The sequence below is a fragment of the Delphinus delphis genome, chromosome 14 (assembly GCF_949987515.2).
Source record: "Delphinus delphis chromosome 14, mDelDel1.2, whole genome shotgun sequence".
In the NCBI taxonomy this organism is placed as follows: Eukaryota; Metazoa; Chordata; class Mammalia; order Artiodactyla; family Delphinidae; genus Delphinus; species Delphinus delphis.
This window is the reverse complement of record NC_082696.1, coordinates 1,823,316-2,108,359: the sequence shown is the minus strand read 5'-3', so window position 1 is coordinate 2,108,359 and position 285,044 is coordinate 1,823,316. Positions and strand designations below refer to the sequence as shown.

At 49.9% G+C, this 285,044-nt stretch overlaps 3 protein-coding genes and 1 long non-coding RNA gene across 19 annotated transcripts; 3 read left to right on the top strand and 1 right to left on the bottom strand.

Annotated features, from left to right (window-relative positions):
- Positions 1–44,690: 44,690 nt before the first annotated feature.
- AFDN (afadin, adherens junction formation factor) lies at positions 44,691–183,446 on the top strand. Of its 12 annotated transcripts, none has more exons than XM_060029638.1 (33): positions 44,691–45,080; positions 85,144–85,339; positions 88,534–88,646; positions 90,367–90,527; positions 93,007–93,167; positions 100,253–100,410; positions 107,163–107,274; positions 108,419–108,586; positions 115,673–115,767; positions 117,017–117,279; positions 126,454–126,523; positions 130,042–130,160; positions 132,926–132,987; positions 133,115–133,320; positions 135,284–135,304; positions 136,040–136,185; positions 136,514–136,608; positions 137,012–137,277; positions 139,271–139,414; positions 140,843–141,041; positions 144,760–144,863; positions 146,883–146,969; positions 159,076–159,141; positions 159,332–159,405; positions 159,780–159,898; positions 161,325–161,519; positions 162,104–162,195; positions 162,526–162,711; positions 164,890–165,816; positions 174,055–174,168; positions 177,165–177,438; positions 180,594–180,678; positions 181,501–183,446. In XM_060029638.1, the coding sequence occupies exons 1-33, from the start codon at positions 44,976–44,978 to the stop codon at positions 181,652–181,654; spliced, it is 5,337 nt and encodes a 1,778-aa protein (XP_059885621.1). In that variant the 5' UTR covers positions 44,691–44,975; the 3' UTR covers positions 181,655–183,446. The 12 variants fall into 12 exon arrangements, with proteins under 12 accessions (XP_059885621.1, XP_059885618.1, XP_059885619.1 ...); XM_060029635.1 differs by having other exon boundaries at positions 90,364–90,527; XM_060029636.1 differs by having other exon boundaries at positions 88,531–88,646.
- A 25,395-nt stretch (positions 183,447–208,841) lies between these two features.
- Positions 208,842–221,103, top strand: KIF25 (kinesin family member 25). Its single transcript, XM_060030651.1, is given in 6 exon segments — positions 208,842–208,927; positions 209,499–209,570; positions 211,853–212,002; positions 217,219–217,392; positions 218,823–218,863; positions 220,141–221,103. Coding segments are annotated over 6 exon segments (924 nt in total). The 3' UTR covers positions 220,542–221,103.
- Positions 221,104–221,395: 292 nt separating this feature from the next.
- On the bottom strand, positions 221,396–267,959 carry FRMD1 (FERM domain containing 1). 5 transcript variants are annotated; one of them, XM_060029627.2, is made up of 14 exons: positions 267,861–267,959; positions 267,224–267,344; positions 247,690–247,826; positions 243,484–243,574; positions 238,163–238,242; positions 237,792–237,874; positions 236,669–236,855; positions 236,409–236,564; positions 236,057–236,122; positions 235,579–235,647; positions 234,829–235,003; positions 233,926–234,300; positions 232,415–232,494; positions 221,396–231,827 (listed from the first exon to the last, which is right to left on the bottom strand). In XM_060029627.2, the coding sequence occupies exons 3-14, from the start codon at positions 247,792–247,794 to the stop codon at positions 231,606–231,608; spliced, it is 1,689 nt and encodes a 562-aa protein (XP_059885610.1). In that variant the 5' UTR covers positions 247,795–247,826; positions 267,224–267,344; positions 267,861–267,959; the 3' UTR covers positions 221,396–231,605. The 5 variants fall into 5 exon arrangements, with proteins under 5 accessions (XP_059885610.1, XP_059885609.1, XP_059885613.1 ...); XM_060029626.2 differs by lacking the exons at positions 267,224–267,344; positions 267,861–267,959 and adding an exon at positions 247,943–248,084; XM_060029630.2 differs by lacking the exons at positions 247,690–247,826; positions 267,224–267,344; positions 267,861–267,959 and having other exon boundaries at positions 238,163–238,641.
- On the top strand, positions 257,583–262,350 carry LOC132437200 (uncharacterized). Its single transcript, XR_009521973.1, has 3 exons — positions 257,583–257,737; positions 261,135–261,210; positions 261,896–262,350. It is a non-coding gene; the product is annotated as an uncharacterized lncRNA (long non-coding RNA).
- Positions 267,960–285,044: the final 17,085 nt, after the last annotated feature.

Genomic DNA, 285,044 nt, shown 5'->3' with positions numbered 1-285,044 from the left:
TGGGAACCCCCAAATCCTTCTGGCTTCCCTTTTAATTACACTGTCGTTAGGCGACTTTAGTTCTTGTAACATCTTTGACATGGTTCATAGGACAGAAGCCTGTGTGAGCGTTTGCAACACTAACATCCATTCTGTGTAAATATTCCAGCTCTAAGAACACTGTCTGACATTTTCGCGTGTTCAATATCTCTGCTATTAAACTAAATCTTGAAAACTGGTTCTTGGATTTTCATATTCACTAGCTGGCTGAATTTTCTTTCTCCACGGGACTTCACACATGTCATCTGACCTAGTTTCAGAATTCCAAAATTTAAAAACCTTAACATTTCATTTTATTTTTTCCCTTTTTTCATTAAACCACAAGTGCATTTTCACTTAATTTATGAGGCAAGCTGGTAGTTTTTCCTCTTGGAACAGCTACTGTATGCTTTCATTTCAAATTTCATATCTTATTTCTTCCCTTGAATATAATCTTCTACTTTTCCTTCATAGTTTCATTTATTTGTTTTCTGTGTTCGTTCACTGAAGAAATATTTGTGGAGCGCCCACCAGGGGCAAGTGACGTTTAAGGCACATGGGATACATCAGTGGTCAAAATCGACAATAAAATTAACAAAAATCTCTGCCCTGAAGGGGCTTACAGAGTAGAGGAAAGAAAATAAATAATAAACATAGCAAAAAAAGAAAATGATACCTGTTTAAAGATGATACGAGCTATGGGGGAAAAATAGAGCAGGGAAGAGGGTTCAGGAGTTCTGGGGACAGTGGGGACTGCTTTGAAATTTTAAATAGAATTCTCAGGGAAGTTCCCACCTTCAGGAATATATGTCTGAAAGCTTTCTTCATCCTTGCCTTAATAACTGAAATGTCTTTCTTAATGCTAAAGAAAATACTGACACCTTTGTTGGAGAGTAGTGTGCCTTAAAGCCAATATTTAAACGTTTATCCTCTCCCAGTTCACTAATTTTATTAGAGAGGCTGAACTTACCTTGATACTCTTTTTAAATGCTGTAATACCTCTAGCTGTACAGGGTACCCATTCAGATTCAAATATCCTTCTAATTTCCTTCATTTCTATTCCTAGCTCTTCAGATGTAGTATTTATAATTCTCTCTGCTGTTTCCTTGGTATATGAAACAAATATGAAACTTTTTGAGAAAAGCTATAAGGTGATCAATTTACATATTTTATTATATCATCCAGATATAATTGAGTGTGGTCATTTTAGACGATCTAAATTAAAACATTTGGAAATTCTGGCTAAATAAAAATTTAGCCAGAGTGACACACTTTCTCTCTCCAGTTAATTACAATTAAACTACATTACAATGTAATTGTAATACACGGCTGATTATACGCACCCAATATGTTCTCTATAGGAAGATTTTCCACCAAAATTATTTTTTCAAGCACTAATAAGAATGATTGATGTGTAGCTATGTCCACCCCTTCCAGAACCACAAAATCAACCAAACCATGAAACTATCTTCAAAGCTCTGATTCTGCACTTCAAATAAATGTTTACAACATTCTTAAGTGAAAGAGATGAAGCATGACCAACGGTGATGGAAATTTTGCCGGCTTGGTTTGTAAGTTTCTCTAAAAGTTGTTTTCACATTTCAATAGATGCCCATTTTCAGTTAGCAGTGTCGAAAATCTAGGTTACAATGACCCACTTACATCAATGTTATTTTTTTTGACGTTCTAGTAAATATTTCATGTCTGAAATGCCTGATTCATTTTAGCCACAGAGTAGGTGGTGTGAAAGATTATGATAGTACTTTCTCAGTGTTTTTTGTTTGATTATTGATACCCTTTAATAAAAATTTTATGCTTTTATTATTTTAAATATTTATTACATGAAACTGAATTATGATATTCTTTAAGTTTTCCACATTAACATCACAAATATTCTTTACATAAACTACGCCTTTAGCAGAACAAGTTTATCCTTGTGCTGAAATACGTAGGTGATTAGCATTTTCACTTCTAATAGACGTTGGCACCATCTGCATTGGTATTTATATCAGTATCAATAGGCCACTCAAGTTTTGTTGAAATAATCAGCCTGTTTTTAATTCCAGGAATAGAGCTTTTCTAGTGCATTCTTGCAAATATCAAACCCTGCTCCAAGCTAGCCTGGTGCTTACATGGTATCAGAAGATAGTCCAGGCGGCAGATCTCATTAACATCATTTCTTCTTTGTTCTGAAGACTCAGAAGATGCATGCGTATGAGATTTAAAGGGAGCATTAACACACCTAAATAGAGCGGTGTTTATAATATTTTATTATAAATCTGCAGTTACTACTTACATAAGAAGTTCAATGCACCATTGCAGTAAAAGCAAAAGTTTCTCAGAGGGCTTCCCTGGTGGCGCAGTGGTTGAGAGTCCGCCTGCCGATGCAGGGGACACGGGTTCGTGCCCCAGTCCGGGAAGATCCCACATGCGGCGGAGCGGCTGGGCCCGTGAGCCATGGCCGCTGAGCCTGCGCGTCCGGAGCCTGTGCTCCGAAACAGGAGAGGCCACAACAGTGAGAGGCCTACGTACAGCAAAAAATAAAAAAATAAAAAAATAAAAATTTTCTCAGAAAACAGTGAAATAGGAAGCCCATTTATCTTTAGAAGTCATAATGGCTGTAGCAAGTTTACGTGGCCATAATGAGTTTACATCAGAGTTTACATCATTATGAAATATTACCACTATCACAGATACTGTTAAGCTATTTACCAACCACTGGGGAGATATTTCGGTATTTTCCCCGGCAGTTTCTTCTTGAGAACAGGTTCCTGCGTGGCCATATCTGGGCATGCTAGCTTGGTCCCAGCCAGATGATTGTTAAATCATGGTCAAGGGCTGTCCTTGAGGATGTGCAGATGGCTTTTTCATCCAACTAGAAGAGCAGAGCTGGCTACAATCATCTGTCCTCACACCACCCCCAGATTCCAGAACAGAGCCCTGCGTGCACCGCGTGCTCTGTGGTCATCAGGGCGTTAACGTGTGATGGGCCTTGCCTCCATCACGCCTCTCCGGGTGCGTGGCCAGACTGCACGTCCTGTTCTAGGGAAGGGTCTGCATCGTTCACCACGTAGTTCGGGCTGTTTTAGCCACCCCAGCACACTAGATCAACAGTTTTAGGAAATGGACCAACGAAAATTCTCAAGTACCTTTATCCAGTTTTCTTCTTTGAATGTTTTGAGGATGAAATGAGAAAACGTATACGAAGTGCCTGGTTCGTCCTCGGCCCTAAGTGACCATCAACTGCTCTTGCCGTGCAGTGCCTGCCCAGCGCTCCGGACGCTGCTTGGACTTTTCTCCCAGACGCTCGTTCTCAGTGGCACTCACTTGGCGTTTGGTGTCCATCTGTCCGGACACGAGCCTTCCTGTCATAGTTCATCCTCCCGACGCTTCCTATCCGCGTGCTTTAGGGTCGATGGCAAACTTGATGATTCATTCCTTTGCTTTCTCCTTTAAAGGCCTGACTTCAGTCAATTTTCTTCTAACTGGGGGTCTGACAATCCAATTCAAGTATTTTTTAAATAAATGTTCTGTTTCTTCTGTTGCTTCCACGTGGACATTTTCCCAGCATCCAAAGAGAAGGTATGTGGGAGATTAAATAGTGAAGCCGTTATCAGTTAACTCTGTAATTTGCTGACTAATCTTCCCATAGGATTGATGAACACGACAATTATTACACAGATTTGGACTTTCTTGCTGTCTCTTTTGACTGCCTAAATATTTAGACACATGGTATCTAAGCCAGACATATTTCTGTTCCCAATTACTTAGTTCTCAGCTTGGCCCACAAATAGAGAATGAGATTGTTTTGTTTACACTGGAGTGAGAAAGTCTGCTTTGCGAAATCCAGAGAATACGGTTTTCTAAACTGGGAAGGATTCTTGATAGAAGTGGGAGAGTTGCTATAACTATTCTTTGAAGGCGAGTGGGGAGCAGGGCGTTATCAGGCTTAGAGGAGGTTTCAGGCGTTGAGACTGGGGCTCCGGGGTCAACGTCAGACCTGCAGTCACCACGACCTCCAGGACAGCATCACCCACCCACGCATCAGCAGACCACATGGACCATGGGCCTGGGAGTGCGGATGCCCTCCTGCAGTGGCCGCCACCTTCAGCCCGTGCCCACACACTCCCTGGTCTCTAGCGGTTCCACAGGCTCCGGGGTTCCACCGGGTCTGCTACTGAGGACCCTGGCAGAGGAGGAGGGGCCGTTGCTGGACATCGCTGTCTCCAGGGACGTGTCGGGATGTCATTTTAATATATTATCGTGCTCTTGCTATGGATAATGGTAAAGGGACCCACGCTGATGGGTGGGAAATAGAAAAAAAAATACGGGGGAGGGCGTTTCCAGGTAAATGGAAATGAGCCAAATTCCGCTCCAGGTCAAGATGTAAAAGTATCCACCTTAAATAAACGCAGGTGAACGAGGTCAGCAGCTGTGCGCCCAGCAAAGAAGCGCCGGCTTGCTCGGCCCGTCCATCTAAATACGCAGCTCAAACAGCGCACGCCGCCTGGTGGGCTGGCACGTGCTTTAACTGGTGCGCCGCGTACGCACATCAGTTTGGCCACAGGTAGGAGTGGTGTGACTGTCCCCAGTTCTATCGAGAACGGCATCATTCACTTCCCTGGCCCAATGACAGCTGCTTCTGAATAGGAAGCAGTTCTTGTAATATATTCAGGACCATGTTCGCTTCCCAGTGGCCTTTCACCTCTGTTCCTGAGCACTGGATAAGGAGGAGTTATGTTCACAGCCTGCCATGCGGCCCCATCGTCCATGCGCAGCAGACCGACAGGTCCTCACGGCGTCAGCACCAACCCGGCCCCCAGGGCTGTGCTCAGCTGCACAGAATCACACCATCCTCCCTTGTGGAAAGACCCCCGTCCCCTCTCTATCACCACCGCCCTAGCTCCGTGGCTGCAGAAAACCGACAGCCCCACATGGGTCTCCAGCGGCAGCGGGGGCTCCAGCAGCCTGGACCCCGGCCCCGTTCCTCCTCGAACTCCTCTCCCTGCTGCGCCCGGCCCCCCACCGGTCCAGGCAGTTTACAGCCCGAGCCCCAGCGCCTCCCGCCCCTCCAGGATCTCCCGCTCCAAAGCCACAGCCAGACTCATCCCCCAGGTGCCCGGCCCTCCGTCCAGCCTCTCCTGCGCTCAGGAATGTACACGCCTCGCAATTACCGGCCACGCGGCTCACCAACTCGCTCGTCTGGTTCTGGGGCCTTTCCGCGCCGTCTGCATCCAGCGCGCAGGTGACACCCGATTCGTCCTGTCTGCCCCCGGCCCCTGGCCCTGCCAGGCTTTGGTGTGGTCACTTCCCCGGCCTCTGCTGGCTTCCCGCCCCAACTCTTCCCAGCAGTGCCCACCGTGCCGTGTGCAGAGCACTGCATGCCTGTCACCTCCCCACATGGCAGGCCAGGTGTGTGCTGGAGTCCCCACATTACAGCCTGGGCAACAGCTCAGGACAGCCGAGAAGCCTGCTCAGGACCGTGCTCCAAAGCAAGGCCAAGGCCGGGCCCCGGGGCCGGCCTGTCTACTCGGAAGCCCACGAGTCCTCACCCCCAATTGCACAGCCTCCCTTTCCTCCAACTCCTGGACCAGCTATTAGAGGCCCCTGCAGTGCAGCAAACTTTCTAGATAACGAGGCGGGTGCTTGGCTGAAAAGAGCCCGAAGTGCATCAGAAGTAGAAAGATATGAGCAATAAAAAGAGTGACTCTTAGTATAAGGCAGTGAGTGATTAATACCACACGAGTGGCAGGGATCACGTTACTACAGAAGGAAGAAAAGCAGCATCTGAGGCTAAAATGGCCTGGAGACGGTGCTGTGGAGAAGGCGCATCTGAGCTGGGCCTGGAGTGACAGGCGTGTCCCTATGGTGTCGATAAACAGACAGGTTGGGGGGACCAGCTTCTGGAAGGAAGGATCGTCACGTTCCGAGTTTCTACTTCTCTTCCAGGTTGCAGTTTCTTGCTGCCTAACCGTCCCCTAAGATTCAGTCGAGCCTCCCCAACGATGCGTAAGGCATCGTCTTACAAACACAAATATATCCAAGGGTTGAAATACACACCTTCTCCTCCTCGGCCAGGGCACGGTGCCCGGGCTTCAGCTGTCCGTGGCTTGTACGCGTCACGTTTCCCTGGGGGGCTGGTGAGTCACCGGTGCTTCCACTTGCAGGCCTGCTCCCTCTGTCCGCCCTTCTTTACGTCTTGAGAGGCAAAGTGCCCACGTTAGCTGTCCCAGTAGCCACCTGCTCGCGGAGGCGCGTATTCAGAAGAGAGAGGCTGGGTCTCTGCGTCTGAACAGCTGCGGTACCAGCAATTGCGCTATTTCAAGAGACTCACTTTCTTTTATGCCCACGGATGAAACTTGGAGGCGCCACTGAAAGCCAGGTGGTCGTGCATGGATTCTGAATCTCTACCCGTGCGCCCTGTGCCTGCTCGGCGCCAGCACGGCACTCGGGTTTCAAGATCAGGGATCTCGGCCATCACTGTTCAAAGAGAATGGGCAGGGACTCCCCTGCTGGTCCAGGGATTGAGACTCCGTGCTCCCAGTGCAGGGGGTGCGGGTTCAATCCCTTGTCGGGGACCTAAGATCCCGCATGCCGTGCGACGCAGCCAAACATAGACACATATAAACTAAGAGAACGGAGAGGATCAGACATCGCGAGATTTAACCCCCTTCCGGTGTTCCCTCCTTGCACACACGTCAACGGGCCCATCAAAGCAAAGTAGGTGGCCAAGCTCTTTGGCCACATGTGTAGAGGAGATGTGTGATGCGTTCCAGAAAATAACTCTGCAGCTTCATGAACCAGGCCCCTGTCAAATGCTTGGTGGGTGAATAAGTGGGTGAAGGACTGAATCACTGAGCAGGTGGACTCGGCACTGCACGGGCTCAATGGACCAGAGCTGGCAAACGCCAGTGTAGGCGGGCGGGTTCCCTGGGGGCAGATCCCTGCTCCACAGCTCCCCACCCCCGATACCAGAGGGTCGTACAAACAAAAAATTGCTGCACGGGCCACAGAAGCAGCTCTAGATGCACAAGTCATCCAACGTCATTTCGCCCTCCCAACACGAGGTGTCCTCTTCTCCGTTCCTTAGGTGGCGAGACTGAGCATCGCAAGGTAGTAACTCAGCTGAGGTTGGACAACCAGCCGGCGAAGGGCTGAGTTTCCAAGTCCGACTCCAAAATCTAGGCTCTGAACGTCTGTGCTGCGGTCGTGCTTCTCAAACCTTAATAAGAAAAGGAAAGGTCTGGGCTGGGCTTGACAACCTGCTTTTTGAACAAACACCCGGCAAAGCCCTGCTGGTGGCCGACAGACCTCAAATCACTCTCCCCGGTCAGTGCCGTGGTGATCTGTCCCTTAAGGCATCGCCCACAGCTTGTCTAATGATATGAATGATTCCAAAGTTTTATTTTTGTAATTCAGTTTTGTGTTAGTCAAGATTCCCCAGGGGGACTTCCCTGGCGGTCCAGCGGTTAAGACTCTGCGTTTCCACTGCAGAGGGCAGGGGTTCAATCCCTGATCGGGGAATTAAGATCCTGCATGCTGTGCAACACGGCAAAAAAAAAAAGAAAAAGTTCCCCGGAGAAGAAAAACCAAGAGGAAACACATACATATATATAGAGAGAGAGATCTTAGGAATTGGCTCCCAGACCTGGGGGGCTGGCAGGTCTGGAATCTACAGGGCAGGTCAACAGCCTGGAGATTCAGGTCAAAGTTGATGTTACAGTCTTGAGCCTGAAGACAGTCTGGAGGCAGAGTTCCTCCTTCTTCAGGAAATCACAGTCTTTGCGCTTCAGGCTGATTGGATGAAGCCCAACACATTCCGAGAGTCACCTGCTTTACTCAAAGCTGGCTGATTTAAAGGTTCATCACATCTACGCAACGCGTCCACAGCAGCATCTGGAGGGTGTTTGAACAAACAACTGGTCATCATAGCCTCGCCAAGTCGACCCACAAAATTAACCATTACAAGTTTCAACTTCCAGAGGCATATCCCTCCTTCCCCTTATCGGGGCAACTACTCTTCAAGTTTTATCATCTCTGCCTTGGAAATAGGTCTCACCTGTGGTCCTCTTTCTCCATTGCCCTTTCTCATTTCTAATTTTCACCCCAAGCCTCAAATTCTGTCCTTGCCAAGAAACACTGTCAGTGATTTCCCTTGAATGAAGGCTCACTTCATTCATTTTCTGGCAGATGTCTGCCAAGTACCCAAGTTATTCTGACATTTGTTCTTTCAAGTAAAAGAAGATGTTCCACGGAAGAGTGGAGAGTTCAGCTGGCAGCTCAGACAGCCCTCAAGTCACCCGCCCATGATGCGTCGGCTTCTGGAGAAGGCTGTGCACGCCTGTCCCATTTCATTGCGTAGAAAATTTTAAAGATATGTAAGATCTCGATGGTTGAGACGTAATGAGGTTCATTTTGGCTGCTTCACGTTCTTAAGTGAAATTGGCAATTTTCTCACCGAAGTGCTTAGTATGGAGAATCCAGCGACCACCCACACAGGGAGCAGCCGTCCTGGGTGGTCCTGAGACACCAGGAGTTCTGCGTCAGGACACCTGTCCACACGGGGACAAAGGCAAATGACATTTATATTCTTGCTACGAATATAGTTTTATTTTCACCTTTATATTTACATGGAGTACTATTATGAAACAGTTTTGACCTTGCAGACCTGAGAGGACGTTAGGGCTCCCCAGGGCCCCACGGACCACACTTTGAGAACCAGTGGCCTGGACTATTACATTCTACTCGTTATCTCACTCTCAACGCCCTCCACAACCTGACCCCTCTCACTGTTACCTGATAATTCCATTTCTCACAACACCTTCAAAAAAGAGTTTATGTCAGTCAGACCTGTATTATAACACCAGCTCTGTTATTAGCTGTGTAACCTGGTGAAAATTAGCAAAACTTTATCAACTTCGGTTTTGCTCATCAGTAAACTAGGGGTCAAAATACTTACCCATCAGACAGCTGTGAAAATTAAAGGAGTGAATATAGGTAAAGCACCTATCATTCATAAATATGAGCTCCCCTCCTTTGTCCCCCACTATGGCTAAAAGGACAGCAATTCCCTAAAAGCCCTGTCATGCCGTAACTCAAGCTTTAATCAGGTTTCCTTGTGTCTGCAGGGAATTCCCAGGACTCCAAAATCACGCTCCAAAATCCTTCCCCAAGGACTGGCTGACTTCCATCTCCCGCCTTTGAGCACGAAAGGCAAGTGTTTTCTGAATTATTCATTTAAGTTAGTCATACGCCTGTTCATTAGCCATTTCACAAGTGTATCTTCTACCTACAACTAAAATCTAAGCTTTCTGAAGATGAACTATTTAAAAACTGTTATAACTCTTTGGTATTCGTGATCTGTTGCCCCATGACAGATTACCCCAAAATGCGGTGGTTTAAAGACAGCAATGATCATGACGCTGTCTCCTGCTTCTCTGGGTCAGGTCACAGTGAGACGCCTTGTCCCTGCTCCGTGACAGCTGGGGTTGGAATTGGCTGGAGGCTCTCTCACTCCCATCAGTCAGCAGATGCTGGTGTCAGCTGGGGGCCTGGTAGCTGGACCACCCACCCACACGTGGCCTCTTCAGGTGGCCTGGGCTCCCTCACAACATGGCAGCTGGGTTCCCAGGGTGGGGTCCAACAGAGAGACAGAGCTGGGCAGAAGCTTGCGGCTTTCGATGACCTAGCCTCAAAGTCACACAGCCTTACCTCCACCAAAATCACTGGATGGGACACTAACCAGACCCCACAGGGACTCAGAGGGAGGAAACATTGGCCCTTACCTCCCCAGGAAGGAAGGTCAATTCCATGACAAGTTTCAGGAAGAGTATGTGAGGTGAGCTAAATAGATAGGTGTGGCCACCTTTTGAAAAATCCTCCTACACCCTCTAGAAATTGCCTCTGAACGAGTGCAAGCGAGCACGCGTGAATGAATAAATGAAGGGAGAGATGACTGTCGTTTGGAACAGATAGTTTTTCTCAACTGAAACGAATCAGGGTGTAGCCGAGACTGTCACACTGAATTCTATTCTCTGTTTATTCGTCTGGTTCTCCTCCACCAAATGGTAAATTCTTTGCAGGTAAAAACTGTGTCTGGGATCCTCAGAGATTAACCCAGAGACTGGTAGGTAATAGGTGCTCAGTAAGTACTGATCGGAAAGAAAAAAGGAAGGAAGGAAGGCGTGAGGGGAGGGGAGGGAGAGGGAGGGGAGGGGAGGGGAGAGGAAGAAGGTTCTTTCAGATGCTCTGAACTCTAAGATTCAGTGATGTGGGCTGTTCTGGTTTCAGGAACCCACAGTTCCCATCTGTGCAGGAACCAGAGCAAAATCGGGATAGAAATGAAACATAAATTAATTCACTGTATGATTCTCTCTCCACGGCCAGGAGCCATTTTTGCCTGAAGGGGAAAACAGAGCCGCCTTTTTCAAAACAGCTCGTCTTTGGACACATTTTATAAACTCAAAAGGATGCACCAGCGTGTTCTATTTCAAGTCAAATAAAAGCTACCGTACCTAATAGTGATTTCACCTATTTTTTTTTCTTCTGCACACCAGGGAATGTTTTTGCCCTTTTAAAGAAATAATTCACTTACACCTCTATTGTACATTTCCTCTGAAAGCATAAGGAAGAGAACGCTTCAGAGATGAATGTATTTGCTAATGTTAATGCTGGATCAGAAAGGAGAGCTTTCTGTTTTTGAAAATTAAACTTACCTTTAAAAATAGTTGATGGAAAAATGAGTTAAATCCAGTAAGAAGCCTAGAGGTTTACATAAAATCTGATAATGAAAATCAGCTTCCTTAACTACTCCAACTTTATGAAAAGAGAGAGTATTTTCAAATCGGTCCTGAGTTAGGAATTCTACCAAATTACTCTCTTGATATTTCTCTATGACATCATAATTATTGTAAGATAAATAGGCTTTTCTCCCCGATACATTTTCCTTGCCTTCCATTTTCAGGCCGAATTTTATGAAATCAGGTGTTTGTGTGATAACGTGGGTTTGCCTTCCTTCTGAGCCCGGCCCGTGGCCAAGACACCAGCATGAACATCCATCTCCCGAACTGGACCTTCCACCGACCACTGGCTTGAGAGCTTTCAAAGTTATTCTAATTGATGCTTTCAGTGTTTCACCTGTGAATGTTTAAAAATATTCATCTACATTTAATTTTTGAGTGGGTCCTGTATCCATGAGATCAGACACACCAGCTAACTTCCCAGATCCCAACAGGTAACCACGGTTCCTGGTAAACAGACGTGGCTTCATGCAGTGTCCCCAGCAAAGCCCACTTGTTGGCGCCAGAAGGACAAACAAGCCAAGTAATTTAGGCTTTCAAAAGAAGGAGAGAAAGAAAAAGCCCTGCGTTCCCTAATAACAAAGGATAACTCGGGGTGAGCTTTTCAGATAGCACCCCGCCCGTGTCACCACGCAGCTGCGCTCAGGGTCATCTCCAGCAGGAGTTTCTGCCGCCCAGTCCGACCAGCACCTGTCCCAGCAGCAGGAGTGTCTGCCAATACCCCAGCAGGTTCTGCTCTTCTGCGGAATGTCAGTTTATAACTGCAGAGACTGATCACAGTTACTTCTTACCTTGAAGAGTTCCTTCCAGTCCACAGCCAAAATGACCCTCTGAAATAATCTACACTACTTTGAATCTAACGCTCAAAATATACACCCCACTCCAATTTTTTCCCACTCTCCTAACCTCACTAAGGCCTTGCTCAGAACTGAAACCTTTAACAAATTTTATTTGCAAAATATTTGCGTGCACTGAACTTTCAGCCTGCCTGTACCAGGCATATGAACATTAGTGAGGTTGGTGCAGGTCCTGGACCACACTGCTCCAAAGGCCAATTTCGTTCACTTTCACTACTCAGGGCACATCAGTTACTCAAAAACGTCTCAGAAAGAACGTCATTTCATGAATAACTGTGAAGAGATTATATAAATATAGTAACTATATATCATATAATAACTATATTATGTAATAATTACATAGTACGTAATAATATATTTATATATAATAACTATGAGAAGTCAGATGTAAAAAAAGAAAACGTCACTGGGTATTTATGTGATCTTTTGCTGGAGAAGGGCTGTTTTTGTTTCTGTTTTGGCCGCCCCTCACGGCTTGCAGGACCCTAGTTCCCCAACCAGAGATTAAACCCAGGCCACAGCAGTGGAAGCACCGAGTCCTAACCACTGGACCGCCAGGGAACTCCCAGAAAGGCTGTTTCTTTTTAACACACAAAAGCAAAGAAAGAACCCATAAACAAAACTGTGACAGATTTTTTTACCTAAAAATGTAATATCTTTATCTGTCAAAGTCTCAATTAACAAAATTAAAAGCAAATGAAAATTGGAAGAAAACATTTGTATTATACATTAAGAAAAAGCATTAATATTTCTAACATATTTGATTATTTTAAAAATCAATAGGTAAAAGGTCGTCCCCATGACAAAAATGGGGACAGGGACTTAATTGGCAATTCATTAAAAATGTATCACAAATACATCAAATAGTATTCAACTTCTCTAAACTTCAAAGAAGAGTCTGTCAAAGCAATGAGAAATCTGTTTGTCATTGAAAATATTGTTTTATCTGGTTTTTATTATGTTTTGACAAGGGTCTTTTTTGGTGAAGATCTGATACACCAGATACTCTCAAACACAGGTAGAGGGAATGTAAATTTACCAAGAGACTTAACAATTTCAGACGCTATAACCCGTTTATTCCAGTTCTGTGAATCCAAGGAAGGATTGGAAATTTGCAAAGTTTTGGATAAAAGGATGTTTGTGCGGCATTATTAACAATAATGCATAGGACTTCCTGGTGGCGCAGTGGTTAAGAATCTGCCTGCCAATGCAGGGAACACGGGTTCAAGCCCTGGTCCAGGAAGATCCCACATGCTGCAGAGCAACTAAGCCCGTGCGCCACAACTACTGAGCCTGTACTCTAGAGCCCACGAGCCACAACTACTGAGCCCGCATGCCACAACTATTGAAGCCTGCATGCCTAGAGCCTGTGCTCTGCAACAGGAGAAGCCACCGCAATGGGAAGCCCGTGCACTGCGACAAAGAGTAGCCCCCACTCGCCGCAACTAGAGAAAGACCGCGTGCGGCAACAAAGACCCAACGCAGCCAAAAATAAATAAATAAATTTAGTAAAAAAACGAAACAACAAAAGAAAAAAAACAATAATGGGTCCTAAATGTTCAAAAACAGGAGACGGGAGGAATTAACTATGTTTTTTCCTGTTTGGTAGAAAACTATACAGCCATTTAAATAAACGTGATTTTAGAAAGTATCTGTTGACCCTGGAAAACACTTACGACAAAGTTCAGAGAAAAAAGCAGGCTCAGATCACAATGATTTCCCCAGCAACGTGTGTCAGAGTTACCTGTGTCTCTGTATTTATTAAAAGTTCACTCATTGATTCTAATGTATACCCCTCCACCAAGAATCACCAGTATGCTGTATTATCCCAGCTCTATCGCGTAGAAAAAAGATTGAAACAAAATCCACAAAGTATAGTGTTTTTTTCCCTAGATGGTGGAATTAACAGGCAATTTTATTTTGGCTTAAAACATTATTTTTCCCAAATTCTCAATAATGAGTATTCATTACATTTGTAATTTGAAAAGGGGGCTATTTTTAAAATGTAAAATAAAGTCTTTAATCTGGGATGAGACATGCTTTGAAATGTTGACAGAGCCTGCTTCCCAGGGTGGTGAAAATACCAGACATCCTCGGTAACAGCATAAAGAGCATACTTACTGAGTGACTAACAACTTATAATCAACCAAGTTCTAATTGTTTAAAAATTATTTCAAATTAATTTGTGTTCTCTTTCTATCAAAATCCAACCCATCACTTAAAACCTGAGAATCAAAGCTTCCCTGAGTGCAGTCTGCTGTCATTTCTTTGTCCTCTGCATTCCGGCTGTGACCTCTTTTCCACATCGATGCCTACCTCACCTGTCCTCATCCAGCACCCGGTTAAGCTCGAAATCTCAGGTGCAAAGCCATAGATCCTTACCAAGCACGTCGTGTACCCGGTGCTCAGAAGGCACGAGGTTCAAATTTCTGACGGTAACTTGCACCGCAGACTGGAATCTTACAAACCCCGAAGTCACGGAGGTGCTAATGTCCTCAGCTCCCAGCAGGTGTGTTTAGGGCCCAAAGGAACACACGCTGGGAGGTTGTTCTAAGCCAGAATCCACCAGCAGGTGAAGGGCTTACCTGGCCTGCACACGCTCAAGTGCTGTGGGCACCAGTGGGTCGTTGGAACTTGGGTAGAAGCGTGTGTTTTCACAGACCACGTCCCAGCCGGCACTGCCCGGCGGGGGCCTCCGCCCCTCAGAGTTGTCTCCTGTGCGGGCCGCACGCCGCTCGGCCAGCCTTTCCCCACAGGCCCTCTCGTGTCAGTCACAGGCCACCTCGGCCCCAAAACATTCCCTGATCCAGTGGCTCGGCCCTGTTCTCTGCTGGCTTCTAGTGGTAACAGAGTCTTCCTGAGGTTAAAATAAACTCATGTCTTCAAAACAAATAAAAAACAAGGCAGAATTCGTAACTTGGTACATAACTGACCTATGCTATGGACTCTTAGGGTAAGCGTATTTCTCTGCAAACACGTATACTTCTCTACCCGTTATTACAACTTGTGTATGAGATCCCCTCCTTCCAGACCCTGACCTCCTGGGGGGCAGAGCTGTCCCCATCACGGGGCATCCCCACCAAAGCAGATGGCGATCGTGGCCATTGTTGGCAGGGGAGGTCACTCAGCCTTTCAGGAAGGGGCCGCCACGTGATTATGTGGCATTTATCGTAAGCTGATCAACAAATTTTTCTCTTTGCATGAAATTTAATTTTCTCTTTTTTCCCTCTTTACGTGGAAACTTTAACGTTTCATTTTTAAACCTCCTAAAGTAATGTGCTTCGTAGGAGAAAACGTATATAACTAGGGACACACGCTGCTGGAATCTCGGGCCCATGCCGTGTCAGTTAATCTTCCTCCCAAGGAAATGGGCTCCAAGCAGGTCCCCCGGCTGCCAGGTCAGAGGCAGGCGGGGGCAGCGTTCCCACACTCCAGGCTCCAGGCCGCCTCGTCTGCATCAGAGGGGTCGCCCCTTGCATGTATTTCACCTTGTGTTTTTACCTTGGACTCTCTGATTTCTCGTAAATTATAACTGGGAAGGACGTGCGTGCTTTGTGCTGGAGGGGCACACGATGGAAGCATGGAGGCCAGTGTCCAGGGCCCTTGTGTCTGAGGCGATTTTATTCTCTGGCAGGAAATCGAACACCCAGCAGTGATGAGGCCCCGCAGGTGAGGATCGACGTGTTTCTTGTCCGGCCCTGGGGACGCAGAGTGTCGGCTGCTCCCACAGATGCAAGGCTGATCGTCCTGAATGTTTCCAGGAGATCCTGCTAATGGCCAAGGTCAATGGCGAGACCAGTTGAGTGCAGCCAGCCGTCAGGGCATGGTCTCCTCTGGCTGGGGTTGAGGGAGGGCCGGCCTGCTGGGAGGTTAGAACAGCCCGAGGGAAGCACGAGCCGCAGCCCTGGGCTCCGAGTGTGAAGACACAGGCCAGGCCCCCCTCTCATCCGCTCCCGCACCATGCCTGGAACACGCAGGGAGACACTTGATACTAAACACTGAGGCAGGAACGAGGGACACTCAGCAAAGTTCTCGCCAAATCCTCTTTCGTTTACACATCTACAAAATAGGGAAGCCTCAACTAGACGATCTTCATGATTGTAGAGTGGCTTGGTTTAGAGAATTCCTGCTTTTTCCCTGATTATCTACTTTCATACACGATTAAAGCAAATTGTAATCAAACCTCATTAATTTATAATTACAGGAGTAAGGCCCATCTAGTTCATTAAGAATCTGAATTATAACATATCTGAAGAGAAATGCAACTTTATTATTGGTAAATTCAATAAATTGTACAAAGATGTAAGTGAATAAATGTAAAATGTTATATAAAAGGGCTTGTATGCTGGGGGTCTAGACTGTGAACTGTAAATTATAAAACACCCTAACAATAAAGTATAGTTCTGAACCCGGACCCTGAAGACATTCAGTGAAGCTCCTTTGTGCTATTTTGTTGAGTTTGTTATTTATTTTAGATGGTTTAGTCTTGTCTCTCCAACAAGATATCAAGTCTCTAAAGCAAGGGAGTGTGTACCACAGGACTTATGAGAAGGCTCTTGAAAATTTTCAGGAGTAATTCGGAGATCCCTACTCAATAGTTGCTGTGGGCTGAATTTTGTGCCCCCCAAATTTCTACGTTTAAGCCCTAAATCCCAGTATGCCTGTATTTGGGAATAGGGCCTAGAAGGGAGTAATGAGGGTTGCGTGAGGTCATAAAGATGTGGCACCCTGACATGACGGGATCCACGTCCCCATAAGAAGAGACATCAGACCTCTCTCGCTCTCTCCCTGCTTATTGGCACAAAGAAGACATCACATGTGCGGGGAGGTGGTGGGGGGTGGCGGCCCCCTGCACCCAAGGGACCCCCGGACCGCAGAGGGATGCCTACCCTGCCGGCACCTGGATCTTGGACTCCCGCCTGCAGAGCTGTGAGGGGCGAATTCCTGCGGTTTAAGGCCCCAGGTCTTTGGTACTCTGTCACAGCAGCCTCAGCAGACTAACTGGTGGTGACTTCAAACGCCACATGGACTTGTCTGGCGTCCTGTGGACAAAGCAGGTCCTGAGGTCAAGGCTCCTATCTCTGCCCCTGGCCCAGGGGGACGCAACCTCGCCCTCCATCCTCTGTCCCTCCCCCCAGTCAGAGACTCGGGACACCCCCCTGGCCCCACCGGCACCAGGACCCCCCTCACACCCCATTGTCTTCAGGAAGATGCCATCTCCCATCCCCGCCCTGACCTGTCACCTCTGCAGCAGGCCTGCTTCACCCAAGGGAATGAAGGCTTTCCTTGATCACCACCTTAACAAAAGGTCAAGGAATCAAACAAGGAAGAGCAGCCCTTCCCTCCCACCCTCAGGGACCCACCATCAGCCCCGCCCAGCCTGGGCTGTGGATGGAGCAGGGTCCACGCAGGGCCGTGGATAAATGACAGGCTCCTCTGTCACCTCGGATTTCAGAGAAACCACGGGTAATTTCTTAGATCCAGCTAGATTTAGCCTGTGCTGTATACTACCCTGCAGTGCTAGTGTGCTGTTATATACTAGATGATACTGAAATTCTTCATGGTGCATCTGATGACCAGATTGCCCAGCCCACTGTGTTTCCTTTGCTCTGTCTGGTAACCCTTTCCTCACAGGAGGTCTGAGCCGAGCATCAGGGCAGGGACAGAGGTGACACAAATGAACTCATTTACAAAACAGAAACAGACTCACAGACATAGAAAACAAACTTACGATTACCAAAGGGGAAACGGAGTGAGGAGGGATGAAGTAGGAGCTTAGGATTAGCAGATACAAACTGCTGTACATAAAGTGGATAAACAGCAAGGTATAGCAAGGGAACTATAGTCAATGTCTTGTAAGTACCTATAATGGAAAAGAATCTGAAAAATAATATATATATTACTAATGAATATATATTTATGTACACATAAACGAATCACTTTTCTGTACACCAGAAACTAACACAACATTGTAAATTAACTAAAAAAAAAAAAAAAAAAGAGCTGGGACAGAGGGAAGGTGCTGTTTCCTGGCCACGTCCACCACTGGTCGACGAGGCTGCAAGCAGGGTTTCACAGGAAGGAGTGGGAGTGCGCCTGAGTTTTCACTCATTCCCAGGAGCTGTCGGTCCCTGAGGCCCTGCAGGAACCCGCGGGCAGCTGGACACGAGGACGCGACCTTCATCCTCAGGAGCTCGTGGGTGACAGCTTCCCCCGTGACACAGCCCTACCACGTGGGTCGGGCCAGATCCCTTCTTGCACTAACCAGAGCTGGGAACTGTGCAGGTCTGAGCTCTTGAGACGCCTGTTTTGAAAGATGCTGACTTTGTTCTGCTTAAATTAAAACGTCAGGACGCTATCTCACCTTGACCCCTGTGGGCTGTTTCTTGGTTACGACAGAGTCGCCTCAACCTGGTCCTTCCCGCCCTTCTCGGGCACGCGGGCTTTAGGGCTGAGTCTTCACAATATGATTCCTCTGGGGTTTGCAGTAAGAACATGCATTCAGCTGACACTGTATCCTGCCTTTATCTCCACTTCCAAGCAATCTCCACTTCATCTCTAGTGTGTTTTACAGTAAAATTGAAGAACAGAAAAATATACAGTTAAAAAGTAATGAAAAGCTGTCTATGGAAAGCGCAAAAAATAGCAAAACAAACAAAAACCTTTCAGAAGTCGGCACAGTGTTTGTGGGGATAGGGTGGGTGACAGGGCCTGGAAGTGGCCAAGGAGGCCCTGGCGTCCAAGGGTGCGGGGTGGATCTGCCCTGACGGTGAAGGGGTGCCGGGCCTGTGAAATTCACCACGCGGAGGATTTAAGTACACTTTTCTATATGTCATATTTCCATAAGGGGTGAAAGAATTTTTAAAAAGCAATGGGAAAGAGGGCGTGGGTCACACAGATCAGGAGACCCCGAAGGCATCTGCTGACGGACGGACGGGGTGCCCACGGTTCTCAGAAGGGCTGCTTTCCACAGAGCCTTCAGACGCAAATGCATGTTTAACGGCAGGATTTACATGCCTAAAATGCAAAAACCTGTTGAAACAAACTGTGCCTCTTTTCCCGACGGTCCCATTTAATAAGGCGCCAGGCAGTCCAGGGCCACGGACCACGTCCCTCCTGGGCCGCCCAGGTGTGCGGCCCAGCCAGCAAACGTGTGTGTTTCATATATTTTCCTTTAACCCTTTGAAAATAAGCACACGTGAGCGCTGTACATACGTGTTTTATGGCCTCATCCGAGGCCACAACTTTCTTTCCTTTTCTGACGATACTCAAAGTAATTTTTGATAAGAATGTGACCAAAGTCCTCACTTTTGACGTCTCAGAATTTCAAAGCAGCCCTGTTGTTGGGTTTTCGGTGCAAACTCTAAAAGGTCCGATTAGATGCCAAGTATGACCACCGTGATCCTAGTAGACTTTCTCCAGCACCCGAGGCAGCCTGGGGGGCTCTGAGACCCTCCATCCATCTTGGCCCCTCCCCCTAAATCAGCTCATTCTCCTTAAAAACCGTCCGTATCTGACAACTGCCAAAGCATAGGCTACCCCGAGATCCTTGATGCCCATCAACACACACTCCCTGCGTTCTCGGTCACGGAACTCTGTATTTTCACTGCACATCTCATGCTACTTTTCCATGTGATTTTGGGGGTCCCTGGGGGGCAGATGGTTGCCCCCGCTGCTTTGCGACCATCACGTGCTCTGCCTGACACAGATTCTCTGCCCAACAAACATCAGATGGTAAGTAAATTGTAGCTACACAGAAGCCAGGGGAGGCAAACGCCCTCCGTGTGGCTCTATAATTCAGCACCCGGAGCACGTCCCTTCCCGCGTATGCAGCAAAACTCTCCCTCTGAACCCACGGTCACCGCAGCCTCTGCAGTTGTCCCCACTCACAGCTCCTTGAGAAACCTGTCTCGCCCATCGTGACCTAGAAAACACTCGGGCGTGTGTGGACCGGCCCCCAGCCCTGGCACCCTAGGGGGCAGCCCGGGGGGACAGCAGCCCTGTGACCGGAAGGTCCCGGGACATGGAAGGCTCACTGTCCCAGCACCTTCAGGCCACGGCCCCCTCATACAGCTTTAGTATTTCCTACCGCACTCAGCAAAGAGGGTTTATTCCTGTTCCCCCAAACATTTACGGCCCTACACAGATTCACTGCCATCGCAGAGCTAAGCAGACAGACAGCGGCTCATTGCTGGATACAAAAGTATAAAGATTCCCAGAGCTAAAGTCAGATAGCTGATAGATGGATGCAGAGAGAGAGAGAGAAACACATAGCTAGATAGGTACATAGTTACAGAGCTAGGTACACAGATACAGAGCTAGATACATAGATAGATACGTAGATAAGTGAGAGAGAGATTGAGCGAGAGAGAGAGGTGATCCCTGGTTGAAGCAACTTTGATCGCTACCATCTAGACAAGTGACAGACTCCGGCATGTGGAAGTTTCTGGTGCTGTGCTGGTGTGCACAGGTTATGCATAAAAGCATTTTTGAAGGGGAAAGAGTGGAAGGAAGGAGGGGGGTAGAGAAGAGAAACAGGGGATAGAGAAGGCAGAGCAGACCTCCGTTTTTCCAACAGGTGGTTAACTGGGCAGCTGCAGCTGGACCCCTCTGCAGTTTCCCCACGCCCAGAACGACGCACACAGTTCCAGATTCTGCAACCATTAAATCAGAGACTCTCCTCCATGTTCAGACAGTTCATGAAGCAAACAGCTGGAGCAAACTACTTGCAGATCGCTCCTCTGGGGCCAAGGTCACTCCTACTGGCCGTTTCTCGTCGCCAGCCACAGTGCTGGGGCAGCCCGCGTCTCCCCACTTTTCTGTGCCGGGGCCGCTCAGAAGCTGGGGGGCTCCCTGCATGCAGAGACAGCCCCAGACGAGGGAGCGGAGGGCGGGGGTCTCGCTTTGGACGTGTCCCACGGGTGCGTCCCACGTAGGGCTGTGTCTGCAGTGGTGACATCTCTGCTGCCAGTCCTTGCCCCTGTTCCCCTTGCCGTGCCCCACCTCTGCTCCCTAACTCACCTCTCAGAGAAACCGCCTGCTTTCAGAGGCGCCCAGCCGAGACCCTTCTTAGCTCCTGGTCCCCCAAACCACCAAGCCTACCCTCCGTATCGACAGGATTTGGTGGTCTCGACAGTGCCGCTCAGTGGCGGCCACAGCCCCGATGAGTTGGAAATCAACAGCACTGACTCCTTTCCTGACAGCATCGTGCACCTTGGCCTGATTGAGGACGAAAAGAAGAAATCGCGACAAAGGCGGCCCAAGCCTCTGTAGTAGGAGCTCGGAAACCTCACAGCTGCTCTGGACGGGCGGGGACAGCAGACAGGCATCTGGCAGGGGCCCTGCCTGGAACAGGGGGTCCCGTCTCTCAGCACCCCCGGGCCCTGTCTGAGAAGAGGGGCCCTTGTGGTCTTGCCAGGGCAACGGCAGGAGCTCAGCGAGCCCAGCCCTGCGCCTCACGGCCTGCGGGCACCTCCTACACATGCCACCAGTGGCCAGGCGGGCAGGGTGCCGGCCGCTTCTCGTGGACGGGCCCAGTGTGGTAGAATATTCAGAAGCAAGCCCTTGTCCAGCATCCTTGTCCAGCAGCCCTGCCCAGCAGCCTGGAGCCGGTCCAGCTGTGAGCCTGCCTCTTTCACAAGCCCAGCCGAGGCCCGTGGACGGCTGGCAGGCGGAGAGGTCATCCGGCTCCCCTTGCAGCACAGAGAAAGGATGCGTTCGCAGCCGGGCACAGAGGCCCTGGCAGACAGCCCCATCCCATGCGATCAGGAGATGACTGAGCAATTCCAAACTGGGGCAGGAATGAGTCCGGACAGCAGGCGGGAGGACGCCCAGCACCTCAGCTGTGCTGCCACCCAGGACCGCACCCACCCTCGCAGAGGTCAGGCTGCGCGGCCCAGCACACGGGCGGGCCCCGGCCGAGACGGCCGGCCAGGTGCCCCCGGGGGGTGTCCCAGAGGACTGTTTCTGGTCAGCACGCACGGTCCCAGTGTCAGCCATCATTGTTATAAATGGGGCAGGGGTCGACGACAAAAGGGACGAGGAGGTCCCCACTGTCCCCGCCACCCGCTCATAAATGGGGCAGGGGTCGACTACGAAAGGGACGAGGAGGTCCCCACTCTCCCTGCCCATCATTGTTATAAATGGGGCAGGGATCGACGACAAAAGGGACGAGGAGGTCCCCACTCTCCCTGCCCATCATTGTTATAAATGGGGCAGGGATCGACTACGAAAGGGACGAGGAGGTCCCCACTCTCCCCGCCACCCGCTCATAAATGGGGCAGGGATCAACTACAAAAGGGACAAGGAGGTCCCCACTCTCCCCGCCACCCGCTCATAAATGGGGCAGGGATCGACTACGAAAGCGACGAGGAGGTCCCCACTGTCCCTGCCACCCGCTCATAAATGGGGCAGGGGTCGACTACAAAAGGGACGAGGAGGTCCCCACTCTCCCTGCCCATCATTGTTATAAATGGGGCAGGGATCGACTACGAAAGGGACGAGGAGGTCCCCACTCTCCCCGCCACCCGCTCATAAATGGGGCAGGGATCAACTACAAAAGGGACGAGGAGGTCCCCACTCTCCCCGCCACCTGCTCATAAATGGGGCAGGGATCGACTACAAAAGGGACGAGGAGGTCCCCACTCTCCCCGCCACCCACTCCTCCTGGAACACCGTCCCACCCCCAGCATCCACCCCCTGGCCCTGCGGGACCCTGCCTCCCGGTCACTGGGAAGGGAGGGCGTGGGACTGCAGCTCCTCCCCAGCTCTGCTCTGGCCCCATCTCACCATGCGCGTCCATTCCAAATGCTCCTTCCAGGGACTGAAAAACTAAATCACATGCATTTCTTTAGTTTCTTTAGTTAAGAAAATGAAGTTTCACATGAGTTGTTACCATCCAGGTAGAGGGAGAAGAGGAAGATGAAAAATCAAGTGGGGAAGTTCTGCTCTGAGAAATGAGGAGAACAGGCACTTATTAAGCGCCTACTGTTTACCCTCCATAGGTGTCCATTCAATCGGCCCCGACAGCAGAGCTGTTGCGTCCCTTTTACAAGGAGGTTTCGACGCTTGAGGACCAGGCAGTTATCACCTGTGAGATGCAGCGTCTTCAGGCTGCTGGCAGGAACGGAGCGACGATCCTGAGCCTCTAGACAAAGGTGGTGGAGGTCAGAGCAGATGGAAAAACGTTCAGGAGGAGGTGTCCCAAGGTCGTGAATCCAGAAAGAGGCAATTCCACTGTGGAGTTAACGCACGCTTCCCCATTGTGAAGGGAGAAGTGAAATGTGTTCTGTAATAGTGGTCCCTGTGCTGTGTTGCATGCAAAACGGTGTTATTCTTGTTACATGACAACGACAGAAGAGGAGACTTTTAATTCATCCTTTCTGGAAAATTCCTGAAATGACTGAAGAACGCAGACTCTGCCGAAAATTCTGGAGGCCGCTCTCCGTTTTTCAAGAGACTGCAATGTGGTGGTGATACAATCACGTAAACAGTCGTAAGGGTTGCTGTAAGTGTGAAGAGATGACCGGGACCCCAGGAAGAACGCCCTGTCACACAGAGGGGCCCAAGACAGCCCCCACCTCGGAAGAAGTTGCTGGGAAAAAACTACTGTTGCTTTTTTTTTTTTTTTTTTTTTTTTTTTTTGCGGTACACGGGCCTCTCGCTGCTGTGGCCTCTCCCGTTACGGAGCACAGGCTCCGGACGCGCAGGCCCAGCGGCCATGGCTCACAGGCCCAGCCGCTCCGCGGCATGTGGGATCTTCCCGGACCGGGCCACGAACCCGTGTCCCCTGCATCGGCAGGCGGACTCTCAACCACTGCGCCACCAGGGAAGCCCCTAACTGTTGCTTTTTTAATGGCATTTCATCCACTATTACTGCTGATTTGGCAGTAGAAGAAGCGGTGGGCTGAAATTGTCTCGGAGCTCTTCTCAGCTGTGCTGTTCTATGATGTTAACATGCTGGGAAGATTCTAGGCTGTTCCCAAAGGACAAGCCAGAAAGGACTCGCAGTCTTACAAAGCAGAAACAACCTCGCCTCTGCGGTTAAGAGATAACCTTCACCATCGCCGTGTCCTGACGCCCCTCAGGCCAGGCCTCAGTTTGGGGTCACATCACTGGGTCCAGGTCCACGGGCGGCTCCAACGCTGGGCACCTGAGCTTCCGTCTCTGAAATGGAAATAGAAACAATGCCTGATGGGTGGCACCAAGGGTCCTGATGAGACAGGGGAAAGGTACAGTGCCCTGTGATGTTCAGTACCGAATGCGGGGCTTTCTCTCTCAAGAAAAGGTTACAGAAGAATGTAGGATTGACTAATAAATAAAGCCATCCCATGAATTGATAAAGAGGGAACACTTTCTGAGGTTAAATGAAATTTCCGGAGGTCTAGTGATTTTTACCATCCAAGTGAAATAGAACTCAAATTTTATCTGTGGTTCTGAAAAGTCCCCTTTTATGATAGGGTTTATTCAGTCCGGTTCTGAGTGAGTGTGCTGTTGGGATACAATTAGTTAATCTTCACCCTTCATTTGTCCAAATTGTTCAGCATGTGAATTTGTTCTTGAGGAGAACGACTCAAATTAATAACTAGATTTTTCCCCATCTTTGGAATGTGCTGCATCAAGTTCTGCCCCATTTCCTGGTAATTCAAATTCTAATGGTAACCTTCACTCTTTTGAAACTTCCTTTTGTGACAGGGATGAGGCTGTCTTAGCCGCAAAGAGGAAACAAGAGAGGCCTGTGTCAGACACAGAAGGACAGTGGCACACTGACTGTCTCCTGATACCTCCTTCTCAGTGGGCCAACCCTTTCTGATGCCCTAGCACCCCAGGGAATTGGGGTACAGTTTTTGTGACTCTCAGTGACACCGGGGGTCTCCAGTGAGGGCAGGGCAACCCCATATCAGCTCTCAGAGCCCTGCTGACTGCTGCCCTGGCCACACTGCTGCCACCATAACATCTTCTCATTCCATCACTGGGTGCCTTCTTCTGGTTCAGTTAAGAATTCTCAGTCAGCTCTTAGTGAAATGGAGACAATAAGCAGTGTGCCGAAGGTCATGGAAATGGTACGTCGTAGCTCAAAACACACCAGCTTTCCTCATTTTCAGGCCAGCGTTCTATAAGTCAATCAGATCGTGTCTTTGAGTATTCATTAGACACCCACTGCACGCTTAGTGTCATGTAAAGGGCCCTGAGGACGGAGGAGAGGAGGTGTGCCTCTGGGGCTTGAAACATTTATATTCTAGACCAGAGCATACACCCACCAGAAACAAAAGTGAGAGAAAGCAGAGCAGAAGAAAGCAGCTACGGAATGGGGCTGGAGAGGACAGCTTGAGGAGGGGAGGATCTCACGTCACGACGTCCTCGCTGAAAGCTCCTTGCATTTGGGGTCAGGGCAGGGTTCCAAGCTGCAAACATTTTTCTTTATACCTACTAGCCTACAGAGGAAAATTGAAAGGCAAAACTACTAAGAATGAATACACTTGCCAAAAACAACTAAATTTAATTTAGTAACAAAATGAACCAAGTTTAAAGTTGTTCAAGTTGGCAAGTAGTCGTCCATGTAAAAAAATGTTTTTTCTTTAAAAAGAGAAACTGGCTAGTTCAGGGAACCCCGGGGGTCCAGCTCGTGAAGGCTGGACGGCGGCTTCCGGGCACGGGCACTGCAGCCCCAGGGCTCCGATGCCACAGGCTCCGCCACCCAAACGGCCAGCTCCTTCCTTCCTGCCCCTTTTGTGAACATTTTGTTATGTTTTGTGAACATTTATTACTGACACTTTATTTGGTCGGTGTTATTCGAGAGTGAACTGTTTCATGCAATCTATTTTTCGAAATAATGGAAACTCACTCCCTTAAGGGCTAATACTTTTAAAAACTATTTTAGATGGTTTGTAATATGTGAAACTTCTTTTTGCATTCTTAAACACATAACAGTTTAAACTTTTTGCACGTGTGTGATTCAGTGCCTTTGTTAGGAGAGTCAAATTTTGGACAATTATGTCATTTAGAGACACTGAATTAGGGAGGGGTCTTCGTACCCACATTCAATGGTTCCAGACTTCAATTACCTTAATCTTTTGTATTTGCTTTTCATAGTTTCTCTTCTTCCTCCCGCGTCTGCTGTATTTTTCTTTAATAGATTTCAGATCTCATCTTGTGGGCTAAGACACATCATGGCTAAGTAGTTAGAGCGAAGAAAAGCTCAGGACAGGGAGAGGAATCAGGATAAAGAGACTAGAGAAAATATCAAAACTGAGATTTGCTGTTGTTGTTAGAAAGCCCCTGCTACCCGCCCACCCCGGCTGGGAGCGAGCGCAGAAGGGTTTCCGCCAGAGCGGCAGCTACGGAGGGCAGACGCTCTTCTCATATCCTCTCTGTCTCCTCGTCCCGGTCCACTTGGTCCTGAACATTTTCCTCTCCTCTGATGCTGCCCCGTCGCCATCACCAACGTATTGTACTGTGTCTCATTCAAAATCCGTGGGCTCTGCTCTCCCCGTTCCGCCGCCTTTACCACCAACCTTCTTGATAAATAGCACTTCCTGTTTCGACTTCCTCACGTCCCTTCACTCTCCAAAAAGCTGAAATTTGATTACCTGCCCCCCAGCTAGTAAGGAAATAAAATTCACCAAACCTGACCCCTAAAGAAGCTGCCCTTGCTGGTCGCCCACGACTTCCTAAACTGGTAAACCTGCGAGCAGGCTGCCACCCCCACAGCCCCCCAAGAACCATGCCCCCCTAAGGGCCCTGTCCTGATCCTTCCCGAACTGCTTCCTGTATCCGCCTGACTCTTCCTCAGCCTCCTGTGTGCACTTCCCTTCTTCCAGCTGCCCTCAAGGCCGGATCCGCCCAGGGATTCATCCGGACTGTTCTCCTCACTCCACTCTCAGCAGAAAAGCTGTCAGCCCGCAGATGCCCCAGCCTGTCGAGGCCGTGGCTCCGCCCACTGGGTTCTATCTTTGCTCCTCTCCCGGCAAACTTGGATTTGTTTGCTGTGTGACCAGAGCCAGCCTTTTGCTGTGCAAAACGCGGTGTACTGGCAAGATGGGGACGTGGGGAGAGTTAAAGGGCGTCAGAAGATGCAACTAAAAGGCGCCCGGGAGGGCTTCCCTGGTGACGCAGTGGTTGAGAGTCCGCCTGCCGATGCGGGGGACGCGGGTTCGTGCCCCGGTCCGGGAAGATCCCACATGCCGCCGAGCGGCTGGGCCCGTGAGCCATGGCCGCTGAGCCTGCGCGTCCGGAGCCTGTGCTCCGCAACGGGAGAGGCCACAACAGTGAGAGGCCCGCGTACCGCACAATAAATAAATAAAATGAAATAAAAGGTGCCTGGGAGAGTGACAGCGACCAGGTGCTGGGCGTCTTCACACTTTTCAAGGAGCAAAGGAAACCTGCGGAGCTTCCAGGCTTTCCAGGGCCCTGAGCTTGGCCTCTGCGGGCGGGGGCTCTGGGATGGAGCCATGTGGCCACACCACTTCCCTGAGCAGCAGTGTCATTGCCTCCCTGCCTGGCGGGTATCTTGTGGCAGATCAAAGCGACTCTAACCCAGAGGGTTTAACAGAAGAGAGTTCATGGAGGGGCTATTTAGACAGATGTGGGCAGGGTTATGGGAACACAGAGGGAGGGGTGAAAGTTGGAGGCGTCCTTTTCTGTGAAATGCCCAGTGTGGGCATCTACAGAGGCAGAGAGTGGATCCGTGCTCACCTAAGACCAGAGGCCCAGGGGCCGGGGGCTGCGACAGTGACTGCGGGCAGGTGCCAGGCTTCTTCTGGGCTGAAGAAGATGTTCTAAAACTGATGGTGGTGACAGCTGCACGACTCTGAATGTAGCCCAAACCATTGAATGGTCTACTTTAAATGGGTGACTTGCATGGCATGTGAATTATAGCTCAATAAAGCAGATGTGTGTATATATATATATATATATATATATATATATATATATGGAGTGAAGCTTCTAGACATCTCAGAACTAAGCAACAGGGGAACTGTTGCCCCCAGACAGGAGGGGAGGGACCAGTGATGCTGGACCCTGAGAGTGGCAGAAAGTGAGGTAGCAGGGGCAGGAGAGACCCCACGCTCTCTTTTCCCCCACAGCCTCCAGCCTGTGTTCCCTAGTGTCACACTCAGTCAGGGGAGAGGTCAGCCTCCTGGGGCCCAGGGCAGGTGCCAGGGAAGGCAGATGGAGGATAGCCAGAAAGTATGAATTCACAGAATTATGAACTGCTTCATCCCGTCCTCCACCGTTGATACGTTTGCAAGGACCCTCATCAGGTCAGGCCTTGAGCTTAATAGAATCCTACTCCTAAAGCATCCGTAAGACAGCCAGTCCTCACGTGGACGCCGCGGGGCCTGATGCCGGGATGGGAGCAGTGAGAGCGCAGGGATGTGGCCGTGGCGGGACTGTCTGTGTGGAGGAGGGTACACACGTGCAAGCCGAGTGAGGGGAAAACAGCAATGTGTGCACAGCGTCTGGACTCAGGGCAGGGGTCGGGCTGACCCCAGGCTGCCTCTGTCAGGCACTTCTGGCCTATTCTCGCCCAGACAGCATGTTAAACCGCTGCTCTCAGATACGTTCTGTGTTAGCATTGAGCATTCCCCAGCTATAGCCATAAACATCATAAATGTAAACAAGACATTTGGATGTGGAAATGTGTCACAGACTAAAAAGGAAACTCAAATCTTCTCCAACAAACTGCAAATCACATCCAAGGGCACATGTTCTGGGAGTGGGTCTTGAAAGAAAACTCTCCAGAAACACTTTATAAAGACATCGTTCAATGAAACTAAACACAAGCAGAATTTGGTGGTTTGGATGCTTTCCTTAAACAGAAGTTGCAATAAAATGTTTTGACAAAGAAATGCTAACTCACGTGGTTTAATATTTCATGATTTCCTTGTGAAAGTTTTACGAGAAGCTCTGGTAAGAATTTCTAAACGCTGTAACTCTTGTGGGTGTAGTAGCGTGGCCTATGATCGATATCCAATGCGGGCAGAGGCCCAGCAGGCACGGATGAGGCCACAGAAGTGAGAGGAGGCTGTCCGATCTTCAGTTAGGAACTACAAACAGGAGAGATCGCCACAGTGTGTGTGAGGCTGTCAGCAGGATTACCGCCGGGAGCGCTCCACAGTTAGTCCCGTGTCACACAAGCCTGAGCGAGCACCTGGTACCTCTCAGTGAGAATGATTTCTCATTTTCCTTTTTATAATCTACTCGTAGCCTACTCTTCTGTTTCCTGTAAACTACAATAGGAAAACACAACAAGACAGAATTAATGCGCGGCGGACATTCTTTGGTTGCATTTTTTCTTACAAACATGCTGTACGGTATAAGGTGTACATTCGATGGATAACACTTAAAATAGGCACCCCATGCCAGATACTCGGGGACCACCTGAACATGAGAGCCTTGGTCTATCCTTGGAGACATCTGAACAGCTGACTTGAGCTGAGAGAAAAACGCTGGTTGTTCATAGGTATAATTAGGACGTGAAACTTGAATCTAATCACAGGTACCAACTGAAACCTGAGGGAAAGGAATGATGAGTTGACAACTATTTACAGTCAACAAAACCAAATCTTGGTGTCAGAGAGGAAGGAAGCATCTTTTTGAGAGACTAGCATTTGCCAAGGTGATCTGGTGCCTCTTCCCATCCTCACAGTAACCCGAAGGTGGGTGTCAGCGACAGGCAGTGCGCGAGACTTCACCCTCTGTGCGAGCTGACGGGGTAGCCTGGCACAGTGCCAAGGATGCTGGCAGAAGACACAAGCCTCCCAGCTCAGAGAGGCCTCTACTGCTCCCAGCACAGCAGGCAGCATGAGTTCCACGCCTACCTCTGTCCCCCTTGACCCCCAAGTCCCACACGGGTGATGCAGCACATCCTGGGTTTGTGTCCCAGCGGATCAATTCCACGCCTAGGAGCCCCCAGTCTTTTATGATCGGTTGCAAACGACCTGCCCCCTGCCCCAGAGGGAGACATTATCCCTATTACAAACAACAGCGAATGAACCTGCCCCTTGCAGATTAGAGGGAGGAAGACACTCCGTCTCCCCAGACTGTTTGCCTTACTCCCAACCTGGGGAAGATCCTTGTAACAAAAGCTGTCAGTGCGTCTGCTCACAAGAGACCCGTGGACAGTCATCTCCTGACTGTGGGCAATCTTCTTCCAGTTATTACAGATTTGTAAATTAAACGCTGGAGGAGGCATCCAACCTGCTCAGGGTCACCAAGCTTAAGCTGAAGCATCAGGATCCCAGTGCAAGTGGGTCTGATCCCTGAGGTCATATCTATCAGACAGCCGGACAGCATCCTTCCGCATGAGACAGCAGGTCGTTAATACAAAAAGACATTGTTACCACACACTCCTGAATCTCCCACCTAGCTCCTTGAGTATGTAGATTCTCAACGACAGACCTATTACCATCAATCCTTTTAAACAGGCCTCACAGCCTAGCACTACCATTCTGCATTTTTCACATGCAGAACACGAATTACAGAAAGTAAGCCAGCAGGAGAATCAGAATTGTAGCAGGGACAGGGCACATCCTTACTGGGTTTGGTCCCACCTTTGGAAAGCAAGGCAAAGCAGGGACCTCTGTGTCCCCTTAAATCTTTGACTCTTCAGACCAGGCCATTTTTAATGCTACATGGTGTGGCACCTGAATTTGGGCACACCGCGCAATTTTTTTTCTTGTAAAGCCAATAATATTATATTTCTCGATAGTTCGGTAACCCAATTGAAAAAATTATTCTGGTCTATAAACAGATTTTCTAAGTCATTGTTATGTGTGCATTTCTGCAGGGATCTCTTACCAGAAAACACTTTTTAAAAAAATTGTATTTAAATTTAAAGATTATAATTCTTTTCTAGACACAGAGGAAGATTTTATACAATTGAAATGTATGGTTTATTCCCAATATCGTCTACTGATTTACTTCTAAAACGTTTGTGCTATATGTGCCCATTAAAAAAAGAGAAGCAGCGAAATTGCCCGAATTAGATGGTCTTAAAAAGGATCAGAAAGAAAAAAGTGGCCAGATTTTTGCCTAAATCTAACTACTTCAGGAAGTGAAAACCACACAGGAAACCACTTTGACCAAGTGCATGACATTTACTAGACATATAACATGATTTGGTTTTCAGATAGTGCAGAATCTTTCTGCCAGCTTTATTGAGGTATAATTAACATAAAATAAGATGCACATATTTAAAGAGTATAATTTTTTTAGTTTTCACATATGTACACACCCATGAAAATATCACCACAGTCAAGATACTGCCTTGTGATCCACTGTAATCCTCATTTTCTCCCCTCCCCAGGTGTATGTGTTGTATATATTTTCTTCCAGACTTGAGTAGAATCTTGACAACTCACGAAACCTCAGACATAAATGTTTCTAAATTAAAGCTTCTCAGATTAGCTGTGAAGTTTTACATTCTTAATTTGTATAGAAAAGCAAGATATGTTATACTCTATTTTTAACTAAAGCTTTCAATTTAATAATTATATCATACAAAATACATTAGCTGATTTTTAAGTTATATTTAATAACTTAGGAAGATTTTTTCATTGACTAAGAATGCATTTTCGAAATATTAATTGTACAAACTTATCCTGCAACTTGATTTTTTTTTTCCTTTCAGCAAAATGAACTAAGGCGAGAATGTGTTAATCTATAAAATTAATTATAAATATGAACACCTTAGGAAGCACACTGGGCAGGGATAACTAAGTCTAATACTGTAGTAGTAATGGTTACATTTTGATCATATTATAGGATTTGTATGGCAAGTTTTTTCATTTTAAAACAAAGTTATTCTGCAACAGGATGACCCTTGAAAACATGCTAAGTGAAGTGAAGGAAGCCCGTCACAAAAGACCGCATGTTGTATGATACCTTTTAAATGAAATGTCGAAAATAGGCGTAAAAGTAGAAACAGAAAGATTAGTGGTTTACCTGGGTTGTGGGGTTAGGCAAAGTGAAGACTGACTGCCAATAGGTTTGGGGCGGAAGGATGTTCTGATATTGGCAGTGATGGTCGCACAGCTCTGTGAATATATCCAAAAACCCACTGAACTACACACTTGTAAAGGTGAATTTTATGGTATGTGAATTATATTTCAATAAAGTGAGTATTTTAAAAAATTTGCTGAACTGCCTGAAAAATATCAATAAAGCCCAACTTCCATTCCAATAATTTGAGTCTCTTTGTGTTCTCAACCAGATACTCAACGTTTCCCAGAATTCACGTCCCTCTTAGATGACTGATGCTAATAAATAAAGCTGAGACTCAGCTCCTTGAAAGGGTTAGTGAAACAGAAATCTCAGCACATACATCTGAATTCAAAACATCCCCACCTCACTCCCCACCGCCACCCTCCATCCCCAAACGGAACTCCAGGCCTAAGTCAAATCCAAATGTTTAAAGAGGGGTAGGGAAGATCAAAGAGAAAAAGGGGGACACTTCCAAGTAATTTTTATGAGACTAACATAAGTTTGACCTCAAAATCTAAAAGGACATTATAAGAAACTAAAGTGATAGGCTAAAATTCCTCATGCATATGGATCTAAAATTTATAAATAAAGTATTAGCAAATCAAATATAGCAAAGTATAAAAAGGATAACACGTCACAAAATTTGGGGTTCATTCCTGGGAGTAGCATATTAACATTATTTTTTCTAAAAAGAAAAATTATGTGATCATAGACGTGATAAAGAAAAACCATGTGAAATCATTTAATCCACTTATGATTTGAAAGGAAAATCTCTCAGCGTCCAGGGATAAACTTATATTGCATTATTACCATAACAGGTATTTTTTGAAGGTAGCAATAAAGTGAAACGTCACCATCATGGTAAAGAGAATTTGAAAACATATTTAATAGTGAAATTTTGAAACTTTTCCACCTGAGATTAGGAAGTAAACAAGAATGTTTGGTGTCACCAACACTATTCATCTTCAAACTATCAGTTCTAGCCAGTGGAATAAAAATATAAATGTTGGAAAAGCAGTAACAAAGCTGCCATTGTTTGCAGATATATGATTGTGCATGTAGAAAACAAAAATTATTAGAATGAATAAATGAACTTAGCAAAGTCGTTAAACACAAGTCACTATTTTAAAAATCAAATGTATTTCTACGTACAAGCAATAGAATAGCTGGAAAACAGCTGGAAACATATCATTTACAATACCATAAAAAAATCAAATATTTAGGACTAAATCTAAAAAAAGTTGAACAAGAACCACACAGAGAAAACTACACAACATCATTGCGAAAAAGTAAATATGATCTAATTAAATGGGGGGGGTATACCATGTACATGGATTAGAAATGTTTTTATTATATCAGTTTTACTCAAATTAATCTATAAATTCAATGCCACCCCAATAAAAATCTCAGCTGGATTTTTTTGTGGTAATTGACAGTTGATTCTAAAATTTACTTGGGAACACAAAGGCTCAAGAAGAGCCAAGATGGCTTCTAGTAAAAAGAACACAGTGGAAGGACTTAGTCTATCAGATGTCAAAATTTATTATAAAGTTTCAGTAACTAAGGCAGTTTTTTTAAATTGAAGTATAGTTGATTTATAATGTCATGTTAGTTTCAGGTGGACAGCACAGTGATTCAGTTATATATATGTGTGTGTATATATATATATATATATATATATATATATATATATATATATAGTCTTTTTCAGATTTAAGGCAGTTTTTTTGTGTAACGATAGACACAAAGACCAAAGAAACAGAATAACTAGTTCAGAAACAGACTCACACATATGGACACCTGATTTACGGCAAGGGTGGCACCATGCACAGCAGTAGAAGGATTGTTTTTTTCAATCAATGGTGTAGTCGGCAGTTGCTGGATCTTTCAGAATGTATTATAATTATAAATATCCCCAAATATTGGACACCTGGCTTGCCAGTAGAAAACCCCGAGAATCTCATTTTGGACTAGAACACTTTCCCTGGGCTAATTATCACTGCCCTCCAAGAACAGCTGTGAACCGGATGTCTTCTTGGTTTCAGCAAGGCAAGTATAGTGAAATCAAGTCCCATCTGATGAGAAGTGAATACTTTCCTCCCCTTTTACTTCCGTAACTTAATATCTCTTTATTAGCTAATACCATATATCTAGGTTTCTGAATGCATATTTTGTTTCACGTCACCTCTCATTTTTATTTTTTCTTAACCATTTAAAAATGTGAAAGCATTCTTAGTTCGTGGGTCATACAAAAACGGAAAGCAGGCTGAATCTGGCCCACAGGCTTGTAGTTTGCCAACTGCTGGCTTAAAATATTAACATTCGTTCACATTAATCTGCAGTCTACGTGATCTCAGAATAGGGGCTGCTTGTGACGGTGTAGATTTGTGTAGAAAATTGTACAAGACTGAAAGTACTTAGAATGTACCTTTTTAAAGCGGGAATTCACCCTGCCTCGCCACTCCTTATAATTGCCTTGCAACAAGTAAACCAAATTATTAGACTAAAGAAAATAATTTTTTGGCATTTGTCTTTGAATGGGCATCTCTTCATGAATTTACTAAATTTTGACAAATAGTTTCTAGGTAGAACATAACTCTTACTTGTAATTGGGTATATATCTGCTGGATACTTTGTTATATATATACTCTTGGCTACAGAGCCCCCTAGAAGTTTATTTTTTACTCTATTGCCAGTTTACTATATTTATAAATTGAAACTCAAACTGTAATCCTGTCTTCTTTATTTAATAACTGTGTGGGAAATTAATAAACTGTGTGCTTCTTGAAAAAACTCTTGTTATTAAGCCTAAAGAGTCTTGTTTCTGGAATCCCAGTGCAAATGAAAGGGCAGAATCGTAGAAAGTTCTCTCATAACTAGCTGCTGAGATTAATGTTTTAAAAGATGCTAACGATATCTTAAGCTTCTCATGGGAATTACAACCATGAAATACTCAAACTACATAGTACCTAATCCTAATACTGTTCAGTTAGTCATACATTCCTGACCGCGCTGTGGCTTCCTGCTAGCCTAGTGAAAAAGTCATGGTCTCGGGACGTATTAATATATAATTATTTTAAAGAATTTCGTATCTAAACAACAAATTGCTTCAATCTAATCTAAAATGCGAGTTACTCTATATTTATTCATTTTGACCTTGATATTTAAGTAAGTCTTCATTAAACAAACAAACCCTTGAAACCAAAAATTGTCATACTTTTCAAAATAGATACTCAGGTCAAAGGAAACTGGACCCATTATATGAACAACTAAAATTTTTCAGTCTATGATTTTCATCTTTTCTGATAATTGGTTTTTTTTTTTATAAATTAATTTCGTTTATTTTTGGCTGCATTGGGTCTTCATTGCTGCGCGTGAGCTTTCTCTAGTTGCGGCGAGCGGGGGCTACTCTTTGTTGTGGTGCACGGGTTTCTCATTGCGGTGGCTTCTCTTGCTGCAGAGCACGGGCTCTAGGCGCGTGGGCTTCAGGAGTTGTGGCACGCCGGCTCAGTAGTTGTGGCTCGCGGGCTCTAGAGCGCAGGCTCAGTAGTTGTGGTGCAAGGGCTTAGTTGCTCCACGGCATGTGGGATCTTCCCGGACCAGGGCTTGAACCCGTGTCCCCTGCATTGGCAGGTGATTCTTAATGACTCAGCAACCAGGGAAGCCCTGAAAATTGGTTCTTTAAATTGATTTTTCTTGTGAAAACTCAATCTAAAATTTATTTTTAAAAGATAATATTATTGTGTAATAATATAATCAAATTATTTACATAGTTATGTTTTGTCTTGGTAACTACCTTAAAAAATAAATATGTATCAATATCTGTGCCTTATTTTTAAAAAAATCAAGCTGGTAAAAAATAATCAAACTGGTGAAAATATTGGGCAGAAAAATTTATCTGTGCAGTCTTGTAATTATTCTATACATCACAGAGAGATAAAAATAAAATCTTACTCTCTGAAATTACTTTAAGGTTAGTGCGTTTTCTATACCAAGAAGAGAAAACGATGTCAATGTAAAGGTTTCCCATTTAGGGAACACTGCATCTATATGATTGCAGGATTGTAGTTCATTCATTTTTCACAATTCTGAGGCATCCTGCCAATTATTTAGACAAGAAAACTGGGTTTCAGAAAGAGAATTGGGCATTAGTGGCCAACAGCAGTTTGACATTCAACGAGGGGTCTGTGCGACTCTGAGCCCGTGGTCTCCATCACACCGGGTTACGATTGCTAACAGAGGTACAGACCACCTGCACGGGTCCACCGGGAGGAGGGGCCTGCAGTTGTGGTCAGCGGGGAGCACTTCTGCGAGGGCGTGGGCCTGGGTCTGGAAGTCGGCGGTACTGAAGACAGGCCACATTGTGCCCTAGTAATCACTGGCCCCACATTTCAGCGCTTAACGCCCACTGCGGGGCCCAGGGACTCTGCAGGGTCAGCCGGGGCTGAGACCGGCTGATCGATTTTACGGCACCTTCACTCCTACGGGGACTCGGTCACTGCAGCCAGGGAAGACAGGGCTGGGTGGTCACTCACTGGGTCTTCCACCCAGAAGAGACATACACCATTTGCGTCTACACCATTTCATTGACCAAAACAAGTCACGTGGCCATAGCTGACATCACACGTGCAAGGTGACATTCTGTGTGCTTAGGAGAGGGAAATCGAAACCAGTCCACAGAGCTAACGTCTAAGGGAGATGGTTGGGATTTCAACCGGGGGGTCTGAATGGGGCATTCCCAGTGGAGGGAGGGAGATGAACAAGGCTGGCAGGCAGTGGGCAGAGGCATGCTCGTCAGATGGGAGGGGGACGATCTGCTTGGAACTCACACGTGGAACAGTAGGAAACTGAGCTGAAAAGTGAACTGGGCTGAGTGCTAGGGTTTTTTCAGGGTGAACAGAGACATGATCAGAGGAGTGTGCTGGGAAGATGGGGACAGTTTGAACTGAGGAGAGGATGCAGCAAAGAACCCAACAGGAGGGTATATAGTCATAGAAAGAACTGCTAGGATGGGAGCCCAGTAGGATATGGAAAATGAAAGAGGAGGAAGAGTCAGGGACAACACTAAGATCAGAGTGACACGCGCCTAAGCCAGGCCTTCAGAGCAGCCATGTGACGGGGGGGGAGGGGGGAAGGGAACGGCAGCAAGACACCGTGAACCCTGCAGATGGAAAACGGCTGGAAAGGCGGCTTAGTAACTTAGGAGAGAAGAGAGGAGCACCTATTTCCCCTACACCTAGAAGTTTAAAATGTTACAGTACGTAACGTACCAAATTCAGTGTTGCAGTGAAAACAATTGTAGCAAAAAACCCCAACAAGAATACAGATAATGTCAATTCCTTAATTCTATGGCTTGAAACCTGCCCAAGGCTTACTGCGCCATTCTGAGCAAATAGAAGTTCTAATGCAGTGTCTTTGAATAATTAAAATATGCATAAAAAGTTAATATTTGATGATTTTTCTTTTTTTCCACATACATAAGCATGAATACTTCTGTACTGTTTTACTCCCATCCAAGTCCATTAAAAAAAAAAAAAAGCTTTTCTGGACTTTCCTTTTTCTCATGTACCTTTTTATCCCCTGCAGTGCCAATATTCAAATCTAAACTGAAGACATTTCTACACCCACGGACACTTGGAGAATACATTCACGTGCTTACTTTAACTTAAACCTTGTTGAAGCCTCCGTTAGGTGGGCTGTTCAGGTCATTGCCATCAAGAAGGCTATTTTTTGCTTGAGAAACTGAGCCTCCGAGAGCTACAAGGACCCCCCTCACTGTCCTACGATTCGTGAAAGGGATGGATCTCACACTGTAGAATCTGACTCCTTCCCCAAAGCTGCTTTCTCATTCTAACGCCTCTGATCACAGGCATAAAATTGACTTCCATGCTAGTTCAGTGATATAATGGAACCAGCCTCACCCAGGAGAAAGGAGAGGTGTGACCGCAGATGTGTGACATTGGAAAAGTCATAGTCTCAAGGTCAGAAAGGACCTAAACAGTCATCTGAGCCAGCGATTATCAGCCCTGACTCTCAGAATCACTTAGGGAGACTTCAGATATACAGACTCCTGGACTCGCTCCGCATTCTGGTTCTGTGTCTGGGATTTTGGGCTGAGGAAACACATAGGTTTAAAAAGTCCTCTGAAATGAGAACAGAGTCAGTAGTTATTGAGTCTTATTGTTTGTTTTCAAGGTATAATAACAGGAGGGGAATATATATTTTAATAGTCCTAGTCTTCTGAAGATACATCTGAAACACTAATGAAACAACACAATGTCTGTTTTTTGTTTTAATTAAACACTAATGAAACAACACAATGTCTTCCCTCATCAGGGATGAGGGAAGAGGGCAGCGGGTCCATGAAGCAGGCTTGTGGTAACTGCTGGAGCTGGGTGATGCGTGGGGACGGAGGAGGGGTTTCTCATTATGCCTGCATGTATCACTGAGATGCTTCTATAATAAGGAAGTTGCAAAAAAAACTCCCCAGGAAATTCTGATCCGACCACACAGCCCTAATGCAGAGGTTGCCTGTGTTTCGTACCGTGTGCGCTCACCTACATCTTTGTGGTATTGCTGAAGATCACTCACCCACGCACGCCAAAGTGTGGAAATGGTTCGACTGAAATAGGGCATTTAGAATATAGAGAAGTGAGCAAGTGGCTAGAAGTAAGTGTTCTCAGATACGGTTTGCTCCCCCAAAACCAGGGACTGTTTTCTGGGTCCACTCTTTGATACTCCACTTTCCCCTCCGTTTTCAGTCCATTCCCAGGTAACTTGTAACATTTCCACTTTGACCTTTTACCCTATAGTTTCCCTACTTTGTGTCCAGGTGTGTATTTAGTCTCATTCATCCTGATCCACGTTTGAAAGCGCTTTTAATCTGAAGACTCTTGTTTCTCACATTCTGGAAAATTCCCAGCTTTTATTGCTTTAATTATGCTTCTCTGCCATTCCCTCTGTTCCCCTGGAATTCTGATGAGATGAGACTGACCTCTCCCAGACTATTCTTGTCTCTTACAGACTCTTATTTTTTTAATTATTATTTTTTTTGCGGTACGCGGGCCTCTCACTGTTGTGGCCTCTCCCGTTGCGGAGCACAGGCTCCAGGCGCGCAGGCTCAGCGGCCATGGCTCATGGTCCTAGCCGCTCTGCGGCATGTGGGATCTTCCCGGACCGGGGCACGAACCCGTGTCCCCTGCATCGGCAGGCGGACTCTCAACCACTGCGCCACCAGGGAAGCCCCAGACTCTTATTTTTTAAAAATCTTTCTTTCCATTCTACCTTCCAGAGGTGTTTCTCAGCACTTTTCTTCCTTCTATTGTGCTTTTTACGTCAACCCCTAAATGGATCATTTCTAGGATTTCTAATTGGTTCTTTTTTTTTAATTTTTATTTTTTGCAGTATGCGGGCCTGTCCTGTTGCGGAGCACAGGCTCTGGACGCGCAGGCCCAGCGGCCATGGCTCACGGGCCCAGCCGCTCCGCGGCACGTGGGATCTTCCCGGACCGAGGCACGAACCTGTGTCCCCTGCATCGGCAGGCAGACTCTCAACCACTGCGCCACCAGGGAAGCCCTCTAATTCGTTCTTTAAAAATACATTCTTGTTTTATTTCTGTGAGTTCCTTATTTCACAATTTCTGATCCCTTTTTATGGATTTATTCCATCATATATTCCCTTAAGGTCCCTAAACATTTAAAGCTTTTTCTAGACTGTTCTATTACTTTTATTTTGTCTGGAGTGAGTTCATCTTTAGATTGCTGCTTTTGATGGTCCCTTAGCATTCGGTTTACACGTGGGTATTGGCATATTGGGCTTGTCAGCTCATCCTAGGTGGGGGACTCTCTCCCATGGTCTCTCTTGCTGTGCCCCTTTGCTCACCCCTGCCTCTGGCTAACGAAGGCCTTGACCTGGTCCACTGGGGGCCCTGCTCCTGGAGCGAGTCGTGTTATCTCGACCGCAGGCATCCCAGATGTAGCCACTGCAGGGCTCAGCTCAGCTCCAGGCCAGAGGCTGTATGAAGGTTTTCTCTCCTCCCGTGAGCACTCTGGTGCCCACGACCCGACAGGAGCCCAGCTTCTGGCAGCACCAACCGGGTTTGGGCCCCTGGGTTTGTCAGGACGGCTCCTCCGGCCCCTCTCACCACTGTGCACTTGTGTCTGGACACCAGTCCTCAGAGCTGGTCACGTTGTTTCAAGAGCCCTCTGAACTTACATTTTCTCCTTTTTCGTCTTTCACTCGTGTGTATTTAGAGCAGGTATATGTGTGTGGCACGGGAGCCTCAGAGCACAGACCTACAAACCATCATGACAGGAGCCTTACCCAAGCTTTTCGCTTCTCATGGAATTATTGCAAACGTCAGCGGCACTTTCAAAAGTGCGTAAGTTGCACTGCAATTCCAAAAGCAAACACCTGAAATGTGGTATTTCGGATTTCCAGAGATGCTGGTGGATGAAGAAGAGATTTGGCTTGGGGGAAGTCTGGGGATGTCCCACTCCTGGGTTTCCCACGGACAAGACACTTGTCAACACTTTCTTCTCTGGTTTCTCTTAGTTTTACTGCTGGTAAAGCATTTAATGGTATGTTTTTATTTGTTTAAGTACAATTTAATGGGAGTTTGCATTTAAAAATGCTTCCAGGAAAACATTACGTATATGCTATACCTCAGCATATATTATATATCACACAATTATATAAAATTTATATTCTTATATTTATATAAATAATATATTACAAGTATTGTATATATATGTGTGTATATATATATATATATATAAATATAAAAATACCCGTTTTCTAGCAAGAAAGGGCATGAGACACAGAGAACAGTTGATATATTTGTACCATTTGTCTTCTTAGGTCTATTAAGTTCCTGACCTTTTTCCTGATCCTATTTTCTGGAGTCTGTGAAAATTGGGCCGGGAGTCAGTTTTATTACATTTAGCTCATCTTAGAACCTGGTTTCCCTAATGATGCCTACATTGTTTGGCTTTTGTCCTGTCAGTGGCAGCCAGTCGATAGAGTCCTATAAAGGCTGCTCAGGAACTCGAGGCCTCAATTTCAGGAATGAGGGAAACACTTTCCTCGTCTAGCCCCAGTTTTGGGGACTATTGTCACGAGAAAAGAGAAAGGCTGATGGAAAACTCCCAAGGCCTCCACGCTGAGGAAACTGCCCTTGTGAAGACCCCTCACTTGAGCAGCGGCCCACCGGGAGCTGCCAGCAGCCGTGGACGCTGTGCGCTAGTGGCCCCTCAGCACGCCATGCTCACCCAGTTGGGGTGATGTGTCTGACACCACTGCACGCGAAGCTCTGTGGGACACTCAGCAGTGGGAGCAGAGACAGAGTCTGGGTCCCGACACCTGGGGCTGTGGACACAAACAAGGTGCACGAAGCAGCTTTCCAACACATTGCAAGGGGCGTGAGCCATGTTCACGGGCTGTGATTCTCCCACTAACACACACACACACACACTGAACACAGGGACACTCGCAACACATATGGACACACATATACAGACAGACACACATGGGCTATTTTCTTTGCATTCAGTGTAAATATCTTATTTAACTGTTTTAGATTTGGTTTTTTTTTTTCAGCATTATCTTAGGTTATAAAATGCTAGAGAACACATTTAACCACAGAAGTCTTTCTGCATTAGTAATATCTAATTTTTTAAACAAGATAAATTTCCTATTTTAAGGGCTTTTTAATCTCTTCTTTCTCTGAAATCTTGTTTCCTGAGAATTCTATTAGGTAATCTAAAATTTAACTAATTATCAGGAACATTGGAATATAATGAAGAAGAGTTTAAAGATACATTTCCCCATTTATCCAATAAAGTAGCACATACCCTACTTATTTCTTGAGACTTTATCCTCTGGAATTTCTCTCTCTCTCTTTTTTAAACTAAATTAGCCACACTGACCTCTTTAGTCATGGGTTAGGCAAAGGAAGAGTTTGCTTATTTAACTTTCTAGATTAGCTAACTAAATTAACTTTCACTTGCTTAAGCTACTGTGGAAGGTAGTCTACCCTAGAAATTCTTCAATTTGAACCTTTATTATATCCCTTTACTTTTTGTTTAAAGACCATCCTCTGAATTGATATAGCTAATAAAAAGCTTATAAGATGCTTTGTCAATTACAGGATGAAATATTTTAAAATTCGGTTAATTTACTGAAATATGAAATTTATTGGCAGCTAGAAAATGACCTATAGGTCATTAAATATAGCTAATATAGTGAATATTGTTAATATATTTGTACCATTTTTTTCTTCTGAGAAGGACTAAGTTCCTGATCTTTTCCCTGGCATTTTCTATTTTCCAGAGCCTGTGAAAGCTGCAGCAGGAGTAAGTTTATTCCATTTGGTTGGTCTCAGAAGCTGGGTTTCATAATGTTTCCAAAAATATTTTTAAATGTTCAAAGCTTAACCAGAATTTAAAATTTTTCATTATTTATTTGTTCTTATATATTTATCCCCATTACATGATACTGCAAGGTTTTAAGTAGGTTTAAGTTTTAGAGATATTTAGAACTATTTGTAGATCAGTGCTGACTTAAATAGGAGCTCTTAATAGTGTAGCTAAAAATAAAATAATACTTAGAAAAAGAAAACCAAAAGGTAAATATATACACTGCAAAATAAAATTTTTAAAATGGGTACTCAGATTAAAAAACCTGATTTAAACCTCACCCAATGAAGCTCTGTTTACCTTCGGTCTGGTCTCTCACCCCACACCTTAGTTCCTCTGTCTACATGGCAGGCTTAATAAAAAAATCCCATGTGACTTAATTTTTATACAGTATCTCTTGAATAGCACTTACATATGATTTCTGAAACGTATCAGAACTCAGCAGTGCCATAAGAATAGAAGATGGATAGCACGTGTACTTACAAAATTAACATATGGCTCAGTATATTTCTTACAATTAGTAGAAGAACTTGTTAGCTTGAAGGTTTTCATGGCCTAAATGTACCAGTTCTAAGAGTCTTCATGAGTTAGTAATCATGTGTATTCTATGGGTCTCACCTTGCTTTTAAACCTTTGTCAAGAAACTAATGTTGGTTGGGACCTACTATGAACTGTATACTCATCCGCCACTCTCACCTAATGCCAATGGGGATTTTTCATGAGTCAGAAAAACAATAATGACTAACATTGATTTAGAGCCTTCTACATGTCCTGCATCAAACTGTAGGCATTTCATGTATGCTACACACGTTTATTACAAAAACAACACTGCAGGGAGCCCATACTTATTTTTTAGCAATACTAAATTTTCTACATGTACTTACTTCAGACACCAGCAAACTAATTGCCGGCTTTGCAAACAAATTCTTTGCTCTAAGAGCCAAGTCATTCTTGCTAATAGCATAGTCAGGAATAAAGTTCTTACTGTTATAATTCAGCTGACACTATAGCTGATGACCCGCACAGCATGTGTGGAACTTAGCTGGACAGTTCTGAGCTGTATGGACACCGTGGTGTTCACCACAACAAACAAACAAACAAAATCCCCAAACAAAAAACAACTTGAGTCTATAAAGAAGCACAGGAACTAAAAAGCATAAAGGAACAGAATGTCAGAACACAGATGTGTCGTTTATATACATATGCTTTTCCGCAAGTCACCACATTTTAATTTTGAGAAAGGAGGCTGGAGATCTATTGAAGAATTCATTCCCCCATGGCACTGGTTCAACCCCGCAGGCTTCTCTGCTGAAAAGCCTCCTTATGAAGCTGAACTGTACTAGTGCCGCAGAAAAGAGAGCTGAAGACAGAACCCAGCAGGGATGGTAGAATTCTCGTCTTTCCCAGAAGAGAAGAAATCCAACTGGTGGAGGGAAAAATCACCTCACACTGGAAAAGACAATGACAAAAATAAAGAGGCTTTGTCAAATGTAGCTCACTGTTTTCATCACTTAGCTGTGGTATTTCAGAGATGAAGGTTTTTGTTGCAACACATCACAGATAACACAGGAGACTGACTTCACCTGGCCCAGCACTGCACGGGGGAAATAAATGTCTGCTGGCAGGTGTTCTGCTGCCAAATTTGTTTTTTTTTTTTTTGGCGGGGGGCGACGGGGGGGAGGAGAATTAAAGAGAAAACACCTAATGAAATAAATATTCCTAAAATGGACGAAACTTGCTGCTGAAATGAATGTTAGGTCTGCAGAGGCACCGGGACACTCGGAGGCTCTAGCGCTGTGGAAAGGCAGCATCTCCCCGCGCCCGGGGGCACCTCGAGGGACCCCGTCACCTAAGGCTGCAACCTGGTCCTGCGAGAAGACGTGTTTTCTGATCCACACGCAGCCAGGAGGCCGCTCCGACCGGACACCGTGGGACCAACACCGACGTGGGGGCCCAGCCCCGGGGCGGGGGGACCCGCAGCGCCACGACAGACGCGCCCCCCCTCGGAAGGAAGGCCCAGCAGACGGGAGTCACCCCAGAGCCCACACGGGCATGGGGCGCTGCGGGGCCCCGTGCGATCAGCGCCCAGAGGGGCTCTGCGAGTCCCAGTCCTGCGGCCTCCACGGCCCAGCGCGCCCAGCCGAACCTGGCCCGCTCGTCTGACCCGGCAGCGCCCGTCCGAACTCCGCCCACTAGCTGGATCCGATACCACCCGTCCCCACACGGTACCATACGAACCCAGCCCGCCCGTCTGAACCCACCGTCCGAACCTGGCCCCCTAGTCGGACCAGTACCGCCCATCCGAACCCCGCCCACCGGTCGGACCTGGTACCGCCCGTCTGAACCCGGTACCGTCCGAACCCGGCCGCCCGCCCGTCTGACCCGGTACCGTCCGCTCGAACCCGATACGGTCCGAACCTGGCTCACCAGTCGGACCCGGTACCGACCGTCGGAAGCCAGCCCCGCCCGGCGGGCGGCGCGGCGCGCAGGCGGGCGCAGCATCACCTAGCGGAGGCCGGAGGTGCGGGCGCGGGCGCGCGGGCGCGGGGGCGCGCACGGCGGGCGGGGCGGCGGCGCGTGCGGGCGGGCGCTCGGGGCACACACCGGCCGGCGGGCTGACGCGGGGCGGGCAGGCGGCTGCGGCGGGGAGCGGGGCCGGTGGAGGCGGTTGAGGAGCCCGCGGAGCCCGAGAGCTCGAGAGCTGAGGCGGCCGGACGCGGCCGCGGAGCCGGGAGCGCGGAACCGGGCGCGCGGAGCCGGGAGCCGGGAGCGCGGGGCGCCGGCCGGCGGGGCCGAGCCCCGAGCCGGGCCCGCAGACCTAGGCGCGTGGCCCCCCGCCCGACCCCGACCCGGCCCCGACCCCGCGGCGGCCCGGGCGGGCGGGCGAGCGCGGCCGGAGGATGTCGGCGGGCGGCCGCGACGAGGAGCGGCGGAAGCTGGCCGACATCATCCAGCACTGGAACGCCAACCGGCTGGACCTGTTCGAGATCAGCCAGCCCACCGAGGTACGCAGCCGGCCGGGGTCCCCCCCTCCCCGGCGACGCCCTTCCGCCCCCCGGGACCCCCTCCCGCGCCGGCCGCGCCCCCGGACCCGGGGTGGCCGCGCCGGGCGCGGGCGGAGCGCGGTCACCTGTGCCCCGGCGGGGGGCGGGGGAGGCGGGCGTGGCGGGGACGTCTTTCGCGGGTCTCCCCGCCCGCAGCCGGGGTCGCGGCGCTCGGCCCGGGCCCGCGGACCTTTGTCACCGGGACGCGCGAGCATGTGACCGCGGCCGCCGCGGTGGGTTTGGAACTTGGGGGTTGGCGGCCGGGAGCGTAAAGTAAATATCGGGATAGTTGTTCCAATTGTGCGGCTCTGCTGATAACGCGGCCCGGAATTGAACTCCCGTGGAAAGAAGGTTTCCTCCCATTCGCTGCCTGCGCTCAGGTGGACGGGAGGGCGCCCCTCCCCGCGCCGGCCGTGCGCGCGTCCGCGGTGACCCAGGCTGGAGAGGGGGAGGGGGAGGGGAGGGAGGGGGGGAGGAGACCTGGGCTGGGGGAGGGGGCCCGGACCGGGCGGGGGGAAGATCGAGGGAGGGGGTGGGGCAGAGGACCTGGGCTGGGGGTGGGGGGGGACGATCGAGGGAGGGGGAGGGGGGCTGGGCTGGGGGAGGGGGCCTGGACGGGGGGGGAGATCGAGGGAGGGGGAGGGACTGGGGGAGGGGCTGGACGGGGGGGTGGTGGTGGCTGGTCCTGGGCGTGCTCCTGGAAAAGGAGGAAATCTCTCTTGCTCTCGGCCTGGGACAATGGTAGTTGTTTATAGCAAAGCTGCTGAAAGAGTTCCCAACAGTTAAAAAAAACAACAAAAAAAATAGGTTTGGTCCCCATCCGCCGGTCTGGGGGAGGTGGGGGATGGGAGTGGAGGTGAGGGTCAGGGAGGGACCCTGAAAACCGATTCATCCCAGCTAGCGCTCAGGCTGTAGTTGCACAGACTTTAGCCACGCGAAATACACCTTACAGAGGATTTACGTCCTCTTAGGAAATTATTTTAATAGCATCTGTTTCTGATTTGTTGTAGTAGGTAGTTCAAAGTTAGTATTATTTACTAAAATGCCAGCTTTTGGGCAGCAATACTGTTTGGCAAATTTGAACATTCTCATGAAATTTAATCCCTATCATTAAACTCCAGTTTATATTTCTGAGTAAACTTGACCTTCACCTTTTCAGCGTCTTGATTTTGCCTGTGGTGGGAAAGATCCATTTCTTCTGTCTTCCTGGGCAGAGCCATTCATCTTACTCCTTAGTTGAACACTAATATAAATTATTAGGTTCAGGTTGCCAATTTGAACACCGACGCTGGGTTACTCCTGATTCACAGCTCGTCTTCTCTAATGATTTTATGGGTTAGGTGCTAGTAAGCGAATTGATAATATGTAGTTAAGTGTTCATAGGCTTATTAGCACATCTTTTGAAAGGTGACTGCAGTAATTTGGCCTTCAGGATTATGTTGTCTTTCAGAATAATGAGTTCATTTTTCTTATCTCTGGCTTTAAAAATTCGGATGTAAAATATTATTTTGGTAGATAGTTGTTTTTTTCTGTTTGGATGGACCTATTTATATATATATATTTTTCAGAGATTTCCCAAGTCTGGTTGTGAAAAGGAATATTTTTTCAGTTTAGTAATAGGTAATTCAGTTTACTCTTTGGGATTTTAAATTGCATTGGCATTTTAAAAAATCCTGAATCAAAAACAGATTAGTTAATTGATTTTATTAATTCTATTTTTAAGCACTCGATTGAAACTTTTTCTCTATTTTTTTAGGTATACGAGTAGTTATTAAAGTAAAACTGGCCTCTCATTTGGAGAGCTACTCTTTTCCTAGTTATTCTGTGGGTGAAAAGTTGCTGTGCACACGTGTTGAAGCAAAGCAAAAGTTAAAGGACATTTCTGGGGAATGATTATATATTTCATTTAGTAGTTTTTCCTCCCCACGTATATCTGAACATTCCAGTTTTTAGAAATGATTCTCCAGGATTATGTTAGAAAGCTCTTCATAATGAAATAAGTTGGTTTTTTAAAACACCTGTATGTTATTTTCTTAGCTCTTATATTATCTAATACCTAGTTCACACTTTACTTTTTGTTTTCTGGAGAACCTTTGCATACTATTAAGTTTATTGTGGTCTTGGAAGTTTAAGCTTTGCATTTAGCATGTATTTTTCATTATGATGTAGGTAAAAACTAAAGTTAATAATTCTCTAAATCACTATTTCAAGGCCAACAGTTTCGATTCGCTTTATCTAAACTTTGTCGTCTGCAGTTTTTTACTATCTGAGAAATAATGAATTGTTACTCTATTTGTCCATCACAAGTCATTGTTCTTAGTTTTCTACAAGAATGTAACCATTATATTGGCCTTTATTATGGTCAGTAGATGTTGAGCAAATTTACTGCAGAATTTGATTTGTAGGAATATGATTTAAGCCTTATATGTATATATTTGGATAATCTTTTCTTATGTACATATATGAGAGTTTAGTTGTGGTTTGTTTTCTTTTGATTGCTTTTTTGGGGGTTACAGTGATCAATATCTGGTATCAAATTATGTAACTATAGATCACCTGTGATTGGTTTCAGGCAGCCTTGGATAACCACTGTCTGTGTTTAGGAAGATGATAAACTTGGCTTTTTGTGTTACATTCACTTTTAAAGAACATTAGAATATGTTTTAAAATCAACTTGGTTAAGTTTGCTTCATATTCACCTTTGTGTGTTAAAGGGCTTCCAAAGAAAAAGCAAGTTATAGTTTATCATTGTGTATTTTTCAACCCCTTCCTCTCTCTGGATCCCAGGTCCTTTTGGAATTTAAAATGAGACTTGATGATCTAAACTTAAAGTTGATGTTTTCTCACCAGGAGATTGATATTAAGCTGAATTAATATCTTGATTACTATGGGAAACTATAACTCATAATAAATGCTTCTGAGAGCTTTTTAGTCCTGTCTGTCCTTTTCTTGTTTTTGATGTTAAGTCTTTATTTCCTTTAGGGATTTCTGATTATTTATTATGGCAGAGTTCTTGTTCCTAATCTCATTACCTCCTCAGATGAGGGCTTCTCTAGTTACCCAAAGGTCTCCGTGTTGTTTTTTGGTGTTCTGTTGTTTAACTTATCCCAGTTTTGTTATTATAGCCGTTGGTTTGTCTGAATCCCTCTCTGATTGCATGAAGGCAGGAGCTTAGAGTTTTATTGTTTTAAACAGTTTTATGGCTGTCACATGGTAGGTGCTCAGCAAATATTTTGTGGAAAGAATACTGAATATGGCTTCCTTCGTGTGTACCTTTATTCTTGACAAAATAAGATACATGCTTTTTTAAAACTTAGTGAAATTGTCTTTTAGGATCTTAAAGATTTATCTTTTCAAGTCTTACTCTTTTGCATAAAGTTTACACCTAAATGCAAAAACCATGCTAGGTAGTTGACCACTTCATGAGACATTTCTTAAAGTCATTTGTTTTATTACTTATTGAATTCATTGCCTTTATTTTGCATTGATGGGAAAAAAGTAACCTAGAATTTGTGTGGATACCCATATATTCTTTATTAAAGGTAAATATGTTCTATTTTAATATTCTGATTAATCTTGAGAAGTAATGTGGTGATTCACAGCACCCAGAGGTGTGTGTAAAAAATAACTTGAAGTTTGTCAGCGGAGGTGGAGTAGGCAGTCTTCAGATGAAGTAGTAGTAATTGCATAATTTAGAGCTAAATCTCTATTTCAGACTAATGCTTAGGTTGTAACTATGCTTTATCATACAACTTAACTATATTCGAAACTAGTTTGAAAACAACAGTTGTATTATTAAACGTTGGTACGTTAGAAGGTCTGTATTTCTGGTGAGTAATGTATAATGAGATAGGCAGTTGCCAGTGATGTGTTTTTAGTATTTATAGGTATCTCTGCTCCTTTTAAAAAAATCTTTAGGGCTTCCCTCGTGGCGCGGTGGTTGAGAGTTCACCTGCCGATGCAGGGGATGCAGGGGACACGGGTTCGTGCCCCGGTCCGGGAAGATCCCACATGCCGCGGAGCCGTGAGTCATGACCGCTGAGCATGCGCGTCCAGAGCCTGTGCTCCGCAACGGGAGAGGCCACGACAGGGAGAGGCCCGCGTACCGCAAAAAAAAAAAACTTTACTTTTTTTTCCTGTAGTAATTGGTTGCAGTTTATGTTTGTGGGTGTGTGCTTGTGGGTATGAGATCCAGGCTCTGTGTCACGTTGTTTCCTTACCTTGTAACTGAAGCGGCATCTTGACTAGCTTCACTTTGCTGTGCTCCTGACAATGAAAAATAATTTTACTTTATGCAATTTATAGACTTAATGGAACGTAAGTGTTGTAAGTGTAGGCTTTTCTAGAACTATCAATTTTTGATTGTGGTTAATAGTAGAATAGCAAAAGTGGTTCTTTCATATTCATGAAAAAGTTTGATTTGCAGAAGATCAGGATATGGTACCAAGTTGGTGGGGTGTTGAAGAGAACAAGGTTTAGGGTTATGTCATTAAGGATTTAATTGAGCAGTTGTAGTGTATAAAGCATTATTATTAGTGGTTGGTCATTATTCTGGTGGCGTAGATTAATTTGTTTATAAACAGTTTTACCAGACTTGAACTTGGGTGTAATATCAGAAAATGCTAATAAATAATATAGCAGTTATTTTGATATTAGCTTGCTTTCCTTTATTATACATAAAATGTATATATGAATAATATTTATGGAAATTAAACTGACCTCTTAATTGAACATTATTTTCAGGTTAGGTAGAGCCTGTTGATTTTGGTTCAGAAGTTTGCTGTTGCTATTAGCTTCCTGGCTGACTGTATTTCGGATACGCTCGTTCACCTTGACGGTGCCTAGGACGGTGACCTATACTTACGTTTGTAAGTTAGATACTAAGCAGTGAGCCAGATCCCACAGACCCCACTTACCAGGTCTGGGCGTGTCCCAGGCGTTGGCTGACACTGACAGGCTGGCAGGCCCTGGGAATCCATTGGTGGCTCCCAGTCAGGGCCCCACAGGTATGAGGTGACGGTAGGTGTGGGCGTGCTGTCAAGGTGGACCATCTTTATGCAGGAGCTGTGCACGAGCTGGAGCTTTTCCTTATATTTGGGGTCATGGATGGGGTCTAAATAAAGCAGGCTGAGGGCTGGTGGGCGGGGGTATTGGCCTGTCTGTCTCAAGTCATCTGGTTGAGATTTTGTTCTACAACAATAAAAATATAAAAGCTCACTTATCATTTTGGCATAGGTGATTGACCAGAACCATAATACATGTAATTCAGAAAGTGAACGTGCTTTATAAAGTTAAAGTAAGTTCATAGAGAAGTATCAGGAGTTCACGTGGAAGCCGGGAAAGTATTTTCCCAGTATCAGTGGACCCCAAACAATAAGGATGATCTGGATTTTACGATTGTGTGTCATGAATGAAATTATTTACAGGAACCGAGATTGAATAGTTTACGATGACTGGAAAATAGCCAAAATTTCTGTGTTTTCACTCAAAAGAAGTTTAATGTTAAGGAAGAAGTCAGTTGTGTCACTTACAGAAAATAAGGTGTGAACTTCTGTCGCTGTTGTTTGCGTCGTCGTGTTTTTAGGTTGGATACACACAGCATGCTTTGCTTTCTCAGGGCGGTCACTGCGTCATAGTTGGGTTGACCTGTGGAGCACTGCTGTGACGACTGATCACACCAGGATGACAGGCGTGAGGGAGGTTCACTCTTCGGCGTGAACAAGATGAACTTGCTTAAATTGTTTGTTTTTTCCATTCCCTGACTTTACTAGTGCTGTTCGTGCCCATTTGATCTCGGCACGCTGGACAGGATCATTCACTTCTTTGTGTTTTTAAAGAAAGCCATTTTCCATTTCGGTTGGACGGAGTAAACTGGAAGAGGACATGTCACTGTTGAATCTGGTTCTGCTACTGTCGGGCAGTACAAACAGTGGGACAGGTGCTTCCAAAGGAGAAGTCTCGCCCAGCTTCCTAAAACTCCCCCTGAGAGTTTCACTGTTATTCAGAGTAGAAGAGAGCTTGACCCCCAAAAATAGGACCCAAGAAAAAAATGCTCATTCGTTACTATTGTTTGGGTATTTTATTGGTTAAGAGCAGTCTAGCTGGTGTGTTTTATTCTGAATCATAGCTTACAGTTCTCTGTTGCTTGATTTCACACATGTTCTGTTAAAGGAAAATCAGACTTTGGTTTTGGCAAATTTAAACCATTTGTTCCTTTAAAGAATGTACCCTCTCTCTCTTTTTTTTTTTTTTTTTTTTTTCTGCGGTACGCGCAGGCTCAGCGGCCATGGCTCACGGGCCCAGCCGCTCCGCGGCATGTGGGATCCTCCCGGACCGGGGCACGAACCCGTGTCCCCTGCATCGGCAGGCGGACTCTCAACCGCTGCGCCACCAGGGAAGCCCCAACACTGTACCTTCTCTTTACCCTTGTTTGCTAATAGTGGTACTTTCCATGGTGACTTACTTATTATACTTTCTATTTCCTGATTTTTGCAGGAGAACTAACAGAATTTCTCTCTTATAATTTCTTTTTGTGCTGCTGTTACCAGCTTTTGGTACTGAGGCTGGAGGTTGCCAGTTTTCTCCCCTCTTGCTTTGAATCTGGTCTAGTTCCATATGTTGAGTAGAGAAAATGAAACGTGAGCAGCAATACAGTCACCGTTGGACACGATCAGATGTTTAAAAACCAGTGTATTCTTAACATGCGTGACTCTTCCTGTATTCATACTTGGTATAAAATGTGTACCTTGGGAAGGTGTCTTTCAAATACATTATTTTTAGGTAGGTATTGATATTATCTGAATAAATTTCTGAGTGCTCCAGACTTGTAGAGAAATGCTTGTGAAATCTACCGTGGTTTGACGTAAGTTTACAATATACCATGATTTTACATGAGCTCCTTAATGGGTTCTTAGTTTACGTTACATTAGATTTTTCACTTTAATGAATTTTTGTGTTGGCAAGTACTTGGGGGGATTATTGGGGTGATTATTTTTAAGAGACATTGGTAATAAAAGTAAGAATCAGTTATATGAAGATTTCTGGTTTGAACCTAAGTATTTTCATTTCTGGTACACAGTTCTCCTTTGGAAGATTGTTTTAAATATTTTTCATATTCTGTTACATTAAGATCCATTTGTCTGTTTTGCACTCGGAATGGGTCTTGTACGCATGCGTGGTTTTGTGCCGCCGTGCATTGACCGTTTGGAGAATACTGGTTCACTGAGCTGTGTGGGTTTTCCACATGTTGGTACATTTCTTTAAACAATATAAAACGATCCCATTGTTAATATCATCACTGACTAGAAAACTCTTAAGTACTGGGAAGCTCTCAAGCTCAGTGGTGGAGACACATTTTCAAAACGCCTAGTGTTCTGTCAAAGCTCAGATTCTATTGCCGGCAGCCCTGCCACAGCAGCACTTGAAGGAAGGGGTTCTCGCTTCGTTTGTTCCTGAGGAAAGGCCCCACATCCACACCCGAATAACTGTAGTTTGTCAGCAGCTCTTCCAGGTGGGAGTGGTGTTCCGTGAAACAAGCGGCTCGCTCAGCTCACAACGTTTGCGCGGTCGCACACGCGCTTTTTCTTGAGAGAGCCATCGGACTCTGATAAATGGAACTTCTCTATGTGCACTTCGTATTTTGGCAAATAGAATATTGAACAGATATACTCAAGAGCCCAAGTGAAACTGGCCTTTTTATAGGTGTGAATGAATAGCAGTGAGAAATACGTGGGCCATTAGTCCAGTTTGCTGCTGCTGCCTCGACTTGTGGTAACGTGCTGTCAGATTTACCTGTCATTACTTTGTACCGTCAGTTTAAATGCCAACGTGGCGAGAGAGGCTGATACTGCCTGAGTATTCGTAGGAAAAGAGTTTTGACCTTCCAGTTGACCTGAGAGGGTCTGAGGGGGGACCCCAGGGATTCCTGGATTACAGTTTGTGAGCTGCTACCTAGAATACTTAGTGATTGGTTTTAAGAGTTTTGGTTTGGGCTGATTTTTAAAATATATTCTCAGGTGGATATTAAAGTCTGTATTCATGGTATTTTCCAACTAGGGCTATAAGATTAACATGGAACATTTGAAGTGTGAACATAAGACTCATTATGATAGAAAGGTATATTTTAACATATATTAATTTATTTGACATATATATTTGCTTAATTTTTGTTTATAAATACCTATTTTAATTCTTAGTTATCAGTAATAAGATGCAAGCATTTTTACATTTTTGCTGTTGAAGGGTACTGGCCATAACCCAGCTAAAGCAGTGACTGTGAAGTTTTATTACTCTGATTCACTCAGGCTGTGACCTGGGCCACTCCCTCCTGGGCCGGAACAGTGGCAGGTAGCGTGGTTGGTGGGTGTGTCGTTGACGTGGGCTCATGTCTTCAGGTGCTTGTCTGCCCTTTCCAGTCTCTCCTTCCCAAACATCAGCTCTGCATTATGCCAACCACTGACTGTGTAAGGATGTTTTTTTTGTTGTTGTTTTTAAATTTTATTTTATCTATTTATATTTGGCTGCGTCGGGTCTTCGTCGCTGCGCGCGGGCTTTCTCTGGTTGTGGCGAGCGGGGGCTACTCTTCGTTGCCGTGCAGGGCTTCTCATTGCAGTGGCTTCATTTGTTGCACAGCACGGGCTCTAGGCGCGCGGGCTCAGTAGTTGTGGCTCGCGGGCTCTAGAGCGCAGGCTCAGTAGTTGTGGCTCACGGGCTTAGTTGCTCCACGGCACGTGGGATCTTCCCGCACCAGGGCTCGAACCCATGTCCCCTGCATTGGCAGGTGGATTCTTAACCACTGCGCCACCAGGGAATCCCATAAAGATGTTTTTTTCCTACTGTTTTTAACCAGCAAACAGTTTGTATTTTCCCTTAGCTTTAATATATCTCCCGAGAGAGAGACAGACAACACAGGTAGTATTTATATTTTAAAACTCGCCATGCACGATATGGAATTGTAATGCTTATAAATAATAGGTGAACATATTACTTTTTAAAATGCATATGGTAAAAACAAAATATTAGAATACTGAATTTGTGTTAAAGATTAGCAACACTTAAGATTAATGTAGCTACTCAGTGGCAGCTTTTTTTGCAGCAGATATGTTGTGTTCTTCATTCATGGCTAGGTGTAAGTTCATTTTGAAACTTTGGTGACCATTTCCTTTCTACTGATAGTATTACTAAATTATTTTGATGGTGCACTGTTTTTAACCACTTAGTGAGACATGTTTATTAATAGACATCTTGTTTTAATTTACCAGAGTAATAAAATCTGAATTGCTGAATAAGTGAATTTGCGAATGATTCCTTTGTAGATCAGCTGAGCTCTGCTTCTTCAGAGGAGGAGCCTGCCCAGAGCGCCAGGGACAGTGTTTTCACCACATTTCATATTTAGGACCTCGAATATTTTGAAATGCGTTTTTAATTCTAGTTTGGCAAAGGTGACCTTGTTGAGTTCATAGTACAGTTAAGGTGTTTTTGTGCCAAACTTGTTGATTTCGGGTTTTAAAAATAATTTTTTATTACCTTCATGAAATTGTTATTTTGGGAATATCAGGGACAGTAAAATTAAGACCAGTGAATCTGGAAAAGCACTAAAAAGCCTTTATGATGTTCTTTTATGGTTTACTTTTGAAGCGTATTCTTGAAAATGTTCTTAGACATCAAGGAGTTAATGCATTTGCTTTTTTCTATTATGGAGATTATGTGCTTATTTTAGAATATTTGGAAGCACTTGAAGTATACATGTATATTTAGTTGCATTTGGTTATTAATTATTTGCATTTTAACCAGTACTGAATCATGTTATGTTATTCATCATGTTATTTAGATTATCTGATCAGCCAGGTCTGTCAGGAATCCAGTTTTTAAAAGCTTCGTAGGTTATTCTGATAACAGTTATAATACTTAACATTTCGTGACTGTATAGTGTCTGTACGCATGACGTTAGTGTAAATGCTTTGCATGTATTCTCTCTTAGTTTTTACAGCAATCCTGCGAGGTGGGTACTTTTGCTAGAGTCTGTTTCGGTTGAAGAAACCAAGGCACAGGGAGGTCAAATAACTTGCTCTAGGGCATAGAACTGGTAAAGCTGGGAGCAGTGATCGGAACCCGGGTAGTCTGGCTCTAGAGCCTTCCTGTAACCACGATGACAACTTGGCGAGTTAAGATCACTGCAATTTAGAAACGGAACAATTTAGAGCTTAATTTTAAGGAAGAACCACAGGCATGACACAGTGAGACCGTATGTGCATGCGTATGCGTATCTTATATATACATGAGTGTATGGATTTTCATCTTGACTTTTTAAAGCCCTATTATATCGTTTATCTTGGAGACAGGTGATTCTGTGTTTTGTAGTCAACGTGGTGCAGCCGTATTTTATTTTCTAACTGTACGCAGACTGTTGGATACCTTGTATCCTGCACAGTAACCAAGAATTTGGTAGCTTCGCTGATAGCCTTCCTGTGCCCGAGGGAAGGAGAGGTAGGCCCTGCCTCCCTGGGTTCGGGGCGCTCTTCTGGCAGTAGGGCGGTGATTGGAGTCCAGCCGTCTGCCCACCCCGGTGTACTTCCTCCCCTTTCCTCTTGATGGCCTTTCTTCCAGACTTTACTCTGGATCTGGCTGTGGCCCTGGCCCTTTCCTGGTCTGTGCCTCAAATGAAAGGACAAGCAAAACTGCCAGGGCTCAGTTAATTTAACTTCATGAATTGTTGTTTACGTATTACCTAGCAATTTCCCCCCAGGTGACATTGGAGTTTCAACAGAGTCTTCCAGAGCTAATTCCTTGTTGGTTACTGACGATTCTAACTAAGGGCTACTGAGTAAATATTTGCCTTTCCCAAACTGGAAGGGAGAATTACAGGCAAAAACGGCTGTTTTGGAGAACAGTATAGTGGACCTTCGAGATCATACTCACTTCTCTGTCATGAGCCTACGTTTTCTCTTCTTGAAAGAAATAGTAAAGCGTGGAGGAAGTTTCTCGGTGGGAAGTTAAGTGTACTTTTCTTTTATGAGCCAAGGGCTGAGTATTTGATTATGGGAACCACGCGTTAGCATACCCAATTTGTGATGACAGCAGACTAAGTGTACTCGCTGAACTAGCGTTACAGGGTGATTAGATGCATGTAACTTCACGTTGTCACCCATCATATTTTCCTTACTTGTATCAGTTTGATGTTGCATTTGCCTTTAGATGCTGTGGTTCATATTCTAGCGCAAAATATAATTTAACTTCAAAGTTATCATTAATTTTTTTACTGAGTGGCGCCTAAACTATTAAATATTACTTGTTTGTGGTTTGCACGGCTTCTGAACACGTTTCCAGTGCTTCAGGAATGTTTCCATTTCATTGGTGCAATGACGCTTGTAGACAGTTTATCTTTAGTGTAGTTACAAACGCATGGGATTGGCGTCAACAGCTCGATTCTTGAGAAACATTACAGACTTTATGTTAAGTACAGTGATAATTCTTGTTTGCTTCTATGAACGTGTGAGCAAAGATTTTGGAAATGGTTATGCACTTACTTCAGGGCCTGAGTGCTGTGAGAAATTGCTTCTGTGGCATATTTGTTTTTGTTTCTTTTTCTAGTGGCTTAGCCCTGTTAAAACCATGGCATTTAAACGCTTCTTTTGGGTTTGTCATAGGCTAGTGCAGTGTTCATTCATTCAGACTAATATTTATTGAGTGCCTCCATGTTTTAGGCTTTGTTTATAGGGCCTGGGCCTACACGAGAGAAAGCTGAACTGCTCTATCTGAGGGAGGGAAGGGAAACAAGACTCGGAATAATGGCCCCATTGTGCCCTAAGAAGAAAGCTTAAGCTGTGGCGCGCAGTGCCGACAGCGCCTGGGCCTGAGGTAGAGCCCTGGCCCTCCCACGCGGTTCCCGTGACCCTCTCTGCCGCCGCATATCCATGGGCGCTCACTCAGTGGTCACCTACTGCGTGCCAGTCGCTGCGTAAGTGCTGAGCCTGCAAAGCTTAGTGGACCCCGATCCTTTTCTCACGTAGCTCCCGTCCTAGTGTGGCAGGTAGACTGAAGGGCACGGCAGTAGTGTGGTGAGTGCTCCGCTGGGATGCTGAGGGGCAGGGGCCTCCTCATAGACTGTTGACATGGGTCTTGAGATGATGGGGAATTTTCCCTGTGGATCGGGGGAGGGTGTTCCTGGCAAAGAGCGTTACTAGTGCAGCAAATATGTGTTCATCTGATACCTGTGGGGCGGCGGTGATCAAGGGAGACATCTGTGTGCTGGTTTGGAGGAGTCAGGGGAGCACGTGGGGGCCGGGGGAGCACGTGGGTGGGCACAGTAAACAGGTGTGGAGGCCGGGGGAGCACGTAGGGGCCAGGGGAGCACGTGGGTGGGCACAGTAAATAGCTGTGGAGGCCCGGGGAGCACGTGGGCGGGCAGAGTAAACAGGTGTGGAGGCCGGGGGAGCACGTGGGCGGGCAGAGTAAACAGGTGTGGAGGCCAGGGGAGCACCTGGGGGCCGGGGAGCACGTGGGGACCAGGGGAGCACGTGGGCACTGCACCTCCCCTAGAGGGCAGGTCAGCAAAGCTTCACTGAGTTCATTTTAAGAAATGTTTACTCTGAGTCCTGAGGAATTTGTAGAAAAGGTGGAAAACTTATTTAAAAGTATTCAATCTGGTTGAATCTCTTTTTGCGCCCGTGAACATGCAGGTGCGTTGGTGACCTGCAGGCTGGCTTGTTCCTCAGTACTTTCTGCTCCTCCCTGAAAGAGGATCGTAGGGCTTTGCCTTCTTGGCACCAGGCTTGACCACGTGGCTTGCTTTGACCAGTGACACGCCACTCTGAGCAGCAGCTTTAGGTCCCAGATGCACGCTTCTGTTACTGCTCTTCCCTCCTCCATGAATTAGTGTGTCCCAGGCTGGGGCTGATGAAGAAGCCTGGTGGAACAGAGTGATCGCGAGAGAGAAATGGAACTTTGGAGTTGTGGCCCCTGAGCTCTTGAGTTCATTTGTTTTTGCAGCATGGCCTAGTGTGTGTCCGTGTGTGTCTGGATGTATGAGTGTGCCCGCTGGCCTGTCTGGGCCAAGGTGCCAGCTGCTGGCTATGGAGCTGCAGGTGTTAACAGGGCTGGTTTCTTGCGGGCCTTGTAAGCCAAGGTGAGAACGCTGCAGATGAAAGAAGGCGATGAAGTTTGCAGTTGAGCGCACCTGGCCTCGCTGGCGTCAGAGTCTACGGGGCAAGGGGAGAGCGGGCCTGGAGGCAGGAGGCTGACAGGGTTTACGGCAGGTGTGTCTGTGGGATCAAGGCCGCAGTTCACGTGGAAGGAGAGGATGAAACCTGAGGAGGTACAGTTGGGACTTGGAGAGTGGCAAGGAGATTGTTGAAGAGAAAAAGTTGTCCAGGATCATCTCAGGTTTGTACTTAGCTACTAGGTAGGTGGTGGTACCCTTAGGCGGAGTTAAAAAAAAAATACAAGTGGTAGATTAGGTTTGGGTGGGGAAGTAAAAGGTTGTCTTTGAGATGTATTGAATGTGAGGTGCTTATGAATGTCCGGGTAGAAGTTTCCTACATAGACAGCTAAGAGGAAGGGGACGGGGGAGAAGGGTGTGGCTGGAAGGTAGCCAAGGCTGGGTGAGCCTCAGGAGAGAAAGGACCTAGGTCGGAAAGCTTGACAACCAAACTCTCTGAGGTCGAGCGTACGGAAAGCCGGAGGCCATCCAAGTCCAGTACAGGAGAAGAGCATGTTGCTGTCCAGCCGGGGGAAGGTTTGGAGCGAAGGTGTCTCGTGCTGAGCTTTCTGTTCTGTGATCTGCAGCTACCTTGTAACTCATCTCATCCCTGCCTTCTTGCTTCCAATCCTCCTGGCCTGCTAAACTGCTTTTCTCGAGGTAGCCTTGGTTTCCTAATTGCCAGAACCAGTTGCCCATTGCAGGCCCACAGAAAACTTTATTTGCCCCCCCTTTTTCTTTGCAGTGGTATTTGTGCATTTTCACCTTCCCTGATTTCCCCTGGGTGACTCCATTTGGCTCTTCTTTCTTGGCGTTGTAAGTATTTTAACGTTGGACTCTATCCTCTACTTAATTTTTTTTTAACATGTAGAAACGTCTCTTTTTAATAAATTTTATTTGTTTATTTATTTATTTTACTTATTTATTTTTGGCTGCGTTGGGTCTCCATAGCTGCGTGCGGGCTTTCTCTAGTTGCGGTGAGCGGGGGCTGCTCTTCGTTGCGGTGGGCCGGCTTCTCATTGCGGTGGCTTCTCTTGTAGCGGAGCACGGGCTCTAGGCGTGCGGGCTCAGTAGTTGTGGCTCGCGGGCTCTAGAGCGCAAGCTCAGTAGTTGTGGCGCACGGGCTTAGCTGCTCCGCGGCATGTGGGATCTTCCTGGATCAGGGCTTGAACCCGTGTCCCCTGCATTGGCAGGCGGAGTCTCAACCACTGCACCACCAGGGAAGCCCTCCTTATTTCTGTAATTCAGAGAAGACCTGTAATTAAGTATGGGACCATTATCCTGAGGTCTAGCGGGCAGGTTGGTGTGGAGCGGAGCTGACACAGCACATTTACTTAAGACATTGACCGTAGACGGCGCGCTTGCGTGGATACGGGCACATGTTGCTGGTGTTGCTGGGTCATGGGAACCGCGGGGCGGTGGTTCGTGGGAGGGCTGGTGTCCTGGTGGCCGCTTCCCCTGTGCCGCCTTCTCTCCTCCTCTCCTGCGCCGCGCGTGTCTCGGAGTTGCTGTGGGGTCTCTGCAAGAAGACGGGGGCCTGGCGTGTGCTTTTTCGCTAGGAATTAGGGAATTTCCGAAACACGCGTAGCTCGTTGCAGAGACTAACAACTTGACAGCACATCGTAAGAAAGGATAGATTCTTTCCAGAAAAACGCCGCTGCTTTTTACCTAGAGCTGTGATCTCTAGTTAGAACCTTCTGTGGTTACATTTTGTTGACGGTTCAGTGTCTGACTGGCCCCAGGAGCAGAACCTCCTTGCGATAGTGGCTGTTGAAGAATTAAAATTAAGTAAGACTTTTAGGTGAGTAGTAACTGACTTATTTTTACTCAAAAGGAAGCTATAGACACCTTTATAACACCTATATAAAATTCTCTTAATTTTTGATAGCTGTGTAATTAATATTCCGCGTACTAGTCATACTATTCATGCTCTGCAATACAGTGTTTCGGTAATGCTCCTGTGAACATTTTGCGAACATCTCTTTCTGTAGTCGTATTTCTATAAACTAGATTTCCAGAAGCAGAATTTACATCACAGAACATTTTGATAGACTTTGCCAAATTCTTACCTTAAAAGGCTGTTGCAGTTCATACCCCCACGGTTGTGGGTATGACCCTTCACCTAACGCTGTATATTGAGAACCAGTTTTTCAGTCTGACAGTTAAAAGGTCATCGGTTTCAAACTTCACATTTCCTTGTTCATTGTTCAGGTGGAGCGTCTTTCACGAAGTCACTGGCCATTATACTTTTTAGGTGAAGTATCCCTTTTTCTGTGGCGATGTTTGTTTTAATCTTTTCAATTTGTACAAATGCATATTGAGGTTTTACCCTGTATTAAAAACATTATTTTTACTTAGTCATTTTGGTCTTCTAATTTTATATCCGTAAGTGAATGTATTTTACTGCTCATTTCTTTCTTTGTTTTTATGTACTTGAAAAGTAGCTAAAAGATCAAGGGAGCACCTGTTTTTAAAATTGTTGCTATCTTAGCTTGAGTTACAGCTGAGAGCTTCTATCTCTTTCCTTTTACATTTAGTAATTACCATATTTTGTAAGCGCGTGGACAGCCTTTTTTTCTTAGATCAGGCTCAACTCTATTAAACTCTCCACCACCAGACTTTATAGTATCAGAAGGAGGCTTACACATAGATAGGTTTGTTTCTAAGGTCTTTAAATGTTGAACTAGTTTGGAGTTTTGCTTTGTGTCCCTAGTTTTCAATATAACTATAAAATGCTAAATTAATTTTACTTTAATGAATTTATTTATTTCTGCATTGAGAAGATTCTCAGAATGAACTTTAGGGGTATGTTTTTCCTTTTTAGCAGCAAATGAACTTAAAACCTTTTCCAAAAACCAAAATATGAACTTTAGAAGTTCAAAGCTAAGTCACGAGCTTTGCAGAAATTAGCTTTATTGTTAGTTGTAAATAGTTAAGGTTATCTGACTACTTAAAACTTCTCATTGATTTGATTTGTTTTGGTGATATGGTATGTATTTTTTCAATTTATGTTATTTCTATAAATATCACAGTAAAGAAATTAATATGTTAAAAAATGATGATTAGCATTAAAAAAAACAGGTGGTTTTGTTTCCTGGTGTTATCTTTTAGAATCTTCTATGTGATTTGGGGGAGAGGTAGCGTATTGGATGCCTAGTAAATGGCATTTTCAGGGGAATCACTCATTGTAAAAGTCATCATTAGAACTGCGTGTGTGTGTGTGTGTGTGTGTGTGTACCAAATGTTGTTTAACTCTGCCGAGCGATTCTGCCTTGTTAAGACAGTCAGTAATTACATGATTATTTTGCTGGTTTGGTTATTTGGTTGATGTGAACAGCCACCTATAAAAGAAGAAAACCATGAAGTACAGCTGTACTTTGCTATCAGTTTAAATTGCCTGATTTTAAAGATGAAAGTTAAATTTTAGAACTTTGTCATTGCTTTTCACCCTAAGTCGCTCAACCCTCGACCTCACCCAAACCAGTGACCTTCAAACCGCCGGATGCGTCACCACCTCGCGCCCCTCTGACTTGCCCCCCCCCCCCCCGCCCAACTCCATCTGCACGTGGCCTCCGGGTCTGGTCAGCTCTCCTTTGCCGCGGGGAGGAGCGCCCAGGTCTGGCTGTGACCTCCCCTCTGCCCCACAGGAGCTCTTTCCTTCTCAGGGCTTCAGGTGCCGGCACGGCCCAGTTTGTATCTGCAGGTGTGGTCACTGCCCAGAAGGGACGTGTCCGGCCCCAGTGCTGACTCCCCACTCCGCGCACACCTGCATCCCCTGCGGCCTCCCCGCCTGAGCACCAGCTGGCCCTCCGCTTGGCTCTCACCTTGCGCCCCAGCCTTGCCCCCGTTCCAGCTCGCAGACCTCCCGTTCCATCAGCCGCGGCAGAACCTGGCTGCTCTGCCTTCCAGGCATCATCATCGTCTCGCCTGTCCTCGGCATCCCCGCTGCCTGCTGCTGGCCCAGTCCAGGAGGGCCTCCTCCCTCGCCTGGGCTGCTCCAGTAACCTCTTGCTTTTTTTTTTCCCTCCCGCTGTCTACCTTTGCCCCCCTCACAGTCTGTTTCCCATGCAGAGATGCACTTCTAAACCTTAAGTTAATAATACAGTTTTCTGTTCAGGCTCTCAAGTGGCTTTACTGTTACTCAGAGTGTAGCTCAGCCTCCAAAGCCCAGCACGATGCTGTTTTTCTGAGAAGGTCTAATGCTGCATTTTCCCGTCTCATTCTGCTCTAGCAGCAGTGGTCTCGCCATTTCTCAGATGTGCCCACCAGGCTTCTGCTTGGGGTCTTGCTCTTGTTTTCTCTGCTGGGAATGTTCCTTCCCTACAGCTCAGCTTTTGTTCAAGTCCCCCTTCCACTTACATCCCCCAGTGACTTTTGGTCCCTCTGCCTTACTTAATTCTTGTATCACCATCTGTCATTGTTGTGATCTCCTCCTGTTCGATTCTAAGTTCCGTGAGAACAGAGACGGTTTTGTTTGTTATTCTTCCCCCATCGCCTAGAGTTCGGGGACAAGAAGAGGAGGAGGGGGTGATGATGGTGATGATTTAACTGGAGATAAAAATGTTCTACCCCCTAGGCTTAAGGTCTGTTCTGAGTCTTTTTCGGTTACTAAATTACAGTTTTCATTTCTTTTTGAAACGTTTATTATAGATTGTTATTCCCGTGTTACTGAATATTTACATTTTTAATACAGTGTAAAAACGTTACTGTGAAGTGAGCTTTACCTTTGAACTGGCTGGTGTCCCAGCTTTGGAAATCTGACCTGTGGTGATGGTTTTTATTTTGTCCTCCTTCTAGACAGTTCCTTCCCTTTTCTTCCATTTCCATTCCTGGAGAATTATCACTGGAAAATTGTAGGGAACCCTTGTCCTGAAGAGCTCTGGCTAGGAGGTTCATGGTTCTACCACAGTTGGCATCCTGGGGGGTCCTCTGCCATGGGGGTAGCGCTTTGGGGGGTCCCGCGCTCCTCCCGGCCCATCTCCTGTATGAGTGACTGTCGCGGCCACGCCTCTGACATATTACACGCCGAGCAGTGGTTTAGATGCACAGCCAACCTGTCCCTCCATTTAATTCCCGAATCAACAAGGGATGTATTACTATTATTACCTACATCTCTTTCAGTTGAATGAGGCTCAGAAAATTCAAGGACTTAGTAGTTATAGTTCCTTCTCCCTTTCGACCTCCAGAGATAACTACTGACCTGAAGACGGTAGAGAATAGTTTGTGTGTTTGAACTGTTGTGTAGTATTCCTCTGTCCATTATCTCTGCTCCTGTCTAGGGACGATCAGGTTGTTCATAGCTGTCCCGTGTTACAAAGGAGGATTTACAGAACACCCTTGTCCGTGTTTCCTTCTGTGCTAATGACAGTGTTTAGGAGGATATCTAGAGGTGTAATTTCTCGGTCAGAGGCCATACACAGTTTCTAATTTACCAGGTTCTGCCAAATTGGTCTTTGAGATGGTCTTTGAGATGGTTACACCAGTTGACATTTCAGACCTCAGAATTCCTCACGTCTTCAGTATATTCAGATGTTTTTGTAAGCTGGAATATATGAAATAATAATTATTACTTACATTAACCTGATTTCCGTGAGTGAACATGTTTTCTTACGTCTATGGTCATTCTGATTTTCTCTTTGAATTACCTATTTATATATATTTTGTCCTTATCTTTTTCAGTGAGCTGTTTGTATTTTTCTACTTGATTTGTAGGAAACCTTTATAAATCCTGAATACTCATCTTTTGTACATTATATATTTTGCCAATATATTTTTGTTTATGGTTTTTTATTGTTTATAATGTCTTATCACGTAGACTTAAAAGCTTTAAAATGTAGTTGGGTTCATCGGTCTTCTCTTTAAACTTCTGTTAGACCTCTTCCCTCTTGTTTGATGAATATGCTCCATGTTCTATTCTGAACGTTTTACAGTTGAACTTTGTACATTCAGGTATTTAGTCTAATTAGAATTTCTTTGCAATATGGGACTCCCCCGACCCTCCACCCCCATTATAGCCCAGTGCTTCAGTGCTGGTTTTTCTGGCCTTCCCTTTTGGACGTCTCTTTATAAACTCATTGTGTGTCAGAAAATGCTGACACACTTGTCTTCTCTGTCGTGTAGTGGGATGCTTACCGATTGCTTAGTCTGCATGTGGCTGAAAGTGGGGAGGGTTACAGCCTTCTTTTATACAACAAGGTCAGAGATAGCTTCACATGGTGCTTAGAAGTATGGCCTCTGGTTTGAGATTTTCCTGAGTAAGAATTCTGGCCCATTGGTGTTAGCGGTGTGATCATGGTCAAGTGCCTTCGTTTTCCTAAGGCTCACACGAGGATCTGTAAGACAGGGAGATAATGGCACCCACCTCATAGGGCTGCTGTTAGGGTTGAAGTAGGTGATGTAAAGAAAGCACTTAGTTCAAGGTCGCTACTTTACTTCTGAACCAAGGAGACTCTTAGGGTGCATACCTACGTGAGTCAGGCGCTCTTCTGTTTGTATGGTTCTGTCATCATTATTATCTGGATTTTTCTTCCTTTCCGTGTTTTGCTTTCTTTGCTCCAGCAGACTGTCCTCCTTGTTCATCTCGGGACGGAAACTCAGGTCTGTCTGCCTGGCCTTGTATCAGTTGAGGTTATTTGTGGGGTCCCATTGTATGTTTTAGGTTGATTCTGTATTCCATATCTTAGATTGAAAAAAACTCTTTTATTTGTTACTGTTTCTGATTTTGTCTAGAAGTGGTAATACCTTCTTCAAAAGATACAGTATAACTTTATATATAAAAATAGAATCAGTGGTTTTTGAGGCTTCCATTTACAGAAGCTAACACTTTTTTCTCATCTCTCTGTATCTTTGTCTTTGAGTTCATGCCTACAACGTAGTCCATTAATTATCTGAAGAATCTATCCCAGAATGTACTGTTTAGTTTATTCATATATATGTGTTATAGTTAACCATCCCACATACTTGGAATGTTTATTTTCAGTGTGGACAGTTCTGGAATAGAAGTTGGAAGTGTTATTTTGGTGAGCAGAGTGAGAATCTGCTTCAGTGATTGCTGCTTTTCATGAAAATTCTCGTTTGCAATTATGTTAAGAAAACTCCTCAGTTGAACAGTGAGCTCTTCTCATCAGTGTCACTTTGCCTTCTAAATGTCTTTGCTAGATTAGTGCTGTTAGAAGTCCTCCTAGACTTTGCCTTCAGCAGGAGTTCAAAGGTTGGTTCAAGATGGCGGAGTAGAAGGACGTGCGCTCACTCCCTCTTGCGAGAGCACCGGAATCACAACTAACTGCTGAACAGTCATCGACAGGAAGACACTGGAACTCCCCAAAAAAGATACCCCACATCCAAAGACAAAGGAGAAGCCACAAAGAGACGTTAGGAGGGGCGCAATCACAATAAAATCAAATCCCATAACTGCTGGGTGGGTGACTCACAGACTGGAGAACACTTACACCACAGAAGTCCACCCACTAGAGTGAAGGTTCTGAGCCCCACATCAGGCTTCCCAACCTGGGGGTCCGGCAACAGGAGGAATTCCCAGAGAATCAGACGTTGAAGGCTAGTGGGATTTGATTGCAGGACTTTGACAGGACTGGGGGAAACAGAGACTCCACTCTTGGAGGGCACACGCAAAGTAGTGTGTGCATCGGGACCCAGGGGAAGGAGCAGTGACCCCATAGGAGACTGAACCGGACCTGCCTGCTAGTGTTGGGGGGTTTCCTGCAGAGGCATAGGGTGGCTCTGGCTCACCGTGAGGACAAGGACACTGGCAGCAGAAATTCTGGGAAGTACTCCTTGGCGTGAGCCCTCCCAGAGTCGCCATTAGCCCCACCACAGAGCCCAGGTAGGCTGCAGTGTTGGGTTGCCTCAGGCCAAACAACCAACAGGGAGGGAACACGGCCCCACCCATCAGCAGACAAGCGGATTAAAGTTTTACTGAGCTGCGCCCACCAGGGAAACACCCAGCTCTACCCACCACCAGCCCCTCCCACCAGGAAACTTGCACAAGCCGCTTAGATAGCCTCATCTACCAGAGGGCAGACAGCAGACGCAAGAAGAACTGCAATCCTGCAGCCTGTGGAACTAAAACCACATTCAGAGGAAGATAGACGAGATGAAAAGGCAGAGGGCTATGTACCAGATGTAGGAACAAGATAAAACCCCAGAAAAACAACTAAATGAACTGGAGATAGGCAACGTTCCAGAAAAAGAATTCAGAATAATGGTAGTGAAGATGATCCAAGACCTCAGAAAAAGAATGGAGGCAAAGATGGAGAAGATGCAAGAAATGTTTAACAAAGACCTAGAAGAATTAAAGAACAAACGGAGATGAACAATACAATAACTGAAATGAAAAATACGCTAGAAGGAATCAATAGCAGAATAACTGAGGCAGATGAACGGATAAGTGACCTGGAAGAAAGAATGGTGGAATTCACTGCTGGGGAACAGAATAAAGAAAAAAGAATGAAAAGAAATGAAGACAGCCTGAGAGACCTCTGGGACAACATTGAACGCAACAGTGTTCGCATTATAGGGGTCCCAGAAGGAGAAGAGAGAGAGAAAGAACCCGAGAAAATATTTGAAGAGATTATAGTCGAAAACTTCCCTAACATGGGAAAGGAAATAGCCACCCAAGTCCAGGAAGTGCAGCAAGTCTCATACAGGATAAACCCAAGGAGAAACATGCCAAGACACATAGTAATCAAACTGGCAAAAATTAAAGACAAAGAAAAATTATTGGAAGCAGCACGGGAAAAACGACAAATAACATATAAGGGAACTCCCATAAGGTTAACAGCTGATTTCTCAGCAGAAGCTCTACAAGCCAGAAGGGAGTGGCATGACATATTTAAAGTGATGAAAGGGAAGAACCTACAACCAAGATTACTTCATGCAACAAGGATTTAGATTTGATGGAGAAATCAAAAGCTTTACAGACAAGCAAAAGCTAAGAGAATTCATCACCACCAAACCAGCTCTACAACAAATGCTAAAGGAACTTCTCTAAGTGGGAAACACAAGAGAAGAAAAGGACCTACAAAAACAAATCCAAAACAATTGAGAAAATGATAATAGGAACAAACATATTGATAGTTACCTTAAACGTGAATGGATTAAATGCTCCAACCAAAAGACACAGGCTCGCTGAATGGATACAAAAACAAGACCCATATATATGCTGTCTACAAGACACCCACTTCAGACCTAGGGACACATACAGACTGAAAGTGAGGGGATGGAAGAAGATATTCCATGCAAATGGAAATCAAAAGAAAGCTGGAGTAGCTATACTCATATCAGATAAAATAGACTTTAAAATAAAGAATGTTACAAGAGACAAGGAAGGACACTACATAATGATCAAGGGATCAATCCAAGAAGAAGACATAACAATTATAAGTAAATATGCACCCAACAGAGGAGCATCTCAATACATAAGGCAACTGCTAACAGCTGTAAAAGAGGAAATTGACAGTAACACAGTAATAGTGGGGGACTTTAACACCTGACTTACACCAATGGACAGATCATCCAAACAGAAAATTAATAAGGAAACACAAGCTTTAAATGACACAATAGACCAGATAGATTTAATTGATATTTATAGGACATTCCATCCAAAAACAGCAGACTACATTTTCTTCTCAAGTGCACATGGAACATTCTCCAGGATAGATCACATCTTGGGTCACAGATCAAATGTCAGTAAATTTAAGAAAATTGAAATCACATCAAGCATGTGTTCTGACCACAACGCTATGAGATTAGAAATCAATTACAGGGAAAAACACATAAGAAACACAAACACATGGAGGCTAAACAATACGTTACTAAATAACCAAGAGATCACTGAAGAAATCAAAGAGGAAATCAGAAAATATCTAGAGACAAATAACAATGAAAACACAGCGATCCAAAACCTATGGGATGCAGCAAAAGCAGTTCTAAGAGGGAAGTTTATAGCAATCCAAGCCTACCTCAAGAAACAAGAGAGATCTCAAATAAACAATCTAGCCTTACACATAAAGGAACTAGAGAAAGAAGAACAAACCAAACCCATTTCTTAGTAAAGAAATCATAAAGATCAGAGCAGAAATAAATGAAACAGAAGCAAAGAAAACAGTAGCAAAGATCAATGACTGAAAGTTGGTTCTTTGAGAAGATAAACAAAATTGATAAAGCATTAGCCAGACTCATCAAGAAAAACAGGGAGAGGACTCAAATCAATAAAATTAGAAATGAAAAAGGAGGGCTTCCCTGGTGGCGCAGTGGTTGGGAGTCCACCTGCCGATGCAGGGGACACGGGTTCATGCCCCGGTCCGGGAAGATCCCACATGCCGCGGAGTGGCTGGGCCCGTGAGCCATGGCCGCTGGGCCTGTGCTTCCGGAGCCTGTGCTCCGCAATGGGAGGGGCCGCAGCGGTGGGAGGCCCGTGTACTGCAAAAAAAAAAAAAAAGAAAGAAAGAAAGAAATGAAAAAGGAAGAGTTACAACAGACACTGCAGAAATAAAAAGCATCCTGAGAGACTGCTACAAGCAACTCTGTGCCAATAAAATGGACAACCTGGAAGAAATGGACAAATTCTCAGAAAGGTATAACCTTCTGAGACTGAACCAGGAAGAAATGGAAAATGTGAACAGACCAATCACAAGTAATGAAATTGAAACTGTGATTAAAAATCTTCCAACAAACAAAAGTCCAGAACCAGATGGCTTCACGGATGAATTCTGTCAAACGTTTAGAGAAGAGCTAACACCCATCCTTCTCAGACTTTTCCAAAAAATTGCAGAGGAAGGAACACTTCCGAACTCATTCTGTGAGGCCACCATCACCCTGATACCAAAACCAAAGATACTACAAAAGAAGAAAATTACGGACCAACATCACTGATGAATATAGATGCAAAAATCCTCAACAAAATACTAGCAAACAGAATCCAACAACACATTAAAAGGATCATACACCACGATCAAGTGGGATTTATCCCAGGGATGCAAGGATTCTTCAATATACGCAAATCAATCAATGTGATACACCATATTAACAAACTGAAGAATAAAAACCATATGATCATCTCAATAGATGCAGAAAAAGCTTTTGACAAAATTCAGCACCCCATTTATGATTAAAAACTCTCCGGAAAGTGGGCACAGAGGGAACCTACCTCAACATAATAAAGGCCATATATGACAGACCACAGCAAACACCCTTCTCAATGGTGAAAAACTGAAGGCATTTCCTTTAAGATCAAGAACAAGTCAAGGATGTCCACTCTCACCACTGTTATCCAACATAGTTTTGGAACTCCTAGCCATGGCCATCAGAGAAGAAAAAGAAATAAAAGGAATACAAATTGGAAAAGAAGAAGTAAAACTGTCACTGTTTGCAGATGACATGATACTATACGTAGAGAATCCTAAAGATGCCACCAGAAAACTACTAGAGCTAATCAATGAATTTGGTAAAGTTGCAGGATACAAAATTAATGTGCAGAAATCTCTTGCATTTCTATATACTAATGATGAAAAATATGAAAGAGAAATTAAGGAAACACTCCCATTTACCACTGCAACAAAAAGAATAAAATACCTAGGAATAAACCTACCTAGGGAGACAAAAGACCTGTATGCAGAAAAGTGTAAGACACTGATGAAAGAAATTAAAGATGATACCAACAGATGGAGAGATATACCATGTTCTTGGATTGGAAGAATCAATATTGCGAAAATGACTCTACTACCCAAAGCAACCTCCAGATTCAGTGCAGTCCCTATCAAATTACCAATGACATTTTTCACAGAACTAGAACAAGAAATCTTAAAATTTTTGTGGAGACACAAAAGACCCCGAATAGCCAAAGCAGTCTTAGGGGAAAAAAACGGAGCTGGAGGAATCAGACTCCCTGACTTCAGACTCTACTACAAAGCTACAGTAATCAAAACAATATGGTGCTGGCACAAAAACAGAAATATAGATCAATGGAACAAGATAGAAAGCCCAGAGATAAACCCACGCACCTATGGTCAACTAATCTATGACAAAGGAGGCAAGGATATACAATGGAGAAAAGACAATCTCTTCAATAAGCGGTGCTGGGAAAACTGGACAGCTACATGTAAAAGAATGAAATTAGCACACTCCGTAACACCATTCAAAAATAAACTCAAAATGGACCAGAGACCTAAATGTAAGACCGAACACTATAAAACTCTTAGAGGAAAACATAGGAAGAACACTCTATGACATAAATCACAGCAAGATTTTTTTGGATCCACCTCCTAGAGTAATGGAAATAAAAACAAAAATAAACAAATGGGACCTAATGAAACTTAAAAGCTTTTGCACAGCAAAGGAAACTACAAACAAGACGAAAAGACAACCCTCAGAATGGGAGAAAATGTTTGCAAACGAATCAACAGACAAAGGATTAGTCTCCAAAATATATAAACAGCTCATGCAGCTCAATATTAAGGAAACAAACAACCCAATCGAAAAATGGGCAGAAGTCCTAAATAGACATTTCTCCAAAGAAGACATACAGATGGCCAAGAAGCACATGAAAAGCTGCTCAACATCACTAATTAGTAGAGAAATGCAAATCAAAACTACAGTGAGGTATCACCTCACACCAGTTAGAATGGGCATCATCAGAAAATCTACAAGCAACAAATGCTGGAGAGGGTGTGGAGAAAAAGGAACCATCTTGCACTGTTGGTGGGAATGTAAATTGATACAGCCACTATGGAGAACAGTATGGAGGTTCCTTGAAAAACTAAAAATAAAATTACCATATAACCCAGCAATCTCACTACTGGGCATATACCCATAGAAAACCATAATTCAAAAAAGACACATGCATCCCAATGTTCACTGCAGCAGTATTTACAATAGCCAGGACATGGAGGCAACCTAAATGCCCATCGACAGACAAATGGGTAAAGAAGATGTGGTACATATATACAATGGAATAATACTCAGCCATAAAGAGGAATGAAATTGGGTCATTTGTAGAGACATGGTTGGTTCTAGAGACTGTCATACAGAGTGAAGTAAGTCAGAAAGAGAAAAACAAATATATATTAACGCATATATGTGGAACCTAGAAGAATGGTACAGGTGAACCGGTTTGCAGGGCAGAAATAGAGACACAGATGTAGAGAACAAATGTTTGGAGACAAAGGGGGGAAAGTGGTGTTGGTGGGATGAATTGGGAGATTGGGATTGACATATATACACTTATATGTATAAAATGGATAACTGATGAGAACCTGCTGTATAAAAAAAATTAAAAAAATAAAAAGTACTTGTAAACAATATGCTTCCTTTCCAAAGTCTCTGCACTGGTTTATGCAGGTTACCTTTTTGTTTTTCTCTTACCCGGTACCAAGCGACATTCCAATCTCCTGTGGTCATTTGATAATGAAGAGTGAAACAGGAAGTACAGTCTGGAGGTACTGGTTGGCACCAGATATGCAGTTCAGGGTCCCTCATCGTAGCAGGGGAGAGAATGTCAGACGCTTGTACCGAAACAAAGTCTTTTGTTTTCTTTATAAAATCCCAACTAGAAGGCAGTAATGTTCACGTCACTGCTTTTGCACCCTCTATCCAAAAATTATTTTGTTTCTAATTTGTTCTTTCTACCTTGTTCCAACCCCCTTTAAAGTGTCTTATATGGAAGATATGAAAGGCCTTAAGAAATGGAAGGACTCAAAAAACTGCCTGTGTTTCAAAATGTATTTTTTACTCATGCAGTATATATATACTACAGTAGAGATTTGAACATATTTTTAATTTAGGTAAGTTGCTTGAGTTTTTTTTTTAATCAAAATAGGTTGAGTACTATGAATTCAATTTTTAGTATATTAAAAGGATTCAGATGGAAGCATTTTGATTATAGGAAGCTTCTTTGAATCAGTTGTTATAGTTTGAATATTTACTTCGATATGAAAGTTACTGTAAATACAGTCAATGATAGTCTGCCAGTTTCTGTATATAATTTGTGTGGTGCACGACCCTTGTTCAAATTTAGAAACTTCCTTTTAATATTTCACATACTTAAGACTCAGTGCAGATGTAAGAAGCAGGTTTTAAAAGACAATTTCCTCATTTATCTTTCTGGATTTTGTTTTGGATATTATAATATTGAGGTTGAGTTCAGGGACATGGTTATTTTCTTTGAACAAGAAGACATTTCAGCATTTTATATGTGTTGATTTGGTTACAGTCAGTTAGAGCATTGGAAATGATTGATAACTTTTGGACAGTGAATTTCAGAAATAGAACTATGACTGTTGTACAGTGTGGTTTTTTCTGCAAAGCTTAGTATTTTGTATTTTTCATATAGATGCATATAGACTTTTAATATGTGCTCAGTTTTTTGCCTTTGTGTGTATATTTGTGTGTGTGTGTGTGTATATATATATATATTTTTTTTTTTTTTTTGCTAGAGATAGGATTATATACCTTGCAAACTAGTTCTCATGTAAGTATATGAACACTTGAGAACTTGTAGATGGGAAATGACATTTATCATTTAGTGCCTTTTTTGTGGCAGGTGTGTTTTATGCCATAAATAACACAGTAATCACAAAACCCTGTGAAATAAACAGTGGCTTCTCCATTTTATAGGTAGGAAATGAGAGACTCAGATGTCTTACCCAGAGCTGCAAGCGCCTTAGGTGAAAGCACTGGGACTTTTAACCGCTGTCTGGCCATTCCTGAGGCTCTGCCTCACCTTCTTTCCACCACACACTGGCTGCTCAGTGTGAGCGAAAGATGTTTGGCCTCTGGTGTTAATTCCTTACCTGTCTGCGGTATCAAATTGCTTCGGATTTTTTCCCAGAGTTTCTTTTTATGAAAACAGGTTTATATTTAATACTATTTAGTTTGTACTTACAACTTATTTTCATATTTTTCGTAGGAAAAATTTCAAACATAGATACAACTCACTTATATCCACCCCCCAGACTTCAGAATTTTCAAAATTTTGTCATTCTTAGTTCATTATTTTCTGTTGTTGTTTTTAGCTGAAGTGTTTTAGAGCTAATCCTAAAAACTAACGTTATTTCCCCTCTACTTCAGTGTGTATCTCAAAACAACTTAACCGTAAATACGGTAGCTCCATCAACAAAATTAACCATAATTCCTTCTTTTCTAGTATCTAGACGACACTCAGATTTCCCTGTCTCCCTCGAGCATGTGTTTTTACAGTTAATTTATTTGAATCAGGATCCAAACAGGGTCCACACGTTATATTTAGTTCTCTTATGTTTCTTTTAACCTAGAGCATTCTAACCCCCCTCCCACCCCCATTTTTATTTCACGTCAGACTTGCTGAGAAAAAGTGCTCATTTTTCCTGTAGGACGTCCCTGTTCTGGACGGGCCCTTTCTTTTCTCCAAGGGTGGGCGGTGGAGTGTGACTTGTTTCTGTAGCTTCAAAGCCGTGACGGTATCCAGCAGGGCCTCGTAAGCCGTGCCGTGTGTGTCCCGGGCCCCGTGCTGGTAGCGGCGGAGGAGCTGGGCCAGCCTGCGCCTCTGCACCCTCAGTGCCGGGTCCCCTCAGCCTTCCCGTCCTTGGCTCGGCCAGTGCCAGTCTTCGCCTAAATCAAGTAAGGGTTAAAAAATCGCGATCGGAATTCTGTCATTTCTTTCACATTTATTGGCAGGAATTCTTTAAAAAACAGAAGCACATCTTCCTCCTTTAAGCTACAGGAAAGCAAAAGGAATTATTAATTCTTTGACTTTAACTGCTTATTTTCCGACTGAGGAGTTGGTGCCCTTGTCGCCTCCAGTGGTAACAGTGATTTTGGTTTTGTTTGGGTTTTCTCATTTCTGTTTACTGTCATTATAAACTTGAGGATTTTCATGGATTCTGTGTCTCTGTGAGTTGCAGCCATTCTTCTTGCCGGTATTCAAATTGTCCGGATTTGGCCAGGTGCACCTTTTGTTTGGCTAGAGGGTTTTGTTTTTTGAGAAGTTTTTTTTGAGAACTTCCTTGTTTTGTGGCATAACAAGGTGTCCCAAACTCATCTTGTCCATTTTGTGACCTGTACCTGGATTAAACCATTTCTCCAGGGAGCCTGGGTTCCTTTTAGTGGAGAGTAGTATTTAGAGACAACGGTCTAGGTGCCAGAGGTGCTTATTTCTACAGCTTGTCTTTTGCTTCGTGACCATTTCAGTGGTAAGAGCTAGAAGATACTTTTCTGTGGGGAAAAAAAATCCATGAGTTTCTACTGATGTTTCCAGTTCAGATTTGGCCCTACTGGGTTTATATGTAATTACTTTGATTTTTAAAAGTCTCTTTTCTCTTACATTGAAAATTGTGTGTTTGTAACTATATTAACACAGTACTTGTTTGCTTCATTCTATCATGTAGTTCTTGTATTAGGCATAATGGTACTAATATTATTACTAACAATAGGGCTTCTGAATAAAGATTAATATTTTTTCGCAAAATAATTATCCTTAGAATAGAGTCTACTAGGAATGTAAAGTCAAAACACTTTTCTAAGGTCACTTGAAAATGAGTCTTTTTTCTGTATGGCAATGTGACCAACTTCATATATAGTTAGATGTTAATTTCTGTTTGTTTTAAATTTTTAGTGTTTACTTTTCGTTTAAGTTTTAATTTTTAAAATAATTAAATGGGTCCAGAGTTGAAGCTGTATAATAAAGTGGATTTAGAAAGGCTTTGCTTCCATCTTTTATTACATTTTGGTTTATCCACTTTAGGGAAGGTTTCTTTGTGCAGATATGATCAGGGGTGTATGTGTGTGTGTTTCTTGCCCTTTCACATAAAAGATGCTTACCATATACACTGTTTTGTTCCTTGCTTTTTTCACTTAACTGTGTACTTGTGATCCGTGCCATGTCACAGGGTGAAGAGTTTCCTCATTTCTTGTAGTGGCAGCATTTTATTCCATTATATGAAAGGACCAGAGTTTATTCAACCAGCATACCTTGCTGCAGCATTTCCAAACTTTTGCTGTTATAAATGGTGCTACAGTGAATAACTTTGCTAGTGTATCTTTGGAATAGATCCACAAAAGTAGAATTGCTGTGTCAAAAGGTACATGTGTATCTCATTTAGCCAAATATTGCCACAGTTCTGCTCCTTGGTGTACCTTGTTTTGCCAGCCCCACTAATAGAGGATGTTGTCAAACTTTCAGATTTTTACCAATTTGATTGAGAAACGGCATCTTATTATCTTTTTTTTTTTTTTTTTTTTGCGGTACGCGGGCCTCTCACTGTCGTGGCCTCTCCTGTTGCGGAGCACAGGCTCCGGATGCGCAGGCTCAGCGGCCATGGCTCACGGGCCCAGCCGCTCCGCGGCATGTGGGATCCTCCCGGACCGAGGCACGAACCTGTGTCCCCTCCATCAGCAGGTGGACTCTCAACCACTGCGCCACCAGGGAAGCCCTTGTTATCTTATTTTAAAGTATTGAAGTTTTATCATTAATGAGGTGGTTCACCCTTTTTTATACTTGAGTCATATTCACTTCTTTGTGAAGTAACTGTTGAGGCTTGTTTTACCCATTTTAAAATGGGTTATTTATGTTTTTCTTCTCAAATTTTAGAGACTTTTTATATACTACATTATATTTCTTTCTGTCATGTAAGTTCGAAATGCTTTTTCCCCAGTGTGTCACTGGTCTTTGGACTTCACTTATTGTGTGCCTTTTTTTTTTTTTGCTAAATTCAAGTTGTTGGGTTTTTTTAAAATTCATTTTTATTTTTGGCTGCGTTGGGTCTTCGTTGCTGCATGTGGGCTTTCTCTAGGTGCGGTGAGCAGGGGCTACTCTTTGTTGTGGTGCGCAGGCTTCTCATTGCAGTGGCTTCTCTTGTTGCAGAGCGTGGGCTCTAGGTGCGCGGGCTTCAGTAGTTGTGGCGCACGGGCTTAGTTGCTCCACGGCATGTGGGAATCTTCCTGGACCAGGGCTTGAACCCATGTCCCCTGCATTGGCAGGCGGATTCTTAACCACTGTGCCACCAGGGAAGTCCCATCAAGTTTATTTTTATGTAGACAAGTTTATTAACATTTCTTAAATTGCCTTATGATGACATCTATAATTTTTTTTTTTTTTTTTTTTTTTGCTGTACGTGGGCCTCTCACTGTTGTGGCCTCTCCCGTTGTGGAGCACAGGCTCCGGACGCACAGGCCCAGCGGCCATGGCTCACGGGCCCAGCCGCTCTGCGGCACGTGGGATCTTCCCGGACCGGGGCACGAACCCGTGTCCCCTGCATCGGCAGGCGGACTCTCAACCACTGCGCCACCAGGGAAGCCCCGACATCTATAATTTTTAAAGTGTGGGTTTCCATGAGGATATTTATTTATTACACAAGTTTTAAAAGCAATGTGTAAACTATTTACACTAACACTGTAGAGATGAACTTAAACTATTCATAGAAATGCTCTCTGTGATTGTGGTAGGACTGAAAAGGAAGCTGAATCTTGGGGTTGGAAAGCTATGTAATCCCATTCACAGGAACCAGCCTGACTCAGTGGATACAGTGATGTCACTTTGTGTGTATGCCTGAGTGAGAGAGAGAGAGTAGGGCTGCCAGATTTGTAGATCAAGGAAATGCATTAGTCATGATGTGTCTGGACTTTAATCAAGGAATTCAACAGTGTCTTTCATCCTGTTCTTCTGTTTAAGGGCTGGATCTAAGTGCAGTGAGATGAATTAGGAACCGGGTGATTAGTTTTACCCAAAGGCTGTTGCTTAACAAATTAGTGCCAAGCTGGAGAAAGGTTCCTGGGTGGACTAATGGGGCAGTGACTCAAGACTTGTCATTTTACTGGAACCTCCTGTGAAACAGTAGTATTAGGTGCTCTCCAACAAGCTAATGTCATCTTAAATTGCATTAATTACAGGTATGATATTAGCATTAGCAGTATATTTGCAGCTGGTTAGACACACCTGGAGTTCTGTGATCAAGTCTGGGAACTATTTGAGGCTCAGAGGCTAGAACATGAATGTGCTCAGGAGAGAAGTGAACACAGTAGTAAGTGGGTCTGAGATTATGTCCCAGGGAGGAGAAGACTTGGTTGAATGGGAATTAGAATGCGAGGTTGAAGAGGTTCCAGGCTTATTCTGAGTCATGGGTCCCCACCGGGACAGTTTTATCCCCTGGGGAGTCTGTGCAGGTATCTGGAGGCAATTTTGGTTGTCACAGCTGGGTGGGTGCTGCTGGCATCCGGTAGATAGAGGCCAGGGATGTTCTAGGCAGCCCGCAGAGCACAGCACAGCTCCCACAGCAAGGAATCAATCCAGCCCAAAACGTCAGAAGCCCTTTTCTCCATCTAAACCCATTTACCGTGACCGGTAGTAAGAAAGAACTGCCTTTTTCCTAGGAGCCCAGGGCGTGCACAGGACCGCGCCTGGAGCTGAAGTCTCCTAGCCCAGAGCGCATGGTGCCTGGGAAATCTACTCTGCCCTGCTTCACGTCATCAGTGAATGGAAAAGAATGATCATTCATAAACCACGGTTTGAATACAGGTCTCAATGATACCAACAGGCAAAGTTAAGCAGTTGGCAAAGCGACGTGAGATGAATCTTGCTTTTGTATAAGGCGGTACTTTCTAGCTGTCGAGCTGCACAAAGAAAGCATCCGTTGCTTGGCTGGATGGTGCGTTTGTTATCACTGGAGATGTTCCACGGCGTTCTTAACTTGAGGTCTATGAATACATCCCATGGGATCTTTCAACGTGGGTGAGAAAATAAGTACATCTTAATTTTCAGTAAGTTTTATTAGCCTCTAACTGAAATTTAGCATTTTCTTCATTTATGAGTTTAATCTCATATCTACTTCAAAATTGGAGTTCTAAAATTTTAAATGCATAAAATAAAATCTAGGCCTTATTTAATGTTAATAAAGAATACTCATATTACTATGTCACAGGTTTTAAAAATATTTTAATAATTGTATTTTAATGTAATTGTTCACTTTGCAATCCTTTGTATTTTATTTTATGCATTTAACATTTTTTTTTTTCGGTATGTGGGCCCTTCACTGTCGTGGCCTCTCCCGTTGCGGAGCACAGGCTCCGGACGCGCAGGCTCAGCGGCCATGGCTCACGGGCCCAGCCGCTCCGCGGCATGTGGGATCCTCCCAGACCGGGGCACGAACCCGTCCCCTGCATCGGCAGGCGGACTCTCAATCACTGCGCCACCAGGGAAGCCCCATTTATCATTTTTATTCTGAGAAGAGTTGCATAGGCTTCGCCAGACTGCCGAAGGATCCATGGCAAAGTTGGGTAGACCCCCGCCTAGAGAGGTGGCTTTGAGGGCTGTTTCGTTTACCTCTGTGCTGCACTTTACATTTGTACAAGTGCAGTACTTAAAGGTTACAGTAGAAATAAAGATGGTCTTTAATCACATTTGTGATTATTGCTCTTCGCTCATGTGGGTTTAATGTGTTCTTCAAGTCGTCATATCTTTCGCTTCCCCAATGTATGTTGTGTGGTAGGTATTCAGATACAGATTAAAAATTCTAAGAGGACCGTGGGGAAGACGTTGACCTTTTGATCCCGTTATGATGCTGACTGAGGGCGGGTAGAGTTCCGGGTCCGATGGAGGCTCACAGGGAAGCACAGATGGAACTTGCCTGGGAGCCGGCAGACTTCATGGCTCCTCGTTCTGTGTTGTGAGCGGGCAGGTGTTAAGTAGGTGATGTTGGCAGTGATTACTGTGGCCTTTAAAAAAAAAAAATGTTGGCCGATTGGTTTTCATGGCAGCCTGTGTTTTCTGGCAGAGAATTGTCTTATTTATAATGTTGACATGGTTGGATACTGGATGGATTTTTGCTAGAGTTCATTAAAGGGGCGATCTGCGTGTGTTCTCTCTGTGGGACGTGTGTGTTTTCGATCAGTTTTTTAGTCCAGAGAACTTTTATCCTGAAAGATGACTTTTTCCCATTTTCAGTGAACTTGGTCTTCCTCAGCTTTGGTAACCTAGCCTCAAGATGTTAGGAGAACAGTAGTTGGCTCGCATCCAACAGGTGTGCATTGTGATGTGTTAGAGATTCTGCCTTTATTTTCAGACAGAAAGATGTATTGGAGTCATTTTATTATAAAGACCAGTTAGACGTGTGCAGGTATAAACTGTTGCTGGGTGGGGATTGCTGGGTCAGAGCAGCTGCTCTCAGATGACGACTCAGGCTCGCTGCAGACATGGTGTGTTCCGTTCCAGATGCCACAGTAAAGCGAGGCACACGGATTTGTGTTGGTTTCCGGTTGCATATGAAAGTTATGTTTACATGATCCTGTAGTCTGTTAAGTGCACAGTAGCATTATGTCTGAAAAAACAATGTACATACCTTCATTAAAAAAGAGTTTATTGCTAAAAATTGCTAACCATTCATCATCTGACAGCGCAGGGTTGCCTCAGATCTTCAATTTGTAAAAACCGCAGCATCTGTGAAGTGCAGTACAGTGAGGTGTGCCTGTAGGCCAGTTTATGTCACACAGAGTGACGGAGCCCTGCGGAGGCCGGGTGATGAAACAGAAATGATTGCCATGGGCAGAAGTGGGTGAAGGTACTTTCCAGATAGTTCTTTTAAGCTTTCAGGAGTATTTGTCTTGCAAAAGTTTTAGGTAATGAAATGCATATAATTTTAAAAAGTATTCTTGAAGTACTGGTTTAAAAAATAGTTCATACAAGTTTAAAAGATAGTGTTTATACAAGTAAGATTGCAGAAACCCATATTCAAGTATTTCTTCCATTCTCTACCTAACCTGTTGACATTGAAATGTTACTTCTGTTTTTAACAACGTGAGTCAGATGGCGGTTGTGCTGTTGATGGTTTATGTAGTGGGGTGTGTGTGTGTGTGTGTGTGTGTGTGTGTGTGTGTGTGTGTGTGTGTGTGTGTGTGTGTGTGTGTGTGTGTGTGTGTGATAAAGTGGTGGTCCTGTCAGTGGCTGTGCCCTCCATGGGGGTTGGGAAGCTGATTACCTGTTTGCAGGTAGCATTGTTGTGCTACAGGCTAAGACGTGGATTTCAAATAACTGCTGAAAGTGAGGAGAAGAAACGTGAGTGGAGCCTGGTTGCCCTGTTTAAGCTTTAGAGCAAGTCGTTCTGATTAGCTTGAGCCAGAGGAGATTGGGGGTTGCTGTGGTGAGTTTCTGCTCGTTTGGATAAGAAGGCCGATTGGTTATCAGTTTCATTCACTAATGAGATATTGATAAAATATTGAAAAGCAAGTCTCCATCTTTAACTCGTGGTTCCTTGCTTTGACTCTTTAGTGTGTAATTCCATAAGAAGCCTTCTCTCTCTCTTTTTTTTGTCTGTTGCATTCTTTCTGATAAACATGAAAATGCTTTTGTTTCAGAGTGGTTAACACAGCCCCAAGCAGTGTTGCATTTCTGTTGTAGAATTCGTCAGTGATCGTGTTTCTCACTTTATGTAAAGGTGAGTATATACCTTCAGGAAAAAAAGAAAGGTGTTTTCCTGTCAGGAAAAGTAAGTCAAGGAAAGGAACCAAGTGATGGTTATATTGTCTTTTCCTTCCCTCTGCACTGAGCTGTTGTGGTGGATATGCAGTACGCAGGTGACGAGAGGGGCTTGGTTACTGTCCCGCCAGCTCCAGACAGAAGTTTCTCCCTGAAAACTCGCTGCCAGCAGGCAGCACTTCACCCAGATAAGGGAGGCCCTGCAGCAGTGCTTTTATTTTAAAGATTTTTTTTTTAAGGTCAAGTCTTTTATTGATTTATTTATTCTTAGCCGCGTTGCGTCTTCGTTGCTGCATGAGGGCTTTCTGTAGTTGCGGCGAGCGGGGGCTACTCTTTGTTGCAGTGCGCGGGCTTCTCATGGCGGTGGCTTCTCCTGTTGCGGAGCATGGGCTCTAGGTGCCCGGGTTTCAGTTGTTGTGGCATGTAGGCTCAGTAGTTGTGGGTCACGGGCTCTAGGTGTGCGGGCTTCAGTAGTTCTGGCTCGCGGGCTCAGTAGTTGTGGCTCGCAGCCTCAGTAGTTGTGGCTCGCAGGCTCAGTAGTTGTGGCTCGCGGGCTCAGTAGTTGTGGCTCACGGGCTTAGTTGCTCCGTGGCATGTGGGATCTTCCTAGACCAGGGCTTGAACCCGTGTCCCCTGCATTGGCAGGTGGATTCTTAACCACTGCGCCACCAGGGACGTCCTAGTGCTTTTATTTTAAATGCTGTTTTATCTTGGGTGATAGGTGTAACCAGCACTAAGGAGGGGAGGAGTCTTTTTTAAGGAAATGTTTGCCTTTATAAAATTACGGCCGTGTTGGCTGCAGCAGCATCAGAATTCCAGCTGGCTACTGATTGCAAGTGTAAAGTTTTGTTTTTCAGAGTTCTGATCAGGTGAGAACAGACAACCATAGCTGGAGGCATCAGACATTGTTGCTGGAAGTTTTGACTCAAATGTGTTTTGATTTTTATGTGTGAAGCATTGGAGACCGAGGGAGGACCTGGACTGTGAATGAAAGCTCCTCATCTCAGAAGAGCTGCCGTCTGTGGAGCGGCCGAGAGGAAGTCACCTTAGGAAGGGGCCCAGGCACTGCTGGCGCCTCCACTTTATAGTTGAGGGCATCCGAGCTCACGTGGGTGATGAAGACTCCCTCAGGGGTGCCTGCTCTCCTGTGCCCTGCTGTGCCTCCCCCGGGTGTCCCCCTGCGCCGGGCTGGGCTCTGTGGGGAGTGGGGGCCATGAGGGCACCTGCAGCTGAGCACGTGCTGTCCAGGTCTCCAGCCCCTCTGAACCTTCGCTCTCAGTTACTCAGCTGTCCACTTGTTTCTTCTGGGGCTCCTCTGGTGCCTGCAGCCCGCCACTTGGTGGCTGTGTGATTGTAGCTCATGTGCTTAGCCTCTCTGGACCTCCTTTTTCTTTTTTCCCCTGTGCAGTGGGGCTGATGGTAGTACCTAACCCTTAGTTTGGGGAATTAAATGCTGAACCGTCAGTATCTGGCACGTGGTAGACACTCATATATATTAGTTAGTTATTACTGTGTGTTAGTTTGGTCACTACATGCCCAGTTTTTAGGTGCAGGAACTTGATTTTAGCAGTCTTCTCAGGTTTGATAAAATTCTGTGGACTTACTCACACCAGCCAAAATTAGCTGAATGATCGAACAGAACGCTAATGTGTTCATTCATTAAGGGACCACCCCAGTGACGACTCTACTCACATGTTCTGTGTGATGTCAAGGTCACCAGGCAAACTAATTAATAGTTATTTATTAATACTTATTTAGTGCAAATGAAATCAAATCAAAGGTCGTTTTTATTGGCTACTTTATTTAGGCTCGACAGACCTGGAGAATTTTTTCTTTAAAAACATCAATAGAAATATTATTACTTCTCTGTAGACAGCTGTTGCTTGCTGGAGACCTGTATCTGTAACCCTGGGTTTACTCTATTTAAGAAAAAATCTTTTATCTCAACATTTTATGTAAGATCAGTAGCTGAAACACATCAATAATGGAGGGTTAATATTTGTAGTTTTCTTTGTACCTATAAAGGGTAGTAATCTGTACGTGAGGGACTTTGATGAGGGTGACCAAGGATACGGGGGGCTGTCTCCAGGCTTGCCTCCATCTAGTTCTAGATGCTTTCCTTTGTTCTTGCCCAGCTGGGGTGGGCAGCCCCTCTCAGCCACAGATGCTGCCTCTGTTCCTTCAATGTCTGGTAGTTGGGAATTACTTGTTGGCCGTTCTCAGAGAAGCTGGTGCTTTCGTGTCTTTCGGGACCTGTAGGTGTATCTAGCTGTTTTATTCTCATCACAAATGATGTATTTAGAACAACCCAGTTATCAAAACGATTGAGTGCTACGGAGGGTAATCTAGAGAGGTGTAAGGGTGGGCCTTCAGAGGAGACTGCTGGGTGCAGCGTAAAGATGATTTCAGGGCGGCGGTGGTGAAAGGAGCGGAATTCTGGGATAAAAATGTGACTCCCATAATAAAAACTTCAGTGTGTGACCAGGTTTCCAGACGAAGTGTTGTTTTCTGAAGTGCTGCCTCAGGGGCCTGTGGAGGAGGTTGGTCGGCAGGAAGAGTGAAACCTGGAATGGGGATCCCTGAGTGACTTCCCGGGGCTGGGGCCAGGGGAGCCATGTGGAGAGTGTTGAGCACCGTGCCTGGGGCAGATGCGTGCTGAGGAGGCCTTGGCTGTTCCTGGCGTTGACCCGAACCTGCGTACAGATTCTGAGTTGAGGGCATCTCTCCCGTGCATCCTTACTTACGGCCTTTAGGGTTGCCAGACTAACATGGAGATGGAGATATTTATTTTTAAAGGATATCAGCCTAATTTTTTTTGCTGCTTGACCCAGGCCAGACAAAGAAGACTCCTAATTCATTAAGCTTTCTCAGCTCTCACCCCGTAACCGTGGTCCTGCTTCATCCCAGAGTCTGTGGTTCAGTGGTGTTCTTCTGACACACATGCTCACTTACCTGTGTTTCTCCCCGGGGCAGGGGGAACAGGGAGGGCGGGTGGCCCAGTGGGCAGGGTCTGGGCGAGCACAGTAAAAGCTTCGTTGCTAGAAACGTGCCTTATGGTCTCGTTTTTCCGGTTTAACTTTCGAATGGTTACACCATTAACCCCATTCTATCAATAATATTCGATTTGCCTGCCTTTTCTTCAGATAAATACTTCCCAGTTCATAATTTTCAGTGAAGGTTAGGCTACTGGACTGGGACGTGGGCAGAAGCTTGACTGTGATGGTCTCTGAGCTGCAGGAGAAACTTGACGTCTGAGAGCGAAAGCCACTGCGAGGAAGAAAGCGAGGACTGATTTATCCGACTGGGTTTTGACAAGGTTTTGGATGGATTCTGGATACATTTGGAGGTGGAGAGACTCCATGTGTCAGACGTGGCGGGGAGAGAAAGGCGGCCGTTGAAGAGCAGCCCGGCCGAGGCTTTTTGCTGCAGGAGGCTGAGCACAGAACCTCGGGGTCGGGTCACAAGTGCTCCTCAGGAGTTGGCGGGGAGCTGTGCTTTGTTCTGTGTTCATGGGAGTAATGGGGTGCACGGGAACCCTGGACCTCACTCTCTTACATCCCCAGATAAAGTGTAACCTGCCAAACAAACACAGATTCTCTTTGATGCGATGGTTCCCAGTCTGTGGGATGTGAACTGCTGAGTCTTATTTTTACAGTGATAGCAAAGGGCCTGAATAACCATCTCGTAATTGATTGAAAAGAAAAAAAAAAAGGAAGCCATGGGAAGGAGCCTTCCACAGTCACATGGGCTTCAGCCTGCTTGAAGTAGTCTTTGGTTGACATTCTGTCGAATTTTTCTCTAGAAGTAAGGTTTTAAGAAAAATCTAAATTGTGTCTGTTGATTTGGGGCAAGTAGTTCATAGTGAAAATTACTTACAATTACATTCCGCGAACGTTGAGTTTCCATTCTTCACATTCCTGGTAGGATTGGGGTTAACATCTCCCCTCTGCTTTTAGAACGGTCTCTTCATTTAGGCTTTGTAATCTCGGGATGGGCTGGCACCTCGGGCAGATAGGCGTGTGGACTTCAAAGTTCAGTGGATCTGGGTTTAATTCTGGATTTGCTGCGTAACCAACTGCTTGAGCAAGATACTCAAACTCCGTGAGTTTTAAAGACCAAATCTTGAGAATTGGGTTTGGGCATAGTATCTGCTTCACTGGTTGTTATAAAGACGTGATAAAACGATGCCTGTCCAGGTGTGCCTGGCGTTTGCTGACGGCTCTGACGTCAGGTGCTCCACAGCCGTTACCTTATACTTGAGACACGTAAGAAGGAGACAGATTGTAAATAACTTGTCCCAAGTCACATAATTAAATTTGAAGACATCATTTTAGGATGTTGTTTTTCCAAAAATGTATCATTTGTTTTCCTTTTAGGATTTGGAGTTCCATGGAGTGATGAGATTTTATTTTCAAGATAAAGCTGCTGGGAACTTTGCAACAAAATGTATCCGGGTCTCTAGTACCGCCACCACTCAGGACGTGCTGGAAACGCTCGCTGAGAAATTCCGCCCTGACATGCGGATGTTGTCATCACCCAAGTACTCCCTGTACGAAGTGCATGTCAGCGGAGGTCAGTGGACACAGACGGGGCTTGGGGGCCCTGCTTTACTGCTGACCCCCTCTTTCTTATTCTGGAGGGGCCGGGGAAGCAGTTAACGGGTTGGCAAAACTCGAGTATGTCTGCGAAATGTCCTCATAAGTTCCTAGTAGGTGCATTTATTTGTTGGGAGTTAGAATGAATAGATTAGTTTTACGTGTGCTCACTTCTCCAAAGATAAGTAGCACAGCGTTTCATAATTGAAATTCTCCAGCAGGTCTGTCACATACATTCATGGTACAGTAGGCTGCTTAATTTTGGAGAAGTATTTCATGTAACTCTTCTGCATAGGTTATAATATTACAATTAACGATAACCCAGTGTTTTATGAGTACAGTATTTTATGAGTAAAACCCAGTGTTTTATCATGCTTGCTGTAATACTTTTGTAATGTGAAACAGTAACGTTCTTTTTTTTTTTTTTTTTTTTTTTTTTTTTTTAGTAACGTTCTTTGGGAACAATTAGGACATCTTGAGGAAACTCTCTTATGTAGTTAGTAGTTTCTCCTTGTTTTAAGATTTGAAATTTCTGAAAGTATCCTATATATCACATGGCAATTGAAGTTGAACTGATTAGAAATGTAGAAATTTATAAAATTTTTTATGAATGCTTTTGAAGTACTGAGTCACCTGTTTAAAAAAAATAACAAATTCCAGTTAATGCAGTAAACAAAGGATTGTATATAGTACAAGCCCAATTTGAATACCTGTTTTAAGTTTCAGCCACAAAACCTGTTGGAACATAATTTATTTTTCTTATCTTCAAAAGTACAGCTTTCTTTGTACATTTGAAATTGGGCTGAAATTTTTGTAGTGTGTGGAATTCAGGTGTCACCAAATGCTACCAGTATTATATTAGGTAGGCTGTACTTGTTTATCACTCGTTTAAGGTTACTAGGGTATCACCTACATAAATAATACCCAAACTGAATTTGACAATAGTGGATGGTCTCAATTTTGGACGTTTTTTTGAGGTTGAATTCTCCTTTTACCTTAGAATCTTTTTAAATAGGTTACAAAGAGGAAGAAAGTATTTCTCACTTTCAGCCCTCTTCTCGCTGCACCATTGGGTCATTTGAATGCTGCCAAGTGAGGTCTTTGAAATGCTATCTAAGATTGGGATTTGAGATCTAAAAATGGAATGGGTTTGATTTTTTTTAAAGAACATTTTTTCTTTAAACTTTCTTTGCTAGATTTGTTTTTAATTAAAAAGTAAAATATGTTACTTGTAAGGGATGAAAACACAAGGAAGGTGTGTAAAGAAGGAAGTGTTCACCATCTTCCCCCGCCCCTGCAGTGACCACTAGGCTGGCCTGGCCGTGTCCTCCTGCACCTTCATACCCCGCCAGCGTCTCAGAGAGGAGCAGACCCTGGCGTGCAGGTTCTCAATCTCTTTCGGGTCACGGAGCCCTTAGTGTGTCAGTAATTGTTTTAGTGGCATCTCTAGGCCAAAGGAAATACCTAACAGTTCATTTTACTGCATAGATTCAGACGCGTTCATCAGGATTCATGCTTTAACAGCTTGGTGGATGTGTGAAAAAACAGCACAGATCAGATGAAAGGAAAACTGAAAATTTCATCCCGTTCTTAACCACAGTTGCTCCCTGACGGGGCACGTGTGCCTCCTGGGCCCTGCCCAGCTCCTGGGTGGGGGCAGTGCCCTCCTTTCCTGTTCACATTGGTTTGCGGGCAGTGCTTGTTTCTACAGCGCCGTGGAAAGCCCGACGTGACCCTGGTGGGACAGTGCGCAACCTGGTGGGAACCAGCAGCTCCTGCAGCATCCGGCAGGTGCAGCTCGTTTCGCTGGAAATGTAACGTGCTCCTCAGTGAGCCGCTGGACACCGCAGCTGCTGTGTGAACCAGAGCGCTGGCCCAGCACCATGGAAACGCCACTCTCAGCCCTTCTCTGCGTTAGGGTTCCTTGTGTGAAATCAACTGGAAAAGTAAAAAGGATTCTGCTTTTCTAACATAAGGCAGAAGATACCTTAAGTCACGAAGTTGTAGCAGGGCCCTAATTATATTTGCATGCAGTAGTTAGGCACGCATGCTTTACAACAGCTCACCTTGTTTTTGTTTTATGATTTAGACTTAATTGTTCGTAAGATTGGTTCTCTAAAAAACATGCCATGAGGGATTTTGATCTAGTGAAGATTCTGCAACACGAACAACTTGGTAATTTTGGTTTTGCAGCAGGAATTTGGAACTTCTTGATCCAATATGGGACTTACTACTCTTTTCTCATATTTTCAGTTGATAAAATAATGACTTAGAATTTTTTTCCTGTATTCTGATCATTAACACTGCTGTTTACCTATAATATTCACTGAAAGCCTCTATAAACTATCTTCTCAGTTTGCCCCGTTGACTTGTTTCCTGTACCAATGTCATTCACCCCCTCTGGTCTCACTGCTTCCTGTCTTTGCTGCCCGTGTTGTGGTGCATCCTGTGTGCGTTTACCTGGGTAATCCTTGCCAGCTCTCGGCTTCTAGTAGGTGGTCAGGCTGTGTAGGGCCCTCAGTGGGCTGCCATGAGGCTTGTTAGGTTTCTAGTAAGGGAGGAAGTAGTCACTTAACATAGCACTTCATCGACAGAGAAAAGGCTGGTGCTTCATGGTGGGAGGGGCTGTGCGGGTCGAGGAGTGTGCGTTTTGGAGACGAGAATCAGAGGTACAGGGGGAGGAGGGAGAGTGAAGACTGATGGCGGTGGTGCCGTTTCTTGACAGCATCTTAACATTAACATGAGAAGAAAAATCCCATGAATCAGTGGAACTTCTGTGTGATATTAACATTATTTCTGTATTTTCCAGTCGTATGTGAGGGAATTTGATTTATAGAAACAAACGTACGGCAAAGCCCTGCTTATAATTTTTTCTAGTCCATGTGTATTTCTCTTATTTTCTGGGTTAGATTCTAAATGTTGCCAGGAAGCTGTGCCTGGTCCGTGTCTGGCATTGGACATGTGCTAGTACACATACAGTAGCACCAAAATACTGAATTAGTCATTGAAACTCTAACTTCACAGTGTGAATTACACTTCAGCCTACCCGTAAATAATCAAGGGAATTAGGTATGTTTGTCTATAAAATGTATCGTGTATCAGAATGTCGCATTGGCTAGTGCCGTTAGCTAACCACGGCTTATTTCTTTTTCTTTTCATGTTGTGAAGAAGAAAGAAGATTGGATATAGACGAGAAACCCCTTGTTGTGCAGTTGAATTGGAATAAGGATGATCGAGAGGGCAGATTTGTCCTTAAGAATGAGAACGATGCCATGCCTGCTAAGGTGAGGCCTTGGGTCTTGGCCCGTGCTGTGCCTGGCCTGCGTCTGACCGCGTGTCGTGTTGGAGGGGTTCATTCTCTGTTTCGCTTCTCTTCCTGAACTACCCTTTTACCCCCGTCCTGGAACATAATTTAAAAGTAGCCCAGCTTCTCCCTGCTCCATCCTCTGTGTCACTGAATAATCCAAAATATTACTCCTTCCTTTTCAAAGAAGAGTTATGTAAGCTTTTGTTCCTAAGAGACTTAATGTTCAAATCAGCTTCAGGTTTTTTTCCCTAAATTATAAAGTCAAAATAGGTTTTAATAGGACTCAGAAGGGAAAATAAAACTTTAATAACCTATTTATATGTGAACTTCTAGATACAACTTAATAAGGCATATTTAAGACCTTTTTCATGTTATATGTGTAAGGTTAGAAATCAGTAAACTTCCTTGAGTGTCTTTGGATGATGAAATACAGTGAGTCTAAAACTTTCTCAGGTAGTAGGATGTCTGGAATTCCTGTGCTACTGTTCTTTTTATGTGGAATACTATGAAATATTGATACAATTTTAAAACAATTATAATTCTGTTTTAAGTCAAGTGGCCTCTTACACTAGAATTCAGTATTGACAAGTGATAGCAAATGCAGAGGTTAAGAATATTTTGAGGAAAATCTTGTATTTAATTTTGTGCCCCAGCAGGCTGGGGGGAAAGTACCATTATTTACTTAGGGCAGCAGTTTTCACATTGTCTGTGTCATGTCCTCTGTGTTCCTGTTCCTGCGCTCCAGGGACTTTTATTGCCGTTGTGGCGAACACATGTGATACAAGAACGGATACTTTGTGTGTGTGTGTGTGTGTGTGTGTGTGTGTGTGTGTGTGTGTGTGTGTCTGTCCATGTTTTATTTTGTTTCTGCACCATGATTTCAGCTGATGTACCTTTTCACGGAGCCACAGATCCTGTTTGCTGTGTAGTAGAACTCTTCTGGGGTCGGGATGACAGGAGGGTGCTGGGGTAGCTTGCAAGGAAGCGGAGATGCTCGCTCTCAAAGCAGAAGGCAGTTTTCTTTCCCAATAAGATAATCTTTTATTTTTCTTGATTCTTTACCAGCCAACCTATTAAGTCACATAAAAATAATCTGTCTCTGTGTCATCTGCTGGCAGGCCAAGTTATAAATTAAGAATAAGGAAACAAGTAAGATCTGGAAAAGAAATTAGAAGTTTTTGCACAAACACAGTACTTATAACTTTGCTTCATAAAAGCCAGTTTATTAGGGCTACTCTTAACATTTCTTTTGAAGTTAAAACATATTTAAAGTAGACGATGATTCAAACACTTAGTTATTTCCGTATTTTCATTAGTTTCCTTTTATTTAAGTTACTTCATGTAAATTATTTGGATTTTTATTTATTAAAAATAATAAATAAGCTGGTGTGATTCCAACCCCAGTTTTCTAACTGGGTTTGGATTTTCTTGTGTGTTTGCTTCCTTGGTTATAGTTTTGAATTAAGATACAATTTACACACGGTGAAATGAGATCTTGAATGTGTACGTTTTGATCAGTACACTCACGTAACTGTCGGCCCATCAAGACAAAGAACGTTTCTCACCCCAGACCTTCCCCTGCCCCAGTGGCTCTGTTTCTGGCCGCAGTGTATGAGGTGAAGTTAGCCAAGCCATAGATAGCTTTATGTCATTCTGTGTCATAGCCAGTGTAGTGATAATGTTACTTTTATCAGAAGGCTCAAAGTAACGGACCTGAAAAGCAGGAAAAAGAAGGTGTTATCCAGAACTTCAAGAGAACGCTCTCAAAGAAAGAAAAGAAGGAAAAAAAGAAGCGAGAAAAAGAGGCAATGAGGCAGGCGTCTGATCGAGACGATAGACCTTTCCATGGGGATGACACGTAAGTTCATTTTGGAAATATTCCTGGTTCTTTGTGTTCTAAGCCCGGTGTTTTTCGTGCAGCAGACCTCATTAAATTACCAAGTAAAGGCCGAAGAGGGTGCGCCTCAGGTAAGTGCACTGGGGCTCGTGCTGGGTCCTCGGCGTCGAGGGAAGCCGGTGGGGCTCTGACTGAGCTGCACGCGTCGCTCACAGGGCTGGTCTCGCTGTGCGCGCTCTTCTTAAAGATGCGGACTGATGAACAGTATTGCCGTTCCTGGGTAGACTGGGTGCAGGGTGTTCTTCGTCTCTGCCTGGCCTTTCCTTTCCTTTCTGTTGTTTTGGTCCTTAAGGCAGCAGTGGATTCTTAGACACCTCAGGTCCGCTTAACACCTGATCAGAGGTTGGCAAGACCAGTGAGAAAAGCTGGTGTTCGCTTTTCAGGTTCAAATGCACCATCAGGTTCACTCCAGCCCCCGCCAGCCCCCCTTCCTTATTCTCGCACAGCAGCCCCATCACAGGTGTCTTTGCCTGTCTGAAGGGATTTGAGCTTCTGACCTCGGAGCTGAGGGAATAAGGGAAACCGCTGTGTTTCGTTGTAACAGAAAGGACACGTGAGCAGAAGCTGGCCTTTCCTCCTCGCTTGGAGTCTCCTGGCCTCAGTGTCGCCTTGTCAGTTTTCAGTTCAGTTCATTCTCTTATCGTGGTTTCTCTTAGGCCTCTTCCTTGCCTTAGAGTTGACGGCATAGTGTTCTGTTTACAGCTTATTTTAGAAAGTCAGAGTAGATAGATTTGCCAGAAAGGGAAAAGGAGCTTCTTGTCACGTATGAACCCAAAGAGAGCCGTAGTTTGTTTATGCAACACAAATATATGCGCTTCATATATCTATGTAGAGAGTTTTTAAACAAGTATAATCAGTCTTTTGAAACCAGAACTTTTCACATGACATTTTTCCACTAAAATTATATGTATTTCACGTAAATACACAGTCAAAATATATATATGTTCACAAAAAACATACATATTAAATAATTTAAATGATTGTGCAGTATTCTATCGTATAGTTTTCCCATAATTCATGAAACCAGCCCTTTTCGTGTATTTGTGGAGAGTTTACAGGGTTTTTTTTGATATTATAAACGATACTCTGGTGAATATCCTTGTTTTTACAATTTTGAGGACTCCTGAATATTTCCTAAGGAAATGCTCTGGAAGAATGGTTCAGAGACCCCTTGGGATGCTTGTGTTGCCAGACAGCCCCTGGAAAGGTCTGCACAGCCCACGGGCCCTCTCGTTTCCATACCCTTAGTACTGCTGAGTGTAACAGAGCAGAGTACGGTCTCTGCAGTATGCGAGACCTTCAATAACTCGAGCTTACTGTATCATTAACAAGGTAGATGTCTCTCTGCACGTTTATTAACCGTTGCTATTCTGCTGCTGCTGCGGTGACCTCTTCAAGTCTTTTTTCCATTTTTTGGTTGATTCTAAGTGTTGTGTGTGTCTTGAGGATATTAACCATTTGTCAGTGAAGGGAGTTTACTTTAGAGTGGAATTTGAGCCCATTGTAGAGTGCATCCAAATGGATTTAGATATTAATCTGTTAGGCAGAGACGCCTATGGGATGCACATGAACTCTTGACTATAGTATTACATAGTAAGGCTCTACTTAGTGTATTTATACAAGAGAAAGAACTTGTATACATAGATTGTTCATATATGAAAAATACCAAGGAAAAGGAGAGTTTAGAACTTAGGCTACAGTTTGTTCTATTTATTTAGTTTATAGGGGGATAAACTATTTGTGTTAAGGAAATGAGCTACTTAAAATGAGTTAAGTTTAACTTATTGATTCGAAGCTTGACTGACTTAATGAAATTATTTTGTGATTTTAAAAATGGCATCCTTAAAGTATATTTATCAAAGTTTAGTCAAGCATATCAATCTTACCTAAATATTTAGTTTTCAACTCATCATTCTATACAGTTGACTCGTTATAGGAACTTACGGAGCAATTTCCTTTTAAAACTTTCGCTTCAAGAGAGTGAATGGTGGTAAATCTCTTAGTTGTTAAAAAATCAGGCTGTTTGAGTTCTTCAAGATTACTGTAATTTGAAGACAGATTTTTACTAAAGTATGTTCAATCCTTTATTTCTAGTGGTTGGAATGTTGTATCCCTCATTTAGTCTATTTTAAGATAACCGTGGTAGAAAGAACTGAAATGTATAATTTATACATTCTAGCTTTATTAATGAATACTCAATAATTAAGTTCTGTAAACTCACTATAAAATTTTAATTATAAATTTCTGCTTGGTTCAGTATTTCAGCTGGTATTGAGAGGAAGTGTATTCTCTATCCCTAGTAATTAACACGTGGTGAATGGTACGCGGCAGAACTGTGTAGGCTAGTAACGTCTGCCATTTTGAGTTTTGTATGATTTCAGTATAATTGTTTCTGATATAAAATTTAAAAAATCTTGTTATTGCCTTTTTCTCCTTACAGCGAAAATTCTCGACTGGCTGCTGAGGTTTACAAAGACATGCCTGAAACTAGCTTTACCCGAACGATTTCTAATCCCGAGGTGGTTATGAAACGACGGAGACAACAAAAACTGGAAAAGAGAATGCAGGAATTTCGGAGCTCAGATGGGCGGCCTGATTCAGGTGCAGACTTTGAATTGTTTTTCTGTTATATTTGTTGTAAAGTCTATTCATTTCATAATCCTTTTTATATATGCATGAGGCCCTGAATAAGTGAAGTTAATGGGCGATGTGACCTGTTCATAGCAAGCGTGTGCCATGTGTGTCTGGTACAAAGTCAGTTTTGCCTTCAATACGTTTAGTTACGTATTTATCCCCAGTATGGCTTTTTTTTTTTAATTCTGGAAAATGTCAAGTATATACAAAAGAATAGAGATATAATGAACTTCCCATGTGTTTATTACCAAGCAAGCTTCCATAATTAACACGTTTCATCTCTGCTTCTACATATATTGCTTTCATTCCCAGACTGTGTTATTTTTGAATCAAATCCCAACTTTCTCATTATCTCATCCATAAATATTTTGATATATTTACCTGAAAGGTAACAATTCTAAAAAAGCAAAAACAAAAATAAAGCAAACCATAGTACCACTATCACATAGAAGAGAATTGACAGTAATTCCTTAAAAATCATCAGGTACCTAGTCACTGTTCAGATTTTCCTGATTTGCCTCAGATAATTCCTTTAGTTGAGTCAGGATACAAATAAAACCTAAATGTTGCATTTGCAATTGGTTAATTTGTCTTTTATGCCTTTCATTCTAAAATCCCCTCTCCTCTCTTGTATCTTAACCTCTCAGTTTGCTTATTTGTTGGTTTGTTTTAAAACCCTAGGTTGACTGTCTTGTAGGTTCTGCTGGCGGCATCCTGTGCGCTTTGCCGCTGTTTTCCTCTTGTTTTCCTTGATTAGAGACAGGTACGGGGTGAGGGTTTTTGGTGGTAGGCGGTGGGACAGGAATAGTCACCTTAGTGTCATCCCCAGGTGAGCAGTGGTTTGTAAAATTTTAGTAAGCTCGTGGATGTAAAGCTTCTCAATGTCTGTCCATCTTTTGCGGTTATCGTCGTCTGATTCTTGAATGGTGGCTTCGAGCCAGCGGGGCTGTCTTCCAGCTGGCACCCGGGTCTGTGACGTGGCCCAGTGATCTCGAGAGCTTCCCTGGAGGATAGGATGTCTGCTCACCTCGTGCTTTCCTGCCCCGGCCTAGGAGTCAGCTCTTCCTCGGAGGAATCCTGTTCCTTTTGCTGGGATAAGTGTCTGGTTACTAGGAGCACTCTCTGTTACTGGTTAGTCTTTACTTCTAAGCCTGTTCAGTGGACAGAGCTTAGGAAATATGTGGTTTTTTACTACTTGGATTTTAGAAAATCTGGGTGTCTTTTCTCTAAAGGTAAAATTCTTCCCTCCTAAGAACAATAGAATAATTATTAACAACATAATTATATTAATCAGGTATAATACCAAAATCAAAATAGGGCTATTATTAATACCAATATGATACTGAAAACATTTTATTTAAGCGTCTTGTGAAATCTGTGCTGTTTGAAATCGCATATTCGATTCCTGTGTATGTGATTATATACCCACATGGTTTATACTGAGGTTTGTTTTATTTTACTTTTGACTTTGAAGGTTTGCTTCTTTAAAATTTAGTGTTGTTTAACAGTTTCTAGGTCAAATCTGCAAAACAAGGTACGTTTAGAGAAGTCCAGCTTTTTTGTCCCTGTGGACCCCTTGAATCAAAGGCAACATCCTGTACACATGTCCCACCGTGCTGTTTCCTGGAGATCACCCTGTATTTCTGAGGGAAATAAAGGTTAAAACGAGAAGTTAAAACACATGACTACTCTGTGAGCTATAAATTGGTTTTGTGTATTTTTAGCTATTTGATATAAAACTTTTATTTGTAATTAACCTCTAATTATACTCAGCAAGTAAAGTGGTTTTACTTGTTAAAAAATAATAGCATAATCATTTGTTTCAAAAACAATCCTTGTATTAGAAGGCTGTATCGTCGATCCAGCCTTTCCTAAGAATGTCTGACCTGGTAAGTCATCGCCTCTGCGGCTCTGTTGTAGCGCTGCGCTCCTGCTAGCTCACGCACGAGTTTTTAAGGTCTGAGTGCTGGGACTGGCGGCTTTTCTCTGGAGCCGGGTTTATAGCCGTTTTGGTTGGGAAGGTTGCTTAATTGTGGGCCCATTCTCTCGGCTCCAAGGCTGAGTCAAAGGGTGTTAGTCCCTATCCAGACCCTCTTATTATCCGATATGTTTATGTGGCAGCAGGTGGGATCTGTCAGGGGAAGCTGTGCTCACACTCGCGTCACACTCGTGGGAGCAGCGTTATTCTCTATTTTATTAGTGGTCTCTCTTACCTTACCTCCATTCACGAGGTAGTCTGTGGACCATGGTTCTGAAATGCATGGTTGCTTGATTCTGCCCACTTGACAGAAATTGCTGGTGACCCCATTTCTTGTGAGCTTGCCCAGAGCTTTGTGTTAGGGGGGCGTGTCATACGGCACCAGCCAAGGTGGGAGCCGGCCCTGAGACCTGGTTGTCTCTCCAGCATCATGGGTTTGCTTTGACCCTTAGTGCCTGTATGAACTGAGTCTCAATTACATGTTTCATGGGAATTATAGTATCAGTGATTCAAAAAAACTAGGACACTGAGAGACTTATTAGTTCTATAAATAATTTGATAGATGGCTTTTGACACCTAAATGATTATCTGTTTGTATATATTCTGTCTTGTTCAATCAGGAATTGAAAAAGACAAGAAAAAGAAAGTAAGGAGAAAGGAGGGAGAAACTACAGAGGTGAGGAAGGAGAAATGTAGTAAAAGTTTTAGGAAGGACGAGAGGAATGCTCAGAGGTACCTGCCACGTGCTAACCACGCTTCCGACCACGGGAAGGAGTCTGGCATCGTTATGGAAGTAACTTCCTCAGTGACCCCTTGAGGAATATTCAAGTATAGGCTCAGGGGTATGTGAGTCAGACTAAGGAGAGCTGGCTTAGAGTGTCAGTTTTTATAAGTAACTTAACAAAATCTTTTTATAAAAAGTATGTCTTTAATGTGGGTCAGGATGTAACATTATATATGTTGTTAAGATAAAGCAGGAAGCTTTTTTTTTCTTTTTTTTTTTGCGGAACGCGGGCCTCTCACTGTTGTGGCCTCTCCTGTTGCGGAGCACAGGCTCCGGACGCACAGGCTCAGCGGCCATGGCTCACGGGCCCAGCCGCTCCGTGGCATGTGGGATTCTCCCGGACCGGGACACGAACCCATGTCCCCTGCATCGGCAGGCGGACTCCCAACCACTGCGCCACCAGGGAAGCCCTAAGCAGGAAGCTTTTTGCAGGTAACTTCAGCCTGTGTCCCCAGAGATCCATATTTATTTTCCTGTGCCATTGGGGGTCCTTTGATGGAAGTATTTGGTATGATCTGTTAATAAACTGCTGAAAGTTTTAAGCTAGGGATTGAGAACACTTTCAGTTAGCCCAGGCCTCCAATCTGGAGCAGTTACTCTGAGAGCAGAATCTAGGGTTGATTTGAGGGAATTGTGGTCAGAAGCAGGTGTCCCTCTTCGAAGGCTCGTGTGGCCCCGGAAGGACCGAGTCTCTGAGCTCAGTCGGGGACAGTGGTCATGAAGAGAGAAAAGCGGGAGCGATGTTAAGAGAGAATGATCGGGAAGCAGCGCCAGCCTGAGTTTTCTGAGGAGAGGAGGCCCTCCGGATGCCGCCCTGCCTTGAGCAGGATGGATGTGGGTCTGGGTGAAGGAGCATCCAGAGGAGAAGACGGGCTTCGTCTGTGTGTCTTGGGAGGGGCCGGCGTGGTGTGGGGGGTGCCTTTAGGCTGCCAGCTCGGTGGCTGAGTGCTAGTCAGGGTGCCAGGTGGAGAGAAAGGTTCGGGGGCAAGCTGTTCTTGGGAGGCAACATCATGGGCATGGAAGAGATTTGGTGGAGGTAGGAAGTATACCAGTAATACGCGGCCATTGTTGAGAAGTAGGCCAAGAAAACAGGAACAAAACCTCCAGAGAATTAGGAGAGGAAATGGCAAAACACCCACTGGAGTAGAGCTTGTCTGTTACAGGGATGGTTGGGTGGAAGGAACATTTTTCTGTACAAGCTCCTAGGAAACCCTAAAAAACTGGATACTGTTGGCAGAATAGCTGTTTGTGGTTAATATTAATGCAGTCAAATATAGTAAGTTCAAGTGTTCTGTTGGTTTTTAATAAACAACTTAGAAAACTATATCCTTATAACCTACTGAGGCTGTTAGCTTAGCGCTTAGGTTGGTGAAGAATGTTGTCACGGGTGGGTAAGGTTCCCTGAGAGTAACAGCCAAGTCTGTAATTTTCCTGTCTTGTTCGCCCGAGCGTTGGTTCCCCAAGTTCTGATGACGTACTTAAAGAGATCTGACTCACTTCACAGTGGATCAGAAGTCATAACTTGTAACAAGCCTTGGCCCCGGAGCTCATAAAGTATTTTTAACACTCAGACGTTATTTACTTTCTTGATGTCTTCCAAGTATAATTGACCTCAGAATGCCCTTGGGAGTCAGCCCTTCTGCCTCAGTTTTCTTGTGGACAGCAGTCTTGGAGCTGTGGAGTGCTAGGACATGGACTCTGGAGCTGGGTTCCGGTAGGGACCCTTGTGTTCCGTGGGCCACGCTTTCTTCATTTTCTGAATAGGGGAATCATCCTCCCTTAATTTTAGAACTGAAATGTATATTTATACAAACAGATTTTAGTCGATGGTAGAATTTTAAAATGTTAGCTTTTCTTCTATCTCCCCTTCCTTAGGAAATTGGGAGGTATGTATTTCTGTTGTGATGATACTATGGTATTATGCTTTTAAACTAAAACCCTCTTAAATTAGACTGTATCCAGTCAGTTACTTATTAATCTGTCCATGGATGTCAGTGGAGTTTAGGTCCTCTCTACTGTTGTGTTACTGTCAGTTCCTCCCTTTATGTCTGCTAGTATTTGCTTTATGTAGTTAGGTGCTCATGTATAGGGTGCATATATATGAACTGAGTGTTCTTGTATTTATCCCTTTATCATTATGCAATGCCCGTCTTTGTCTTTTGTTATAGACTTTGCTCCAAAGTCTGTTTTGTCTGAGAGGAGTATTGCCACCCCCATTTTCTTGTCATTTCTGCTTGCATGAAATAAGTATCTTTTTCTTTCCCCTCGCTTTCAGTCTGTATGGGTCATTAGCTCTGAAGTAAGTTTCTCGTAAGCGGCGCATAGGTGCTTCTGGTTTTTTATCCAATCAGCCATCCTGTTCTTTGACTGCAGCATTTAGTCCACTGGCATTTGAAGTGATTATTGATAGCTATGTACTCACTGCCATTTTAGGACTTGTTTTCTGCTAGTTTTTGTACTTCTCTGTTCATGTCTTCTTTCTGTTTCTTCCCTTGTATTTTGATGATTTTTTTTAGTGGTACTCTGTTTTTTTGTTTCTAGTTTTTGTGTGTTTATTGTAGGCTTTTGATTTGTGGGTGCCATGGGTTTCATATATGTTGATCTGTATCTACTTGTGGTAAACTAGAAGTCATTTAAGTGCGAACACATTGTAAAAGATCTGCATTTTTTACTTCCCTCCCCTACACTTTGTGTTTCTGATGTCATATTTTATGTCTTCATGTTGTTGTCTTGTTTGTTTTCTCCCCCTGATTGCGACCCTGCAATCAGGTTACAAGCTGTTTGGAGCCTAGGACGATGACCAGCTCATGCTGTGTCCTCAGCGTTGGGACGGGCGGTGTAGGGGGACCTTATAATCCCTGTGAGTTTGTAGATAGCCTGACCCCTGGCCTGTGTCAGCAGGTCCGCGTTCTAATACCAGCCTGGGCTTGCTGGTTCTTCTTTTTTTTTTTTTTTTTAACATCTTTATTGGAGTATAATTGCTTTACAATGGTGTGTTAGTTTCTGCTTCATAACAAAGTGAATCAGTTATCCATATACATATGTTCCCATATCTCTTCCCTCTTGCGTCTCCCTCCCTCCCACCCTCCCTATCCCACCCCTCTAGGTGGTCACAAAGCACCGAGCTGATCTCCCTGTGCTATGTGGCTGCTTCCCACTGGCTATCTGTTTTACATTTGGTAGTGTATATATGTCCGTGCCACTCTTTCACTTCATCCCAGCTTACCCTTCCCCCTCCCCGTGTCATTGCTGATTATTCTTAAAAGACCAGTGTTACTATTTTATTGTAGTCAAGTTGTCATAACGCAGTGTGTGCCAGACTTGTTGAAAAAGAGGGTGTGAGAAACATTCAGTAGCCAGAGTAACTGCATTAGAATTCAGAAGGGGCAAAAAGGAGTCATAGAGATTTAGAATTTGCTTCAAGAGATCCACAGATGTTTAATCTAGCTCTTTAACGTAGAGGTGAGCAAAGGAAGTCGGGAAGCCTCCCCGAGGTCCCACGTAGCATGGGGATGTGGCACCTTGCCTGAGTTGCCTACCTGCCCCCAGTAGTCTTTCAGCTAGACTTAAGATTTTAGGGCTTAAAAATCTTAGATCATAAGTAAAAAGCAAATTATGACACCAAGAATGTCAGTAATAGCATATGTAGGATTGCATTAAAAAGAAATATACAGACAAAAAGAAAAGCTAAGGCTCCAAATTGCTCTGCTCTAGTTGACTTTTTTTCCTCCCGAACGAGTTCACGGCGAGAAATGACACTCTGGTTTGCAGCGCCTGGAAATGTACATGGAGCCCAGTGCTTTGGGGACAGGTTCCTTACGAAATGTCTTCGGACTCCAGCACCTGAAGCATCCTGATTTCTGGTTCACTTTTTTTAAAAAACTGAGTTATTTAGTGGGATTAATATTGTTTGGGGTTTTTAAGTTTCAGATTGTTGGTCAGGAAGTAGCGGAAGTGGGGAAAGCAGATGTCTAACGCTGTGTAGGTAAGGAAGTGAGAAGGCAGTCAAAGCAGGAGCAGCACTTGGAAGAAACCCCGGGGTTTCTTCCCTTTCTGTCCTTTCCCCACAGTGGAAATCAGTTCGTCATTATAAAAACTGCACGGGCTTGAAGGGAGGACAGAAGCAGCCGAGTCACACAGAACTACTCACCCAGTCTAGCACAGGATCACTGGGTCGGCATGTCCCTGCCAGTGTGTGTCACCTACCAGGAAGTGGGGATAGAATTCGTATACAGATCTCTGGTATTGGAATAAAAGTTGTGATCAAAGATGTCACAATGTTTTTTGCAGGTGGAACATTGAGAATTTATGCAGATAGTTTAAAACCAAATATTCCCTACAAGACGATCCTGCTGTCTACCACAGATCCTGCAGACTTCGCTGTGGCTGAAGCTCTAGAGAAGTACGGTCTGGAGAAAGAAAATCCTAAGGGTTATTGCATCGCCCGCGTGAGTACCTGCCACGTTGGTACTTACCCATATTACACGTGCTAGAACTTTGCATTTAAATGGAAAGATATTCTTTAAATGAAGTTAAACTTAGGCTGAATTTCTCCACACTGTATCGCTTAGAATCTGGTAAAACGAAACCACGTGTAAATATATATAAGAAACAACATTCTCCTTTCCATTACAAAAGTAATCTGTGTTCCTGCTGTAAACTAAGAAAAGTATAAAAAGGCAAATGGAAGAAAAAATCCTCTATAGTTCTAATACCAAAGGATAAGCGCTATTAACATTTTGATGTATATCCTTCCAGTTTTTATTTTGCATATCTATAGGTAACAGTTTTATTTTAGTAAAATCTGCTTTAATGATTTTTTTCTTAGGGTTTTTACTAAGATGTATCATAACGACCCAACTTTAAATAAATCTTGGTTTGCTGTTCATCATCAACCGACATTTGGCTGATAGGTTTAGTAGTCATCCGTAATTTCTTGGAGATAAAGGGTGTGTCTTTGACCCCAGTACTCAAGAAATACAGTGAAATTTTATGCCTCAGAGTTGAATTGGTGACGCTAAGTAAAATCAAGCAGATTTTCTCTTCTAAGACAAACTTTTTGGAAAATTATTAACCTTTAAGTCAATCACAAGTATATAATAACTTCTTTATACCCATTATTTCTCTGTCAAAATCTCATTGGAAGTAGATTTTTTTAAGAAGATATCCTTCTTTCTCTCATCTTAGCAATTGATTATTAAATAATGGAAGTGTGGTTACTTTAGTTCTTGCCCTCGCCAAGATTATTGAGAAATAATTAAAGTACAAGGTATTACATGTATTTAAAGTTTATAACACCATCGGCTTGGGCCTGCAGCACAGTGAACGTTTCCTTCACCTTCAGGAGTTTCCTTGTGCCTCGTGGTATTTTTGTGTTTCATTGTATGGATAGGTCACACTTTGTTCATCCATTCACCTGTTAGAATTTGCGTTGTTTCCAGTTTTCAGTTTTGGGCTCTTACAGTAAAACTGCTGTGAGCATACATGTGCAGGTCTTCTCATAGAAGTACTTTTTTTTTTTTTTTTTTTTTTTTTAGAAGTACTTTTTTTCTTGAGTAAATACTCAAGTGAATGGCTCCGTAGGAGGCATATGTGTAACTGTTAAAGAAACTCTTTCCCACCTGAGTATGCCATTTGCATCCCCACAGTCATATATGAGATGCCATTGCTCTGCCCCCACCCATGCTTGGTTTGGTCAATCATTTAAACTATTAGGCATTCTGATGGGTGTAGTTGTATCTCATTGTGGAGGAAATTTGAGTTTCCCTGATTATCTGTATACATGTCAAGTCCTGTGTATGATACGTGTACTGTGAATATTTTTTTCCCCGTCTGTGGCTTGGCTTTTCATTTTTAAGATGGTATCTTTCAGTGAGGAACAATTTATTATTTTGTTGACGTCCAGCTTGTTAACTTTTTAGTGCTCTGTACTTTCTGTATGAGAATTCGCTTCCTCCAAGGCTGCAGACACTTGTACCTATATTTTATTTTAGAAGTTTCATAGTTTTAGGTCTTACATTTGGGTCTGTGTGTTCCATTTCAAGGTGACATTTGTGTATGGTGTGAGATTAGGGTCGATGCTCATTTTCTTCTGTACAGATACAGAAAAAAAGACTTTATTTTCTCCCACTGAGTGCATTGGCACCTTGTTGAAAATCAGTTGGCCATATATGTTTGGTTCTGTTTCTGGAATCTTCTGTTTCATTTGTATATCTTATATCTTTTCACCAACACCAAACTGTTTTGATTACTGTGGATTTATGGTGAGTCTTAAAATCATATAAAGTCCCAGTTTTGCTTTCTCCTTTGGCTTTTAAAAATTGCTTTGGTTATTCTAGGTTATTTGCATTTACAAATAAATTTTAGAATCAACTTATCAATTTCGACATAAAACCTGCTGGAGTTGTGACTGGGTTTGCATTAACTCTGCACATGAATCCGAATGCTAACAGTGTTCAGTTTTCCAGGCTGTGGACAGAGTGAGTGGTCTTCTGTAAGCTCTCAGCAGTGGTTTCTAGTGTTGCGACAGAGAGAATTAAATAAAAGGCCTTGCTTGAGTTTTATGGCTTTTTTCTTTTTGCTGAAAAGCTGAGACTTTATATTCGGTTGGAAAAACCATTTGGTAGATGTGTAATTTTATGAATAAAGTTCAATTTTCATTTGAAAATAGATGAGAAAACAGATGTTTTGATTCCACTGAGATGACAATAAAGGATAAAGCCCTGTGGGAGTGCACGAGAACAAAGAGAGTGAGCGAAGGGGCCAGCAGAGCAGTTGTAGATGAGAGTCTGAAGAAGCGGGTGGGTTGTATCTAAGTTGCTGGACCTGCAGAGGGGGCAGCCGAGGGGAAGCGCGCAGCTGCCTGTCTCCCAGCGCCTAGCGGACTCCGGCATGAGGGGCTCTGGCACGTTCTGAGGCGGCATTGAAAATTGGGCTGAAAACAAATTGGGTGGAAAGTTTTTATAAGCAGTAGTAGCCTCCAGCAGACTGCCTTCCCATCCAGCTACTGCGTCGTCTCTCCATCCGAAGGCCAGAGTAAAACCGCTGGGGGAGGAGGCCTTGGCTTTGGGGGTGACTGGCATAGCAGGGTCTTTACCACAAGCAGGAGGATGGAGGGGAAGGCTGTACCCAGAAGATTGAAGGATTCCTCCCAGAAGGCACTTTCTGGTCAGAGAAGAAAGATCTGTATGGAAACTGACCTTTGGACGTCTGGTCCAGCAGCCGTCCTCGCCGTTACCGTCAGCTTTCCTGTGACTCGTTGTCAGTGTGAGTGGACGGCCCAGACTCAGTAGACATTTGCAAATGCCTTTAAAATGAAAGACAGACCGACACAGACAGATCAGAGAATCTGGAGATCCAAGAGACAAAGCAGATGGAGTGTGGGAGAGCTGAGAGACTCGGCGGACGGTGCATCCGGAGCACAGTGAGGAGAAGCGTGCGGGGGGCTCCTAGGGATTGAAAAGCCCAGGTAAATGAGGGCTGGGGGCAGAATGTCAGTGGAGGGATGAAAGAGCAAGTGGAGGAAATCTGCCGGAGGACAAAAAGAGAGGGGCTCCGGAATTTAGATGATCGGTGCAGAATATCTTAACATTTAGCCCAAGGAGGACCAGGTAGAAAAAGCAACAGGAAATGGAGAGATAGACGTTACCAAAGAAGCAATGCTAGACCATCTCCCAGGACTGAAGGATTTGAGTCTCTAGGTTGAAAAGGCCCACTAACTAATGGGACAGTTGCTTTGAAAAAGGCCCAAACCAGGGTGTAGTGAAAGTGCAGGAAACTAGAGAAAAAGAGAGGGTAATGATCGCAAAGAAGCAGGTTCAGGGCTTGTATCAAGGGTTGGGGGGCACAGTTGCAACAGTCACTTCAGCAGTAGCCGTGGACTCTGGAATTCAGGGAAGCCGCACTTCCTGATGCAGAGGGAACCAACTTCTAGCCATACCCTCGGTCAGGCGCCGGGCGGCTGGAATAAAGACGTTTTAAGACACACACGGCAAAAATCTACCACCCACGCCGCCTCTCTCAGTAAGGTGCTGGAGGACATTCTCCAGCAAAATCGTGGTGTAGGCCAAGAAAGGGAAAAACAGGAGAAAAACAGGGTGTCGCAGAACGGGCTCTAGCACAGCAGAAGGGAGTCCCCAGCGACGGGGAAGGAGCGTCTGGGGGTCGCTGTGTAGCCGTCCTCTGCGGCACCTGTTTCAGAGTGGAGGTGATGTCTGAGATGGAAAATATTCTTTAGAAGTACGGTGGTAAATATTAGTTTTAACGTCAAAATAAACAAATAGTCAGTAAATTCCTGAGTGTATTTCTGTAAAAACTTTTTTCCCGTGTTGTGTGTTATAGCAATAAACTAAATACTCATCGCTTAAGGAATACTTTGAATACCTTGTCATTATGAAACATTTTGAGTTAGACCAATACCAGTTGACTTAGACGTATTTACATTTTAAACAATACCCTATTTTTGGAAAAACAGTCACCATACAATAAAACCAAACAACAAAATTCCGTGTGTATGTATACGTGGGCACCAAGAAAGGTACATGCATAGGAAGACTACACACCAGCTTAACTACCTACATGAGGGGAGGGAGAGGAACAGGAGACTTCAAAATGTTACATGTGATCAAGCCACGCACCTTCTTATGTAAAAAAAAGAAAAAGCATAATTATAGAAAGCATGATCGGGAAAATACACTTATTGTCTCACAGATTTTTTTCCCCTCCTCCTTATGCTTCTCTGTATTTGAGTTTTTTGCGTTGAGCCTGTGTTATGTAGAATCAGAAGGAAGGACAGCAGAGCTCATTTCACTGTGGGGTGGAGGAAGGTAGATGGATGCTCGTGAGTATTTGCTTTTTGCTGCGCCTTTTCTTTCTTTTGGTCTTATTAGAAAGAGACTGAAAACCCGCCTTACTTTGGGGAGGGAGGGGCTGGGAGGGCGAGGTTGGGAGGATAGGTCATCGGGATAATCACGCATTCTCTCCAAAGGGAAAGAACCTGAGATTCAGGCCATGCTGGGCGTTTTCCTCCTGCAGGTGAGTTTGAGACAGGGGGACCCTGTTGTCATGATGGCTTCGTTGCTTTCCTGCTTGGGAGAAATAGCAGGATGGAGCAAGCATTAGTGTATGTATGGAAAATATATTTACACCTAAAGAATAATTGTGTCCACGGATTAATGGTAGATTTTGATACACGTTCCTCATAGTTTTGGTTAATAACTGCTGTAAAAAGTGTTCTTAGGATAAAACCAGTAAGACAGCGGTGTAAATAGGGTCTGCATTGCTAAACAGAGGGCTGACCCTTCTCCAGCTGGGTCCCTGTCAGGCTGTGAGCCCAAGGGCAGGAGCTTAGCTACCACTGCCCAACACTTGGGATTGCGCAAGCGTTCGCCAGGGCAATGTTAACTTTTAAGTGTATATAAATCTATTAAATAATTCTCAGTTCCATAAAGGTGCATTTGATAGGATATGTGGTAGTGAACTTTATAACATTTTTTTCCTTTCTTTAATTTCTGCCGTTATTTTTACTGATGAAAACCAGAAAGTGAAAGAACACCTTAACCAGGGCATGAAGTTATTGGGCTTTTACTGACGGTCCCTTTTGAGATCACTTGATGATTTCTTTTGAGGGTCGCCTAGTTTTGGTTTTTATTCCTCTCTGTTCTTGCGCATTTTCTTTCGCAAGCTTCAGGAGGATAAATTAGGAGTTGATTATTGTTTTAGCCTTGAGATGGAAGTCCTTTGTTTCCTTGCCGTCTCATCCATCATGTAGTATGTAGCCCTTTCATATTCATTCATTCATCTGTTATACCTACTCAGTGAATTTGTCAGTAAACATGTAGGTTCCTCTTATTTGTTAGATACTGTGCTGGGATGCAAGAATAAGAGCTGCCTTCAAGAGGTTACAGTACAGGGAGACAGACAGTCCGAGAAAGAAATGCAGGCAAGGAGCTCGAAATTAGAACGGAGGTCAGAGCAGGCTCCCTGGAGGAGTTGTACTTGGGCTGGGAGGTGAGAGGGCACGCTAGCTAGACCCGAAAGCTGGGGACGGGCCTTTGAGGCACAAGGGATCGTGGAAGCATGAGGTTTCGTGGCCCAGTCGAGAATTCGGAGAAGTTCTGTGTGACTGGATCTATGAGGATACGTGACAAAGACTGCGACTTAAAGAGATGAGTGAGGGTCAGGTCCTGAAGCAGTGTGTGTTCCAAGCCCACTGTACTACATGTAATACAAGACGCTGTGAGGAAAGGTTGGTTACTTTAGCATAAGGGTGTGTTGTAATAAACTTGTCTTTTTGGGGTAATTTGCAGCAGTGCGGAGCAGAGTTTTACAGTTCTGTGGAAGTCTAACCCATCTGGTCTATGCACACGATGATCTAATTGGGAGTGAGGTCTGTTAGGGTGACGTTATTACAGGAACTCCAGGCTGAAAATAATTCTCAGGTGCCAGTGCCTGGCTTCTCTTCTCCTGTTTTCTGTAACCGTGTTTCGGTTGGTGCGAGCGGTGGGGCAGAAGTCAGCGGGGGGTCGGAGACAGAGCCCTGCGGCCGCTGGTTCTGTTCTCTGAGTTACAGAGAGTTTTCTCGAATGATTGAGAAAAGTCGTTTGCTGTAAAACATAGAATAAAGAGTAATCCAGTGTTACAGATTTTTGAGTGTGGTGAATGCAGTATCTTAAAGCATTTGTTGAATGAACGGCCCAGTAATACGTCTAAATGATCTGATTAAAATTTAATCATAAAAACGAATTTTCTACAAGAAAAAGAAAGCTAATCTCTTGTGTGGTTATGTGATGGTTACACCCTAAAAGGTTACCTGTTAGATGAAACTCCACACTAAAACGTTTGGTTATGAAAGCTGGGTCCTGCAGTCCCCTTTCCCGAAGGCACTACGCACAGGTTGACTGTCGCGTGCAGTCTTTCCAAAAGAGAGTTTGTCAGAAAGCAGACTCAGGCTAGTATGGGCCGGGGAGCCGGGCGCAGAGCAGAGAAGCAGGTGAAGGAAGACGGTCCGGCTGGCTGGCCAGGCTTTCAGTTGGAAACTATTTTCCGTCACTTCTGTCAGTGTTTTTGAGAATTGTTCATTGTGTTTGACCAATTCAGTTCTATCTACAGTGACTTTTTTATTTCCTCAAAAACAATACATTCTTTCTTTTACATACCTGCTAATTGGGTGTAGTCACAGCTCATTGTTCTTCCCTCCCAGGTGGTGCTTCCTCCTGGGGCCCAGCATTCTGATGAGAAAGCTGCTGAAGAAATCATCCTTGATGACGACGAGTGTCCTCTACAGATCTTCAGGGAGTGGCCGAATGACCGAGGTGAAGAGTAATCTTATTTGTCCAAGACTTACCTCTGTGATGCGTTACACTCCGACTTGAAATATTAGTCGTTTAACTTACTGGAAGGTGTAGGAAGGTGCGCGTGGCAGTCTTTTGAGGGCTGTTTGCTGTGCAGGTTTCTGCCCCCTTCTTGGACGTGCTGGGTGGTTCCTAGGGGGTCCCCGCATCCCGAGGGCCGCTCTCTGCTGGTGGGTCTAGTGGGAGACCTGGCACAGACCGTTTTGTGGCAGCAGGAGTACCGTGTCCTGAAGAAGCTGGACTTCAGCCCCGTGTCAGGACGTGGGAGGTGGGTGTCTGTCAGCAGCGGGATCCTTTCCCTGCCGACCAGATGGACTGGTGATGTTTGGACAGATTTGTTGTGATAGGGAAAATAGCCTTCAACCCTAAATACCGTCTAGTAATTTAGTCATTTCATATAATGAATCCAGACTTTTCACTATCGAAACGATTTCTCCTAATTACGTCAAAGCAGTGAGGGTTTAAAGGTATGTTTTTTATGAAATAGAGTTTTCTTGCTTTCAGATACACATCTTAAGCTACCTGTCGCTCTGTGGAGGGCCTTTGCATTAATAAAGACATAAAAACTGACTGCCAGTCACATTTGCGTGTAGACCGCGAGTTTTAAACATACACTTGCTTAGTACCTTTTCTCGACAGTATAAAGCTAAACTTTATTAAAGTCAGATTGCTTTGAATTCTGAGTTAATTCAGTTGAATTAAATAGGATCAGGTTAACTAAGAATGCATGTGTGTTTGTGTGTGCATGTGTTATTACATGTGTGTATGAGTGTATTTATTGATCATAGGGTTCTTTACCAATAGAAACATTCATTTATTCTGAAACTGGAGTGTTGTCTTTCATGCATGTGATATGCTTGGGAGGGGGTTAATTTAAAATAATTTTTGGAAATTGCTTGCTAGAGTTTTCAAGAACATGTCAAGAGAGTAGTATTTCCTCTGTTGAGGGAAAGTGTAAATTGGGTAAAGCTTTTGCTTAATTATTCCCTGGGAGATGTTATTAAATTACATTTTCTTGATAAATCTTTGAACAGTTGATTGCCAGTCAGCTGGCCGTCTACACTCACTTGAGTCTGGTTGCTAATTTACAGTGTTACTGTTCTAGGGATTTTAGTCTTTCAGCTGAAGAGGAGGCCACCAGACTACATCCCAAAGAAAAGCCAGAAGCACATGGATGGGAAGCCGCTGCACGGGAAGGAGCGAGTTGATGGGTCTGGCTACGGCGCTGCACTCCCACCGGAGAAACTGCCCTACCTCGTAGAGCTGAGCCCAGGTGAGAGGTGTTACCAGTGTACATTCTCAGCTTTACATGTTGTTCTTTTTAATGAATGTTATTTTAATTGGTCTTTCTTTTGACTGACAACCTTTTTAAGATCATTTATTTAAAAAAGTAACCATCATAAGATGGTATTCATTAAAAAAACAAAAACCCTTAATTAAGGTTATAGGATATGTATATCTATATGTATATGCATTAAAAATAAACTTCACCTGCACAGAAATAAATACTGAAAAACAGAATTTTAGTGAATATAGAGAATTTAAGAAGTTTAAATGATTTACTCCCTTTTAACTTTTTTTCCCAAAATAACCCTGTAAAATACTTAACTACTAAAAATGAGAAGCTGAAATGTAGTCCTCTTAGGACAGACGTCATGGAGGCAGGTGTGTGTGTATTTATCACACTGTTGCTTCATGTATGAACAGTGTCAAAAGAATATTTGTAAATTTAATTACACCTAAGAAGTCCACCTGTAAGAGGAGCGACATTTGCTTAGTTTTAAAATTATAATAGACTAAGTTTGTGTTCACGTTAGCCTTCTAACTATTTCGTTTGTTGAGCTCTCCTCTCCTAAGCTAAAGCTGTTGTTAGGACTTAGCATCAGGTAGAGACATACACTGACATTCTTAAGGAAATGCTTGATACATGCGCGTCGTATGCAGTGTACGTAGTTGTACGCATATTTAGTATATGTGTGACACGTTTGTTTACTGTTCAGCTGAACTGTATCATTTCTTATTTATTTGGTTAAAATGATGGTATGTGACCTTTATTGTAAAATGCTGTGAAGAACAGAGTATTGTCCCTCCCACCCAGAACTGCTTTTTAAATAGAGCTCAGTAAGTAATTATAGAAAAAGTGAGCTAAAAACAGACTGGTTATGTAGATAATCTGTGTTTCCTTGGGCGGCAGTTATGTTTTTCTCTTTGATTCCTGAGTATGTATTTTTGTTTACAGGATTATAACTGACGATTCGATGTGGCACTTGTGGTCCAGGGGTCTCCATGGCACAACTGGGTTGTGTTATATTGGTACAGGGAAAATGCTGTTGTTTTGACTGATACTCCATAATTAGTAGTCCGTGGCCGTGTGCTGCAGGTAGTGGTTTTTATGCTTAATTATGTTTGAAGGTTTCTTTAAATTGATTAGCTGTTTATGAGGAAGATGTGAGTGTTGCCTTGCCTCTCAGTTCTCCAGCTGAAAAGTTCATGAAACTTTGGTTTTCTCACAGTGGTTTGCAGACATGATTAGTGGTGAGGGCTTGGTGCTCAGTGGTCCGAGGCAGTGAACGGCGACTGGAAGACAGCCATCTGTTTTCGAACTTAGAGGTTTCTAGGATCATCTTTGGGCACTGGGTCTGCCATTCAGGATTTTGCATTACGTGCTAGAAGCTAATGATTGTTTTCTCCTAAACTGAAGTTTTTGAGAACAGGAGCCTTAACCCAGAGGGAGTTGGTGAGTAGCGCCTGACGTAGGATGATTTTCAAATGAATAGTGGAAAGTTGACTTGGTGGGCAGCAGAGACAGGATGAGAATTCATCCATTTACTTCTTTGACAAGTACTTACTGACTGCTTACTATGTGTCAGACACTGTTCTGGACCTTGGAGATGGGAGCACACCAGCAAAGCGGATTAAGCCTGGCCGTGGGAACGTAGATTCTAGTGGGAATTGGCGTTCTGACTGCTTGCTTCATCCTTACGGCCTCCCGGGTAATAAAACAGAGAGAAATTTTTTGTCGGTGTAAGAAACTGATGGATCCGAGATAAACGCTAGCTGTGTCCTACTGGTTACCCAGTACTGGCGACAGCATCTATCAGATGCTTGTTAAAACACGGCTTCCTTCACGGCCCTCTGCCACTTTAGCCAGCGTTTACCGAGCTGCTGCTTTAGGCCGTGCAGTAGGTACACAGGTGACTCAGGTGGCTTCCAGAGAGACTCGTGGTCCGAATAGCTGGGCAGCCGGGGCCCCCGTGAGTCTGACGCGCCCGAGCGCCTGGGCTGCCTGCTGGAGAGCTGCAGCGCTCCGCAGGTGCCTGAAGTTCAGCTCCGCGCAGCACTCGCAGGTGAGCAGGTGACGGTGGGGGGGATGGGGGAAGGCCCGGTTGCCGGCCGGGGTCTGTCTCACTCCAGAGCTGTTCTCTTCACCAGGTCACGCTGTCTTCTTAAGGTGTCGCTGCTGACCGAGCCCAGTCAGCACGCGGAGTGAAATGGACTTAGTTTCCCTGTGTTCGTGGATGCTGACTTGTTACGAGCGACTGTTTCCCTGGACACGTTGTCAGCCAAGCACGTGTCCTCGGGGTTGGGCCGAGGTCCTGTAGGTGTCGTTGGAGGCTTTTGAGATGTGGGCGGGTGCTTCCACTGTCTTTTGGAGGGACAGGGGTAGAAGTCGTTTTCGTCCCTTGCTCTGGGTTGGGCTGTGCTCCGCAGGGAAGGAGTGGGGTGGGTCTCCCTGTCACGGACAGACAGCTGCTCCCCTGCTGCTCGGGGACTCCCTGTCAACTCAGTGTCCCCCTCAGCAATGTGCCCACGCCGCGCGGAGCATGGCTGCCGTGTCCTCCAGCCCAGGGCTGGGGCGGGACGTGCCTTTCCCCCTGGACAGTCGCCTCCCTGCAGCTCACCCTCTCCTTCTCTCCCCTGCATGCGTCTGCATGGCCTCCGTCCGCCGCTCCTGCCTTCACCCGGGTCCCGCGCGTGTGTGCGCGCCCCAGGGAGAAGGGGTCGCTTTGCCTGCTACGGCTGGCGCGCTTCCTGCTACTGTCTCATCTCGAGCACTAACAACCTCGCGGGCAGAACAGCGGTAACTGACCAGATGCTGGATGTGTTGGCTTTTCAATTAATATAAATAACTTTTCTTAAGAGTTTCATGTACTTTCATTTTATCTGTATCTAGTTAACTCTTCCGTATCCAGGATTCATTTCATTTAATAGCAGCTTATTTTGCAGAAATGTCCGGTGTCTTTGTTCAGGCTAAGTTTTAAGTGGGAATTTGGACTAAAGGAGGGAGAGAGCTGTTTTCCTGTCCTTCGACCCTGTGCGCCCCCAGGAGGAAGAGGGGGAGACACGGGGGGGAGGAGGTGCGGATGGGGGTGGGGGAGGAGGACAGAAGGAGAAATGGGGGTGGTGGGTGGGGGAGGGAGCGCCGATCGGGGCCACGTGTCCGGTGACGCCAGGAGGCTGAGAAGGAAGAGGCCGCCACCCACTTAGTGCCGCTCGTGTCTGTATCGTTCTCGCGAGGCGCTCGCTGCCATCGTGAGCAGGTTTAGGGTGTCCTTGGCCTCGGCCTGCCCTCCTGCTTGAGATCATTTCTGGTTGGCGCAGCTGGACCTTCTTACTTGGAACTTGTTTCTCAGATTTTGTGCATTAGCATCTGTCATCTTAAATAGTACATGGAAATACTTCCTTTGTCTGTTTTTATATTTCAAGTGTCATTTTTTACATGTCGATGTAACAATCAAAACTTTCTTGTATATAAAGTTGACTCAGCCTTTCGGCATCTTATCAGTTTGTTGAATTTTCTCCAAACTGATCATACAGGTTTTCATTGGATATTAACCAAACTTGGAGTTTTAGTTTTTTATTCTTTTAAAGAAAAATGGAAACAAGGGATATTTAGTACCTATTTTGATATAATACGTAAGTAGCGTCTAAGACAGGTTTCTGTTGTTATTTTATTCCTGAAAAGGATTCCTTAATGTTTTCACGTGTTGGTTACTTTCACACTGTAAAAGAATGGAGCAAACAGAGAGACGAATACGTTTCCTCTTTTACCTGGTATGTACCGAAAACAGTTTCTTCCCTGTTGTACTGGTTCGCTAAAACGTAAGCGAGCGGAAGCTCTCTGGGGGCCAGGACATGAGCTTACTTTCTCACCGCAGACCTCTGGCGTCCGCGCGGCGCCTGGGACACGGAAGCGCTGGTCAGCACTCCTTAAACGCGTGAGTCCCCCGCCCTCTGTTTGCAAGCGGGCAGCCAAGAGACGCCCCAGGCCGTCGTCCACCCAGCTGCCCAGAGGCAGAAGCAGGCCTGGATGTGTAGACATGCTGTGCAGTGACACCAGAAGTGTCCTGAAAAACGTCCTCAGGCTTTGCTCAGAGTCATCTATTTTAAGTGCGTCCCAAACGTTGGACATTTGACTGGTTGTTGCATATTCCGTTTGGTAACCCCAAATGGTATGCTAACGCTTGTGCAAGCCAGGAGAAGGAAGAACATGAGTATCGGGAGGTGTAATTATATACGCACAAAATAGACTCTGAAGATTTGCTTCTGGGTGGGGCAGGACTAGGCAGGGGCCGGGTGGGGAAGGGTGCGGTTCACCGGGTCCTTTTTGTGCCTTTTGAATTTTGCACCATATGAACGTGGTACGTATCTTTAAGGCAAAAGTATGAAATATTTCTAAAAAGCATTTAAAGCCTCTGGAAGAAGCACTCGTCTGTGTGGTAGGGTTACTTCGGAAGATTTATCTCCGCCTTCAGAGGCACTGCGGATCCATTGTAGCTCTCAAGTGAGGAGAGATGTGCTCCGGTACTTAAGCCAGAAATAGAGCATTTGTAGAATCCCTGTTGTGGAAGGGGATAAAATTTTAAGGTTTTTGTTTTAAGCCACAGTTTTACACGTTTGTTACTGCCTGTGAGGTGACTGTGCTCTTACTGAGGAGGGGCCTTGGATCTCCAAGAAGCTGTCAGTTACATTGTGAACGTTACTCGCCTCCGTTTCTGGGTTCTGCCCGAGGTCCCAGAACTCTGTTTTATCTGCCACGTGAGTGGCCACTGTTTAGGTTATTCAGGATATACCTGTAAAGGTATCTTTGTTTTCTATTATTACTGTGAAGCAGAAAGAAAGAAGGGATTGGGAAGGTTTATTTCTGATCCGTCTGTCGATAGATTTCTGTCACAGAGAAAGGAGAGACTGAGAACGTTTGTATCTCTCCCTTTCTTTTTATATTTCTAAATTTGTGGATGTAAATGTTGATGCAGAAAAGTATATAATACCCATTTATTAGCTCACAAGGTACCCTTCAGAAGCATTCAAAATTCAGAAGAAAGCGAATGTGGATTTTTCTTTCACCCCTAAACAGACATATTTTTCATGTTCTTCTGGTTTTTAAACATTGTGATTGAAACAGTTGTTCTTGATCACTTCTTTGCTGCTTTTGCTTTCTTTATAATTCATTCGTATAATTCTGTGCGAGACCGTGTCGCATTATTCTGTTCTCCGCATTTTTAGTTAATAACTCTTCACTGTTAATACGTTAACGCTTGATTGAGCGCACGCTGCACTGAGCACCAGGTGTGGAGAGATTGTTCTAAAGACCGAGCCGCCTGGGAGCTCGGGTGGGAGAGGTGAGGAAGCAGAGACCCTCACCGGACATGGCCAGTGGGCTTGAGACGAAGTGGCTCTCGGTGCGGTGGGTGCCGGAGAGGGTGCTTCTTGACAAGGACCGTCCTTAGGCTGCCTGTGGTGTTTACAGCCAGCAGAGTGGTAAGCATCCCTCAGGGATTTGGGCTCCGCAGGTCTAGAAGGGAACTGAGTCCTGTCCAGGGAAAGCCCCGCGTGACTCGGAGGCCCCGTTTTGGATCAGTGCTTGGAGTTGAAATAAAGTTGTTTAAACGAGGCTTCAGCTGCCAGCAGATCTGATGAGGATGAGCTGTGGAGCGACGCAGACCCGGGGCCCGGCGTTCAGTGCCTGTGAGACGTGTGTCTCTCGAATGCTGCTTCAGTCTCGTCTTACCTTCACCCAGGTCCCAGAGATCGCTGCAGACCTGTGGTTAGTGTGTGATCTTGTGCACTCTCAAATGAGCAACCGTTCTAACAGCTTGCACACCCATGTTCCTGGCGTCTTCGGTCTGTGAGAGTTGAGACCACACTGCACTAAGATTTTAGCAGTCTGCACTCTGTGTACACTGCAGTGTTTACACTCCTGATCCTGGGGACTAGAGATCTTAACTGCAGCTCGGTGAGCGATTCTGAAGTCGCTGAGGCTCTGGGGCAGCGGGGCCTGCACAGCATGGGCACAGCGAGGCTGCTGCCGTCACGGCCCTGGGACCGTGTCCTGGCGCGTGAGTGCCGAGGCCCGTGTCCCCCGGTGCGATAGCGCTGAGATCAGAATGACCCTTTGTGTTAGGTGGGTTGGGTTGGCAGGCGAGGAGAGGAGGAGCCCATCCGGGGGTCAGTGGGCAGGGGCCGTGGCTCTTGTGGTCCCCCAAAGCCAGCCCGTCAGACAAAGTGATGGCGGGCAAGGGAAACATCTCAGCAGTTCCCGGAAGTATGAAATGACACAGAAGTAAAACCCAGGCTCTCCTTTTGTCCTTCACCCCAGCTCCACTCCGTGGACGTGAGCACTTTTCACGGCAGTTCTTACTGGAGCTTCCTGCCAGGGGTGGCCGTCAGAATCATGTGGGGACACGCGCTGGGGCCTCATCTCTGGGGTCGGTCTGGTCCCGAAGGTCCAGGGTGAGCTGGGAGGTCACACTCCTTCCATCGGTAGCTCCGCTGTGCCTGGCGGTCTGTGAGGAGGTCCGGCCTGGAAGGAGCGTCTCCCTGTCTTCTTCAGAAGGTCCGGGGTGCGCTGGGAGGTCACACTCCTTCCATCGGTAGCCCCGGCGGTCTGTGAGGAGGTCCGGTCTGGAAGGAGCGTCTCCCTGTCTTCTTCAGAAGGTCCGGGGTGAGCTGGGAGGTCACACTCCTTCCATCGGTAGCTCCGCTGTGCCTGGCGGTCTGTGAGGAGGTCCGGTCTGGAAGGAGGGTCTCCCTGTCTTCAGAGTCAGACACAAGTCCAGGACCGTGTGGTGGGGAAACATTTTTTTCTGTGATAAGAAAACGTCGGTATGAATGACAGTGTTAGTACCTTGAATTATATTTTAAACAGAAGCTGATGTGCGTATCTTACTTTGAATTTTGTGTATTCAGTTACTTAAGTTGCATGATATAAATTTGGGGAGTTCTTTGAACAGAAATCCTGAGAATTGAGAACAGTAGTGTTGCTTCAAAGGTAACCTGTTGTTTGCTTGTTTGTTTCAAATAACATGATGAGCACATGCGACTTGGCTAGTGAAGCCCTGTCCTTCTCTCGTCGCAGATGGTTCCGACTCCAGAGACAAGCCAAAGCTCTACCGCCTTCAGCTGAGTGTCACTGAGGTTGGGACAGAGAAGTTCGACGACGGCTCCATCCAGGTGCGTGTCCGGCTGCCTCTCTGCCGCTTCGGTGGGTCACGGGGCAGCGTGTGGGCCTGCCGCGCCGCGGGTGAGTGGAAGGGAGGGAAAGCCTTTGTATTTAATGGAAGCAGCTTGCTTGCTCTGGGTCACGTCTCTCTGCTTCATCGTGAACAGAGCAGAGTGTGAGTGTCTGTCCCACTCCCCCCCAGACCTCCAGGGCTGTTGCTTTTCTCCAAAAGATGGTGATGGTTTTATAGGTTGTTTCAAGATTACGAGATTAAGGGGGATAACGTAAGTGGAATTGCCTGTCACTGGGTCGCACACGCAGTAGGAGGCATTCAGTGAAGTATAGTTAAAATGTTAGCTGAGCCACAGTGCTCAGGCTGGATTAGAGCAGAGCTTAGCGTGCCTGTGCGTTGGGAAGGGCAGGGCTGCTCGCCTCCTGGGGCTTGGGCGTGGGCAGATGTCCCTTCTCTGTATTCTCACTTCTCAGTTGTGGCATGAGGGGCCCGATGACTAATGTCATTTTCAGTTCTAACCCCGTCCTCAGCACAGCAGTAAAACAGGTGAACAGGGATTTGTAGCCCTGATGGTCTGTGTAGATTTACCCATTAATTGTCTAATATTCAAGATGACCACGTTTTGTTTATTTTTTAATAAATTTGTTTATTTATTTTTGGCTGCGTTGGGTCTTCTTTGCTGCTCGCGGGCTTTTCTCTAGTTGCGGTGAGCAGGGGCTACCCTTGTTGTGGTGCGCAGGCTTCTCAGTGCAGTAGCTTCTCTTGTTGCGGAGCACGGGCTCTAGGCTCATGGGCTTCAGTAGTTGTGGCATGCGGGCTCAGTAGTTGTGGCACATGGGCTCAGTAGTTGTGACTCGTGGGCTCTAGAACGCAGGCTCAGTAGTTGTGGCTCTCGGGCTTAGTTGCTCCACAGCATGTGGGATCTTCCTGGACCAGGGCTCGAACCCGTGACCCCTGCACTGGCAGGCGGATTCTTAACCACCGAGCCACCAGGGAAGCCCCCATATGCTTTTTAATGCAGAGTTGTGGTACCCCTTAAATCAAGCTGCTGGATGGTGAAAATATTCAAGTTATTTTGACAGTGTTTATTTAATTAATAAATTAAGGGAAAATTCCCTGAAAGCACCAAAAATCCAGAGTTTATTAGATTATATTTATCATAAAAGAGGGACTTACAGTCTTAAAATTCAGTCTTTAAATCCTCTGTAGTTGGTGATGGACGTTCCTTTGATTTTCCTTCCTTTCAGTTGTTTGGTTCAGGAATCGAGCCCCATCACTGTGACCTCACAAACATGGATGGAGTGGTCACGGTCACGCCGAGGAGCATGGATGCCGAGACCTACGTGGACGGGCAGCGCATCTCGGAGACGACGATGCTGCACAGCGGGATGAAGGTGCAGTTTGGGGTGTCCCATGTGTTTAAGTTTGTGGACCCCAGCCAGGACCACGCTCTGCCCAAGAGATCCGTGGATGGAGCCCTGATGGCGAAGGGTCCCAGACAGAGGCCTGGGTAAGGAGCATCCGTCACTTTAAGAATTCCAGAGTGTTGTGATCGTGCTGAAAATGAAGTGAATTCGCCATAGGTTATGTGTTTTATTGTCTTTTCAAAGTCTGTGGTTTGTGGTTCAGGTTCTTGTTGATTTGGGTTGGTTTCAGAGAAGAAGAAGAAGAAGAAAGAAATGTCTTGACTTCATCTTGAAATTGGAAGTTGTGGTTGGTTTTTACTTTTAAATTTTGTTTTTTACCTAATACTTTTTTAAAAATAAATTTATTTATTTTTGGCTGCGTTGGGTCTTCGTTGCTGCGCGCGAGCTTTTCTCTAGTTGCCGCGAGCGGGGGCTACTCTTCGTTGCGGTGCGCGGTCTTCTCACTGCGGTAGCTTCTCGTTAAGGAGTATGGGCGCCACGTGTGCGGGCTTCAGTAGTTATGGCGCGCGGGCTCAGTAGTTGTGGCTCGCGGGCTCTAGAGCACAGGCTCAAGAGTTGTGGCACGTGGGCTTAGCTGCTCTGCGGCATGTGGGATCTTCCTGGACCAGGGCAGGGCTCGAACTCGCGTCCCCTGCATCGGCAGGCGGATTCTTAACCACTGCGCCCCCAGGGAAGCCCTAGCTGATACTTTAAAACAACACTTTATTTGAATTATGGTGTTGTGTGTTATGAGCCTTACATCACCGAGGTGCTTTTGTTGAGGTGTGCCTTCTCCGTTACTAGTAGTGAAGCACGTTGTTCTTTGTTAAGGAATTCAAGGTATTTGGCTCCACCTAGTGCCTGTCTGAGGACTTGCAACGTGGGCCTGGTGCTGGAAAAGGAAACTCCTTACCGTCTGGGAAAACTTCTCTGAGGGGAAGGGAATAGGACTTCCTTTTTGATAACATTTTGTTCATGAATATACTGCCCGGTGACTATTACCCGTCTTACAGGTTGCTAGGGTGTGGATCTTGGGAAGACCGGGGCAGTAGCTTCTCCCCGGCCCTGCTGAGAGCACAGACGTAGCATCCCAGGGGTGGCGCTCCTCGTTCCTGTGCCGTGGTTTCCTGCGTGAAACCGCGCAGAGCTTCCACCTGGGGCCACGTGGGGATCGTTCCCGTTCCCTCGTGCTGGCCCTTCGCTAGCTCACTGTCGGCACTAGGAGTTCTACCCTGACGGCTGCTGCCAGGCAGTTGAGGACGTCTTGGCCTCTCTTCTCACTCTGTCCACATTGAATCCTGGCGGTGGAGAAGGGTGAAGGGCGGTCGCGGTTGGTGCAGATAAGACGTAACACCACTCCCGGGTGGACGCTCTGTGGTTCGCGCATGTTCGCGTCAGCAGGGTGGATGTAGGGACTGCCGTGCGGGTGTGGGGATCTGACGTCCCAGCGTCTCGCCTTCCAGTGCCAGGGTTCAGCAAGTGACCGAGCCCTTCGTCCCCGAAAGAACCGGCGTGGGTCTGTTCTTCACAGGAAGGTCCCTGTCTCCATCTTTAAACTGGGCGCGCGATAAACCCGTCCTTCCCTACTGTGTCTGGCAGGACCAGGTTGTTTAAATTCCTTTCTTCAGGCTGTATTTGTTTATCAGCCGTCTCCCCATTTCCTGTCTCTTGTCGTGACCTTCCCACTGGCTCTTCTCTTCAGCAGATGGTCTTGCTGAAAGGGTTTCCATGTTAATTAGCAGCTTTCCTTCGCCCCATTTCTTCCTTTCAGAACCAGACAACTGGACAGGGTAAAGCCCGCCTGCTTAATAGCCTCACGCTTATTCCTCGGAAGTTTCTCCAGAGAACTTACCGTGTGAGCAGTTCTTCTGGTGTGGTGTGTATCGTCTATCAGCAGTGCCTACGATTACTGCCTCTTATTTGCAACTGGACTTTACTTCTAGGTTTTGTATCATATTTATTTTGATGGTGTTAGTTGGTAGTGTTACTGTCATAAACACAGTTCTACAAACTGTCTCTGTCCCACTCTTGCAGTCGGCGCTTCAGTTTTGTGGGCGATGTTTTCCTGGGTGAGAACATCCGTCTCCTACTGCTTTTTGCCTTAATGGTTCCTGCTCTGGAGGCCTGCGGTTGTTGATTCTTGTCTTGTCTCTGGCTGAAAGCAGAGTTCGTGTAAGGACATGGAGAACATCTCACTGAGGGGTAGTGCTGCTGTGACATTTTATTTTTATTACATCTTTTTCCTGCAAAACTAGTCAAAACTGCTTAGTGGTTGAATATACCAGTACTTACACGTACATCCATAAAGTAGAACGGACTTTCCTTTTTTATAAAAATTAATACTGTTCTCATGTTAAACCATTATGCAGACTTCTAGGTAGATAACTCAGGTATCCCTTTTTTTCACACATGTATGTGTATTTCTTAAATGAGCTATAATTGGCGTATTAGTTCAGGCGTGTGACATAGTGATTCAGTATTTGTATGTATTGTGAAATGATCACAGTAGTCTAGTTACGTCCATCGCCACACGTACTTATGCAGTTTTTTCCTGTGATGAGAACTTTAGATCTCCTCTTAGCAGCTTTCAGTTATGCAGCACAGTCTCAGGAAATGTAGTCACTGTGCTGTGCATTACCTCCCCAGGACTTAATTATTTTAAAACTGGAAGCCTGTACCTTTTGACCCATTTTGGCCTTCCCCCCACCATCCGGACACCCCTGCCTCTGGTATCCACCAATGTTTGTATCTGTGAGTTTGGTTTTTTTGTTGTTACTGTTTTTTTATATACAGTTTTCAAAGGTCACTTCCCATTTACAGTTATTACAAAATATTGGCTCTGCTCCCCACGTCGTACAACATATTCTTGAGCCCGTGGTACACCCGGCGGTTTACGCCTCCCATCCCACAGCCCCTGTACTGCCCTTCTCCCCACCCCCGTCGTAACCACTAGTTTGTTCTCTGTGTCTGTGAGTCTGCTTCTTTTTTCTTGTATTCACTAGTCTGTTGTATTTTTCGGGTGGTATCTGTAGGATTTGTCTTTCTCTGTCTGACTTGACTTAGCATAATGCCCTCCAAGTCCATCCATGTTGCTGCAAATGGCAAAATTTCATTCCTTTTATGGCTGTCTTGTTGTTCTAAGTTCCACATGTAAGTGAGATCATATGGTAATTGTCTTTCTCTGACATTCCAGTGAGCACAGTTTCTTCACATTCCATTCATGTTGTCACAAATGGCAAGATTTCCTTCATTTTTATGGTTGAATAATATTCCTGTGAGCGTGTATGCACAGACACAGGCGTGCGCGCGCGCACACACACACACACACACACACACACACACACTCCCACTATATCATCCTTATCCATTCTTCCATCAGTGGACACTTAGGCTGCTCCCATATCTTGGCTGTTGTGAGTGAGGCTGCAGTGAACGTGAGGTGAGGATATCATATCAAGTCAGTGTTCTCATTGTCTTCGGATATACACCCGGAAGTGGGATTGCTGGGTCATACAGTAGCTCTTGTGTTAATTGTTGAGGAACCTCCATTACCGGTCTCCATAGTGGCTGCACCGATCTCCATTCCCACCAACAGTGCACGAGTGTTCCCTTTTCTCCACACCCTCACCAACACATACCTCTTGTCCTTTTGATGATGGCCATTCTGGTAGGTGTGAGGTGATGCCTCCTTGCGGTTTTGATTTGCATTTCCCTGGTGATTAGTGACGTCGAGCATCTTGTCATGTACTTGTTGGTGATCTGTATGTCTTTAGAAAATGTTTATTCAGATCCTCTGCCCGTTTGTTAATTGTTTTTTGTTTTGGGAGGCGATGTTGTTACTGAGTTGTATGAAGTCTTTATATATTTTGGATATTAACCCGTTATCAGATATATGGTTTGCAAATATTTTCTCCCCTTGCACACATTGCTTCTTCATTTTGTCGGTGGTTTCCTTTGCTGTGCAGAAGCTTTTAGTTTGCTGCAGTCCCACTTGTTTATTTTGCTTTTGTTGCCTTTTTTGTCAGATGCAAAAACTCATCACCAAGACTAGTGTCAAGGAGCTTACTGCCTATATTTTCTTCTGGGAGTTTATGGTTTCAGATCTTACTCAAGCCTTTGATCCATTTTGAGTTAATCTTTGTGTTTGGTGTAAGATGGTGATCCATTCTCATTCTTTTGCACGTGGCTGTCCAGTGTTCCCAACACTTTTTATTGAAAAGACTGTCCTGTATGTTCTCTGTCATTGTATATTCTTGGCTCCTTTGTCATAGATTAATTGACCATATATGTGTGGGTTTATTTCTGGGCTCTCTATCCTGTTCCATTGATCTGTGTGTCTGTTTTTATGCTGATACCATTCTGTTCTGATTACTATAGCTTTGTACAATAATAATAGTTTGAAATCAGGGAGTGACTTGTTCTTTTTCTTTGTTCTGTCTCAAGGTTGCTTTCACTACTTGGGATCTTTTGTGGTTCCATAGAAATTTTAGAATTGTTCTATTTTTGTGAAAAATGCCATTGGAATTTTGATAGGGATTCCAATGAATGTATAGATTGCCTTGGGTGGTATGGACATTTTAACAATATCCATTCTTCCAGTCCATGAGCACAAAATAACAAATATCTTCCATTTATTTGTATCTTCTTCAGTTTCTTTTATCAGTGTCTTGGAGTTTTCAGTGTACTGGTCTTTCACCTCCTTGGTTAAATTTATTTTTAGGTGTTTTATTCTTTTTGATGCGGCTGTAAATGGGATTATTTTCTTAATGTCTCTGATATTTTATTGTGTATAGAAACACAACATATTTTTGTTATTGGTTTTGAATAACAAATTGGCTTATTCTAACACATAATGTGTTAGATGTGTTAATGTGTTATGTGTGTTAATGTGTTATTCTAACACAATTTTTTAGTGGAGTCTTTAGGGTTTTCTGTATATAGCATCTTGTCATTGCAAATAGTGACAGTTTCCCTTATTTTCTGATTTAGATGGTTCTTATTTCTTTTTCTTGCCTAATTGCTCTGGCTTTGTTGAATAAAACTGGTGAGAGTAGGCGTCCTTGTCTTGTTCCTGATCTTAGAGGAAATGCTTTCAGTTCTTCGCTGTTGAGTGTGATGTTGACTTAGGTTTGTCATACGTGGCCTTTGTGATGATGAGGGATGTTTCTTTTGTGCCCTCTTTGTGGAGAGTTTTTATCACAAATGGCTGTTGAATTTTGTCAGATCTTGTTCTGCATATGTGGAGATGACCGTGGTGTGCCGCGTTGGTGGATTTGTGGCTGTTGAACCATCTGTGTGCGTCCCTGGAATAAATCACACTTGATCATGGTGTATGAGCCTCTCAACAGATGTTTTAGGGCTCTTTCTCCCCTTCGGTTGGGCCTCTCTCGTGAACTGGAATAAATGGATTGCATTCACCCTTCATTTCTGCCAAAGAGCTGTAGCTTGCCTCAGATTATTGACTCTTTGAAATGAGATTTCGTTTATATTCTCAACTAATTTTTCATAATGATAAGTTTAACAGTTTTGGTATTTTTGAGATATTCTTCAAAACTGTTTAGAATTACTCTGGATCTAATTATTGACATTATCAAAAATTTCTCCATTTCTTTATTTGTAGCCTAATGGTGGTATCCGTGAGCTTTTAAAAAACCATCAGCTTGGCTTTCAGGCAGGAGTCAGCTGGGCCTGTGCCTTGTCTTCATGCCCACTCCACCCCCCCACCCCACCCCAGCCTTCCCTGAGCCCACACGTGGGCTCCTGGCGCCTCAGGTGTCAGCGCTGTGTTCACACACCCCGGCCTTCCCTGAGCCCACACATGCCATTTGCCACCTAGAGAGACTCACTGACGGAACAGCTTTCTCTGTTTTCCTTTATGCTTCCTTTCAATTTTTTGTTATTAGTTTTCAAAAAACTGATCTCAAAAAAGGGAGAAGACTCAAGTCAATAGAATTAGAAATGAAAAAGGAGAAGTAACAACTGACACTACAGAAATACAAAAGATCATGAGAGATTACTACAAGCAACTCTATGCCAATAAAATGGACAACCTGGAAGAAATGGACAAATACTTAGAAATGCAAAACCTGCCAAGACTGAACCAGGAAGAAAGAGAAAATATGAACAGACCAATCACAAGCACTGAAATTGTGACTGTGATTAAAAATCTTCCAACAAACAAAAGCCCAGGACCAGATGGCTTCACAGGCGAATTCTATCAAACATTTAGAGAAGAGCTAACACCTATCCTTCTCAAACTCTTCCAAAATATAGCAGAGGGAGGAACACTCCCAAATTCATTCTACGAGGCCACCATCACCTTGATACCAAAACCAGACAAGGATGTCACAAAGAAAGAAAACTACAGGCCGATATCACTGATGAACATAGATGCAAAAATCCTCAACAAAATACTAGCAAACAGAATCCAACAGCACATTAAAAGGATCATACACCATGATCAAGTGGGGTTTATTCCAGGAATGCAAGGATTCTTCAATATACGCAAATCAATCAATGTGATAAACCATATTAACAAATTGAAGGAGAAAAACCATATGATCATCTCAATAGATGCAGAGAAAGCTTTTGACAAAATTCAACACCCATTTATGATAAAAACTCTGCAGAAAGTAGGCATAGAGGGAACTTTCCTCAACATAATAAAGGTCATATATGACAAACCCACAGCCAACATCATCCTCAATGGTGAAACACTGAAAGCATTTCCACTAAGATCAGGAACAAGACAAGGTTGCCCACTCTCACCACTCTTATTCAATATAGTTTTGGAAGTTTTAGCCACAGCAATCAGAGAAGAAAAGGAAATAAAAGGAATCCAAATCGGAAAAGAAGAAGTAAAGCTGTCACTGTTTGCAGATGACATGATACTATACATAGAGAATCCTAAAGATGCTACCAGAAAACTACTAGAGCTAATCAATGAATTTGGTAAAGTTGCAGGATACAAAATTAATGCACAGAAATCTCTTGCATTCCTATACACTAATGATGAAAAATCTGAAAGTGAAATCAAGAAAACAGTCCCATTTACCATTGCAACAAAAAGAATAAAATATCTAGGAATAAACCTACCTAAGGAGACAAAAGACCTGTATGCAGAAAATTATAAGACACTGATGAAAGAAATTAAAGATGATACAAATAGATGGAGAGATATACCATGTTCTTGGATCGGAAGAATCAACATTGTGAAAATGACTCTACTACCCAAAGCAATCTACAGATTCAGTGCAATCCCTATCAAACTACCACTGGCATTTTTCACAGAACTAGAACAAAAAATTTCACAATTTGTATGGAAACACAAAAGACCCCGAATAGCCAAAGCAATCTTGAGCACGAAAAACGGAGCTGGAGGAATCAGGCTCCCTGACTTCAGACTATACTACAAAGCTACAGTAATCAAGACAGTATGGTACTGGCACAAAAACAGAAAGATCAATGGAACAGGATAGAAAGCCCAGAGATAAACCCACGCACACATGGTCACCTTATCTTTGATAAAGGAGGCAGGAATGTACAGTGGAGAAAGGACAGCCTCTTCAATAAGTGGTGCTGGGAAAACTGGACAGGTACATGTAAAAGTATGAGATTAGATCACTCCCTAACACCATACACAAAAATAAGCTCAAAATGGATTAAAGACCTAAACGTAAGGCCAGAAACTATCAAACTCTTAGAGGAAAACATAGACAGAACACTCTGTGACATAAATCACAGCAAGATCCTTTTTGACCCACCTCCTAGAGAAATGGAAATAAAAACAAAAATAAACAAATGGGACCTAATGAAACTTAAAAGCTTTTGCACAGCAAAGGAAACCATAAACAAGACCAAAAGACAACCCTCATAACGGGAGAAAATAGTTGCAAATGAAGCAACTGACAAAGGATTAATCTCCAAAATATACAAGCAGCTCATGCAGCTCAATAACAAAAAAAACAAGCAACCCAATCCAAAGATGGGCAGAAGACCTAAATAGACATTTTTCCAAAGAAGATTTACAGACTGCCAACAAACACATGAAAGAATGCTCAACATCACTAATCATCAGAGATTTGCAAATCAAAACCAGAAAGAGATACCATCTCATACCAGTCAGAATGGCCATCACCAAAAAATCTAGAAACAATAAATGCTGGAGAGGGTGTGGAGAAAAGGGACCACTCCTGCACTGCTGATGGGAATGTGAATTGGTACAGCCACTATGGAGAACAGTATGGAGGTTCCTTAAAAAACTACAAATAGAACTACCATATGACCCAGCAATCCCACTACTGGGCATATACCCTGAGAAAAGCATAATTCGAAAAGAGTCATGTACCAAAATGTTCATTGCAGCTCTATTTACAATAGCCCGGAGATGGAAACAACCTAAGTGCCCATCATCGGATGAATGGATAAAGAAGATGTGGCACATATATACAATGGAATATTACTCAGCCATAAAAAGAAACGAAATTGAGCTATTTGTAATGAGGTGGATAGACCTAGAGTCTGTCATACAGAGTGAAGTAAGTCAGAGAAAGACAAATACCGTATGCTAACACATATATATGGAATTTAAGGGAAAAAAATGTCATGAAGAACCTAGGGGTAAGACAGGAATAAAGACACAGACCTACTGGAGAACGGACTTGAGGATATGGGGAGGGGGAAGGGTGAGCTGTGACAAAGCGAGAGAGAGGCATGGACATATATACACTACCAAACGTAAGGTAGATAGCTAGTGGGAAGCAGCCGCATAGCACAGGGAGATCAGCTAGGTGCTTTGTGACCGCCTGGAGGGGTGGGATAGGGAGGGTGGGAGGGAGGGAGACGCAAGAGGGAAGAGATATGGGAACATATGTATATGTATAACTGATTCACTTTGTTATAAAGCAGAAACTAACACACCATTGTAAAGCAATTATACCCCAATAAAGATGTTAAAAAAAAAAGAAAAAGAAAAATGATAATAAACAATAAAAATGGGAGGTGGAGAAGGAAGGCTCACTTTCTTACCTTTCAGAGTAGAGAGTCAAAAACAAAAATCTGATCTCAAGAGTATTCAGTATACATTGGTAGGAAAAGTTCATAAAGTCACAGTAGTTTTTTAATTCATTAAGCTCATATTCTGGCAGTAAAGTGATTTCTTGAAGGTCTTTGGACGTTGGGATATTTAGCTAGCTGTTCCTTTTGTGTTATAAAGAAGAGACTACCTCTTACCATTGGAGAGTTACTAATTCTATGTATTTCTTTTTCTGTCTCAACAGAATTGTTCAGGAGACAACTTTTGATTTGGGAGGAGATGTTCATAGTGGGACAGCATTACCAGCGAGCAAGGTGGGTGATTGTCTCTTACCTGACAGGACTGTGTTTGTTTCGCATAACAGGACGTCTTTGATGAACTACTGATGACATCCTCGTAAAAGTATTGTACAGACAGACTTTAATAGTGGCCTGCGTGTGGGTGTCCTAACCACTCGTGTCTCTCGTGGTGATACGTGAGCAGCAGACCGTCTTTTCCGCTAAGGCCGGGAGGCTGTGCTCTCTCTCCCAAGCAGTGTGTCCTAGGCCTGTCCTCTGTGTGGCCAGCCTTTCTCGCTCAGGCCACCCCCGCAGATAGCGGACTCCTGCCCTTCTTACCTCAGCCTGGGTCCCGGCTCCCACCTGCCGCTTCACGCCCGTGGGCGCTGTGCTCTCTCTCTTGCACAGTTGGTTTACTTCTGTCCTCGTTCTGGTTCCCGTCTGCTGGGTCACACCCCACACCCAGACTCGGGGACTGAAGCAGCAGCTGTTTTGTTTCTTCGTAGCTGTGCAGGGCGGTTTGGGCTCAGTCTGCTCTGCTGGTCTTGCTGGTGGCTCCTTGTGTGGGACGGCTGGTGGCCGGGACCCCTCGCCCATCTCTCTCCACGGGGGCGGCGGACGTCTTAGTGCCTCACGAGAAGTGCTGAGCTCCCAGGCCTTGCGCCTTCCACTGCGCCGTTCACGGGCCCGGCTCGGGGGCAGGAGCTGCTCGCGTGGGGCTCATCTTCGGGCACCGGGACAGATTTTTAAAACCCTTCCTTCCTGTCCTCTCCAGCTACTGCCCATTTCCTACTCGTGTTCTCAGCACGGTTTCTGGCAGGGATCATCGGCGGTGGCCGTGTCCACGGCCTGCACTCCATCTCCTTTCCTGCCGTAGGGCCGCGCCTGTCCCGGGCACTGACGCCCCCGGTTCCAGGTCCCGTGTGGTCCGTCTCGGCGGTGCCAGCACCGCCCAGCGGGGGCACGCCCTCCGCCCCAGGGCCTCTCTCGCCCCCGTCTCACGGCACCTTCCTCCTCAGTCTGATTGGTGGGTCCCCGTCCCCCCCCACCTGATTCTGAAATTGGGGGCCAAGGCTTCAGACCTCGGGCCCCCCTCTTCCGTTGGTACCTGTTCCCAGCTGACCTTAGACAGTTGGATGCCCTTTGTGCGCGCCACTCCCGTCTTGGGCGCCAGCCCCCCAGACTCTGCAGCACCCGTCACATTCAACGCAGCTGAGACAAACGGAGACTTTCTTTCTCACGCACCTTCTCTCCCTCACCCTTCCCCACCTCGGGGCCTGACGTCCCGTCCTCCAGCGTCCTCGGCATCGCTCGACAGAAACCTGTCGCGGGCCACCCTGGCCCCCCTCGTCCCCTCACCTGGTCACGCCCTCACCCGGTCATCGGCAGGTCCCGCCGGCACGGCCCCTGCCCTCTGACCCGCCTTTGTCTGTCGTCCCCGGGAGAGTCTGGCTGAGGCTGCAGCCGTCCTGTGGCGGAGGGACCGCAGAGCTTCTTAGACGGCAGCCCCTCCTCTGCTCTTCCCTGGCCCGTCATTCTCCTCCCGGCAGCTGAACCGAGGTATTAAAGACGTGAATTAGACGTTGCTACTGCCCTGCTTCCGAAGCCTCTGGGTGGTTTCTTGTCCCGCTGTCACACGGTCGTCGCTCTGTGTCACACAGCTCCTGGGGCCCGGCCCCCTTCCCTCTCAGCTCAGCATGTGCCACCACTGCTTCTGTTCCCGGGACGCCCACCCCCTTCCCACCCAAAGGCCGGGTGGGCCTGCTTCTCGTGGAACGCTCTTTCCACTGGTTGTCCCCCAGCGAGCCCTTTCTTACCTCGGGCTTCCTCTGCAGTCTCCTCCATGAAGGAGTCTTCCTTGAGCGCCCTGGCACTAGTGCACACCGTACGTGACATTCTTTGTGCAGCCCTTGACACCGTATGCTACTTGTTTGTCGATTGACTGTGGAGTGTGAGCTTGTGAGGGTAGTAGGGCTTGTGTGCTCACTGCTGCACTTCTGCTGCTTAGAAAAATGCCTGGTAGTACGTAAAAGTCTCAGTAAAGATCTTCTAAGCAATTTAATGAATAAGTACTCTCAGAACCCAATATAATAACCATCTTTATAAAAAATTTTGCTTCTTATAAAAACGCATAGTCAATATAGAAAACTTGGCTAAATTGAGAAAACGTGTAAAAAAAACTGAAAACAGTTCGTGGTTGGCTTTTGGTAAAATTTTGGTAGATCCTTTTCTGAACTCCTATGCGTGTGTGTGTTCATGTGTATTTTAACATGATTAAATCCTTCTCTACACAGACACACACCTTTCTTTCCTGCTTCCTTCAGCTGTTTTGTGAGCATTTGTTCTAAAAATCATTTGAAAACAGCTAAAGTGGTTTTGTAACATGTTAGTTTATAAACATATCAGTTTATTTGTTCATTGCCTTACCATTATTCATTTATAACAACTTTTTGTAGTCTAAATGTCGCCATCCACTGACCAAGCAATTTTATTTCTGTAGCCATACCTTAACAAAGTAATTAATTACTGTGTGTGAATATATGTGTGTGTGTGTGTGTGTGTGTATTTATACACACACAAACAAGCACAGCTATCCTGACACTTTATACTGATGAACATTTTAAACAACCTAATAAAAATTGGTTTAATGAACCTTGACGAATAGACAACAGAATGTTAATACAGCCATTACAATTCTGTAACATAAAAATAATATTACAAGATGTCTACAGCATTAGAAAAAGTATCTTTTACAGAGTGTAGGCTGTGTAATGTCATTTATGGGAGATATAAAGAATGGAAAGATACATGCTGCACAAGGTTAATTCTGGTAGGTAAGGCCAGGATGATTTTTATTTACTTATCTGTGCTCAGTTTCTACAGTAAGGGATGTAGCAAGAAGTCTTACATAAATTTTTTGCTGCAATGGATTTTTTACCTAAATTTATTGATTCTGTTCTGATTGTTTTCTGAACATCAGTAACTCATCCCTCTGTCAGCCACAGGCTGGCTAGGACTGGGCACTGCTTGGAGGGACTTACATCGACTGTGTGGGGTTGCTTCATAGGTGTCTTTTCCCTGTGTTGATTAAGGGCAGGAAGCAAGCCAGTTTCGGTACTGAACCCTTCACTAGGTTTTGAGCTGTGCTGAGTGAATTCTTACATCCTTCCTTAAAACTCACAAGTAAACAGAGAGCCGCCTCTTCGCGTTGTGCACATACCCTGTCCACTGTGTCCTGACCCAAGAGAACTCCGTGGAGTCAGGTCGCTGCTATTACTGGACTTTCTGCAGGGCCCTGGTGTGTGTGCCCCACGCCTGCATGCCTGTGTTTTAGAGCCAGACGGGGAAAGTGGCCGTGTGTGCTGTTATTCTCTCAGTGACTGTGCTCTTGGGCACACTGCCGTGGACGTGGCATCCTCGGCACTGCTGGGCCCCTCCTGGCCTCTCCTGTCCCTCTGCGGCCCCCCCCCGCCTCCCCTGCGACGCTGACTGAGTGTGAAGCGTGGTTGGTCCGCGTGCTGTGTTTAAACGCCCTGTGTTTCCCCTGGACTTAGAGCTCCTCCAGGCTGGACGGCGACAGGGGGCTGTCTGCCGCCAGCACCGCCGAGCGAGGGATGGTGAAGCCCATGGTCAGAGTGGAACAGCAGCTGGACTACCGCAGGCAAGAAAGCAGGTGGGAAATGGGTGCCTTTGGAATTGTGAAAGGAGTGAAAGTACACCTGGAGAGGGTTTGGGTTAAAGGTTACTCACTCCAGAGGTTTGGCTGACATTTTTAGAGTGTTAGCAGTACTTTAAGGTTATTTCCTTTTCATGTTACTGAATTGAAAAAAAAAAGCTTCATCAACAGTTACATCCCTCGCTTACATGCCACGGCCTCATCCAGGTGAAACGGGAGGCAGTTTGAATTAAGATGTTTCCATGTTAAATGTGCTACTTGGTAAAAACAGGGAGAAAGGGAATTTTTGGAGGATTTTAATATTTGATCATTTTGATATTTAGATAAGACTAATCATTTGACCCATTTCCAGAGGAAATCCTCACGTGTTTAAAAATACACAGAGCCAAGAATGAGGTTGAGGTTGAGTGTCTCAGAGTCACGGAGCGCATCCCGCTGCCTCACGCCCTGACGGCTCCCCGTTGAGAGACGGAGATGAGTCTTTTTCTCTGCTGGCACTGGTCTTGCCTAGTTTTTTTGAACAGAGAACATAGACCTTTTGTTATTTCCTTTTCTTAAGATTTTTAAATGTATCTCACCTTAAGTCAGAATTCTGCTTCCTTGTGGCTTCTAAAATTGTTTCGGTGTAGGAAAGCATGGTGGTTCATTGTAGGTGGTGAGCCCTCCTCGCACAGAAACGGGGGAGCTGGGTGTGAACGCTCTCGTTATCAGCAGTGGAGCCGGGAGCGCTCGTCTTTGGTGCTTTTCAGACTTTTGATGAGGCCATGCTGACCGTTCCCTTTCGCAGATCCAGTAACCAAGGCATTAGCTGAGGCAGGTCGCTTACATTTGGTGACAGGCGACAAGCGACTGATACAGTTCTTAAGGTTTCCGTCTTGCAGCAGAGGGCACTGTACATTATAAGATTTTAATAGCGTTCATCGTAGTAATTAAATCTGTGGACTCATCTGGGAATCTCAAGTTTTTACCTCATTTTTATTATGGGCTTTTGGTTATTATTCAGTATTTTTTTGTGAATTTTTTTACAATTACAATATGAATCATTATACATGGAGAATTTTTTTTAGATATAATAATAAATAGCCTACTTTCTGTGTCCGGACTTGTTTTTGGTAGTATATTCTAGAGTTAGATGTTCAGAACGGTGAATTAGTATTATGAGGAGTTAACCTCATTTGCTTATAAGGTGATCAAGAGGTGTGTATCATAGTTCTTAGCCCATAAATACTTGAATAAGCAAATCATCATTAGGGGAGGGGAAGATTGATTAGGATAATGTTTTTAGGGTATGCAAAATTAATAAGTATATACTTACTAACTTATTAATACATTAATAAATATATGATAATATAGTGTCAGAATAGCCATATGATGATTAATTATATGTCAGAAATTATTTTTTCCTGTGAGCATATATTTTAGTTAAGTTTTTTGCAAGGTCATATTCTTTTGTTTTGCCAAGACTTGTTTAAGTTTTACTGGATATAAATATGTGTTGCTTTGTTGATATGAGGACAGTGATGGAAACAGATGGTTCTTCCCATTTTCAGTCTCTGTTTTTCGTGTACGTAATACATTGTTAGTATAAGCAGTTCTTCTACACTGGTACGGTCATAAAAATCTAAGTGGCTTTCATGAGCGATTAAATCCTAACCTTAGTCAAGAAAACAATTATGAATGATGGAAAAGACTTTTAAAGTACCACTGACACATTTTAAAATTTTTTTCAATGAGAATTTAAATTCCTTATTTTTAATAGATGTGTTGAAGTGATGAAGCATTAAAAAAATTTGGTAAAAATTTATCCAGGTTCACGTTATGGGTATTAAATTGAAAATAACTGCTTAGCTACAATTTCAGATGTTTACAAATACGGCAGCATAAGAAAGACATTAAAATAATTGAGCTTTTGAATTACTTCTGTTTCTAAGAGCATTTTTATACCTAAATTATTGAGTTAAATCCAAATTAATAAATCATAGACTGGATAATAAACTTTGAAGCATGTAATTTGGTGAAAAGAAGGTTTTTTTGTTTTTACTTTTCATGTTTATGATAGTTTGAATGAACTCACATTATATTCTCCTTATTCATCTTTTGGTGCGTGGAGATGAGGATGGAGGGACCAGAACATTTGTTGTTGGAAAGGAATCACTTTAGTTCGCCCGTCTGTACCTGCAGATCTGTAGTCAGCCGTGTTAGTCATCGTACAGCGTGGTCACCGTGCGTGGGGACAAATGCTAACACTGAATGGTCAAGGGGACCTGGAATGGCAGGGGTCACGTGTCTAACCTCTATTGGGAGAGAAAGGCGATGTCTAGCTCTTAGGACACTTTTCTTTTTCCTGTGTGAGAGCTCAGTTTCAAGCTCAGTGTGGTTTAGATTTTCTCTGTGTCTCCCAGCAGTGTCTCTTCATTGTCACTTGAGCCATCGCGGTAGCAGGTGCCTGGCAGCCTGATCTCTCTGCTCCACGCGACGTCTTCATCAATAATAAAGAAACAGGGTCAGATCTGTTCTCCTGAGGGAAGCAGATACTTCAAGGACCTGACCTCTGTGAGGAGCTGGGATGTGGTCACTCCCAGTTCACTCATTTGAACGTTTGAACAGGTTCCACGTGAAAACCAGTCATCGGGCTGTGTGTTATTTGAAAAAATTTTATATATAGACATTTAAGAAATAGTTGCAGAAATCTGCACTGGTTGTCGGTGATGTTATTAGCTAATGTGACCGGATTTTAAGAAATGGCCATTTTCCTCTTTCAGAACTCAGGACGCTCCTGGGCCTGACCTAATACTGCCTGCAAGCATTGAATTCAGGGAAAGTTGTGAGTAATTTCAGATTCCATTGGTAGTGAATTACTTCTTGTTCCATTTTTCTCCATCTGATTTTCATGGGTTTTTTTTGTTCTTTTTTTTTTTTTCTTCTTCTTCTTTTTTGAAATCTTTTCACAGCTGAAGATTCATTTTTATCTGCCATTATAAATTACACTAATAGCTCTACAGTCCATTTTAAGTTGTCACCTACATACGTGTTATATATGGCGTGTCGGTATGTATTGTCCAGCCAGTACAGACCCGATGTCAGTCCTGCAGAACGGACGCACAAAGTGATTGCCATTGTCAACAAGATGGTGAGCATGATGGAAGGGGTCATTCAGGTAAGCGCCAGCCTGCAAAGCCAGTTCAATGACCGTGTTTATAATTTTTAAATCAGTTAAGTTAGTTTTTTTAACATTTCAGATTTGTTTCCATGTTTGACTTCGTCTTAATTTTTTCTAAAACGAAAGTTACATAAGTAGGATTAGAAATTGTGTAGCTTTAAAAGTTGAAAAGAAATGTAAACTTCTTTTCTGTTTCTTCCCTCCAAAATTTAAAATAAGGGAAGAGAGACTGTACATGGTAACATAATGATCATGAAAAAGACCCTTGAAATTACACTAGTTGTGAGAAGGCATTGAGAATTTAAAAAATAATAATAAATTACTGAGGTGAAATTCACGTAACATAAAATGAACCATTTTAAAGTGAGTAGTTGGGTAGCATCAGTACATTCACAGTGTTGTGCAGCCTCCTGAACTTGGTTCCATAGCTTTTCCATCACTCCAGACAGACCCCTCATCCACCGAGCGGTTTCTCTCCATTACCCGCCCCATCAGTTCCTGACACCTCCTTAGAATTTTTTAATGGTTATGAAAAAGGACTTGTTCTTTTATAATGAGCCTACTAGGATGTTGGTAGTTAGCATCTGGGTTTTTTGATAGCAAACTTGTGTAGGTATAATGGACATCGTGACATTTCTCACTTAACGATGAAAATCAGATTCAAATTCTTTCATAAACCAGTTTTAAAGTTTTCGGGAAATTAGGATATTTTCGTGGCAGAATGGTTTGTTTCCTTTAGTACTGTCTTGTCTGTAGTTGATAAAATTGGCATAATCGTTTTCCAGACTTTTAGATAACTTGGAGGTTTAAAGTCCTTAAAAGTAAATTTACAGATTTTTTTAAAAAGTGTTCCTAAATCACTTGTCAACACTATTTATTACTCAGCTGTGAAACTCCAGGTATATAATGTTACATAGCATGGCTAGATGGTTTGATTGTTTTTCTCCTGTCAGGATACTTTTCAAACTAGAAAAGACTAGTTTGAGGCAGACTAGTCTTTTAATTCCCTCAGAACTGTTTTAAAAGGCCAGACATTTGCAAGAAGGGTTTCTTTTATGTTTGAGTGGTTAGCCTGTGAATTTGAGGAGGTTATGAGTCTTCTACCCAAGTGAGGAAACAGATAAAAAGGAAAGTCGTTCTATTTGGATACCATTTTGTTACTCTCTTATTATTTTATAGACAGATGTGGATTTCCTTTCCAGTTGTCATTCAGAGCCATTGTCTGTCTTCCATCGCGTTTGAATTTCAAATTATCAGACTCCCATCAGCAAACTACTTTTGATGGACTTTTCTTAACTAGGCAGTGAAATCACCATTATCAGGACAAGCCTTTCAGACTTCAGATTTAGGTTCAGTATGTGATTGGAGATCTAAAAATCTTCAATTTTTAGAGAGTAATTATGGAATAATTAAAATTCTTTCATTTTTTGTAAAAACCTACTTTCAAAAAACAAGTTACTCCTTTCTAGTATAGAAATAATGCACCTTTAATACATTTTTAAGTTCTCAGCTCTTACTGTTTTTGCTGGTCTTTCTTGTTTTTCATTCTTATTAACTGGTCCAGGAGAATAGACGCTCAAGTTATGTACGTTTAAGTCGTCTCAAACACGCAACGCTGTTACGAGATGTTAAGAAGTCCTTTTCTTTGTAAATCTTTTAAAGAGATCAGTGTATTCATTTGTTTATTGTAGCATCTTCTTTATAGATAAACTCTAGGAATTCCCTTCGTTACTGTGCCAGTTTTAAGAACGTGAAACTAATCGTTTACGCCCTGGGCTTCCAGAGCTGCCTCAGACTGTAAATGAGTGTGTAACGTGGGAATAGCGTAACTAAGTGTCGTACCCTCATGTCGTACCTTCATGTTAGTGTTTTGATTTTTTTTTTTTTTTTAACTATCATGATTGTTTACAAGTTTCTTTCTCTCGTTCTGCTTGGTTTCCCCGCGTCTGTTTTTCTCCAGGAAGTAGACCAGGTTGATCAGGTAGGACATACTGCCGGGAGCCGATCCTCCTGGCTGTGTTGGCTTAGCTGAGTTTCTCATGCTGCTTCCATGTCAAAGTACAACCACCGGACCGAGGCTCATAACACTCATTTGGCAGCTGGAACATGCAGTACTAAAACCCTTTTTGGACTGTGCAGCCTTTATCAGCATTTCATAACTTTTGCTTAATGCACTTCAGTGTGGATATGAAATGACAAAAGTTCTGTTTCTTCTCTTTATTGTTTATCCTTGGTTCCTATTCTTTGGATCTCATCTGAGGTTGCCTGGCCTGCACATGTGGTCGGGAGATGACACGATAGATCAGTACTTGATACCGAGTTGCTTGGTGTCCAAGCCAGTGACTTTGAGTATCAGGGTGGCTGTTGGGTAACCATGGATACACGTGTGTATACTTCACAGATTACCAGATAATGCACAATCTCCAATTTGGTGTTGTATTATTCGATACCTCCGTCCCCCCACTGATTCCATAAATTGTAGCTCACTAGATCCGTGTGTCTATACGTGAATCCTAAGAAGTCGCAGTGGGTCTTTACTTTCCATTGCTATGTATGTACCCAAATTCCTCTGCACGTATCTGGTATCTGTGGTAAATACCTTGGTGAAGATGGGAAGGTACTGGTCTATCTTCAGCAGCTTTTCAAGAGCATTCCTTTTTATTTTTGTTGTTGTTGTTTGTCCTGTGGTTGCTATGGAAACGTGTTCTGTCTGCAGAAACAGAAGAATATCGCAGGGGCGCTTGCCTTCTGGATGGCGAATGCATCTGAGCTGCTCAACTTCGTAAAGCAGGACCGAGATCTGAGTCGAATCACGCTGGATGCCCAGGATGTCCTGGCACACTTGGTCCAGATGGCCTTTAAGTAAGAGCGTGTGTCCGGAGGTGATGCTGTCCTGTAAAGATGTGAATCATGTTTTCTGGTTAAACTTTCAAAACTAATTTTCAGGGGTTTTATTTACCCTAATTGAAGATGGATATCAAGAAGCATAAATAACTATATGCAAAATGCGTTGATTTAATAAATTTAATTCACTTAGCTATGTTTCAAGAATCCTGAGAGTAGAACTCTTACATATATTTTTTACATGAACGATATTTCTAAACAGTACGAATTGTTTCTCTCGTGATATTATGTCTGATGATAGCAGGGCGTCCTTCTGAGATTATTAAAATTGTTTACGTATTTTCAGATACCTGGTTCACTGTCTTCAGTCAGAACTGAATAATTACATGCCAGCCTTTCTGGACGACCCCGAAGAGAACAGTCTGCAGAGACCCAAAATAGGTTAGGCTTCTCTTTTTCTCCTTCGTCCCCTCCTTCCCTCCTTCTCCTGTTTGTTTAGCTTCATTTTAATATTTGCTGTATGTGAGAGGGCGGTATTATGAAAGTAATGAGACATCCTATTGGATCTGGCATCCTTAACTAATAAATTGTGATCACCACGTGTCTTGTTTAAGAAGAGTTACCTTGTCGCATCCTGCTGGTGCGACATCAGACTTTCCCAGAGGTCTGTCCGGGTGAACTTAAGTAGATACAGTTCATACCGCTACGTATTGGTAGTTCGAGACCACGTCACTGCTCCCTGTTGGGGTGAGATTGCTGTTCTAAAGAGGTTGAACGGACGTCACGCGTGTTTACCGCTAATTCCGGAGCGCTCTCGGTGACGCAGTGCCGTCTCTCTGCACAGACGACGTGCTGCACACGCTCACGGGGGCCATGTCGCTGCTGCGCCGCTGCCGGGTCAACGCCGCGCTGACCATCCAGCTCTTCTCCCAGCTCTTCCACTTCATCAACATGTGGCTGTTCAACAGGCTGGTGACCGACCCCGAGTCGGGGCTGTGCTCCCACTACTGGGGCGCCATCATCCGCCAGCAGCTCGGGCACGTGGAGGCCTGGGCGGAGAAGCAGGGCCTGGAGCTGGCGGCCGACTGCCACCTCAGCAGGATCGTGCAGGTGGGTGGTCCCAGCCCCGCTGCCCCGCTCAGTGGCGCTGTCGTACACGTCTCTGGTTCTACCACGGGGGGAACGTGGACTCCGCAGAGCTCAGCGCCCTCCTTCTGGGGTTTTTCACATGTACACGTAGGTTTATTAGTTTGCCTGGGTTGCTTGAACAAAGTGCACAAATGTGGTGGCTTAAACAGCAGAAATGTATTGTGTCTGGAGGCCAGAAGTCTGAGGTCAAGGCCAGGGCACGTTGGTTCCTGCGAGGGAGACTCTGCTCCAGGCCTCCGTAGGCTCTGCTGGCTGTTGGCAGTCTTTGGTGTCCCCGGGCTTGTGGACACACCACCCGTCCCCGCCTCTGCCTTTGTCTTCCTGGACGCACACCTGTGTCCAAACGTCCGCCTTTTATGAAGACGCCAGACCTACTGACCTGATTTAACTTGATTCCTTCTGTTAGGATCGTGTCTCCAAATAAAGTGACGTTCGGAGGTAAACAGGGTTAGGACTTCCCCATATGAATTTTGGAGGACACAGTACAGCCCATAATAGGTGGTACTCAGTAGAATAAATACCTTAAAGGGTTTTTTAAATTGAGAATAGTAAGGTATATTTCATGAAGCTCCTTACTGAAAGATAAAGTCCAGTTTGAAAATGGATGGTGACTGCCTCTTTAGGAATACAAAGCCAGGTGACCGCAGAGCAAAGACCTATAGCAGATACACAGATAAAGAGAAAGGGATCTAAGCACACCACTGCAGAAAATCATCAGGTCACCAGGAACAGAGCAGGAGAAGAGGAAAGGAACAAAGGAGTACAGCAGAGCCATGTCCTAATGGCTTAACCAGTTCTAGGAACTTCCTAGGTATTAAGACTAGGAACTGGTGTTTTGCAGTTAAGGAAATGAGTATCTAGAGCCTCATACCCTAGGACATTTTTTTAATATTATTACAGTGTATTATTACAGTGTATTATTACAGTGTATAATTTTGTATTTTTTTCTCAGTCTCTTAAAAAGATTTAGTTTCGAAAGAGGTTTCTGCCCTCTTACTTTCATTGAATCAGCGAGTTATTTAAAAAGTCATTACAGGGACTTCCCTGGTGGTCCAGTGGGAAAGAATCCACCTTACAGTGCAGGGGACGTGGGTTTGATCCCTGGTCCGGGAACTGGGGTCCCACATGCCGCGGGGCAACTAAGCCTGCACGCCGCAACTGCTAAGCTTGTGCTCCTCAGCTAGAGAGCCCGCGTGCCACAAACTACAGAGCCCACGCGCCCTGGAGCCCGCGCACCACAACTAGAGAAGCCTGCCCATCACAACGGAAGATCCCGCGTGCCTCAGCGAAGATCCCACGTGCTGCAACTAAGGCCTGATGCAGCGAAAAATAAATAAATTAAACAAATAAATAATAAATAAATCTTTTAAAAAAGAAGTCATTACAGTGGTATTTTACTCAGACCTTAGTAATTGGTGATCTTAGTGGTTATATAAATGTTGAAGTTTCTAAGAAGTTTTTGTTGTTTTTGTTTTTGTTTGTTTTTGCGGTATGTGGGCCTCTCACTGTTGTGGCCTCTCCCGTTGCGGAGCACAGGCTCCGGACGCACAGGCTCAGCGGCCATGGCTCACGGGCCCAGCCGCTCTGTGGGAAGATGTGGGATCTTCCCACACCGGGGCACGAACCCGCGTCCCCTGCATCAGCAGGCGGATTCTTAACCACTGCACCACCAGGGAAGCCCTCTAAGAAGTTTTAAATGCTCTCTGAACATAAATTATTGAGTCTCATTATAAATATATATTTTAATAAAACAGTTCATCTAAAAACCTTTACGATGCTTTGAGTTCAGTTTAACACATATAGGTAATGTTAATGGAACTGTATTTTCTTAAAAACACCCTGCATTTCAAAATCAAATTAGCAAGTTATTGCAGTTTTACAAATGTTATGTAAAGGGGAGTATTTATGAAATACTTTTAAATCATGATCTTTCATGTTGCTCATTCCAAATTAGGCAACCACTTTGCTCACGATGGATAAGTACGCACCCGATGACATCCCAAATATAAACAGTACCTGCTTCAAGTTAAATTCGCTGCAGCTTCAAGCCTTACTTCAGAACTACCACTGTGCACCCGATGAGCCTTTTGTCCCTACAGTAAGTGACAGCACCACACTGCCACTCCATGCGGGCCGTGTCTGCACAGGGAAATGTGGAGAAAAAGGAAAATTGATGTAATCAGTTCCCTTATTTCTTTAGTGAGTAAGATCATTCACTTGGTCGTCTCACGAGGTCACTTTTGCTATTGATGTCTGTATAAGTTAGAGGTCGGTGCAAGAAGTGGAAACTACATAAGCATGTTGAGTAGAAAGGGATTTAATTCGGGGATTGAGGTTGTTGGAAAATGGTTGGAAAGCCGGGGCGGGGAGTGAGGAAGTTGCCCTGACATCTGAGTTCTCGGGCGCGGCGCTGTGACCCGAGACCCCGAGTGCCATCCTTGTGTTCACGCAGCAATAGCCGCAGGGGCTCCCCAACCTGTGCAGAGGTGTCTGCCTGGTAAAACCCAGGTTCTTGTCCAGAACAGAGTCTGCTATTTTGGGATGCCTCCTAGAAGGGACAGAGGGTGAGAAGCACAGGAAACAGTACGTGCTGCAGCTGGCTCTCTATAGAGAGGAATGCTGCATGTGCCCTGAGAATTCGGCAGAGAAGTAACCTAATTGGATGGATGGCTTGATCTCCAGTGTGGGGTTATGCCTACAGAAGACAGGTACAGAATCGCCCCAACCTGGAAGCTACTACCTGTCCCCAAATAGACCGTGTCGCAGTCCGGTAGAGGAGCCTGGCGCGGCTGCACAGCAACGCAGGAAGTCACGCACCCGCTCTACACGCTGGGCTTCCCTTTGCACGGGCTCGGGGGCACAGGAGGACGCGGCTTAGAAGCCTGGGTGGCCGAGACTTCGGGGCGGAGGGCAGGGCAGTGAGGGCAGCTTCGCAGTGGGTGTGGTTCGGTCCCCCGAGCGGGCTGGTTGGTGGGGGCGGAGCGTTCGTGTGCTCAGCTGTACAGTTAGGAGTTGTGAACTGTCCTGTGTGTACGTTATCTCACTAACGGAAAGTTTTTAAACAAGAATCACCCATAAACCCATAATAAGGCAATAACCTGCGTAAGCCGGGAATAGATATTTTTGTCCTGATTTTTTTTACATTTAACATTGTGTGAGATTTTTCCGATGTCGTCAAGTATAAAAATAAGGTTATTAGCAAATGGATGTTAAAAAATTGTGCAAGGAAAAAACTATTTTTGAGAAGGGAAAAAGACCGTTTTCTTGTGGTCGAAGAATTTCTTTCTGTTTGAAACTACAGGTCTTTGGAAATTAATAATTAATATGGAAGCTGACATATTAAGAGTGTGTGCTGTACTAGTGTTTTATTGCTTTACAGACTGATTTGAATTGTCGATAGACTTCACTCTCCCTGCGCGTGTGTATGTAGCCACGCTACGCGTGCTTAGACGTTTTTCTGACAGCTGCTGGTCAGCTGCGCCCGTCACCGAGCGTGTCCTTAGCTCTGTGTCTGTTTTCCAACCAGGACCTGATGGAGCATGTGGTGGCTGTGGCGGAGAACACAGCCGACGAGCTGGCACGCAGTGACGGGCGGGAGGTGCAGCTGGAGGAGGACCCCGACCTGCAGCTGCCGTTCCTTCTGCCCGAGGACGGCTACTCCTGCGACGTTGTCAGAAACATCCCAAACGGCTTACAGGAGTTTCTGGACCCTTTGTGCCAGAGAGGTGGGTGGCGGTGCCCACACCTGGCATCCGAGCTGGCCCGCATGCAGGCGAGCCTTGCGCTCCTGTGTGTCAACCCACCCGCGTTGTGTGCGCCCTGTGTGCTGGAAAAGCTGGGGCTCCAGCGGCTTGGAAGGGAGCGTCCCGTGGGGACGTGGGCTCAGAGGCCTGCAGACCATGGGGTCCTGGGTGTTGCCCCGGCTACCCGCGAGCTTGCCTGGTGTCAGGTTACAGCAGGAGGGACCTTGGCTGCCCCTCCCTCCTGGGTTCTGTGAGAGCCTGGGAGCTCCATCTGCCCCGTTAGCGCGAACCGTAAGTGTTGGTGCCCCCAGAGCAGAGCAGGCAAGAACAGCACCAGCGTTAGAACCAGACGGCCGGAGCTCTGACCCCACTGTCGCCTTTGACCTCCCCCGTGCAGTGGGCGTGTCGACGGTGCCACCCCACGGGGCTGTCTTGAGGATCGAGCAGGTGGCTGAGTGTGGAGCCCCTGGCACTGTGGCACGGGGCGAGCCCGTGCACGTCACGATGCCAAGCTCGCACGCGCGTGTGTGCCGATGCACTGGCACAGCGCAGCTCGCTTCCCGCTTTTACTCTGTGCCCTCTGTCCACCCTCTTGTCGATGTGTTCCGAGGAAGACACAGGCCCACCTCGGAGGCGCCGTGGGTCTGGTTCCAGGCCACGGCGATGAAGAGGACGCCGCAGGAAAGCAAGGCGCGTGGAGCTCTGGTTCCCAGCACGTGTGCGGAGGTTATGTTCACACCGTGCTGTAATCCGTCTGTTAGGCGTGCAGAAGTAGTACGTCTGAAAAGCAATGGACGGGCCTTCGATAAAAAAGTACCTTATCGCTGAGAAATGCTGGTCACCGTCCAAGCCTCAGCAAGTCTGAGTCGTCACAGATCGATCACAGGCCACCGTGACACACACGATAATAATGGAAAAGCTTGAAAGAGTGCAAGAATTCCCAGAATGTGACACGCAGACCTGAAGTGAGCAGATGCTGTGGGGAAAGTGGCGTCGACAGCCTTGCCTGGTGCAGGGCTGCCACAGACCTTCCCATCTGTGGGAAACAGCCTTTGCAAAGTGCGATAAAATGAGGTCTGCCTACCACAGTTACACCTGAGCCACGAGCTTTTAAATTAGACCGGATTTCACTTCTCGTCTGCTGCTTTTGCGTAATGTGGAGCTCAGATGAGTAGCAGAAGAGAAGCAAAATTTAGGAGTTAACTTTTCTATTATTTTTTTTTTGCTTAAATTAAGGTCCGTAGATATATAAATATATAAACTTAGTGTGACTTTTAACTTCAGTGAATGTTCCAGTCACCACAATAGGTCTTTACATCTTCAAAGGTTTTGATCGTTTTAAAAAATTCATTTTATAAAGGCTGCTGCTTGTAACGAAATGTGTTTGTACAGCAGCTGGCAGACGTGTCTGTAACCCTCCCCGGAGCGCTGACTGAGCTCTTGGTGCGGTCCTGGGAGAAGCACAGGCAGGGTGGGATGTGGTTCTTAAAGCATCGGTGTGTGTGCAGGATGAAGGGGCGGGGGCAGCGGTGGGCTGGCAGAGCCCTCAGTTCAGCCCTGACTCTGGGACAAGCGGGGCGGAAGGGGGGGGTGCGGGCTGCAGGCACGTCTGAGAGAGCTTCAGTCGGGCAGCGGGAGTCCCTGAGCCACAGTGGCCTGAGCGGGGGCCTGGTAGGGAAGTGGTGGCCAGGGCAGCCGCTCTGGGGCTGCTTTGGGGTGTCCTCCCTGCTCCCGTGGGCTCCCTGACACTCACGCAGCAGCCCTGCACCTTCACCGCCAGGCTGGTTCCTGCTCTCCTGCTCTGAACGTCCCCGTCGCCTGCAGTTGGGCGTGGCACCATCTCCTGCCAGTCCTGGCCCCCTACCTGCAAGCACACGAGCCGTGTTCCCAGTACTGGACCGTGTGCTGTGCGTCCATGTCCCCTCCGTGGTTCTCCCCGTCTTCGGTGACACTTGGTGCCAGTGTGTGAGCTGTCTGTGTGCGTCCAGCAGGACGGGCTGGCGGTCGTCCCTGCTCTCCGCCTGCTCAGTGCCGGGCAGAGGGCCTTCGGGGCCACGTGCCGGCAGAGCTGCTCTTCAGGGCCTTGTGAATAAGCCTGCGGAGGCTGACTCACCAGCCCCCGTGGGACGTGCTAGGCGTGCTGGGTACCCAGCTGCCGGCTCCACAGTAGGTACTGCGGAGAGGGGCTTGGCCAGCCCGGGGGCAGCGCCATCCTGACTGCACGATGCCATTTTTTCCGTGATTTCCCCTTAGGCTTTCCCGAATGATTCGTTGTGGGGCGTACGTGTATTTCCTCACAGTCTAGGCGGCCCCACGCTCTTTTCGTACATCTTAGATGATAATGTAGCCAAGGACAAAGCCGCTTTTAAATAAGACTTACAGAGAACTGGGTGTTTCTTCTATGACGTCAGCGGTTTTAATTCTTCATGCTCAGTTTTTTTGTAAGCCAAAGAAAGAACTGCTGTGTGCTCTCAGTGTGTGTTCCTTTGGCTTTTTCGTGTGATACGAGTCTATGAGAGAAGCTATAAAACCAGCACAGACTCACGCCTGACCTGAGGTGCGTTCCTGATGCTGAGAAAGTAAACTGTCTGTGTGCATAGGGTCCAGACATGCAAACCTGATGTTTAAAAAATTAGAAAATTACAACTGTTGACGTTTCAAAACCGTGAGAATTATGATTCCCTAAAGCATGGGAAAGAGAAGTAAATTGTAGTAATATTTCAATGAAACTGGATTGAAACAGTGATTTTTTTTTGGAAAAAAAGGACTAAAACTAAGTAAAAATAATTTGTGCCCGTATTTTAATTGAGTATATTTGTGATGTCTTCTTTTCCCTCTGCCACAAACAACCTCATAACTGTCCAAAGATAACAGCCCCCCCACCCCCACCCCCCCAGCACCCAGGTCGTGGGGACCAGGGCGTGTCTGGCAAGCAGTGTGCTCTTCGTAATTGTGAGCTGCTGCTAATAAGACCACTTTGGAGAAAAGAAGAATTGTGCAGGGCCTGCGTGGTCTGACTTTGTCACGAAATCTCTGAGAAACTCTGTAAGATCTGACAAATGAGGAATGACGTAGGCTTAGTGTTGTAAAGATGTCATTTGTCCCTGATGAACATATCAGAGATATTCTTTAAAACAGTATAAAATGATTCTAAATTTTCGTTTGGAAGAAATTTAAGTGAGTGTGACTTGTCAGAAAATGTGGGCAAAGAGTGATGAGAAGGAGGCCAGTCCTACCCCAGAATTGCTACACGAGTGGAATCAATCGTTTGCCCCAGCGCGTGAGCCTGTGCGCAGACGTCTGTGCTGGTGCCGTTCTCTGGCCCCTCTTTCCTTTCCTGTGTTAGAGATTCTCAGCGTGACTGAGGAGCTCTTAGTTGAGCAGAGCAGGCCAGTCTGCAAGGAAGCAATTTCCGTGCACTTCTGTAATTTTTCATCGATGTAAGAGAAAAAGTCTTTGGAATAAAGAAGAGGGGAGACCAATTTCACTTCTCTGCTTGGTGCTGAAATTCCATTGGACCGAAGCAAATACGCAGTTTTAAATGTCTGATGATGCCGTTTTCAGAGAGAGTAAAAGTAATTCAGGAAAATAAATGTCATTAGGCGTCATGCAGTTGCTGCTTTCGGTTGCTTCCCTTGTTGAAGATTATGGGTCCGACGTGTGCTTTGCATTCTTAACAGTTTGCCTGTTTTCTCCGCAGGATTTTGCAGGTTAATTCCTCACCCGCGCTCGCCAGGCACGTGGACGATATATTTTGAAGGTGCAGATTATGAGAGTCACCTTACGCGGGAGAACACGGAACTGGCAAGTATCGTGACAATGACAGACGGACAAGGAAAAGAAGCGGGTGCCTTACGATTTGAAAATATTTTCTTTATTTTCAGGCCATGTCTGTATAGTTTTGTCTATAAACAAATGGTACTTTTAAAAATAAGGCATACTTATACCCACAGTTACATCAACCATAATACCTATTTAAAATATATATTAATATGGTAGTCTCAATGGGTTTTATTAGAAAAGTTTTCTTTGGTAAAAGTATTTTGTTTTTTCTAGTCAGTTCTGCCTTGTCTTAAATGTGTGCCAAATCATTTACTAATATTTTGTATCTTTCTGAAAGAGCGGTCATCCCGGCATTCACTAGCCTCATAGATTTTAGGGAGAATTCTGCCTTGCTTCCCACAGAGATTTAAACAAGAAAGGGTGCTTTTCCTTGTCTTAGAAAGTGGTGCCAGACCAGAGTTGTCATATGCTACGTACACTAGCAAGTCATTCCAGGAAAAACACAAACAAATGAAATTTTTCCTTTTAGAACTCTTTTGTTCCATTCCATTTACCTTAAACGTTACCTTAAATGTAATTGCCTCTTAAGCCACGTAAGGGTTCAGGGGAGCCAAGCAGAGTGACCACACGTTGGGCAGGTGACTGTGGGCAGGGTCCGTGTGCTACGTGCGACGGACGTGGCAGTCAGTCCCCTGGCCCTGACACCAGTGTGCCCGGGCCAAGCTTCAGGGATTCTCATCTATGCAAAACAGCCACAAGTCTACTGAAGCTTTAGAAACTTCCTTGTGGTGTCCTAACTTATTCCTTACTCGAAACATTGTGCCTAGTACTTACCTGATTTCTAAGAAAACCAGAGTATGTAAGGTGACAACACTGAATGTAAGGTGAACAGTGTGATGTGTTTTGTATATTAAATTCAAAGTCATTATTTTTGCTTAGTAGCAAACTTTAGATTTGAGCATCTCCAAAAACTGAATTAGTTGGTGATTGCTGTTACACCAAGTAGATCACATTTAAGTACCGATACAGTGAATGTGCCGCTAATACTCTTTACTAGCTGTTGTTAGCTCATAGCAAGTAACAGCAGCAGCAATTTCTAATTCCCAGACGTCATAGAAAAACAAGTGCCTTAGATGGAATCACTGATTCTTTTCAACTTTCTAGTTTATTCGTGGATCCCTGAGAAGATTTCAGGTCTTGACATTTTAAAAAGCTTTGTCACCTAATCTTATTTATTTCCCTTAAAATATTATCATCCAGACTTTGGTTCTGAATTAACAAGCCATGTGTACAGTCACCACTTCTTGGCCACGTGCCTGCATACTTACGTGTTTAACTGATTGAATTCTGTCAGTGTGGGCCCTGGGAGTCTCTTCTTTACTTTTGTTGGCTCTTTCACGTGCGGTAGGACATGTACAGGACATGGAACTTCAGTGGCTAATTTTACTTGCTCATGTGTTGGTGGATCTGTTCAAAAACTGGCCTGTCTCATTGGTCGGTAACTTATTCCCCAGCCACGGGCTTCACAGAATCATGCAGAACTTTGGGTCCCACTGTCTGAAGCCTGTGGCTGCTGTATTTTTGCTGTTGAATTTTCTTAAGAGACAGAGATGTGAGATCATCTTTGTCGTCACTGTTTTTGCAGTCCTCCCCATAGACAGTGTAAAGTAAGTGTAAATTTCTTTTTTAAAAAACACCTAGTAATTGGCGCTGAAAGATAATAAAGTAAAAATTTAATTTTATGATCAGGTTTTTCTCATGTGATAGTAATGCAAGGTTAGTTTTATTTTATAAATTAAGTTCTTTAGATAACATTTAAATAGCATCTGTGATGATTCATCTTTAAGGCTCTGGAGTCAAGACTATTGGTATTTACTTTTCCAGGTCACTCCAGGAGGAGTATCTGTGTTCGTTGATTTTTACCGTTTCCTTTTCCACTCTCCGTTGGTTTCCTCTCCCCACTACCGGAGAGAAAACGAGTGACCGAGTGGCGGTCCTTGCGTTTCAGGCCTGTGGTAAAGTTCTGTTTCCATCTCTTAGGCTCAGCCTCTGAGGAAAGAACCGGAAGTAATCACGGTGACCCTCAAAAAGCAGAACGGGATGGGCCTCAGCATTGTCGCAGCAAAGGTAGGACGGCACAGGTGGTGGCCGGGCTGCCAGCCTTCATTCTTGAGGCCTTGGACCAGCAGCTGTCGGGGCCGAGCTGCGCGTCCAGTTCTGCGTCTGGGAGGGGGCGAAGGCGTGGGAATGGAGCCCCGGGCTCGCTGCGTTCCCGGGGTGACTACTCCGCAGACGGGCCAGGGTGTGAGCTCCCCAAGCTGGGCAGGTGGTGCTCCCGGGGAGCCAGGGCGGGAGGGACCCGACACCCTGCTCCCGTGTCCGTGTGCAGCGGGCCCCCGGGTCCCTGGCCCCCCGCTGGCTGCAGCTCCTGGCAGCAGGGGTCCTAGAGGCCGCGAGCCGCGTGCACACGCCACACGGGCACTGCAGCAAGGGAGCACCGCACGGCACGGCCCTGTCTGGGGAGAGCGGAGGGGAAAGAGGGCCTTCGCTCATTTTGAAGACTCTCCGTTGACAGGTGGGGTGTTCTGTTTCTCAGAGAAACGAAAGGGTTTGGAAGGAAGACGGGACATGGTGCAACCGAGATTGTAGGGCCTTGGTGTGCAGGAGGCAGCACAGCGCCGGGACTGAAGCAGCCAGAGGAGCTGAGCCTCTGCATTAGCACGTGGAAGGCAGGTGTGGTCTGGGGCACAGCATCACCTGGGCTCACCCAAGGAGGCCAAGGAGCCAGGCCAGAGCCTCGCAGGCCAGGACTCACGCTCACCCCTTCCAATGCGGTCCCGCTCGTGGGCCATGTTTCCCGCCTGTCGTGATCAGGTGGGCCCACAGCTCAGAACGCTGGGGGATGTGAGCGGGAAGTTACAGGCCGCAGACTGTTCTCCTCTTTGCTCAGCGAGTCAAATGCCCATTTTCAGGGCGGGAAAAAAGTTATTAGGATAAAAATTACCCCACCATACTCCAGTATACAGGAAAAATGTAACGTCCGCATTTTCTGATTTTTACATGTATATATGTATATAAAAATCTTATTTCAGATACGTGTCTTACTTGAGATTTGAAATTCTCCTGATCTCTTTCAGTACAAAGCTACCTGTCTTCTGTAGGTTTAAGTAGGATCTACTTAAGTGTCTCTGGGCCCTTCCCTCTGGCCCGAGTCCTGAGTGTAGCGAACAGTGAGGCACCGCTTGAGCGCCCCCCAAACCCCCCCTGGCCGGCCTCTGGCCTCGCCCGGCTGCCAGGTGTCCGTGGGCAGCTAGGACAAGGAGCCAGGCTGGGAGTCGCCGTCCAGCCTTGTCCCCGTGCCTGCGGTTGCCGGCGAGAGGCAGGAGCGAAGGGCGCTAGCCCCAGGGCTCCGCCGCGCCAGGTGCGTGGCCAGGGTCGGTGAAGAGCAGCCGCAGGAAGCCCTCTCCCTGCCAGCGCGGAGTCGGGGTCAGCGAAGGCCCCCGAGGAGATGCCTCGTGCGCTGGACCTCGGAGGGTGAGCCGTGAAACCTGGCGGAGGGGCGGGCACAGGCTTTGCGGCCCCGGAGCCAGCGCGCGGAGGCAAGGGGAGCCCTTGGAGGCGGCCCGAGAGCAGGCGAGGCCGGACGCCGGGCAGCAGGGTCTGCAGGCCCCCGTGGGGCCCAGGCGGGCAGACGCTCCGCTCCGCGGGCGTGTAGTCACAGCGGGAAAGCGTGCAGGGCAGTGGTCAGTGAGGCGAGTGGCCGGGTCCCCAGGACGCTGATTCCAAGAAGCCCGCGGGCTTGCTGCAGTTCAGGCTTTAGAGGGAGTAGCCACTGAAGGGCTCACGTAAGACGTGGTGGTGTCAGAGTGCAGTCCTGAGAGTTTATTCCTCCTGCCTTGGAGAGCGTGGTCCGGGGGGCTCAGAAGTGCAGCCAGGGGCTAGTGAGGGAGCTACGCCTGGTTTTGCAAGTGGGAGGAGTGTCCGCTCAGCGGGGGAAGGAGGTGGCGGCGGAGACAGAGGCCGGGCAGCCGCGGCAGCACGTTTACTTGTGGACCAGTGTGGCGTCGCTGGGACAGACACCCCTGCAGGCAGCTGGGCCCCGGCGCGTCCGCCGCTGCAGGGCTGCCAGCTTCCGGTGCGCCTGCCGGGCTCCGGCGTGTCCGCTGCTGCAGGGCTGCCAGCTTCCGGTGCATCTTGGGCGCTGATGTGTATTCGTTGAATGGCAGCTTTCACCTTGGCTGTTGAACGGGGTGTGTGTAGTGAGTGGAAGAGAGAAATATCAGTGTATCCCGGGTCTGTCTTCAGCAGCTGGGCGTGTGGGCGTGTTTACTGAAGGTGGAGCTCCTGAAAAGGAGCACGTTTTGGCAGGGAGAGAATCGAGAGCTCAGTTTTGAGCGTGTTAGATTTGAGAGCTGGGTGGATGCCTGTTGAGCTGGGCAAGCGAGCACGTTATCGCATGCATTGCCGGATACCCGAGTGTGGAACTCGGAGGGAGGGTCAGAGGCATAGGGTGCTCTAAGGGGGTAAGAGCAAGCTCTAGTAACCAGATGGCGTGCCGTTTTCAGGCATGAAAAAGTGTGTCAATGTCTGTTCTTACAATGAGACACGACTCCAGCAGTTCACCTGTGGACTCCATGGCTTTTTCTCCAGCAGAGCTGTAGTCTCTCTGGTGCTCACAAAGGAATGTTGAGCAGGAGTGAACAAGTCCTGTGATGGGCCCACGTTGCTGAAACGGCGCTCTGTGCCTGATGCCCGGCTAGGGCTGTGCCGGCCCTCATGACAGCGCAGGTGGCCTCGGGAGAGTCCAAGGCCGTGCGGCAAGCGCGGGCAGCCGGGGTGCTCGCAGGGCTCTGCGTCCTCCGTGGTGGGCGCCCGGAGCAGAGCGCTTCCCGCCACACGCTCAGTGTGCCCGCACGTTGAGTCTCGGGGAGAGGAGCCTGTGAGCGTTTCCAGCTGGTCCCTGAGGATCACACAGTGCCGTCACCTGTCATCTTGTTCTTGTTAAGCACAGAAGAGCCCGCGGCCGCCGTGTTGAATTTTACCCCCGTCACCCTTGCTTGCGTCTGTGTGATTTGGTCTTTTCCGCGAGCTCCTGCGGCCTTTGTGTTCGGCTCCGTTCTTCTTTACTTCTTCCTAATTAGCATGTGGCCTCGTGGCCGTGAGCCTGGGCAGGGTTCTGATGTCAGCCCGCCGACGCCCCTTCCAGGCTGCGGCTGTTTTATGGGATCCAGATGCCTTGGAACCGTCGTGCGCTGTCCACTCTGTGAAACCCTGCTTTGGGGACGTTTGGGGCGCTACTTCTCACTCAGCTGAGGGCCGGCACGGTGCTTCCTGTTTAATTTGGATTTTTTAAATAGCAACCGTTCCCTCCTTTTTATTTTTCTAGCTCTTTTTAAAGTTTAATAAAGTACAAAGTAAATGAAACTCTGAGCCTGCCCGGTTACGTAAGAGTCCGAGTGTTGCATCGGCCTGGCTGCGGTTGCTCAGTGCCGTCCGGGTTGTGGCGTCCAGCTCAGCTTCGTGGCGGCGAGCCCTGAGAGGCCAGCTGTGTGCCACTGTTGCCACCGGGGGAAGTAGACAGTTGTGTTTCAGCTGGAGAAGCTGGTGCGCCCGAGAGGCCAAAATGTGGCTCTCTGTTGTCGGGAGAGCAGAGTCTGCGGTGAGTCTCTTCGGGGCCGTGGTGGACGCGGATGTTCTCTTTAGAGGCTGCTTTCCCTCCAGGGTAACGTGCTTCAACCTGTCCGGGGTTCACTCGCCCGTGCAGCAGCCGTGTAAGGGAGCTCGTGATTACACACCCAGATGTTTACTGCTCTGTAGCTGAGCACTATGGATTCCTGAGGTTCGTGAAGCTCTAAGGCTTCTGTGTACTTTTTATACAAGAAAAACCATTAATCTACTCCTGCCGGTTGTAGTATAGTGAAAGTTGCTTGAAACAGTGGAAGCTGCTGCTGTAGAATTTGCCCAGGACATGCAGGAATCTCCACAGTGCAACTTCTTCTGGGCCACTTTAGGTGCTTTTTACTGCAGGCTTTCTCCAAAACCTGGTTTTTCTAAAAGTGAGCATAAAAGTGACAATTTGAAAGGTACTTAGGGTATTTTACTATTTTATTTAAAAATGAATGGTTAATTGAATCTTAGTTTGTGCTTTGACTATATACCGTTTTCAAGGTTTTAAATCTTAGCTTAAAACACAAAATAAAATTCCTGTGCCTTAAAAAGGAGAGGCTAAAAGCACTGTTTATTGATCATACTGCCTTTTCACCGCTTACAAAGCGAGTGTGAACTACAGTTTAGTCCTTTAAGGAATTTGAGACCTTCACCCTTGTGTTCCTTAGTGACCTTATTGGGACCAGGTGGGAAAGACCTAGTCAAAGAAATGAGTTGGGAAATTCTCAGTTCCCTTTTAAGATCAATTCCAAAGTACCAGGTGACTGCAATTTCTCCCGTGGACATGCCAGGAATAACTTTCCGTTAAGTTGTGCGAAACGACCGAGTGCCCTGCATGGCTGTTGGCTTATGAATTTGGAAACAATGTTTTCTATTTCTGTCCTAATAGTAAATTATATAAAAGAACAATGTTTTACCTATACATTTACAGTAGTGGCCTACGTGCAAACTTCTTGGGTCCACTGAAATAACTGAATTCAATTACAGTATTAAAATAATGTAATCGGAAGAGTCACGTTAACCCTGTAAAGCAGAGCCCTCTTTTCACGTGGTGGTTGGTACCCGTAGAGAACGACGGTATTTGCAGGGTCCCCGGGTGGAGGGATTGGCTGTGGAGCAGCCCAGTCTGGCGAGGCCCAGACAGCCCCGGGGCACCTGCGTGAGCCGTGCAGGAACCGACGGGTCACCTTCCTTGTCTCACTCTTGAGCCACAGACGCTCTGAGGCTCCTGGGGAAGCTGCCCCTTCGCCCTGGAGAACCCTCCTCGCGCCCTGGAGAACGCTCCTTGCACCCTGGGTCGTGCGCCCACGCTTCTGGGCTCCAAGGCCTCCTGCAGCCCATCTGTAGGGCCCAGTTCAGAATCAGTGCGGTTTGCTTCCTTTACTTTACGGAGAGTGAAAAGATAGATGACACAGTGTTGTTTGTTTGTGCTTTATGCAAACGGTAGAAGATGGGCAGAGCTGACCCTGGAGCGTGCGTCTCTGGCAGAAAGGGCACTTACCACGCCAGTGCCGTCCAGGCTGCTAGGGTGGAGAGTGTCTCAGGTATGAGTTTGAAAACTGATTGTTTCAGAACTAAGGTAATGGCTACCAAAAAGAGAGAGCCTGACAATGTTTTAAAAACTCTAGTCTGAATTTTAGTAGTTTATGAATCAGAACTCTTGTCTGCCTAGAACTAAAGCAGCTCCGAACACTGAGGAAGGGGCGGGTGGGCAGAGCATTGTACTGAATCTGCCTGATGAGTTTTAAATACTCCTGGCTCTCAGGTCAGCCCAGCCCACTGATTGTTTGAAAGCCTTTCGCGAGGGTGCAGGCTGTTTCCACGCCGGGAACAATAGGCTGAACCCATGCCGCTGTGGCTGGCCAGTCTGTCTTCCTCCTGCTGCTGCCTTTTTTTTTTTTTTCGGCGGGGCGGGGGATTGTGTTTTAATGATGTTTTTATGCTGTAACTCATATCACACTCCCACACTCACTCAGACGTGGCAGCTGGAATGTTTGAAGCGGGGTTCCTTCTGATTGAGTCTCTCTGAGCGGGAGGTGAGAGCACCTGTGCTTCAGTCTTTCCCAAGGTGCCTTAGAAGATTTAGAGCAAACAAGATATTTAGGAGCAGCCTTTTCTAAACTTGTAGCCGGTTCTCATCGGATACATCAGGCAGCTGACTGACAGGTGCGTGTTTCTTTAGTTCTGGGGAAAGCGCAGTGCGGCTTCTGCTGTCTGTCGTTCTGTTTGGGCATCATTTTTGTCAGCTGACCGCCGTTCTCTCGTGTACCTATTCTGCAGGTAAATTCCAGGTGTGGTGTTGCTTCACCCCCTTCAACCTCTGCCCTTTCCTTCTCTCCTCCTCCCCTCAGACTCCTTCTCCTCAAGCCTCCTTCTCTCCCTTTTAAGGGAAAGGAAACAGCTCCAGGATGCACTTTAAGGTTAAATACTGAGACCACACAGGAGTGACCTTTGTTATTTCACTTTAACTGCTTTTTTCAGGACTGAGGATCTAGCCCTCTGCCTTCTTTTGTGCCCCTGGCTAGTGTGTGTGGTCCCCATACGTTAAAGGCCACAAATGCCAAACAGCTCGAGTGCTGTACTGCGTGTTACCCTCATCAGTGCCTCTGGAAGGGAAAGTGTGGTTTTGATTTTTTTAAATGGACTTTTAATATTTAATTCCAAAGTTGTGTCTAGTGAAATCCGTAATTCCTGATGCCTTTGGAACACATCACTGCTTCCCAGAAGGCAGTTTTTAAAAAGGAATTTGATTTGTCAGGTGAGGAATGGGTAGTTCCAAATGGTTATGCTTATTCTGTTCATTTTAATTTTACAAATAACATGGACCAAAAATACAATAATATCTTTTCAAATGCCGGTTTAGGCAACTTTAGTCAAGTAATTCTTAAAATACTTTATATGTTTACTTATTATACTGTGGTTCTCTTCTCATCGTTGGAAATCAGGGTGTGTAATGTTAGCGTATATATTGTGTTGCAGTTAGACCTTGTTTTTACACAGTTATCTGCATAATTATAGATTATTGCTAGTATCTTTGGTTACTAGTAACATAGATATGCCATGAAAAGCTTATAGTTTTAGAGCAGTGATGTCCAATAGAAATAGAATACGTGGGCCGTGTAGGTAATTCAGAATCTTCTATTAGCTACATGTAAAAAAATAAAAGAATCTGGAATTAACTTTAATAGTGTGTCTTCTTTTATGTAGTTATGATTTCAACGTGTAGCCGTGTCGGTCGTTAGTGAGACAGTTTAGATTCTTCTTCTGCGCACTCAGTCTTTGAAGTTGGGGCGCTTTGCACTGAGCTACACATTTCGGTCTGGACGAGCCGCATCCCAGCGCCCAGCAGCCCCTGGACCTCGTGGCTGCCGCGCCAGACACGCCTAACGTGCCTTCACCAGCGAGCGTCTGGAAAGCTCTCTGCGTATATTCCTCTTGTTGGCTTTTGGTCAGTGCTTAGGCCCCTCATCTTTATGTTCTTCTAATGACAGATGTGATGCCTTGATACGTAGCAGCAAAAAGGTATAACTTGTGGACTCCGTTTTCATTTCTTAATTAGAAAAGTAGAATTACCGTAAAATGAATTTTAATTTTGGGCGTATGTAAATAAAAGAGGAACTTAATAGAATATGTCGAGTAAGTTTTTTTAAAGTTCAGTCTTACTGGGCTAGTGTGTGCATTATTGTGTAGAAATGAGACATAAGTGGTTTAATATTTCTGGAATTAATAAATTTTGCTTTATTCATTTTTTTATCATAGTCTATAACGTTTTTATTTTTATTCAGATGAGATGGGGTGGGAGGCAGAGCGCTCTGTAATGTTAAGGAACGATTACGTCTTTTCCAAGAGCTGACCTGTTCCCAGTACAGATGGTAGTGGGTAGGGACCCACACAGCTCACCAGCTCCCCGTCTCCCCAGTCACGGGGGCCGTTCCAGCCAGGGCTGCTCTGGCCAGAGTGAGGCCTTGGATCACCTCAGCGTTGCTCAAAGATTGCGGTCTTTGGGTGGAAAGTAACTGTCCATGGCGATTTTATAGAGAGAGAGAGGGAGAGAGAGAGAGTGTAAGAAATTCCTTAGAGTTCTTTCATCTCCAGGTGGTATATTCATCTTTGATTTTGTTTTTCTAAAGTAGTTACCGGTGGAACTGTAATTTATCTTTACAGCAGTTGCATTTACAGATTTTTATGGCCAGTTTATAGTCATGAGCTACCCACGAAGTACAGATAAGATTCAGATAAGGAGAGATGGGAGAGATCCAGCCTGGAAAGAGGGAAGGGCCTCCCCATAGAGACAGGCAGTCTGCAGAAAGGGACACGCTGACAGACGTGTAGGCAGAGTGCTCTGTTAAGTAAGGAATATTCACTAGGTAAATAGTGCGAGGTTGAGACCACATTTGGAAGATTCAAATGCCAACCAAAGTTTGGATACCTGTTAGAGCAGCGGTCCCCAACCTTTTTGGCACCAGGGACCGATTTCGTGGCAGACAGTTTTTCCACGGACTGGGGGGGTGGCCCAGGCGGTGATGTGAGCGGTGGGGGTGGATCAGAGCAATGGGGGGATCCGGAGCGGATTATGAAGCTTCCCTCGCTCGCCCGCAGCTCACCTCCTGCTGTGCGGCCCGGCTGTTGGGGACCCCTGTCTTCGAATATTACTTATGTATCTCCCTACCCCCAAGAGTCTTTTTAAAAGATCATCTTTTATCATGGTGCTTTGTTGATGACTTCTAACTAAAGTCAGTTTTTATGACGAACCTTCAGTAGAGCTTTTAGATGCTCGTGGTCTTCTGAATTGAGGTCTCTAATAATCATGACCTCTCGTTTCTTCCTTGTGACAAGGAAGCATAAATTGAACTTACTTGGAACTAAAAGGAGCGGCTGTGACTTAGAATTGAGGTAACTTCCCGTCATGCGAGGCAGTAAGCCCAGCAGTTCTTCAGCGCCGTGCCTTCCTCGTCACCTGCTGCCTGACAGCGGTGGGTCCGAGTGTCTCAGAAATGCTTGAGGTTTCTAACTTTTTACACCGGTAGCTCCGCAGTGCTGTGTTGCCAGCTGCCAGATAACGCACATATCAGCTGCTTCTTAGCCTGCCAACGTATTCATTCAGTAAGATTCTGGATTTCCCCAGAGAGGGTTTTTAAAATAAGGAGTTGACCCCGTTGTTGTAGCCTGACTGCAGGGATTTTGGGAAGCGGCCCTGGCAGGGAGCTAGGGGAGGAGCCGCCTGTAACCGTCTGAGGGAACACAGGAAATCCCATGGGAACGTGAGCCAGCGAGAGGTCGCATCCTGCCTGGCCTTGGCAGGGTGAGCGGGCCGGCAGGTGGGCCTAGGGGTCCAGTGATACAAGGACTTTGGCAGAGCCGTTGCATCCGAAAGTCGTTGTGTGGTGAGAACAGCATAAACAAAAGCAAGGACCTGGCAGCCGGGGGTGGGAGGGGGATGTGCAGGGCAGTCAGGTGGGCGTGGTGTGCTTGAACTTGAACTCGGGCGCCCGCTGACAGACAGCTGGTGGCCTGTCGGGTCAGGAGAGCTTTGCTGGAGGCGTGCGCTTCCGGAAGGGGAATTTTGTGAGGCAGGTTGGGTAGAGGGGGCCAGCGGGCGAGTCATAAGGAGGGTTTTCCTCATTTTGCCAGAATTTTTCTGAAATTTATAATGTAAACTAATGCTTGTTTAAAGATGTGACTTCAATAAAAAAAATTTTTAAATGATGCTGTTAAATATCTATTACAGGATCGGTTACTTGAATACTTAGAACTTAGGTTTATTAAATTTCGTATTGCATGTAACGCGTAATAAATTATCTGTTTAAAAACATGAGGCTTTGGGGTTGTTTCCGTGCTACTTGCAGCTCATGTGGAGTCTGCTGAATTCAAGCCTGCGTATTAGTTGTCTAAAATACAGGGCGGTCGTGAGATCCTAGAGCCCGGTAGTTACCCGCAGGCGTGTGATTACTGGTCTAAAGGAAGAGGTTGAAGACAGGAAGTAATAATGTAGTGAAGCTACAGTTTATCGTGGACGTGCAGCCGGGGCATCTTCCTGGAGGGAAAGCTGTGACTAACGGAGGCCCTGACGGGTATGCAGCGAAAAGCGCGTTTGCGAGTTCTTGGTTTATCCGGAGGAAGCAGAACAGCATTTTCATGGTTTTCTTGTACTTTCTATTTTGTGACTTTAAAAAGATTAAAGTTTTCTTATCACTTTAATTTGTCCAAATAAATGAGATTTTTTTCTTTATTAATAATAATCTTTCATACCAGAAATGGGGAGGAGGGCTTGATTTATTGTTTTAAAATATCCAAATATGTATTTGGTATTTTGTTTACATCAGTTACTAAAAATACTGTCTTACTGGTATTACTGCTAGAGATTTCTTTTGTCAAAGGTAGTAGTGATTGACTATCTTATTAAAAGTACAATTTTTGTTATCTAAATTACAAGGACAGTATTGCATTCCCAAAAAATAATGCTTGTGAAAATGTAGTGTGTCCATTCACACTAAAAACTGGGATTTTGAAGTCTAATAGTCAGTCAAATAGAGAGCAGAAGAAAAAAGTAACTATGCGTTTAGAACCTTTCCCCCAAACGCTGGCCTTGTTACAAGGAAATAATCACGCAGCGTTTGCAGAAAAAGATAAAGAGGGATTTTCAGTACCCCGGTCAGAAATATTATGTGACATCCGCAAAGAAAACTACTCTAGAATATGAGCTCCTTTGGGGGTGGGGACGTGGGGAGGTGTCTGTTTTGTTCGTTCACGTACCCAGAGAGCTTAGGGTGGTACAGGCATTCAGTGACTATTTGCGGAATGAATGCAGCTGTTATTCAAACAGCCCAATTAGGTAATTAGTCATAGATTACATCGAAGTATAGAATGTTATTTGAAGGAGTCATTTAATTAGGTAATATAGGAGGGGTGCCCACTTTAACAGATGGGGCAGGGGGGCTGCCCTAGAAGTAGTGTCCCACGGATCATCTTAGGCCTCAGGTTCAAGGCAACCATATTGGCACAAGGGAAGTCAGATGAGAGCTGTCTTTATTGCTTTTTTGCTAAGCGATAGGCTAAAATTCAGAAAGTTCCCGTTTATTGAGTGACTATATATACACACATGTACACACACGTGTGTGTGTGAAATTTCAAATGTACGCAGAAAAGTACAGTATTTCCCCAGTATCCCAGTAATTTTTTACGTGAGGCAGCAGGGCCAGCTGAGTCCTCGGGGCATGTGGTTGGGTGTCTGGACCGGGCAGGAGACGTGTAATGAGGCAGGGTGGTGGATGTCGACGTATAGACAGAAACGGAGAGGGGTCTTGAGGGGAACAGTCGGGAAACCTCAGCCAGAGGGTCAGGAGCTGCTGAGGAGAAAACGGGTTTTACTTACCGTGTGTAGAGCTTTTGTAGAATCAGCTCCCAGATAATGTAACCCAGGAAACCTGGAGTGGAGCTGTTGTGTTGAGGCCGTGTGTATGGTCTTCAGAAAGAGGTAAGTGGTAGGTGCTCTTAGGCTCACAAAACGGCACCCCTGCTGGGTTTTCCCTGAGGCGGGAGGTTGGGCAGACTGCCCTCTTTCACCCTGTTCTGTTAACTAAAGGGAAAACTAAGTTTTCAAGTGGAAATTTGGGAGTTCCAGAGTGTTGTAGAAAATGGGTGTCAATTAAGTCATTGGTTGAACTGTCTTTATACCTTTCTGTGATACCTTATGTTTTTGCTTTTGTGATACAATATTTCATAAGTACTGAGGTTCGAGCTGAGAAATACGTTCTCAGTTGTAGAATATTGGTAGTGACATCCAAATGACGTCTCATACGTATGAATGCTTCCTTTGGTGGCCCTAATAAATTATCTGAAATTCAGATGTTACGTTGGAGTTGTAACGTCCAAATAGAACACTGGCGATTCTGTAAGGCAATTGTATCTATTTCTTCCATCCGCCTCACAGAGGTTCGTCGCCCGTCCGTGATGTAGCGTGCAGTGAAGCTAGTGCACGCGCGCGTGCTGCGCAGGCTGGTGCTTGTAGTTCAGGACTTCCTTAGGGTTACAATGCGTGATCCTTAAATTGCAGCAGTGTAGAGTATTTTCTGCATAATTGTCTCTCCCTAAGTCCCTCTTCTTGTTTGCCACAAGAAGGTTTTCCTTGTTTTAGATTTTAAACTTTACGGGTGTAAGGGGAGGTGGGTAAGCTTTGGAACGCAGAAACCCTCTGGTGAGCTGCACTTGTATCGAGGTGAGCAGCAGTGCTTGCTGCGAGCGTGGCCCACGTACACTTGTACCGCCAGGACTCACCTCTGCCTGCAGGACTGCAGGTCGGTCGTGGTCACCTCGCCAGCTGGCTGGTGATTGACTGATTTTTCAGAAGTAGTTTTTCTTAATTTGGAAAGACAAAGTGGGTGCATTTCCTGTTAGTTTCTTTATATTTACCGGAGTGTTGATTCTATTAATATAGTTTTCGCAATTCTAATTTTCATGTAAAAACAATAGCTGAGACTTTACTTACAGTCATCTGTATGCATGTTTTATTTTTACGTTTCTTACTGTGTATTTTCAGTACGGTGTTTTCCACCTTGTTTTTGTTTAGGGTGCTGGTCAAGACAAACTTGGAATCTACGTCAAGTCTGTTGTAAAAGGCGGTGCTGCTGACGTGGTGGGTATGACTCTTAAAGCGGCCAGCTCTCAGTGCGCCGTGTGTTTAACAGACGACATGCGATGTTCCGGCTGTTTTAGTCTGTGGAAAACCCAAGTCTGAGCGTACTTACCGTTGGCTTCCTCTCCCCCCTTCTCCCTCTGCTGTCCCCCCCTCATCTCCTGTCCGCATGCCTTCCGGGTGTGTCCAGGACGGGCGGCTGGCTGCAGGTGACCAGCTCCTCAGCGTGGATGGACGAAGTCTGGTAGGACTCTCTCAAGAAAGGTATCGTTTCTTTATCTGTTTAAAGCTTAAGAAGAGCACTTTTTAGGGATATTTCATATTAAATTTTGGAATTGGAAGACGAAAAACCATGCTAAAAACTATGCCCTTCCTCTCTAAGTGTAAAAGTCTTAGTGTACATGAAAATTATGTATTTTAGTCTGAATACGTTTCTTTGACTCTTAGCACTTGCTGAAGTTTCTGGAAGTCATCTACTGTTCTTATTGATAGTCAGAGGGAGGGAGTCTGTCAGAACTTGACTCAGGCTGGCGGGTGAGGCCGGCGGGCGTGCTGGCCTCGCCCTGACCGCAAGCTGCCGTGGGGACAGGACGGGTGCCTGAATCACTTCTCTTACAGCCGTGATGCTCTCTTCCCAGGGCAGCAGAACTGATGACAAGGACAAGCTCCGTGGTGACGCTGGAAGTAGCAAAGCAAGGAGCCATTTATCACGGTCTCGCTACCCTGCTCAATCAGCCGTCGCCCATGATGCAGAGAAGTAAGGACTGCGGGTCGCCGCCGCCCCCATTGACTGCTGCCAGTCGTAGCTCATGCTTGCTGATCACCTGCCGTGTGCCAGGCTTTTTCCAGTCGTGGCCTCGTCTAATACTCACAGACCCTGTGGAATAGGCCCTGTTGTCGTTACTACCCCGGTTTTAAAGAAAGACGCGAGGCTGAGCGCGGTGCCCAGGATTACTAGATCATGGGCTGCGGGGGCCAGTCGCGCTATGGTGGTGGTAGTTTATTAGGGCCCCCCCCCGGCAAGAGCCACTGACAACGTGCACACGCCTGGTGACCGCAGGGGACCCCGCACGTTCCACATGCCAGCGGCACTCGGGGCACTTGGTCGGTAGTAAGTGGAGGAATGACTTTTCATCTTCGACAGACAAACACACGCGGGATATAAAGCCTTCAAAGAACAAGTAGAATCCTCTCCCGAAGGAATGTTTACACGCGTGTGTACGAATAGTTGTTTCAGTCTTGCATGCTCTGAGATAGGGCATGACTGTTATGTAGAGAGTTCACTTTAACTAAAAAGCTCAGTGTTTGAATGAATAATTCGTTGGTGGGAACCGTGGTTTTGTAGTACATCAAAAACCTCAGAATAAAATCAGTATAAATGTGGGGCTTTGTAAAGAATTAGCTGAGAAACCAGGGGAAAACCATGATGATGCCCATCGTCTGTGAAATCCCCACATACTTTGTACGTCCTTGGCTGGCTGTGTACATCCCCAGAGCCGGTGCCCTGGGCGAGCCCGGAGCCCATGCCTGGTAGTGACTGCAGCCGAAGCTCTGAGAGCCTGGAAGACAGACACAGGCCTCCACACGGCACCGTGGTTGTGCTTTTTTCATGACATGGTGCTTAACATATGGTTGTCTGATGCCTTAGTTTATAGTCATTTGAAAGAAGCAGACTAGGTGATGAGTTTAGGACCAACGGGGGAAACTGTTGGAATAAATAATAGGTCAGGGCCGTGGAGTGAGAGGACAGGAAAGCTAGAAAGTAAAGAGTGACTAATCACAGCAGTGACACAGCGGTTCCCGATGAGGACAGCAACCCTGGGTGACTAAAGGAATTAATACACGTTTTAAAAACTGAGGGAAGCGAGTTGATGTTTCAGCCAGAAGAGTCACTTTAACAGTAATCCTGTTGCCTAAGCAGGTAGGCTAGTGAGAAAATGAGCTTTGAAGGAGTAGTTTCTCTCGTCAGTGACCCTTAAATGTTGCTTCCTTTGAAAACTGCCTAGAGATTCTTCAGAAAGATTTTACTTTTATATAAAAATCCCCTCATTTCTTCTGGTAAAAACAGATTCTTACTCGTGGAGTTTTCAGTATTTGTAGCTTCACCTTTCCTTTAAGACTAAACGGTGTTTCAGATAAGATCTTGAACAAAGGAACAGATCTTGAAGGTGTTTTGATTTCAGTTTCAGATCGTCGTGGATCAGGTAAACCCCGACCAAAGAGTGAGGGTTTTGAGCTCTATAACAATTCAGCTCAAAACGGGTCCCCGGAGAGCCCTCAGATGCCTTGGGCAGAATACAGCGAACCAAAGAAGCTGCCTGGCGACGACAGGCTGATGAAAAACAGGGCTGACCACCGCTCCAGCCCCAACGTCGCAAGTAAGAGGAGCCTCGCGGCCCTTCTCCCGTCGAGACGCGCGCCCCGCCACGTGCCCGCTCACAGCCAGAGGGAGGAGGGCGCCCCGGCTTTGCTGCGCATTAAAAGAACATTATTACCTGCGTAGATTAGCCAGCTGGGATGTGTTTTTCATGAAAGATGCTACAGCTAAGGTGCTAACAGGAAGTAAAAACTAGTCCGGGAACTTCGATTCCTGGATGCTCCGGGCAGGTACACTGATGAGGGGGGAGCACAGGTTGCTGGATGCCCCGTGGGGCAGCAGACAGTCTTCATGGTGTTAAAGGGTTGTCAGCAGGAAGCAGCAGCTTCCTGGGAGGAGACATGCCCCAGATACCAGGTTCGCAGATACAGCTTCGTGGCTCCGGGCTCTTGATGATTCAGGAGGCGGGAGTGGGCGAGGTGAGCCCTCGCCTCCACGCGCCTTGTTTCTGTGTCTGTGCTCTCGACACCTCGCTGGCGGCGTGCAGGTGCCCGGCGCGAGGTTACTGCCTGTAAAGAGCTCTCGCGATGTTACGTCGGGCTTGTTTATTTAACATTAGCTTTCTTTCCTGTTTTCCACCAACAGATGAGCCCCCTAGTCCCGGCGGGAAAGGCGCCTATACCTCTGGGACAGCGGCCAAGATAACGTCCGTCTCCACTGGAAACCTCTGCGCTGAGGTCTGAGACGTGAGCACACAGATGCTCCGACAGCAGACCCTTGGGTTCCCCCAGGGGGACTGAGTTATCTAGGAAAATATTCTCACGGTTTCTGGTTCCTGAGTGTTTGGGTTTTGAATTTTTAATATAATGGGTAAATGAGCTTTCAGTTAGTAAGTCGGGGCAAAATAAAATGTTTTTAATTATTCTCAGTCCAGGATCCAACACTTTAAATTTTAACACCGTTCGTAAAATACACGGACCCTGCTTTAAAAGCGGGCCTTGGAAATTGGATCGGTCCGCGGTGCGGACTGCGGAAAGCTCAGCTGCCTTCCCTCTGCCCGTCTGCAGGAGCAGACCCCTCCTCCCCGAGCCGAGGCCTACCCCATCCCGACGCAGACCTACACCAGGGAGTACTTCACCTTCCCGGCCTCCAAGTCTCAGGACCGCACGGCTCCTCCTCAGGACCAGTGGCCCCGTTACGAGGAGAAGCCCCACATGCACACGGACAGCAGCCACTCCAGTACTGCAGTCCAGGTGAGCGGGGCGGGGTCCCGACACGTCCTTGGCCCTCGAGGGGACCAGCTTGCGGGAAAACGGAGGGATTTCCGGGGCACAGCTGCCATTTTCTGCAGAGCAGCACTGCTGGTCCTCTCTTTGTTTCTCTCGGGTTTCGTGGTCACCTGAGGAAAAGAGGGCATAGGAGAGGATACTGAGCGTGAAAGGTGGTTCTCTGCTCTCTTGCTGAAGGCTTCACTAGGGCCTGTAGGCGAGGCTCACTGATCCTGGAGTGGGGCGGGGGGAAGCAGGAGGCGTCCCCGGCACTCGGCGCGCACCGGCGGCTGTTCCAAGCCCCGGGAAAGCTGAGACAGCCGTGGTCCCGCCCGTGAAGCTGAAGCTGAAGCTGGGGTGGGACGCTCACCTGGACCGTAATCACGTGAGCTGGGTTCTGAGCTGGGGGTACGAGGCCCGAGGAGGGTCGCCTCGGCAGGGGCAGCGTGAGCGAGGCCGGGAGGAGCCCCGTCTGACGGGCCGGGCACGAGTCGCCTGGCGGTTCTGTTCGCCCTGAGGCAGACCTCCTTCCGTGCGTCGAGGCACGGGGGTTGGACAGCGCCAGGGACCTGCATGCCTACGGCCTGTGAGTGCTGTTTGCCTCGGCCTCCCAGCGTGGGTAATAAGCACCGGAGGAGGGCCAGGGAGCTGAAGGGTCACTTACGTGGATGGTGAAATGACCAAGAATTGGACAGGACTTATCGCGGGGGGGCGCGGTGAGTGGGCACCAGCAGCGAAGTGAGTCCTCGAGGAAAGCGAAGGGTGACCCTGTTGTCACTGGGCTGCGAGGGCTAGCAGGCGTGTGGTCTGGATGCACCAGCTCCAAAGCTTTGTACTCGAGAAGCGCCGTCCACACGCAGCAGGCAGTCTGGTCGTGCTTTCATGTGAGCTGCAGGTCGTGCGCCCAGTAGTCAGAGAGCTGTGCTTCTGCGCACACGGCAAAGCTGTAGAAAATGTGGGAAGTACATGTTCCATTTTTCTAGCAGGCTGCTGGTGTTTCAAGTGATATATTTCATTTTTTTGTTCTTGGTGTGCCTTTTGAGAAAAGGGAAACAGTTTATTTTCCAGATTTGTGTCTTCAATTTCTACTCATTAATAGGGCTGGAAAGAAAACTGTTTGGCTGGGACGTCATAGCAGATCATTTTCTGGGGGCTTCCCTGGTGGCTCAGCGGTTGAGAATCTGCCTGCTAATGCAGGGGACACGGGTTCGAGCCCTGGTCTGGGAGGATCCCACCTGCTGCGGAGCAACTAGGCCCGTGAGCCACAACTACTGAGCCTGTGCGTCTGGAGCCTGTGCTCCGCAACAAGAGAGGCCGCGACAGTGAGAGGCCCGTGCACCGCAATGAAGAGTAGCCCCCGCTTGCCACTAGAGAAAGCCCTCGCACAAAAACGAAAACCCAACACAGCCAAAAATTAATTAATTACTAAACTCCTACCCCCAGCATCTTAAAAAAAAAAAATCATTTTCTGTCGCATCACGCTACTTTCAGACATGCCTCTTCCACGCACAAGACTAGCCGCGGAAGCAGGTGTGCTCACTCTGTCTCGTACACGTGCAGCGGGTGTGTCCCTCAGATCATCCCGCCGCCTTTCTGAGACTCGGGTACAGGCTCATCCCTCCTCGCCGCGCCCGGCTCTGTCTGTGCGCTCGTGGGCCTGTGGGCCCGTGGTCAGCTGGCGGGACTCAGAAAGTGGCGGATGGATCACGTGGCTAGGATTTGATAATTAGTCTGAATGCTAATTAGAATTTTACTGCAGAGAAGTAGTTCTTGTCGCTCTTCACGACACAAGACTAAGCACATTCCTCTGTTCAAGGTCAGCCCCGTGTCTGGCACCGCAGTGCAGACGCCCGTGAGGCCCCAGAACAAGGACTGTGCCGGATGTGGAGAACCCGAGCGTTCGTGCATTTCGCTGTTTAGCCATTGATGTGGACAGGCCGCGCCGCTTTCCCTTTTCCCCTTTAGCTTTCTAACAGATACAGACGTCCTCTGGGAAAGCACCGTCGCGGGATTAGCGCTGGGTGCGGGCAGCCTCGGCCCGTCCTGTACGCTCACCGCACACTTTCCCTAACACTCCTTTCTTCCTGAGCTGAACTGTTTATGTACTTTCAGTAACTTCTGACGGTGGCTGAAACACAACGGTTTCCCGTTTTCTTTTTCCAGCGCGTGACCCGGTCCCAGGAGGAGCTCCGGGAGGATGTCGCGTACCACCTGGAGCGGCAGAGGGTGGAGGCGGCGATGGAGCGCAGGTCTGACGGCGGCGACGCGTGGCTCAACCAGGGCTCCTCGCTGGGCTCCAGCACCTCCAGCCAGGAGCACCTGGGCCCCCCTTCCAAGGCGGGCACCCCCGCGTCCACGCTCACCAAGAGCGGCCCTGGGCGCTGGAAGACCCCAGCCGCCTCCCCGCCGGTGCGGACCGACCCGCCCCCCGGGCACTACGGCGATGGGGACGGAGTCCCCGCGGACTCGCCCCTCCCGCCGCCTCCCACCGGCGCCCAGGCGGCTGCAGAGCGGAAGAAGCGGGAGGAGCAGCAGCGCTGGTACGAGAAGGAAAAGGCGCGCCTGGAGGAGGAGCGCGAGCGCCGGCGGCGGGAGCAAGAGCGCAGGCTGGGCCAGCTTCGGGCGCAGGCGCCGCCCCCCGGGCCCCCGCCCCCCGGGCCGCCCTCGCCCGCCGCCCCGCCCGCCCCTGCCCGCGCCCCGGACACCGTCATCCGGGAGCTGCAGCCCCAGCAGCAGCCGCGCACCATTGAGCGCCGGGACTTGCAGTACATCACGGTCAGCAGGGAGGAGCTGGCCTCGGGGGACAGCCTGTCCCCCGACCCCTGGAAGCGGGACGCGCGGGAGAAGCTGGAGAAGCAGCAGCAGCTGCACATCGTGGACCTGCTGAGCCGCGAGATCCAGGAGCTGCAGGGCAAGGCCGAGCGCTCGGCCGAGGAGAGCGACCGCCTGCGCAAGCTCATGCTGGAGTGGCAGTTCCAGAAGCGGCTGCAGGAGTCCAAGCAGAAGGACGAGGACGACGAGGAGGAGGAGGACGACGACGTGGACACCGTGCTGCTCATGCAGCGCCTGGAGGCCGAGCGCAGAGCGCGGGTAACGGGGCCGGGCGGGCGGGTGGGCGGGCACGCGGCTCGGGCTCCCAGCCTCCGCGGGGCGTGGGTGTGGCCGGAGCTGCTGTCCTGCGGCGCCGGGGCGAGATGCTCTGGGCACGAGTGCTGGAGAGGCGCTGGTTCTGCGCGGTCCGACGGCGCTTGACAGCTGTGGGGCGCCCACTGGCTGCGGCCGGCTGGCTGGCACGTGGGTGGAGAAGACGCGTTAATAACCGGTGATCACCGTGATCAGGGGTTGGCAACGTGTCTTTCAAAGGCTGCAGAGTAAACGTCTCTCAGGCTCTGTGGGCCGGACAGGCTGTTAACTGCCCCGCTCTGCCGCCGTCGCCGGCACACGGAGGCAGGCGTGCAGTGCCCTGAAGCTTCATGCCGGGACGGGCTGCGCCTGGTCTCCATGGTCCGTGCTCCCCAGGGGTAGCAGAGGGGCGGTTCACAGCTCAGGGTCAGGGCCGGCGTCACGGCCCAGATAGAGAGAGACTCTCGAGTGTTATTAAAGTGCTAAGCAATTATATTTCAGTGGTAGCTTAAAGGGAGTGAGAACTTAGAATTTTATTCATGGTTCTCCATGTTATAAAAATAACTTCTATTCCTTTTGTGTCAAGTCAAAGAAGAAAACTTAAATTTATATTCGTTTAATGCAGTCGCTTGTTAAAGTGCCGCATCTGAGATTCTCTGTTACCCTGTGTATCGGGACAGTTGTTGACAGAGAAGCATTTACTGGTATTAACTTGCAGTGAGTGCTAGGGACTATTTTACGTTAATGCACTTCAGTGATTTTTTTTTTCCAGATATAATGCAGTATTCTGAGAAAAAACAGCAAAGGGCATGTCCTTTTTGTCTTTTGGATTTTGTTTCTAATTCCACCTCTGATGTCATCTGTACTGGAGACCTAAACCAAGGGTCTCCTGTCCCGTCAGACCCTTGAATCTTTCCAGCTCAGGATGAAATTCAATCCTAGACCCTCGGCAGTGAGTGCCTTGAGCCGGCACTGTGATGCCTTTTCACTTTGCTCTGAATTATTTTCCTGGAATGTCACCGCACACACTTCTTGTTAGCTCTGTGTTCTCAAGCAGACGTATATGTAACTTGGTCCAAAATTCAGCTGGAATTCCTCTGAGGAAACTTAAATTTCTTAAGTGAAGGTCTAAATGGTAAACAGTACATTGTTTTATTAGTAGTTTCCAAGTCATCAGTAGTAAACGTCCTCAAAAACAACTGTATTTACCATCAATACTGTTTTGTTTGAAAGAGCAGCTGTTTGATGAAGGACTGATTATTTTCCGCATAAGGATCCTTTGAACTATTTCCACTTTCTGGTCAGCACTCTGGCCCGTCTGTAGGTGGTTAGCTGTGTGCCTGTCACGGCCGCCACCCCTGCTCCACCCGGGTCCTAGTGGACGCGCTGCAGGTGGGCTCCCCGAGAGGCTGCTGTGGCCGTGGCCCTGGGGCTCTGTCCCCACAATGCGAGGCAAGAAGGCTTACCTCTGACGCAGCCTTAGCTCTGAATCTAAAGCTGATGTTTATGGTAAATAAGTGGACGTCATTAATATTTACTGTTGAGGGAGAAGTTAGAAACCACGTTGCAGTATTTCTATAATTATGCTTTCCTCTGAAGGCTAAAATTTTATTGAATGTCTCTCAGTTTTTCCAAGTGATTAAAAAACACTGAATATTTCAAAGCCTTTTAGTATGAATTACAATAGTTTAAAGTATCTGTGTGTTTTATCATTACTTATTTTAAGATTAATATGTTAGTCTCCAAATAAGAGAGCTAAGGGAAATTTTACTCATTTTAGTTGCTGTGTGTCTTAATAATAAAGCTCAAGGATTTAATACTATGCGGGCATTTTTCTATTTCTGAATACTGGAAATTGGTCTGTAGTTTCCGTACTTTTCTCACTGGGTTGTCCTTCAAACACAGATGGAGCATGGGAACCACAGATACGCTGGTGGCGGATACAGATCTAAACTGAACCTTTTTTTCACACTTCATCTTTCTTTTTTTTTTCCTTCTCTGTTACCTGCAGCAGACTGCTATGCCAGCAATCTCTGTTCTAGATTTGGTATGTTCTTGTTTCTTTCCCTTGGGTACTTTTTTCCTGTCTTGATTTCCTTTTTTTCCTTTTAGTGGTGGTGGTTTTATGTTTTCAGTAGATCTGGTTCTCAGGGGTGTCCTAGATCAGGATCTGTAGTTCCCTGACTCTAGAAGCATGCTTTTGAATGTGTTTAGATTTAGTTATTCTTTGCTTTTTCTCTGTTACTTTTTAACTGTTACTTACTGTTTGTTTATGGTTTTGACCTTTACTCAGTTTTAGTCATAAAATTCGTACCCTGTATTCTTACGTACTCATAAATACATAGGCAAATGAGAAATTTTGCAGTGAGTAATCTATTTTTTTCTTGTTACATTAGAACTGCGTTTTAAGTATTCACTATTAGAAGCTCAGTTCAACTGGTATTGACATTGTTTGCCACTTAAGATGTAACTGTCTAGGGTGTAACTGTCTATTGGCAGAGAAAGAGGAATTTCCAGTAAACGTTTAGTCTGTGTTTTCTTCAATAACACCACATGATTTTAGTTTAGTTTATCGGCTATACCAGTTCATTGCCAAAAAATACTTGGGGCCGCATTCTGCTGTAACTGTGATGCGTTTATGTCCATATTGGGGAAACTGAGTTGCTCATTTAGCACCCTCGTGCTTGAGGGCGGTACCTCTCGCGGCTGCCAGACACTCATGCTCTGGTGTGTTGATACTGACTCTAAGTCCACATTTGTTAGTCAGCTTTTAAATGATACAAGGCCAGTATCTGACAATACTTTTTAAAAAAATCTCTGAATCCAGGTTTGACGCTAATGGCCTTTTCACCAAGTAACAGCCCTCCTTTTTTCGTTTTGTTTCGTCCTTTTTTTTCAATGTAAATAGCGTGATGGCAGTGTCACTGCAAAGGGAAACCTCTCTTGAAAACATCTCTCCTCGATGACTGAGAGGCATGTTTTCTGGGCTTTGTGTTTTTCTCCGTATGAGACAGAGACGAGAAGTATCTGCTTCTTTCCCTGCCTCTCTGTGTGTTAAGGTGTCCGTATGGAAGGGGGTGGGAGACACCAGTCAGTCCCACTCGTCTCTTCAGGTACCAGGTCCTTGTCACACACGTGCAGGCCAGGCAGCCTGGGGCCTCAGCTTTGAGATGCGCCGACTGAGGCCCCAAGAGAATCCTGAGTTGGGGGGGGGGGGAGCGTGGTGGTGACAGGTGAGTGACAATACCCAGGGGTAAAGGGTGCACTAAGATTTTTATTTCAAAGGCGTAGTTCGGGGTTTTCTTCCTTTAAAAGACAATTATTTCGAGGGCTGATGTTGGCGGTAAGCACCGTGTTTCCGAGCATTTCTTAGCTGATTCCCCAGCAGAGGTTGAGCTCTTGCCTTGTCCCGGGGGCTGTTAGGCACTGGCCCCCCGGGGACGATGGGGACCGGGTACAGGCGTGTGCCCGCTTGTGCAGGGCCCCGCCCGTGCGGTCTGTAAGGCCTTTCCTTAGGCTTTGTCCCGGGATAGTTATGGTGACGCGTGGGAGAAATGGGAGCTTCGGAGAGCTGGAGAGGTGGCGAGGCTGCCCTGGCGGCTCTGGTCCCCGGGTCCCTGAGTGCCCGTCGCCCCACGTGGGCCCAGGGCCGCCCTCCCCTGCGCTCACCTACCTCCTCCCGGACCCGAGCCTCCCGTGCACTTGCATACGGGACGGGACGGCGAACTGCTGTCCGCCGCACCTGCAGCTTCCCCGGCGCGCCCGACTCTCCCAGTCGCCCAGTCTGGGGAGCCTGCGGTTGCCGTGGCGCCTCTCCCCTCCCTGCAGAGGGATTCCCAGCTTCCTGGGAAGCTGACCACCTGCACAGTGGCTCGCTCGCCCGGGCCCGTGCTCCCTTTGCAGACTCTCCTGCACACGGCTGCCGCCGCCCGGCAGGTCGCAGAAGCCCCGCGACCCTGCAGCGGCCCCCTGCCCCTCCAGAAGCGCCCCGGGTCTCCCGGCCCGCAGGACACCTCCCGGGCCCACCCGGCGCTGCGGCCGCGCCTGCTGGCCCTGCTGACCTCTGAGGGGCAGCCGGTCCTGCCCCCTGCAGACAGGAGGGGAGCTCAGCCTTCACTGCTCTAGGCGGCTGGGTGACCGCTTCTGTGGCCCTCCCGTCCGTGACAACTGCAACGTGCGCAGACGAGAAGGGCAGGCCTAGTACCCAGTGTCGCGTAGACTGAGCGTAGAGATCCTGACCGGGATATTCTGGGTTCATATTTAGTATTCTTTGTGCTTCACGAAAACGTCTGCTGCTCATCAAACGGTTACTGCGAACCATCTTTCAAGGAGACGCTTCCGAGACCAGCAGTCTCTCAGCTGGCCCGTCGCAGCTTCGTCTCCTGCCAGTTGAGTGGTTCATCTTCCGTCTCAGATGACCCGACAGCTCACGGGAAGAATCCCTCCCCCTTGGGTAGAGCAGGGAGGGGGTGTTTTCAGAGACGCTGTGGGCTGCCTTCTTGTTTGGCCTTTATGTAGAAATTGGCCGTAGCCCTCCGGAGCATCTCCGGTATGGAAGCAGTTGAATTAGACGCTTTGTAGAAACCTCAAGCAAGAATCAGTAGGAACCTTAACGGAGAGTTGTACCTGCGGAGGGGCCTGTCTCAGAAGGCAGCAGAGTGTTCTCTGCCTGTTCAGGTGGGAGACCCTGCCCAGGATTTTGAGGCTGGAGGGTAGACACAGCCCACCTTCGGGAAGCGTCAGTTTTATTCAAGGAGGAGAAATAAGTTCATACTCAAACCAGCATGTGTGCGTTTGGGAGTAGAACACGAAGTTCCTGTGGTTGTGTCAGGGGGAGAACAGCTGCCCTAGGCGAACGTCAGATGTCTGCTCTGGGCTGCTGTGAGCCACGCTTCTTACCTGTCTCTGCTGCTGGAGTAGGCCTGCACCTGTAGGTCTCCCCTTAGAACTCTGGACAGAATCATGTTCCTTCAGTTACAAAGAAGGGGACGGCTGCACCCGGGGCAGGGAGCCCCACTGACGGAGGGCGGAGAGCTGGTGTCGTCCAGTGGCAGCCCTTCCCATTTGCTGATGGGGAGGGCCCTCCCTCCAGAGGGAAATTCCGCCCCCCCCCCCCCCCCCCCGCCGCCCCGAGAAGAGACGCGGCAGGAAGCTGCGTGTGCTAGGACAGGATGCCAGAGTCCTGTCCTAATAAGTGGCCTATCGGGACCTCTTTATCTGGGGGCCTTAAAGTTGTTTTAGGGTGAGTATTTTTAATGGGTGGGAGCATAAGCAGAAAAGGCCTGCAGAGAGAAAGGGTGATGTGCTTAACAGACTTACAGTTGCTTTTCAGAGAAAATGTCAAAAAGTAAAGGATGTTTTGGCCCCGTTTTGTATTCAGATATTTCAACATGAAATTAAAGATATAAGTTACCGTATTTTTGTGGAACAAAAGTATAAAGTATAGGGCTTCCCTGGTGGCGCAGTGGTTGGGAGTCTGCCTGCTGACGCAGGGGACGCGGGTTCGTGCCCCGGTCCGGGAAGATTCCCCAAAAAAAGTATAAAGTCTAAATACACAGATCTCAACGTACTATTTTTTTAACTATTTTTTTCGGACTGCCTCAGTATCGCAAGGCCTCGGGTCAGGCTTGCGTGCTGCTTTCAGAATCCCAGCCTAGTTCTTGGCTGGAGTAGCTTCAGTCTGGGCTGTCTTGACTCACTCTGTAAGAATGATTACTGTGTCTATTCAAGTCTAGTTTCCCCAAGTAGAACTTCCTACGAGACTGTTTTGATAGCATGCGACTTTCCGTTCCTTTAATGTGAAACAGCGAGCTTGTCTGCATTTCATGTAACCTCACAGTGTTCAGGCCCCGTCAGGCACTGGCTCTCAGAACCATTAACTTCCCAACGTAAGTTGAAGTGCTCTTTAACTGTTGTGAGACGTAACCGTACACCTCGGTGTACCACCCGGCTCTGTTATGTGGGGAAAAGTAAGAGGTTCTCTTTTCTCTCTTTTTTTTTTTGAGTAAAGCAGCATATTTTTGAAAAGCAAAAACAGCCTGTGTTTTGAAAATGAAAATACCTGAAACAGCTTATCGAAGAGTGGAAAGAAACTGCCTTAGTTCTAACAGCACTGGTTCATTTGCTACCTTTATAGAAACCAGTGAAACAGCACGAGGGAAAGGCTCCTCGTTTACCACCGTCAGGATTTTAAGAGAAAATGCCTGTTGATAGATTTATAAGATAGAGTTCTGTACCTTTAATTATGAGAATTGAAATTGCTCTGATTTCTTAAAATTATCCTGTTTAACTTAAAAGAGCTGATTCAGTGTGTACTGATTTTCTTGCTCAGAACTTGTTTTTCATTAGGTCTAAAAAGTACTGAGAGAACATAATGAAATTAGTTTTTGCTTTATTGGGTAACAGAAACACTTCTGATGCATTCATGCAATTTTACATTCTTCCACAAATTACTTTTCTGTAGATGTTTAATGTGATCAATTGCTTTTTTATTTTGTTATTTTTATTTGGATGCTGTGTCCCATAATTTGTGCTGATGACTCTAAGATTCCTGGTAAGTCCTTTCCTCTGCGTTTCCACGCAGCAGGGCACTTCTGACTGTTTCCGTGCTTCTTAATCATTAGCATCTACTGCTACAAAACCTCCAAAACCTAATAATTACCCTAGCATCCTCCTAGGCTTATACCTAGAGTATACTAAAGAGGTAGTTGAGAAGGGAATTTTAATTTTTTTCTGAGATGTTTTAGTTTTGTTCACTGACACGAAAAAGCGTGATTACACAAGTTAGTTACTTTCCCACCAGATACAGTTTTTGTTCCACAGAAACCAAGCAAGAGTCAAGTTGTTCGGTTTTTGTTTTTGTTTAGGAAAAAAATACACTCCAACAGTTCAGATCCAGAAGTTAACGTTTTCTGGGTTTGCTATGAATAACCTATAGGGTAACTAGTGATTATATAGATGCAGAAGTACACCTTGAGTGGTTTTATGTCGGGTTCCTGCAGTGGTTAGAGGTTGAACTCGATGGCCTCAGTGCTACTTTAATGTAAAATTTTGAGTCACCTCTTGTGCCACGCCCAGGTCTGGAACAGAGAAGAAGTAAATGGTGAATGCGAGCTTTTCCAAGTCGCCGTTACCTTAGGCTGTAACTACAAAAGTAGCTGTAGCCTACGGACATGGCGAAAAGAGACTCTTACTCTGTTCTCCGCTAGTCAAATGCGCTTTTAATTCACGGCTCCCTGAGGCGTTTTCGACCTGTAGTGTGCAGAGGAGTGTGAGCAGGAGGGTACAGGAGCTGAAAGCCGAGCGTCTCAGGTGTTTGAAGGTGTCCTTAAGTATCTGAATGGTATGAAGGACAGATACTGAATTTGTTTTGTATTGTGTCAGAAAGGCAGAACCTGAAGGACGAAAGACAGACAGCGATGAGGGGATGAATTTTAGAACAGTAGGAAGGCTTTTGGACTAGTAGTTACCACTGTCCTGGGAGGCAGGCTGTAGGCCCCAGACACTGAAGGTGCTCGAACAGGATGGACAGTTACTTGACAGACATGTAGCGGGACAGAGTTCCAGTAAGGTTCCTCCCACATTTCAGCTTCACATTCTGTGAATCAGACTTTGGGGGATCCCTGAACTGGGCAGGAATTCTTGGCGTCTGGGGTGGGACCCAGAGGGAACGGACGGCAAAGGGCCAGGACGGGCACGGGCGGGAGGAGAGCTAGAAGCCGTGTCCCTGAGACGAGGCGGCCGCTGGCCCCCTGGAGCTTCTGCTGCCCCGTGGGCCTCACCCCACCCCCATCCAGAGGCTAGGTCACCTGCCACGGGCCGCGAGAGTGCGGAGTCTTTCTTGACCTTCACGGTGGAAACTGAACCGGGGCGAAGGAAGGGGGTGGGCCAGTGTGTCTCACGGCTCCGTACGTTGGAGCCTTCTCTGCCCCCACGTGAGCTGCTTAAGCTGAGTATGTCCTAGTGAAAGAACTGTGCTGTTTCACGTGTGAGCGTCCAGGGTAAATGCCTCCTCCTCTGAGCCACAGTCGATGGAAGCGTAGCTCTGGAGCGGTGGGGACGGAGTCGTTAGGTGGCGGGCTCTGGTGTCCGCCGTGACCTCCGCCTGGTGTCTGTTCTCAGCCGTGCGTGTGCTTGTGTCGTGTGCGCGTCCTGTGTCTGGCGCTGGGACGCTCCGGGCGCGCACTGAACGGGACCTGTCCTCAGTTGCAGGACGAGGAGCGGCGGCGGCAGCAGCAGCTGGAGGAGATACGGACCCGGGAGGCTGAGCAGCGGGCCCGGCAGGAGGAGCAGCGGGCCAGGCGCGAGGCCGAAGAAAAGGTCCTGGTGCTCTGAGGGCGAGGGGTGCGCGGCTGAGGGGCCCGGGACGCGCAAGGGGGCCGCCGTTGAAACTGGAGCCCGGTCGGCCAGCCGGGCCCCGGCCCTGTCCTCTGAGCTGTCATCCCCTTTTCCCCGGGCTGTCCCCCTCCCCCTTCTCCTCCTGCTTGTCCCCCTTCCCCCTTCTCCTCCGGGCTGTCCCCCTCCCCCTTCTCCTCCGGGCTGTCCCCCTCCCGCTTCGCCTCCTGGCTGTCCCCCCTCCCCCTTCGCCTCCTGGCTGTCCCCCCTCCCCCTTCTCCTGGCTGTCCCCCCTCCCCCTTCTCCTCGGGCTGTCCCCCCTCCCCCTTCTCCTCCTGGCTCTCCCCCCACCCCCTCTCCTCCGAGTCTTGTCGCTCAAGCTTGTGGACTGTGGGGCCTCTGTGTGCTCGGGGCTCTGGTCTTTGCTGGACGGGGTCCAGTTCGTCACTGTGAAGGTGACAAGTGTCCAGTTGTTCACAGGGAGGTCGGGCCGTGGGAAGGACAGGAAACTAGGAAGTCACTCTGTTAACCTTAAGGGTTTCAAATCGGTTATTTCATGACTTAATTCTGGTCAGGGGTGAAGAGAGCAAATGGCTTATAGAAAACACGATACAAGGACATTTAATTTAGTGTGTAATCTGGTAGATATCCCGAGTTATTGCTTTGTTTCCGTATGTGGGTTTCTGAGATTCAGGTAATCCTTTCAATTGCCTTTAACGTGACAGCACACGAGCTCCCCTGAGAAATGGGCGCTTGGTGATGCTGCCCTCCAGGCCCTGCCGTCTGTGGGCGCGTCGCCGCGGCTCTGGGCTCGCTTCTGGGTCTCTCCAGGGCTGGCCGGTCCCTGGACAAGGTGTGGGAGAAGCTGGCCTTCCGTTACTTCCCTTCTGTGAAGGCGGGAGCTCTGAGGTCATGGCTCCTGGTGGGGAAAGTCCGGCGAGCACCCTCACGGCGCACCCTGCAGGAGGAAGCTTGGGGGGCTCTGGTAGTGATGGGGTCTGTGGGGACGCGACAGGCAGAGAGTAAGACAGTGGAAATGACGGATGACTTGGTTAAGTGCGAGCCAGGTAGATGACGTGGGCACACCTGCACTGAAATGAGCCATGTCTACGGTCTGTTGGCCTTTGCCGTTCCGGTCATCGTGCTGTCAACTGTGCCTGAAGAGCTTGTGCGCTGTTCCCAGAGTCTGGGGTTTCATGGTGAGGCTCCCCTCGAGCTTGTCAAAGTCAGTAATGCATCTAAGGAAATGGGGTTTCCACAGTTTGAGCCACTAGACCCGGGTTTTACAGTGTCTGTCGTGCTGCTGTCCCGGGGCTGCTCGCAGGGTGTGTTTTCCTGGCCGGGCCCCTCAGCTGTCTGTCCCACCTCTGCCTGAGCCCTCGGCCACCTGGGAGTAGTGCCCGCGGGGAGGCGGCCAGGCCGTGTTCTCCACGTTGGGAAATTCCTGGGTTATTTGACTTTTTTCCAGTGTGTGTTCTCACAACTCGCGATTACGTCAGGTGCACCTGTGTGTGGGTAGCTGCTTCTATAATTGAGCACTCAGCATAAAAGGAAGCCGAATAACCTATTTTTTGTAGAGAATGTGCAAAATTGATGGGTTTCTCTGTCCTAGGAAAACGTGCCGTTCACTTTTGGGTAGAATGAAGTCTTCTCGGTTCATGTGCCTGTACACCTGCTCTTAGTGTAACTGAAAGAACATGTTGTGGTTTCCCTAAAATGTGACCAAGTGAGCTTTGTTCACATAATACTAAGATTCCTCACAACTCCACTTAAGCTCTGCGGAGGTCATTCCAGATTTAATTCCCCACTCTAAGAGAACGCTCATTTTGTGTAGAAAATAAGGTAAAAATGTTTTTTCTTCAGGGTGTCTCAACATAGTGTAAGAAGATGAAGTGAGAAATGGGGCCCAGGGCCAGGATTGAGGCTGGCATCTGTCCTTAGCGTTTTCTCCCTCAGAAGGTGAAGCTTTGCCCACTGTGTACTCGTGTGTGTGTGTGTGTGTGTGTGTGTGTGTGTGTGTGTGTGTGTGTGTTTGGTGTGGAGGGAGTAGGGAGAAGACACAGTGTGCAAAGTGAAATGGGGACTAAAAACTTTAATCCTAATGCCAGCAAGGCCCCTAAAATTGGTCCCCTTCCGTTGAATGAATTTAAAGTCCACTGTACTTCCGTTCTGTGCACATTGTACATTGAACATTCCTCAAGTTAAGGCAGATTACTGTTTGATCTTTCAGCTCTTTTCTTCTTCACTTGTTTCTTGTGTTCTGAAACTTTTGTCAATCTTTAACAAAACTGTGCTGTTACTTTTTTCAATGTTAAGTTAACGCTGTCAACTGTAGTTTGTGCAGATATATGTCAGAAAAAAATGTACAGTCCGTGTCAAAATATATTTGACTATCTTGCTTCCTGGCTCCCTCAGTTTCCTGTCTGGCAGGGAGTTTATTAAGATTTGAAATACCAATTAAAAACCGTGGAAAGCGTATTGGTTGTGACCTTGGAAAGATGAGTCATGTTTTTTTACAGTTCGGGGTTTCCTAGTCGCTTCCCTCTGAATACCTAGAAGTCAGCCAGGTGACGTAATCACGTCCTTCTTGTGAAGGAAGGACCGCTCTTCTGAGCTTACTGGGGTTCGGTGGAAAAGCACACAGGGCTGCACTTCGGGGAGTGCCAGCTCTAGAAAGGCAGGTGCAGCCTAGCTTTGGGGTGCCTGTGTCTTTAAAGTCAGGAGTGACAGGTAAGTTACTGTCCCACCTGCAACAGAAGGAGAGAGAGAAGCGGCTGGGGATGGGACAGCCACGTGGTACCTGGGGCTGGGGCCCTGACAGCTCCTTCATTCCTCCCTCCCCCGTCCCCACGCGGTCTGGCGTCGGAGACCGAGTCCCAAGGGAAGACGGTGTCCGGGTCCATCCGCCGTGGTGCTGGGGGACCCGGGGCAGGCCCGTCCCTTCCTGCCCGCTGACCTCACGCTTCTGTCCACTGCCACAGAGGCGACAGGAGGAGGGGTATTACAGCCGCCTGGAGGCCGAGCGCCGCCGACAGCACGACGAGGCCGAGCGCCAGCTGCTGGAGCCCGAGGAGCTGGGCCTGGGCCGCCCTCCGCTCCCGCGGGGCTACGAGCCCTCGGCCCCCGCGCCCCCGCCGCCGCCCCAGCGCACCGCCTCCTACCTGCAGGCGCAGGTGCTCTCCCCCGACTCCCTGTACACCGCCAAGCTCGTGGCTTACACCGAGGAGGACGACGACGAGGACGGCGGCCCGGCAGGTCAGGATGCGCCTCCCACGCCAGGCCCTCCCCCCCGCCGCGGCGCCGGCCTGCGGTGGCGTCTTCCTCTCCATCCCACCCCCCGCCCCTGCCACCAAGCCGAGCTTCTGCCGTCTGTCCGGCAGCCCCTCCGCTCTGCCCGCCGTGGAGCGGGCCTCTCCCTGCTCCACCGCAGCCGGAAGGCCGGCGTTCCTGCTCTGGGGCAGGCCCTCTCAGGGCGCCAGCAGTGATCTCCGCACTGGAAACCGTCCCGTTTCCGCAGTCAGCCGGCAGCGGCAGCCCTCCTCCGTCCCCCTAATCGCTTGAAGCGCTGTTGGTCCCGGCCTGCGTCCCCTACCTCAATAAGTGGGTGCGCGCTCGAGCATCTCGGTGTCCACAGTTAAATTTCTTCCTGTCGCTAGTGCCGTCGGCCCCTGTGTACTTCCAGCTGTTTAGCACACGCAGAACTTCGTGTTGCCGGCTGAGCCGCCCTGTCGGGGTGGGTGTGAAGCGACCCCTGCCCGAGCCGGCCCCGTCCCTCCCTGTCCCTCCCACGCTCATACGTCCCGGCCCTGCTGGCCAGGCCCAGGCGGCGTGCGGCTGCCTCTGGCCGTGACCCTCCGTGGACCGCAGAGCACACCCACGGGCGCTGCAGGCCCGTGTTCCTAATCAGCTTTGGAGACAGGGCTGAAAGCTAGATTGAAAGCACAGCTGTGCGTTATCAAGATTCAGGCTTCAGCCTGGTCTGGCCACTTTAAACATTGGGAGGCTGGCGGTGAACGTGCTCTAACTGAGTCTTCTCGGTTCTGCAGAGTCCGTGCATCGGGCTCCCGGCAGTTCTAAAAGAACTGAATAGTCAAACTGAAGTAACCGTGACTCGTAGGTAAACGAGTTTTACTAGAATCTTTCTTGCCATCTGAGTCAGAGCTCTGATTCACTTGGAAGGTTTAGTAGATAATCCTTAGGTCGAGTCACTTAGAAGCCAGCGTTAAATCTTTTTGTAAAATTTCTGTTGCAAATATCTAGAATGTGGTACCTTGAAAGACCTGTGTGATAATAGCAATTTTTGAAGCAAGATGCCATCAGATTACAGGCTGAACCTTAGCTGTTTTGTGAGTGTCGTGACACAGATAAATAGGTTTGGTGAGGGATATTGTAGTGCGGAGTCACTTCTAGCTATCTGGGCTTTCAGTCACATCACTAACCCTTCCACTTCACACTAAAAGTACCGCATGGGAGCAGGTTACACCCTGCGTCTGGTCGCTCCTGCTTCTTGAAGATTCCTCGTAAAGTGCAGAGCTGTCTGCGTTCTGCCCTCGTGTCCGCCAGCTCCCCCACTGTCTCACCCTGTTCAGCTCCCCCCTCTGCCATGAGCCTCTGTGGCCTGGACTCGGTTCTTCCCCTGATGCTGTGAGGAGTAGGGTTAGGGTACGGATTGGAATGGATGATGTCAAATTTTAGCATAGCAACGTGTTAAAAAATGTTCTTCACTAAAGCTCTTTGAAAATGATTTGAAGAATGTGTAGTGTTGGGCTTCCCTGGTGGCGCAGTGGTTGAGAGTCCGCCTGCCGATGCAGGGGACACGGGTTCGTGCCCCGTTCCGGGAAGATCCCACATGCCGCGGAGCGGCTGGGCCCATGAGCCATGGCCGCTGAGCCTGTGCGTCCAGAGCCTGTGCTCCGCAGCGGGAGAGGCCACAACAGTGAGAGGCCCGCGTACCGCAAAAAAAAAGAATGTATAGTGTTACTTCATATATAGTCAGCCGAAACTGTTCGATATTCTGATTAAAAATTCTGAAATTTTTCAAGAACTGATTTTTACCAGTGGGAAGAAGCAAGTATTCTTAAAGCTCAAAAGATAAAACACAACGTTTTTAAGGCAAAATGAAGGAAAAATATAGAATTAAAATTGAAAGCTTTCCACTCTGCAAATAATTTATCTAAAGGCCCGGAACAGATTACTTTAAGTTAGAGATGTGTTTCTCTTTAATCTTTTGAGTCTTGGCGGAGGGTGACTTCCCGGGCCACGATCCGGTGGCCTGCGCTAACTCGTGAGGGAAGATGCGGTGCGTGCAGGGACCCGTCAGAAGTGACTGAGCTCCGTCTTGGACGTATCAGACATGGCTGCACGTCACACGCTCCTTTTATAAAGGGAAGAAAGAAACATAAGCATTCATTTTTGTGCAACCTGTCTGAAAAGGATAATTTTAGTGTTGAAATATTGTGATAGTTTTGTGGCCTGTTTAACCCAGTGCACGACACTGTCAGTGTTTGCTGAGTACTTTGAGCGTTTATTCCTTCACCCTAGGTTATAAGCAAAAGATTTTTCAAAGTGTGAAATTTTCTTGCTGCTGTTAACCGTTAGCAGAAGTACCTTAGCGCCGATTTAATCGTACATCCTTAGCGGCACTATTACCTACATTCGGATGCGTCCGAAGCTTTTTACGTGCATCTTCCCTTTTGATCCTCAGCAGCCCTTTGCAGTAGACGAGCATGTGGTGCTGGTACCAGGCCGGCCCACGTCACTCGCCCACAGTTACCGGCCGGGCCGGGCAGGTGTCTTGACGGCCACCCCGTGCTGATCCAGGTCTCCTTTTTGTCTTGTCAGTGATTTTGTATACACAGCGTTAGTATCAAACGTTAGGGGGTTTTGGTACCTCATTTTTTCCAAAAGTTTTAAGAATTCTAGCCATTTATTTTGTGGGGGAACAATTCAGTAGCTGTCCTGAAAAGAGGAGCATTACTTCTTCATCTTCGGGTTACGTTTGCTGTTGGTGATTTTGTAAGAAAATTCTTCGTGTCAGGAGTGTCTGAAAAATGTTGCCGTCTCCCCACTTGAGTCAGTCTTCTGTGGACTTTTATCGTGAATTCATGATACTTACACATTTTACCTGATTTGAACTTTCCGGCTGTTAGCCCCTGAGACTTATGCTGGTTTCCTCTCTAATAGTAAAAGGCAGCAGGCCAGGCACTTAGCGCCTTGTGAGGGTCCTGACTGGGTTGCTCAGGCCACCGAGGGATGTGAATGTCCAGTTGTTGGATCTTTTACTGATTTGAAGAGCCTTTGGCTGCTTTATTCAGGACTTAAAGACGTCATGAGCACTGCATCGTCATCATGAGTGAAGTTTGGGAACTAATGCAAGTACTTTAACTTTGACTTTTCCTTTTATGGGAAAGGACCAAACTCTTACGTGGGATCTGCTGGAACACTGATCGGGGCCCATGACGTTTATCGCGATCCGAGAGAGAAACTGTCTAAAAGGTATTTGCTAGAACTTGCTAGAACTGAACTTGTGCTGGACGAGTGTCTCGTCCTCAAGGACTTTTTTCTTGCACCACCGTTTCTGAGGCTGGGCTGAAATGTCAGGCTTCGTGGTCAGCTCAGGTGTTTCTCATTGTACAGAACTGTGTGGGCACAGAGGCTTGTTCTATCTTGTGTTGCTAACATAGTTCTGCTTCAGGCGGTGCGTAGGTACCAGGCTTTCTGGTCAGAACTTTAGAAGCAGCTGGACACATTGCTGTTCGCTTCCACCAAAGAAGGTCGCAGAGTCCAGGGCAAAAAGCCCAGGTGTCCTGATGGACCGCGAAAGGCCGCCCCCTCAGGCTTCAGCGAACGTCCTCAACTAGGTTTTAGTCAGAACGGCGGATGCCCAAACAGTTCTTAAGTCATTGACGTTGAACTAATCCAGAAAACCTTTAGCATCTTACTGTAACTTTTTATGAAGTTAGTATGTTGATAGATGCCTCTCGGATACATGTAGGATTCATTAAAATGCTGGGTTTGAAAACGACCCTCTTTAGTTCACCTCAACTACTGAGCAGCATCTGCTTGCTGAAACTGAAGTTGCTGGCCTTTTGAGAGTTGGGTGTGACTGGAGAAAGTTAACATTTTAGTAAGGAGAACATTTTGCCCTTTTTCTACACGGGTTTAAATACAGCCCACAGGCAGGAGTATGAGAAAATTTAACAAAGAATGAGTCTTTGTTCTAACTTTTACTTAATTGCGCATTATGTAAACTTAGCTACTCGTTGACGAGTTGTTTCTATTTTGAAGAGTAACCCTTTGCATTTCCTTCCAATGCAGCCAAGACGCGGATGTAGCTGGGGGTCCTGGAGCCCCTGAAAACCTGACGTTCAGAGAGCGCCAGCGCCTCTTCTCCCAAGGCCACGACGTCTCCAACAAAGTGAAAGCCTCTCGCAAATTAACGGAGCTGGAGAACGAGCTGAACACGAAGTGAGGACGGCCCTGTGTCCAGCCCAGGCCTCTCGCTGTGCTTCCGGGCTGCGCCTGCCCGGAGGATGGGGCGGGCCACCTTCCCAAGCCACTGGTGATTCCTGTTTCTAGAAGCGTTGGCATTTGGAAGCGTTCCAGCGCTAAGAAATTCCATTTTATTTTACCAAGAGAGTGTCATTTCTGCAATTTAGACCCTGTCTGCTTTCTTCATTATCTGACGCCCACGAAGATAACTTTTTCTCTTAGTTTCTCTTTTAGAGCCTGGGCCTGAAAGGGGGCAGAATGAAGGGCAGCAGAGGATAATGAGATGCTTCTTCTCCCCTGTCTTCCCCCAGGGAGCACGAAGAAATCCTATTTCTGTTCTTTTTCTGAAACCTTATGTTTGCTTATCAGACAGAGAAGCTTGAACTCCCCAGGCTGTCGTTTGCACTGTGTAGCGGCAGCTGCAGTCTCTTTTGCAGGAGAGTCAGGTTTCACCTTCCAGGAGGGACCACGCGGAGACGCGCTTGTGTGCTGAGGAGTCCACGGCTGGCGTCCTCCTGTCCCTGCAGCCAGGAAGCAGCCCAGACCCAAGCGTCCTCCAAGTAAGATGCCCCATTCTGCGCCCTACAGGGACAGCCCTCCGGCTCAGCTCTAGTATTTGATTAAAACAGGTTTCTCCAAGAAGAAAACTTTGAGGATTTAAGCTTAGGAAATTTTATTTTTATAAATATCAGATGATTATTATACCAGTAAGTCATCGGTGACTTTGAAGGTGGCGGTTACGTTAGAAAGTTAACTGTTTGAAATATTCCAAGGGAATCTATAAAAGAGGACATCTTTACGGAACAGTGTTGACATGAATAGGAACAAAAATATCTAAGAAGAGTGAGAGCTTAGTAGGTGACACTTGAGCACAACTCGGAAACTGAAAATTTGAGAAAGGACTGGATTTACATGGATCTGCTGCCAGGGAGAGGAGGGGGCTCGATCGCACTTGGCGTCTGTAACTTAAACACTGTAAGAGAAGTTCGTATGGCGGTTCAGGCTCTTCGTTTACATTCTGATAGAGTTATTTAATGTTCATGTATGGAATTATTAGTTACCACTGTCACTGCTGCAGCTGTGAATACGTGGCTGGTGTTGGGGAAACGGACCTCACTTTGTTTTACATTATGTGATGTTCAAGCAGTAAATTACTTTGTGACTAAGAGCAGATGTTCTATTTGACGAGCCCCGCTGTGGGTCTCGATGGTTCTTCTGCACCACGTTGTTCTCTTGCCAGGCGGCGTGTTAGGAGCATACGCACACTTTCACGAGAGCTATACGGCAAGTCATTGAAACGCGAGTGTAAATAGTTTCTGTGTCTGTCAGGTTCTTCCCTGGAAGTGTGCTTTACCAGCTCCCTTGTTACGTAAGAGAGTAAAGTGGTTCTAAGTGTTTATGAAGGATTTGCATGCTTGCTCCTCCCAGACGTCTTGAGAGCACTGGCAGCCTTATGGGGACTAAATCCACGCCTTCTTTAAAGAAAAAGATGCAGGTGAACTATGATTCTGTTAATATATAGAAAAACAACAAATACACCTAAGTACATGCAAGTACATGTAAATATTTACACGCAGGGATATCGGTATGTGTGGTTGTAAACTCGTACACGTGGATTTGGCCGTCCTTGGACGATTAGGTCAAATGTGAATATGTGTAGAAGTGCGTGTCATAACTGTGCATTACTATGGAGAAGACATCAGAACTGCTGTAGTTTTCCATTTCTACTGTATTTCATTGGCAACCTATTTTTAATAAACTTTGTATGTATTTAAGTGTATTTGCTATGATTTTGACAGTGCTGAAAAGATTGCCTTTGTGCTATCAGTCCCCCTCCCGTCTCCCACTCCCGTCCACTCATCCGTCCACCGGGCATCAGTCCCGTCCCGTGTCAGTCGGGCGGACGTTCTCCATCCCGATCGCACAGACGGACGGATGGAGGGTCCAGGTCCCCTTGGCCGCGGCTCCAGTGCCCAGCCTGCGGGCGTCCAGGACTCGCCTTGCGCCTCGGCTGCTCTGTCCTGCTGGGCACCGAGGCTGCTGCTCGGTTACGCCGTCCCACCGTTGCCCGTGTGTGTGAACCGGATGCCTGTGCCACGTGCTTGAGGGCAAGGGCCCGCCCACCGGGGGCTCGTGGTCGCCTGCCTGTCCCATCCACCTTCACCATGGCCTCTGAGCGGGGCTGTCGGGTTTCAGGAAAGACTTTCCCAAAGGAAGGGGCATCTCGGTGGTAGAAACTCAGGAGACCTTCTCGTAGCACCGGCTGTTAACATGTTGGGACTGTAAGTGTTCACTTTTAGTGTATTTTAAGGCCCAAAAAGGTACTTGAAGTCGGGAGGACGAAAACTTAATTAAAAGAGACGGTGTTAATACTGATTCCGTTTCCTTCCGGGGCCACGGTTCTGCTGCTTTTACTGGCAGTAATGACTCTGCACCCCAGGGGTCTGTCCGCTGGGCCAGCGAGCACCAGACAGCTTTCCAGTGTGGCCGGGGGACAGTGGATTCCTCTGCTTTGCCTGTGGAAGCTGATTTCAAAGGTTTAGTCACACATTTAGGGTAACATCAGGCCCTGGCAAAAGTGAGGTGGAATGGCTTGCAGAAGGGAGATAGGTACAAAAAGTGACCAGTTCTCATGCCTATATTCACGCGGTTTATTCAGAGAAGTCATGTAACCCCAGAGATATGTATTCGACTTGAAGTCGGGATATAAAAGCAACAAATACGCCTTATGAGTGCCTACCTGTGAGTCGCTGGTCACCCGGGTGTCCCAAAGCAGGTCTTGGACGACAGAAATACCTGGTTCATTTACATAAACATAGTAACTATGAATTTGCATGAAGAAGATGTCCAGGGCACTTAGGTGGTTTACTAGAAGGACCCAGTTGAAATCACGGAGATGGTAGACTGAGAAAACAGCCCTCCCTTTGGGAGACAAGACTGTTACAGGCAGAAGGGGAAACTGAGGCAAGGCTGCTGCCCTCAGAGCAACGGGCCAGGGCGCCCGAGCCCAGGCGGAGCGGTGCCAGGGGGCCAGGGGGCGCGGGCTGGACACGCAGCTTCCTGCTGGCTCTGAGCAGGTGAGGGAGGAAGCCAGCGCCCTCCTGAGGGCGGCTCTGGCCGCCGTGGGGAGAAAGGGCAGGCGGCGTCTGTGGGGTGACGGGGACCACGCACGTCTGGGGCTTGCCCACAGCGGGTTTCCAGCTTGAATGACCCAAGTGGACGATGGGCTGCTGATGGAGGTGGGAAAGAGGAGGGGCCGGGGGCGGGGGCACGGCTGAGGTCCGGGGGTAAGTCGGCAGAGTCCGTGGAGGTACCACCGGGGAGCGTGGGCAGCGTGTCTGCAGGGCCACAGCGGTATCGTCACGTGTCGTCGGTGGGTTAAGCGTCATTTTTCACTGCTCTTGTCAAGCTTGTATTTTATTCTTTATGGAGAAGACAGGTGCAAATGGCCTAAATCTAAACTGGTGACAATGGTTCCAGCTTCAAACTGGGATTTTTAAAACATAGTATGAAACGTTAAGTAATCTAGCAGCAAAGAAAGGAGAGACCTGAAAAACACTAGGTTAATTGTGCAGCCTGGAAGAAGTCCTGTCTCCCCCACGTTTTTCTTCCATGGGGATGGGCCCAAACACTGGGACAGCCTGAGTTGAGCAGGTGTGACACGCTCCGCGCGGCGTGTCCAGGACAAGGAGTGAGGCGTAGCCGGGGATCGGGGCCTCCGTGTCGGCCGCCCTGATTTCTGTTCTTTACCTGTCGTTACTCGAGTACTTGAAGATACTGACAGTCATGGAAACTGTCCCAAAGCCTCCCAATCTTGGGACGTAGAGTTTGACGTATTTCAGTGAACCCGTCTCTCGGGCCGTTTGTGGTGTTTCTTGCTCATTCTTTCCAGTTGTTTAATTGATCTTTAATACAATTAAAGTGATGGCTCAGAAGAAACTGGGTGCCGCTTGACTTCCCCCTGAATCGTCCACTCAGGTCTCCTCTCAGGGTCCCCATCTCCTGTGGCAACCAAAGACACTAGTGGAGTCCAGTCAACGCCAGGAACTCAGGAGGAAGAGTGGCCTGTGGACGGGGGTCCCACCCTCGGGTGGCCAGGACGGAGCCTCCGTCTCGCGGGCACTTTGCCGGTTGGCACCCGGCAGGGACGGCACCGACGGAGTCTGGCCCCAGTAGCAGAGAGACGCCCCCCGGCGGGGCTGGCGGCGGGGAGCAGACCCCTCGGGCCGGTGATACCACGTAGCGGCGCCAGGCAGCGGTGGAAGCATTTTGCTCCGGAGCCGCTGCAGCACAGGGGTGACCGTGCAGCCGGGGCTCAGATCCAGATGCAGCGGGGACGGTGGGGGGGCTCGGGCGATGGAGTGTCGCTGCACAGACAGCAGGAGCTGGATCGGACTTACCCCCGCTCCCCACATCGAGGAGAGTGTCCCTCTGTCGGTGGAGCCAGGAGACACACAGAAGTGTCTGTGCTTGGTCCACGCTGCTCACGACCGCTGCCTGCCATCCGTCACGTGACAGGCCGTCACTGCCTGGTCATCGCCTTGACGACGCCGTGAGCTGTGCGCCCACGGGGACCGAGGCGCCTCCCCGTCGGCACCGGCTGCAGCACAAAGACGCGAGTGTGGGGCGAGGGAGCCGTGAGGACCCGGCCCCGGGGCGCTGGGTGGGAGACGGGACCTGGTTCTGCACTGAGGCTGGCAGCTCAGCTCTGTGACCCTGTTCCCGCGTCCTAAGATAAAGGAGGGTGCAGTAAAACACGATGCCAACCACTTAGGAAACTTTAAATTTTCTAGTAGCCACTTAGAAAATGGGTGAAATACCTTATTTTGCCCAATATATCCAAGAAGTGCAGGATGGATCCCTGAGCCGTTCCACATTCTCCTCGTGCAGCCCCGGCGATCCGGAGTGTGTTTTGCACTCAGCATGTCTCGGTGTGGACCGGCCATGCTGAGCGCCTGCGGGTCACCCGGCTCCAAGGACCGGTGCTGATGGAAGCAGGTGGACATGCTCGGGCAGCCCAGTGACCAGGTCACGTGCTAAGACACGGATGGGCGCTCCTAAGTGCTTGCCACTGGTGTTGACTGTTACTAATAACTTCACGTCAAAGGGTTTTCTCTGTTTATCTGAATCCAGCTTTTGCGTTACATTAGGCAAATTGTTTTTGGACACACAGGGTAACCGAGGCCAGGAGTTCAGCTCACACCGTTGGCTGGTGGTCTGGGCCACAGTGTGAGGCCCACAGGGCAAGTCAGCAGAAGGGGGACCCGCAGCCCTGGGCTGGTCCTGGCTGCCCGACTTCACACTTCTAGACGCTGCAGTGCAGTTGCTTCCTGAGCTGCTGATGTAAACTAAGAGAACATTAGCAAACGGTTCCAGCATAACCAGTTGATGGCAACAACTGGCACAGACTTTGGAAGTTCTTAAATATGCAAAACAATGACAACTTATCTGCCAGAAATTAATATATACTCTCAAGGCTTATTACTCCTTTGAAGGTGACAGTTTTAAATTTGCACAGGGGCTTCCCTGGCGGTCCAGTGGTTAGGACTCCGCGCTCGCACTGCAGGGGGCGTGGGTTTGATCCCTCGTCAGGGAACTAAGGTCCCACATGCCTCGCGGCCAAAAAATAAAATTTGTACAGAACTCGGTATTTTTTCCTCCCCGGCGGAATAAAGTTACTCCTGGCATATCACTATACCAAAATCCCACCTACCATTTGAGACTCTGCTCAGAGACCGGAGGGATTTTCCAGAGACTTCTCCTTCCTACCTCTCACCTGAATGCTCTGTCCTGCCCCAAACTGAAGACACAGGACAAGGGAGAAACATTTTCCTGCTGGCACTGGGATCCGTCTTCAGGGAGCACAGCCTCCTGCGGCTGCGGGGAACATTGGGGCAGGCGCAGGGCCAGGGCCTGCGCGGGGGCTGAGGGCAGACGGTGCCAGGACCTCTGGCTTCCCAGGAGTGCCTCCAAGTCGTTCTGAAAACTCTGCAAAGAACAAGCAGTCCAGAGGCAGAGGTGACCCTGAGCATGGAGACCCGGGTGGAGTCCACAGACTCTTCGGGAGCCCAAGACCCCAGCTGTCATGGTTGTCAGTCTTTGCACGAGTTGCATGCCATCTTGAAAAACCTAATTCTAGTCACTTGCAAACTTCTAGAGATACACAGATAACCATCATAAGAGGTCAAATTTCATTTCTCATCTTCCCGGGCATCCGTTTTTTTCTCTCTAGAAAAATGAGATAAGCCAACCAGTTTTCCAAGCATCACTGAGACCAAGAAAAATGTTTGTTTTATGTTTAAGACCATTAGCTATAGAATGCCAGATGAAGTCTGCAACATTTGGGGCGTTTGTATTGTAAGTCCCTGTATTCTTTTTTGATAATTAAATAACAAAGTCTTCGTGTTTGTGGCCCACACCCCCTGCACCCTCCCAACTTCCAACGCCGTTGCCTCAGCCCCTCTGAACCGCAGTGGGAGCGGACGGGGTGTGTGTGGATGGCGTGTCCAGCACTGAGGACTCTGCCTTGAAACGGTGTTCTCATTTTCACCCCCAACCGTGCAGCCCGGGGACAGCTGTCGTCCTGACCCTAAGATAATGTCGCCGGTTACTGCAGCCCTTCCTGCCCACCGACGTCCCCAGGGTGGCTCTTCCTGCCCGGGACTAATACTCCTGTTTTCAGTTTCACACTTGCCTAAAATAAGTCCAGGACCCTTTGCCCGAGTGACGGTGTTTGTACTCATCCAGCCTGATTCCTGCCTCTCCCTGGTGTGCGCCCCCCATGGGAAGCCTCCGAAATCTTCTCCCATCTCTGCTCACCCAGCCGCTGCCAAGCATCCCCTCCTCCCGGCAGAGACGCCGGCCTCCTGTTGCACAGTCGGGCTTCCTGCCTCTCCAAGGTCAGGACACCTGTGTCAGCTTGCGACCCTGGAGCACCGGGGTGGGCATGCCCTTCCTGCTGGGACCAGCCTCCCACCCCGTAACCCCGTAACCCCGGCTGCTCAGCTGCTGAGACCCGTCCCTTGGCACAGGGGTCAGCGTCTGGTCCCTGTCCTAGCTCGGTCCTGGCTCCACCTTCACGATTCCATGTCCACTGTTCCAAGCATGTGCCTTGGGCCCTCTGTCCTGGCCTCCCCCTGCCACTGGCATTATTTTGCGTGTCCCCCACCTGCCCCCATGGACAGTGTCACATGGTGTCCCTCCCCCCCATCACCCCCCAGATGTCTCTGCCCTCTGCCCCGCCCGAAGATAAGAAGTGGGTTCCCGCTAGTGAAGTGAGTGCACATCCCGTATTTCATGTGGCTTTTGAGCTGTGCATCTCAGTGCTGGGTACATGGTAACTCTGTCTTATTATGCAGGTGATGACATGATGGTGGGTGGTATTGGTAGTTCAACCAGGTGTTTTCACTGTATGGGAACATGTGGTTGCAGTTCTGGGGAAAAAACTGTTTGTAATGTTTACTGGCTTATAAGGATGTAGTGTGAGAGCATAAACACCTAAATAAATAGACTGGGAACCAAACAAAATGAAGCAAAATCCCAAGCTCATTACCTTTGCCCCAGTACCTCGTGGCATCTCCCCACCAGCGGCTCAGGCCAGAGCCTCATTCCTGTCCCGTCCCGAGGGTTTGATCCATCGATCTGTCCCCACTGTGGTAGTCTGACGTCCAGGCCACCATGGACGGACCTCTGTCCGTAGTCTGAGCGGTCTGCCCCTTCCCTCCTGTCCTCCCCACAAGACACCTGGAGTGATCTTTGTGAATATGGACCTGGGCTAGAAGTCGTCCGCTGGCTCGGCACCATTCTTCACAGGGAGCAGCCTCATGGGCGGAGACGCACGCGCTCGACCTTGGCCCAGCTCTACTGCGCTGCCCAGGTAGGAAGAATTTCTCTGGAAGTCAGTCTTCATTTCCACCATGAATGTTGCTGTTCAGTAGTGAGAGTGATTCTTTTCTGGTGAATTGTGTAAGTCATGCCTGTCAGAATACATCTACTCTGTGTTTGTTTATTTTTATTGAAGTCTAGTTGATTTACAATTTTGTGTTAGTTTCTGCTGCACAGCAAAGTGATTCAGTTACACATATATATATATATATATATATATATATACATTCTTCTTTTAAAAATATTCTTTTCCATTATGGTTTATCCCAGTAGATCTACTCTTATGGAATTAAAAGAAGCCTTAATTTTAGGAGGTAAAGCCCCTCCGCGTATTAGATATAGATTTTCCATTCCAAGGGACTGATCTGGCCTTGTTGATTACATTATAAAATTGTTACCATTTTTATAATCGATTGTAGCTGGAGTTCACTTTGGGAGTTCTTTCTGAAACTACATAGAAGACTAAGCCTCAAAACACGATTGGGGTCCTGAGCAAAAATAGGAAAGGAAAATGCATTTGGCCGTGAGACGGATCGCTGCGTTTACCTGGTCCTTGAGCTTCACACATCGCGGTTGCTCTCGTTTTCATTTCTGCGTCAAATGGTAGAAAACTGGTTTGTCTGTGTCGATCCAGGGGTCGTCAAAGAAAGCAGCTCCTCTCAAAGACCGTGGCTTCTGGAAGAAGCTGGAAAAGTAGCCACGGATCCGCTGGAAGGTCTCCAAGGTGGATGCGTTTAGAGCATTTTTCACCTTTTGTTACAAACAATGTGACCAGGGTAAAGATTAGAAGCACAAAAAAAAAAGATAATTATTACAACAATGGAAACACCATCTGTAAACAGGATTAATGTGCCCTTAGGGGTGATTTGTTCCGGGTTCCCAGCCCTGCCCCGCATGAACTGCTTTAGTGTATTTAGAACGGGTTTATACAGAATGAATTCTCCATTCTCTTCCACCCGGGTAAAATGAATCCATCTCTGAATAAAGGATATAACTTTACCTGCATTCCGTATAGTAAAAATACTTTAATTCAGTTTAATTTTGATGTTTTATGAAAACGTTTCCCAAACATACTAAAGTGATCTCCATTTCATAGCAAGAAAAGACTTAACAAAAGAGACAAAGAACAGCTGTTTCAGTTCAGTTAAGGTTCCACGAGTTGAGTGTTTGGTATTAAACAGTAGCATCTCCGTTCTGTCATTCCATGGACCTGTCCTCAAGCCAAAATTCCTTCAAGTAATTTCAGGAAGAAGAAAGCGTACCTTCCGCGTAGGGTGCTATTGTGTTGCATTGTCGCGTTGTTCCCAAAGGTCTCTGGAAACGGCATGTTTATGAGCCTGGAATGCCGTTGCGCACGTTTATATCCCGGGCGTGCATTGTTCTCCCCATGGCTTGTGATCAGTTGGCTTCCAGGGGCTGGTCTGCATAGTAGATTAGAGCTTTGTTCCCAGGAGGGGAGGGCGGGCATCACAGGAAGTAAACAGCAGGTGGAAAAACGTCCTAGGCGAGCTCTTCACCATGGGACGAGCTGTGCTTCCTACGGACACGGGTGACAGACTTGATATTCTTAAATACGCCAACTGTGTAAGCATGTAAAGTCACATGTGCTGCTTTGTGAAGCGCAAAGCCCGGATCTCGTGGCTCAGAACGTCTGAAGTGAGCCCAGGCACGTACGTCACTGAAACCCTTGGCTGGCAACGGCGTGTGTCTGTGATTGAGGACGTCAACTTTGCATGGAGTTAGTTCATGATAAATTCATGTCTGATTGTGTTAAGGCTGTGTCCTTACCCTACAGAAGCTTTGTGGTTATGCTGTGATGATTAGTAATCACAGGCATTGTATTAGTCGTGCACGTTCTTTTGTGTTTTTTTTTTTTTTTGCGGTACGCGGGCCTCTCGCTGCTGTGGCCTCTCCCGTTGCGGAGCACAGGCTCCGGACGCGCAGGCTCAGCGGCCATGGCTCACGGGCCCAGCCGCTCCGCGGCATGTGGGATCTTCCCGGACCGGGCCACGAACCCGTGTCCCCTGCATTGGCAGGCGGACTCTCAACCGCTGCGCCACCAGGGACGCCCCAGTCGTGCACGTTCTTGTTTTGTAGAAGCTGAAACAAGACATACAGGAGCTTCATTCCTCTTCTCGGGGCTTTTCAGGAGTTACCGGGCTGAGCGTCGGAACCGTCTTTCTGAGAGTGTCCGGCAGCACGGCTCCCCCACAAGGCGCTGCTAGCTACGTACGACGGGGACCCTGACCAAAGGCAGTGTGCTTCACGCGGAGGCAGGGGCCCCGCAGGGCCGCCAGCCAGCCTGGAGCGCGGGCACCCAGCTCCTTCAGCCCCGAGCGCCGGCCCAGCTCACAGGCGGGACTGAGCCCCGGCCTCCCCGGCTTGGGTCTCCCTGCGCCCCACCGAGAGCGATGCTCCTTTTCTCTGGGTGATGTCAGGAAGGCCTTCATGACCTTGAGCTGCGGCTGGTCCGGACCCTGTGCGCAAGGGTCCCCTACGTGTGAGGGCTCTGGCTCCGTGGACTCCGCTCTGCCTTCGCTCTGAGAGCCCCGCGCCGCTCCCCCAGGATGCATCGTGACCTGAAACTCCCGGACCTCACGCCCGCAGGTGTAACCGCCCCCCAGCCGGTGGCGCCCCAGGAATCCTCCGCGTGCATGTTTCCCCGTCCACACCATGGGGCGGGTTGTGAGGATGGGGGGAGCGTCCACGGGCCACCGTCCGGAGACGCATGTCCTGCTACGAGGCTGACACGTTGCATTTCAAGTAGCCTGGGTGCCGAGGGCCTGGCCCCCGGCGCACTGGGTGCGGGGAGTGGTGGAAGGGGGCTGGGGACCCATCTGGGAGCTGCTCTAACTCGGGGTGGCCCTGCCCCTGCGGCAGCGCGGCGGGCACAGGCGGGGCGTCTGGAGCGCTCCCGCACGGCGTGACCAAGCAGTGGCAGCGGGAGCCGCCGTGGCCGCACGATGCTCTGCTGGTGGGCGACACGTGGGGAACACAATCCCTTCCCGCAAGGAGCCCCCGTCCACCCGGCCAGCGATCCAGGCACAGGTGACAACAGGGTGAGGCTCCTAGGGACGTCCTCTGGGCTCTGCCCCTGATTCTTTGGGTCCTAATTACATGTGACTTGATGGAAATAAAAAGGCAGGTTGATTATGTTTGAAGAGACAAGTTTGAAAGGAATAGATAGCAAATATGTTGAATATCAAAATAGCTCAACAGGTTAGAGCGGCAGCCTCTACTGACTTGTCCCCAAAATACCAAGTGCACAGGTGCAAGAGAGAGAATGCGGTCCCGCCAGCAACGGTGGCACTGCAGCTGCAGTCAGTTTTTAAGTAGAAATGAACATGTTGGGACTGACGTCGTCACCACCATCTGCGCTGTTGTCGCCAGTGGACCCTCTCGCCAACTGCGGCAAAAGCCCAGATGACAAGCTCCCTCTGGGGTCGCTGTCCCTCGCCTTCCAGGCTTCTCCCACCGGCTTCTGGCCGTCCCCTCCTGGGAGGTGGCACCCGTCACTCCACAGGGTAATAACCTCCCAGGTCACCGGGCGTCACCCGTCCATCCACTTTCTCCCAGCTTGCCTTGCCTTGTCCCTCCCCCTCCTTTCCCTAAGTCTCTGCTGTCCTGTGAGTCCGCGCAGGCGTCCGTCCGCACACTCCAGTTTCCGGCTTGGGGTAGTGGAGGCTTCTGGCAGGTTTGCCTTCCTGCTACTATTTCTCCTGCTTTCCCAGGAACGTGTCCATAGCCTGAGGGACGGGGCAGGAGCTGACGGCTCCCTTGAGTGGGTCCAGAGCTCCCTGGGCACCAGGGGCGTAGGGTGTCTGTGGCGACCCTGCTGGCACTGGTCCTTCACGTCCGTGGCTGCCGAGCGAGCTCGTGGCTTGCCCAGCTGCATGGACAGAAGGACGTATGAGTGCCAGAGAGGGGGGAAGCCTCCTTCCTCTCCTCGCCGTTACCCGCAGCTAGGGACGCGCTTCTCACCCCGGACATGATGCTTCAGGAAAGATACAAACAGGCTGGGTTGATTTTAGCCGTTTCAGGACGATGGTGGACGCGGCCCAGAGCAGTGAGGGCCGGTGGGGTGAGCGGAGAGTGTGGTGTCTGGAGGTCGCTGAGCAGTTTCCGACAAGCTGGGCTGTGGAAGGGGTAGAGGCTCCTGCAGTTGTCGGAGGGCAACGGGTGAAAGATGTCAGCGCAGTCCCGGGAAGAACTGTGGGGCAGTGAATCACAGCTCGCCCGGGGGCAGTAACTTCCTCGTCGTCAGAGCGACCCAGGCACTGCCTGGTGGAAACAGAGCCACATCTGTGTGGCTAACTCAACACGATCTTGCCATGAATTCATTCCTAAGATAACATAAGCCTCCGCTTTCTTAGTCCCCAGAATGCAGGAAGGTGCGGCTTCATCTCTGTGCTGGATGGAGGTTCAGCCCGGTTCTGATCCTTTGTTTCCGTCTCTGCAACGTCTCAGCGCTGAGACGAGCCCCTCGGAGGGTCCGGATAATGAGCAAAGGTACCACATCTCAGAAACCTTCTGAAATGCCTGAGAGATTTAGCCCAGGATGCTGTTAAAAGGTATCGTCTTGATACACCCAACCGAGTGTACCACATGAACAAATTGAAGGATGAACTTTTTTTTTTTTTTTTTTTTTGCGGTACGCGGGCCTCTCGCTGTTGTGGCCTCTCCCGTTGCGGAGCATAGGCTCCGGACGCGCAGGCTCAGCGGCCATGGCTCACAGGCCCAGCCGCTCCGCGGCACGTGGGATCTTCCCAGACCGGGGCACGAACCCGTGTCCCCTGCATCGGCAGGCGGACTCCCAACCACTGCGCCACCCGGGAAGCCCCTCCTTCAGGACTTATATTTTGCCACCTTAGTCCTTAGCATCCTCGTTGACTGGTCCTGACAATAGGACACGCCTAGCACAGCTGTGCAGTCCCACGGTCAGTGGTCCTAAAATGTGATGTGTCCGCGAAAGAGCTTTGGGAGCGGTGTTTACAGAGTGCCTCGTCACATTGTTAATCTACTTCTGTGCTGCCTGATGAGGTAGCTTCCTGCCACATGTAGTTTTGTGACTTTAAATGAATAAAAGTTAAATACAATTAGATGTGTATTTTCTCAGTTGCACTGGCCGCATCTCAGGTGCGCTGCTGGACAGTTCACATGGTACGTTTCCATCACCACAAGAAAGCTCTGTCGGACGGCGCTGCCCCGGGCTGATCAAGTTCATACAGATTCACAAGAGGCTTTGTGAACTATCTTTTATGCTCCTATATATTTACATTCATTTAATTTTAGTGGTTTTTTTTTTTTTTTTTGGCCGCACTGTGTGGCATGCAGGATCTTAGTTCCCCAGCCAGGGGTCGAACCCTTGCCCCCTGCAGTGGAAGCGCAGCATCTTCATCACTGGACCGCCAGGGAAGTCCCTAATTTTAGTTTTGAAACATGTTGCCTCTTTCCGGATTCATGATTGCCTTCAAATACCTGAGCTCCTGAAGGCATAGACCTTGGTATGATTTTCCTTCTGTCTCCGTCGCCCCCAAGCTTCTAACCTCAGGCTGTACGTTTGGCAGGTATTTACATATAGACGCACGTATCACATAACACAACTAGGGAATACAAAAATACGAAACAAAGCAGAGGTATGAGAGAAAAAATGCCGAGGGAAGGTAAAAAGGAGGGAGGAGAGATGAAGGTAGGAAAAGGATAGAAAAATGGATACCTGGGTGCGAGAAGGTGTCGGGGAACAGAAGGGAGGGAGCAGGAAATAAACCCCAGTGCTGGAGAAGCAGAGGGACTTCAGAAAGAATTCCATCGTCATGTGTATTTTAAATGTTGTCTCACCCCCTCAGCTCTGTGTCTGGAGGAGCGTCTATGCAGTGGATGGCGTGAGTGAAGTTTCCTAACACATTGTGTTTGGAAGCTTCCTATCGGATGGTTCAAATATCCCCACCATTGAGAGGGATTCAGAGGCTGAATGAATGTAAAAGAATTTCCTCCTTTATCCATGCTTTCTTAGTTAATGAAGACTGCTTCTGTTCCTTGATTTCTATCAGACGGGAAATTAATGCAGTATCGGGTGCACTTCCCCACGTGAACACATAAGGTTTCTCACTTGTAGCTCAGCGTGAGGAAGGTCACTTCGCTTTCATTAATTTTCCAGCCCCCAAATCAATCAGTGCACGTGTGAGTGAGTCCTAAAATTTGTAGCATAAGAAAAGAAACACAAGTATCAGACTAATAAAGTTAAGTATGACCTTAGTAGTTTTAAATTTGAAACAGGCATTTCTACTATGAACTCATGATTGTGTTTTCCCTTTAAAACCCACCTGTTTCTTATCTTTGTCTCTAGAAAAGGCCTAGGAGTGGCAGCGGGGACCCAGACTGTGGTCTCTAGGTACAGGGCAGTGGGGCTCCTTGAGGGGGCACGGGTCCTCGGGTGCCAGAAGGGCTGTGCTGGACAGGAAGTGAAGTGTCAGGACAGTGGGGTCGTGTCAGAGGATGCAGAATCAACTTAGCGGGGCGCCCCCAGACGTCGGATAGAATAATGGAGCTTCGGCAGTGCCTGAAGCAGACGGAAATACACACTCCTGTGAAAGCCTTCAGTTCACAGTTATTATTATCTTAAAATCTCATGGGTTACCTTGGGAGAGGGCTAGAGCATCAGGCCTTTATTCTAAAAAATGATAAAGAAGTAAACATTGTGATGCCTCTTCTGCATTGATGAGGGGAAATTCTTCTTTATTAGGAGAGTCTGGTGAATACACTCAGAGTAGATGATAAAATTAGAAAATCACGATCTGAAACCCCTAATGACTCTAGGTAACGGTCATCAACAGGTGTTAGACCACTGGGGCTGACGGGATCTTTACGGTGCGGGGGGGCCTCTGGACCCCCTAAGCACTCTGGTTTCTCTGGAAGCAAACCTCGCGGTCATTAGGGGCTGGAGGTGGCGGCCGTAGGCCACCCACGGCCTCCGTAACCGAGGCTGCAGCTTTCGGTCAATCTCAGCGTCCATCCACGATCCGCCAAGTCAGAATGGGGACGTTTCGCAGGACGAATGACCTGCTTCCTCTAATGGGTGAATAACGTCAGAAGGTGGGAGTGAAGGCATGAGGGTGCTGCAGGACAGGGGCTTACGAGGCCCAGGACCACCGTGGTGGGGCCTCCTTTGAACCTGGTTTGAAGGAGCCACTACCAAGACATTTTGGAGACAACCAAGGAAGAATTCACATGTATTGGATGGTTTTAACTTTATACGGTAAGATTAATGGCCTGGTGGTTATATTTTTAAAAAAGGTCCTATCCGTTAGATATACAGACTGAAATTAAATGATATGCTGTCTGACATTTAATTAAAAATACGCTAGACAACAGGGAGGCGGGTTGAGTGGGAATATGTGTAAAACAAGATTGGCCACAAGTTAAAGACGCTGGCTGAGGGTTCATTATCCTGCTTCATCCATTTTTGTATCTATTTGAAAATCTCCATAAATAAAAGTTTTAAAAGATGTTGGGCTTGTACTTAATTCTAGCTTTATTATGACGGTCACAAAATAATTTGGAAAGCATACAAAATGCTAACGTTTTAGTTACTGTTGATCATTTTCGTTGAATGTGAAAGTCCCAGGCCCCCTAGAGGACAGTGACCGTTTTGAAGGTGTTTTTGTCGTGTATTGATTCCTCTAAATCCCTGCCCTTGTCCACAAGGCCTGTCCTCTGAATCAGTTATCATGGTGACACATCGTTAACTTCAGCAACTCTTTTTAAAGTAGTTTCAGTTAATGGATTGATGGCTTTATTTTTTAGAAGGAAGCCGTGAAAATTGTTGTAGCTGATTGTAAACTTCCTTATAAAACGAGCGCTTTAAAAATTCCTTGTTTTAAGTACGTTTTCTTCCATCATTTTATGCCCGCATGTTTCCTTCAGTACCAGGATTATTGCGGTGAGCAGAAGGAAACCAATTTATCCTCATGATTAGGAGTCTGGGTTAGAGCGGGTCCTGGGGACCGTCTTACTACCTCCTCCGTAGGTGAAGACACTGAGTATCTGTGGTTAAGTTACTGCCTTTTCTACATGTTCCGAGCTCTGAGGGCATCCTGGTCAACGCGAGGAGCTTTCAGTGGGAGGGTATCGGCCCCACCCCTCCCCCGTCCCCCCCCTCCCCCGTCCCCCCCTCCCCCTTCCCCACCCCTCCCCCCTCCCTTCCCCACCCCTCCCCCTTCCCTTCCCACCCCTCCCCCTTCCCTTCCCCTCGCCCCTCCCCCCTCCCCTATCTGCCCCCAGCACGAGGTGGAGGCTCATCCCTGTTGCTGTGCTTGGTTACATCTTCATTATCCTGACGGGCCCTCCCGTCCCTGTACAATTTCCACGGAATCTTCAAATTCAGAAGTTTGAGGGTTTAAAAAAATACTTTACCCATCATGATCAGAAAATTTCTTTTGATTGGGGCATTGTGGATTATGTTGTAGAAAATCAGCAGAATCCAAGTTTTTTTTTTAACTTTAATTGACTTGTTTGTTAAAAGACTTCATGTCATTAAATCTGCTGAGAACGCAAGTGAACTGTTTTGTGACACTGTAGCTCTTGGCTCCCACGTTGTTTTTATTTCCAAAAGTCTAAAGAGAGCTTGCGTTTGTACTGGGCGTGTAGCACAGCACTTCATCTCGATGAGCAATCGAATTCCACACTGAAGCGTTTTGGATTCAGCCTATGAGTAAAATCAGTCTCAGCTGGGAGTCCGGGTCCTGCCCTAGTTCTCAGGGACTGTCGTCAGTGTTACCCATCTGCGCTTCTCATTTAGTTTGCACCTGCCTGTTTGATAATCCGCTGTGGAAGAACAGATTCCTGGCTTGTGTGAGAGCCTTTGGGATGGCTCATTCGGGTCTCAGACATAAACTTTCTAGAACGAATTCTCGATTGTCCCTCCGATGGCCTTGAACGCCACAAGCCCTGTGCTGCCTCAGAGCCTCAGCACACGCCCTTCTCTGTCCCGATGCTCCCCCCGCCCACCTGGCTCACCTGCCCACCCTCACAGTAAGCATCACGGGCTCAGGAAGACCTCTCCTGGTGTCCAGTCTAACGAGGACACTCTCTCACGCAGTCTCACCATATCTGTATTTTTCTTCGAGGTTCTTCATAGTATTTCGTATGATTCTTTTGTTAAATTTGTCTGTGTCGCCAGATCTTGAGGCTGGTCCAGGCAGGCTGACGTCTCTTCTGTTCACCTGAAAACTCCGCTAAGGGTGTGGCACAGACGCCTCTCCAAACATACTCACCACATGAGTGACTAAAAGGATGAAACGCACATTTCTAGCTTGGTCTGTTTCTGGGCAGATGATCCTCAGAGACTGAGATTGTCTTTGCCAATAATTTACTTAACCCAGGTTCACTGTGGGAATGAAAATAATTTCATAAGCCCATAGCACACAGGATAATGTCTCTTAAAAAGCCAGTAAGGGAGTAACACCCTACAAACAAATGACAGATTGACCACATGTTGTTCCAGGTAAGGGGGATGAAAGAAAGTGCAGATTGAAGTGAGCCTTTCTAGAAGCTGGCTCTGGGGAGGGGCGACCTCACCAACCACACGCCGATCCAGGCGCTGACGCAAACCCAGAGTCCCCGTGGCTGGAGCACGTGGCTGGACCCAGCCTTCACCTCGGCGGGAGCTAGTGCCCCGAGGTCTTCCGGGGCTGGGTCAGCGAAAGGCCGCCTGCCCAGAAGGGACACACTCGGATGGTCCCAAGTGTCCCCTCCTCAACGATGCTGCCTCCTCTCTTCTTATGGAGAAGAATCCCCCGCAGGGGCCCCTGGGCTGCTGGATGAGTGACAAGATGACAGGACAGCATCCTGACACAGCTCACCTCATCCTTACGGCAAAACGCCTCACTTCTAGAAGCAACTTCATTCTGGGATCAAAACAACTTCACTCTTGAAAACAGTTTCATTTTTGCCATCAGCAAGTGGATTTGAAATCATACCAAACGAGTATACCACGGCTCGTCCCAGGGCCCTGGCGTGTCTCATCCGCACCGTGACAGAGAGATCTCCATGGAAACGAGACCCGAGTCACGGGCCGAATATGTAACTCTTGTCACGTCACTTCTCCAGGACAGTTGAAGCTTTGCTCTTTCCTACTGTAAAGCTCTACGTCTAGAAGGGGCTTTGCTAGAATCAGGATTTGGTTTCTCAAATATGAACCATTTTGAGGAATTGAAAATTGTTATAAAACAAAGTATGGCTTTTACAGACTGTGGGCAGAGAAAGACTTGGATTTTTTTTTAAGGTATTACAAGGATTTAAGGAAGAAGTTGTTTCAGTTTCCATCAGTTTACTTCAAACTGATTCTCTGTATTTTACATTTTCTTCTACTGATGGGTTGTTTTACATCTTTAAATCAGGTTGACGGAGAGGATCTGTCCCTCATCACCTGCGTTCAGGGAAGGATGCTGCTATTCTTCCAGAAATTTCTGCCGAGTCTTCTGCGCGGTGCTCTGTGTACATGTGGCGTGGGCTTGTTTTATACTGGTTTGTTTCGGGAAATGATCTTCTCTTTCATCATGTGTTTTCCTTTACTGTAGCGAAAGTTCCTAATATTTTCTTGTTTTATGAAAGAATTTAACCCAAATTTTAGATCCGCAGACTCAACGAATCATATAATTGTAAGGCCCCTCTAGGACTAGCCTCCACACCAGCGCGTTTGACCGACGGCAGACAACGAGACTTTAAAAAGATGAACGACTTGCTCAAGGTCACATAACTAGTTGGTAGCAGAATTGGAATTAGCGAAGAGGTTCTGTGCCAGTTCTGAAGCAATCTGTGGCGGTTCCTTACCCGGGGAGCTTGAAGAACAGGGGAGCCTGCACGCAGCTGCAGTCGGGAAGCTTCTAGGAGGCCCTGCTCAGCCTTAGGGGATGGCCCGACCACGTGGACACCACGGTCCCTGGGCCAGCCCGGTGGTGTCTTGTCCCCTCTCAGCCACTGTGGAAATCTAGCGGCATCTATTTTTGAGAATCATTTTCCCTTCTTACCTTTCTAAAATATCGAAGTATAGTTGACTTACAATATTATATTAGATACTGTATGATCCAGCAATTCCACTCCTGGGTATGGAGAAAACAAAAGCCTCGTTTGAAAACATACCTGCACCCCAATGTTCATAGCGGCATCATTTACAATAGTCAAGACGTGGAAGCGGCCTGAGTGTCCATCAGCAGGGGAACGGATAAAGAAGACGTGGCATCTGTCTACATACACAATGGAATACCGCTCAGCCCTCGTTACCGTGATCCACGCACACACACACGCCCGTGGAGCTGTGAGAGCGGACCTTCCCCTGACCATGTTCCTGATCTCAGAGGGTATGGGAGGACATCTGGACGCGCAGGAACCCTTGCGCAGGGTCCCCTCTCGGTCACCACCACACTGTGAAAGCAGAAGGAACCAGGAGCTACATAATAACATGTGTTAGTAACACACAAAAATATTAATAAATCTATTCTTCCAGCTGCTTAAAAAAAACTCCAGTAGGAAATGGACATCATCCCTTGTGTTCTCTCATTAGTTTAGCAGTAAAACAGTATTACTTACTATTGCTACGTAAGTTAATTTAAAAAGAAGCTTGTCGTGTGCCGTGCATGAGTGTCGTGAGCGATGTGCTTGGAACGAACCCTCCTGGCGGCATCAGCGCGACGCCGAGCCTCTTTACTCTGAGGTCATCATAAGAGATGTACTAGCGTCCTTCGGCACTTGGTGAGAGGTACCGTACGTGTGGTATTTGCCTTACCACTGAAGCCAGGCAGCTGTGAGCAGAGGTGGATGTGGGTAGGTAGGGAGTGGGTGTCACTTTCCTGGCCCTGAGGCCCACGGGGATGCAAGTGCGGAGCCAGCCATGAGTGAAAGGGGTGCTCCGGGCAGAGTCCCAGCCGCCCGTCCTACACGTAGCAGCTGTGAGGTGACAGACATCGTGTTCCCAAAGACGAGAACCAACTAGTGAAGTGGATTTGCCCGTTAGGCAGAAATTCACAAGCGAGAGGAAGAAAGACGTAAACAAGCCCAGCGGCAGGTTGCCCGTCGCTCCGAGCTGAGGTGCACAGGGCGACAGCGGACACGCAGAGCAGCCGATAGATCGACAGATGGATCACCCACTGGAATTCAGAGCACAGACTAGGAACAGGCTTCCGGAAGGTTCCACACTCACGGGACATGTGGAAAAGGCCTACAGACCAAGACGGACAACCCAGCTGCCCCCCCCCCCCCACACCCTGCTCTGTGCCCTTCACTCTGTGGTCACAGGTCCTGTGCAAATTGCTTCGGTTCGGTGTCTGTTCTCATGGCCACCCCGGGAGGGGTCCCGCTCCTGCCGCTGTCCTGCAGCATGGAAGCACCTGTCCGCTGCCTTGTGCTTGTGGTGGGAAGGCCCACATGGGCATTGGACGCCGCATGAGCCAGTTCCGGCCAGGAGGACGTGTGTGACCCGGCCTGGCTGCTGGGCAACGGGGTGGAGACTGCGTGGACCTGGTCAGACGCGCCCAGTTTCAGATCCTTGTGGTCTGCTGCCCGAGGGCACGTCCCCAAACACCGTGGTTCAGTCCCGCCCGCTTTCAGGTTGAGTCGTTAAGTCTTCTTGGCCTTTGGTTCGCGCCTCTCCTCTCTTCCCTATGTTTTGTCTGTGGAGCAGTCGGGGCCCAGGACCTGGGAGTTTCGCACCGTCCGCGTGATGCTGACGACGTGTCCTTGCCGCCGCCCAGCATGTTCCTCTGTCCTCTGTGCATTGCAGAGTGGCAGGTTGACCCCGAGGCTTGGCCAGACCGGGTTCAATCCCGAGGGGGAAGGTGGTGGCTCTGGTGGTGGCGTCAACAGCAAGGATGCAAAACGTGCTGATGTGGTGTTGGAACCGCTTCCTGGAACCTCTGAAAGAGCTGCTTTCCCCACACTCTGGTCCTCCAGCAGCACCGTCACCCCGGGACGGCGGGACGACGCGCCATCTTCCAAACAAGGAGGAGGCTCCTGGCTTCCTGCAGTGGCACCAGTGAAGGTTTTCGCTGAGCGTCATGTGATCTTGTGGATCGAAGCGTATCGGTGGGTTTTCGTCCACAGCAGTAGTCCTGGCGCCCGAATCGTCCGTCTCTGCCCAACGGGAGCTGCTCCAAGTCCCGCCCCGGGGGCACTGCCGTCTCGGGGACAACGCTGCTGCTCTTGTGGGCGACCTCACGTCCAGCCACCACCTCCCCACCTGCTCGGGGTCTGCAGGTCACTCGCTTTTATAGTAAATAGCGTGGATCTTTGGTTTTACCATCTGGTCGCTCTGTTTCTTAACGTGGAGATTTAGGGTGGTTCAAAGTCTGTGCCTGCGTATCTATTTTAATGATGTCCAGACTTCTCTGAATCCATCACCCGGTATGGACCTGTCTGTATTTGCTCGCAAGAAGTCATTGGTTGGTTTTAGCTGTATTCTGGGGGGACTGAGTTTTTATACTCAGCTTGGCTTTGCGGAGACGTATCCGTACCGGTGCAGGTGCCCGGCAAAGGCGCGGTGACGCGTTGGAGGCCGTCTTCTTGGGGCCCTGGTACTCGACATCCCCTCCAGGACAGGATCATCGCTCTAGGTCTGCAAACTCAGGGCCCATCTCAGGAGAAGGATGTGCACCCCCAAAGGTGGTGCTGAATGCTGACTGCAGCGGAGAACTCCGATATCTGCTGTGACGTCACACAGCGCTCCGCTCCGCCCCGCCCCCGGGCAGGTGGAGGCTAACCTTCCCTGCTGCACGTGGACCAGGGCGTGACTGAGGCCCACCGACCTTGGTGAGGGAGGTTTCCGAGGCTCAGAAAACGCTGAGACGGCCTGAGAGAGGCACCAGGGGTTGGGGAGAACCTGTAGGGGAACCGGAGGCCTGGGCTTTCCTTCTGAATGTGGTTCACTTACCTCCGCTTGGCCTCAGATTTCTTTCTGGAGAATGTGGGATTTGGATTAAAGTTTACTTTTAGCTCTAAAACTTGATGACTGAGTTGATGGCAAAGAATTTTATGCCCCAGATGCTTTGAAAGCTTCCTAGGGAGTTGGATACAAATAAGAAAATAGACGATAAAGCAGCTCGACGTAAGGGAAATAACTGTCATTGATCACTGGCTCTGAGCCAGGCACCCCTGTCGTCTTACCCCATCTGGGCCGTTCCGTGAGGCGGAGGCTGTGAGATCTGGAGACCAAGCCCGGTGTCCGGCCCCACGGCTCTGCACAGCCCAGGTGCATCCGGAAAGGAAGGATCTCTAGCGGTCAAAAGCCTGAGGACTGTGATAAAAGGGAGTCACTCTAAAAGGCCAAGGGAAAGACTCTTGTTTGTTTGTGGGATGTGCACAGGCAGGGAGAACATTGAAGCTGTGTTTGGAAAATTAAACTCTGCTCTTGGAATCATCTCAGACGCTGTTTAAAATCTAGTCATCATACTGTGGGATGACATTCTAAACGGTCGTAGGGAGATTCTGGATTCAGGCTTGTTTTCATGGCTTTGTATGTTCCTCACATGGTGTCCCTGGAGCTTTTGGGTGAAATACTGTAAACCTTAGCCGTTTTCGCTTGTTTTTCTTTATGGTTAAAACGTAGGCGTTTGAGGACATCAGTAAAACCCTCCGGGGTGTGTGTTCCGGGCAGCTCGTCCTTAGGGTTACATTTTGGCCTGATGTTAAAGGAGCGGCAACATAGGCAACAGAAAAAGGAAATTATGCCCCGGGGGGTGGGGGGTGGGGTGGGGCGGGCGGGACCGGCTGGCGGACAGACTCCAGGGCCAGGCGCCCGCCGTTGGGCCCGGGCCTCTCACCTGCGTCAGAGCCTCGGTCCTGGTGAGTGTCTGAGCTCTCCCCAACCTTCCTCCAGAGTCTGGGAGCGGAAAGGATGTAAGAGCTCCTTCTGCTGTAGGGGACATCGCTGGCGTTATATCGGAATTACACCTCCTGAAACAGATTCCGGCGTCTGACGAGGCCTCCGTGGAGAGACAATGTCTCAGTCAGTCAGTGACTCCCCTGGTAAGCGGGTTAGAACCCAGGCACCCACGCCTCCCTGCGTCCATCAGCGGAGGCCATCTCGGCGTCTCTGCCATGGTCGGAGGCCCCCATCACCGAGCTTACCTCCCCCTCACTGCTGAGGCCGCCGTGACTGGTGTCCACCCCCATCCGCCCTACTGAAGGGACTCAGGGTGTTCATTATGCCAGCAGAGGACCTCCCAGGACATATCCAGTGCGTCACTTGCCATCAGGACCTAAGTGGCCCCACGGTGACACACTCTGCATCACTCGTTCCTCCTCAGACCTCTCTCTCCAGCCCCAGTGATTTCATTCACTCCCTCCTTGTTTAATTTACATTTTGGAAATACCTCTATGGGAGCAATGTCTAGAGTACGCTAGAAGGGCTGTAGGCTTGGGACAGAGTGACCAGCTGGGGATGGTCAGGGGCCGTTGCATCGGCCTGGGTGGTGGATGAACTAGTCCCTTAGCAGGTGTGGAGAAGAGGGACCAATCGAGATGCTTCAGAAGTCGAGGCTGAGTCAACAAGCGCGTGCGGCCGAGGAATGACTCCTGGAGCATCTGACCTCTGACGCTGAGACGGCAAAGGATCACCTCTCTGGGGATACCAGCACTTAGCACCAGGAGACCCTGCAGTGTCCAAATGTGGCAGCATCCACTCCCACAGCTGCCCGTGACCGAGCTCTCAACAGAGGAGGAGACGGCGGCGGGGCCACTGCAGGCAGGGAAGTTGCCAGTGGTCACCTGCCCCGTCTGGGGATCGGGGAGGGGGCACCAGCTCCGTCAGCTGAGACGGGAGCATCCTCCTTGGTTGGCGTCTCAGTGGCCATACACAGGGTTCAGGTTGAAGGGGAGGGTCCTCGCTGTGGAGCTTGGGCTGAGCCCAAAGAGAAAGGAAGGAACGTGTGTAACTTGCTGTACAATTAGGTGAGAGGAAAAGCTGAGATTTACCTCTGCACTCAGGGCTGATTCTGGTCTCGGGAGGCAGGATCAGCTGACTGTACAGGTGGTGGGGCATGTGGGTCTTAGCAAACCACAACGCTGTTTATTTTCTAACAGCTTTTTATGGAACTAGTAAATGTCACAATATTTTATTTCAGTTCTGAAGGAAAATCTCAACAGTTTCAGCACTAAACTCCTTTTTAAAAGTAAACGTGGCTGCAGGGGAAAGCACGGGCTTTACCACTTGGGAAGCTACAAATGGCCCCATGGTCAGAAGAAAGTGGTCTCGTAAGCAGAATAAAATAGTATTGTTTTTAAAAAAACAAACTGAAAGTAACAGGAATTGACCCAGAATGCAATGGGGAAAATAGGTCACTTCTACTGTTTTGAGTGTAATTTGCGTATCAGGCAGCTGGAGGCCTCTCGGCTGTGTTCTCTTACTGTGTGTGGTTATGCCGGGATGTACCTACCAACATATTTGTAGTCATTTCTACGTGTAGTTGTTCAAGTTCAAGCGTTGACTGACCCCCGGTTATGGGCAAGACACCCTATTAGGTACGACGGGCACAGGTAAGGCGAAGATAGGCCCCACGGTCAGAGCTGCATGTGGGGACCGTGCCGGGGAGCACAGGACGCGGGGCTGAGCGCAGAGATGCAGGTGCGCTGGCCACTGGGTCTCCACCGTCAGCTGAGCGAGAGCAGCCAGGGAGAGAAGGAGAGAAAGGGCCGGCCTCCCCCGGCCACCTGGGCCTGCCTTTCCTCTACCTGCTTAGCTCACCTGTCAGAACCCGCTTCCCCATCGCTCCCCTGGGGGCCCGTTGTCGGCCTCGGGGTGGCTGCCGGCTGTGGCGAGAAACGACATCTCTCCATGGCTTCCCTTCCGAGTCAGACCCCACGTCCTTTCCCGTGGTTGAGTTAGGGGCATTTCTTTTTTTCTGTGAGCTCTTCATATCTCTAGCTGTTTTCCTATAAAAACATAGAAAGGATTTCTAATAGAAGGAATATATAAGAAATTTAAGGAATATAAGGGATACTCTTTCTATTATACTCTACATTTTTTCTTCTGTATTTTTAGGGAAATCAACCTTTTGTCAGTGATTGAAGCTGCAGCTGTTTCCCCTAGTTTGTCACTTGTATCTTTTTCTTTGCTTCTGATATCTTTCAGCCATGCAAAAGTCTCTTATTCCCCTTTGACATAATTGTAGTTACAAAGGCTGCCGGGTAATAGACAAATATACCCGTGTGCCTCAGTAGTTGCAGTGGCCGGGTTTCTTACATTAATCAAATCTCATGACCCATTTGGAATGAACCGTATGAGGAATGGTTCCAGTTTTATTTTTTCATGTGTCTATCCAGTTACCTCAGTACCACCCATTAAATCACGTCTTCTCCCCTAACCTGGGATGTCCCCTTTATCAGAGAGTACATTGCTCTTTGCAGTTGTATCTGTTTCTGAATTTTCTCTTCTGCCCCAGGGTCTGTCTATTCACCACGTGCCCTGACCATTCTCCCCGAAGCATGGGCTTCACCACAACTCCACGTCCCACTGCTCTTCCCCCAGGGTTTTCCTCTCTATTCTGCTCTTTGATTTTGCTAAATAAGTTTTATAATCAAATTGTCTAGCTTCAGAAAAAACCTGATAGTATATGTGGTACTTGGGGGGCGTTCAGCTCAATTTATAAGCTAACTTTGGAAAAACGAACGTCTTCATGTTGGGACTTCATATCCAAGGACATGGCGCTGCGTGTCTTTTCATTCATTGAGTTGAATTATGTGTCTTTCAGGAGTGGCTTATGGTTTTCTTCATAAAGGATTTAGACATTTCTTATTAAGATCTACACCTTGCTTTTCTATTTTCTTGTTTCCTATCATGTATACAGTCTTTCTCCCATTGTATCAGGGAGCTCATTTTGTTCGTCTATATGAATGCTATTGGGTTTGTACATGAATTGTACAACCTGCTACTTTGCTAAATTCTGCTGTTGATTTGGTGATTTTCTTCATCCTTTGGCTTTGGCTTGCCTAGATGTCGGGCCGTATCACCTCTAAGCAGTCAGCGGTTCCATCTGCTTTGTGCTCCTCGTGTCCCAAGTTAGCTAACGAGGACTTGGTACCATGGTGAGTAGCTGTGCAGTGGCAGGCTTGCCACCTTTTCCTCCTGTTGGTGAGAAAGGCTCCAGTGTCTCTTTAAGTAAGATGTTCATAAAGCCTAAAATATTTACTATTCAGAAAAAGTTTGCTACCCCTGAATATCTATGAAGACATTCAACCAGCTGCAATGATTCTTAAAAACTGACAGGAAGGGCTTCCCTGGTGGCGCAGTGGTTAAGAATCCGCCTGCCAATGCAGGGGACACGGGTTCAAGCCCTGGTTCGGGAAGATCCCACATACCGCGGAGCAACTAAGCCCCGTGCACCACAACTACTGAGCCTGCGCTCTAGAGCCCGCGAGCCACAACTACTGAGCCCACGTGCCACAACTACTGAAGCCCACGCGCCTAGAGCCCGTGCTCCGCAACAAGAGAAGCCACCGCAAAGAGAAGCCCGCGCACCGCAACGAAGACCCAGCACAGCCAAAAATAAAGTAAATAAAGTAAAATAAAATAAATTAAATTAATTAAAAAAACTGACAGGAAAAATAAACTTATTAGAGAACTGGAGAAATGTGTACGCTACCCTCATCTTGGATGATATAAAGGAATTACTGTTAATTTGTAAAAGCGTGACAATGGTAACACTGTGATGATTTTTAGGCGTCATCATCCCGTAAACAGAACATTTATGGACAAGCTGGACCTGAGGTCAGTTTCAAAGGGCTCCGGGCTGAGGTGTGGCTGTTAGGTGAGGTTGGGGACAGTCGGTGATTGTAGGAGCTGGTGGTGCACAGATTGGACTCCTTCACTGTTCTTCCTGCTTTTGTATTTTGGTGGGACTTTTTCGGTGAAAAGTTAATTTAAGAGTTCAGCCCTGTCCCTCTTGTTCTAAATGTCCTCCTCGGCGACTTCCCTGGAAGGCTGGTGGTTAGGACTCCACGCTTCCACTGCAGGGGGCGCGGGTTCGATCCCTGGTTGGGAACTAAGATCCCACATGTCGTGTGGTGTGGCAAAAAAAAAAAAAAAAAAAAAAAAAAGCCCTCCTTATCATGTATAATAAGCAGCATTTTATAAGGAAGGCCCTTCAAGTTTAACATCAGTCCTGCTTCTAGACATGATCTGGCTCAGCTGAGCATTAGGACACATTTTGAAAATGAAAGAAAAGTTTGGTTCCAGTTAAGTAAAAACCTGTATTTCAGAAAACTAAGCTTAAAATCTAAGTATATTCGATTCACACATGACACACCGGGGCTTTGTCAGCAATGGGCGGCCCATCGCTGCCTCTGCCCTTGGGGCGTTGTTCCCATCTTGCTTCACGCTGCAGTGAGCTACGGTTTCCGGAAGCCACTTCCTACTTGGGTTTATCTGTACATGTTTATAAACACACAGACTGTCCCTGTCACAGCCGGCATTCCAGTCCCATTTTGTGTATTAATGCTTGCCTGAACCAACCTGGGGCCTAGGAGAACAATATTTTTAAGAGCTTGAACATAAAACTTCAGTATTACATATCAAATATTGCCGGAGTATGATTTTTACATCCTTGTTGTTGGACCCACTTAAGTGGAACTCATTTAGCTATGGGGTAATTATATGGTATCCTTTCTTTTTTTCTTGCTTGCTTTTTCTTTCTGCTTTGCAAGCATTTGTAACTTTGCTTACGCTTATTACATTTTTACAGCAGAGGAAACAATTTTTATTCTTTCTTAACCTCTGTTAGCTTGAAAAGTAATAAAATTAATCTTTCATTGTTTCAAAATGTATGACTCTTGACGGTGTTGGGGTTCACGTGAGAAGCACATAAGGTTATTTTGTTTCTCAGGTTTCTGTATTTGGATAGTAACGTATATCTCTTTTTCTCCCAAGAATGCATCATTTTCCCTTTGCCTCTCAGAGTTTATGGTCGAGCAGAACTTCAGAACATGGCGTTTGAGGACGTGTGTCCCCTTCTGACGTCCTGAGATGGGTGAGTTAAAATATTTCTGAGGTCACTTAACACAGCTACATGTAAATGTAAGTGGAGTTCATTCATGCTACACGCGAGAGTTGAACAGGAGCGTCTGAGCCTTTTATGTGCGTATAGAGCAGACCCCAGCCCAGCCTCCACGGCCCTTCTCCTGGGAGGAGGTGTAAACACGATCTGAGGAATAATTGTTAAAGGAACACGTGTGCCTTGGGTCCAGATGGCCATTCAGTTGTATCACCTGCCGCCTTAAGACTGAGACGGCAGCAGCCTTCTTCTCTCCGGGATCCTTTGTACATTTCAGGCTTTTCTAAAGTCTGTTAACAATGTTGACAGTAGATCAAGGGGCTTGTCCCTGTGGGAAGGAGCCTTTCCCCGTGGAAACTACTACTGGTTTCCAAGGCAGTGGCCATGACCTAGGAATAAGGGTCACTTTTCAGCAGTAAAGTGCACGGCTCTGTTGACTTAACTGACACACGATAAGCCAACACTTTCCACTTCAGGGCATTTTGAAGAATCTCGGTTTGGCGGAGAAGTTGACATCAAGCGTCCCGAAGGAGATGCATCTGTGTTTGTCCAGCACAGCCAAATCCAACAAAATGGGAGCTGTAATTATAGGGCTGGATCCAACCACAGCGCCGCAGCATCTGACATCATGGGGTGCAGGGAAGGCTCGCGAACCCAGAGGTCGGGTCAGCACAGAAACCGCGTGTTGTCAACTGCACACACCTACCAGGCCCCTCCTCTGGAATATTGGGGTTTTTAACGTCCATCTGACAAAATTTCTTCCAGTGAAAATGATAGGAGTCTCTCTCTCTCTCTCTTTTCCTAAGTACGCATCTAACTAAGCAGATTCCAGAAATAAAAACTGGCATCGTGGTTAAAATGGTCTTTGCCTGAGTTGCCTTTTCCATGATAAATATGAAACAGATGGCATATTTGAAGTCCTGGGCCAGTTCATTCCTCTCTGCATTCCTTAGTGGTTTGAAAGATCCCTTTAAGAGCTCATTTATCCACTGCAGTCAAAGGCATCCCCCCGCTCCCCCGCCAAATACACATGCATCTCTCAGGGAAGGTGTGAGAGATGTGGAATGCTGTGGGGTCATGTTATAAATACCTGGAGATTCTTCAGTTCTGGAAGAAAAAAAACACAGGATGGTAGCAGAGAGGGCTTTGATCAGTTCTCGCGCTCACATATGGTTTCCATCGTCTTTTCAGGGAACAGTCAACCTTGGAGGCGGAGGCCTCCAGGATCCCTAGGGCTCTTCGTGTCACTGTTCAAGGTCAGAACCCATCAGAACTCTTCGAAGTCGTTTTATCAGAGCCATAGCCTTTGTTTCACCGCAGCAGGGGAGGGGTCTGATTACAGGTTGATCCAAGGAACCAGAATCTCTTCGGGTGGGGCCTGTGCTTGGATGTTTAATCTCCCAGGAGACACGAAAGGGGGTCGGGGCTTAGCTGCAGCCACTTGTGGGCCAGGATCACCCGCACCTTCACGGCCAAGCATGTAAGCGTGTACCGTAAACTTACTTCAGATGTTTCCCGTCTTCTCCTTGACGTCTTGGGCTAATGGCGCAAGTGGAAGAACACTGACGGATCCTTCATTGTTCTTGTCTTCTGTGAAGTGAGCTGCCCCCAAATCACCCCGAGCTGTAGGACTGTGGTGGGCAGGCCGGCCTGGCACTGAGAGGGTGAAGTGAAACCCCAAGGCCCGTGGAGAAACGAAGTGTAAGAATACTTCACAACCTTAAGTTCAACTGCGGTCAGCAACGCTGGCGATCATAAATGTCATGGGGAAAACTATTCTTAGGACATCAAAAGAAAATATGCAAACTTTTATATCGTTTCCTACACACTTCAGTTGGCCTGATTTTATGAACATGAGCTTACTTCAGGCAACTCCAGAAGTTCGAATGAGTGGAATTTAGGAGGAGGGCCTGGCTCAGGATGGCATCCTCGGGCAGGCTCTGAGGGCACGAGCGCCAGCCGTGGTCTCCCACGAGGAACTGTGGAGACACCTGCGAGAACCAGGTATCGCTGAGCTGCCTGTGCGTGTGTAAACGTGAATATGATTTAATCCAACGTGTAACCAAATAACCACAAGGGTGGATTATGCAAAAGACAGTTGTCTTAAACGAAGGCCCGGTTTCTCGGGAACGGAGGAACAGAGGCTTCAAAGGGAAGTGTGTTCAGGTGTTCATCCGTGTGGCACTCGTCTCAGAGTCGAGTCATGGCACCAGGCCCACTGTGTGTCTTTCTGTCCTGAAGTCTGGCTTGCATTTTAGGTACAATGTTTGCATCTTGGCTTACGGACAGGCAGGAAGTGGGAAGAGCTTCACCACGCTGGGCCCGCGTTCCAGGGAGGAGCCGGCCCCACTGTCGGAATCCTTCGGCGACTCGGACATCATCCCCAGAGCCGCTGGAGGACTCTTCAGGTACCGGGCGGGCAGTGAGGATGAACAGAGATACAGTAGACGCAGGTGCTGAGGGTGACAGTGTGTGGGAGACCACGTCCCACCTCCAGCAGGACACGTTCAGAACTGCCGAGCGTTCACTTCTGGGCGTTATTACCACAAATGCTAGAAATGCTTATGACACATTTATGTCGAAATTCTATCAGTGAGACAACACTTCTCGAGGAGATCTCTAGTTAGACGGCTTCCCCGGTCAAGGGAGGGTGGAGGGTGCAAGAGAGCAGGGAGGGGACAGAGTGAAAACCCGTGGGTTTGCCCTTCTTCCTGCCTGGGCAGAGCAGACACACCTGGTCCTCTTTGTGGGGTGACAGCGAACGTGCGTTGAAGAGTCTCCTGTGCCACTAACACGGCCCCAGGAGCCACAGAGGCACGTCCCCTGCTGTTGTCACGATTTTCCCACTACAGTCACTGCTAGAGAAAACCAGTAACAGTTGCCCCGTGTGGTCCAGGAGGCCGTGGTGCCAATGTCTCCTCCCGTTGGTCACTGACCTCCCGCCCTTGGGGAGTCCCGGTGTGAGATACTCATCTTCACTTTTTTAAAAAAATTAACTAATTCATTTATTTTTTGCTGCGTTGGGTCTTCGTTGCTGTGCACAGGCTTTCTCTAGTTGTGGCGAGCGGGGGCTACTCTTGGCTGCGGTGCACAACCTTCTCATTGCAGAGGCTTCTCTTGTTGGGGAGCACAGGCTCTAAGTGTGCGTGCTCAGTAATTGTGTCTCTCAGGCTCAGTAGTTGTGGCATGCAGGCTCAGCAGTTGTGGCACGTGGGCTCAGTAATTGTGGCTCTCAGGCTCAGTAGTTGTGGTACACAGGCTTAGTTGCTCTGCAGCATGTGGGATCTTCCCGGACCAGGACTCGAACCCGTGTCCCCTGAATTGGCAGGCGGGTTCCTAACCACTGCGCCGCCAGGGAAGCCCCAGCTCATCTTCACTTTTCTCACCGTTTCCTAAGAGCTGTGGCTCACCCCACGTGCGTGCCGTATGTCCCTAGAGCCTGTCAGCCCCTGGAGGGAAGGCGTCTCCTGCGGCAGGTGTTCAGTGGAGCCCGCTGGCCCTCTGTGCTCCTATAACCCCTGGAATTCGGCTTTTGTCTCCATATCTTCTTACGTCGTCCTTTTGTGTCTTAAAATCGGAGCCAAAACCTAAGAAGTCCCACAAAAGCCTGATATTTTGGTTCCTCTTCAAACCAATATTCTTTCATTATTAGTGCACGTGAAAGATGTATTTGTTAATTTACTTCTTCTAACCCCTTCTGAGAAAAGACCTCGGTGAAATACTCCCCCAATTTTTGGTCGTTCTTGTTCTCCAATTGTCTCCTGTGATTTTCAGAATCAGATTGTTTCCTAGGAGATCAAACCCGTCAGCACTGGTGAGCTGCTGCTGCGGTAACAAGCATCCTGAAAGTCCCTGAGGCCACAAGGCCCTCGAGGGCTGTGCTCAGCGTGGCCACCAGAACGCATGGGGAAGGCCTGGGACGAGGCCAGCCCGGGGGACCCTGCCTGTCTCGTCGGCCCGAGAAGGCAGAGGGCCAGACCTGAGTTCCACGGGCAGGACGCTTGTGGGCAACAGAGCGGCCCTCCCAGACGCAGGGGTCGCTCACTTAGGGACGAAGCCCTCCTCTGGGGACACGGCACCACGTGAAGCGTTTGGTTCCGTTTCAGGTTCAAGACACAGAGGCTTCGGCGTGAGTCAGAACTTCTCTGCAGAGCCACTGGCATTTTCCAAGGGTGTCACCCGGTCCCTCTCCAGGGACCCCTCAGCTGGCCACAGCCACGCTTGCTGGAAGTTGGGTAGCAGCATGGGAGGATGTGGCGGGACTGCTGCAGCAGCGGGTGGCTTTCCTGGATGTCATGGAAGAGGGACACGGGAGAGACAGGTAGTGGGTGAGACGAGGGTGCTGTGTCCGCCACGGAGAGGGGCCTGGGGGAAGCGCTCCGCCCGTCTCCCCGGCCCTCATCTAACCCACATTTAAGGCACCTGATCCGAGCGGCGGCAGGTTGCCAGGTTGCCAGGTTACCAGGTGTGCTGGTAGCGCTCACAACCGTCCAGCCCGGTGGAAGCAGCGTGGCTGGTGCCGGGTATCAAAGCGTTGACCGGTAACCGACCTCCCCACCTACCTCCCCGCTAAGCACACTTTCAAGGCCCAGAAACAGAGAGATGAGGCGATAGGAAGAAGAGCCCAGGTCAGAAACGCGGCCAGAAGAGCGGGGAGTTAGAGAACCCTGCCCCTGAGCCTCACACGGCTGCCGTCTTCGTGTCTTGTGCTGGGGCCCCCGGGGGGCAGGCAAAGCAGGGCTTGGCTTCATTGAATCCCTGGTGTGAGCTGTGCACCTGCTTCCAGTCTGTTCCGGACGAAGCTGGATTTGCAGACGAATAACGTACAGGTCACGTGTATTTGGTTCTGGAGCTTGTCCACGAGGGCAGCAAACAGAGGCCAAGAACTCAGGGCAGGACAGAGGCTGCTGAAGGCGTCCGGAAAGAGATCCATTAGGACCACACTTGGACAGTCAGCCTGTTAGAGATGGACACACAGCTTCACCAAATAGGGACGTCACACTGACACGTTATTAAGTCACCTCGTTTCTACAGCGGGTTTATTCATGTTTTGAGTCTTGGGCATGAAGCGATAACTTAGATTATAGTGACAGGTGCTCCCACAGAGCTCGGGGTCTTACAGCGCTAGGAGCCTTCAGACGGGATTGTGACTCTGTTCTTCCGAGTGGGTGGCCACGGGCGAGGCTTACCTCCCTAGGCCTCACTGTCATCGTTTGCAAAATGAGAATGATAGTCCAAACATGGAAAATTTTCTACCTCTTTGTTTTCTAATCACAAGTGGACAAGATCCAGAAAGGAACGCGTGCAGCTGTCTTCGCGGGTGAGTTTGTGCTCAACTCAGGATGCAGCACAAAACCATAATAACCTCGGGCATCGGTATCAGAGGATGTTTATATGAACGCTTTACCTTAAAAAAGGTGACTCTTAAATTGCTAAGGGGACCAAAGGAAGGTATTCCCCTGCCATTTCCAATAAAGCAAAATTCTAGTTGGGGTTCTTTCTGCCTAACACCCTCTCCTGCGTCCTCGGGAACCCAGCTGCTGGCCTGCCTCTTCTCCAGTGGCCTCGGCTGTCGTTCTTACCCACGGCATTTACAAGGCTTTTCTGCCTGCTGGACACCGCTGCAGGCACACGGGACCCTATTCAGCCCTCAAGGTGTAGAACAGAAACAGACAAATAACCAGGACCCAGGAAGACCCGGGCGGGAATAGGTGAACAGGACGAAAGTGGCTGAGGGGGTGCTCGTTGGCGGGGGCTGTGATGGACCCGCCACCTCCCCACACCCTGACTCTGGGCTCAGCGCCTGTCCTGCGTGTCATGGGAGCTTCTGCGTATTTTATATAAAATGTATCACACTATATAGGAATCGTTTGCCTACTAAACACTTCGTTTCTTCAAAGCCAAGAATGAAGACTAGTTTTACCATTGTTCCCAGAATCTAGCCAGTAACTGAGTGATACTTGTGTGACGAATGAATCAACGCATTAAACAAATCAAGTACTTAATTTAATGGAAGAAAAATCTTTCCAATTAGCTCCCCGGTATTGCATAGATAAGAAATGTAATTCAGGTTTGGGGCCCCTCGGAGGGATGGAGCTGAGTGCTAAGAGGGGGTCTGTGTGCGTTTTTCCTGACGTGTGGCGGAGGGGGTGTACAATCTTTAGCTTAGCGCACCTTGGGTTTTCACTTTTCAGACAGATATTCTTAGTGTCCTCAGCAAACCCCAGTGCTGAGAACAACCCCAATCTGAGCTCTTTGCTAGCAATTATTTTCATCAGAGAATTTAGCTTATTTTTCTTTCATTGTCGTCTTTTTGATCTTCTTTTTTTTTTACAATTTATTTATTTATTTTTGACCACACTGGGTCTCCACTGCTGCGCGCGGGCTTTCTCTAGTTGTGGCGAGCAGGGGCTACTCTTCGTTGTGGTGCACGGGTTTCTCATTGCGGTAGCTTCTCTTGTTGTGGAGCACGGGCTCTAGGCGCGCAGTCTTCAGTAGTTGTCGCGCACAGGCTCAGTAGTTGTGGCTCGCGGGCTCTAGAGCGCAGGCTCAGTAGTTGTGGCGAACGGGCTTAGTTGCTCTGCGGCATCTGGGATCTTCCCGGACCAGGGCTTGAACCCGTGTCCCCTGCATTGGCAGGCGGATTCTTAACCACTGCACCACCAGGGAAGCCCCTAATTTTCTTAATTATCATTAGAAGACATTAATGGCTCATTTTATCCATAGCTCTCTTGTGGATGCTGGTGAAAAACCCAACCCAGCAATGGTTGAGTAGGACCCGTCCAGGCCAGTGCTCAGAATGTCTTTATGGACAAGGAAAAGCACAGTAGTCAGAATCAGACTGGCTTTGCTGGGCAAGTGTCCAAGATGAAATTGTTTGTTCCTTGGTGACTGGGTTGTCTGTCAAAGGGACAAAGCAGGGACGTGGGCGTCGGGGAGGAAACCCAGGGTCAGGGTCACTTCTCCCTGGGGTAGGCCTCTGGGGTTTTGCTCTAAGTGTGTAGTGACTTTATTTTTAAGCTGATCTGCAATCTGCAGGTAGTACTTTAAAACCTAAAACAAAATAAGATGTGTGGTTGTTTTCTTAAGAGCCTGGGTGGGTTTTAGAGAGGTCATGGTCAGGGCTTAGCTGGAAGGCGCTATACCAGTGGAACTGACTCAGTTCCATGGACTCGATCTCCCCTGAAACAGAACAGATTTTAAAATAAACAAGCCCGGTTGCTGGCCCAGTGCTCAAAGCCTCTGCAGCTTGCTTTGGGCTTCTGGGTGGGATTAAACTCGGGTGTGGTGACTTCTGAATCAAGGCTGTGGGCTCTTCAAGCATCTTTATAGAATGTGATTAGAAACCGAATGCTGGAATCATTGATTTAGATACAACTCAGATAAAACTGTCTGTATTCCCAAGACAGTTATTTTTCTCTGCAATTTAAGGAGGACATTCCCTTCTTCCTCCGTCATCTTGATTAGTGAGATGCTGCCCTGTGGTCATGAATCATGAGTTTTGCTGCCCATTTTCCAGGACTGTCTCTCATTGAAATCATTCTCTAACCGCTTTCTCCACGGGGTTAGCTAAGCTCCTCTGACGGTTTAGTCTCTTGTGTGTCCCTCCCTGACCCTCCTCCAGGCTGATTTCAGAAGATCCGTCAAGGAGCCCCGAGGTGGAAGTTTCCATAGTGCAAGTTGATAACAATGACATTTTTGACCTCCTGGCCAACGACAGGTGTCGAGAGGCGTCTGGGTCGGAGCCACAGGTGCCGACAACCCAGGAGGGGAAGGAGGTCTCTGGGCTGACCTACGAGTGAGTAGTCCAGGTGCCGAGCTCTGGGAACAACGGCACCTGCAAGGGGCCCCACGGAGAACCGGCCGCGTCGTCCAAGTCGGTGCTGTCCCCGAGAGATGGTCCATTGTGTTTCACTGCTTAGTGTGTGGTTCACAATTTTCAGTTTGCTTTAGAAGTGATCTTTAAAATCACAATGAAAACAAATTAATTAATCCTTTAGAATACCTTCATTAAGAGTTGACGGGACAGGTGTTATCCCCGCAGCTCAGCTGAGGGAAAAGGTGTGGAGAAGTCACAAGACTTGCCCGAGGTCACTCAGTTAAGCACAGTATCCTTGGGCACCACTTGCCATGTCAGTATTTTACCGAATACACTAAGGAAGCACAGCTCCTCACCTTAATTAGATCTTCTCCTCAGAGCTCTGCATTCTTTCTTTCTTTCTTTTTTTTGCGGTACGCGGGCCTCTCACTGTTGTGGCCTCTCCCGTCGCGGAGCACAGGCTCCGGATGCGCAGGCTCAGCGGCCATGGCTCACGGGCCCAGCCGCTCCGCGGTATGTGGGATCTTCCCGGACCAGGGCATGAACCCGTGTCCCCTGCATCGGCAGGCGGACTCCCAACCACTGCGCCACCAGGGGAGCCCCAGAGCTCTGCATTCTTAAACCCATGTTCGTGAATCAGCTTTGCTCCAAGCGGGGGGTCACCTGACTGACCACACAGGGAGGAGAAGGGATAAAGGGTCAGCGTCATGCTGCCCGCGTCCTGTGGTCTCGAAGTTATCGAGGGAAGGGTCTGCAAGCTATTTCTAACACTTGAAAAGGCCTAAAGGAAATCACAGTAAGTTTACACAAGTTATCCAAAACTGTCAGCTTTTGATTAATAGATAACATGATCAAAATATTGTCTCCTGCAGATCAAAAGTTCTACTTAGCTGTCAAATCTCATGAATTAAAATAAGAAAGTAAATTAAATTTTTCTTTCATAAGTTTGATTTGATACACAAAGTATGTTAAAGTCTTGAGGCTCTTGAGGGTGCCGTACCTGAAAGAACACTTGATGTTGAAAAGGCTGGGAACCTCCATTTGGTTCCAAAACAGCGGATTATTCCAGGGTGAGGCAGTTAGAGGCACAGTAAGGCAGTCAGGCCTCATAGCAGTAAAAATCTGATTTATGATGTTTAATTTTGTCTGCGATGTGCTGCCTTCTTGAGCTGGGTACGCTTAGCTTGTATGCGAGGTCTCTGTACGGAGAGTTAGAGGTTGACGTGCAGGCGGCCTCCCCGGTCCCTCAGGGACGTTCGTGTGCTCTGGGCACCCTCGGGGTCCGCCCGCAGTGCGGTGGGGCTCGTGACGCTCGTGGCGGGGTCCGCAGCTCGGCCGCATAGGCGGCCACCGCAGCGCCTGCCGACTTCTCCAGATCTCACCTGCTGACCGCGGTGCCTCTACCACAGCTGCTTCCCCCGCAGCAGCGGCGAGCGGCCGTCTGCGCCCGGTCAGTTGCCTGTAATAGAAAGCCACGTGCGAAGGACAGAATCCGCGCACCTGTAGGCTCTGGGCATCGCACAGAGCCCTGGGGAGGAACTGCAGCCACTTATTCGGAGGGTCTGGAACCCAAACCCAAGAGCCACAGGGACCCCAGGCTGAGAAGAAAGGGGGTGTGGGGTGGGAGGACGGAGGGCGCTTTGTTAAATAAGAAGGAAATGGCATATTTTTACCTTGGAATGTGATGCGTTCAGCATGAATGACGCTGTAATTGTGATTTGGGCTTGGAAAGTTACACACCAGTATATAAAGTGATTCCAGCTGTGTAAGACAATCATGTACGTGTCGCCAGGTCTGTAGGTCATCATTGGTCGGTAAGTCTAGGGGAGCGCACACGGGGTCACCTGCGGGGTTTGTGGAAACACAGACACCCCCTCACCCCACACCGTGATCGCAGCCCCAGGGCTGGGGCGAGGCCGAGGGATGTGCACTTCTCCAAGCTCACGGGCCCAGAGCCGCCATGGAGAGCTACTGGTCTAGGGCCTACACTCGGTAACAAAGAAGCCCAGGGCCCAGGGGGTTCACCCTAGAAAGGGCATCCTCACCCCAGTCTCAGGCCAGTGTGGGCTACATTCCTGACCCATCTTGTCTCGAGGTCACTTGAAACTCATGGCCCAGGCAAGGGGGCGGAGAGGGGAAGGCGATGCCCGGATTACTAACTGCCCACCAGCCGGACCCACACTAACCAGTCCTAGGACCGACCTTGCCCCCAGGGAGCGCCGGGCGGACAGTGCTGCTGAGGGAGCCCTGGCTGTTGGTGCCCACACGTCTGGTCCACAGATGAAAAGGCTGGGCGCCCCCAGGCAGTGGGCCCAGAGCCGCTTTCATGTTCTTTCTAAACGTAAGTGTGTTTTCTTTGCTTTCTACATAGGGTTACACTATTCAGGGTTTGTGTAAAAAATCTTTTAAAAAAGTCTGTTTAGGAATAACACACGATGAAACTGATATGTACATCAACATGAAGAAGACTTTCTCAGAAGTTTTGTGGTGTATTATTAAAACAGAAATTGTAGAATTTGTTTCTATAAGGTAATAGATTTTTCCACTGGGATTCTAATTAATGTCATTACCAAGTCTTTCTAACAAACCTTAGCTCATTTTCTTGGAACTACTTAGGCACTAGTTCAGCTTTCAACAGTGAAAAATGCTCTCTCCTGCCTGTTCTTTCCTATTTTACCCAGAGGATCCCCTCAGGGTCACTGGGCCCCTTTCCTGTCAGCCTTTAAGAGGAAGGGATGAAGCCAACCAGGGTCTTGCTCTGTGCGAGGTGTTGGCCTCTGGGACGGAGCTGGAGGGGCCTCAGCGGGTGGCAGGCTGAGGGGAGCTTGGGGACCGTCTCCTGTCACTGGTCACTCCCCGGCAGCAGACCCACGGTCAAGTCGGTCACTGCCCACGGGCTCCTCTGCCCCGCACCCCGGTTGCCGGCCACCGGGAGGAGCCCGAGCACGTCCTGCAGAACCGCTTCTGTGTCGCCGAGGACCCAAGGACTCGGGCGGGGGTCCCTGGGCCCCGCCGGCCACGGGGAGCTTGTGCGCGCCAAGCTGCGGCTCGTGGGCCTGGCGGGCAGCGAGCGCGCGAGTGAGAGCGGGAAGCGTTCCCCTGGGTGGCCTGGGGACCAGGGGTCCTGACCGTGAGCGGACGGGGGTCCCAGGCCCGCTGTCCCCTCCCAGATGCCCTCAAAGCTCCAGCCCCATCCTCCTGGTGCCGTCTCAGCACCGAGACCCTGTGCGTCAATCCAAACACTGCTCCCTGCGGGCGACCTGCGGGGCGAGGAGCCCGGTTCCCCTAAAAGCTTCCCCTGCTGGCGCTGCGTGGGTGTCAGAGGGGGACACCAAGGGGACGCAGGGTCTCCTCCACCTGCTCTTCCCGAGAAGCCTCCATTTTGCTTTTCTGATTCATCTTGAATTCATGTAAATCCTGTGTGTGGCGGGGTCTCTGCACTTTGCCAGGGTGTCTGTAGCGACGGGATCAGCCCTGAGGGAGACTTCGTGCAGCAACCGGAGCCTGGCGGCCCTCGCAGACATCCTGGGGGTGCTGTCGGCAGGCAGAGGCCACGTCCCAACAGGAACAGCGGGCTCACGCACCTGCTCCAGGACGCGCTCGGCACTGCCGTCCCCATCGGTGCCCCAAAGAGGGGAACTGCTGCCCCGCTGCCCCTCGCCCCGGGCTCGCCCCTCCCGGCCACACCTCCGGGGGGCTTCCCGGCGCTCGGGGTCACTGCCGGCCCTCCCTCAGGATTTGCAGTGCTGTTGAGAACACTGTCGCTCTTCTCAGTGTTGTCTGGCCCTGGGTGGTTTGTGGAGTGTGGGCGCCACCAGCCCCTCCGGCTGGGTTCCAAGTTCCTAGGGGTGTGGCACACGCAGGGGGTCTCTGAGCTGTGGGGCTGCACTGCACTTGCACGGACGCCCCTGCTCTGGGCTGTGTGCACTGGCTGGCCATGTGGAGGCTGGACTCCTGGTTGCAGGTGCCAGAGACCCGACTGAGTTAGAAGAAGTGTGGGCGACCCTCGGGGCCGTTGAAGCATCAGGCTGTGGGTTTGGGGATCGAGGTGACCTGCCGACATTGGCCCTCACCAGCTCAAGCTCTGAGCCGATGGCGGGGAGCTTGATGGGGCTCTGTCCTGCACCAGGCTGTCTGTCCCGGCAGGCAGGTTCCTGAGCTGAGCTTCTCTGTCAGACTTTCCTCAAGGCAGCCCTGGCCTGGCTCAGGCCGCCCACCCCACAGGGAGCTCGGGACGGGAGGGGCAGGGTGGGCACCCCCAGCGTCTCCTACCGCATTTGACAACAGTTAAGTGGCTTGTCTTTCCTTGGGAGACACCGGTCATGGGAGGCTAATGGAGCTCCTGCCATGGGGGATAAACATGGGGCAGGGGATGGAAACACACAGGGGAGGGGTAGAAACGCAGGCGAGGGGACAGATTGCTCTGTTTGGAGCTGCAGCCCGTCCTGGGATGACTGAGGTGATGCTCCAGGGCCCCTTCTGTCCCTGGTCTCGGGGTCTCCCTCTCGCTCTGTCCACAGGATGAGAGGGGGGCTGCTCCCAGGGCCCGTGCTCAGCCCAGGACGTGCATGGCTGAGGGGGAGGGGATGCAGGGCCGGGCGCCCGCAGCCCACACTCTAGTCCCCATGGCCGGGCTGCTGTTTCCGCCTCGGGTTCCCTCCGCGCCTGCCCTTCCCCTGTCTTTGGTCTTCCTCCCAAACTGTTCACCCTACTGCTGGCCCTTGAGGAAAGCAAGAGCTGGATTCCACTGTGGGGAGAAGCCCCGGTGCTCCTTGCCAAGGGCCTGGAGGAGGCCGAGGGCCCTGTGAAGCACAAAGCGGGACCCCAGCCTCACCAGGTGCAGCCGGGGGCCTCTGCCCCCTAAGTGCAGGGGCACCCCGTGGGGAGCCCCTGGGGCGCCTGGGCTGGCGCTGCTGGGGGCCGGGCTCACCCCTCCTGAGCCGGTGTGTACGGAGATGGCGGGTATGGCCGCGACCTGGGCTTCGCAGGACTTTAGAGATGCCACTTTTGCATTAGAATCTTTCCAACTGTGTGTCGTCACTTCTTTTTTCAAGGAGCTGATGCAAAGTTACTGGGAGATCGTGGGCGTGGCCCAGGCCAGAGGCACGTGGCTGAGACGCTGCAGAGCCTGGGGCTTGGAGCCCAAGTGAGCGTGGCAAGCTGACCGAGGCCGTCCAGCCCCCAGAAAACTCAGGTGAAGGAGAGGTGGACGTGGGCTTTTCTCCCTTAAAATGTGCTTCCTGGCATTGCCTATAATGCATGTGCTGTGAAAATAAACACGCTGAATTTGAAGCCTGTAAAGCCGGCCCACGTCTGGACAGATCACTGAGGCAGCAGGAGGCTGGGGGAGGCAGGTGCATCTGAGGAGCCGCCTTTGGGGAAGAGGACTTGGGCAGGGCCCACGGGTGGGTCCCAGGGGCTGGCCGGCTGCCGGCAGGAGGGACAGCGAACCTGTCCTCTCGTTCGGCACAGATGGGGTGTAATGGGGTGCCGGGTGCACGCACCCCGCAAAGAGCAGGTGACTGTGTGTCCTTATTCCCCCTCACGAGGACCTGTTCGAGCCCATGTCAGGGGGCCGAGCATGATGGAGACTCGAGGGGGGACCCCGGCCCTCAACCCTGGGGCCTGCGGACAGAACTGGGGGGCCCTGCGGACTTGGAGAGGAGAGCGGGGCAGCTTTATCCCCCTGAAGCCCGGCAGCTGCGAACGTGGGAAACACACCCCGTCGTTGTTCCTGGCTGTGGTCCTGGCTGTCCCCACATCCCTCCTGGGACAGGTGCAGCCCCGTTGCCGCCGGCGGCTGAGCGGGCTGTCAGTGCAGTAACGGACTTTCCACTGCTTCTCAGAGCATCTGAGCATTGCTACAGGCCCGCCAGGCTGCAGAGGGCCGTCCACAAGGGTGGACCGTCCACGTGGCTCTCCCCACATCACCCCATTGCTCCGAGGGTTTGGCACGTGCCCAGAGAGGACGGTGCTCAGGAGGGAGCTGCCCGGTGCAGGGCCCTGCGGGCAGGTGAGCGTGGAGGCCTCAGCTGCTTAGTGCGGTGTGGCCACCCGTGTCCCAGCAGGAAGAAACTGTAGCTCCGCAGCAGGGAACACGCGGGCGTCCCCGAGAGAGGACCAGGGTCTCGTCACCGGTCTCACAGAGGGCGTGACCCCAGCCTCCGGGAGCCTGGTCCGTGAGGCCTGGCCCTGGCCTGGCCCTGTCGGGGAGGGAGGAAGATGAGCGGGAGAGGGGGTTGCCCGGGTGGGAAGACCCCGCAAGGGCTGCCACGCTCCGGGCAAGAGGAATCCCAGAGCCGCGCGGAAGATGTGCATTCTGATTTAGATCAGAATGGTTTAGATCTTTTCTACACGCGGAAATGAAAGCGATAACACCCAAAGACGAAGCGAAGAGCTGAGGACCCTGGCGGAGATTCTGTGCACAGCTCGGGGAGTGGGTCGCAGTGGGTCCGGGTCAACGCCCAGGCACAGCCAGCCCCTCCAGGAAGGACGGGACACGCTGGTCCCAGCCCAGAGGAGGGCCTCCGCTCCACAGTGGCCGCCAGTGTCTCGGGCTGGGCACTCTGCACCCCTCCAGGGCACCCACCTCCCGAGTGTGCCTTCTAGGTGCCCACGACGGGAGGGGGGCAGCCGCGCGATGCAGGAGCCGTGGGCTGCTCCCCAAGTCCCAGCCGCCGGGACACGGCTCCCCGGGGACCCGAGGGGCCAGCGCTGGGGGTGGGAGGGGCGCTGCGTGGAGGAATCACACACCATCAACCACACAATTAGACCCACGATAGACGGATCAGCAGAGAGATGGGAGACGACTTAAACAGAAGGGCTAAGTGGACCTGTTGTGTGTGACACCTGCACGAACGTGGCAGCTGCGGAAGCAGCAGAGCACAGAAGTGTTTCGTATTCACAGCTCAGATATCGTGAGCAGCGTAGCCAGTGGAGGCAGAATCTTCTAAAATGGTGAAAACTCCCTAACGTGACAAACAAATCAGTTTCCGCTCCCCTTGACTCACGTGACTTTCGCGTTCCTGCGAAGAGGGGCGTTAGAGCAGCAGGGGCGATCCCGCGTGACGTGGCGGGGAGCAGGGTGGGGGCCCAGGCTCAGCGCACGCACGGTCCTCACCTGGGAGTGCCCACCGGCGTGTCGGCAGATCCTGCGGGTGTGAGGGATGTGTTCGCAGAACAGGACCCGTCTGCGCGCTGCGTAATCCTAGGCCAGCCCCCTCGTGGTGACAACCTGAGACTGCCACGGCGCCTAGTCGCCCCCCGAGGGCTTAAAGGGCTGGCCCGAAAGCAGGTGGATGTGACTGTGGCGAGCTCCGCTCTCAAACTGCCCCTCCCCTGCTTGCCAAGCTTAGGAACCCCGTCAGTGGGACGAGGCCTTTGGGGCGGATTCGAAGCCGCAATACAGCAGGACAGCAGTAACCGAGTTTCTCCACAGGACAGGCGCAGACCGCAGCAGCTGGGCAGGACCACTGTCAGCTCCTGCGTCTATTTCGGCCTAGAAGAGGGAGCTGGGGGACACGGGTGCCCAGAGAGCCAGGGACAGGTCACAGCCCTGAGGGCTGCGAGGCCAGAGGAGCCGCCCGCCATGCTCCCATGGTGCCCGGCCGTGTGAGATGGGCTCTGCCCTGAGGGACAGTGGCCGTTGCTCTAGGCACTGGGCCCTGGGCCAGACTCTGTGTGACCATCCGATCGTGCCTCTGTTCGTCCCCCGGGCCCACGCGCCCACCGCCCCCGCTTGGCTGTTCTTCGGGGAGAAGCAGGTGGCGGCGGCTGTGGCGGGTACAGTGCCCCACCTCTCTCCCATGCGTGTGACCAGTTCTCCCTGCTCCACGTCCCCTGTCCCCCCACAGCCCCGTGTCCTCCTGCGGTGAGAACAGCACCCGGGAGACGCTGCCTGCCGCGCCGGACGCCCGCTGAGGACGTCCCTTGAGACAGTCACTGGTCGCCCAGGCCTGGGCCACCACGAGCCTCATGGTTGGAACAGCGGGCCACACCCTGACAGACAGTGACAGGGGCATGAGGAGGAGGGGGGAGAGCTGCCACCGGCCAAGGGCAGGGCTCCTGGGGGCCGGCCAGGGCTGTGCCAACACATCGTCGTGGCCGCTGGCATCCCAGCCCTCAGAGTGGCCGCTGGCCAGCCTCAGGACAGAGCACAGGACAGCTCTCTGACTCTGCGCTGTTGGCAGAAACAGAAAACACTTCATTTGCGGAGGAGGCAGACGTGGGGTCTCAGGCTCACCGTGGCGTCCCTGTGGGGCGCCAGCACGCTGTCCAGCTTCCAGGGGTCCCGCGGTCCAGGCACGCGGGCAGCTGCCCACACCCTCCCTCCGGGGGGAGGCCCGGGCTGGGCCGGAGGCAGGGCTCGTGGGGCCCAGAGGGAGCCGGCACCGCCCCCTGGGCGCCCTGGGCACCTGCACCAGGCGTGTCGCCCATGTCCACTCGCTCACTCAGTCACGGGGCCACCCCTGGGAAGCCCACTGCACGACGCTGCGCCCTGTGGGAGCACCGGGCTGCTCCGTACATGGGGCAAAGCCCCGCCCTCGAAGACTCCATAACCAGTTGGGGGTTAGATGTGGCCCCATGTCTGCGCCCCCGTCCACACAGCAGCAGCAGGGGCAGGTGTGTGGACCAGAACCTCTCAGGTAGACCCAGGTGCCCCCGCCCTGCTGTCCCGGGACAGGCCTCGTACAAGGACAGATGAGGGAGGGAGCTGGCCGTCTTCGGGGACTTGTTGCCACTCTGGGGAACCTGCTTCCCGGACTTGCTAACCATCGCCAGGCCGAGCTGCCCGCCGCGGACGGCCCAAGCCCTTGGGCTACACTCACCCCGCACCTCTCTGCCGGCTGCCCCCCTCCCGCTCAAAGCCTCCAGCCATGCCCACGAGATTCCCGGGTAAGTGGCCTTTTCAGGCGGCCGAGGCGTATTAACGATTAACGTGTTCCTACATCTGCTCTCGGAGGAGAGCTGGGTTTGCATCCACGGAGCCCCCCGCCCCCCGGGAGGAAGCAGAGAGCAGAGGGGGCGCAGGGACACGTTCCCATCTGTGACCAGAGGTCCTCGGGCAGAGCCCCTGGCGGGCCTGGGTGCGCTGGGCCTGCGGCCTGAATCTTATATAAACTGACGGTGACGGGGCCCCTCCCGCAAGGGAAAAAAAATAAGGTGACGCACTCTAAAGGACGTAGCAGACACATACCTAGAGAACAACGTCACCACCGTCAAGTCACAACGTTAAACTTTTCAAAGCATGCGAATTGCACTAATAACCACAGGATTCCGCGAGGCGCTTCCACCACTTCATCCGACAGCACCCGCAGCCTCTCCTGGCTGCGTCCTCAACCACGCCCTTGACCGAGGAGTTCACCCTGCTTTCTCCCGGTTTCCCCTGACGCTGGTGTCTGCGGCTTGTGCCCTTCACGGCCACGGGAGGGCCTGGGATGTCTGTGAGCCGTGGGCTTCCCTGCCACCCCCGCCCCCGCGGTGCCAGCTTTGCTGCCGCGTGCTTCCGGCACTGGGGGGTCAAGGTCCCACGAGACGTGACCTCTAACCGCAGGGGTCCTCCCGCAGGCCACTGCTGTCCCCGTCCAGCTGTCCGTGACTGTGAACCCCGCGGGTATCTCCCACCAAACCCCACTTCCCCCTTGGCTGGGCCCTGAGTGCCCGCCGGCTCCGCCCACGGGGAGGGTGACGGGGTGCACGGTGGGTGGACAGCCAGCTTAACCACTGACGGTTAAAAAGTCCCAGTCCTGCACATTTTTCCAAACGGTGTCCCCATGTGAACATGCCGATGGGGTCCAAAGCCCAATGCCCATGGCCTGGCGGTCAGCTCGCCCTGCCCGTCTCCTCCGTGCCTGGGCCGCAGAGTCCCCACCGCAGGAGCCCCGGGTGGGGCCTGCCCCCAGGGTCCCCGGACACAGCTGAGGGACGCGGTCCTCTCTTCCGAGTCTCAAAGCCCATGCAGCCCTTCTTGGGGCATCAGGCTTTCCTGGAGAAAGGACACCCTGAACCCTGATTCTGTCTCCCAAGAGGGAGCCAGGGCCGTTGGGCAGAAAAGGCTTCACAGAGCGGAGGTGGCCGGCTGGACACGTACCCTGGAGTCCTGGCCCATGACCGAGAGGGTGAGGCCCCCAAACACCTGCCGCCAGGTTGGGCTGCGGTGCTTCTCTGGCCCCCGAGTCCCCGGGGCAGATGGGCCACGCTGGTCCACATGCAGGTTCCCAGGGCCCAGCAGCGGGTGGCTGGCCCTGAACAAGCCCTCGGGGTTCTGGGGAACTGGACCTGCTAGCGTGAGCTCCGGCCTCACGGGGGAGCCGGTGGTCATGTCCGGCCTACTCGTTCCTGAGCCATCTGCCCGCCCGCCCTCCAGCGTCCAGAGGGAGCCTGGGGGTCTTGCCTCTCAGCCCTGACGAGTGTGGAGGGAGACGTGTCGGGGCGCCCCCCGCAGCCCTGGGGGCCACACGACCCCCGGGGCGAAGGTGGGTCAGTCCTGAGTGACCCCTCACAACTGCGGCCCCTGCTGGCTAACAGCCGTTTTCCGGGGCGTCTGCAGCATCTGCCTTGCCCGAAAGGCCTTGGGTCCCCACCCACGCCAAGATGAAGAGGCGGTTCTCCCGCTGCTGCACAGAAGCCTCCTTCCTCTCCAGGGGACGGGCCCCCTCTGCCGGCCTTCGCGGCCTCCGGGCCGGCGGGACGGGGAGGGAGGCCGCAGGGGGCGGGGCTGGAGACCCGGGCGCGGCGCCGCCCAGCCACCGCGGAGCCCCGGCGCTGAGCGGACACGCGGCCGTTTGCCATGTCTCCGCAAGGCCCAGAGGGAGCGCAGAAATAGGAACAGGGCTCGGGTGGTTTCCGGGGTCAGCCAGCGGTCCCTGCCGCCTCTTCCGCCAAGGACACGGGCTGCGCGCAGCCTCTCTCGACCCGTGGCGCCGGCCACCCTCAAGTCGGGGTGGATTGGATCAGGGGTGACAGACGCAGGCGCAGCCCGCGTTCGAGGTCGGAAGCCACGCAGCCTGAGCGGCCCCGCCCCCAACCCCGAGGCCACGCCCCCGCCTTCCAGAGCCGCCCCTGAGCCGCGCGGGGGCGGGACGCACCCAGGTCCCTGCCGCCCCGGAGCCACAGCGCGCCGCCAGCGCCCTCTCGTGGCAGCCGCGGGACGCGCGGGCGCGGGAGCCGGCGCTCAGACACCGGAGCTCCGAGTCCCCGCGAGGGGCTCCGAGTGGGCACCCGGTGAGAGCTTCCCTCCACCGCTCCGCGCCCACTCACCACTTCTGCCCACATTCGTGTGCACGCGTGTGCTTGCGTGTGCACACGTATGGGTGTGTGTGGGACCGCAAAGCAGTCCGTTAGGCTGGGCTCTTGCTCCCAAAAGTTCCTTTAAAGGACCCTAGACCAGGGCAGATGCAGCCTCAGTTCTTACCATGGGGACCCGACTCAGTGTGACCTCGGAAACTCACGGAAAAGCAAGGGCTCAGGCCCGCAACAGCTCTGGAGGCCCAACCCCGTCCTCCAGGACCACACCTCCCTCGCCGCCTGCTCTTGTGGACACAGGCTAGGTGTCCTCGGGAGCCCTGTTTCGGGGAGGCCCAGCTGGGCATGTGGGCACCTCCTGCACAGGGGACTCTGAAGGGCGGCCCGGGAGGTCCAGCACTGCCACGGCCGACCCAGGCCCTCACCGCGCTCCGTGCTGGGGGGTGCTGCCCCCGTCTGGCGTCCACCCCGTGCTGGCACGTGACCTGACTCGGTGACGTCTGCTTAATGAGGGAAAGACTGAGCAGATGAGGCCACCTCGACCGACCCCTGGCCACCCTGCCGGCCCGTGCCCCACGGCAGCACCGCCCTTCAGCCACCCCCACCATGCTTCTTTAAAAAACGACTTAGACAAATATGAACTCCAAGGGCGGGGGCTGGTCTCCCCTCCAAGCTCCTCCGTCCACGCAGCGGTAGGACACCGTGGTTCTTCACGAGGTGAAGCTCTCGGTGTCCAGGAACCCTCACGGCGAGAATCTAGTACTCGTGTGGCCGCACCGCCCAGCCTCCCGGCGCCCCGCCCCCGGCGCAGGCTGCCCAGGTGCAGACACACGGACGTGTGTGCAGCTCTTCATTACACATGCGCGGTGTGAGCACGAGCGCGATTTCCTTTCACAGTGAGGACCAAGAGGCCGGGTTAAGGCCAGGCTGCAGACCCCGCCCCCTGGGCTCAGGCTCCACCCCGTCCCCAAAACACGGCCCTTGTGGGGTCCTCAAGGAGTGAGCAGAACAGGGAGGGGACGATGGTGTCTCGGGCACAGCGTCTGGGACTATCTGACAGTGACACACGGGTCAGTGCATCCAGACAGAGGGCAGCAGGTGTGCACGGGGGCGAGGGCCAGAGGGACGCACAGGTGAATTAAGCCACACCACGCCACGTGCCTGTCAGCAGCCTCAGGCTGGGAGGGTGGTGTTACCCGTGGAGTCCCACCTGTCCCAGAGCAAGGAATGCAGGGCCCAGCTGGGGCCAGGAGATAGGCGAGACACGGCGCCAGCCCTGCCTCTCCCTCTGGGGACACGGAGCGCCAGCCTGAGGCCAGCTCCCTCCGCCGCCTGGGCTCAGCGCAGCCACTCTGCACTGTCCATGAGGTGGACGGTTCGAGAAGGCCCCCTGCACGTAGGGCCCTGGAGGCGGTGGGGGCCATGTCTCAGCCCTGGGGCAGCTGCCCTGACTTGGACGGGAAAGCACAGCGTTAACTACAGCCCACCCTCCGGGCGCCCCGACCCCGGCGGGTCCAGCCCCAAGTGGGACACTCGGCCTGCTCACTGGCCTCTTAATCACCGGCCAGTACGGCCCCCAGCGAAGGTCAAAGTCCCTCAATATGCTTTTCCAGAAATCGCTGTGAAACTCCACTCAGCCATTCAGCCACCTGTGGAGCCGCCAGCTGGAGAGGTGGCGACGCTCGGAAGGGGTCTCCTGCCCCAGACGAGGGGTGTTGGCGGTCCGGACCCATCCCTGTCCCCGCCTCCCATCCAGTCTTCTGACTCGGGGAGGGGAAGGGGCAATGAATGGCCGGTGGGCAGGGGGTGACCAGTGCTGACTAGATGCCACGGCTCCCTGGTGCCCAGACGCCCTCCGGGCTGGGTGGATACTGGGGCAGGAGGTGGGGAAGGACCACCTTCAGAGCCTGACTTGTGATGGGAAGGAGAAAACTCAGGCTCTGCGCTGGCGGGCTTTCTTCTGGAGCCTTCCTTCTGTGAGTGAGAGTAGATCAGGGCTTCCTCCTTAGCCTGCCCCTCCCACTTCCTGCCACCAGCTCCACAGGACCAGTGTCCACGTGGCTGTGCGGTTCCAGGCCCGGTGCCTCTGTGTACACACGGCGGACAAGGTGGGCTCTGCTGAGGGTCTGGGGTGACGCAGCTGGGCCCACGGCTCACAGAGGCACCTCTGTCCAGTGGGCCCAGGGCTGTGAACAGCAGGGGCTGCAGAGAGGGTGGTCTGGGGAACCTGTGGCCAGTGCAGTGACAACGACGGTGACCGTGAGCTCAAGGACTCCCGGGAAGCTTGCTGTTCTTGGTCTCACCATCTATCGAGGAGTTGGTGGCAGGGGAACCCCAGAGGTCTCTCCAATGTCCGAGAGCAGCTAGGACATTGGTCCCCAAACTTTTTGGCATGAGGGACCGGTTTGGTGGAAGACAATCTTTCCACAGGCGGGGTGGCGGGTGGGGGTGGGGGGAATGATGGTTCAGGCGGTAATGCGAGCTCCGGAGGGCATGCTGTGCGGCCCGGCCCCAAACAGGCCGCGGCCGGGCGGTTGGGGACCCCTGAGCTGAGACACCTTCCCTCGAGCGTTAGAGGCAGCGCGGCCCACGCGCCACTGCGCAGAGACTGGAGCCGCGGACCTCGAAGGATGCTCGGACCGGCCATAGTCCGAGCAGCAGGGAAAGTGAGACCTCGTCGGCACCTCCAGGCCTGACAGAGCTGGCTCCACCCCTCAGACAGGTGAAGGTGCAAAGCCGCCAGGTAAAAGGGGCGGTGCCAGAGGCCCCGTTCAGCCTGGCGGTGGTAGGTGGGAGCCTCCAGGGCAGAGAGGGCCGGCGAGACGTGGATGGAGAGATGGACGGAGCCCCGCGTGGATGGAGCGGCGCTGCAGGGACAGAGTCCCAAGTGGGCGGAGCCGTGCGGCGCGGACGGGGCCCTGCGGGGGTGAAGGGGAGCCCCGAGGCGTCTACACCACAAACTCCTCAGGGTGGTGGTCTTCTCCGAGCAGGTCCAGGGAGCGGGAGTTCACGGACCTCCTCGGCCCGGGGTCCAGCGCGCGGCGGAGGGGGCAGCTGCGCGGGGCGGGGCGCGGGGCGCGGCGCGGGGCGGGGCGCGGGGCGGGGCGCGCGTCGTCCACGCTGCGGCTGTGCGGGGCCGCGGGGCCGGCTGCTGCCCGGGCCTCCGGCACCTGCAGGGAGAGACCAGGAGGCCGTCCTGCAGCCGCCTCACCCTCCCCTCCATTCTCTCCCCCTCCCGCCCCCGCCCCCGCCGAACTCCCACCTCCTGCCGGGCCCCCGCCCGCCCGCCTCCCTCTGAGTCAAATCGCACCCTAACATTCACTCTCTTTCCAGGGTCACCACCCACCCACTGGGGCTCCCCCAGGTCCGCCCTAAGCAAGGCCCGGCGCCTCCAGCCCCCGCTTCCTCTGCCCCACCTCCCAGGGCCACTGGCTTTGGCCCCCCTCCTGCTCCTGGGGGCCGGGGCGCAGCCCCCCAGAGCCCCGCACTCCTGGGGCCCGAGCTGTGCGGGCCTTGTTCACACCGCCCACCGCCTGGGAAGGGGGCGGGGCCGGGGGCCGCACCGCACGGCAGGCCGAACTCTCAGCTCTCAGACGCAGAGGACCCAGCTCCCGACCCGCCTCGCTCCCTAAAGCCTCACCGGTCCCCCACTGCCCGACGAGTCTCCCGGGGACCCTCGGGCGGGCCTAGGGCCCCTGACCTGACGAGGCGCGATGCAGAACAGGGAGAGGCCGCCTGGCCCACGTGGGGAACCTACCTGGTGCAGGGCCTCAGCGCTCGGGCCCGTCGTGCTCACCAGTGTGACCCGCACTGCGGCCAAGGGCTGCTGGGGAGAGGCTGCGAGGAGGGCGAGGGCACGTGAGCAGGGCCCGGGGACACCCGCCTGCTCCCTGCAGAGGGCAGCCCACCCCAGGGCCCCAAACTCTGAGATGAGACTGGGTGCCTCTATGGTTCCCGCACCCCTCCTCTCAGGCCTCGGGGTCACAGAGAGGTGGGCTGTGACCTTGGCCTCCTCCCTGCAGGTCATCTGGAACCCCAGACTATCACGTGTCTTCTCCACGTGAGGTGTCGGAGCCCTTTCGAGGAGCGATGGTTTCTGTGGGCGACCTGGGCTCCTCCCCTTAGGTGGTCTCCGCCTATCCCAGCCTTCTCCCTGCATGGTCCCCCAGGACCCCACCCACTCCCTGCCCCCTCCCTCCCAGCTCACACTGCCCTGTCCTTCCGCACTGGGCTGCTTTAGTTGTCCAAGTGCTCTGATGTCTAATCAAAGCAGGTGCTTACTGGGCAAACAGCATCTTATCATTATTATTGCTCATTCCAGATTGCAGACCACACACTTGGGCAAAACCTCAGAGATGGAGACCGATCTGTCCTTTATCGCTCAGAATGTAAAGGTGGACACGGCAGGTTGACCAAAACCACCTGACACTGTGTGATCTTGGCTGACCTTGGGTAACCCTGAATGACTCTGGTTGGCCCTAGGTGATCTTGGGTGACTCTAGGCGACCCTGGGTAGCACTGGGTGATCCTGAATGATTCTGGGTGACCTTAGGTGACCCTGAATGACTCTGATTGGCCCTAGGTGATCTTGGGTGACTCTAGGTGACCCTGGGTAGCACTGGGTGACCCTGAATGACTCTGGGTGACCTTAGGTGACCCTGAATGACTCTGGGTGGACGTGGGTGATGCTGGGTGTCCCTGCATAACCTTGGCTGACTCTAGGTGGACCTGGGTGGCCAGGCCCTGAGGCTGGTCCCCACGATTACCCATTGCATCCACTCTCAAAGACGCTGCAGGTGCTCAGGGAATAGCAGAGCCTGCGTAACCTTCCTGGGGTGACAAGGAACCACTTCAGGGCCCCCACTCCCAGACCTACTGCGGAGGCATCCCTGGGGACAAGGAGCTCTTGCTAAGCCGGGTGGGTGCTTGGTCCTAGAATGGCTCATAAGTGGCCGACTGTCATGTGACTTCTACTGACCCCGTGGGTAGCAAGAGAGAAACGTGGCTGAATGCTTTCCGATGGGATCTTACATGAGGGACGCTGGCCAGGCCAGGCTCCCTAGGAGTTACCAGCTGCAGGGGGATTGAAGGACCACCACCCACCGCGTCTTGCAGGGAGGGCCCTGTCCTCCCTTCTCTGCTCCCAGGCCCTGTGGTGGAGGGGCCCCTGTGTAACAAGGTCCCCAGAATCAGGGTGACGAGCACCCCAGCCTCTCCCGGCACCCACAGCGATGACCCAGCCGGCATCTAGCCAAGCAACACACTCACCTTCCCCCTGGTCCCGGGTGTCGCCCTCAGGCCCACCTCTGCCACCACCAACTGTGCCACGGCTGCTCTGGCTGGTCCTGGAGCTGCTGGGCGGCTCCTCCCCGTGGAGCGCGGCAGCCCCGACGATGGGCTCATCCACCGACATCTCCCCGGGCTCCACGGGCTCCGCCAGCTGGGAGTCGGCCTCGATGCCCGACGAGCGGGAGCTGCAGTGGCTGCCAGACGAGAGGAGCGAGAGGCGGTGCGGGGGACGCCAGCCTCCGTCCCTATTGTCCCCGCTGCCAGGGGAGCCGGGGGACGCCCTGCTGGCCAGGTCCAGGTCCAGGTCCAGCTCTAGCACGTCGCTGACGCAGGACTCCCGGTAGCACTTTTTCTCTGTGCGGGGGGAGGGGGAGGAGCGCTGGAGACGGAGCCGCAGGTGGCCGACAGAGGCCCAGGGGTGCAGCCCACCGCCAGGCCCAGGAAGATGCAGAGTCGGGGGAGGGAACTGCCACCCAGAGGTCAGGGCCCCGAGTGTCCGCTGTCACAGCCCAGGCAGCCGGTAAGCTCCTAACACTTGCCCGTGTGCTCACGGCCCTAGGGCTCCCAGGTCTCAGGGCGAGGGGCCCCAAGCAGCCCCCGCAAGCAGGTGTGCACACATGTGCACACGGGCACTCCACGCTCACACACACGCGTGCATCGCCAGGGCCTCCAGGAACCGCGTGGGGGTTACTGCAGCCCTTGCCTCGCTTCCCCCCCGGCCCCCATCTTTAGAATCAGGCCCCAGGAGAGCTGGAGGAGTGGGGTCTCCACCACCCCCTTGCCAAGCCCCCCTCTGGGAAAACAGGGTGCGACGCGGGCTGCCGCGCCCAGCGTCCGACCTAGACCGCAGAGGAGGGGTGGGCGCGGAGGGGACGGCCCCACCTTGGGCCTCCTCCAGCTGCCGCAGCCGCTGCAGCGCGGGCTGCAGGGTCAGGTGCAGCTGGTGGCTGCTACTGAGCAGGTGCAGCAGGTGGCGGGAGCGCCAGGAACAGCCCGTGCGGTACACCAGCTTCCGGGCCGCGGGCAGCCCGTCCGGCCAGAGCTCAAACCTCTTGCCCTGAGCAGAGAAGAGACGCGATGTGACATACCAAGAAAGCCAGAGGACGGCATCAGCCAGGCCCTCTGCTGGGGTCTCCCCTGTTTCTGTCCTGCCACCAGATTTCTCCTGGGGGTGCGGGTGGGGGAGGGGCCTCAGGGCAGCTGTAACCCGGCGCCCACCGCGCTGGGCCGGGGGAGGTGGACCCTGTGGGCCCACGGCCGTGTTGGGCCCTCGAGTTCAGCCTGCACCCAGGACCCACCGTCCCTGCCACCCGCCCAGCGCCAGGCCCGGCCCAGGGTGTCTGGATGGAGCGCGTCTGCGGCCTCCTCCTCGCCCCCCTTTATTGTCCCCACCCAGGGGCCAGAAGTCCTCCTGGTGACGAGAGCCAGGACACCCAGCCCGGCAGAAGGGCACTTCCAGGGGGCGGGGCCGTCTCCACGCGGGACACTCCCCAGGCCTCGGGCTGTGCCTGCACCTCGTGGGCCCTGACATGCCTGGTCAACGTCCCGAAGGACAAGCGTCTGCCAGGCTCCTCTGGGCTCCTGGGGGCTAAGACACCCCCGACCCCAGCCCCGACCCCATCAGACACGCACCAGAAAGGCCAGCTTCCCGATGTGGCGCCAGGGGAAGTCGTAGAGCAGCTGCGGAGCGCGGTTCACCTCCTGCAAGACAGCAGGGCCGCGTGCACAGGGCCAGCCAGAGGGAAGCAGCAAGACCAGCCCCCGTGGGGGAGGGGAGGGGCCGTTAAGGAGAAAGAGGAGGGGGATGGGGAGGGGATGGGGAGGGGAGGGAGGGGAGGGGTGGAGGGGGAGGGGAGGAGGGGAGGGGAGGGGGAGGGGGGAGGGGGAGGGGAGGGGAGGGGAGGAGGGGGAGGGGAGGGGAGGGGAGGGGAGGAGGGGGAGGGGAGGGGGAGGGGGAGGGGAGGAGGGGGAGGGGAGGGGGAGGGGGAGGGGAGGAGGGGGAGGGGGAGGGGAGGGGGAGGGGGAGGGGAGGGGGAGGGGGAGGGGAGGAGGGGGAGGGGGAGGGGAGGGGGAGGGGGAGGGGAGGGGGAGGAGGGCCCCTGCCGGTCACCTGATAGACCTGCACCCCTCTGAGGGTCAGTCCCAGGACAATGGTAGGTCGGTCCTCCTTCTTATCCTAAGAGGACACAGACGTTGGCAAGGTCTAGAGCCCCTGGCCTGGGGTTGTGGCCCCCCTCGCAGACCCTCGCTGGTGGACCAGGGGTGCCTGAGGGCTGAGGTGGGGTCCCCGGGCCTCTTCCCATTTCCCCTCTGATGCTGGCTGGGGGTCCCGGCCCTAGGACAGCCGTGGGGACTCTGTCCCTCCTGTCCTGGGTCGGGGTCCCGGCCGCCCTGTGGACCCTTGGGGAGGTGCGTCCCAGGCCTGAGCCGCCCTCCCCCACCCGGCGTCCCCGCAGCTGGACCTTGTACAGCCTGAAGAAATGGACGGGCACGTCCTCCAGCCGGCAGGCCTCCCGGATGAAGCGCAGCACGGCCTCCTTGGGGCTCAGGCCCCCCTGCTCACGGTGCAGGGTGGGCGCGTGCCTGAGGATGTAGGCGCTGCCCCTCTTGGTGATGATCTGAGGAGGGAGCCGCCAGCCATCTGTCCAGCCTGCTCCCCCTCCAGCCCGGGGTCTCCCCCCGCCCCTGGGGGTGGCGGCCAGGATGGAGAGAGGGGCCTCACCCACTGCGGGAAGTAGGCCTGCGGCTCAAAGTAGCGGCCCGAGTGTGCTGGCTCGCGGAAATTGCCCAGGTCGGCCTGCAGCCCGTAGGCAGCCAGCAGAAAGTAGGCCTCCTCCCGGTGGGCGCACTGGGACCGCAGCACCCGCTCCTTCAGGTGGCAGTAGTACAGGTGCCTGGCCGTCCTGTCGCTGGCGGGCGAGCGGGCTCGGGAGCGCCGTCCCCCTGCAGCCCGCGGCCTCCCACCCCGCCAGTCACCACCCCCCGCCCGCCACGCCCCGTCTCGTTGCCCCAGGGCCCCCCCAGGGCCCCAGGACCCTCAGGGCCCCGAAGCGGGGGAGGTACAGGTGGACGTGCTGCCGCCCCCCTGCTGCTGAGAAGCCAGGTGAGCCTGACTTTGGGCAGGGCTCCTGGGACCCAGGACTGGCCGACCTGGTTTATAGCCGCCTCCTAAGAGACAGGCCCCTTTCTTCTGCTAATTTCCCAACACACACAGGGAGCAGGGCCCCTGGGAAGAACAAGTTCAGATCTTCTAACACTACCACCAGCGACTGGCCCCACAGCACGGGGCAGCCACGCTCCCTCCCCGCAACCTGCCTGTTCGCCCCTCTGAGACTTTTCCAGAACCTTCCCCCCCACCAGCTCTCTGCCTGGGGAGGCTTGTGGGGACCCCGGCCCACTTGCACCTGCTCAGGGGGCTCCTGGGACACGGGCCCCGCTTACCCGCCCCCGCTCTGGGGGCGCCCCAGCATCTGTATTTTCCCACATGCTCTGGTGGGGTTCTCTCGGGAAAGTAGGCCCAGGCACTCAGAAGGAGGCCCTGCAGGTGTGCCAGCCTGGGGCCCTTTCCCACCCGGACGGGCACCAGCAGCTGGGCGCGCAGACCAGAGCAGGAGGAGGCCCCGCTTACAGAGGAATCCGCAGACCCTCCAGCACACACCTGGGAAACCCCACCCTAGGGCATAAAATACCTGTGTTCGAAACACTCTTATTTCTGCCCTAGTCTTTACATGTTGGTTAATTAAAAAGAATGGCTGCGCCTCTGCCCCCCAAGCAACAGCGATACCGCATCCTGACAGGTGGTCACCCTTCCGGGAACGTGCCAGAGAACCAGCGAGCGACTTTACCTGATAAGCCTTCCGTTTTCCACGTAGTACTGCACCCTGAGGAAGGCCACGAAGGGGGCCCCGGGCCTGCCGCTTCCCTGGGGCTGGAAGGGTGAGAGAAGGCGGTGCTGAGACCTGGGGGGAGGGGGCTGACCCCGGCTGGTGCTCAGGAGGGAGCACCATCTGCATCGCTTCAGACCCAGCCGGAGGCCACAGCTCAGGTCTGTACTGCGGGGCAAATGTCCAGAACACTGGAGGGCGTTGCACCTGCACCCACAGGGCTGGCTTCCCTGCTCCCGGCAGACTCCGCGCCGGGACCTGGGGCGGGGGCCAGCAGCTGGGCCTCCCGGGCCCCTCCACCCTGCCCTCCCCCGCCTGGCAGTTTAGCTCACTCTATGCCTTTCTCTCTTCCAGTCCTTTGAGAAGTATTTGCTGAGCTTCTGCTCCAGATCCATGAAGACGTGCTCGCTGTCTACAGAGAGAAGCAGGGCCTGGAGCAGAGCGTGCTGGGAGGGGCCCGTGTGCGAGCAGTCACACGCGGTGGCCTCCTTGGGGTGGCAGGCTGAGGAGCGTGTCTCCTGACGTCCAGGCTTTACCGGGTGGTTTTCCAAAGTGCGGAATCTTTAGACACTGACAGCGCGACGGCACTGGAGCTGGTCCTTGCCGGGAGCATGACCGTCCGGAAGGGTCTTCCTCCCAACAGCCCCTCTCCCAGCTGTAGACCGAGTCCTTCGAAACTGGAAAGGCCTGTAAACCTGGGACCAAGCTCCCCAACTTCAAGTCAAGTCACATTAACGTGGTAATGCTGGGAATTTCCAAATTCTACGCTCTGTGTTTTTGGACTATTACGACCACGTGTTTCCTTTGTGAGCTGGAGAAAAATGAGATTATTCTAGAGAGGAGCGTGGGGTGGGCCGGCCTCCCTCCGTTACTGTCAGGCTCAGCTCCAGAACCCGTGACTCTCAGGGCCTCGACTGCGCCACCTGCAGGCCCCTCTCTGAGGACAGCAGGACAGCCTGACCCCTCCCAGCCCTATGAGGCAGCCTTCCGGGGTATAGACGGGGCGGTGCCAGGGGACCAGGGCGGGGCCCGCCACACCACTCAGCAGCCCCCGCCTCAGGACGGGGTGTGCCTGCCGCATGCAGGCTCTGGGCTTGGGACCCTGAGCCAACCCCCGCATCCTCAACACCTCGGCTGTTATCTCTGCTCACTTTGCAGAGGAGGAAACCGGGCCTTGTAGAGGCTTGGAAGCACGCCAGTCACACGGCTAATAAAACCCTGGTAGGGGTCCCCAGGCCAAGGACCCTCGAAGCCCGGGGTCAGCAAAGGAGGGCCCTGGGCCACGCAGAGCACAGCCGGGCTCCTCTGCTACATAACGTCTGTAGCTGCGTTCGTGCTCCAAAGCCAGAGACACTCACTACCTGGCCCTGTACAGGAAGCGTGCCCACCTCTGCTCTGAGCAAGCACTGCTTTTCATTCATCTAGACCATCCTCTGTGGCTGGGAGGCTCCCCCAGGGTGGTTGGAGCCCACAGGCTTAGCCATGGCGTGCCGTCTGACCTTGGCGGCGCTGTTAAAGGATCGGGGTTCTGTCGAAGGAGCCTGCACGTGGGAACAGGTGTGAAAAGCCAAGCCCCACTTGCAAGGGCTGCGAGAGTCCTTTTCCGCATGTGATTATCCAAATCACCTGCCTGCTCCTTCCAAGCTCCCCGCCAAGTTCATGATAAAGAACAGAAAGAAACAAACCACCTTCGGCTTAAGTTCAAGCTCCAGAAGAAAAGTCCCGACAGCATCACTAACCTAGACGACAAAGGCGCTAGAAACGGATCGAATGTGCTCTCAAAGTCGCCCACTAGCCCCCCAGCTGCAGCCCACCCGCTGGACGTGGGCTTCCAGCACTGCCCACCTGAACCCATGGGCCAATCTCGCACCACTAGAAGTAGGGCCCAGACGTGGCGTCCGGTGACGGACACGCCCAGGGCCAGCCCTGCAGTACGTGTGATGCTGTCCCACCCAGAAGGCTGAGTGGAGTGACTGGGCGGTCCCGCCAACTTCCGGGACAGGGAAGTGTGGGGTGAGAGCCAATTTAGGTGATGCTGGGAGGAAACGGGGTCCTAGAGTGTGGGGCTGCCAGTGGGACAGTGGACGCACCGGCCTCAGCGAGCCACTGGCATGAAAAAGGGGAGGGGTGTCAGGAGCCGCATGTGTCCCCAAATTCTTATGTTGGAGCCCAAACCCCCAGGGCCTCACAACGTGACTGTATTTAGAGCTGGGCCTTCTAAGAGGTGCTTAAGTTAAAATGAGGTCATTAGGGTGGATCCTGATCCGGCGGGACTGGGGTCCACATAACAAGAGGCGCTCAGACACAGATCTGCACAGAGGGCTGGCCACGTGAGTTCAAGGGGAGAAGATGGCCAAGTACACGCCGAGGGGAGAGGCCTCAGGAGGAACGGCCCCACTGACCCTGGGATCTCAGACCTCTAGCCTCCGGACTGCGAGAAAACAGGTTTCTGTCGTTTACGCCACCTGGTCTGAGGCCTCTGTTACCTGAGGCCGTGCAGGCTGCGCAGAGGCTGGTTCTGATCCTAAGAGGTTTAGGGACCAGGTGACAAAACACAACGCGGGGATGCTATTTGGGTCCTTATTCTTACAAAGCAGCTATAAACAGACATTTCTGAAACAACTGGGAAATTTAAATATCAAGCGAATATTAAATAATATCAAGAGGGGCTTCCCTGGTGGCGCAGTGGTTGAGAGTCCGCCTGCCGACGCAGGGGATGCGGGTTCGTGCCCTGGTCCGGGAGGATCCCACATGCTGCGGAGCGGCTGGGCCCGTGAGCCATGGCCGCTGAGCCTGCACGTCCGGAGCCTGTGCTCCGCACCGGGAGAGGCCACAGCAGTGAGAGGCCCGCGTACCGCAAAAAAAAAAAAAAATAAATAAATAAAAAAAATAAAATAATAATATCAAGAAATTGTTAATTCTGTTGGGTGTACAAATGGCATTGTGGCTATTTAAGAAAATATTCTCTTTCAAGAGATGCGTAAAGAGTATTTAGGGATGGAATATCACGAAGCCTGGGATTTATTTTAAATAATCAGCAGAACATTCCGGGTTCAATGGAGCAGGTTTGGCAAAAGGTTGGCAACTGCTGCTGTTGTCTCTACTTCCAGGGATGTCGGAAAATCCTCAAAGTACTGTTTCAGTAAAATGAGCATTGCGTCTCTCTTCTATCCTGCAGGGCTACCTGCCGGACGGGGGGCTGGCTGTGCGGCCCGCCGTCCTGGGCAGAGGGAGACTGGGGTGGGCCTGTGAACGCCACTGGCCTCCTGCTTCTCCCTCTGAGACCTCCTTGCTCCGGTGGCCAGCCCGCCACCCCTCTCCCGACGTCCCTCGATTGCTTTACTGCCGGTGGCCGGGCTTCAGGTCCATCCTCACTCCGCGTCTGGAGCCCCCAACGTGCCCACCCACTGAGTCTGAGCCCGCCTGCACGTCCCACACCCAGACCCCAGCGGGGCCTCGGAGGGTCAGGTGGTGGCGGCACTGCACCTCACGCCCTGGCGGGGGGACCCAAGAGCTGGCGGCTGTCCTGGACCAGAGAGGCCCGGAGTGGCACACGCCCTCAGCTAAGCCACCTCCAGATGCTCCAGAGGCCCGGGCTCCCAAGTGACAAAGCTCAGGAGGAAGAGGTACCCCTGAACCCAACCACCGCGTCCCAGGGGTCGGGGCCCCCCAGAGCCTGTGACCCCCTCCCCCCAGGGCTCCGGGTCTCAACGAGTCCCCGCACGAAGTCACCACGCGTGTGCGTGCCCTCTCTCTGCTTTACTGCCCGCGTGTGCCCGGTCCTACGCCACGAGGCCTGTGCCGCGAAGTGAGCGGTCCCGCCACCTACCCCAGCCCCCCGCTCAGCCTCCACCAGGCCCACCAGGACCCTCTCTGGAACGATGGGGACTTCATTTCCATGAAGCGGGAAACTTCTAGAACAAGACGACAGACTTGTTGAGGAATGGGCACTGGCAACCCTCCCCTCCCCCAAACAAACCAAGCTTCTTAGAAACGCTCGCGTCCTAACTGGCTGTCTGCGAGGGCCAGGCATCGCGTCCTGACTGGCTGTCTACGAGGGCCAGGCACAAGGCGGCCGCGGCCAACGGCTAAGACGGCGATTCTGGACGGAAGCGTAAACTGGGGCAAAGCTACCCATTAACTGAGCTTTCCCTGCAAACCGGGAAAAGTCCACTAATATTAAAATTTAACCCAAAGCTGCTACTCCAGGACATGAACCCCATGCTGGGCGCCGGGCCCCTTGCCTGCAGCACCGTCTCACCGATGTCCCCGATTCTGTCCGGGACCCGGAACTGGGGAGCGATTTCCTGACAGACGGGAGAAAAGGCGGTTGTCCTGAGCTCTACCACCTCCCCCGGGCCAGCCTGGGGGTCCCACACGGGACACCCCAAGTCCACGCCAGGGGGCGCACGGCCAGGTCTAAGGGCAGGAATTCCCATGGGGACCTTGACCTGTGACCCCACCTCATCCTCCTTCTCTTCCCTGCTTGGTCCGTGCCCCCCACCTGCCCCCCAAGTCCCTAGGCACTCGGCCACCAGAAGTCCCAGGGCTCGGCTCTCAGCCACGCTGAGACGAAATTACAAGCTCCAAAGAGAGCCTGGCGGGGACGGGAGTCGCACCGGTGACAAGCCTGGGGCCTCCACCGCTGTGCTCGGGGCCCGGAGAGGTCAGGCGGCCCAAGCTGCGGCTGGGGCCGAGGGAGCCCATGTGGGACGAAGGCCTGGGTCACCACGTGGGGGCCACTGCAGGATTGTTTCCCTCGGAGAAATGCTCACGAGTCTGCAGGACACGCTGCACGGACCGCCGAGGGAGAGGCCGGGTCCTCAGAGCCCATGTCCCCATGGGGTCTCCCCATCTCACTCGGCCCCCACCTGGACGCCTGCCTGGGGTGCACAGGCTGGGGGATCCAGGAGGAGGGTCAAGCTCCCCTGCTCTGCCCTGTGCTCGTCCACTCAGCCTGGGGGCCTGGAGGGAGCCTGGGACGGGGGGACAAGGCGGCCGCCCCACCTCGTCTGCCAGCACTGCCCCTCCTCACACCAGGGGTCCACGGGAGCTCCATCTGACCCCCGGCTCTGAACTGGGCCCTGCACACCAGCAGGGCCCAGGGCTTCCAGAAAGCAAGCTTCCAGCCTGCTCACCTTTTCTCTCCAGAGGAGGGGAGTGTGCAAGTGTATATGTGTGTGTGTGCATGTGTGCACCCGTGTGACAGCGTGTAAATACGTGTGAGTGTGTGCCTGTAGGTGTGAATAAGTGTGTGAGGGTATGAGCGTGCCAGCACGCGTGTGAGTACGTGAGTGCGCGCGTGTGAATGTTTTGAGTATGTAAATGTGTGAGACTGTGCACGAGTGTGGTTATGTGTGTTTGTGTACTCGTGTGCGCGTGAATAATTGAACATGTGTGTGTGCCTGAGTGTGCATGTGTGTCAATGTGCAACTATGTAAATATCTGCACGTGTGCGCATGAGTGCACGCGCCTGTGCTCCGGTGCAGCGAGGGGGAATCGCCCAGACATCCTGGTGCCCTCGGAACACGTGGGCACCAGGCGGCACCAGGCGGAGGCCTGGGGTCTCCTTCAGACTCAGCCCCAAGCACCCGCCCTCCCTGCCCTGGGAGGGGCCCGGGGGGCCCAGGGTCGTCGGGCGACGCTTGCTTACTTCTTATCACACTGAGGCCAAAGAAGTGGGCTTCTCTGATGCCGGCCAGGTCGCACACCTGCTGGAAGAGCTCGTGCCCGGCAGCCTGCACCTGCGATAGAGATGGGAGGTGCTCAGGGCGCTGAGCAGGGCGACCTCTGGAAGAGGCGGGGGTCCAGAGGAGGGTCCACCGGGCCGGGCTGGTGGGCAGGGGGTCTGGCTCAGCGGGCTTCCCGCTCAGCAGGGTCAGGGCTCGGGGTCCCTGGTCACTCCCCAGGCTGACGGCTAGAAGTCCCCCCAACACAGCAGGCCGCCTGTGAGAGGGTGGGACCCTCACGAGGGCAGGGGCGGCGTGCCCGACCCCAGGACAGGAGGCTGCTCCCTCCAAGGACGGGGTGTGGGAGGCTCCGTGCCCCCAGGAACCCCACTGGGCTCTCTCCTCACCCGAAGCCAGCATCGCTAGGCGACTCCTGAAAGCGGGGCTGGCGTCTGGGCACCCCTGAAAGGGGCGTGTGCTGCAGGGGAGGCCCATGTCTCCCCACGGCCTAGTTCTGCCACAGCAGCCGTCCTGCCCCACAGGGACCTCCTGCCGGGCTGCAGGGCCCAGGCCGAGCCCCAGCGCCGTCACCTCCCCGCCCCTCCCCGCTCCCACGCGGCCCCAGTCCTGGGTGTGCGTCCACGCCTGCACGAGTGAGGTCTCTCTCGCGTCGGTGTGTGTACACGGAAGGGCGGGCTCTCGCCCTCACCACAACTCTTAGCGAGTCGGCTCTCCATTATCCACAAATGCTTCGTAACCTAAAACGTTAACAACATCTTTATAGCAGCCGTCCCACACGTTCAAATTTCCGGTTGTCTCACAAACGTCAGCGTTTTCGTGCTTTGTTGATTTGAATCCAGACTCAGGGAAGGCCCCACCCCGGGACCTTCCCCGCCGTTGATTCGTTGGGCACACAGGCCCTTTATCCCGTGGCCGACACAGCTCCCTGGTGGGTCTGGTCCTCTGTCCTCTGTGCTTCCTGGGCCGGTGATTGGTCCCCACAGACCTACGTTGCCGTCTGGCGCCCGTGTCCGTGTGTGTGAGGCCGGCTGGTGGAGGCTCGGGTTCACCGAACGGAGACCCATTTACCGGGGGCAGCTGAGGGGCTGGAGTGCGACGGCCGGGCAGCCTGAGGACGCTGGTCGCAGGCTTCCTGGGGACGGGCGGAGCTCCTGTGACTCGGGGAGTCCCACTTCTTAGTGGTCAGTGCCCGGGAGGCCGGCCTTGTCATCGTCCGTCTGATCTGGTGAGGGACAATCCCTCCGCCCGCGATGACGGTGACGCGTATTCGCAGCAAGGCTTCCCAGCCCATGGCTTCCGGATGCTTGGTGTGAAGCCGCACGCGGTACAGTTAAATACGGGCTCCTCCCTCACTGCTAGCCCAGTGCGCACACCCCGGAAGTAACTTCCTCTGGGCTCCGCGTGGCAGGGCCAGGAGGGCGAGGCCACGGGCACTGGAGGCTGGCTCCGTGGGCCCCGTCGCAGCCAGGATCCACGTCTCCTTCTAGAGGGTTCAGCTCTGCTCCGGCTGCACGGTCCTTCAGGAAGACCTTCCCGTGAATTTCACCGAGGAACCAGGCTCACATAGGGCAGGGCCAATGCCCCAGGACCTCCCCTCCCCCACCCCGCCCCAGGTCCCCTTGCTTCACCCTCCCCGTGGCATAAGGCACCTCTAAGGACACAGCGAACCCCCGGGAAGCCCATCGATCAGCTCCAGCATCTCATCGCTGGATGGGGACGCCGAGGCTTGGGGACCTTGACTCCAGTACAGAAGTGTGTCCCTGAGCAGAGGAGAAATTCCCAGGACACAGGCAAGACATTCCCGGGAGCCGTGGGGCATCTCAGACCCCTTCCGCCCCCTCCCAAAGGCAGCCCCAAACCAGCCCCGCAGGGTCCAGCGCTCTTCGCCAGACCCCTCCCACTTCAAGTGCCGTGTTTCACAAACCGCAGTCATCCTTCAGTGAGGTTACGCCCTCCCCCAGGGGCCCGCCCACTTTATGGGCGCTTTCCGTTGCCTCTCAACTCAACTAAGACAGGCAGACAAGGTGAGAGTAGGAAGGAAAGACAGACACAGAGATTCCGTCTTCCTCTGATTGGGCCCTAGACAGCCCGAGCGTCCGCGATGGCCGAACACATGAGATAGACATTTCCACGTGGACGTTAGCTTCCCGAGTTCTCCGTCGCCCTCGCACCCTGCACCCCGCGTTCCCAGAAAGGAGATGCAGAAACAGGAACTTATTTCTCACAGTCAGCAACGTCTATCAGGAACACTCCCTTCACGGGCCAAATGGGAGGGCTGACCCCTCCCCGGCGTGCCTCCAAGAAGGGGCCTGGGGCTCCAGAGCACCCGCCCCCCGCCCCCCTGGCTCTGCTCCCCTGCGGGCGGGGGGCTACACCTACAGCGAGAACGCAGACAGGCTCTGGAACCAGGCGGCCCGGGCTGCAGCCCCAGCTCGGCACCAAGTGCTCGCCAACCCTGGGCCTCAGTTTCCCGTCTGTGAGATCAGACCAGCGGGGGGCAGGGCCCCGACTGCGCGTGGAGAGGGCTAAGGGAGGGGGCAGAGCCGGACACGTGGGGGCACCAGTTAGCGCAGGAGGAGCTGCTCCGGGCCGCGATGGGGAAGAGAGACCTCGACCTCAGCTCAGACACGCCCGGAAGGGCCACTACAACCGAGCTCCAGAGACCGCCTGGCACCGGAGGGCTCAGGCCACTTCACTTTCTCTCGGGCAACTGGAATGAGGTGGAAAGACGTCAAAATCCCGGCTGGAAGTGACCTGGCCCTGCACGGACCCACTAGACGCCCCGTGTCCCGAGGGCCGGAGCTGGGGCGCAGGCAGCCCGCGGTGCAGGCTCTGAGTTGCCGTGGGGCACAGCAGCGGACCCACAGCACGGCCGGCTCGTCCGGTGTGTCCCCGCGGGTGTTTGTGCTCAGGCCAGGCCCCACGCACCCCTACAGCTGCTGTACAGAGACGGGGGCTCCCCTCCCCGGCTCACCGTACCCCCGCTCCCCGGGAGGTCCCGTCGGGGAGGGTCTCTGCGGGGCTGGGAGTCCCTGTGCGGGGCCAGCGCGCAGCCCCTCTCTCGTTCTGGGCGCTCCTTCACAGGGAGGGAGGGGCAGGCGGGGCGGGCCTGCGGGGCACCCTGAAGACGTCTGCGTGGCAGCCGCTGTCCCGGGGTGGCCGGGGGCCTGGGGAAGGCGGTAGAGGCGAGCTTCGTCCCGAGGGCTGCACTGGTCCTCACAGACGAGGTGGCATTCAGAGCCGGGCACACGCCACCTCGGTGACGAGCTTCTTAGCTAATGGCTCTGACTTCAAACAGCTGCACTGTCTGGTGGGAGCTTGCAGGAGTCACACGCTTCCTAAAGAGAGCCTCCGTCCTGCACCTGCGCCTGCGTGCCATCCTGCGTGTGGAGTGAAGCCACGGACGCCTAAGCGACAACTCACATCTCCCCTGAAAGGACAACCTGAGGCACGTGGCCATCAGGTAGAGGCCAAGCAGGGTCTCTCACGGACACTGTCGAGCGAACCCCTGCTCCGCTGCCCCCAGCCCAGCGCTTCGGGGCTGCCCTTCCCAGGGAAGGCGGGAGCCACCTTCTTGGGAGGACAGACCCGCGGCCTCGCCCCTCCAGGCAGGACCTCACGGTCACCCGCAGACAAGGTGTGGGCGGCCTGACTCCCATCTGCCAGGTCTGAATCTGGCTCCCTCAGCAGCTTTAGTGTTTATTCCAGGCCGAGGACGCAGCTGCCCTCAGATCCACCCCCGCCCGGGGCATGGGAAGAGGCTCCAGAAGGGATGGGCCCCTCGGAACAAAATCTGCCCACGCAGGCGCCGGACGCTGCGGACTGTGTCTGGCCTGGGCCACAGCCGGGGGCTGCAGACCGAGAGGGACACACACTGTGTAAAGGTGGCCAGAGCCAGCGTCCGTTTCTCTAAGCTGGGGGGCAGTGGTGTGATTAGAACACAGTGCGGTCCCAGGGGGCAGGCCCGCCGGCACACTGGCCCCATGTGGTCCCCACGGCCACCCCTCACACATGGCCTGGCTCACCCCGTGGCCCCTGCTGCCCCCCGCTGTCGCCCACCCGGCCCTCCTCTGCGCTCACCCCCACGGCCACCCCACACACATGGCCTGGCTCACCCCTGGCCCCTGCTGCCCCCCGCTGTCGCCCACCCGGCCCTCCTCCGCGCTCACCCCCACAGCCAGCCGCAGCCGTTCCCGCGTGGGGAGTAGCACCAGGACGTCCCTGCGCTCCGAGGGCATCTCGCCGTCCCAGGGCCACTTCCGCCAGCCGCACATGGGGTCTCAGGACCAGGAGCCCTCCATCCGCCCTGCGGGAGAGAGCTCGTCAGGGGCGCGGCACCGGAGGCACAGGACCGTGTGTCACCACGCGTGGGCCCTCTTCCACCGGCCGGACACAGGTGCGGCCCTGCGCCCCCAGACTCACCCAGCTCCGGGCTCCCTGGGGACAGGCACCCTGCTGAGCTCCTGGCTGGGAAACCGCCCGCAGTGGAGCCGGGCCAAGGTCCAGGGTCCTAAGTAGCCGGCTACGTGCAGGTTGATTGGAATGCAAATAAACAACGCGCCAGGCTGGCACTGCCGGCTGCAGCTAAGCCAACTCCCCCACGTACCGCCTTCTCCGTTTCAGGGACCGAGAGTAGGGCCACCCGAGGCCCGTGGCACAGACCCCGGACCCAGGGCTGCCGTGGCGGGCACTGGAGGGGCACCGCGAGCACTGGGCACGCCCGGTCCCCACTACAGCCCCTGCCGCTCGCGTCTGGAAACGAATCCCGAGGTAGCAGATGAGGTAGCGGACACTGGTCCCCAAACAAGGTCTCCCTGAAGGCCCGCTCTGATCCCTTCGGGCCGAGGTCACAGCCTCCTGCCGGGCCCTGAGCCGGTGACCTGCTGAGCTCGTGAGCTCTGACCCGCGGGGAAGAGCAGTGTTAAAGGGCGGGGCCCCTGTAGCCCCCTGAACGCGGTTTCTGCTCCCACAGGCCGGCTGGTACCCCCGTGTTTCTGTTACGGGGTGAGCCTGGAAGGGTCCCGAGCTGTCCCTCTTTGAGAGGGACTCCAAGGGGCTTTTATTTGACAAACACAGGAAGCTCCTCGAGGGGCAGCTGGGCAGGTCCTAAGGAATTCGGTTCCCGCTGTCCCTACGTCTGGCCCTATGGGGCTGGAAGGTGGGGAACACAATAGAGAGAAGGAAACCTCTTGCTGGCTCTATCTGCCTGTGATTCCCGCCCAGCTGTACGGGTCACACGTGAATCTGAAGAGGCTGCCGCCCTATCTTTTTCTCTCCAGGGTGAATGCAAAATTATTCTCTTCCGAGATGTGTGTGTCCTTTTTACCGGCAACTTAATGATTTTTAAAATGGCCAAAGAGCCTGAAAACAGATGCTGTATCCCGTGATCCCCTGCACGTGCACCCTGGTTGCTCGATTCACTGGCCGAGATGTCCTGTGACCCACTGACGAGAGGTCCCTGGCGCTCCTGCTATAAGGAGCAAACAGGGAGGACGTGAGGTGACCGGGCAGCTGCAGAAAGCGTGGGCACACACACACACACACACACACACACAGAGGAACCCCGAGGTGGTGGACGGAGGGACACGGAAGTGGGGCTTCTCCCGAGGAAGGTGTCGGGGACGGACGTCAGCCCCCGCTGGGCATTCAATGATCCACGGGCGAGATGCTCCATCCCAGCTGTGCTCCTCTGACCAGCGCTGGGTGACGGTGCCTCACTTGCCTGTTCGGTGCTGGCTGTGTCGTAGGTGACAGTTGGCAAAGGAGCTCCAAACACCTCCAGTGACGAAAAGGAAAAGAAAGGCTGCTTCTTGTTGATAAATGCTCCACCTTGAATCATGTATCAGGTATCAGGGCAGTGGGTGCACTTCCCGGAGGGGCTGCAGAGGGTCTGCACCAGGTGCCCCGGGGCCCGCTCCCACCAGTCAGGGACCCCTGTCCTCTCGCTTCTCAGGAAGGTGGGAGTGAGATAAACACACTTCAAACACTCGGGTCTTCAGCCAACATCATTCTCAATGGTGAAAAACTGAAAGCATTTCCTTTAAGATCAGGAGCAAGACAAGGTTGTCCACTCTCACCACTCTTATTCAACATAGTTTTGGAAGTCCTAGCCATGGCAACCAGAGAAGAAAAACAAGTAAAAGGAATACAAATTGGAAAAAAAGAAGTAAAACTGTCACTGTTTGCAGATGACATGACACTATACATAGAGAATCCTAACGATGCCACCAGAAAACGACTAGAGCTAATCAATGTATTTGGTAGAGTAGCAGGATACAAAATTAATGCACAGAAATCTCTTGCATTCCTATACACTAACAATGAAAGATCAGAAAGAGAAATTAAGGAAACATTCCCATTCACCATTGCAACAAAAAGAATAAAATACCTAGGAATAAACCTACCTAAGGAGGTAAAAGACCTATACTCAGAAAACTATAAGACACTGATGAAAGAAATCAAAGATGACACAAACAGATGGAGAGATATACTATGTTTTTGGATTGGAAGAATCAATACTGTGAAAATGACTATACTACCCAAAGCAAACTATTCAATGCAATCCCTATCAAACTACCACTGGCATTTTTTACAGAACTAGAACAAAAAATCTTAAAATTTGTATGGAGACACAAAAGACCCTGAAGAGCCAAAGCAATCTTGAGGGAAAAAAACGGAGCTGGAGGAATCAGGCTCCCTGACTTCAGACTATACTACAAAGCTACAGTAATCCAGACAGTATGGTACTGGCACAAAAACAGAAATATAGATCAGTGGAACAAGATAGAAAGCACAGACATAAACCCACACACCTATGATCAACTAATCTATGACAAAGGAGTCAAGGATAGACAATGGAGAAAAGACAGTCTCTTCAATAAGTGGTGCTGGGAAAACTGGACAGCTACATGTAAAAGAATGACATTAGAACACTCCCTAACACCATACACAAAAATAAACTCAAAATGGATTATAGACCTAAATGTAAGACTGGACACTGTAAAACTCTTAGAGGAAAACATAGGCAGAACACTGTATGACATAAATCACAGCAAGATCTTTTTTGACCCACCTCCTAGAGTAATGGAAATAAAAACAAAAATAAACAAATGGGACCTAATGAAACTTAAAAGCTTTTGCACAGCAAAGGAAACTATAAACAAGATGAGAAGACAACCCTCAGAATGGGAGAAAATATTTGCAAACGAATCAACGGACAAAGGGTTAATCTCCAAAATATATAAACAGCTCATGCAGCTCAGCTCAACATTAAAAAAACAAACAACCCAATTCAAAAATGGGCAGAAGATCTAAATAGACATTTCTCCAAAGAAGATATACAGATGGCCAAGAAGCACATGAAAAGCTGCTCAACATCACTAATTATTAGAGAAATGCAGATCAAAACTACAATGAGGTATCACCTCACACCAGTTAGAATGGGCATCATCAGAAAATCTACAAACAGCAAATGCTGGAGAGGGTGTGGAGAAAAGGGAACCCTCTTGCACTGTTGGTGGGAATGTAAATTGATACAGCCACTATGGAGAACAGTATGGAGGTTCCTTGAAAAACTAAAAATAAAATTACCATATGACCCAGCAATCCTACTACTGGGCATATACCCAGAGAAAACCGTAATTCAAAAAGACACATGCACCCCAATGTTCATTGCAGCTCTATTTACAATAGCCAGGTCGTGGAAGTAACCTAAATGCCCATTGACAGACGAATGGATAAAGAAGATGTGGTACGTATATACAATGGAATACTACTCAGCCATAAAAAGGAACAAAATTGGGTCATTTGTAGAGATGTGGATGGAGCTAGAGGCTGTCATACAGAGTGAAGTAAGTCAGAAAGAGAAAAACAAAAATTGTATATTAACTCATATATGTGGAGCCTAGAAAAATGGTACAGATGAATCAGTTTGCAGGGCAGAAAGTGACACAGATGTAGAGAACAAACATATGGACGCCAAGGGGGGAAAGCAGGCGGTGGGATGAATTGGGAGATTGGGATTGACATATATACACTAATAGGTATAAAATAGCTAACTAATAAGAACTGCTGTATTTAAAAAATAAAATAAAATTCAAAACAAAAAACCACTTGCGTCTTCTGAGCCGGGTGGGTGCTCAGGTGGGAAGCGGCCACCTGCTGAGAGTCTGTGGTTCCGGGTCTGGGGGGAGGGCCACCCCTGCACTGGGCCCTCCTGAGGGCTGCTGCCCTGGGACCCCTTCTCTGTGCAGCCTGCCTTTCTCTGGATGAGAGAAAGCATCCTCTAGCATGAGATGGACCTGTCAAGAATGTTCTAGAAATGAAGCTTCTGAACCATAAGCCCGTAAGGAACAGATGTCACAAAACAACACAGGAAAACCATTCAGCAATACTGGTAGGTGGACAAACGTCAGTCATGCCGACCCAAAGAACACATCTTACATGATTCCATGAAATGTCCAGAAGGGGCAACATCCACAGAGACAGGAAGCAGGTGTGCGATGCCTGGGGGAGGAGCCTGCACACGGCGTGGGGACGTGCCACAGTCAGATGGTGGAGGCTGCACAGTCATAAGTTTACCAAAACTCACTCAATTGTTCACTGAAAATGAACGTATTTTACAGTATGTAAATCCTACCTCAATAAGGCTACTAAAATACATGTTATAAAATAGTAGAAACCCACAAAAAGTCATCAGTCAATGGCACAGAATGCAATGCAACCATCTGCCGGAAATGCCCCTTCCAGCAGGTGTGCGTGTGCGTGTGCGTGCGCACACGGGCGTGTGCACGTGTGAGTGCCCTGATGACAGGCTCTCCTGCACCGTCAGTACCGCGTGTGGACCCTTCCCCGTGTGCCTCGCCTGCCCTTTACGGAGCCAGTTCTGATGGCCGCAATGGCCCATTTTAGGGAGTTCAGGTGTCGAGCTGCTTAGTTAGCGGTTGGGGAGGGGAGGCCCGCCTGCCTTCCGCCCCCCCCGCTACGCCCACTTGCACTTTGCCCGCCCCCTCTGGTGCGCCTCCGGCCTGACCCATCCCGCGTTCAGTGAAGCGCCCATCCCAGCCCAGCCGCCCTGGGCCGTTCTCACACCGCTTCTTAAAGTGCTTCTTTTATTGTCACCTTTCCTGAAAAGGCGGTTGGCCAGATGCAGCGTATTTTGCTCATTTTATCCTTAGGGAACGTGAGGCACAGAGAACCAAATGCTGTGCAGGGCCCCTGGCTACAGCGTCTCTAAGAACCCCCCCAGAGTCACGTGACAAGTGCTCATTCGCACGGACGTCCAGGGTGACTCCCGCACTCAGGAATGACAGACGTCAGCATTTGGGGAAGCGCAGGGGTCTGACTGCCGTCGGGAGTTGCAGGTGGGTGTGGAGCGCTGGGGGGTCCCCGATGTGCCTCTGCTGGGCGACGGGAACTGAGGACCCCTCACAGCGCCAGCCCGGTGACGGAGACACTGGAGGGGTCGCCCCGCGGGTGTCCAGGGCCCGGGTGCCTGTGGGGCTGAGAAGAGCCGGCCCAGAGGAGAGGCTAGGCGGCTGGAGCGCTGCCTGCTGCCCACGCGGGCGGGCCATGCTGCGTCTGCCGCCCCCTCCACCTCTTGACCTCCATTAAAACCCAGGGCCCAAGAGCAGGGTGCGGGGCGGCGTGCAAGCCCATCGTCCACCCCTTGGTGCGCCAGCTGCTTTTCCTCCAGCTGACAGCTGGCCAGGGTTCCAAAGCGACGCCCTGCGGGGAGTAGCGCCTGGCGAACTCATTTGCCAACAGCAAGTGCTGGCACCGCCCCCCGCCCGCCACGCAGTTGGAAGCAGGGCTCCCGGGCTCACCTGCCACCCACAGGCCTCACACGGCACATCGCAGGGCGCCTCTGGGCCCTACTCTCAGGCTAAGATCCAGGGACACGATGGTGACAGACAAAGAAAGGAAGGGGGCCGAGGGACTGTGTTAGCGGACACAGTGGGATGAGGGCCAGACCCACCACAGCTACAGGAGCACCAGGCCCCCGGCCCCTGGGGAGGGACCTCCCAGCACTCACCGGAGACCGCTGCCCCCAGGCTGTGCTCCCATGTCCCTCTCACGCAACTCTCTAAAACCAAGCCACCCAGTAACTCGCCCTGGCACCGCAGCTCCTGCCGGTCCCCAGTCCAGCGGGGAGCTGCTGTGAGCGAGGGAGCCTGCCTCGGGGCTCGCTCCCTGGGCCTGATGCCAGTGCGACAAAGCTCCCGGGTCCACTGCCCGTTTGTGGGGCACCTGCGTTGTTAGTGCCCACGCAGCTCCCAGGAAGAGGAGGCATGAAAACGAGAGCTCGGGGCAGAGAAGCGCATCTCAAGGACGAGTGCCTTTCTCGTGTGTTCTAGAATGGTTTCTATTTCAGAGAAATGAACCATAGCGAACAAAATTCTATGAAGTCAGAAAATTAGCCAACCTAGTTGAACAAGAAATTAAATAAATGAATTAACCCGAACAGTAAAGGCATCTGAGAAGCACGGCGGGAAGGACAGTGAAACTGTCAGATCGTGGGAGGGGCTGCCCTGTCCCGCGTCCCTGGGCGCAGAGATGGATCTGGAAGAATTTGCTGAGACATGGGAACACGTAAGGGCCGACCGTGTAGGGCGTGGACATGGCTGGGGGCCCGTTTGGGCCCCGGAGTTCGGGCTCAGCAGGTTTGGACGCCCACACTAGGGTGCGGGCTGGCAGCAGGAAGTTCGCCAGCGCCCGACCCCCATGGGGACACACTGGGGGGGCAGCAGAGTGAAACACCTCTTCCGTGAAACCCGAGTCCTTCCTAGTCTTTAATATAAATCAACTCATGTGTTACGTGTGACACTTTATTTTCAAGACTCCCTAAGTCAGGGTCTCCCACACTTGCCCTGAAGCCCTGTGGAGGGGATGAGGACAGGGGGTGCCCGGGGACCTTCACCCCAAGCAGCAGGTGAGGTGGGGGCCAGCCGGCAGCCCCAGAAAGGACTACGGTGGCTGGTGAGGTCAGCTGGCTCACGTGTTCAATTTGCCTTGGCAAGATTTGAAGGAAACTTCTATTTCAGGCCTCTGCTTCTTCCCCCGGGAAACAGCCTGTCCCAGGACCACCAGCCCCTACGGACGTCAGATTAAAACAAGCCCGTCACACTGCTGCTGCCACCGTCACCGGGCCGGGAATGGAGCTGAGTAGGAAATATCGGAGCGATGCGTGTAGCAAAGATTCCTTAAATCTGCACCCTGGGCTGGGACACGTGCTGTGTTTGTGCTTCACGAGTGTGAAAACCTCATATCCCCTGGATTAAGAAAGCCCAAGGCAGCAAATGCTCACAACGTGCCCTGAACGCGCTGCCCCTTCCTGTGGGCTGCAGGAGGACGAAGCCCGCAGGAAGGGGGAGCGTGGGTGGAGGTGTGTGCGGTGCCCCGCATCAGCAAGGCTCCCCGGAAACAGACTGCGCTTGTCCCGGCCCCAAGAAGCCATCCCCGTCCCCCGCCCCCAGGAAACGCTCCCCCACACACAGGAGCCACACCCTCCCTCTGCGTCAGTCCCAGCTCCAGTCACTGTGCCCTTTAGATCACCACAGTGCACAGCCCTGCAGAAACAAAGCAGCCTCCCGGGACCCAGCTCTGCAAGGCACAGGGACACAAGGTCTCGAACCTGAGAGGCAGCCCCTGGGGCCAGAGCCTTGTTTCTCCCCGTCTGAGGGGAGCGGGGCCCCTGCGACAGGGTGGCGCCCACCACAAGGTCGAGGCAAGCTCACTCCTGCCAAGGGCTTGAGTCCACGGAAAGAAGGAGGTGCGAGCAGCCCCATGAGATACGCCTCCGCAGCTCCCACCTCATTACGGGGCTGACTCGGGGGACGGTCACCCTCCAGCAGAGACCACGGCCACGCGCTGAGCACGCGCAGACGGGGCTGCAGAGCCGCCTCTGGTCTTAGGGGGCTGGATGCTAAGGCTGGGAGTGAGGCCACAGCTAAGGTCCCACTGGGCAGGGGGCTGGGGACGGGGCTCTGTCCTCCCAGGACCGACGCACACACGGCTGTGGTCAGCGGTGCCTGTGAATGAACGCAGAAAGCCTGCGGGGCCCAGCGGGACAGTACGTGGGCTCCGAGGCTGGGCGGGGTGCTGAGGAAGCTGATGTGAGCCCGAGGCAGGAAGCCTGTCCTGCAGGACGCTTGTCATTTGCAGGGACTCCGGCGAAGGTTTCGAGTCTTCTGCAGAGAACAAGGGACGCGTGGCCCGGCCCTGAAGACCATGACAACGGGGTGTGGGAAACGCAGGGGGGCTGCCGCTGCTCCAGCAAACCTGCTCCCTGACCTTCCATGGCTCCCAGCCGCCCAGCGCCCACCCCCTCCAGACACCACCTCCCCAGAACAGCGCCCAGCACCCCTCCCCCTCCAGACACCACCTCCCCAGAACAGCGTATCACTCGAAATCTCCGCCTGGCGCGGTGGATGGGGGTAACTTCGAACATCAGGAAGAATGTAAAGGTCACATCAGTTAGGAAAAGAGGGCTCCCTGCTGTTAGGGGTGAACCTCGCCCCCAGCCGGGGCCCCAGTCCTGGATGGAGCCTGTGGCGGTGTGCTCACTGCGCCCTCCTGTCATCCTCCCAACCCCCCACCTCCTTGCTCAGGCCCCGCCCCCCATCTTCCTGCAGCTGCCTCGGACCTCCCCTCCCCCCCCCCCAGCTGGGACTGTGTTATTTCAGGGGAGCGGGTGCTGGGGGGACTGCCCGTCCCAGCATCTCTGGTCACAGTCCCCTGAGCCGCCCTGGAGCACATCCCCACCCCCATTTTCCATCTCATCCCTGCATTCCCACCACTGAGTTGGGTCTCATCTCACCTCTCACTGTGAGAGCTGCGCACACCAGCGGGGCTCCTGCCAGCAAGCAAGGCGGGGAACCCTAAGCCCAACCCCTCTGAGGCATAGAACGGGACAGCTGGGGCCAGCGTGGGGGGAGCGGTCCTGAGGCCCTCAGTTACTTTCCCCCTAATGTCGGCTCTCCTTGGGTCACGTCACTTAAAGGGGTGAAGCAAGACACTGTCCTCGTACCCCCTCCATTTTGGTAGGGTCTCCCCTGTGGATGGGATGGTGGCCCCGTCACCCGCTGGGGCCCTCCACCCCTCCTGCACCGGGCTTTAAATTGTGCGCCCAGAGCACAGACTTGGAAATTGGGAACGGGGCAGGGAGCGTGGGTCACAGACAGACGGAGGGTGTTGGCGGTGGACAGAATTTGGTGTTTGCAGAAACCACCCCCGCCGCCGCAGGACGGCAGGGCTGGGGTGTCCCTGGGGAGAGCTGGCTCTGAGTCACGCTGATGGCCCCCCCCCATCTTATGACAAGCTGGGGGCAAGGACTTCCTTGTTCCCATTGCAGGGATAAGAGCACTGAGGCTGGAGGAGCCGGGGGCTCGTCCAAAGGCTGCAGCTGTTACTTGGCTGGGCACACTGGGGCTTGTTCCAGTTTGGGACTCGGGGTTCTGTGCTCCAGCTGTAACCTCCTGTCGCGGTCACCAGCTCCGTAAGGTCAGCAGAGGAGCCCTGGGGTTGCCCTGCATCAACCCTCAGTCTTGCTCTGGGGCGACCCAGGATGGGAGGAGGGAGTGCAGGAAAGGACAGGACTCGGCCAGTTACTACAGCTGGGCAGTGGCCCAGGCCCCACCCCCAGCTCCCGTTTCCCCCTTCTGCCCCGAGAGCAGATTCTTGGATTTCCCTCCCCGCCAGCCTCCTCTCTGTGCTGAATTGCCATGACTGTGAACTTAGGAACTAGAGCCCCTACGCCCCCAACACGCCCAGAAGAGCGAAGCCTCCTCTCTGTGCTGAACTTACCATGACTGTGAACTTAGGAACTAGAGCCCCTATGCCCCCAACACGCCCAGAAGAGCGAAGCCTCCTCTCTGTGCTGAACTTACCATGACTGTGAACTTAGGAACTAGAGCCCCTATGCCCCCAACACGCCCAGAAGAGCGAAGCTGGCTGTGCACAGGTGGCACTTTGCCCGGCCGTGTGGAGCAGAGGGCAAGGGCTTTGGGGAGCAGCTCAGTACCCACGCTTGCAGCCCTGGCCAGTGGGCGGCCGTGCACGCAGCTCAGCTGCAGGAGCGCCTGCCTTCGACCCCGTCTAGCGAAGCTGACTTCTTCCCAATTGTGAGTGGTCCAAACCAAGGCGCCTGTGACGTATTTGTCTGTCTGCTGCTGGGTGACTCGTTTCTGCCCCTCGAGGCCTGCCTGCCGGCTCTCCTGGGTAAGCGCCTACCCTCGCTGGGAGCCCACGCTGTCCCACTGCTCTGACGCACAGGGACACTGGAGCTGCAGCTCAGCAGAAAGACACACTTTGGAAAGTACAGTGGATTTTGGCAAAAGGCTGTCCAGGTGCCAGGGCCACACGCTGGGGCTGTCTCCCTTGGGAGGCCGCGCGGGGCAGGGAAGGTGCTGACACCGGCGCCAGGCTACAGGTTCCACCCCGGACTGGCCACTGGCAGCGGGGTGACGTGGGGAGGGGTCCCCGAGTCTCCACACCTCCGCAGATCCTGTGCTAAGAGACCTGGCGGGCGCGGGGCAGAGGGGCGAGGTGGGGACGGTCCACCCCACACGGAGCGGGTGTGCGGCTGACACTCGCCGTGGACGGTGGCAGGAAAGCAGACCTGTCCAGTGCGTTTTATTGCTTCTTTTGAATCCTCTACACACGGGGCAGCGCATCTCACCCGCTCGGGGGAGACCCGCCCGAGGCCTCTGAGGGTCCCGTGCGGGCCGCGGAGACCCAAACGCAGACCTGGCCACAGCGGCCCTGCTCATCTGAAAGCAGGACTCTGCCCTGAAACAGGCGTGAGGACCTCGGCCAAGACAGAAGGTCACGGGACACGCGGTGCCGGCCGGGCAGCGTGGGGCAGGTCACCCCTGTGCTTGGCGGAATCCATCCCTTCATTGATCCGGGAGGCGTCTGCTGAGCCCACAGACGAGCTGCCAGGTGCCCCCGAGTCCCTGGGAAACAAAAACAGCCCCTCAGCCACGCGCTCCGTCCCTCCCGCCCTCTGCTCTGGACAGCAGGCTTGGGAGTGGCCTGGTTTCCTTCTTCTCCCACCCCAAGTCCAGACGGTAGCAAATCCTCACGGTTTTATCATCAAACCACGCCCAGCACCTTCCGGCCACGCCCCCCTCCACTGCCTGCTCCACACCCCTCTCATCTTTAGCCTGGACGAGCGCAGGGGCTCCCAAAGTCTCCTCTCTCAGCCCCCAGCCCTGTGCTCTTAACATCTCAGCCCCCAGTTCTTGCTAAAACACGGGGCAGATCACGCACTCCAGCTCAAAGCCCGAGAACGGCGCACACCTCCCACCAAGGAGAGACCGGAGTCCTGAAAGTTACCTCGGCCTTCAAGCCCCTGGACCTTGGCCTGTGTCCCCTTCAGAACTCAAGGCCGTGGCCATCACACGCCCCCCCTCCTTGAGAACTCAAGGTCATGGCCATCCGGCCATCCCACATACCACCCCCCGCCCCCTTCTCCGGGCCTGAAGAGAAGCCCTGTCAGTGGCGGTGGACCAGTGCACTTGGTATTACACTTGGCCACGACCAAACCCATTTCCTAGGCGGAAGTGTCACTGTAGACCCTGACAAGGATCCTTCCAAGTTTATAGGTCTGTCTGACTTTTACAAGGTGGCTCAGGTTCCCTGGACCAACCCCAAGGTTTCCATCTGCTCAAGGTCACAGCAGTACCCGAGAAATGTAAACCAAGGTGGACTGAGGCTTTTCTCAGAACCGCCAATGGGTTCTCAGGTCAGAGAAGCACACCAGGGCATTCAGAGGCCAAAAGGTCTTTGGAAGTCTTTGGAGATGCTGTTAAGGGCACGTGTTGGGAGTGGAATTCACGAGATCTGGACCCTCCCTCATGATGAGACACTCGGAACAGCCACCTAAAGTGTTGCTCTTCCAGAACTTTCTGCTTCTTCGCTTAGGAAGCTGAGTTCTGGGGCTGGGGGATCCAACACATAAGCTCCTCTTGTTGGCGGGTGGAGTGAAACGAGGCTGTTGTCTCATGTGTCGTGTGCTGTGACCTCAGCGCCCCTCGTTCAGTGTAAGAGGTGTGTGTGCTCTACAGACGCGTGTCCTCACCAGCCACTTGCTGGCAGGGGACCTTGGCGAGCTAGCTAGCCCCTCCCACTCAGGAGTCCCTGAACCGCTCCCTGCTCAGCAGAGCCTGACCTTCGCCTGTCACCGCCTCCTGCCCCTTCCCAGCGAGGTTCCACCTCCGGGGAGCCTGGCTGAGGCCTCACATTTGCACTTTCATACTTTCTTTAAATATAATGCATTTTACATTTCACTTCTGTATATTTACACTTTAAACTTTTGCAAACGCTTTTCTATACGCCGTCCCGTAAGACAAAAGGGGCAAGAGAAGCGCCCAGGAACAGAACCAATCACCGAGACCAGAACCGAGACACTCGGCCGGTGCTGCTCTCACCCTGCCTCCACAGGGCTAGCCAGGCCAGGGGCCTCCCAGCCCGGATGCCCGGGCGGGTCCTCCGTGTGTTCTGAGGGGCCCTGGCTCGCTCTGGACCAGAGAAGTCCTGAGTGCAGACCTCCCCGAGGTGCACAGAGGGGCAGAGCCTCCCCAGCCCCTGCAGCAGGAAATGAGGCGTCCTGCAATTCCCGAGAGAATGAACAAGACGGCTCTAGTGAAAGGGGACGGCGCCTGCTTCTCCTCGACTTCACGTTATGAGTTTACAGGCCAGGGGTGGAAGCTTATAGACGGGGTCCTGAGCAGCAAGAAAACCGCAGACCGAGCTCCCGCACGCAGGCAGAACGCCCGGCACGCGGCACAGCGACGCCCACGTCAGCCCCTCCCTGCTGCATGACTCCCCGGGGGGACCCTTCCGCCGAGGCAGCGGCGCCCCCTGCTGAGAGCTGTGGACGGCTGAGAAGTGGAACGAAAACCTGAGCCCGCAGCTAGGAAAGCACGGTATTGAGGAAAGGCTGAGCCTCAGGCCAGACCGGCCCAAGCTCCAGGCGACTTTGGGCCCGTTCCCCTGGGCACCAGGACACTGGGCCTGTACAGGCAGGCTGGCCACAGACGGGGTGCCCAGCCCGCCGGGCTCGCGGCTCCGACGCCCGGCTCTTCTGCTCGTCCTCCTGCTGCTGAGAGTGGGCGGGTCCTGACACTTGTCACATGGAGCCCCAGAACACCCAGCTCCCGGCCCTGCAGCAGCCCAGGCCCAGCGGAGAAGCCGCGCTTGGCGCCTGCTTCCGGGAGACCAGGGAAGAGCCAGGGCGGGAGCCTCTGCATAGTGCGCGTCTCCAAAGACGTTACTCATCCACGTTGCTGTTAATGGCAAAGAATCGAGAACGATTTCAAATACACACCAACTTCACACCAACAGCATCAAACCAACAGTTCCAGTTTGAAACACGCACCATTATTCATGAAACGGCGCTGGTTTAAGGGCAAAGCCGTGGTGGGCGGGAAATGGCGGGTGTGGTGACCAGTTATCCGAAGCCGACAGCCCGATCCTATTTCCCAGGGAGCAGGAATGTTTTTTCCAAACCCTGGGTGTTTTCTGAGGGCGCTCCACGTGTGGGCGGGGCACAGACACCCACCCCAGAGCCCGGTCTCAGGGTCCAGCACCAGTAAACGTCCTCTCTTTCCAGAACCCAAAGGACGAATCCCGACGGCAAAAACCCCTCGAAGCTGAGAGAGAGCCGCTCAGACCTAAGGAGCATCGGGGTGAGAGACGCTTGCTCTGGGGAAGAGGCGCCCTGGGAGGAGGCAAGGGAGGCCGCGGGGGCAGACCGTCCTGGGGGGCCAGGGGAGCGCCCCTGTCAGCGACCAGCTTATCTGGTCAACTAGTCACCTGGCAAGAGCTCTGGGAAAGGCGCGGATGCAGGAAGATGGACAGATGCCTGAGTGGGGGCTCCAGCACCAAGATGAGTGGGCGTCCACTCCGCCGACGGGGCCTCATGTGCCCCGAGGACGTGCCCAGGCCGCACGGGGCAGGCCTGACGCAGTGTGGACCCCGGGGGCGGGGGGGGGGGGGCCCTGGCGGGTGTGGGGAGTGGCTGCTGCCTGCGAGCTTCCCAGACCTTCCTCAGGTTACGGGGGCGGGGGCGGGGGGGGGGAGGGGGTGCGTGGGGGGAGGGGCCGCTCTGGCCTGGGGCCCTGACCCTGCTGCAGGTGTGCGCTGCCCAGTGCTCCCTCTGCCTGGAGGGTGAGCCCCGGGACCCCTGCGCGTTCAAAGGCAAAGTCAAGGGTCAGCCCAGGACACAGAGGTCCCCAGACTGGGGAGGGTCCAGGGCCCAACCTCACGGAGCAGTGGCCTGAGGCCCACAGCGGGGGGCACCTCCTGGGGAAGCAGAGGCTTCCTACACGGGGGCCCCCGAAGGGTCTCCATCACCTTTCATGTTGCACGCAGCACGTGGCCTGCGGGGTCACTGGGAGGGGTTCGGCCAGCAGCCTGGTGCCCCCGCCCCGAGTTCCAGCCCCTGCCTGCCGGCCCCCAGGGCTGCACTGGCTCATCGACCACGGCCCCGGAGGAGCGCGTTTCACCTGTGATCGGGGTCACACACGCGTGTCGGCCCGGAGGAAGCACGAGGCCTCCAGTGGACGCCCCACGGTGAAGGTGGCCATCGAGAGAACGTGACCCCGGCTGACCACCAGCCGGACCCAGACGCTCCGTACCCGCCCTCGGACGCAGGCTCTGCCGCCGGTTCCCGCAGGAGAGGCGGTGTCAGAGCCGCGGCTGAGGCCCTCTGGAGGTGAACTCAGCCGGACCGTCAGGGCCTCCGTGTGAACTTGAGACTCTGGCGGGCGGGGTGCCCGAGATGGGCGTCGCACCCAAGTCCCTGCTTAGTAAACTTGCACCTGCCGCCCGGGTGTCTGCCTCTTTCCTGGTCTCTCCCGCCCTCCACGTTCGGAGCCAACTTCAAATGCCACCCGGGAAACTCCCGAGCCTGCGAACCGGCCAGGGGCAAAGCTGGGTGGGTCGTGGTGAGCGCCGCTCCCTGAAATCGCTGTTCCCGCGTTGGGAGTGTGCGCTGGGGCTCGGGGCAAACCTTTACTTATCGGGGTCCCAGTCACGAGTTAGCTGGCCGCTCCTGAGGCCCCAGGGCCCCAGCACCCGAAAGGGGCCCACAGGCCCGTGCCCAGCCTAGAGGACCACGTGCGGCCTCGTGGCTGCCCAGCCCTCATGTGTCCGCCTGGCTGGGCCACGTAGCCGGTGTCCGGCTGCTCGGAGGGTGTTTTGGGGTGAAGTTATGGTCTAAACAGCTGACTTAAGCAAAGCCAGTGAGCCTCCGCAGTGTGGGCGGGCCGCACGCAAGCGGTCCAAGGCCTTGAGGAAAGACTGAGGTCCCTGGAGGAGGCCATTCTCCTCCAGACGGCCTTCGACTCGAGTTGCTGCGTCAGCTCTCCCTGGGTCTGCAGCCCTGCCGCCTGGCCCGCCCCTCAGTCGCGATCCAGCCCCTCAAAATGCAGCTCTCTCCCGGAGAGCCACGACTAAACCCTCATGTTCAACACCCATTCTATTTATCTAAACCCACATTCCTGCATCCTGGTGCCGCCCCACGGAACACACGCGGGCAGGTCGGGGGCTCCTGCACGGTCCTCTGCCCCCCTCCCTTCCAGGGCACCCCGCCTGCTGGGTCCAGGGGAGCAGACCCGTCCCACCTCCTCTCTGCCCTGTGCCACGCGCTGGCGTTCCCCTCCTTTCTCCTCCCACCAGCCTGGCCTGTGCCGCCCACGTGTCCCGCTTGGGCCAACAAAGCAGCCTGCTCCCCTGCCACCCCTCCCTCCCTCCCTCCCTCTCCTCACAGCTGCCCAGACACGTCTGGAAACAGGGTGGGATGCGCCTGCCGCCCGCCCAGGGCAAGTCCTCCAAAGGCACCCCTGCCCCTCAGGGCGTCTCCCCCTGACTTGGCGCAGCGGCCGGGCTCTGTCGTCCTCCACCTCCTCCTCTCCTGCCCAGCCCCTCACCTTCTCCGCGTCCAGAATTCTACGGGGCCTTCCCACCACGGCCCGCACGGGCTCCCCACCTCAGGGTCCCCCCACCTTGGGGACCCCACCTCTGCGCCGTCCTGAGTACCGTTCCCTCCGCCTGGGATGCGCTACCTCAGGCCAAGGCCCCTTCCCACCGTCCACTGGCCTCTGGCCGCCAGCCACCTGGCACCGACCCTGTATCTCCCCGGGCACGTGGACTCCTGTGTGCCAGACCTCTGTGCCCGCCGTGTCCTCGGGCTGGTCTCCCGTGCTGCGCCCCATACTTCCTAGGGCAGGTCTGTGACCGGCTGCTTCGCTGCCCCTGGGGCCAGCTGCCCGGTGCACACGCATGAGAAGCCCAGGGCCACGTCCCTCTCTCGGGAGCAGAGAACAAGCTGCAGGGTCACCCGTGGCTTCCTCTACAAGAGCAGAGGCAGGTCCGCTCAGCCCTGTGTCCTGGCAGGGGCTCGACTCGTGGCACAGGGCATGCACCTGTGAAGATCCCCTCCAAGAAAGGACTGACTTTCACCCGCTCCCCCCAGACTTTTCTCCCTGTTGGGTGGGGCCGGGAGGGAGGCGCCGACAAGGGGTCTTGGCCGTGGTCTCAGGGAACGAGGACGAAATGGCCAAGGGCAGGGTCCCGTGGGCATCCAGGCGCACAGGCAGGCACCGCGGCCTCAGGGCTCATCCTGCCGGCGCTCAGCCTCCCTCCTGCGTGTGCCGTGCTGTCAGGATCACACTCTAGGTGTCCTTCCGCCAGGGTTTGGGGCCCTGGGGCCTGCGGGCACCCTGTAAACCTCTCTGCTTCCTGATCCATTATGTTGTCGAGCGAAGTAACTGGAATAACGACCCCCTTGGTGATGACAGAAGCTTAATGTCAGCATCACAGTCAGGCCCGTGTGTGCAGGTGGTGCCCCGGGAACCAGCGGCCACCCAGACCCACCCAGAGGGGCTGCTGCCCATTGCCGCCAGGGGTCCCTCCACGGGTGCCTAGAGAAGGGAGCCTCAGGTGTTGGGCCCTGTCGTGCTCTGTAGACAGGACAGGGAGCATGGTCACGCAGGCCGCGTCTGGGCTTGTGTGGGGAGCAGAGGGCGGGGTCCCTGGGGCGCTGACACTGGTGTAGGGCGCGCGGCCCCCTTTCCCCACCCCAGTCCACACATCTGTGTCGTGACGGCCACAGTCGCTCTCGCACTTGCTCACTGAGTCGCCTCGCTGACTGATCCACCAGCCTCCCGCTGGGCCTCCCAGCAGGGGCACAGGGGGGTGTGGACTGCAGGGTGAGAGGTGCCCAGCCCAGGGGTGCAGGACTGGGGAGGGGGCCGAGCCCAGGGGTGCAGGGACTGGGGAGGGGGCCGAGCCCAGGGGTGCAGGGACTGGGGAGGGGGCCGAGCCCAGGGGTGTATGGACTGGGGAGGGGGCCGAGCCCAGGGGTGTATGGACTGGGAGGGGGCCGAGCTCAGGGTGCAGGGACTAGGGAGGGGGCCGAGCCCAGGGGTGCAGGACTGGGGAGGGGGCCGAGCCCAGGGGTGCAGGGACTGGGGAGGGGGCTGAGCGCAGGGGTGCAGGGACTGGGGAGGGGGCCGAGCCCAGGGGTGCAGGGACTGGGGAGGGGGCTGAGCCCAGGGGTGCAGGGACTGGGGAGGGGGCTGAGCGCAGGGTGCAGGGACTGGGGAGGGGGCCGAGCCCAGGGGTGCATGGACTGGGGAGGGGGCTGAGCGCAGGGGTGCAGGGACTGGGGAGGGGGCTGAGCGCAGGGTGCAGGGACTGGGGAGGGGCTGAGTGCAGGGTGTAGGGAGATACAAGGTTCCCGTAGTCAGAGACGTTCCCTCCCTGCTGGCGCCCACCCTCAGCCGTGCCCAGGTGCCTGGGTCACACTGTGTGCTCTACGGATAGGGAAGAACAAGGTTCAGGTGACCCCGACACTTTCCTGAGTGACAGCCGCCCTCAGACAGCAGGTGTCATCTGAGAACATCCCAGCCCCGCGGTCCTGCCACGGCAGAGACCTGACCAGCTCCTCAAAATCCAGTCATTTCGAAAACAAGGCACAGTTCTTGTCAAGTACAAAGTACCCGGTCTTTGCGTCAGGGACACTTCAAACTTTAAGGAAGCCAGCGATTCTGTGTAGGCAAGTCTTGTACTTTTCCAAACCAACCACCTTCCTGAAAAGGCTGAGGCCTCGAAACCAACGGGCCAGGAGTCAAGAAGCAGCTCTGCTCGCCCTGAGCACAGGGCGCATCTGTGCGGTGCCAGCCACCTCTGCGGGGGGGGGGGGGGGGGGGGCAGCCACGCCTAAGAAGATGCACAAACGGCCCTCCTGGCGGGATCAGGCGGCCGAGACGGGAAACCCGCAGGCCTGCACCTTGTCAACACGGCTGGCTGGCGTTCAGCCCGCCCTTCTCGAGAGTAAAATGGCGCAGCGACGGCTGGCGGATTAAAGCTCCTGGGGAGTTACTGCTTCCAGAAGAGAGGAAATGGGGGCCCTCCGCAGGCCCCTGTTAGGAGGAGGGCAGGGTACCCCAAACAGTCCCCGTGGGGCAGACCAGTCCTGGCTAAAGTGGGGCTGGGGTGAGGTGACAGGCGACCAGGCCCTGCCCTCTGAGTAGCCGGCAGGCCACCCAACCCTGCCGTGTCCTGCTGAAAAACACATTGAGGTTCTAGTGGGCCTGTCTTCCCGGTCTTGGGAGGCCTAGGATTTCCTGAGGTTCGGGTTCACGTCTCCCGCTCACTGCAGGGACTGCTCGGTGCCAGGCTGGAGTCCGGGAGAACCGGCACCTGATGACAGCTGCTCTCGGAAAAGCCACTCTTCACTTGGGGGCCACAGGGCCCTGCCACGCACACAGCCCCGCACGTCCCACCTACAGCCCCACCGTCGGGGCGTGGACCTCAACATACCCACCAGCCATCCAGCCCGTGCCCAGAGGCCAGGAAGGGGCTGCCACAAAATGCCCACCTGGGCCACCAGGTCACCACTTTAATAACCTAACCCAGGTCAGCAGGTGGCTGGGGCCTCTGTGCCCTCGCGTCACCACATCCTGGTCACCAGAAGATCCCTGAAAGTCCAAGGGGAATGAACTGGACACAAGTATGTTACGTGGGGCGTGGCTTACAGAGCCTCCTCGTGTCAAGCACGCAGCTGGCCCTGCGCACCCCGGCCCCCAGGTAAGCACAGCCGCGGGGCCTGGGCTGGGCCTTCCCCCCACTTCCTTTTGTCTGCCTGCCTCTGCTGGAAGGACACTGGGACTGGGTGGGTGGGCGCGGGACACACGGCCCTTTTTGTCTTCAGTCACATTCGTCCATACTTGATGGAAGCAGGGGGCCGAGGTTCCACAGAAAAGCGGAGACAGGGGTGTTTCAGGGCCAAGTGGCCAGCAGCCCCCTTCCCGATGGAAAGGCCCAGCTCCCCACCAGCAGCGTCCTAGAGAAGTCCACTCGCCTTTCAAGGAAACTCGGAAGGTGGAAGAAGACACACTCACCCACTGACCCCAGCGCGGGCCTCAGCCCCTCCCCCGCAGCCCCTCCCCACTCCCCAGCCGCTTTCTGCTCCAGCCTTCCTTTCTGGGGAGGAAGAAGAGAGGGGCTGTGGCCACGCAGCTGAACCAAGGAATGCCCTCAACTTGGTGATTCACAGCTAATGTCGTTTTGTTGCCTTGCGCCAATGCCACCCCCCCCACACACAAATCACCCAGAACAGCCCGACCCTGTGACCTGCGAAGTTCCAGTCCCCCTGGGAATCCCATACCCTGCAGGCAGGCAGGTACCCCTCACCTGGGTGTCTCCCTCTCGGTGCTTTTGCAGGTCCTCCAGGCTTCTCCAGGTCAGCCTCAGGCAACGTTCAGAGTCGCGCCCTCTCCAAAGGAGCTCAGAAAGCCCACGTTTCAGGCCGCACCTGGATGGAGAGTCGGGGGGGGGGGTGCGGGGGGCGGATAAAGGAGGCCGCGCCGCCAATGCAGACCAGCGCCGCAGCCCCGGACTGAGTTGGGAGCACGGGCCACCGTGGGGTGTGGGTGTGGTGGTGATGGGGCTGCGAGAAGCCGCGGAAGGAGTGCAGGGCGGGGGTGCCGGAGGGGGCCGGGGGGCGGGGGGGCCGGGGGTCCAGGGGGTGCCAGGGGGGCCGGGGGCTTCCTCTAGAAGGGCTGGCCGGGACGCGCCGGACCGCTCCGCGCAGAGCCTGGGCCCGGACCGGGTCTCTAAGTAAGAAGCCGCCCAGGGGCGATAGCAGGCCCGGGGGAGGGTCCTGACATTCGCCTCTGGGTGGGACCTAGAGGCGTAAACCAGGAAAGGCGACGGTGGTGAGGTGACAGCCGTCGGGTCCGGTGCCCGCGACCCCCGGGACCCCCGACAGGGGCCGGGGCCGGGGTCGCAGGAAGGGGGTGCCCCCCGCCGCGGAGACTGACACACTCACCTGCGGGGATCAAAGTCGGGGTCCAGACAGGGTTCACGGTTCCGGGTCCGGGTCGGGGTCTGGGTGGGCGTCGGGGTCCGTATCGGGGTCAGGATTTGGGTTCGGGTTGGGGTCCGGGTCGGGGTGAGGGTCCGGGTCTGGGTCAGGGTCCGGGTCTGGCTTCGGGCCTGGCTCCGGGTCCGGCTCCGGTTCGGGGTCGGGGTCCGGATCCGGGTCGGGGTGAGGGTCTGGGCAAGGGTCCAGGTCGGGGTCCCGGGGCGGCGGACTGAACGTCGCCGCAGCTCGGTTGCAGTCAGGCTGGAACCCGCGGGGCCGGCGGTTGGGGACGATCCCCAGGGGGAGGTGCCCGGGCTCGGGATTGGCCGGCGCCCCAGCCACTGCCCGCTTCCTCCCGCCCCCGCCCCGCCTTCTCCCCCTTTCTCCCAGCCCCGCCCTTCCTCACCCCCCACCACCGCGGCCCTCCCTCCCCGCCGGACCAGCTGGACGGCCCGGCCGCGGGGCTTGATCATCCCGGGTCGCACCTTGCTGAGGGTGCAGCCTCACGGGGTCGCAAGGTCCTTGGGTCCCATTCTCCGGCGTTTGCACGGGCCCGGGCGCACCGGTGGTGTCTGGTGGAAACGTCCCGCCGGACCTCCACCAGCCAGCGCGGAGCGCGGTGCCTGGCGAGCGGAGGTGTGCCCAGGGACCTGGTGACCTGCGGGGGGGACCCAGAACCCACCAGTGGGACGCGCGCGAGGCGGTAGTGGGAGAGCCCGGCGCGCGCGTGGAGGAATGCACGCCGTTTCCAGTGCCGCGGGGCCCGAAGCTGATGCAGCCGCAGGACCCCGAGGAAGGGCTGGGGTATGATGTCGAGAGAAAAGTAGGCCCAGGGACCTGGGAGGGGCTGCGAGGGAGCAGTCCTGAACCCTAAACCTCACCCATTCCCAGCTTTGTTTTTCTTCATAGCTCGTGTCGGCTTCTAGTATATTACCTTATTTACTCTTTTATTTTGATCAAGTCCCCCCCACCCGGGCAGGTATTTCTGTTTGTTTGCTGCGGAGACCCAAACACCTAGAAGAGTGGCTGGCAGCTCACGGTTATTTGTTCAGTGAGTAAGTTCGTACCTCGGGGTCACACTCAAACCGACAACTGGGGTAAAGCTGTCCCCAGCTCCATTTACTCACGGCTTCCTTGGGACGCTCTCAGCACTGCAAACCTCAATTACTTCACAGACTCAGTTGCAGTGTGATTTTTCAGGTGCCCCCCCCCCCCCCACTCAACGGTGAGAGCCTTGTAGTTGGGTACAAGGTATTTTTCATAATGCCAACCATCTACTGGGTGCTCAATAGTATGCTGAATTCTGCAAGACAGGGACCAATCTTCCTATTTTATAGAGCAGGACAGTGAGGGCTGGAACAGATCAAAACTCGGGTAAGGGGGCCCAAGGCTTTCCCCCGTTGCACAGCCTAGAGATCCACCGTGTCCTGCTGCTGCGTTTGCCCTTCACCATGTAGTCAACACTCAGCGGGTGAGTCTCGTCCGTCGGCAGGCAGAAACTTGTTGAATAAATGAATTTATTAGCAAACCATTATAAATTGTGCCCTTACACTTATTTAATTCTGCCCTTACATTTACACCTTTCAAAACAGCTTCATCTACTATCTCATGGGATCAGCCCAACGTGAAAACTGGCAGAGGAAGTATTACGCAGTGGCTAAGCACGTAGATTCCGGAGCCGGACTGTGGGGTCCAAAACCTGGCTTTGTCACTTTCTTGCTATGTGATCTTAGGCTACTTAACCTCTCTTTGCCTAAAAAGGGGATGATAATAGTACTTACTCATAGAGGGGTCTGAGGATTAATTGAGTTAATATTTGTAAAACATTCAGAAGTGCCTGGCATGTAAGGGCTAAGGAAGCGTTGGCCTCTCTCCTTTTTTCCACCCAACAAGACAATCTGCAGATAGAACAGATCAACAACGTAAAACATGTGCAAAGCACCGGGCCCTTTGTCTCACAGGGAGGAGCTCTGGTGGTCTTAACTTACCCCTCCAGCCCTTCCACTTCCTTTCTAGCTGCAGCGGTGACAGAGCAAAGACCCACGTCAATGAGGATGGCCTCTGCCATTGTGCCAAGAACGGTGCCATGAACGGTGAAGACCTTGGTGCTGGGGACAGGGCAGCACAGACCAGCATGTTCCAGAAACCTCAAGAAGGCTTGGAGTCCAGGTGTCGTGATGCCTGGATATGTGCGTTGTCTGGGTGCTTTCTGGTTTTGTCTGTGTTGGTTTATAAGCTTGTAGGGGAGCCGTGACAACTCCCATATTTGCCCAGGCTCACTGTCTGGAATCCCTAGCTGGCCATCCAGATCTGCACTGGTACGGTCCATACCCGTCTCCAGGAGGCCTTGATCTGCTCATCTCCTTTGCCCTGTCCTCAGCAGAGATGGGGCTGAAGGGCATCCATCTTCCTGATGCTCCACTGGGTAGCAGGGGGTGGCTGGGATCCCCTCTCTGAGTGAATTAGCTCAATGTTTCCCTTCCTTTTACATCTTCATAAGCTCCAAATTGTCACAAGACGCCCTGCACGCAATTCTATGTCTGAGGTTGTTTTGTGAAAGTTGTCATATAATTCCAAGTTTCAATGTTAATATCCATGAGCAGTTATTACACATGGTGACAATTATCTTACATAATTAACGAAGGAAATTAAAATTTACTTTGTGACCTTTTCAGTGTCACAATAACTGGGCAACAGTGAACTTAGTCTAAGTTCAGTCTAAGATGCACAGTTTCATTTTCCTAGAAGGTGCTAAAATAACAAGTTGGTGCTGCCCTGGTGCACTTGCTGGAACGTAGCACCAGCCTGGAGATGCAGTTCCGAGGCCCAAGGCAATTTCCTATGTGATAAACATGATATGCTAAAGAGCAATGGCTGTTAACCTTTCTAGCTGAGAGTTTAATGATTCTCTCTCCCTAGAAAAAGATATAAAATGTCCAGCCTGGAGAGGAGGGAAGGAAAATAATTTTTTTTAATTATATATTTACAGAGAAAAATGTCTGGATGGAAATACATGAACACACATCAAAAGTAGTAAGATTTTAGGGTTTTTTGGCTTGTCTTTTTTGTTAATGAATAATTCTTAACAGTAATAAGAAGAATTATTTGTAAATAATAAGTATCAAATAAATAATAAGTATCAAATTATTTCTTACTTGATAAGAATTAACAAAGAAAAACACCCAACAACCTGTTGGAAGAGGGAATGCTTTAGTTCCAGGAAACAAGACACATTGCCGGTTGATTTCTCCATCCTCAGTTTTTTAGCCGCAGAAATAGAACAGAATTTCAGCTCTGTCACTGCAGCCTCGCCTAAGGATGCCGGTGAGGAGAGCTGTCCTTGCCTCAAGGCGCAGAGCTCCAGCTCCACCCGGGGCCCATCTCACTGTTGATCAGCTGTTTCTACAGATTCCCTGAATAACCGGCCCACAAACTGCTGGTTCTGCTTCAGAGTGGGCTTCTTCCAGAAGCCTGGTACCAGGCTTGTTTTGTTCTGTTGTTTCAAAAAGCTTCTCTGGATGTAGACTTCTCTCTTTGGACCCTGGTGGCTCCACTGCCTTTCCAAATGATTTTTCCCTCTTAAAGAGAACAGTTATCAAGAAGATGTTTTTTGTTTATTTGCTTTTGTTTTTAAAGGGGGAGCAACAGGAACTCTCACACGTTGCTGGTGGGAACGCAAAATGGTGCGGCCAGTTTGGAAGACAGTCTGGGGGTTTCTTACAAAACTGAACATATTCTCACCATACGATCCAGCAATCACATCCCTTGGTATTTACTCAAGTGAACTGAAAACTTACGTCTGCACAGGAAACCTGCACGTGGATATTTATAAGAGCTTTACTCATAATTGCCAAAACTTGGAAGCAGCCAAGATGTCCTTCCGTAGGTGAATAGAATAAACCTTGGTTTTATTTATGTTCATCCGGACAATGGAATATTATTCAGCAGTCGGAAGAAGTGAGCCGTCAAGCCATGAAAAGACATGAAGGAAGCTTAAATGCATACGACTAAATGAAAGAAGCCAACCTGAAAAGCTACGTACTGTGTGATTCCAACTATACGGAAAAGGCAAAACTATGCAGGCAGTGAAAAGATCAGGGGATGCCAGGGGCTGAGGTGGGGGAGGGAGGGATAAGCACAGCACAGGGGATTTTTAGGGCAGTGAAACTACTCTGCATGATACCGTAACGGTGTCATTATACGTTTGTCCAAACCCGTGGGAAGTACACACCAAGAGTGACCTGAAGCAAACGATGCGTGGACTTCTGTTAATAACAATGTATCGACATTGGCTCATCAGTTGTAACAAATGTGCTGATTCAGTAGAAGACGGTAGTAATAGGGGAAACTGGAGGAGGGATGAGGCGGGTATATGGAAACTGGAGGAGGGATGAGGCGGGTATATGGAAACTGGAGGAGGGATGAGGCGGGTATATGGAAACTGGAGGAGGGATGAGGCGGGTATATGGAAACTGGAGGAGGGATGAGGCGGGTATATGGAAATTGGAGGAGGGATGAGGCGGGTATATGGAAACTGGAGGAGGGATGAGGCGGGTATATGGAAATTGGAGGAGGGATGAGGTGGGTATATGGAAATTGGAGGAGGGATGAGGCGGGTATATGGAAATTGGAGGAGGGATGAGGTGGGTATATGGAAATTGGAGGAAGGATGAGGCGGGTATATGGAAATTCTCTGTATTTTCTGCTCAATTTTTTCTGAAAACCTAAAATTGCTCAAAACAGATTTTCAAAAGGGGACTGTGCTGTGGGCTGACGAGGACGTGTGCCCATGTAAATAAGTACTAAAAGGGAGGGCGGGCATAGAAGAGAATTCTTGAAGACTTAAGAGTTAAAAAAATGTCAAAATCATGATCTCTTCACCATCGCTTTGACAAAATTCTTTCCCTTCTCTCTCATTCGTAGGATATCTTTCCAGGTGGTAGAGAGGCAAGCGGCCCTGTGCACCATTTAAAGAACAAAGCGGCTGGGAAGCAGTGGTGCTGGGGGAAGGGCCACCCGAAGGCCTGCTTGGGCAGGAGGTGCGCCTCCAGGACAGCCCACGCACCTGGCTCATAGCCAAGCTCGCCGCGCCTCATGTGGGCCTCTGAAGGGGGCTTGTGTCTTCCCAAAAGGACAGCAAGGGCAATGAGGACCACGTCCCAGTCCCCTTTAGGACCAAGTCTCCGAAGGCACACCCTGTCACGTCCCCCTTTATTCTAGTGGCCAGAGCGGCTCAGGGAGTCTAGCCCACCCCCAAGTGGAAGCAGGAGCAGCAGAGATGCTGTGGACGTAGTTTAAGGTCCTCCCCCCGCTCAGCGGGCGGCGCTGGAGCAGCGTTTGGAGCTCTGGACAACGTGACAGCCACCAGCCAGGAGTGGCTGTTGACCACCTGAAATAGAACTGGTCCAAAGTGAAATGTACGTTAAGTATAAAACACACATCAAATTTTGAAGACTTAGCATGAAAAAATGCAAAGTATCTTATTAGTTTTTAAAATCCCAGTTACGTATTGAAATGACAGCGTGTGTGTTTCTGTTGGAAAGGCCCTCTGGGCCGAGCACTTAGGTCCCCAGGCCCCCAGTGTCCCTTTTGCTCAAGGATTCAGCCCCGCCACACCCTCTCCAGCTGGCTCCCCACAGAATTTGGGCCCTTCTCTGTCACCGTGAAGGACCTCGACGTGTATTGGAAGGTGGCGACCTTTCGGAAGGCTGTGCCTGTGTGAGGTTTGGAGGACCGACAGGGCAGGGGCCGGAGAGTTTCTTGGGGTGCAGACACTCCAGCAAGACTTCTGGGTGGTCTGGAAACCACAGCGGGCAGCAGCCAGGACAGGATTCCTGCCAGCGGGAGGGGGGAGAATGGAGCTGCGCTTACCCGCCCCCCTGGGGGGACACTTGGAGCCCTGGATGGGGTCACGAAGGATACTGGTGGGCTGAATTGTGTCCCAAAAAACATGTTGATGTCCTAAGCCTCGGTGCCAATGAAGTGGCCTTATATGCAAGTAGAGTCTTGCAGGTGTATTCAGTTAAGATGAGGTCATGCTGGGCGGGTGGGGGGGGTGCGGGGCGGTGCATGATCACACGTGACCGGGGTCCTTGTAAGAAGAGGAAAGATGCAAAGACAGACACACAGACAGGGAGGAGAAGGCCATGTGACGATGGAGAAAGAGAGTGGGCTGTGTGTCCTTCCCCGTGTCTCTCTCCGTTTCTCTTAGGGACACCAGCCCGCTTGGGTTAGGGCCCTCCCTCCTCTTAACTAATTAAGTCTGCAGCCACCCTGTTTCCAAATTGGGCACATTCCGAGGTCTCAGGGGTTAGGATGTCAACATACCTTTTTTTGGGGGGGACACAATTGAATCCCTAACATACACCTAAAGCAATCCCCCATCTCTCCTTCTTTAATTCTGTGTTTCTCTTGACCCGCGGGTGTTCTCACCAGGACAAGGGTCAAAGGTGAGGCAGGGCAGGGTAGAGGCGAGCAAAATAAAAGCTGCTTCCCAGGTGATTTGATTTAATCCCCATTTTTAGGCTTAAACTAGGAGGTGGCAACACAAATGCCAGGAACTAGGTGCCCTGGTTTCTCCTAGATGAAATTGGCAATATTTTCAGAACAGATCTGGCTTCCAACCCACCTGAGCCGGGAGATGAGCCGTGAGGTTTCCCACATCCGATGCCCTGGAGCCCAGCGGCCGTGCTGGCTGCTCTTGCTCCAGTGGTCTGCGGTGTGGCTACCTTGTCCCTTGGCGCCACCAGGAGCCTGGGTGAGCGTCCAGCTTAGAAACAGCGACGTTATCAGCACCATCAGATACCAGTGGGTGCCGGCGTTCAAGGGGAAAGACTTCAAAGTGAAATTTAAGCACGGCATGCGGGAGATGAACCCAAGCTTTCCACGTCTCCAGTGTGGGGCTGACAAAGGATGGAGAGACCGTCTCCTCATTGAACAAAGACTAACATCACATTGGGACCAGTGTCTGGGGTTTCACTGACCTCAGACAACAAACCAGATGGAATCCAGCTCGAACCTCCCATCCAGCACTTAGAAGATTACAGAAATGCACCCCTGGGAAATTGGTATTGGAAGGGAGCAAATGCCTAGATGTGGATACTTAGCCTCTACAATTCAAAACTTCAGGAATGTTATCCATTTAGGAGTGGCATCCAGATGGACATCCTTGCAAACTACCTGGCATGTCTCTCTACCTGCTGGAGCTCGTCGTGCCCTGCAGTGGGGACATGGGCAGGAAACACGCTGCCGAGTGTGTTACAGCTCCTTGCAGAGCGAGGAGGAAAATGGCGGAGTCCGTGATGGAAAGTCACTGGGGAACCTGCTTGGATGTGTTGTAGAAAATGGAATTCCCCCCTGGTCTGTAAGTGAATTCACTGCCTTAGTTAATCAATACATAAATCCGGTAGACTCTAGGGTTAGAGAACCCAGAGCCTCCAGTCAAAGGAAGCCAACCTAGGAAAGGTCAGAGTCAGCAGACCTGCTAAGGATTCAGAAAGTAAAAATGGAAGGGATTCAAGGATGCTGTTTCCCAGCGTCAGGGATGCGTGAACACGGGCTGCCATGCCCTGCAGGGAAGCAGGCGGGTGACGGTGTCGAGACTGGACTTAACTTCAGGATGTGTTGTTTCTGAGATACTTGTGAGATATCCAAGAAATCAGTGAGAGGCAGTGCCCAACATTCCTTTGGAAATTATTGATATTACTGAAAGTATACAGCACACAACAAAATTATACCTTTTTACTCACTTTTAATTGTATTTGCTCTGTACTGATGTGAAAAAATGTTTTAAATAAAAGTAATGTTGTAGCAAAATTATGCAAGAACCAAACTTCAATGCACACAGTGCCCTGAAAGTTATTGAAAGATTAAGAAATTATTTCAATAAAAAGAAAGCAATCATGTTTACAAAATGACATATTATTAATGTTAAAATAAAGATGACAAAGCCTCTTGACAGTTGATGCCAAGTTTGCCGACAAAGAAAATAATAGGAAAAGAAAAAAGAATGCTCATTCTACCTGTGCAACTTATATTCAGCCCATCTTTGAAACGTAAAACAATGTAAGAATAATTTATTTTCTGTGTTAGAGACAATAATAATTTTGAAATAAAGTTTTGAGACTGAAATAATTTTATGGCCTTTCCAGTTTTCCAGATGCCTTATGAAATCTGAAAATTAGATGAATTGAATTCTGCCAGCACATAAAACGTGTCTACACTGAATCTACCGCTGAGCATGGTAAGAAGGTGATATTAGCTGGGGGCGGGTGGGTGGAGCGGGGGACCAGTGTATGAGAATCTAGGAATTTCAGGTTGTTTTCTAAAACTGGATGACTCCCATTCAAGTCCTAAGATAGATTTGCGGCAGTAATTTATTGGATACATTTCTAAATAATTTCGAATCTCTCAGGACATACGCAACTATGCCGGTATCATTTGCTAGTGGAAAGTGTAGCTTCTCAAAATGTCCCTAAAACTGCCTGTGATCCACAGTGTCACAAAAAACTGTCAAATCAGGGACCTGTTGTAAAATGCAATATTGAAGCCAGTAAGTAATGAAATGCATTTTGAAAATTTTCTCAGCCAAAAGCAAGGCATGTTTGTATAAATATTATATCCTAGTGCCATAGAGTTTCTAATTATTGTGATTAAAACTTAAATTTTTATTATTTCATGTTTAATAATTGTTTGTACAAGTTATACAGGCTGACTTTATGTGTTGTAGTAGTTGTTGAGAAATAAATAGTATACTCATCTGACAAAGTTTACTAAAAAAGGGTTTTGCCTTTTAAAATTCACACGGAAGCATGGGCCGGTCACTACCCTGAAATAGACAAGATTATCATGTAAATCAGCCTTATTAAAGTGGATTGGCCAAGGATTAGAAATAACTATGTTAACTACATCTAAGCAGATAAAGAAGATTTATCAGTACAAAATAAAACCAAGAAATAAAAAGGCCCGAGTGGAAACACTCAGCATGAAAAATGCAGTCTCTGTAACGAGAACACGTAGATAGCATCGCTTACAGCGGCAAGAGCTGCACCCAGTCCCTGGGGGAACTCCCCCCACCAAGCGATGCCCCAACACCAGCTGGGGGTCCTGCAGTTCAACTCATATCCGGCACCATCTACCTGGAGCTGGTGTCAGACCCCACCAGGTAAGGGCTCAGTCCCACTCTAGACACCAATTCCAAGCCCAGGTCGTCACCTGTGCTTCCGGCCCATGGGATATACATCTGAGGTTCCAAAGACCCCTTTCCTGGTTTCTATTAATTTGCTTGAGTAGCGCACAGGTCTCAGGAAACCAGCTAAACTGGTTTGACCAGTTAACTCAGGAAACTCACTAGATTATGGGTTTATTAAAAAAGGGCATAACTCAGGAACAGCCAGAGAAGAGATGCAAGGGCAAGGCTCTGGGGAAGGGCTTCCATGCTGCCCAGGTGCGCCAGGCTCCCAGCACCTCCAGGTGTCCACCGCCCCGGACACTCTCCAAACTCCATCCTTTTGGGTTTACGGAGACTTCATTGCACAGACAGGATTGATTACATCTTTGGTGGTTGGCGATTGAACTCCGTCTCCAGCCCCTCTTCCCTCCCTGGGGGTCGGGGGTGGGACTGAAATTTCCAACCCTGTAACCACGTGGTTGGTCTCCTGGCAACCAATCTGCAACCTTAGAAGCTTTCCTAAAGTGACCTCATTAACACAACAAAAGACAGCTTTATAGTTTATCAGTTAGGAAACTCCTACAGTTTTAGGACCCCTGTGCCTGGAACAGAGGAAGGCCAAATATATACATATGTGTAAAATAAATCACAATCTCACAGGTGGATACCTACAGGATGGATGAATAAAATAGAAAGCAAGTGGAAACAGCCTCGGGAGTCTGCAGGAAAGAATAAAGAAATAAAAGCTGCACGAGAAAAATAAAGAGATGCCGAGGGTAGGATTAGAGGTGCCAGGTTAGAGGAAGTGCAGAAACGAGCTTTAAAAAATACAGGTGAACTATTTGGAGGGAAAAAACGCTGAGGGCCTTTGGTTTGAAGCCAGAGGGTGAAGCCAGAGCAGAGGCTCCAGGGAGACAGGGGGGCCTCTCCCAGGTGGCTCAGACAGACTGGGTCTTGGGGGTGTTTCCAAAGGGGCCGGCACAGCAGGAGGATGTTCCAGGAACATGCTGAAAGGAAAGAGGAAGCGGGTGAGGACCCAGGACGTGCAAGGTCCCTGGGGGCCATCTCAGCACATGGCCGCCCTGTCCCAGTCCAGAGGTGCCAGGGCCTTGAACAGATGTTACCACCGCGGGCCGAGGGTGCTGCCTGGAACCTGCGGCCCGCGCAGAGGAGCAGGGGCCGGGGTGGGGATGGCAGGGCAGCTCCCGGTGTCCCGGGGTCTCTGCGTGCCCCCCGGGGCCTCTGCCAGGGCTTGAGTCGTGGGCACCTCAGGCCTCCTCCAGCCCCGAAGACATGGGCTTGAGCCCACACACGTCTGGGCTTGTGTCTTCCTTGGACCTGAGTGCCACCCGGGGACCCCCAGAGACCAGCTGGAGCTGGGCTGAGTTGGCTGGAGCAGGCGGCGGGCGATGGGGACAATGGGCCCTCGGGTGCGCGTGGGCCCCCGCTGCCCCGCGCCCCACGCTTCTGCTCCCCTATTGCAGAAGCGAGCATCTCAGGCCCTGCAGCTGGGTTGGAGTGACACCGAGTTTGGAACCCTCTTTTCAGTGAAGGTGTTGCTTGCAGGGAGATGCGGGGCCAGCTAGTGGCCAAGCGTGTGTAGCTGGGACAGTGTTCGTTGCTGGCAGGGCCTCCTGGCTGGGCAGCCTGTTGCTGTCACGCCACATATAAGTTCATTTCCGAGCCCGTAACCAGCACTCCCGGTGGCGACCAGTGTCTGGACACTGAAGCCCTGGTCACTCCCCATCGGCGGTCTTTCCAGATGATTCCTCAGGTCTGCAGAGCGCTGAGAAAGGAAAGGGCTCTTCAAGTTCTTAGCAGGAATCGAGGCTCTGGAACCTGTCTTTTCCTGAGGCCCGCGCCTCGGATCCCATCCCTGTTGGGGGCTGGTGGTGGACGCACTGAAACGGGGTGTCAGGCTGTCATCTCCGGAAGAGACTGGCGGCACCTGTGAGAAGACAGGAGCGCTGGCTGGACGGCTGGACGGATGGCCCCAGTCTCCCCGCGGCTCGCGTGGACTCAGGCCACGTGGGAGCCCCTGGGTCCTGCCGAGAAGGTTGTCTGATGCTCTTAATTCCAGTCACCGGTCCAGGGAACGCTCACAGACATGGGCCACGTGTGAGGGAGAAAACGGAGCTGGACGGTGGTCTGGGACTTGGCGACCGGCAGACAATCAGAGATTAGAAATTTGTCTTTCATGAAAGTTCAACTCCTGCCATCCAGTGTTTGAACATGGATTTTCACAAAAGTGTATTTCTTTTCAGATTCTTAGATTCGTACCAATGTGCTCAAAACAGGCATAGAACTCTAAAGTCAAGAGAGCTTAGTAGCACTTATTCAAACCTTTGAAAATCACTTTTATTTTTTACCTCCTAGGAATTTATGCATTTACTTTTCAGCCTTATCGAGGTATTGTTGACGAACAGAATTGTAAGATAGTAAAGTGTACAACGTGATCTGATAAACGTAAACACTGTGCAAAGATTCCCTCCATCTAGTTAATGAACACATTAATCGCCTCACATATTTCTTTCTTTGTTTTTTTTTGGCCGTGCCGCGCGGCTTGCGGGATTTTAGTTCCCTGACCAGGGATCAAACCCGGGCCCCCTGCAGTGGAAGTGCAGATTCCTAACCACTGGACCACCAGGGAAGTCCCATATTTCTCTTTTTTTTGGTGAAAGCAATGAAGTTCTTCTCTCTTACCAAATTTCAATTATACATAGTACGGTTTCAGCTATAGTCACCATGTTTTACATACATCCTCAGACCTTGAAAATAATTTTTTAACACAATTATCCACAGACAACGCAAAAAAAGAACATCTTAATAACGACCCCCAATACCCACCACTAGCGTCACGCAGACCCTGCCAGCTCCTTCCTGCTCATGTGTGCACATACATATGTGACTTTGTTTCAAAAATGGGCTCGCACTGTCATACGATTTATTTTCCGACTTATCAATAAATCGCAAACCTCTGTTTTATTAACGTATAGTGATAACGTCATTATAGTAGCTACAAAGTGTCCTATTTTGGGCACATCCTCCAATTTAATAACTGACCCTCCTAGTTGTTGTTTAGGTAACAGCCGATGTCTTTGTCTCCTAAACACCTATTCTGAGCATCCCCGCACTTCGGTCTGAGGCGACTTGACCAACAGGCGGTGGAGATAGCAACTCTGTCACCCCAGGTATGTCCCTCTGCTGGCGTGGCATCTCCTGACTTCCGTCTCCTGGGGCCAGACCTGTCTGCTGGAGAAGGAGGCCTCGGGGCGGTGGGGGCTCCCGGCAACAGAGGACGTAGCTCTCTTGGGCATCGGCCTGACAAGCCTGGCGTGACTGCCACGGAGCTGGCGGCCCGGAGCGGGGGTACTTCTGGCTGAGCCCAGGCTGCCCAGAGAACCCAAAAGGAAGTGAGGCACTGTGGTCCTGCACCCAGTTTGGGTGCTTTGTCTTGTAGCAAATGGCCCCGAGCAGGGGCCAAGGCAAGGCGTTTATTTTTATTTATTTATTTTTTACATCTTTATTGGAGTATAATTGCATTACAGTGGTGTGTTAGTTTCTGCTTTATAACAAAGTGAATCAGTTATACATATACATATGTTCCCATATCTCTTCCCTCTTGCGTCTCCCTCCCTCCCACCCTCCCTATCCCACCCCTCTAGGTGGTCACAAAGCACCGAGCTGATCTCCCTGTGCTATGCGGCTGCTTCCCACTAGCTATCTACCTTACGTTTGGTAGTGTATATATGTCCATGCCTCTCTCTCGCTTTGTCACAGCTCACCCTTCCCCCTCCCCATATCCTCAAGTCCGTTCTCCAGTAGGTCTGTGTCTTTATTCCTGTCTTACCCCTAGGTTCTTCATGACATTTTTTTCCTTAAATTCTATATATATGTGTTAGCATACGGTATTTGTCTCTCTCTTTCTGACTTACTTCACTCTGTATGACAAGGTGTTTATTGACCTCTGAGATGCTCTCACAACAGACACTCGTCTGAATCAGATCCTTACGGTAGGCCTGAGGGTTGGTTCTTCTGCTTTCATTGTCTAGACCATGAAGCCAAGGTTTAGGATGGAAGCCACCTGCCTGACCACACAGCACCGGGAAATGCAGGGGTGAGGTCTCTGCCGCTCACTCCAGGCTGAGGCCTAAGTCACCCCATTCTGCCAGGAGCCCGATCGGCCCCCGAGCAGGTGTCCGGGGTCAGCTCTGAGCAGCCCGTGTACGCGCGGTGGTGGCTCGTGGGCGTCCGTAAGTCAGAGCTAGGTCGTCTGCCTCGCCACGTGGAAGCGCTCTGACTTTGAGAGCGTCATGCGTTAAATTAACCAGGACGGCTTATCCCACAGCCATCGTGGGACCACACCTGGTGTCTGGTCCTGCTGACCTCTGGTGGCCTCGGCCTGCAGTGGCTTGAAGCAGGGTGTCGGTTCCTGGCCAGTGACTGAGGTCGGTTCGAGGCGGTGAGAGCACCGAATCTTAGCCACTAGACCAGACGGAAAGTAGTGAAACAAGTAAAGTGTTTATTAAGAGAAAAAAAGAGTATGTGTGGAAGACACACGAGCAGACTCAGAGAGAGTCGTGCCCTCGTGGCAGTTGGAATCACTTTTATGGGGCATTTCTTCCGGGTTTCTTTTGACTAATCATTCTGATTTGCCTGGTTGAAAGTCCACATTTGGTGTATCTCAGGATTTCCCCACGCGTGCGGGTGCGTCTCTTAGCCAAGATGGATTCTACGGAAGAGGCCTGTGGGCAGTGAGCATTAGTTGCCACCCCTTAGCATCACTCACCTTTTGACCTCCAAGGAACCTTTCTGCACATGTGTAGTTGGGGAGGTCTCCTGACTTGGAGAATGAGGAATATGTGGTCTCTTATCTCCTGTCTGGGCAGGCCAGCCTCCTCTCTCAATTGTCCTGTTATTCCCGTATCGGAGTATCGGTCCACAGGGGAGGAACTCAGACCGTTTGCCGGGAGGGCCCGTCTGTCTCTTGCCCGCTGCGCTTCCAGCAGGTGGGGATGGGCCCTCCGTGCTTCTCTTCCCCCGTCTCTCAGCACCGCACCTGGTGGTGGGGTGGCCTTTAGCCGGACACCTGTTACTACTGCGTTTCCATCCCCGCCCGGGCTGAGATGACAGACCTTAATGAACTGCTGGCCTCGGGGTACCACCGTGTGCTCAGCCAGCCTGTCTGGTGATGGCTGATGCGCTCAGAGCCCGTTTCCAGTGGGATTGCTGACGGCGGTACAAGTGGAAGTCGGTTCTGAACCATGAGTGGAACCAGGATTTCCTCCAAAAGGGCACTTTCACAAGGGCAGAGGTCACTCACTTCCGTGAGTAGGGACTGGGGCAACACTGTTACCAGCATCCCCGACTCAACCAAGCTTATCCGATTCTTACAACCGCAGACTATGATGAATAAGACATAAAAGGCCCCACACATACGAATGCTTCCGGTGACAGAAACTGGAACTAAAACATATTTTCCTGTCGATGCTGAATGGGGTCAACTACAAATTGAGGGGAAGACAGATTAAGAGTCTGAGAAAGAGTGACTGAAAATAAAATACTGATCACAATTGACTAAACAAGGTCCGGTCTCATCTGGGGTGACAAATGTATGTTTTAAAAAAATCTGCACTACCTCATGGAATCATGAGATCTTAATACAGGTTGTATTATACTGAGTTGAGAACTACTGTACTGTAGGTGCCTGGCTACACAGCAGAATTGTATTTTAACTTTGCAAATTACTTAGAGCAACCAGGCAAGGTGGGTTCGGGCGCCCTCTGGTGGCAGCGTACAAGCCGCGGGGAGGTTTTCAACTTTCTTCTCTCTCGGGTTGACGTCCACCGGCGAAGCGCCCTCCTCCTTCTGTCCACAGTTTGTACTTGAGTCCCTTTCTGCTGGGCAGTAGCATCCTCCCGTTTGTCCTCACCCTGCGTGCTCTCGTTCAGAATACCTGAACCAAGAGAAAGGAAAACAGCTTTGAAAAGAAAGAGCTACCCCAGGAACCAGTGTGCTGAACCTCCAAGGCCTTGAAAAGCCATGTACATCTGAGACGTCTGGTCTCTTAGACCCTGTCTCAGCGCGCTTGTTTCCTTTCCTACCCTGAAAAATAAACAACCATTTGGCTTTTTATGTGTTTTCTCCTTTCAATACTAGCATTGCTGTAACATCAGTTTCGACTTTTAATTGCATTGCGTATGAAACATGTATCTGTAAATTAGCTTGAAACTAAAATCATCTCCACAGCGATTTCATGGGAATGTGTTTGAAATGTTGCCTCTACTTTCTTGGGCCTGATGATTTGTGTGCCATTCCAAAGCCTCTATAGGCAGTTTTCGACAGAATGGAATAAGAAGACGTGGTACATATATATGATGGAATACTACTCAGCCATAAGAAAGAATGAAATCATGCCATTTGCAGCAACATGGGTGGACCTAGAGATTATCATACTAAGTGAAGCAAGTCAGAGAAAGACAAATGTCATACGATATCACTTATATGTGGAATCTAAAATACGACACAAATGAACTTATTTACAAAAGAGAAATAGACCCACAGACATAGAAAACAAACTTATGGTTACCAAAAGGGAAAGGGGGAGAGGGAGGGATAAATTAGGAGTTTGGGATTAACATATACACACTACTATGTATAAAATAGACAAACAACAAGGACCTACTGTAGAGCACCAGGAACTATATTCAATATCTTGTAATAACCTATAATGGAAAAGGATCTGAAAAAGAGCACACATCTATAACTGAATCACTGTGCTGCACACTTGAAACTAACACACTGTAACTCAATTATACTCCAAAAGAACAAAAGAAACTTAAAAAATAAAAGAAATACCAAAAACAATTAAAGGCAGTTTTCCAGGCCAGGCTTTGTTTTACGTCACCCTCTGTCCTCCCAGGAGTGTTTCCTCCACCACCAGGGGCCCAGCTGAGAGGATCCAGGTGTGTTCTCTTGATCTACATCCTTCAGAGTCAAGGAAATTGCCCAAACCTATCAGAGCGACACCTTAGATGCACTCGGCCCACCGGCTCTGACTTGTGAGGGCAGGATAAACACTCGGCTGCCATGGGAACCACCTGTCTGTCTGGGCTGTTTCTTGCGGGCAAAACCAAGTGCTCAGAGATGCCACAGGTGCCTTCTGACGGAGTTCGTTGTTCGCCATGCTTACCACTGGGCCGATAACTTTCCATTCCAGCTGCTAGAGAGGGTTCTGCTTTGGGCTCCAGACATTCTTCTCTCCTAACATGTCATTCTTTTGGAAAGGCCAGTAATGTTCCTCGTAATGTGGGTGGTCAGATTACCCAGCAGCACAGAGTGTCTCGCTGCAGACACCAGCTTCCACTTCAAAAATGTGTCATCACCACTGTCACCTTCACCATCACCATCACCTTCACCATCACCGTCACCATCACTACCATCACCATCATCACCACCATTATCACCATCATCACCATCACCACCATCACCATCCACCATCATCATCACCACCACCATTACCATCACCATCATCACCACCATCACCACCATCGTCATCACCATCACCACCATTATCACCATCATCCCCACCACCATCCCCACCACCATCATCACCACCACGACCACCATTACCATCCCCCACCATCGATCACCATCACCATCACCATTAGCATCACCATCACCATCGTCATCACCATCACCACCATTATCACCATCATCCCCACCATCACCACCATCACCATCATCATCACCACCATCAACACCATGATCACGACCATCACCATCATCACTGTCACATCAACTACTTGGCCTAAGGCCAAAAAACTACTGAGTGGCAGAGTTTGCATCAGACTCTAACGATGACTCCAGAACATACACACTCTTCCCCACTGGACTCTAACTTTCCCGGCCTCAGTTTCTTCATCTGTAAAGTAGAGACAGGAATGGTACCTCTCTAATGAGGGTTTGTGCAGGTGCAA

Excerpts from the sequence above, each read along its gene's own strand:
- AFDN (XM_060029634.1), top strand. The coding sequence starts at position 44,976 with ATGTCGGCGGGCGGCCGCGACGAGGAGCGGCGGAAGCTGGCCGACATC. Across the intron at positions 100,411-107,162 it reads AGGGTTATTGCATCGCCCGC|GTGGTGCTTCCTCCTGGGGC; the intron begins GTGAGTACCTGC and ends CTTCCCTCCCAG. Across the intron at positions 141,042-144,759 it reads GGACCCTTTGTGCCAGAGAG|GATTTTGCAGGTTAATTCCT; the intron begins GTGGGTGGCGGT and ends TTTTCTCCGCAG.
- FRMD1 (XM_060029627.2), bottom strand. The coding sequence starts at position 247,794 with ATGTGCGGCTGGCGGAAGTGGCCCTGGGACGGCGAGATGCCCTCGGAG. Across the intron at positions 243,575-247,689 it reads GGCTGCGGCTGGCTGTGGGG|GTGCAGGCTGCCGGGCACGA; the intron begins GTGAGCGCGGAG and ends TCTCTATCGCAG. Across the intron at positions 237,875-238,162 it reads GGAAGAGAGAAAGGCATAGA|CCCCAGGGAAGCGGCAGGCC; the intron begins GTGAGCTAAACT and ends TCACCCTTCCAG.